This window comes from Geotrypetes seraphini, chromosome 9, assembly GCF_902459505.1.
Source record: "Geotrypetes seraphini chromosome 9, aGeoSer1.1, whole genome shotgun sequence".
Taxonomy (NCBI): Eukaryota; Metazoa; Chordata; class Amphibia; order Gymnophiona; family Dermophiidae; genus Geotrypetes; species Geotrypetes seraphini.
Genome location: NC_047092.1, coordinates 160,583,906 through 160,845,231, shown reverse-complemented (window position 1 = coordinate 160,845,231; position 261,326 = coordinate 160,583,906). Strand labels below are relative to the sequence as shown.

The 261,326-nt window shown below is 42.3% G+C and overlaps 3 protein-coding genes across 6 annotated transcripts; all 3 read left to right on the top strand.

Annotated features, from left to right (window-relative positions):
* The first annotated feature begins 23,090 nt into the window (after positions 1–23,090).
* On the top strand, positions 23,091–45,514 carry C9H3orf33 (chromosome 9 C3orf33 homolog). Of its 2 annotated transcripts, XM_033959229.1 has the most exons (6): positions 23,383–23,461; positions 27,483–27,542; positions 27,790–27,919; positions 32,600–32,753; positions 39,372–39,532; positions 43,975–45,514. In XM_033959229.1, the coding sequence occupies exons 3-6, from the start codon at positions 27,827–27,829 to the stop codon at positions 44,245–44,247; spliced, it is 681 nt and encodes a 226-aa protein (XP_033815120.1). In that variant the 5' UTR covers positions 23,383–23,461; positions 27,483–27,542; positions 27,790–27,826; the 3' UTR covers positions 44,248–45,514. The 2 variants fall into 2 exon arrangements, with proteins under 2 accessions (XP_033815118.1, XP_033815120.1); XM_033959227.1 differs by lacking the exon at positions 27,790–27,919 and having other exon boundaries at positions 23,091–23,461.
* A 10,321-nt stretch (positions 45,515–55,835) lies between these two features.
* On the top strand, positions 55,836–197,771 carry PLCH1 (phospholipase C eta 1). Of its 3 annotated transcripts, none has more exons than XM_033957584.1 (24): positions 55,836–56,039; positions 72,822–72,934; positions 115,564–115,710; positions 117,080–117,323; positions 119,841–119,970; positions 130,411–130,581; positions 140,930–141,020; positions 142,506–142,709; positions 145,799–145,919; positions 146,781–146,952; positions 148,628–148,735; positions 149,239–149,400; positions 152,077–152,148; positions 155,617–155,711; positions 169,245–169,342; positions 173,688–173,867; positions 176,977–177,084; positions 183,000–183,124; positions 184,428–184,491; positions 190,752–190,898; positions 191,060–191,139; positions 192,051–192,110; positions 192,671–193,031; positions 195,069–197,771. In XM_033957584.1, the coding sequence occupies exons 2-24, from the start codon at positions 72,835–72,837 to the stop codon at positions 197,027–197,029; spliced, it is 5,001 nt and encodes a 1,666-aa protein (XP_033813475.1). In that variant the 5' UTR covers positions 55,836–56,039; positions 72,822–72,834; the 3' UTR covers positions 197,030–197,771. The 3 variants fall into 3 exon arrangements, with proteins under 3 accessions (XP_033813475.1, XP_033813473.1, XP_033813476.1); XM_033957582.1 differs by having other exon boundaries at positions 184,407–184,491; XM_033957585.1 differs by lacking the exon at positions 192,051–192,110 and having other exon boundaries at positions 184,407–184,491.
* A 10,937-nt stretch (positions 197,772–208,708) lies between these two features.
* On the top strand, positions 208,709–239,582 carry LOC117366443 (extracellular calcium-sensing receptor-like). Its single transcript, XM_033957780.1, has 7 exons — positions 208,709–208,752; positions 214,281–214,436; positions 219,115–219,400; positions 224,674–225,492; positions 229,940–230,164; positions 232,867–232,990; positions 238,654–239,582. Exons 1-7 carry the CDS (start codon positions 208,709–208,711, stop codon positions 239,580–239,582), a joined length of 2,583 nt encoding a protein of 860 aa, XP_033813671.1.
* Positions 239,583–261,326: the final 21,744 nt, after the last annotated feature.

Here is a 261,326-nt window from a genome sequence, read left to right as displayed (position 1 = left end):
TTGTGATTACCCTCTCATTTGTGTGATATAGACATCGACCATCGAGACTCTTGGCAAAGGCATATGTGCCAAAACACTGTTAGGGTCGATTCTTCCCTGTGCTACCTTCAATAAAGAGGAATTCCGTCAAGTCCATGGCTGAATTATTGACATCTCTTCCATTATGTTGTATTGTCTCCGTCATTGAGGCCCCTTTAGACTTTTTCCTACAATTATCTGCAGCCAGGGACATGTCCTGCATTTCACAGCAAAGGGACTGATTGCTAAGAGCCTTTTTGGTTCTAATGGCCCTATCACTTTAAAAATATATATAATGTAATAATTTAAGCCATATTAATCAGTGTTAGTCTGAAGGTCACATGACATTTTAGATCTACAAGCAGAAAGAATCACATTCCAGTGTGTGACAATATCCAACAGTGCTGACACAGCAATCTCCAAATCCTGGACAAATCTGGATGGTTTTTCTGAGTATGCACAGGACTTCATGCAACTGCTACCTCGTCCTTCATGCTCTTTCCTCCCCCCCCCCCCATTGTCATTTGGATGCAGCTCTGTACTCTCATCATTAATGCATTTTTGCATCTTGAGATATATTCCGTTTTTTGTGGATTTTCTCTTTCTCTCTTAAGTCTCCCTCAATTTTTTCCATTTAAAGAAAAAAAAAGCAAGCTTTATTAGACAGCTCAAATTTTTCTCCATGGCAGGCACCTTTTTACACTGTGCAATGCAAAGATGTCTTGGCAGACATGTATGAGAAGCTAAAGACTCAAGGCATTCTGCCCTTGAGGCATAGAAAGGGATAGACTAAAACTAAGGCATTGGACTGAAGTAGATGTGCCCTATTGAATAAGGTGTGAAGCAGGCTGATCATGGTAGCTCAACTGCCCTGGTGCCATCAAGAAAAGGCATCCAGATAATAGAGTTTGACTTCACAGAGCAACCTATCTTCCAGTGCCAAGATAGGTGAGGGATTGTCCATGCAGGAAATTTCATTATTACTTCCAAGACAGTAGATACAAATTCTATCACTAGAACAGCAGCCATTTAGTTTCATTAAAATGGATTCTTCAGCATCATATGTGCTTTTAGTTCTACAGTTAGTCTTCGCACCAGCAATTCCCTTGATTGCATTCTGTGCTGAGACTTCCTTTTGATATAGAGATTATATGTACCAGAGGCAGACAATTCATCCCTGCGGGTGTATACTAGAACTGGAATCTTGCTTACTACATTCAGAGTGTTAACAGTTAATTTGAGAACTTAGTATCATATTCCACATACCCTGGCTTAAGCGCTAACCCATTTTGAAACATTGCCCCCAGGAGAACATTTTAAAAATGGTTTGAATTCTTCTTCATAAAGAACATCTTCATAGATTATGCCACATAGCCTCCATCAATGATTCCATAAGACTAGTTCAGGATATGTTACAGCACAAATCCCTTTCAAGATTTATGTGGGTAGGGGAAGGGTTCTGCCAGTCAAAGACTATAATCTCTTCTAATAGGTAAGCAGTTTAGTACCTTTACAAGTAACAAACTTCATGTTCTATTCATTACCAGAGGGGTCAAAATGAGAAGAGCACTCTTAAGTCGCTTAGTTGCTCTGTGATTTGCGGGATATCAAAAAATAATAAAAACGTGACAACTTGAACAGTGAGCAGAATCCTTAACTTGCAGCAAGAGCATCTTCCACTTTCCATATCGAAAGAGTAATGAAATTGATTTTTCTTTCTTTGAAAAATATAGCAATTCAACAGTTGTTTTCTCTACCTAGACTTCTTTTATATCAGTTTGTAGAGAATAGTGAGAGATGTCCCATCTGCTCTATAAGAGGAACAGGGACCCAGGCCTGGACATTTGTGGGATATTAGATTCACTGATGCCCTGAAGGAAATCAGTGCAGTTCTGGTACACTGACTGCTATAAGAACTTGAAATTTACAGTAGATGTAGCAGAGTTCTTGCACTTCAGTAGTGAGAAAATGAGACTTTTGAAGTATAATGTGTAACAAAGTCTAAGGTGCAATAAAGGCCAGTTGATAGTTGCTGAGTTTGTATTAAAGAAAGTGAGTGTTATAAAAAGAACACTGAACTCCCCTCCTATCAAAAAAAAAAAAAGGTTTCTTAATCTTGTGAGCAGAAAATTGTTTTCTAAGTTAACCACATTAACGTTGGAGAATTGAATGCCACCAGCTTTACATGACAGTGTGTGTGTATATATGTGTATATTTATTAGTGTTTGATTTACCGTTCTCAATAAACATGTCAGAATGGTTTACAATCAATAAATATATATAATATGTGTATATCACAGGGTGGATTTGATTTAAATCAAATCAATTTAAATCACTAGTCAAGAAGACTTGATTTAAACCTTTCCCTTGACATTATGAATGGATTTAATGGAACTCATTTACCAAAAAATGGAAACCATTGCATGAATATGCTATATAATTAAAAACTAATCTTTATTTCTTGATGAATAACTTTTGGACTATAATGTTAATCTTAAATAGAAAACTATAGATTGTTTTTCAAAAGAGCATTTTATTTAAAAAAAAAAATAATCCAATTTAAATCAAAAACATCTTTTTTAAAATCATTGATTTTATCTACATTACATTAGTGATTTTTTATTCCGTCATTACCTTGCGGTTCAAGGCGGATTACAGAACAGGATTTCTGGACATGTCAGAGGTGTTACAGAGTAGATGCAGCAATTCAAACTTAAGCTTAATCCTGATTAAAACGATTAAAGAAATACGATCATGTTACGTTATTTTATTGCGAATTGCATTGGTTGCCTGTGGAAGCTCAGGTATTGTTCAAGTTGGGCTGTTTTTTGTTACAAGGTTTTATATGGTGCTGCCCCTACATATTATCTAGTTAATAGTTTTTCCATAGCTATGCACAAATGCAGTAGAAAAACTCATGCTCTGTTCAATTTCCCTTCTGTAAAAGGTTGTAAAAGCAAGAAATCCCTAAATCACTCTATAGCATTCTCAGGCAGCTTCTCATGAAAAATAATTTTGATTATTGTTGCTCACAGCTGTTTCTTACAGACATTTTAGAAAACAGCTAAAAACTCCAACTACCTGACTAGCTGACTCATTCAAATATACAATTATGTTTAATGTTTATAATCTTTTGTAAACTGCGTAGAACTTTTTGGTAACGCGGTCTATAAGTGTTATGTTATGTTAGTAGAGCGGGTTGCTTCAGAGGATTTTTAGTGTTTCATACGGTGTTAGTTAGTCTTCATGGATTTTTGAATGGCAGGGTTTCAAAAGAGGCTTTCAACTCCAAATCCCGACAGAAAAGACTTTCTGTTTCGCCTGGAAAGGGCTACTTCAGGGGATATATGCCATCTTCAAATGTCTCCTTGCTTCTTACAATCCAATGGTAGTGAAGCCAGCTCCTCAAAAATGAGAGGAGCCGGCTTTACTACCATTGGATTGTAAGAAGCAAGGAGACATTTGAAGATGGCATATATCCCCTGAAGTAGCCCTTTCCAGGCGAAACAGAAAGTCTTTTCTGTCGGGATTTGGAGTTGAAAGCCTCTTTTGAAATTTCACACCTTCAGATGAGTGTATTTTTTCCTTGATTGTGATTTTGTGCTCCATGCCTCCAAAACGACTTACATAAGTGAAACTGAGCTGTAGCCCTCGCTATTAATTTAGTTAAGTTGGGGATTCTGGTCACCAGTTTTTGACACAAATAACATATGGAATTTTGTGCTCATAGCTGTCATTATAAAAAAAGCTTTTGAAAAAAATGTGATTCTGTATGAATGGAAATGAGTGATTTTTCTACTTATTTATATGTATGCGGAGTTTTTTATAAACCCGTGATGATGTGCTGAGGGTTGGGTACTTGTGTAGTCCCAGCCTCCCACAATTGAGGTTTATTTTTCTCCGTTATATTATGATTTTTCATACAGTTTATGTTATGTCAGCAACTTTTGTATACGTGGCCTGAATGTTTCCCTGCTATTAACTACATTCTACAATACGTACTCAATATACATTTATCGGATCTTGCTCTGAAACATTTCAGTCATCAAGCTTCTAAGCCGCTCTTGTTGGTGTCTGCAGGATAGCATGGTTAAGGGCTTCAATGTTGTATGAGACTGGTGGATATCCTTGTGCAGGAGAAAATCTAAAGTGCAGTCATATGTACGTCCCCTGTCACTGACCAGTTTTTGAGTGAGAGTACAACCAGTCATTTAGCAACCCAACTAGCCTTGCTATAGTGGAGTAAACTTTGATCTTTTAGCAGGTCCTTGACTTGAATAGCAAAAGAAATGGGTAGGAAATGCTGTGAGACAGGATTGTGGGGCTCCTTTTTTAGAATGTCTTCTGAATCATCCCTTGCTAAACCCTATATTGGTGAGAATCCAAAATGACCTACAACAAGAGGAGACAAAGGGCTCCTTTTATCAAGCTTCAGTAGAGCCTTTTACTGTGGGCTGGCAAGGTAAATGCTCCAGTGCTTATTCAATTTCTTTGAGCGTTGGAGCATTTACCTTGCCGGCCTGTGGTAAAAAGCTCTACCGCTGCCTGATAAAAGGAGCCCAAAGTCTCTCTCTTTAGAACATTCAGTGAGGATGAGATCAACAAGGCTTCTACCCCATGTATTTTCTTTATTCTCAAGAAATAAGGAGCTAAGAAGCCAAGCTTGGACTTGAAATCCTGAATTAATTTCTTGCTTGGGAAAACTAGTTTGATTTATTGGGTTTAATATAGCACTATTTCATAAATGCACAGCAAGATGATTTATAAAATTTATATCAATGAAACAAGAACTCCGATTTACCATAAGAAAATATTAAAGACAATAAAACCAACAACAATAAACCTCAGCAGATTGGTTCAACCCACAATCAGACTCCAGACATATTGTACTTCGTGAAGTAGGAAAAGCTAATTTAAATAAATGTCTTAAGAGCCACTTGGGTTTATAAATAGATCAGAACTCAACTCAATATTTGTGTCTGTTATCCCAATTTGCTGGGTCTGCACTAGCAAAAGGTGTTTTCAGTGCTCCTTTTGCTGCGGTGGTTCTGGCATGTTTGAAACTAAGGCCTATGGCAACAGTGGTTTCTCATCTACATTCACTGTCTGGAAGAGATGCATAGAGCTGTGATATGGTCACTTCAAATTACTCTTTAGGACAGTTTGTTTAGAAGAAACAGTGAATTTGGACAGGAATTCAAGAGGGCCTGGGATAGGCACGTGGGATCTCTCAGAGAGGAAGTTCTGCAGTGTCCTTAGTCATCTTCGGTCCTAGATATTCTACTTGTCAGGTTGCCATATATGTCCAAATGACATACAGGGAAGAGTAGAGTATCATTCAGCATGCGATTCCTCACTGTTGGAACTTATTAGTCCTGCTTATTGATCAAGAAAGCATATTAGCTAATATATAACAAGGACTTTCTGTAGATGGCAGATAAGTCCAATATCCATAACCACACACTTCCCCCAAGAAGCTGAGGACTAAGCTCTGTATTAGACTGAGGAGACTCTTGAGAGAGAGTAATTATATTTGTGTGTGTGTGTTGAGTTCTGGCACTATGCACTGTTATAAAGAAATAGGAGATAAAATACAACCAGAAGAGCCTGACACTGGGTGTATTTGTCCACACAAGAGCTGTGCCAGGGGCTCAAAAGTAAAATAAAAACAGTAGTATAAATCATGGAAATAGAAATTGAATCAAACTAACAATTTTAGAACTTAACCTCAGTTTTACATACCACATATACTCTACTATAAGCTGAGACTTTTGGGCCCCCCAAAAAAGCCCCAAATTGGGGTCTCAGCTTATAGTCAGGGCAATACATCATTTCTAGTCTTCATTCTCCCTCCCCTGCACTGACCATTTCTTACCACTCTCCTGGATGCTGCTGTTGCCACCACCACTGTTGATAGAAAGTGAAAGCAAGCTGGATTGGTACAGAGCCTTGATCATCTGTGCTTGCTCAAGGTTTTCCTGCTCCCGCTCTCTCAGATTGAGAGGGCAGGAGCTGGGCAGTCTCTCCATTTCGGTCCAGCATGTGGTAAAAAATGCCAGTCACTGTTGTAGGGGGCAGGAAGAGAGAGAAGTGCTGGTCATGTGGGAAGGGATAGGGGAGGCAGAGAAGTGGTAATCCACTGGTGAATCTAGGGGAGGGCGAGAACAAACTAGTAAATCCAGGATTATTCTTTGACTCTGTACAGCGCTGCGTAGCGCTATAGAAATAATTAATAGTAGTAGTAGAATATAATCCCACCTCCCTCACCAGCTTATACTTGAATTAAGTTTTCCCCTTTTGAGCTTATACTCAGACCTATATTCAAAAATGTACAGTAAGCTTGTATTTTTACAAGTTATAGGATTTCTGTTAGATTTTTTTTTCATTCATTATCTAAACATAACACTTTTATTCCATGTACATATTTTGGTTTATTTATACGTGTATACTGAGCTATTGTTTTCTAATGCAATAGGTGTGTCATTCTCTCCATGCTCATGAGCTGTGCAGAAGGAATCCATTCCAGGTTTTCAACTCCTCCTTCTTTATTAGAGGACTCCGCTGCCCCCTTCATATTTTCCTTCTGCAAGCAAATGAAAGGTGTCTTTCTGATCTGCTCTCTATATATTTTTTTTATTTTCTGTATTTTTGATGTTTTTTGCAGCTGTTGGTGCATAATCCAGAGTTCCCAGGGAAGGGACCACTCTGCCTGCGTGGAGAAGAAGCAGACTTGGGTCTGCAGAAGGCAGATTAATACATTGGGGACCTGTTTATCTAGCCACAGAAACTATTGTGGAGCTCGGGCTCTGTTTCCCTAGTAGCTTAGCTCGCCTACTGAATCACAGGCGCTTGAGCACAGGCTGTTAGACATCTGCAGAGGGCTCTTCAGGGTGACAGCTGTGATTTCACCTCCTCCCTTTCGTGTACTCTGTTCCGCATTGGAGGGGGGTGAGGATCAGTCCAACTGGCAGCTTGAAAATCTCAGCATTTATTTATTTAATTTGTTTTCTAGCCCGTTGTCCTCAAAGGGCTCCGAACAGGTTGGAGGACTGGCTGATTGAGGCATGGATTGTTTTCCCAGCTACTTCTTAGAGCTGAGGCAGGCACCTTTTAATTAAGAAGTTTTGAGCCTTTTTCTTGGCACTAAAACACTGTCATAGCAACCATCTTGGATTTCCTGATTTCTTCCCCCCCCCCCCCAAGTTCTCCAGTTCCTTCAAATCACCTCGTTTTGGCTTGGAACTGGCAAGTATGAAGTTCTCAGGCTCTTCATCCCATAATTCATTCCAGTTTGGTGCTGATGGATGCCAGAAGAGCACCCTTGCGCCACATGCCGTGCAGCCCTTGAAGGGCAAGTGGGAATGTTGGGCTTAGCCTCCGCTTTGATCTCTAAGGCTGAGGTACCTCTGGGGAGCCTGTCTGCTATGAGAAAATCCTTCCCATGGCCTGGAACTAAGTTTAAGAGCATGAAAGCCACGGAGCCCAAGAGGCATAAGGTGGAATTACGTAAAGGGGACGCAGTGATGTCTAGTATGCCTTTTCTCCTAAATTTTCAAAAGAGCCAGCTGATTCTGTCCCAATCCCTGGAATACCAGATCTATCTCCCAGAGGCATGCTGACAGAAGCTCTGCACTCAGGTAACAGACATGATGACCAAGCCAGCTCCATCTGCTTATCTTCAAGTATTAAGCTCCATGGCAGCCACGATAGATGTAGCCCATTAGGTGAAAGCTCGCATGCATCCTCTCCAGAACACATTACTGTCTCTGCTCCCCAGAAAAGGACTCCCTTCAAATGACTCTCCCGTGGACTACGGAATCCCGGCGCAGTATGAGTTGGTGTCTCTTTCCACAGTCATTATTACAGGGCATAACCTTCAGAATAACTTTGTAGGTGATTCTCACAACAGATGCCAGCCTATTAGGCTGGGGAGACCATTCCAACAGATGCCCAGTCAAGGAGCAGTGGTTGGCCCCTCAGCAAAAATTGTCCATTAACAAACTGGAACTTTGGGCTATTTCATTGGTGTTGCAGAAGCTGGAGAAGAGTTTTCTTAGACAATGCTACAGCAATGGCATATATGATTTGCCAAGGAGACACCAGGAGTGCATAGCTGAGCCTGAAGCCCACTTAATGTTCTGGTGGGCAATGCTACACTTCAGGTGATCTCCACGGCGCATGTAGTGGAAGTAGAAAATGTCCAGGCAATTACCTCAGCAGACAGACCTTGGAATGGATGTTATCTACATCAGTGTTCCAATCCATTGTTCCTTGATGGGGTAGGCCAGCTTTCGGTTTGATGTCTATTATGAAGTTGAAGATTTCAGCTGTGGCCGAAGAACGAGCTCTTGTATGCGTTTCCTCTATGGCCCAATGATAGGGCAAATACTTCATAGAATAGCAAGCTACCCAGGTAGAGAGGTTCTTGTAGCACTGGATTGGTCACACAGGCCATGATACATGAACCTAGAACATCTTCAGAGAGACCACGGTCTCAGACTGCAGGTACAACCCAATCTTCTATCTCAGGGCCCAGTGGTCATAGAAGATCTGGATCGCTTTGGTCTTACAGCATAGCTCTTGAGCGTGCAGTGTGAGAGTTCAAAGGATACTCAGATGTAGTCATGGCTACTCTCTTCAGAGCCAAGAAGCCTGCAACGGCTTTTGCTAAGGCATAGGAGATATTTCAACACTGGTGCATGAAAGAGAACATGGAACAGTTTAGTGCTCCAATTGCGGGGGTGCTAGCTTTCCTCCAAGTAGGTCTCAACAAAGGCTTCACAGTGGCCTCAGTCAGGGTCCAAGTGGCAGACCTCTTGTGCTTCAGAGCCCAGGGACGCAAAGCTCTCCTGGCTTCTCAACCAGATATAGTTAGATTCCTAAAGGGGCACTAAGGCTCAGACCTCCAGTAAAACAACTATTTCCGTCAAGGAACCTTAACGTAGTTTTGCATGGTCTCAAGTCATGCTCCGTAAGAGCCTATTCAAGAGGCTTCCTTGTTGGATCTTACCATCGAGACAGTTTTCCTTGTGGCCATTACATCAGCGAGACAAGTCTCAGAGCTGCAGGTGGAAGTTTCCTTGCGCACAGTCCTGTCCTTTTTGCTGAAGGTGGTTTTGACCTTTCATATCAATGAAGAGGTCCCTTTGCCTACACTGAAGAACACTGCCATATACTAAAAGTGTGAGAGAGGTAAGAAATAAAAAGCCCTGAAATTTTTAAATGAGGGAAGTGTATCAAGATTGCCAGTATTCCAGACCACAGGATCAAAGAAGAAGGACAAAATTCTGAAAAAGCTGGATAGGAAGAGAGTCCTTTTACGTTATCTGGGGGTCATCAATGAGTTCCGACTATCAGAAAATCTAATTATGCTTATTAGCCAGACTAGATGTGGCATCTAAGACTACCATCTCAAGATGGATACAGATGGCCATCTTGTAGAAACATAGAACATAGAAAAGTGACAGCAGAAAAGGGCCAAGGCCCATTAAGTCTGCCCATTCTATTGACCCTCCCTCCTAGCTAACCTTTGAGATATCGTGCTCTGATGACCCATCCCCTTAACTCTACCCTCCTAGAGATCCGACCTGGGCATCCCATCTGTTTTTAAAATCTGACATGCTGCTGGCCTCGATCACCTGCATTGGAAGCTCTTTCCAATTGTCAACCACTCTTTCGGTGAAGAAATACTTCCTGGTGTCGCCATGAAACTTCCCGCCCCTGATTTTTAGCGGATGCTCTCTTGTGGTCGAGGGTCCCCTAAGAGAGAACATATCCTCTTCCACCTCGATACGACCTGTAATATACTTAAATGTCTCAATCATGTCTCCCCTCTCCCTACGTTCTTCGAGAGAGTATAGTCGCAATTTGTTCAGCCTTTCTACGTACGGGAGATCCTTGAGCCCGGAGACCATCCTGGTGGCCATTCGCTGAACCGACTCAATTCTCAGTACATCTTTACGGTAATGTGGTCTCCAGAATTGCACACAGTACTCCAGGTGAGGCCTCACCATGGTTCTGTACAATGGCATTAGGACGTCGGGCTTCCGACTTACAAAGCTCCTGCGGATACAACCCAGCATTTGCCTAGCCTTGGATGAAGCCTTCTCCAATTGATTGGCAGTTTTTATGTCTTCACTAATGATCACCCCTAAATTGCGTTCTGCTGCCGTCCTAGCCAGAGTTTCTCCATTTAATGTGTACGTTCTGCATGGATTATTGTTGCCAAGGTGCATGACCTTGCATTTTTTTAGCGTTAAAGCTTAGCTGCCAGATCGAGGACCATTGTTCCAATAAAAGCAGGTCCTGCGTCATACAATCGGACAATTTGCTGTTGCTGTGCTTACAATGTTACAGAGTTTGGCATCATCGGCGAATAACGTTATTTTTCCTTGAAGCCCTTGAGTCAGGTCTCCTATGAATATGTTGAAAAGGCACACCACTAGTCATCTCTGACGTTTTAGAGAGGGTACCATTAACCACTACCCTCTGAAGTCTACCACTCAGCCAATCGCTGACCCATGCTGTTAGTGTTTCACCTAATTCCCAACGATTTCATCTTATTCAATAACCTGCGTGGGGGACACTATCAAAAGCATATATTGCCAGTGACATGCAATCGCTGGTCTCCTGAAAAGAACATTCCACAAGAAGCATGGGCGTCTTCATGAGCAGAAGCTTGGGGTGATTTCACCAGATGAGATTTGTAGAGCAGTGACCTGGTCCACTCTGCATATGTTCCAAGTTTCTACAGAATGGATGTGGCAGCATGGGAGGACACTAGTCTTTGGGTATTCAGTGTTACGAACAGGCACAGGCAGTGCCTGTTCTAGATTTCTTGGACTGATTTTGTCTAGAATGACATACCTATTGTGCTAGAAAAAGAGATTTGCATATAATGGAAGTGACAGGTATGGCAAAATCTCTCAATGCATATTCATTAGGGATATTTTGAAAACCCGACTGACTGGGAGGGTCCCCCAGGACAGGGTTTGAGAACCATTGATCTATTAGAAAAGATATATTAGTGAAAGTCGCTCTCTTTTTTATGATTCACTCTTTTCATAATTTTATACATTTAAAACCAATAGAGGGAAATATTTTTTACACTCAGAAGACTAGGTGAGCTCTGGACTGCGTTGCCAGAGAAGTGGTAAGAACAGATAATGTAACTGGTTTTAAAAAAGGTTAGACAAGTTCCTGGAGGAAAAGTCCATAGTCCTGCTGTTGAGACAGGCATGGGACAGTAGCATGAAATGATGCTACTATTTGGGTTTTTGCCAGGTACTTGTGACTTGGATTGGCCTCTGTGAAGACAGGCTACTGGACTAGATGGACTATTAGGTCTGACCCAGTAAGGCTAATTCTTATGATCTTATGAGTACCTGACACAAGCTGCATTGTCCTATTTTTACGCTGGTTGTGAGCTTCATGCATCTTGCTATAATAACTTACCCCTCCCCCTTTTTACATACCCACACTGGCAGCTGCTAGTGTGGTAACTGCCCTGAAGCCCATAGAGATTTAAAAGGCTTCGGGGCTTGTGCCGTGGCAGCAGCAACTAGACACAGCTTTGTGTAAAAAAAAAAAAAGGGGGGGTGATGTTATTTTGACATAGCAGTAATTGGAAATTAATTTTAGCTGTTATTTTGTTGTGAGATATCAACTCCTGGAGTGCCTTGGGATACCCTGCATGTATCTATTATAGGGTCATTTCTGTGCTCTATTCTACCATACCATCAAACTATAATAAAACCCTTAGCGCATATGCGCACTTAAATCTCCATGCTTTGTGATCTGTGCTTCCGTTCACGCAAGCGCAGTGCCTGCCTCAGCTGATTTCCTGCCCCAATCTCCGACGCCGGCTGACTTTCTGCCTTTCTGACTACGCTGCCAGGATGCCGCCTCTTCTCATCCGAGACCAGCATCGGGAAGCAGCCACGGTTTCATCAAGCAGCTGTGGGGCATTTGCTAGGCCGGCCCACTTCGATAATGGGAGGCGGGCTGGCCTAGCAAAAGCCCTGAGGCTGCCCGGCCTAGTGGATGCTGGACAGGGAGCAGGGAAGGGATAAGGGGTACCACTGGACAGGGGGGAGGTAAAAGTAAGGGAGAAGGGCTGCTGCTGGACAGGGGGAGCAGGGAAGAGGTGCTGCTGGACAGGGGGGGAGGAGACAGACAGACAGTGGGCAGGGAGAGAGACAGAAAGAAAGATAGACAGAAAAAAAGAAAGAAATGCCTAAGTCTACACATCTATTCTAGCATCCATTAATGTAACAGGCTAAAAAACTAATATCTGTATATAACGCATGTAGTAAGCATGAACTAAGGCATACAACACTGCAGCGGAATTTATTTCTGGTTTATAACTCGTTCAGTAAAGTGCAATAGTGGGAAGCACTTTGCTCATTTCTGTTTTAAATAATTTTGGGGATTTAATTTGTTTCATAAACAATATTTAGATTGAAATAAGTTTGGAATTTTTATTTTTTATTACACGTTTTGTAAGTACCTCTATTTTATGGGTAGTCGTATACTGTACATAGATATTAGGTTATAAATGGTTGTGTTGAGTAAATGGTATAGTGCCCCTGGAAAAGGCTGTCTAAGTCTCTCGTAAGAGATCTTACAGCTGCCTTTTTAGCACAGCCCCTAAGCGTTAATGGCCATCACTACACACACTTGTCATTGAGAAGTTCACTCTCAGATAATTAATCTAAGTTAAGAGAGTTAATGGTTTGAAGGAGCTTTTTATAAATAGTCTTCATACACAGTGACATTAGTACATTTTACTAGCACTTGCACTAGAAATACCACAGCAAAAAAATCTTCAAACCAAAAAACACCTATAGTTTCAAAATGTTGTAAGCCACACCAGTCTTTCTGGAGACAGCAATATGGAGAGGGGAGGGGACTCGTGTGATAAAAAGTTAGGGGAACATTCATGCTGCTTTTCCTAAACTGCGGCAGAGTTTCTTAACACGTGCTGGTGAGGTAAATCCTCTGCCGCTCATAAGAATTGAATGAGCATTGAAGCATTTACCTCACTGGCCCGTGGTAAAAAGTCTAACTCTGTTTAGTAAAAGGAGCCTTAAAAGTCAGGAGTAGAGTTAGTGAGGGACAGAGGAGTCTCAGGTGCTATCTATGCATTGCATGCTACTTAATTATCACGCTGCAGGGTTTAGATAGGCAGGAGGGAGACATGTAACCACAGAAAGAAAGGAGGGCAATTCATGTTAAAGAGCCACTGCTGGTTCATATTGCTGAGAGCAGAACTCATGTGCTGGGCTGTTGCAGAGCTTCAGTCAGGGGTGACTTTTCTGTTGCACACCTGAACAGATCTGAAGGTACATTAGCTGGAACACAGTGTCCTAGAGGAGACATGAAAATGCCTGATACCAGATTCACAGCAAAGTAATGAGAACTTCAGCCCAATCCATTGCGATTTCCATTTCTGTGAGCTGAAGAAAAATCCCCCCCGTTTACTCCTTTTTATTTTTTCCTCAGCTAGTAATAATCAATTGTCAAGATTTTATTTACCACCCCAACTCTTAGCTCTGGACAGTTTACAACAATAGAGTTATTTACCAACTGTACTGTGGCAATCAACAAAAACTTTAAAGAATGGATATACAAATTATTGAAAGTACTTGTTAAATAGCCAAGTTTTTGGTAGTTCTAAAATCATATAAATTAATGTAACAATTCTGATTTTACTCAGTCCTGTATATGTAGTGTGGGGAGGGGAGAGGGAGCGGGGAATGGGACATATACTGCCTTTTTGCGGTTACACATTCATAGCGGTTTATATATTTACAGGTACTTATTTTGTACCTGGGGCAATAGAGGGTTAAGTGACTTGCCCAGGCTCACATGGACCAGTGCTGGGATTCGATCCCACAACCTCAGGATGCTGAGGCAGCAGCTCTACCACTAGCCAACTCCTAAAATCCATAAAGGGAGAAATTTCTGAGAAGCTTGTCTGACTGCATATTCCTCCTAGGAGTTTTTGTATTAGCTCCAAAGCTTAGGAGCAAGGAAAGTCACTGTTGCTGGCTCTTCGGCTCCCTCCTGCACCCAGGGAACAGTAGCCATGTTTTACAAGCTTTAGAAGTCTCACCAAACACCCAAATTAGGAAGCCAAAATGACCAGCAAGAGCTATAAAACTGCCCCCCCCAAAAAAAAAAAAATATATAAATAAAATCAGAGTGTCTGGAACTATTGCAACAAGGCTACAGTAGCTACATATAATGTGATAGTGCTGCATACCAGAGAATGACACAGTGACAAATTCATCACCGTTCCCGCGGATAACCAATCTTCATGTCATTTCTTTAAGGAGAGAGGGAAGAATCAGAGTATGAATGGCCACAACCACTGAACCCGCAAGCTTTGCTTTGAAGAATGCTGGTGTAGAAGGACCGAGGTTGAAATAGACACTAGAAAATGACATGGGATTATTTCCCGCGGTTATCCGCGGGGAACGGGGACGGTGATGAATTTTGTCACCGTGTCATTCTCTACTGCATACGTCTATTAGTGCTAAAGAAAATGATTAGTACAGTAGTTGTACTACATCTCGGATGCAGGTGAGAAGTGAAAATCCCAATTTTGCAGTTTTCATTTCACATTAAAGTAGAAACACTAGCAAAAAAAATAAGTTAATGCAGTTGTATTTTTTTTTTTTCCATTTATACAATTTCTCAGTGAGATATTACTATGCTTTTCAAAGATCTTCCTGCTTCACTTTTCACACTTATGGATCTAATACCTTGAACTGAATCGTATTGGAACCGATGCATGTGAACTGGGAATGTAACAATGAACAGCTGGCCATAACAAAACATTTAAGCAGGAGTAAAATGTAGTCCAAGAACATACTCCCAAATTAGGGTTTAATGGGTATAACTAGTGGGCAGACTGGATGGACCGTTCAGGTCTTATCTGCCGTCATTTACTATGTTCCTTTTTAATCTCAGTGGTCGAAACTCACTGCCATCCATTTAATCCCAGTCAGAACCCTTATGTTCATGAGGTTGCTGGGTAGGAAGGATAAATTAGGCACTGGATATCAGAAAAGGATGAAGGAGGAAATAGGAATGGTCATTGGGCATGCAAAGATACAAAGGAAGTGGGGAGGAGAGAGAAAAGATAAAACACAAGAATACCACAGCATTTGAGGTGAGGACACGAGTCACAAGAGATGGTTAGCAGCAGAGATGTAAAAGATATGGGAGCGGAAAGGAACCAGAAAGGCCAAAGAGGTAAAGGGCTGGGATTGATGGAATGAAATGTTAAGGCATCAAGCAAAAGAAGTGTGAAGAGAACGGTGCTTAGAGAAAGTGCAAAGAACAAAACAAAACAGTGGAAGCTTCTAAGACAATGCAGGTTGAAATAATATGCCAGGTATGTAATCTGCAATATCTCTGTTGGTCTGAAGCCTTCATGGCCGGAACATGAACTAGTATATAACTTTCAGCCACACCATAGTTTGTTATTGTACTTAGACCATAATTATCTCTGTTTATCCTAAAACAATGCAATTCATCTGTTAAATAAATCAACTCCCTGATACAAGTGATGATATCAGAGAGAAAAAGGAACAAAAGAAGGTCATTCTGAGCAGAAGCGAAGCAGAAGTCTGAAGGTGTCCAAAGGGCACAATGACCAAATGAAGACAAGACAGTTAATCATCACCCCCTCCCCAGGCATAAAACTGAGAGTCTGTAGAAGCTATTCAAATTATGGAAAACGAAAGTGTGATACCTTGCCTGTTCTCAACCAACTGCATTAACCATTCCATTTAAGCTACTCCTGCAAAGACCAGTGGTGGAAGGGTAGATAACATATTGAAAGAATGAAGAACATGGTGTCAAAATTACAACCCCTTATTCAAGTTTGACATCCAAAAAGAACAAAAGGAAATTGCCCTCTCCCTTTCCATCCATGTATAGCATTTTTCTTTCCCTTTTCTTCCATCCACATACATTTCACCTGCCCCTCCCCTTCCATACATGTGCTGCATTTTCCTCTCCCCTCCCATCTACCATATTTCCCCAAAAATAAGACCTAGCGTGATTATCGGAGTAGGTCTTAATATAAGCCCTACCCCCAAAATAAGCCCTGGTCCCTGGATTCGCTGGCAGCAGCGCTTCCCCCTGCCCCCTCCCTCCGCCATGCAGCTGAACCCCCTGCTGACTTCCATCTCTTTCTCCCGTCAGCCATGAGACCTACTAGCTCCCTTCACAGAGCAGCGTCAGCAGCACTCTAAACAGGCTGCTTCACGGCCTTCTGACCAGGCATTCCCTCTGCCGCATCACTGATGATGTTATCAACAACGCGGGTCATGGAAATCCCCGGTGGGAGAAGACCGCGAAGCAGCCTGTTTAGAATGCTGCCGACACTGCTCTGTGGAGGGAGGTATGTAGGTCTTGCGGTCGGTGGGGTTTGGATGGGAGAGATGGAAGGATAGGATTGTCAGCGGGGGTTCGGCTGCACAGCGGGGGGGGGGGGGGGGGGGGGGGGGAGGCTGCTCAAGGGTTCTGCTGCAGCTGCACGGAAAGATAGAAGCAGGGCAAGGGTTCTGCTACACAAGGGATGGGAGGGAGGGATAGAAAGATGCTGTGCACAGTGCAAGGGTTCTACTGCACAGGGAGATGGGAGGGAGGGAAAGAAAGATGATGCAGAGGGAAGGCACAAAGGGATGGGTGAGAGGGGAGGAAAGATGCTGCACATCTGTGGGAAAGAGGAAGAATTGGGATGGAAGAGAGGAAAAAAACTAAGACCTACCCCGATAAAAAGACAGTGTCATTAATTTTGGGCCCTAAAAACACACTAGGTCTTATTTTTGGGGAAACTGTATGTATAGCATTTCCCTTCCCTTCCATTCATATACAGCTTTTTCCCTTACACTGTACCTTCCTACCTCCCTCTGTCCCCTTCCGCATGCCTTACAAACCTGTGGTGTTCACTGGCACTGCAGACAGCAATTACAACAGGCTCTCTTCAGTCACCCCAAGGCTTTTTACTGCTAGGTTCTACCCACGCAGCTTCAGGAAGTTGTGACAGTGAAGAACTCTGGGGCTGACCAGAGAGAGCCTGTACATATTAGTATCTTATTAGTTGCTTATCTTGTTTAACTTATAAACAACTTGCCTCGAGTTTAGCCAACCATACTTTTGATCCTTCAACATCCTTCTTCAAACATATCTTAACACTGTTTATCCCAAAGGACTCTGTACCACCCATTTTGACCCCATTTAATATCTGCGCTTAGCCCCTCTGCTGTACATTATTGTAGAAAAGCATTAGCGCTGTATCTATGTTATTTAAATGTTCTAATTTGTGCTTATTAAGTATGCTGATGCATTATATCTCTGCCATTTGAATTGCAGAGCTGTAAATAAATATATTTTTTAAACTGTTTCATGGTAGTCCTATTATTTTTAATTTGCTGATTTTGAGTTTATCTCATTCAGTTGTATTTATGTTTATATTTGGGGGAGTTTACTACTACGCTGTTAACAAAATTGTAAGTTTATGTTGAATTGTACTTGCTGTAAACCACCTTGGCTGAATCTCTTCATAAAAGTGGTTAATAAATGCCAGTAAATAATTGCTGCCTGCAGTACTGGTGAGCATCATGGATTTGTAGGGCTCATGTGGGAGGGGGAAGTTGAAGTTAAGAATGACAGCAACGCTGGTCCTGTGGGAGGAGGAAAGGGTAATAGAGTTATTGGGCAATGCTGGTTGATAAAGTGTGCAGTGCATGGAGCTAGATTGCTGGGGTGCAGGAAAGGTTGGGCTCCTTAAGCATGTGAGCTGTCATTCCCTCTATAGTTCCCTACCCTATCCGCCTCATCATTCCCTGTACCTGAGCAGCATGTATAAATTCACTCTTTTTGTCCTTTCCGTCATAATTAAATTGTAAGCTCCTTCCAGCAGGAACTATTTCTTGTGTGTTTAATGTACAGCAGGGGTGTCAAAGTCCCTCTTCGAGGGCTGCAATCCAGTTGAATTTTCAGGATTTCCCCAATGAATATGCATGAGATCTATTTGCATGCACTGCTTTCATTGTATGCTAATAGATCGCATGCATATTCATTGGGGAAATCCTGAAAACCCGACTGGATTGCGGCCCTCGAGGAGGGACTTTGACACCCCTGATGTACAGCGCTCGTGCATCTGGTAGCACTATATAAATAATAAATAGTAATAGAAGTGGCCCGAATGCATGTGACTTGATGTCTGTGGATGTGCTAGAACAGGCCTGCACAACTTCGGCCCTCACCAGGCCAGGTTTTCAGGATTTCCCCAATGAATATGCATGAGATCTATTTGCATGCACTGCTTTCAATAAATATTCATTGGGGTAATCCTGAAAGCCCGACTGGATTTGGCCCTCAAGGACCGAAGTGTGTGCAGGCCTGTGCTAGACTGTCAAATAGGACAGCAGAGGACTTGCAAGTGAAAAGCCACTTTAAGCCAAATTGCTGAACTGACTCAAGTTTTAGGCCTGGAGACCCTGCAACAAGTCACATTTTCAGGATTTCCATGTTATATGAACATTTCATGCCTATTTACTTTGAAGAATCTGACTATCTGGCTACAGGGTGCTGAGGTCAGGTTTGACAACTACTACAATAGAGCCATAGTTGTGACTTTGAGCTGAAGGACGAGCAAGTCCTGCTTCTGGAGAAGCAAGCCCTCTGTGAAATATATGTGTGTCTTAAAACATGGCAGCATGGCTCATTGGTTCATTCTACTTATGTTGCTATACACTGCCTTACAAAAGCCTGCCACCCGTGTGCATTTTTCATATTCTGCTAAAAATTACAGTTCAAAATGCATTAAAGCAGGAGTTTGTTTCACTTGATCAACACAGCACACTCTGTGAACGAACAATTATAGAAATATTCAAAATGTAAGTAAGACTAAGAAACCAAAAACACTCGATTGCACAAGTCTTTTGCACCCTTTGCCACTGGAAATACAAATGAGCTCTATTTCCAAAGACTGAACAAGGTAATTTTTTGGAAAGTTGCAATAGGTGTTGCTTTTAAGTGATGGCAATAACGTCTCCTTCACCTCACCTTGGGATTATAAATACAGCCTTTGCAGTATCCCCAAATAACACGAAGAACATAAGACCTGAGTTAGAGATCGAGCCTGTTCTATGGTAGTCCCACTTGAAATATCAAGGTGGACAAGGGATTTTCTATTAGATGTGGTGGGAGTGTATAGAAATTAGGACTTATTGAAAGCAAGTGTTGGAGATATTAAGCAATATTACAGAATATGGGTTGAACCTGGAACCTGAAATGATTATTGGTGAACGATGTTAAGGAGGAATGGGTGGGGGAAACCAAGCACATATTTTGCAATAATGGTCTAGTGCAGTGGTTCCCAACCCTGTCCTGGAGGACCACCAGGCCAATCAGGTTTTCAGGAAAGCCCTAATGAATATGCATGGAGCAGATTTGCATGCCTCTCACTTCCATTATATGCAAATCTCTCTCATGCATATTCATTAGGGCTAGCCTGAAAATACGATTGGCCTGGTGGTCCTCCAGGACAAGGTTGGGAACCAGTGGTCTAGTGTTCATGCCATGGACTGGCTTCAGTAAATGCGCCGAAACTTATACTTAAAAAAAATTCAGTGTCAAGCACAATTTTTTAAAGGGTGCATGCCTTATACAGAATAGTGTTAAGTGTGAATCTGCACCTACTACTACTACTAATTTCTATCGCACTACTGTGATGTAAACATTATATGCAGGTGCATGTCCCTAGTGGGCTCACAATCAGGGTAGTTTTTTTTTGTACCTGGGCCAATGGAGGATTAAATGACTTGCCCAAAGTCACAAGGAGCTGCAGTGGGAATTGAACCCAGATTCTAAAACAGCTATTGATGCACTAAAAATTTTGCATGCAAATGATTTGCGTGGAGGTTCATCATAATCCCCATCTACCCCATCTGATTGATCGCTGTGAGAGTGACTCTCACACATGCGTAGAGCCAGCAGGGGAAGCCCTAGTATTCTCTATTTCTTATGCCTATTTAAAACTGCTGCAGTGTACTAAGTCTAGAAAAGCTACCATCACTACAATCCTGCAATTTGGAAACAGAACAATTACCTCAATTGTTATAAATCACTGTTTCTTTTTGCTGTAGAAGTTTATTGGGATTACATTTTAAGCTTTGTGTACAATTCTTATTTTTTTTAATGAAAGAAAGTAGAAATACAAGACTTAATTTGTAATGGAATAACACACAATTCTTACTCCTGGCGCAATTCTGCGCACAATATTTCAAAATTCTGCAAAGTTTATTTATAGTGTTTGGCATAGAATTCTCTATCCTGAGGCCTGAAATTCCTTCCTGCCTTTTCCTCTCTGTTTCCAGCTTCCAGAGTTTCCCTTCCCCCATGTGGGGATGGCCTCTCTCCAACCGACCTATCCCCCCCACTCAGTGAGATCTGACATACCTGCAGGCCTCCCAGAGCAGCAGTGGTAGAGGCAGCACTGTGAACCGGCAGCTTGTGGCTGGCCCTGCCAGGGCCTTCCCTCTGCTGCATCATCCCATCTACAGGAAGTGATGTGGCAGATGGAAGGCCCTGGTGGGGCCAGCCACAAGCTGCCTGTTCACAGTACTGCCTCTGCCAACAGGTTGCCACCACTGCTGCTTCTTTGGGAGGCTGTAGATATGTTGGATCTCATTTGGGGGGGGGGGGGGTGTCAGTCAGAGGGAGAGAGGCCAGACCCGCATGGGGGAGGAGGAAGGGACAGGGACAGAACAGGCTTGTGCACTATTCTGTGCAATTCTGCACTATGCAATTACACAGTATTCCACCAGAAGTAAACTTTTACCATATAGCCATTTTATATGTAGCGATGCCCCTAAGGTCTTGGCATTGTTGCATTTCCGTATAAGTCCATTGAAATGGAAGATGTATCACATACTGTATGTGCATCAGACATGTACAAGAGCTACTATCTCAGCTATTCATAATGTCTCTCTTCATGTTAGCTGGGCTTCGGATATTACCAGCGAAATCTTGAGAGTAGAGAACATTTGTGTGTAATTGTAGGGTGGGGTTGCCATTTAGCTGTAGCTGCTTGATTACAAGTTTAGAGGGTAACAGGCGTGTAAGAATTCATTTCAAATAAAGGAAAATTAGATTGTTACTTTGTGGCTTCTGTTTTAGGTGTTTATTTTCCATCTAATTTGGGGAGAGGACAAAAATCGGTGTTATGGGTATTTTCACAGTGCAAACTTGCTTCAGATTGCCTGACAAGTTCAGCAAGTTCTGAGTTTATCCCGCTGGGGCTGCCTTGTTTTCCCTAAGGAAATCAGAACAAGTTCCTGCATGTACTGTAGTAAATCCAGCATTGGATCAATATGTCCTGAAAATATAGTGGAGATCAACTGCTTTTACACCTAAGCAGCAACGAGACCAGCCACAACCACAGAGAGCACACAGACCCGATCCTACCAAGAGTGTGAACTCTTCCCCCCATGCAATCCGCTAAGAAGATCGACTGTCGGCTCCGGGCGGCTTTCCCGCAGAGGAGAGAATCCTGCATTCACCGTGGGCCTCATCTGGGGCAGCCTCCTTGGAGCGGCTGGGGCACGGGCAGTGTGTCTGGGAGGGAATGCATGGATGGGAGAACATCGCAGGGGAGGAGACATAGGCATCCTGGGACTGTCTGCCAAGTCTCTTCCCTGAAGAAGCCCTTTCTGGAAACGTCAATCGCTCCTCCTAAACTTACTTGCTCCACTTCATCACTGACGCTGAAACCGTGGATTGAAGACAAAATTTTATTTTATTTTTCTTTCCAGCTTATGATTTATCTTTAATCTTATCTATTGTTTTGCCTTTTGTCTTTGTTTTGTTCTATTTCTATCATTTAAATTTCTCCAGAATTCTACTGTTCAACGACTCCCCCTTCTGCTTCTATTCCTTTCTCTCCTCTCTTCTACCTTCCAAAGCATTTAGATCAATGCTGTCTTGTTAAAATGTTTATTTTATTTTTATTTTTCCTCTAACTCTACTTTTCACTTCTCTATTACCCTCCAGGTACTTTAGTTAGATTGTGAGCCTTCGGGACAGTAAGGGAATTTTTCAAGTACCTTTCTTATTTCTAATCTTAATGTATATTTTCTGTAAACCGCTTAGAACCTAACGGATGTAGCGGTATATAATAAATAAATTACATTACATTACATTACATAGAAACCAGCTGACAAGCTTTTATTTCCGGTTAATTTAAATGGTTGGCTTCTATGTTGCTCAAAGCTAAGTGATGTAACTGAGGAAGAGCTTCTGGATGCCTGGCACTGTTCGCGCAAAAGGTAATGGCCGGATTCGCGAGATCCTCTATACTGGGCCCTGACTGGGATCCACTCCTTACAGTTTGTATCCTGGGTGAAAAGGTGTGGTGGCCATGTTAGTCCACTTTCCAAGGTAGTATAAAGAAATAAAAAAAACAAAGGAAATAAGGCGATACCTTTTTTTACTGGACTAACTCAATGCATTTTATGATGAGCTTTCAAAGGTAACCCTTCTTCAGATTAGAAATAAGCAAATGTTGACAAATATCAGTATATATAAGGAAAACATGAAAGCATTTCAGAGTTAGGAAGAGGGAGGGGTGGGTGGGCAAGAGACAGAAAGGTGGCAGAGTAGTTTTAAATGTCTTTATAGTGGAAAGAAAGCTCAGATCTCGGTTACCGTATATACTTGAATATAAACTGAGATTTTTGGGCCAATAAACTGGCCCCAAAATGGAGGGTCTTTTACTGAACCAATTATTTTATGGTAAGAATGCTAAAAGGGAACTTTTAAGACAATCCAAGAACATAAAACCTTTGAAAGCTCATCATAAAATGCATTAAGTTAGCCAGCGAGTCAAACACGATTCTTACTTTGGAAGAAATATAAAACCAAGTGGGGGGAAAAAAAAATCCCTAGGATGACTGTGAAAGAAAAGTCCAAGGCAGATAATCCCAGTCCCTGTTCTGGTTAATAAAGATGATAGAAACTGCCCGGAATCACAACCAGCTCCACAGCGCTAAGCACAGGATCACCACTCGTCTGTAGAAAACATCGACGCCTTTTTTTTCCAAGATTAAATCTTTTTGCTGTTCGACGTAATGTCTTTCTGTAAAAATGATTTCTATTATTTTTTTGTTGTTGTTGTTCCTGTTTCTTTAAATCAATCGAAAGGAAACGCTCCGCGCCTGGCGTGAAAGCTACACGCTCTCTTCCTCCCGGACCCACGCTGTTGCCTTGGTAACTTTCCCAAACTCCCGCCTCTTCGAACGGGGTGACGTGGCGAGTTCGGAAACGAGCGACTGAAGCTATGGCGCAGCGGTCCAGCGGTTCTGAGAATCTAACTGCTGCGGTATCCGATTTTATAGACAACCACTTACAGTTATTAAGGGTAATGGTCGTCGCTCTGAATCTTCTTTCTCTTTCTGATTGGGGGTGATTTGCTTTATGGCAGTAGGGGTAGGGAGTGGGCGTCCTGGATTGGGTGGGAGGAAGTTAGCTTTACGGCAGCGGCAGGAGGAAATGGGCATTCCTCCTGCTGCGGGGGGTGGGGGGGGGTTGCTTGATGACAGCAGCAGGAGGGAATGTACATCCCTCTCACTGCCAGAGAGAGTGGGGGTTGCTTGTCGGAGGGAGGGAGGGAGGGAGGGACTGTGCAGCCCTCCTGCCTGGAGGGGGCAGGGTGCAAAATTTTCTGGCAGGTCTGAGCTGTCAAACCTTATTTTCCTATCAATGTTTGAGCCAATCAGCGCTCAGGCACTGACCAGAAAGTAAGGCTACAGCAGCTTAGACCTGCCAGAAAATTTTGCCCGCAAATGTAGGTTAGGGAATTATGGAGAATCGCCCGGAGTGCTCGTTTAAATATTAATGACCTCATTGTAATACATTTGCATGGCAGAGTCGGAGTCTGCCAGGAAGCTCGGAAAAGACACGGTAAGCCCTTTTGAGAACTGGCCGGTAGAATACTTCCATGCTAAACCAGCTGGAACTTGTTTAGCGATCTTCGTTAAAGGCACAGTGGGTTTTGAGAATCTTTCCCAGAGTTTTTATGCAATTCATTGAGGATGGTGTGCGGCGTGCAGCACCTCGTTTGTGTCTTTTTCCAGCAGTTGACTACTGTTAGTCGTTCGTCAGCTTTTAATGTAGGCACAGAACCCCATCACTGGTCACTTCACTAGGGTGCATACTAGCCACGATACTTGCAGCAGAATACATCCACTTTAAATATTTTTCATGCACCACTTCTCGGTGATGGGATAATCACATGCTGACAATTCAGCATAAGACAGAAGCGCGCCGCCGAAAGCTGCCAAAAATCTTATTTTTTAAGAGCTCCGACAGGGGGTGTGGGGTGGAACCCCCCCCCCACTTTAATGCATAGTATTCGTGCTGCCGTTGGGAGGGGGTGCAACCCCCCCATTATAGACAAAATGGAACTTTTCCTGAAAAAAAATCAGAAACTGTTCCGTTTTCTCTATAATGTGGGGGGTTGCACCCCCCATACCCTCCAATGGCAGCGCGAACACTATGCATTAAAGTGGGGGGGTTCCCCCTCCACACCCCCGTCGGAGCTCTTAAAAAATTAATTTTTCAGCGGCTTTTGGCAGCGCGCTTCTGTCTTGCGCTGAATTGTCAGTGCTGGATTGTCGGCGAGCTGGTGTCTTGCGCGCCACTGACTATGAACCCCACTTCTCATTCTCATATCTTTGGATATGCCTCCATATGAATGTATGCTGATAATATACAAATTCTATGATCCACATAAAATAAGCTCTCTTAATTTGAAGTTAAAATATTATTGCTGAATGGTTCTTATCTCATCAGATGATTCCAAAAGCAATCAAATCTAATAAAGCACTTATTATCACAGAAGATTGCCCAAGAAAACCTATTATTCCACTCAAATGCACTAACACACTAACTGCATCAATATTAAAAATATCTTTGGTAGTGTAATGTTGTTTTCTACAAACTAAACCCCTCTTCTACGAAACCGTGCTAACATTTTTTAGCGCAGAGAGCCGCGCTGAGTGGCCTGCGCAGCTCCCGATGCTCATTGAGTTCCTATGAGCGTCGGGAGCAGCGCAGGCCATTCAGCATGGCTCTCTGTGCTAAAAAACGCTAGCGCGGTTTTGTAAATGAGGGGATAAAATTATTTGCTCTAGTCACACATTCCTTTATCCAAATGCTCTTTGAATTTTAGTGCATGCTTTAGTTATCAACGCCATGGATTACTCTATTCCCTTATACTAAGGACACTCGGATACTTTTTCAGAATATTCAGAATACTGCAATCAAGTTTATCTGTGGGGCTAGAAAATACATCGAACAACTCCTTATCCCTCTCTTCTAACCTTCCCTCCTTTTATTCTCCCTCTCCCTCCCACCCATCCCCATTAGAGACTTTAAAATGTAGGGAACCATTGATCGAGGTCGAGTCTAAGGACTCTTTTTACAAAGGTGCGCTAGCGTTTTTAGCACACGCACAAGAATAGCGTACGCTAACCGAAAAATTACTGCCTGCTTAAAAGGAGGCGGTAGCGGCTTGAACACCTTTGTAAAAGGAGCCCTAAAACTTGTTCAATATTTGGGTTCTTGCCCTAGGAGACAAGCTATTCAGGTAAGGTATCTATATCTTTAAAAAGTCTTTTCATTTCTTGACTCCCAACACCATTTCTTGACTCCCAACACCCAGTCCATGAAGCTTATTCCTCCAATGCCAGTAATAATAATAATAATAACAGCTTATATACCGCAATACCGTGAAGTTCTATGCGATTTACAGAAGATTAAGCAAAGGTAACAAATTGAATTGACTTTAAGAGGGGAGGAAGAAAGAGAATTAATAGGACAGGAAATTCATTGTTGAGGAGAGAGAGATCAAAAGGACAAGTTAATCGCTATAGAGGGGAGAGAGAAGAGAGGATCAGTTGTCTAGATGCTTTAGGAACAAGTGTGTTTTTAGACGTTTCCTAAATACCCCAGAAGTAGTGGGCGAAAGCAATTGTTCTAAGTCTTTACCCCATGATGCTGTTGGTGTGAGAGAAGGTGTTCATGGTGTTTTTTCAGTTTACAACCTCGAACTGGGGGGGGGGGAACAAAATTGGAATGTGAGCTTCTCTTGGCTGAGAAGAAGAAAAGGTCAGTTATGTATTTAGGGGCAAGTCCGTGTAGTGCTTTAAAGCAGAAGCAGGCAAATGTAAACTTTACGCGCGCCGCCATTGGCAGCCAATGCAGCTGCCGGTAGTAGGGTGTCACGTGGTCAAACTTCCTCAGCCCAAAGAACAGTCTGACTGCTGCATTTTGCATCAATTGTAAACGTTGCGTATTCTTTTGGGAAATTGCTAAATAAGCGATGTTACAGTAGTCAAGTAGACTTAGTACGAGGGATTGGACTAGGGTTCTGAATGCCGATGTATCGAAGTAAGCTTTAATGGATTTGAGTTTCCAGAGAGTAAAGAATCCCTTTCTGATTAAGGAGTCTACCTGGTCTTTCATGGTTAGGCATTGATCCAAAGTTACACCTAGAATCTTAATGGTGGGCTGGATAGGGTAACTAAGTTTATTGATACATAGTGGTGATTTGGTGTCAAGCGGATGTGGCGAAGCAACGAAGGAAGTTGTTTTTTCTGAATTAAGTTTGAGCCTAAAGTTTGTCATCCAGTGCTCCATCATGTTTATGGCTTCTGACGCTTTGGGAATAGTTTCAGAGACAGAATTGGATGATAATGGGATGATAATCGTAAAGTCATCTGCATAACTAAATAGTTTTATTCCCAGCTGGGTTAGCTGCATGCCCAGTGAGGACATATAGACGTAGGATGGAGGGATCAAACTTGACCAATGATTAAGAATACATTTTTCCCCATGATGTAACATTTACTTACCAACTGTTTCTCTGATGAGCTTCATGCTTCTAAGAAAGAAAAATTGCAGAGCATCATATTTACCTCAGACAAGGGAATGGAGTAGCCAAGTATATCCTGCAGAAAGGATGCCACTTTTTGCCAAAAATACCGAATTTTTCTCACATGCCCATAGCCCATGCATAAGAGTTCCCAAAAGCTGTACACTTCATACTTAGCTGTGTATCTATACAACCTGCATAATATTACTATTTTTATGAAAAGTATGCCTGAAGTACTGTTCTATAATTACATTCTTGTAGCTCAGCACTGGAAACAACTTTGGTTATCTGAGCTGTAGTACGAGTATGCTGTAAAGTTTCCAGTTGTAGTGATGTACCCGTATCTCTCTCCCAAGAATCCAATACTCTCTGATAGACCACCTTTTATGGCAGCTTAGTTAAAAGACCCCCTTAGTTTCCAGCTATCTTAGAGTGAAATAGATTGACTAAATACGTTTCTAGCACTGCATGACCATGTTGAAAATTTTTTTTTTTTTTTCTGTAGAATGTCAGCACTGGACTAATAGTGGCTGGAGTCATTCTGTTTGCCAAAAGTATTAAAATGGTAAGTTTACAAAATGATCATGAGAAATTGAACTAATTTCTATATTTGCATAAGATGTTGCATGATTTGGCCAGTCATAGAACACAAGAAAAGCCAAACTAAGTCAATTCACAAGTACCTGGCAGGATCCCAAAGAGTGCATCTGTTCTCTTTGGACAGTATGGATATTTGTGCCTCACAAGTGATTAACTTTTGTAATCTCTCTTCTAACCCAGCTATATTAACTCTTTTTGTCCACATCTTCCAGAAACAAATTCCACAGCTTAATTGTTCATTGAGTGAAAATGCATCATCCAGATGTATGTGCACCTGAAGGAACAACAGTGGAAGTGTTAGCTATTGGCCTTGTGGAGTGTCCCCTAGCGCTGTTTGAAAGGGTAAATAACCAACGCATTGTGTCCCAAGGTTGATTTTATAGATTTGAAAAGATTACCTTCTCAAGCCTGTCTCCATAAGGGAGCTGTTCTATCCCCTTTATCACAGAACTGCTGTTACCCATTTTGGTCAGGCCTGGTTTTAAACTGACATCCTATTGCAGTGTGTTAGTTGTAGTCCCCATTTCTGTGCAATGAAATCAGTGCTGCAAGTCCAATTAGTATCAGAATGAGATAGATGAACACACATTTTTTTAAAATGAAAATTTGCTATCTATACTGTATATCGAGGCTGTGGAGTCTGTACATAAAACCTTCCGACTGCTTTATTTTTGGTATCTCCATTTCGACTCCAAATCCTTTATATATCTATATAGGAGTTTTCAGGGACAGGGGCAGAGCTCACGGGGATAGGAACAAAATTTGACCTTGTGTCATTCTTTAGGTGCCACTTTCACTAATATAAATATCATAAAATATATTACATTTTGTAATCATAAAAGAACTTTATACCAAAACATATCCTGAAACAAATGGGTTAATCAAATTATTATCTGTGAAATAAGAAATTTTAAGCATGATAATATTTGCATGTCATAGAGTTTAACTCTATTAGGAGAAGGAGTTGGCACATTTTCACTGACTCTGACTCCATGGCCCAAAAATTGCTTCCAACTCCGACTCCACTGCTCTTGCTATATATATCTATATAACATCACTGTTTTGATTTACTGGCTTCCTATTCAGTTCAGTTTATTTATTTAGAATAATCTTAATGAATATGTGTGAGATGCCTGTATATGCAAATGATATGCTAATGTGCCACACCCCCACCCTTAACCCCCAAATGAAACAGTCAAATTATACCCATACCTCCAAAATAGCAGAAGTGGCAGCAAAACAAGTTAAAGATATTACTATTGCACGGGGTCTGCCTACCTTCATCCCACAGCTGCCAATCCTGCCCCTTTTGATGTTATTTCCAGTTCCGGAACAGAGCCAGCAGCTGCAGGTAAGTAGAATGCAGGCCCCACAATTAATATTATGTTGAACTTGTTTTGCTGCTGCTCCTCTTTCTGAGTGGGGTGGTGGAGACTAGAGGTACCCGATTTCTGATTCGAATCGATTCACTGTTCAAATTGGAGTTCTTTTCTCTTTCTATATTTTGTAAACCACTTTCATGTTTAAGTGAAGGGCGGTATATAAGTCTTTAATAAACATATGGAAGGGAGGAGAAGGCAGACACTGGATTGAAAGATGCAAAAGGACAGACAGTGAATGGAAGGGAAGGGCAGAAGCTTTATAGAAATGAGAGAGAGGACAGACAGCAGATGGAAGGGGCAGAGAAATATGGATAGGAGGGGGTGGGGGGGCTGATGCTGGATGGAAGGGAGAGAGTGTAGACAGTGGATGGGAAGGGGGAGGTAAAAACTGGATGGAAGGGACAGAGAGGGCAGTTGCTGGATGGAAGGGAGAGAAAGAGTAGACGATGAAAGGAAGAGAGTGAAGAGAAGATCTGGAAAGCAGAAACAAGAGATGACCAAGATTTAAAAAATAAGAGTCTTCCTCTCTCTCTTTTTTTAGGGTAAAGTAGTATTGTAGCTGTGTTCATAAATGTTTATAAATAGAAAATGAAAATAAAGTGATCATTTTATTGGACTAATTTTAATACATTTTTGACTAATTTTCAGAGACCAAACCCCCCTTCCTCAAGTCAGAACAGGATACCATAATGACAATATACTGTACTGACCTGAGAAAGGAGGTTTTGGCCTCTGAAAGCTAATGGAGGACCCCTTTTACATAACCACAATAGCATGTTGCCACAGTCAATGTGCCAAAGTCCATATGAATTGAATGGGCTTTGGTGCATTTACTGAGATAGCATCGCTACCATGGTATCTTATTTTCCATTTTTTGTTTTATCTCTGTTTATTAATTTGTAAAGTGGTGATTGGGTATTTGAGTTTTTTCAAATTTGCATCTGCTATCTATGGCCCCGTTTTACAAAGCTGTGTAGCTGAATGCCCATTCAATTCCTATGAGTGTTGGAGCATTTACCGCACAAGTCTGTGCTGCTGGCTTTAGTAGAATAGGGGGTTAATTTATATTTTGCCCAGTATTAGGGGACATGCTTCACTGTTTTTATGGTGTTGCATTGTATGCAGAGTCTGGCTTCTTGGCGGTTCAGTTTCTTTTGTCATATATTTTTATTTTTAGTTTGTGATTACTTATTCCATACTAGGTGAGGGTGTTTTTGTGTTCTATGTGTATGATAATGACATGGTTTTTTGTTAGCATTGGTTGTTCAGGATTGATCTGTTCTAATTTGGCTTGTATAGTTTTACAATGGGGTATTGATGCTCTAATGCAGTGTTTTTCAACCGCTGTTCCGCGGCACATTAGTGTGCCGCGAGATGTTGCCTGGTGTGCCGTACGGTCAGGGCTGCCATCAGGGCAGTACCACCAGTCTAGGGAGAGGGGCGGTCCGCCCCACGTGGACAGGAGAGAGCTGGACGGGGGACCCGCGGAGTTCAATACATCTCGAGCCGCGAGGCTCGTCTTCTGTTCCTGCCTGCCCTGCAGCTAACATATAGCCGATCGCAAGCGTTCCCCGATGTCAGCGCTGACGTCGGAGGGAGGGCTTAAGCAAAGCCTGCCCTCCGACGTCAGCGCTGACGTCAGAGAATACTTCCGTTCGGCTATTTGTGCACGGCAGGGCAGGCAGGAAGCAGAAGACAAGCCTCGCGGCTTGAGCTTCGTTTTGCTGAGAAAGTTGCAAAGATGGGCTGGGAGGCAAACACGGAACACAAAAGGGGGGAGGGAGTGCGTTTTGGACACAAGGCATGAACTTGGGAGAGAGGAAAGGAGGGAAAGAGATGCTGAGGTGGGGGAGGGAATGGGTTTTTGGACACAGAAGGCATGGACTTGGGAGAGAGGAAGGGAGGGAAAGAGATGCTGAGGTGGGGGAGGGAATGCGTTTTTGGACACAGAAGAAATGGACTTGGGAGAGAGGAAGGGAGGGAAAGAGATGCTGAGGTGGGGGAGGGAATGCGTTTTTGGACACAGAAGAAATGGACTTGGGAGAGAGGAAGGGAGGGAAAGAGATGCTGAGGTGGGGGAGGGAATGCGTTTTTGGACACAGAAGAAATGGACTTGGGAGAGAGGAAGGGAGGGAAAGAGATGCTGAGGTGAGGGAGGGAATGCGTTTTTGGACACAGAAGAAATGGACTTGGGAGAGAGGAAGGGAGGGAAAGAGATGCTGAGGTGGGGGAGGGAATGCGTTTTTGGACACAGAAGAAATGGACTTGGGAGAGAAGAAGGGAGGGAAAGAGATGCTGAGGTGGGGGAGGGAATGAGTGTTTGGACACAGAAGGCATGGACTTTGGAGAGAGGAAGGGAGGGAAAGAGATGGTTGTGTACACGGGGAATAGAAGAAAAGAGAATTTTTGGTCATAGGGAGGGAGTGAGGTACAGATAGTGGCATACCAGGGTGGGGGGGGGGGGCGGTCTGCCCCACCCCGGGTTTACGTCCCAAGGGGGTGCACAGCTGGCCACCCTCCAGTGTTGTCCCTAGGCCGGCAAACTGCGGCTCTTTAGCCACTTGAGTGCCACCGCCGCCAACGGTGTTGTTGGCGGTGGCAGCATTATAAAATACTTTCTTTGTGTTTATTTGATTCCTATTCAAGAGAATTACTTTATATATAGTCAATATAGGCACAGAGTTAAATTTTTTAACATTTTCTAATGGTGGTGTGCCTCGTGATTTTTTTCATGAAACAAGTGTGCCTTTGCCCAAAAAAGGTTGAAAAACACTGCTCTAATGCTCACTCCAATGTTTAAGATGCTGCCTTTTCTAGATACACACTTGTGGATTAAAACTAAAAAATCATTTTTTCATATAGAGGAGGAGGGGAGTTAAAAATGGTTGGCCCTCGGTATCAAATACACTAGGTACGCCACTGGTAATTATCAATAATTGTTTTAAAAGAGAAAAAATTGGTCATCATCTTATTCCCTCAAATGCACCCCCCTTTTTACAAAACCATAGCCCGTTTTTTAGTATCGGCCGCAGTGGAAACAGCTTTGACGCTCATAGGCTGATACTCCTGCGGCTGGGGCTAAAAACCGTGATATGGTTTTGTAAAAGGGGTGAGGCTTAATTCTTTGGTTTATTTCAAATGTGAGTGCAATTCCAAATTATTCAATATCAATTTACAGCTAAAACCATACAATCCAGTTAGACACTGTAGGAGTGCATATGATTGCAGCGTGCTATTTCTGTGCGATTTTAGCTATACATTGATATTGACCAACTGTTAATATATAGATATATGACATCAAATTTACAGACCTCTGATAACAGACAACAGTTGCTGAATCACAGACATGTCAGGGCCCGTTATTACTAAAAATCATATTTTAAAGTTTCTTTTGACCGTTTGCCTTTTCAAATGAGTTCAAATGACCAGAAAACACATGACTGTGGTTTAAAAGCTTCTGTAAACATCTTAGAAAAACTTTCCCAAGAAATGTACAATATGTAAATAAACCTCTGCAATTGTTCAGTATTTTTTTTCCAGAACAACAAACTTTTGAATTGCTTGTGTTTGAGTTCCTTAAATAATCTTCACTTAATTTTTTTTCTCTCTTTTCTTTCTGTATTTTCTTTTTAATCGACAGACAACTAAGTTTAAAAAAGCTATTGATATTCCAGAGGAATTTATATTAAAAAATGTTAAACTTAGAGGGAAATTACTTCGTGTAACCGAGGACAGACTAGAAATGGAACATATACCTATTAGTCTTCCTTTTATATCGTCATGGCAAGAAAGAAGTAAGTAAAAATGAAAGTAAATATTACTGATTTATGTAGTGCTCCAAGGTATACACTATATTGTATTTATCTGTGCTACAGATACATGTAAAAGATAGTAAACTCCATACCTATATCTAACCAAGATAGACCAGCATGCACACATACACACACAGAAGGTTCTGCAGGCCTTTGTTGCGTGAAAATGGTTAAAGGAAAACCATATCTGGGAAGAATGCTACATCATTTTTGCTAATGTTTTTCTGTATATAAATTGAATCATTCTAACTGGCAAAAATAGTACCTAGATTCTTAAATATACTGTGTATGCAATAAAGCTGCATATAGAATTATTTTGTTTGGGCTGCCTGCTGTCATCAAAGAAAAAGTTGGTCGGTAAACAATATACAGTGGTATCTTGGATTACGAGCATAATCCGTTCCAGGAGCATGCTCGTAATCCAAAATGCTCGTTTATCAAAGCGAGTTTCCTCATAGGAAATAATGGAAACTCGCTTTGATAGGTTCCCACCCTCCACCCCCCCCCCCCCCCGAGGCCAGCAGCGCTGCTCCCCCCCCCACGAGAATCGGCAATGCTCCCCCTGAAGGCCCCCCCCGCGATCTGGCACCCCCCGCCGCCATTGGGCACCCCCCGCCACCATCGGGCACTCCCCCGCTGCGACCTGAGGTCCCCCCAACCCACCCGAACCCTCTTCTTACTTTGATGTAGCCTCCGCACCTGCACCAGCATGTCCTGTGCTGTGCTGTGCCAGTGCCCGAAAATTTGCCTCCGGTGCTGGTCCTTGAGCATGTGCGCATGCTCAAGGCCTGAGAGTTCACGTTGGACGTGAGAGTTCACGTTGGACGTTGCCGGATTGCGGGGGGGAGGGTGCCAGTTCGCAGGGGGGGCGCTCGCAAATCGAGGCGCGCTCGGTTTACGAGGCACCAAGTTTGCAAATGTTTTGCTTGTCTTGCAAAACACTCGCAAACCGGTGCACTCGTAAACCGAGGTACCACTGTAATTACTTTTCTTCACTTTTCCATCTCTCTTAAATCCCCCATTGCAGACCTCAAGCCAGAGCAACATGTGTTTGTGTCTTTGCTGGCTGGGTGGGTTAGACGTAAATTTTCTAAAGCACTGCTCCCTTGGTTTGAATGAGTTAAGGCAGCTGTACTTCAAAGGATTCAGCACAATGCCCTTGTATCACACCTGAGCCCTGTTGGCCACATAGGAAGTGATAACTAATATAGGTTTCTTGCACCATAGCTCTTTCAAACAATGGTTACCTTGCTATTTTCTACCATACGATGTTTGAGAATGTGGTGCAGGGGTTCTAACTAAAGCATCGACACCCTGATGTTGTGGGTTCAAGCCTACATTATCCCCTGTGACCTTGAGCGAGCCACCTGGTCTCCCATTGCCTCAGGTACATTAGATAGATTGTGAGCCTACTGGGACACAGGGAAAAATGCTTGACGAAATACATGTAAATCATTTTGAACTTCCCTGGGAGAATGGTATAGAAAATTGAATAAAAAAATGAAATCATCGCATTCTAACTGATTAGCGTGGAATTATCACATGATTCCTTACCACTTTCAAAATAGGTGGCGGTAAGGGCTTACATGCTAGTTTTGATAATGGCCACATGCTAATGGAAACATTAGCATATGACCATTAATTCGGAAAATGGAAACTTGGCCTTAGTGTATGTGAAAAATCCATGTAATGGCGTAGTAAGGCCATTTTTTATTGCAGCTTTGTAAAAGGACCTCCTAATTTCTACTAATACTTCAACATCAAATGTAAGAAGTCTTCGTATTCTGTGATATCCTTTTCTTTATCTACCACTAATCCAGTTATTCAGAGGTATTCCCTATTTTTCACACCACATCTTGTTGCTTTTGTGCACGCTTTTCATCTGAAAAGTGTTTTTGATCTGCTTATTGAGAGATTGGAAACATTGGTTAAAAGAAAACCAAGAAGATTAATTGATGCTTAAAGATTCAGGCCTTTAGAGTATTCTTCATCATCTGTTTTTGCAAAATCAGGAAGATAGAGACTGTTTTTAGATGTACAACTTAATTATATACCAAGCTTAATAAGATCAAATGATTACATTTGTGGATTTTAAAAATTACCGTCTTCCTCTCTAAATTGCTGGTGTTAGTAATGATATTTTTCAAATATACTAGTATGTTTAACCAAAATTAACTTGAAAGTAATTGTTTAGGACTTGATAGTAATAATAATAATAATTAATTTTTTTGTACACTGCTATACCAAAAGTTCAAAGCGGTTAACAACAGAAAAGATACATACAGTCAAAGTATATAAAATATATAATAACACAGTCAATAAAAAAGAATACATCAATTAAAAAGCAAGAAGAAGTTAACAGTATCACAACTAAAATGTAAACATGTCAAAAGTAGGCATAGTATCTCCAGTTACCAAACCAGTAAAACAGTTCAAGCCCTCCTGCTTCTAATTAGAGCAAGCTTCTCTCATCACAGTCACATTTCTAAGGAAGTTCAAAACTTAAAGACTCTTGAGATTCACTGAGCCTTATTCAGTAGATATCAGAAACTACAATCTATTTGCATAGCCAAGCATTACCGACTGTAAATACAAAACCTTTCTGGTTAGAAATTTTATGTACCAAGCAAACAAACAACAACACTGGATAGACAACTACATTAATGGAGCTAGACTGACCTATGTCGCTTTTAGAAAAGTCATAAAAACTGCCTTATTCGACAGATTTATCACCTAAAAATTAACTACTCCAAACACTAATTCCAATTCTTTTCTTCCTAATATGTCCCCTCTGAAAATTCTTAACCAATTGTATTCTGTAATTCGCTACCTTTTTTTTTTTTCTAAAAGAGCCCCTCTGAAATTCTAAACAAACTATATATTGTAATTCACTGCATTTTTAAGATTCTGCATACTGTAATTTCACTGACTATCTGCATATTGTAACTTCGCTGATTGTCCAGCTCTCTTCGATGTGAACCGCCTAGAAGTCGCACGATTGTGGTGGTATAAAAGAATAAAGTTATTATTATTATTATTATTCTCTATAGGCACAGAATGGGAAGGTTCTTTTGAATAAGACCATTGTTTCTTCAGTATATCTGCTCCCTCCCAGTGTATTTTATCCCTTTTTTTCTGAGACATTTTATTAATCCTAATTGGCAAGTATTGCTTCAGTCCAAGGTGGTAATGGGGTTGGAATTGCTGTAATTGTAGGAAGAAGAGACGTTCATATTATCCATTAGTGCCATATTTGCCTAGGTTCTGTTTCAGTGCGTGATCATAGCAAAAGCTTGTGGTTTGGGGATAAATTCCTTTTTAAGGGATTTAGAAATTCTGTAGCAGATTTTTTTTTTAAGTGTACATTTATATAAATTATTCAAAGTTTTGTTTAATCAGTATGCACCTAAAGGGCTATTTATACAACAGTTTTCTCATTTCGTACATACAGTGGTACCTTGGATTACGAGCATAATCCGTTCCAGGAGCATGCTCGTAATCCAAATGCTCGTTTATCAAAGCGAGTTTCCCCATAGGAAATAATAGAAACTCGCTTTGCTAGGTTCCCCCCCCCCGAGGCCAGCAACGCTGCTCCCCCCACACGAGAACCGGCATTGCTCCCCCCGAAGGCACCCCCCGCGAACCGGCACCCTCCCCCGTCCGCGATCCGGCATCCCCCCGCCGCCATTGGCAACCCCCCCGCCGCCATAGGGCACTCCCCCACGGAACTCTCAGGCCTTGAGCAAAAAACTTGCAAACCGGTGCACTCGTAAACCGAGGTACCACTGTATTTTCATGTATTAAATATCTTATAGACTGATGCAGTTCAGAGGACCTGGATTCAATTTCTGGGTTAGGTTTTCTACCAGGGTTAACTGCAGAGGCGATATTCACATTACATTGAAGAAAAACACTGGTTCTACTTTTGGCAACATATTTATCAAGATCTTTCTTTTTTTTTTTTTTTTTTTTAAAATTAACGCATCGTGCATTGTGGACTCCTTTTAAAACTTATTGGATTAAATCAGCATGTCTTCATTCAGTGTTTCTAGAACATGCAAGGGTGATATTGGCACATCATATTATATTATCTATTACCATGGTAACGTAAGCCACTTTTGGGGGAGTCCACCATCCAGTTTTTTCACATTCATAAAGCCATAATAAATTTAACGTATAAATATATGGCAGCCATAGCTGAGAAAAGCAAACATATAGAAAAATTCATACAGTGATGAGTCTTGATAAAAAGATATGTGAAGCTTAGTAAATTTGTAAGGGTCTGAGAAACTGTATGGGATAATGAAAGATGAGTATTTTATGAATATCTATTGTAATATTGCTTGTAGGTGATGCAGCACTGCATGTTTTGTTCTATTGTATGTTTTTATTTCCCTTACAAACTGTATTTTACAGCATAATAAACACATGAAAGCTAAAAGAAAAACCCAAGGTGTTTTGAGGGAAAAATGCTTGAGTACCTGAATAAATTAATGTAAACCGTTCTGAGCTCCCTTGGGAGAATGGTATATAAAATTAAATAAATAAAGGGGTGAGGCCAGGCGAGGAATTAGCATATATTTGTATTCTTAAATCTGTAATTGGTCCCTGATTGGTTGCCTGTACAACTACAGTAGAAGGTGTTAACTCTGTGCACCATTTACATGCATATACTTTTTAAAAAAAATTTATATTTTATTAAATTTCAAAATTATGTTCCAAGTTTAACATCTTGTACAGAAAGAATAATCTAAGACATAACAATTAAAAAAAAAAATCATCAAATACATTCCTTAATTACACTCAAGCCCTCATAAGTGATCCAAGAAGTAGAAAAAAGAGAAATTACTAAAGTATAATATTTATAATAAAGATATGTATATCTGCTACTGAAACAAAGGACTTAAACAGTAGCTGTTGCTGTTACACCATTCTTTTCCAAGCGTCTTAGGGAGAGAAAACTAACTAAGTGAGAAGGATCTACAAACACATATTTAAAAGAACGGTACCGTAAAAAGAAGATACCCCCTAGTTGGGTTACCCCTGGTTTCAACATTCAACGTCTCCTCTTCTGCGTTTCTCTCGAAATGTCGGGGAAAATCTGTATTTTAAACCCCAGAAAGTCCTTAATTCTATTTTTATTATTATTATTATTATTTTAAAGAACAATTTAAAAATCCAATCTTTATCTGGCTATAACGCTACAGTCAACAATAAAGTAGCTGGAGAAGCTACTTCTGTATCGGATTTCTCCAAAAGTGCAGAAGCATCCAAAGGACCTTCTTGATGGTCATGATCCTGAATTTCTTGAGAGTTCATAGGTAGAAAATAAACCCTTGTAAACATGCATATACTTTAAAGAGGCTAGTTTTCAATGGGAAACTACCTAAGTAATTTTTCCATTGAAAATTAGCTGCCATGTCCACGCATAAACACCGCCTGGGTGGACTGCTCAAATATACCTCTTAAACATATATGTCAGTATAGTACAGCTAAAAACTACAACTGAACACAAAAGTGAAATATGAGGGAAGTAGTGGCATAGCCAGACAGCCAATTTTGGGTGGGCCTGAGCATCTTTCTTTCTTTTCCTCCCTTCCCACCCACTCCCTTCCTAAGAGATAGCCACTCTTTTTTCCCACAATTCCCCACCCCACCCCCAGCCCATGTAGCATTTCTCTTCTTCAGGCCACCAGCAGAAATTCATATATGCTGCCAGCGGCTGATCTGGAAGCCTACACTCTGACGCAAAACTCAAACATGTCAGAGGGAAGGCTTCAAGATCAGCTGCCAGCAGTAGGTTGGAGCCACTGCTGGTCTGTGTCTTCTGGGTGGGTGGGCAAGAGCCCAAACTGAGTGGGTCAGGCCCACCCCATGGCTATGCCCCTGGAGGGAAATTTGATAGAGAAATTTGATTAGCTAAGAAGATCTCACAAAATCCTGTAGTGGAGTATTTATATGGAATTATGAACATAAGAATTGCCGCTGCTGGGTCAGACCAATGGTCCATCCTGCCCAGCAGTCTACTCACGCGGCGGTCCCAAGGTCAAGACCGGTGCTCCAAATGAGTCCAGTCTCACCAGTTTAGCATGAACTTGTCCAACTTTCTCATGAAACCCTATAACAGACTTGTTTATACAGTATAAGATTTCATTTTTGTGATATGGCCTTTAAAATGTTATTTTTAAAAATAAATGTTTCAATATAATGTGCTGAGAGGTCTTGTGCAGTTAGTAGGTCGCATGCCTACTGCACCTACATCCTGATTTCAAATTCTGCACTGGGATTTCTGACAAGTAGCCGGCCTCTGGCAATTCAGCTATCCATCCACTTTCAGTCTGGGTTGAAGAGATAAAGGTGATTGGTAAATACAATGGCAAACCGTCCTCCACTAATAGTCTTCCAAGAAACCATTGGGCAATAGTAGCCTCCATAAGTTATTCATAGCTTGGTACTTGCATACAAGGAATTACCTTTACCTCAATGATGTGTTTAAATCACAGTTTTGTGAGCAGTGTCATTCCCTTTAAAGATGTTGTCACCTGGTTATTGTTTTGGTGGCAAGTTTTGAAATAAAGGAAAATCCCTCTTTTTATTTAGTGCAATCTAATGGCAGTTTGCTGGTTAGACTAGCTGGAGTGGAACTGACAGAGAATGGCAAGCTCTGGTTACGTGAATGGCTAAAACCCTCAGAAATGCTGTGGTTTCAGCTTCTTAGAAGAGATGATTCATTGCTTGACTGCTTTATTTTAGTGAACCGGGTAAGTGTGCTAAAGGCTTCTTTATTCTTGTATTTGTGTGTGTTGAGTTTGTCAGAGTTGCCACCATAATTGATTATTCAACATTTGGAACGGTTGGGCTTATACTTGTTGTAGTTACATTGTTCTGTACTTTATTGCATATTTTATCCACCAGAAAAATACTTTCTTCATGGGCAAGAAGGATAAATTAGCCACACACATGGGTTTCATCATCCTAATGGCAGAGAAGTGGAGAGGGAAATGTACACTTCAACCTGAGATTGAAAAAACATTGTCCCTATTTCATTTGCTTACCAAAGCAGGAATGGATCTGTTTCTCTCTTTGTCTCATATCACCACCTTGGCCATAGCTTCTACTGGTGACCACTACAATTCTGCTCAAAGGGATGGGGGGAATGATGTTGGATCACACCAAGGATAGGTTGGGCATGGAAGAGAGCAGAAGAGATGTTGGGAGGAGACAGGAAATGCTGTAACAAGATTAATTTTCTGAATCAATATAGCAACCTGTTTCTGGGTTCTGGAAGAGTCCAGCCAATGTGGTGCCATTAGGGTGAAGTCACCCATGTGTGTGGCTGATTTGCTTGGATCCAACACGGTTTTGGAGCTTTGGAAAAAGTTAACATAAGCGTTGCCTAAGTAAGTCATTTCCCTGATGCAGTGGGTGCTACAGTTTTGCCCTGCGAAACAAAGACCTTATTGGATATCGATTACAAGCAACGGAGCTGGTTTGGCATAGGATGTTTCAGCTCAGTACCTTACACAATATATGAAGAATTTTGTGTTTGAATCGTTACAATTTTGAATGAACGTTGTTTTGCTATGAATTGAACAGCAATTTAAAATGAACTGTGGGCTTATTTCAGCCGAAGTAACTTCATTTTGAAATACTTTTTAACATTTCAGCATTTTTTTCTGCCTTTTCTGCACTTTTTCTATGAACTTTTAGCTTTTTTAGTCTTTCAAGCACTATAGCACTTTCAAGTTTGATGAGTTTAAATGAAATGTAGGATTGTTTAGTTTAAAATAAGGAGTTAAGATATACTTGAAACATAATGAAAGAAATTGAAATGTAAGAAGATAATTAAATTGACTCTAATAGAGGTTGATCTTGAGTCTCAAAAAAATGATATGCTGATTCTTTAATTAAATTTTAAATTAAATTAAATTTAAGTAATTTAAAATAGATTATAAGTTATATGTTGATTCTCTACTAAATTAATTAATATTAGATTAAAAGTTATAAGTTATTAAAGTAATAAAATAAATATTTTGGTAGGGAGGTGGAGAATTAGCCTGTGATGTCATAAGGAGGCAAGAGATTAATTAATTCTTCTCTTGAATAGTTCCAGTTGGAAAGATCTACTCCTAAGTCTGAGTCATTTCCCCATAATAATTAATAATTAATTGTAATATTCTAAATAACTAGATTTAAGGTTTACAGTAAATTTTAACAAATTATTTTGGAATCGGTGTCTCTTTTTTGAGTTTTGTGAATGGTTTTTGTTATTTGTTTATTTTATTAATATAGTATCATTTGAATTTTTGTTGTTTTGTTGATTTATCTGTTGACCATGGAGAACCTCCATTACAGAAAGATAACTAACTTAGTGATAATTCAGAATTATTTGTTTTATGTATTGACTTTTGTCTTGTTTTACTTCATAATAAACATATTCCTTAATTAATTAATTATTTATTTATTTCGATTTCTATCCCGTTTTCCCAGAACCTCAGAACGGGTTACAAGTAGACATTCACAATCGTTTGAAAACAGATTAGTCATGACAACAAATAGGTTACAGTAGACAATAACAGAGCTTATTCTAGAGACCAGGCTGGTCATAGCGAAGAGTACTAGGAGAAGTATATTGAGGAGGCAGTTTTTAATGACCCAATTGGCAGAAGAGGAAGGTCTTTACAGCTCTGCGAAAGGGCATTAGTGAGTCTAGCGATCTGATCTGTGTGGGTAGTCGGTTCCATAGCTGAGGTAGGAAATGGCTGTAGGATCTTGTTTCTTATTATTTATTTCCACCACCTGAAGGACAGGTTTTATGTTTGAAATAGTTTAGTTAGGTGTATGTGTAAAAATAAGTCAACAAGCTAAAAAAAAAATTTACAAGATGATACTTTTTATGGAACTAACTTTCAGAAGCTAGCACTCCCTCTCTCAGCTTAAAAGAAAATGAGAAGATCAGGGCAAACAATTACATTGTTTTTGATATACAAGTAGATTGTGGAATACAATATAATGATGATGTGAAGGGGGAACGAGAAGAAGCAGGGGCAAATGTGTTAGAAAGATAAGAAAATGATTGGCAATGAGTTAAAAAACCTACAAGACTATTCAGTCTTTCTATGTTACAGTTGAAGTGCTTGATTATTTTAACTTCAAAGGTCCATGATCCTGGACTGTCATGAATTTAATTTTTAGAGCTCCTTTTACAAAGGTGCGTTAGGGCCTTAACGGGCAGAATAGCGCGTGCTACAATGCCGCATGCGCTAACTGCTATCGCCGCCTCTTGAGCAGGCGGTAGTTTTTTGGGTAGTGCGTGCTATAGCGTGCGCTAAAAACGCTAGCGCACCTTTGTAAAAGGAGCCCTTAGTATCCTGATCATAAAGTCATCAAAGTAGTGGTCTGGTCTGGATAAATATGACTTCATAGAAGAGTTGGCTTGTTTTTTGTTTGTAATTTTTGACTATAAGTTTATTCTGGTCTTAACGTCTTGTCAGTTTTGACAATGTTCCATGCTTTTTCCTATTTTCTGCACTAGTTGCAACCACTGATCCCTCTAAGCTAAGTGGGAGTCCTCCACCTACAGCCCTATCAATGGGAAGTGCTATTTTACTATAATTTTTTTTAAAGTGAGGGACAGGCAAGCTCTGCAGGACTCCAGGAAATCTGCCTGGCTTAGTACTCTCAGCCTTCATCTTAAAGGGATCAACAACCTTGCAAAATAGCTGAACCCCCTCACCTGGAAGTTCTCCCTCTCCCATCACAAACCACCTCTCAAAGTGGCCCTCCCCCTCAGCCTACCTTTGAAATTCTCTGGTACTAGTAGGCTGAGTAGGAGTGATACCCATTTGTCCTTGTCTTTGTTTGTGCTGGCGGACCTTAGGAAATTGGAAGACTGGGCGTCCAAGTGGCAGATGAAATTTAATGAGGACAAATGTAAAGTGATGCACATTGGGAAGAATAATCTGAATCACAGTTACCGGATGCTAGGGTCCACCTTGGGGGTTAGCACCCAAGAAAAGGATCTGGGTATCATTATAGACAATACGATGAAACCTTCTGCCCAATGTGTGATGGCAGCCAAAAAAGCAAACAGGATGATGGGAATTATTAAAAAAGGGATGGTTAACAAGACTAAGAATGTTATAATGCCCCTGTATCGCTCCATGGTGTGACCTCATTTGGAGTATTGCGTTCAGTTCTGGTCTCCTTATCTCAAGAAAGATATAGTGGTGCTAGAAAAGGTTCAAAGAAGAGCGCCCAAGATGGTTAGGACTCTTCAGCTTGGAAAAGAGACAGCTGAGGGGAGATATGATTGAAGTCAACAGAATCCTGAGTGGAGTAGAATTGGGTACAAGTGGATCGATTTTTCACTCCGTCAAAAATTACAAAGACTAGGGGACACTCGAAGAAGTTACAGGGAAATAATTTTAAAACCAATAGGAGGAAATTTTTTTTTCACTCAGAGAATGGTTAAGCTCTGGAATGCATTGCCAGAGGTTGTGGTAAGAGAGGATAGCGTAGCTGGTTTTAAGAAAGGTTTTGACAAGTTCCTGGAGGAAAAGACCATAATCTGTTATTGAGAAAGACATGGGGGAAAGCCACTGCTGTATTTGATAAAAATAGTACTTCCTGCATAATTTTTCAGAGGCACAAAATATAGACCCTTTCATGTTATTAGCTGCTTTAATCTACCACTAGGAGGTAATTGGCCAAAAAAGCACTGTAGTGCTTTCACTCAAAGTTGTCTTTACCTTGTGTTCTGAAAATAAAGGATTGAGATCCGTGTGTCTGTGTTATACCAAATTTTCAGAGTATGTTAGGGGGACATGAGGATTCTGACTGGTGATTTTTAGTTTTTAAGAGCCACAGATATTTATGGTAACTTGAATTTGTGACATAATGACTTAAAAATACCAGCTATAAGAAAAATGGATCTTCTTCTAATTATCATAAGTTTAATGGATGAGAGTTTGAAAATTTAAAATGAGGAATGTTTATTAAATAAAGGTTGCATTAATGGTATTTAAAAAAATCCCTTCAAGGTCAACTCAAATTTTAGTTGCAGTTTATCAGCATAATATTGCTGCATGCATCTAATAGCACCATAGGAGTAGTAGTAACTGTTTTGTTGGAAACATATAATTGTAGTGTCGTGTCAAATTGTAGAATTCATTCACAGCTTCAAAATGTGTTGCTTTTGTAGGGCAGATTTTTCAGCGTGTGCCTGAATGAAGAAGTTTTGAGACAAGGACTCGGCAGAACAATCACTATTGAAGGGCTGCCTCAAGATTCTAAACAATACTGGAAATTCCAGACAAGACTCCTTCAGGCAGAACTGACAGCTCAGAAGAAAGGTAGAGGGTTATGGAAAGAAGCAAGTGTTCTGGAAGAATGGACCAAAATTATAAGCACAAATGCTCCTGTACAACAGCTAAAACGATTTATAAAGTGGATGGCAAATCCTTTTAAGAACTGAAATGCAATACTATCTGCATTTGAGTTGTAAAAAAAAGCATAAAAATAAAGTTTAAAAAAACTGAAGTACATGAGGGACTTCTGAGACAGAAGCTGTCTACTTTTTGTGCACCGATAGGACTGTAGATATCTGCTTTTCAGCATTTATTGTACGCAGATTGCATCGCAGTGTTTGTTTAGATTATGAATTCATGTATATCCTCTCTCTCCTGCCCACCATACCATCATTTTTTAGTTTGAAGACAAAAACTGTGGATGAGCCTCTAGTAAATAGTACTTTGTACTGACAACATGGAATGAAACAAATACTTCAGTCTGAGTCATAGAGCAAGATGGTAGATTTAATACAGATTACTAATGAATTTGCAGTTGTTAAACTATCTCTAGTGTTGATTGATATGATTTTTTAACTACTGGCACAGTATGTTATTAAGGATTCAGATTCAGCTGTGATCTGAAGGGGGGGGGTTTCTTGTTGATATGAGACGTTTACAACCTATTTTGGATTCTGTTTACATATGGTGGTTCAGGCTGCCCAGTGTCCCTATCTTGATTATTGTGTATCTGGGGTTGCTGCAGGCCTCCCTTAGATCCTTGCAACTTCTGCAAAATGCACATAGCAAGAGTTATTGGAGGCCTACATTACTTTGATCATATATTGCCCATGTTGATTTCCTTTTATTGGCTGCCCATTCAATTTTGGATCCAGTTTGAATGTCTGATTTTTAAGATTGTTTTGAGCTTGAGCTATTACCAATGCGATACTTACCTGTACAAAATCTGCAGTCCTTCCAGTGGCATTTTCTTAAAGTACACATTTCTACAACAGAAAGAAGAGACAGGGATTCATACATTTTTTTCTCCATATCACACACACATTCTGCATGTATAATATAATAGAAAAAGTATTAAGAAATGAGCTTTTGTAATCCTAAAAGCCTGTCTCTTTGACTATTTCTAGGTTAATAATGACTTCATTTAGTTGATAAAAATAGTACTTCCTGTATAATTTTTCAGTGGCACAAAATATAGACCTTTACATGTTATTAGCTGCTTTAATCCACCACAAATTGACTCCTTTAGCAAGTAATATTTACTTTGACAAAGTAATTGACCAAAAAAGTAGTACTGTCACTCAAAGTTGTCTACTGTATATTATTCAAAGTAATGAACGGCATTGCCCCCCCTCCTATATAACCGATTGCCTAAACCAAAACAAATCAACCAGACCTAGGAGAACTCAGACCCCATTTATTCACCCCCCCCCCCAATTAAAGGAACACAGTGCAAGAAAATGTACGACAACCTACTAGCAACGCAAGCAGCGAAAATAGACCACTACCTCTCAAACATACTGACAACTACGTCTGATTACAAAATATTCCAAAGGGAAATTCAAACCCTGTTCAGAAAATTTATCAAGAAAAACTAAAACTTCTGATTGGTCGCAATCATTAAATTTTCCAAATAATCTCTCAACCATGTATTGTTCCCAATCCTGTAATTTTCCAAGCAATCTCTCAACCATGTAATTAGCACCATTTCCTATATCCTTCCTGGAAATGTCCAGTTATCTTCTTCTGTAATCTGCCTAGAACTGCAAGGTATAAGCAGAATAGAAGTCACTAATGTTATGTAATGCGTGTATATCAGCGGTCTCAAACACGCGGCCCACGGGCCGCATGTGGCTCTCCAGGTTTTATTTGCGGCTCGCGGTCTGGAGGCCATCATTCTCTTCCTTTTGGAGCAGCAGCCGGCTCGTTTGCTCAAAGCCGCGGGTTGGCAGCTCCTTGTGCTATCCACTCCTCCATCGGAAGCTTCTCTGATGTCACAACATCAAAGAGGCTTCAGACGCAGGTGCGGATCTCGCAAGGAGCCGCCACCCGCGGCTTTGAACGAATGAACCGGCCAGACACGCTGCTGCTCCAGTGGCGTACCAAGGAGGGGGCGGTCTACTGTTCTCTTCCCTGCAGGGCCGACCAACTCTGGTGGCCTGACGTCAATTCTGACGTCGAGAGGACGTTCTGGCTAGCCAATCGCTGCCTGGCTGCCCGGAACGTCCTTTCCGATGTTAGAATTTACATCGGGCAGCGAGAGTTGGTCGGCCCCGTGCAGAAGAGAAGCAGGGAGATGGCCTGTTCCCGATAGCGGCAGCAGCAGCAGTCTATTCCGCGGCGGCGGTGGCATGGGGGAGGGCAGGAAGGAAGGAAGAAAGAAAGAAAGAAGGTGGGGTGGGGACAGGGAGCCAGAAAAAAAAGCAAAAAATGGGGCACGGAGGAAGGAAGCAAGAAGGAGGGGGTACAGGGAACCAGAAACAAAGCAAAAAATGGGTCACGGAATCAGAGAAAGACAGACAGAAAGAAAGAAAAAGTTGGGGGAGGGAATGAGGTCTGGAGGAGGGGAAGCAGTATTGGATGCACAGTCTGAAAGAAAGGAAGAAGTATTGGATGCACAGTCAGAAGAATAAAGTGCAACCAGAGACTGATGAAATTACCAAACAAAGGTAGGAAAATGATTTTATTTTCAATTTAGTGATTGAAATGTGCCAGTTTTGAGAAAGAAAAGATATTGAACTTTAAATGTGAGTGCTGCAGAAAAAAATAGAGTACTTGGAGGGCCGCAGAAAAAATAGTTAATGTCTTATTAAAGAAATGACAATTTTGCATGAGGTAAAACTCTTTATCCCAGGACAAGCAGGCATGATATTCTCACATGTGGGTGACGTCATCTACGGAGCCCCAGCGCGGACAGCTTTTCAAGCAAACTTGCTAGAAGTTTCAAGTTTGCACACTGCACCACGCACGTGCATGCCTTCTCGCCCACTAGAGGGCGCATCCCACCTCGTGGTCCTCAGTTCAATTTTTTCCGCGGAGCCAGAAAGCCCTGTGGATCTGAGCTCCAGTTGTATTGCCTTTCTAGCTGCCGCGTTTCGTTGTTTCTTTTTATTTTTGATCGATTCGCGGTGCTGCTTTCTTTTTCCTTTCGTAAAAAAAAAAAAAATATATTTTATTTTTCGTTAGGCTCCGGGGGCTCCCGGCAGCCGTGGCCGCGGGACGTCGGTCGTTCCCGGCCTTCTTTTTCGTTGATGTCCCGTCCTGTTACGGGATTTAAAAAGTGCAGCCGGTGTGAGAGGTTACCTCATGCAAAATTGTCATTTCTTTAATAAGACATTAACTATTTTTTCTGCGGCCCTCCAAGTACCTATAAATCCAAAATGTGGCCCCGCAAAGGGTTTGAGTTTGAGACCACTGGTGTATATGGTCTTGCAATTTTATAACAATTTCTTTTCCGTGTGCAAAAAGCTTTATAAAATTATGCTTTTAATGTCCCCTTTTCCCTCTGCTATCTCCCAAATTACACGCACAGTTGTTTTCAGGGTATTGTTTTCAGGGTAAAGTTTCTCTGTCCATGTACATCTGTAGTGCTTTGCCAAGAAATTGTATGGCCCTTTATATTGGGATGCCCTTCCCCTTTCTATGTGACAAGAACATGATTATTTGCGTTGTTATAAGTTAGCAAAATCTTATTTACCTTGGCTTATCCCACTGCCATTTTATGTTTTCAATTTTGTTTGATATGTTCGACCAATATTGTGTCTGTTTTTTTTTATAAACTGTTCAGGAGTGTGATGATCAGCTATAAATGCTTTTAAATAAATAATACATCACATTTTAGCAAGAAGATGATGATTTATTTATTCATTTATTTAGCCTGGCCTCCTCAAAGAGCCCAAAACAGGTTACAGGAGTACATACACAGTATAATCAAGACAAATATGGACAAGACGTATTTGGGAGGTAGTGGTACAATGATCAAGTTTGGTAAATAGAGATTATCTGAGATAAACTAGGTAATTATACATGCTATAGTAGATATAAACAACCGAGATAAACTAATCAACTATAGTAGATATAAATATACGAGATACTCTAATTAACTATACATGCTTTGGTGAAGAACTTAGCGCTATGGCCTAGTTGAAGAGTTTATCTGAGATCATTTAGGCTTGGTCTTTTCATGGAGCTGGATTTGTGAAGAGGAAGGTTTTCACGGCCTTCCTGAAGTTCCATAGGTCATCCAACTCTCTGATAGATGGAGGGATGAGATTCCATAGCTTGGGCATGAAGTGCAAGTAGTTGTGCCTGCAGGCTGATTCTGTTCTGAGGGTATGTCTTTTTTTTTTTTGGGGGGGGGGTTAACGGTTAGCTTGGGTTATAGATTGGTAGCTTGGGAATCATATAGCCTGGTACCAATTTCTTGAAGGTTTTGAATGCCTTGCTCCTGCTTCACAACCACTATAGATAGTCATTTAGAGAAAAGATGTAACCTGTCCAGGCTTATAATGAGTATAGTGTTGGAGGTCCAGCTAAGTTGAGTACAAAATCATAGTAGTGGTTATCTTAAGATTTCTGTGATGCCACTGTAGTTCAACTTCCTTCTCCTAGTCACACATTGGCAGAAAAGTCTTAACCCCCCTCCCCTTCTTGGAGCTATGGATGATCACATATAAGCAGTTTAGCTGTATTACATAAATCTACAAAGGGGATGCTGAAAAGTTTTCAGCCCAACCAAGAAGGGAATGACATGGAGTCCGGCACTTGGATACATACGACCTGATGAAAGCCAGTCAACATGGTTTCAGGAAAGGGAAATCACGTTTGACAAATTTACTTCAATTTTTTGAGACCATGAACAAACAAATTGATAGTGGAGAACCAGTGGACATAATATACTTGGACTTCCAGAAAGCATTCGACAAGGTTCCACATGAAAGACTTCTCAGGAAACTACAAAGCCATGGAATAGAGGGGGTTATACAAAGATGGATAGGCAAATGGCTGGAGAACAGAAAGCAGAGAGTGGGCATAAATGGGAATTTCTCAGACTGGGAGAAAGTGACTAGCGGTGTACCCCAGGGCTCAGTACTTGGGCCAATCTTATTTAATATTTTCATCAATGACCTAGAGATAGGAATATCCAGTGAGATCATCAAGTTTGCAGACGACACAAAGCTATGCTGGGCAATCAGATCGCAGAAGGATAGCGAGGAACTCCAGAGCGACTTGTGTCAGAGAAATGGGCGGAGAAATGGCAGATGAAGTTTAATGTGGAAAAGTGCAAAGTAATGCATTTAGGCAGAAAGAACAAGGAACACGAGTATAGAATGTCAGGAGCAACTCTGGGTAAGAGCGAACAAGAAAAGGACCTGGGCGTACTGATAGATAGGACCCTGAAACCATCGGGACAATGCGCGGCAGCAGCAAAGAAAGCAAATAGAATGTTAGGCATGATAAAGAAAGGAATCACGAGTAGATCAGAGGGGGTTATAATGTCGCATTATAGAGCAATGGCCAGACCACACTTGGAATACTGTGCCCAACGTTGGTCTCCCAACCTAAAGAAGGATATAAAACTGCTGGAGAGAGTGCAGAGACGAGCAACGAAGCTAGTAAAAGGTATGGAGAAACTGGAATACGAGGAACGACTTGAGAGACTGGGATTGTTCTCCCTTGAGAAAAGGAGACTGCAGGGGGATATGATCGAGACCTTCAAAATACTGAAAGGAATCGACAAAATAGAGCAAGAAAAAAATTATTTACAATGTCCAATGTGACACGGCCAAGAGGACATGGACTGAAGCTAAGGGGGGGACAAGAGGCATAGAGAGGCATAGAGGGATGTGGGTGACTAAAAATTACGCCAGGTGTACACCTGGCTGGGCCTCCGCGTGTGCGGATCACCGGACTTGATGGCCCAAAGGTCTGATCCAGAGATGGCGCTTCTTATGTTCATGAAACTTACAAGTTATTCCACATATTTATCCCTAAGTTCAACACACTTGGCACATCGTATCTGAAGTTTCTGTAACCCTTCCAAAAATACTCTTGTAACTGAAATATTGCTCCGCTATTGCAGTCACCCCCAAATCACTCAAAAATTGTTGCCGTTTCAAACTCTTTTTAAGGTTTGGAAATAGAAAATAGATGGAGCAAGATCCGGTGAGTAGGGTGGATGGTCTATGCGCTGAAACCCCAAGTGCATCAAAACATCCATTGTTTTGCCAGCCTTGTGAGCAGGTGTATTGTCTTGCAAAAAGAGAACTCCTTTCCTCAGTTTCCCTCTCCTTTTATCTCTCAACACCTCCTTTAATTGGCACAGAGAGTTACAGTAGTATTCTGCATTAATTGTTTGATCCCTTGAAAGATGGTCAGTCATTACAACACCTTCTTGATCCCAAAACACTGTGGCCATGACCATTCCTGCTGACTTTTGGGTCTTGAATTTTCTTGGCCTTGAAGAACCCGAGTGCCACCATTGCATGGACTGTTGTTTTGCCTCAGGATCATAGTGGTGTAACCATGTTTCATCAATAGTATCTAGTTGTTCCAAAAAGCTTGCACCAGCTTGCTGAAACTGCTACAAAATCAACTTGGAAGTGTCCACTCGACATCATTTCTCATCAGCATTCAAACATTTGGATACCCACTTGACTGACAGCTTCTGCATACCCAGCTGCTAATGGATTATACACCCAACATGGTCCCTGGATATGTGACGTGTCTCAGCAATTGTTTTAGCCAATATTCACCGATTTGCCAATAGCGGGTCATGGACAATGTCAACAATTTCAGGAGTTGGCACTGTTTGAGGCCTCCCAGACCTTGCTGACTCTTCGGTCTCGCGATCTCCATGCTGAAAGTTTGCACACTACTTCTTCGCTGTGGAGTATGATGGGCATTTGCCACTCAGTGCATCATACATTCATGGATTTCCTTTGGAGTATTCTTCTGTAGGAATAGGAACTTCATGATGACTTGGAATTCCACACTTGAAAATTCCACACTTTTGGTTGACACAGTTCAATAATGATCTGAAACAATATCAAAACCTAGCATTAAGATTCTGCAAACTGGCACTTTGCAAAATAAAATAATACTTTTCAGCTACAGTGGCAAAATAACGCTCAGAATTTAAGAAGTTGGTTGGGCAGAGAACTTTTCAGTACCCCCTTGTGTGTGACAATGGTACAGGAAGTCTTTCATTATCTTATTTTACTCAACAAGAACTGACTTTACTCCTCAGGAAATACATACCTGGACTTCACCTATAAATACTGATATTGAAGACAGCATAATTAACACATAGGCAGCAATTCAAAAAGATAAATCTATGATTAAATTTTAAAAAACCTGTTAACCAGAGAATCTAGAGCAGCACTAAAAACACCCTTTCTTAATCCCACCATATAGATAAAGCTTATGAAAATAGAGAACAAAAATTTTCAAGATCTCCAGCTAACTTAAAAGTAAGGTGCTTGAACTTGTAAAAACGTAGTAATGTACACCCTCCCTTTGTGATTTATATAAAATATGTAAACAAACATGTCCTACAAAAGCATGTTTTGTAATCCTACTGTTGTTTCCATCACTAACATAATTTAGTACTGCAGTTCAGAAACAAACTTAGCAGGACAACCATATTAGGTAAGAGCTGCTGTCTCAAGCCGGAGAATCTGTTATAGGGAGAGAATTTTCATTTTTATACGGTGCCAGGTGGGTATGGAGCCCACCCCCACCCCTCACATACACTGCTATGCTTACCTTGTTCAGCTGGCCTTGGCACCAGGCCACACTCAAGCAAAACAGCTCTTCTGACAGGAAATTGTGGCAGCACATCCCATCCCCCATTGTGCTAAAACAGGAATCTCAAAATCCCTCCTTGAGGGCCGCAATCCAATCGGGTTTTCAGGATTTCCCCAGTGAATATGCAGTGCATGCACATAGATCTCATGCATATTCATTGGGGAAATCCTGAAAACCCGACTGGATTGCGGCCCTCAAGGAGGGACTTTGAGACCCCTGTGATGGAAGGACTCACACTGCAATGAGTTCCTTCTGGACTGGGCAGAAGTAGAATGGCAGTATACACAAGCTCGGTGGAGTGGACAAGGAAAGATGTAATACAGGACATGGGGAGAAGGAAAGATTTTCAAGTTTAAAATTTATCTGACATGCTGAAAGGTCACTTGGACACACAAAGTCAGAGGCGTGAAGAAAGTACAAGAGGTTTATTACAGCATGCTGGACTCTAGTGCAGTTAACAGCCTGCCTACTAGAGTGTTAGAATCAGGAAATGCATGGACTTTTATGCCCTTTTCACTAAACATATGCAAACTAATATATGCAAAAACTACAATTTTAATTTGTTACTTCTATAACTTTTCTACAATTATTATTGGTCCTAAGCCAGCACTTATGATAGGTTCAGGGCTACAACTTATAGTCCTATAGGAAACTAGCTCACTTCTCTACTTATCTAAATCTTTCAGTTCTAAATGTTACATGTACATAAGGGCAGGGTACATCATAGCTCAAACTCTTATCTATTTAGCTTACAATGTGGTAAAGTAGGGACATACATTTTAGGCAGATGAGGTCAGTAGATTGTACACTGTTTTCAGCTATGTAGGCCAGAGCAATATTTTAAACAACAGTTAACCTTTTCATGATCCTACAATGCCACTAATGAGTCAGATTTATGTAGTACTTAGAAAAAAAAATTATTGCAGAGTGGAGGAGTGGCCTAGCGGTTAGAGTGGCTGCCTCAACACCTTAGATTATGAGTTTAGAGGAAGCAGGTGCTGTGTGCCCTCACCAAGACAGTGCCTGGGGTGGATGGCCCCCCTTGCCCTCCTCTTACTACGCTACTGCTTAAGATCATCACATATTATCACACCCAAGCCCCGCTCCTCTTTTGTGCACAAAAGTTCTTCACCCCCAAACTGTACCCTTCCCTCTGTTTTGGGGTTTGTTTTTTTTGCAGCCCACGTGTATGACATTGCATTTCTTAGCTGCCAAATTCCAGGCCGTGCTTCAAGGTTCGCTAGGTTCTTCCTCTTGTTATCCATACCATCAGGGATGTCTACTGCAGATTTTGATATCATCCGCAAAGAGGCAAATCTTAGCAGACTGTCCTTCAGCAACTGGTATCCCTCAGTGTCGCCTCTCCCCCTTGCAATCTGTGCAAAACTCTGCTGAGCGACTCATCTTCTTCCAACCTCGCTACGCTCATGTCACCCCTCTCCTTAAGTCACTTCATTGGCTCCCTATCTGCCATCGCATACAGTTCAAGATCTTATTGCTGACCTACAAGTGTGTTCATTCTGCTGCCCCTCAATATCTCTCTTCGCTTCTCTCTCCTTATACACCTCCCAGAGAACTCCATTCCTCAGGTACGTCACTCTTAACGTTACCCTTCTCCACTGCCAATTACAGTTTGCTCCTTTCATGTAGCTGCCCCTTATGCCTGGAATAAATTACCCGAGTTTGTCCACCAAGCCCCTCTGTTGTTTAAAAGCAGACTGAAAACCCACCTTTTTGATAAGCCTTCAATCCTTAACCCTACTCCTCTGCCCTCCAACCCAACCCGCTGATTAACCGTTCCCCTTAACTGTATCCATGCCATCCTGTTTCAGTCTTTGGGAAGCTGAGCTGAGATTGTGATGTCACAATGCCTCATTCCACCAATAAGAGCCAACCTCATCAGTGATGTCACAATGGCTTGATTGTCCTGTACTCCCTTCTGCCCTCCAACCAATCCAGCTGATTAACCATTCCCCTTAACTGTATCCATGGCATCTTGTTTGTCTGTCTTGCCTGTTTAGATTGTAAGCTCCTTCGAGCAGGGACTGTTTTCTTACTCTTTGTGACTCTGTACAACGTTGTGTGCGTCTGGAAGCGCTATAGACATAATTAATAGTAGTAGTAGTAGTATTATCACAAAAATGTTAAGAACAGGCTCAAGAAACTGAACCTTGAGGCACACCACTGGTAACATCCCTTTCCTCAGAGCAATCTCCATTGACTAGTACCCTCTTTCACCTTCCACTCAACCAATTCCTATACAGAGGAAGCTCAATTTATTAGATGCCTATATTGAACAGTGCCAAAGGTTTTGCTAAAATCTAAATACGCTTTACCTTGCACTCTTCCTCTATCAAATTCTCTGGTCACCCAAATAAATTGATCAGATTTGTCTGATAAAACCTGCCTTTATTGAATCCATGTTGCCTCGTCCTGTAATCCATTGAATTCCAGAAACTTCATTATTCTCAATTTTAAAAGTGTTTTCATTAACTTACTGGTATATATATTACAGCTCCCCCTCCACTCTGGGAAGCTCTGTGAGCAGACTGTAAGAAAGCCAGCACATGTATAATTTTTGGCCATGTATATGGTCCTGCAATTTTAAAAAAAGAAACTAATTTTTTGTGTATAAAATGTTTTATGAAAAGAAACTTTTCTGTCTATAAAAAGCTTTATAACATTATTATTAACTTCTCCTTTCCCTTTGCTCCCAACTTACACCCTACAAATTGTTTTCAGAGGAAAGTTTCTCTGTCCATGCACATCGATGGTGCCTTGCTGTGAAATTGCACTTGCCTTGCTGAGTTAAATAACAAAAACCAGACTGTTTCTATAGCACCAGCCAATCAGCTAAGTGAAAGAGATCAAAGGTGAAACCTAAGAAGCTGCTTTAAGAGGTCACTCTGGATTGTGTTCAGTCAGAGAGCAGACTTAAGTTTCACAATCGGGAAGGTGGGGGGGGGGGGGGTTTCAATCGTCCTTCATTTGGAAGTACGCCCCTGCCCTGCTAAACTATCCATACACACAAGTATTTATATCCCACTATTTATTTCTTTAAATTGTTAAATCATAATAATGCCATCTTTAGTTTTCAAGCTTCCAAAATTATAAATTTTAATCGAATTTGGAGTGTTGATAAGAATCTTGATATCGGCATAACTCCCCCCCCCCCCAGCTATATTTCTGTTTAGAAACAAGATGTAAATATGAGTGACCAGCTCTCATTCGATTTTTCCTATTAAAGAAAAGTGTCCAATACCTGGTTAATGTGAAATGCAAACTTTGATCTAGCAAACAAGGCATGCTGGTTTAAACGGTCATAAATAAATGAGGAAATACTGAAATAAACCCGAAAATATCTCTTGTTTTGTGCATTTCAATCACAAATGTAGCTTCTTCAATAAAAGAAAGAAAAAAAAAAAAAAAAAGACATGAACAAAAAACAAAACACAAAAACTCGTCAAGGCATATTTTCAGGGCAAAATCAAAAACCCATTCAGATTCTCATGATGGGCTTTTGCAAAAAAAACCTGCTAGTGTAATGCACCGTTTTAGTATAGCAGAACCAGATATTCGATGAGACAATCCCTGCTCCTTGGAGCTCATAATTTAGTCAAGCGAGACAATCAGCCCCCCCCCCCAACACAAAAAAATAATAATAATAATACAGTAATAGGTTTTGAGTTAAAGCAGTGAGGCCATGCCACTATTACAGGCAGGCAAGCACAAAGTGCTAGAAACAAGCAGAAGTTTAATTTTCTGGTGTCTAGCTGTTTTGTACGGCGTTTGAAAGAGGGGGGGGGGGGTAAAGCGAGTAGCATGTGGTGCAAGAGAGCATCGCATCCCCTCGCTCCCCCCACCCGTGAGACTCCTCGAATATACACTGTGTGGACTGGAGGGTTGCCTCATCCTTCCTTCCAGGGTTGGTCCCTGCAGGCCCCGCCCTGGGCTGTAGTCGAGCCGACCTCAGGTTTTTTTGTCCCGGGCTCCTCCCGCGCGTGCGCTCGCTCGCTCCGGCCGCAGCTCGCGCGTTCGAATGAAAGGAGCAGGTTGTGGCGGCAGAAGAGGAGCCGAGATAACAATGAGCCCCACACGTCGGAAAAGCGGCTCCTGAGCCGGCAAAATCCCGTTTTCCTGTACCTCGCAGGTAAACTCTTTCTCGCTTTACTCGAAGTTTTGTTACAGCAGATTTCCCCTTGTCTTCCCCGGCAGCCTGGTTGCATTTGGTTTTAGCCTAGTTGTTTAATCATGTTGTTTGAAGTAATTTCCACACACGAATCCTGTACCTTTGCTTTAAAAAAAAAATTAAAAAAAAAATTTGCAACTCTTAACTGTTCTGCATTGCACCTGACCTATCAAACGCTGGTTATCCTAAATGCTTTGTAGACTTAAATTTTAGTATATTCAGGTTTTATTTTTGTTCTTTTTTTAAATGCATCCGGATCTACAGACGTCTGAATGAATTCTTTGTTAGAAGGTAAAGTGTCACGTGATTCCCTTTTGCTTTACCTTGACTTATTACAATAGGTTCAATCACGATCTTGAGCTGAGCTGACATGTTAAGGGTGACATTCCCCCGACGATTACACTTTAATAAGTGGCTTCGAGTCCTGTAACATGTGCCCTGACCAAAGTAGAAGTATTTTCAAATAATATGGTGTTTCTTTTTACATCTGTAGTGGATTGATCTCCTGTCAAGAAAGATCAGACAACTTTGGTATCAAAACTCTTATATCTGGCATCCCAAGTCCTCTAAATATTCTTCTCACTTTTACCTCTAACCCTTTGTTGTAGTTCCTTCCTATATCATCTACTGTAAACCGCGCCGAGCTCTACGAACGTGGAGATGATGCGGTATACAAACCTAAGGATTAGATTAGATTAGGTGACCAGAGTATTGCAGAATTTAATTTAGAAGCGATCTGAAATTGGTTTACAAATTTTAGGGATACTTTTTTTTTCTTTTCTCTGTATCCCATGTTTTAGCATCCTCCAATAGCACCTGAAGTAGAGCCTTATTGCGCTGTACCATCCTTTATGAGCTTCCGCTTCCCGCGTCGTCTTTTTTTTTGCTATGGTGGAGTTTTGAAAGCGATTGTTTCATTGCTGCTGTTCTTCCTCGCACAGGCTAAGTTTTTGTTTGTGGCTCTATTTGATACCTTATCCACCTGGGACCCCTGAAGAAGGCGTGTTTACCGAAACAAGGACCGCGTCGGGTCCTTTGGTTTTGTTCAAGGTGGTAACATTAACCGCATTCATAAATTCTGCTTCAATAAATGTAGCCTGGGAAGGGGTAAAACACGGACCATACGGACCTTACGGATCTCGCGGATCTAAAACCGCACGTCCTTAAAAATCCGAGGTCCGTGCATTGACAAGTCCAACTTCGCTTTCCCTACAGCTCAGCTCAGATCCCTGGCTTCCTGGCGGACCTCACGGATCTGAACTGCACTTCACATCCTTAAAAATCCGAGGTCCGCGCCACTTTTGAGGTCTGTGCCACTTTTAGTCTCTGGCTCTGACAGAGCTCTATGACAATTTAACTCTGATGGATCCTAGCATAGGCAGGGAAAAGCATTAGGATCTGTCAGAGTTAAATTGTCATAGAGCTCTACCAGAGCCAGAGACTAAAAGTGGCGCGGACCTCGGATTTTTAAGGACGTGCGGTTTTAGATCCGCAAGGTCCATGAGGTCCGCGTTTTACCCCTTCCCATGTAGCCTGCCTCTTTGTACATTTGTCTGCAGTTCTCTGTTTTGGTTTGTGTTAAAATGTTTGCCATCTTTTGCTGTTTGTTTTCAAGGCAAAGTAATTTTTAGAAATTATATGTAGAGCAGCTGCTGACCTTTCTCAGACTTCTATTCAATCACATAAAATATTACTTTATAAGAAAAGGATTCTTAGCAACGAAAGCCATCTGTCTATCATGGACAGACTCTTTGTATTGCAATGTCTAGAAATTATTCTTTGGTAACAAGATTTAACAAAACTAGGTTGGTATGTTCAAAGGTGAATGGTTTTTTTGAAATACCTCAGCCCCACCACTCCACCTCTATGTTTACTTCAAAACAGCGGGAGATTTACGTGGTAACTCATCATAGGTATTGGTTTTCTAAATGCTGTGGCAATTTTACAACAGAAGTTGTACTTGTGAGTCGGATGACAACGGCGGCCTCGGGAGACCCTTGAAACAGCACTGTTTGTGCGAAACATGTCGGGTCAGACTCCCAGGTCCAGCTGTGTGTAAAAGCTAAGTACATATACTATATTACTTTAGTTTACAAAAATGATAATAATATCGTAAAATTGCCACAGCATTTAGAAAACCAATACCTATGATGAGTTACCACGTAAATCTCCCGCTGTTTTGAAGTAAACATAGCGGTGGAGTGGTGGGGCTGAGGTATTTCAAAAAAACCATTCACCTTTGAACATACCAACCTAGTTTTGTTAAATCTTGTTACCATTGAAGAGGGTTGGTGTTAGAATTAATAATTAACACACTGGTATTGGACTAAAGCTAGAAATTATTCTTTGGCACTTAGTGCATTATTCCCCAAATACTGTACATGGCGTCTAAAGTTGTGCGTGTACATCGGTGAGTGCAGCCGACGTATGTGCACGACTTTATTGATTACTAGGCTTAATCGGTGCCAATAATTGGCAATTAACACCTCATAATTGATGCTAATTGGGGGTTAATTGAAAATTATGCGCATAAATTGGTAGCCCCAGAGCTTGCTGTTATGCATCAAGTTCAGTGTGCAATTCTAAAAGGGGGCATGGTTATGCGCCTATGTGGGCATAAGTTAGGCACAGGCATTTAGGTCAGGTTATGATGCATAACTGGCACTTTATGTGATTCTATAAATTGTGCATAACTTGTTTTATAGAATCACCCTAAGGGGATAATTATAAGTATTACTACTATTTATTATTTCTATAGCGCTACCAGATGCATGCAGCTCGAAAGAGCTGACAATCCAATTATGTTCCAAGTTTCAAGTTTCTTTATTTTTGACATACCGTCTATCAAAATACATGTCTAGACGGTGTACATAATGAAAGACACATTGGACAAAAAATGTTAAATCAATATATGCTGTTCTTCTGGGGAAATGCAAAGGGAAAGGAGGTAGAGAGAGGGTAGGCTACAGAGGGAACGACAGACAAATGTGGTGCTTTACAAATTGATAGGGTTAAGACTTAAACACAGTTTTGACAAAGTGGCCCTTCAGCTTGGACTGGAATACTGCCGGAGGCGGAGCCTGAGTTAGGCAGGTTGTTCCAGGCATACGGTGCAGCAAGGCAGAAGGGACGGAGTCAGGAGTTGACTGTAGAGGAGAAGGGTAACAGACAAGAAAACCTGACGAATGATTGCGGGATGCAAAATGCATTATGAATTACCCCTTCCTGGATATAGGGAAGGACTTTTGCTTCAGTACCCACTGATACCTACAGATCTGATTATGGGGATAATTTTTATAAAGGATCATCCACTGGTAAAAAGACCTTTTATAAAATACCCCTGGGATTATAAATAGTGACAAGAAGGCATATACCTCTAGGGGACCCACGTGTAGGTATGAAATGCAGGCGGAGTTGTGATCTTTAATATTTATGAAATACAGCAAACATTTATGCCTGCCGTGTTGGGTCCTCTTTAGATATATGTGGATTAAGTTTCTACTGCTTTTATTGCTTTCATCAAGAAAATTTTGAATAAACTACAACCAAGGTCCGAGAACATTGTGTTTCCACAGTCTCGTTTCTTTGGAGCTTTCTTCTTTCTCTGTGGAAACTTGGGTCGTCTTGTCTTTGCTGCCACCCTGGGTGTAAAGCAGTAAAACAGTGCACGGAGCAGCCACGGGGCCACATGTGTGTGGCTGTCAACTCTGCTGGCCCCCCCCCCCCACCCCCTCTGACATCATCTTCCTGTTCTGGAGCAGGGGACTAGCAAATCCAACAGCTATGTGCATGCAGACTGCAGTCCTTCAACTGCTTCACACACACCCTCACTGCCTGGAGGAGAGTATGCTCCACCTTGGTGGCAACCAAGCAAGGTATGCCACTGGATGCATATATATATATACCTATTGCACTTGTATTCTATAATACAATGCAATACAGTTTTTATTTATATATCGCCAGTGCCTCATTTGAAGTTCACAGCGGTTCACAAACAATGAAATATCTAATATTAGGTGCTTGAAAACATCCCTAACTGTCCAATAGGCTCACAATCTAACTAAAGCCCTTGTATAAACAATTGCTTACATACTAAGGGACTAAAAAGGAGAAAGAGTCCAATAAAATCATAATCAAAACCCCTTAAGGGTTAAAAAAAGAAAAACAAAATAACAAAATTAAAATAAAACAAAAGCGTAATTAAAGTTAAATAAAATAAAAATAAGACCCTGTCAGAGCAAACTACCCGCATTTCAAATAGATCAGTACTATATCTTTAAACAAGCCGAGATTGAACCTTTCAAATGGCTGGGAATTGGATGACAACCGAGGATAAACTGAGATTTTCCATGCCAGCTTCAGACAGCACAGCCAGAGCAGCCATATCCTCCTCCTCTATGATCTGTCTCATATAACTCATTACCAGAGCAAACAGCCACATAAGTATCGCAGGATGAAAGGAGCAACAGCAGCACATCAACAGACCTGGGCCCAATCGCCGCCAGAGCCACATAAATCCTCAGCCAGAACACGGAAATGACACCAGTGCACCTCCTTTAGCCCTCAAAACCAGCATCGTAAACAAGGTAAAAGGGAGCCAAAGTGTCTTGAATTAAGGTCCGGCATGGGTCTTTGAAGTTAGCAGTCTTCGTGGTGGGGCCTACTTTGATTGACGTTTTCATAAAGTAGCTATCTGGGAGCCAAAAGTTGAAACCAACATGGAGCAGAAGTGGCACGATTAACCGTCCCAATGTCAGTCCTTCATTGGAAAGAGGGGAAAATCATCCTCGGTCTTCTCATATCTCATTATCACAGGTAGTAGGGTCTCAGCTGAATAAACGTTAACGGTCTCTATCAGTAAAGATTCGAATGGTCAAAAAATTAATAATTATGTCTAACCTTTTAGAGAAGTTAAAAATTATATCAGCAGAGCAAAAAAAGATTTAAAAATAAAGTAAATGAGAAAAAAACTTAAACAAAAATCATAACAAAACTAAAAAACAGATAAACAAATAAACAAAGAATAGAAGAAATGTAGATGACATCCTAATTGGACACAATTAATAGAATCATCCCCATATGCATGAAAGTGAATCAGGTTAATTGTAATTTCATTTCCAGCTGCATACTGAAACATAGAAACAAATGGCCCATCTGCAGCATCCAATATCTCCTCTTCTCCCTAAGAGATCCCACATGCCTGTTCCACGCTTTCTTGAATTGCCTTTTCTTTCACCTCCCAGTGTCTGCAGATGTATTTACCCTATTCAGGAGAGCCATAAGTTAGACAGTAATCCAACATGATGCTTTCTTTCATGCTGACTCTGGGTTTCAAGAAAGGACTGTTAGCTTTCAAAAGGTTAGTCAGATTAAAAAGTCTCACCTTATATTTTTTGTTTGTGGATCCTTATGTCTGGACTTTGTATACCAAAAGCTAACTCTGAGTTTTCATCATATTAATTAATCAATTTCCTTCAGTTGTCCTCCCATAAACAAATGTTTGCTAACCTTCTTAGGCTGGCTTTGGGTAAACATGCCTTGGTTTACTTTTGAATAGTCTTAAATTTCAAGCCCCATCTTACCTCTTTATTTTTCCTCCTTTTTAATAACTAGTTTTGTTACTGACTACATAAAATCCTTTATATTTTTTTTTCTTGTAAGTGGTGGGTATTTTGAGAGCTCTTTCACTTATCAAAACATATTTGCTAATTGCAATGTATCGTGTTTTGCAAATCTGATGCACCTCTTCTCAGGGAAAGGAATTCAGTTACCCGAGACTTACTGTTTATTGTGTAAGTGAACGGTATTTTGTATTTCCAAATTATTAATTGTTAAAGTACCCGGTATATCTTTAAAAGAGAAGATAAATCAAGGCCCTGTTCATGCTATAACCAGTATGAGTGATGCAATATAAGGAATGATATTGGTCACACTTCATTATTTTGCACATTATTTTCCAAGCGCAAGTAAGCTGTGCAGTTTGGGACACTTTATAGCCACATTAAGGATTTGATGTCTTGCAAAAATTCTTTCATTCCCAACAACGTTTGTTCCTACTGGATACTGCAGGCAAACATGGATGGTTGGATAATTAGGAAGGAGAAGTTGGGGGAGGGGAGGAAACAAAAGCAAAAGGTTTGATGCAGTCTAGGTTTACAACACAGCTGATTTGGTGGATGGAACAATTAGAAATGTTTTTGATTCATGTAAGGGTTTAATTATTACATTTTTTGGTGTCAGGTCAAAAGCGCGCCGGGACAAAGGCGCGCGCAGACAATTGAGCGCGCCGCAGAAAATTACTGTTTTTAGGGCTCCGACGGGGGGGGGGCAACCCCCCCACTTTACTTAATAGAGATCGCGCCGCATTGTGGGGGCGTTGTGGGGGTTTGGGGGGTTGTAACCCCCCACATTTTACTGAAAACTTCACTTTTTCCCTGTTTTTAGGGAAAAAGTTGTTTACAGTAAAATGTGGAGGGTTACAACCCCTCAAACCCCCCACAACGCTGGCGCGATCTCTATTCACTAAACTGGGGGGGCTCCCCAACAAAACCCCCCTGTCGGAGCCCCTAAAAACTGTAATTTTCTTCGGCGAGCGCCTCCGTCTTGCGCTCAGTTGTCGGCACGCGCCTTTGTCTTTCGTGGGGTTGTCTATGAACCCATTTTTTCATTTAGTTTACTTGGGCTATGGTAAGTTTAATCAAAGTAAACTGTTTAATATTTATTTACACATGCTTGATTTGACACTGAACGTAAGAGTAGCTGTACTGGTCAGAGTGATGGTCCATCTAGCCCCAGTATCCTGCTTCCAACATTGGCCAATCCAGGTCACAAGCACTCGGCAGAAGCCCAAAGAGTAGCAACATTCATTCCATGCTACTGATCCCATGGCAAACTGACTTCTCCATGTCTGTTTCAATAATATACTATGGATTTTTCCCCCAAGAACTTGTCCAAACCTTTCTTAAATCCAGATACACTTAAGACTGTTACCACATCCTCTAGCAATGAGTTCCAAAGCTCGGCTATTCATTGTGAAAAAATATTTCCTCCTATTTGTTTTAAAAGTGTGTCCATGTAATTTCGCTGAGTGTTCCCTATTCTTTCTAGTTTTTGAAAGAGTACTTGTGTGCTCTGTCTCCACCCAGGTGCATGTTTGCTGACAAAGTATGTTCCATTATGTCATGGCTTGCACTTTTATACTGGTTGATATTAGATCATATATGTGCAAAAAATTGTTTAAAATTACTCTCTACATGTCCTGAACTAGCTGAATGGGGATGGTTTTGCCTTGCTGTAGGTTAGACCAGTGGTTCCCAACCCTGTCCTGGAGGAACACCAGGCCAATTGGGTTTTCAGGCTAGCCCTAATGAATATGCATGAAGCAAATTTGCATGCCTATCACTTCCATCATATGCAAATCTCTCTCATGCATATTCATTAGGGCTAGCCTGAAAACCCAATTGGCCTGGTGTTCCTCCAGGACAGGGTTGGGAATCACTGGGTTAGACGGTTCATACACAAAACCGCCGAAGACAAAGGCGTGCGCCGACAACTGAGCGCAAGATGGAAGCGCGCGCCGAAGAAAAAGAGTGTTTTTAGGGGCTCCGACGGGGGGTTTTGTTGGGGAACCCCCCCACTTTACTTAATACAGATCGCGGCGGCGTTGTGGGGGGTTTGGGGGGTTGTAACCGCCCTCATTATACTGTAAACTTAACTGTTTCCCTGTTTTTTAGGGGAAAAGTGAAGTTTTCAGTAAAATGTGGGGGTTACAACCCCCCAAACCCTCCACAACGCCCCCACAATGCGGCGCGATCTGTATAAAGTAAAGTGGGGGTTCCCCCTGCACACACCCCGTTAGAGCCCTTTAAAACAGTCATTTTCTTCAGCGCGCGCCTCCGCGTTGCGCTCAGTTGTCTGCGCGCGCCTTTATCCCGGCGCGCTTTTGACCTGACACCAGTTAGACTTGAGGCACCTCTTTCTGCATGATTTGAACTTATATAAAATTGGCTACTTATACAACTTATGTTATATTTACTATATAAGATCACAGATTAATAAAAAACACATGAATCATCATTTCTGGAAAAATATGTAAACTATGGAGATGAGAAAAGTCTTCATACGTATTTCATGAGCTGCTGAAATATCTCCTAATGTTGTGTGTGTACATCGTTGTGTGTAGCTAATGCACATGTGCAACTTAATTGAATAGGCCTAATTGGTGCTGATAATTGGCAATCAACACCTCATATTTGACATTAATTGAAATTAATTGGAACTTAAGCATGTAACTTGGTAGGCACGATTCTGTAGTGCGCATATCTGAAAAGGGGGTCTGGTTAGGGATGGGATCATGGGCATGGTTTAATTTATGAACAAGTTTATAGAATATGCGCTGATGTTTGCACAACTGGTTTTAACTGGCCTAAATGGTTGTGCCTAAGTTATGTGTCGCACAGCGGCACTTAGTGTGATTCTACAAGGTAGGCATACTTTTTATAGAATCATGCTAAGCATTGTTCTAGTCCAGGGGTCTCAAAGTCCCTCCTTGAGGGCCGCAATCCAGTCGGGTTTTCAGGATTTCCCCAATGAATATGCATGAGATCATGCATGAGATCCTGAAAACCCGACTGGATTGCGGCCCTCAAGGAGGGACTTTGAGATCCCTGTATCTAGTCTGTGCTGATTTTTTTTTTTTAGGCGACATATATAGAATCAGGCCATCAGTGTACTGTTCTTTGTTCTGGATATTCATACAATAAAGGCCAGCTTTAGTCTCCTTTCTCTGTACCCCACTTCCCATCAATTCCCATTGAGTCCCGCGAGAACTGGTGGTGGCAGCCATTCAGCGAGCGGCTCAGCTCCAGGCAGGAGCGCAAAAAGTTCACTCCTGCCCAGTACACCGCTGGACCACAAGAACTCACAGCCATTCAGAGGGGCTCAGCGTGGGGATGGACCATCAGGGATTCAAAAAGGTACGCAGGGGGAGGCGGGTAAAAAAAAAATTGTCAGAGTTGGCCGAGACAGGAGATGGGAGGGGTCCCTCTTGTTCCGGCCCACCAGGTCATACGGCAGGCCGGCAGAGGCCTGCAACAAGTCCGGGAGGGGGGCGCTGGCCCAAATATAAGACAAGACCTCTGTTTTGGGGCCATTTTTTCACCCAAAAATCTCATCTTATATTTGAGTATATAGAGTTCCTATCCTGACCTGAAGAAGGATGCTTTTAAAAGCTAGATAGAAACTCTTGTATTCTATATATGATACTTAGAATTGCCTAATTTGTACGCGTGTCCACGATGTGTGCACTAATTAATTAACAAGCCAAGTAACATCATTAATTGGGTGCTGACAATCAATTATTGATGTTAATTGGCACTCATTAAAATCTGCATGTACATCTGGTTACACGCTATTCTGTAATACATGGCATCTAACTCTACTGGTACGTAACTCAAAAGGGGGCATGTCAAGAGTGTTCGAAAAGTAGGATGCAAAATTACAGAATACGATCTCGGTCCACATAACTTGAGTACCAGCAGCTGCACTAGGTTTCAGCAGGCGCAAGTCTGGCATCTAAAGTTACGATGTGGGAATTGGCCCCCAAATACAGTTCTATAAAGGGAGTTTGCCTTTTATAGAATCATACTTAGTGGTGATTTTTTTTCCAGCACTGAATTTTGTGCATCATTTTACTGAATCCAGCCCAAAATGTATAGTTGGCCTTATGTTCTTTTTGTTTGGCTAAGTCTCCAAAGGTTAAGAACTATACACTAAAAAGATTCTGTGTTTCATATTCCTGCATGATACAGTTTTAATAATAAGGTTTCCTGTGAAGACTTTAATTCTCTAATGGGGAAAAATAGCATGAGAGCCAGTCCCAAAGGTAGATGGTTCCAGCACCTTATGTAACTTTGAAAGTTAAACACAGGATCCTAAATTGGATCCTGTAGATATGTGACTGGCAGCCAATGTAGCCTAGAAAAACTGGAGGCCATCCACACACAGCTTCCATGAGTAAAGGAATTGTCTAAAATTAACTGAGTATTAACATAAAATTTGTCCATATGCTGTGAGAGCTCCTATCTATATAGTTGGCAGGGTAGCAGCTGAAAAATACCTCACTGCCAAAAGTTGTCATTACACTATACTGATATGCTAAACAAAATTCAGTTGTTTGGATTTACTGATGCAGAACTCATTGCAAGGATAACAGGCTTGGCTCTTGTGTTGAGGACACAGCTGCTAGTGTTACCCTTTTGCAATGGTAGATTCCACCTTCTGCAGCCAGGGCTTCAATATAATAGAGACTTAGCTATTTGAGAACCGTCTGGTCTCACGGCTAATCAAGGGGGAACATTTGCTCACATAACAGGCAAGTCCCCGGGTTAAGAACGAGTTATGTTTTTAAAGCTGTTCTTAAATCGGATTTGTATGTAACTCGGAACTTGTAGATTTTAAGATTCTTGCTGCTTACCTCTGCTCCCAGTTGACAAAAGGGCCAACTGCCCCCAGTGTTCCCTCTAAGATACAGCATGTACAATCACACACTGTTCTTAATGCGGCCATGCATCATTCCTGAATCTGCTACAGGAAAAGTGTAGGAGTCTATGCCACTGGAAATACTGCTCAGTGAAATCAAATGAAGTCGCAAGTTCTTTCTTAAGTATGAGTTGTACTTAAGTTGGGTGTCTGTAACTTGTGGATTGCCTGTACTTTAAAAGGTGACTTCGTATTGTTTCAGGCAGGCTAGACCAGGGGTAGGCAATTCCGGTCCTCGAGAGCCAGAGCCAGGTCAGGTTTTCAGGATATCCACAATAAATATGCATGAGATAGGTTTGCATCTCAAGGAGGCAGTGCATGCAAATCCATCTCATACATATTCATGGCACTCAAAATTTGCGCATCTGGATGTACACTGTTTTTTATAAGGTATGGCACCTAATTCACATGGCGCTTATCTCAATAGGGAACAGGGCCAAAAAGTTGCGTGCATAATCATCCAGTATTGCTTAACTGCACCGAACTTGGGTCCTTATGTGGTCGCCTTGTGGAGACTTTGTCCTCCCTCTGGTCAATCCATCACTTCAATTCACTTCTTTTTTTACTGTGTTTCTCTTCATAAACAAGCAAATAGAACTTGGTGGCATCAGATTGATTTGGCTATGAGTGGGGGACTCTCTAGTTCTTCTTCTTGACAGAGGAGTTCTTTCTCTAGGGTGTCTTCAGTGATGGATGTAGCTTGATTATCTCTTATAGCTTGGCTCAAGAGGGTGTGCTTACGAAGAGAGGTTATTCATTTCAGATTATAGGTACTCTCTCTTGAGGTAAAGGAAGTTTTCTATGTCTTTGTCTTACATCAGGATTTGGAGAGTGTTTCAGAGTTAGTGTTCGAGACAGGAATTTGATGCCTTTGAGAGCTACAATTGTGGATATTGTGGAATTCCTTGAAAGTTCAAATTGCGATTATTTCTTGTTTTAGAGATCTACTCTTTTTGGAAAATCTCTTGCATCGCAGTCAAATTCTTAACAAGCTTGAAGCTCTTATTTACTTCCTCATAGATATCCAGTAGTTACATCTTGGGACCTCAATATTGTTCTGGCTGTTTTCATGGAAGCTCTCTTTGAGCCACTTGGAGATGCTTCTTCCAAAAATCATACCTTTAAAAATTGTTTTTTGGTACCTGTTCAGTAAGATAAATCTCAGAGATGCATACCTTATTCTGCGTTGAACACTTTTTACTCTTCTCCTGCCAGAAGATTGTTCTTCATCTGGTGCCCTCATTTCTTCTGAAGATAACACAGGCAAAAAAAAAAAAAATTCTTGGTGCCTTTGGTTTTTTGGCCTGTTCCTGGAGTTATTTGGGGTGCTGATTCAGAAAATTGTATTGGATAGACTGCATCAGCTCTAGTTTTTAAGGTATGGTTCTATTCCAATCGGTCACTCCACCAGGATGAAAGAAGAGTACAAGGCCATCTCTTTAGTCTTGGACAAGATAAATGACCAAGAACATCAATGGGTGATTTGAATAGACTTGATTAATTTTCATCTTGTCCAACAAAGTGGCTATACAAAGTATCCTTGGGTTTTTTTTATGTGCCTTTGGGATAGTAGAGCCAAAAATGAACATTGGGCAAAAAAAAGATTGGCCTCTGAGAGAATATATGGTGGTTGGAGGATAAAATGTAATCAATGAACCTTTGGTAGCATGAGATAGAATCATACTGTCACCACTACACATAAAGCTAGGCCTGATGAAACAATATGTAAAGGCTTTGAATAAAGATGGTTCGTGCATTGAGTACATAGTGCATATGTTACCTGGACTTACTAAGGAAAAACTGAAGGCTGGCTCTGTCATCTAGACATAGGGATACTGATCATCTGTTGTTCTATTGTCCTTTGATACTCAGCTTTTGGAAATTAATATGGGGACATATTAATTTGATTTTGGAGACTGCGGCTCCGCTGTTGTATGAAGCGGTAATCTGTGGGACATTGTTATCTCCTACATCTCCACTAGATAGACATAAAAGCAGATTACTTGGTATAATGACTGGGGTAGCTATGAAAATGGTTACTAAAAATTGGAAGAATTTTGACAAATTAAATTTCACTTTTTGGTGGAATTCATTATGTTTCTGTTATAAATATGAGACAATGAATTCTGAACTAATGGGTAATATTAAGTTGTTTAAACTGACGTGGGGTCCATTGACCAATTTTATCAATCTTATTTAAATAGTTTATTCCCTTATTTCCGGTTTGATTTGTACATCCAGGGAAGGGGGTGGGTGGGAGGGAGAGGGATGTTATATTTGGATTTGTTTATTAATTACATATATGTCTTGAAAAAAGGCTATTCAGGTAGGGTTCCCTGAATAGAAAAATCTGAATAATCAATATAGTTTGGAGTTCCTTTGTTTTCAAGTGGATTTCCTGGGACATCAAGCCGCTTTGTGGTATAAAAAAACAAAAAATGGTCTTAGAGACATTTGGAGTATTGAGATAAGGCAGCAAATTTCTGCATCTCAATGGCCACGAATTTGTTCTTGGAGAATGAGATGTACAATGTCAGCATCTATGAGGCAAACTTGGTTCTTTTTGTTGCATAGAGCTTTTTGGACCCCAGTTCGTTTGCAAAAGTTAAATAGATCTAAGTCTAATAAATGCTGGCATTGTACTCTGGAAGTAGGGACATTGGATCATTTACGTTTTTACTGTCCCTGTATTAAATTATTTTGGAATTCAATTTGGATGCAGGTTAACCGTTTACTTGAAAATCATGTTGCTTTGTCTTATGATACTATTCTGTTTGGCTATGAAGAAAAAAAGTCAAATTTCATCTTATTATAACAAACTTCTATTAATAATGACAGGGGTGGCAATTCAGCACATTACGGCTAATTGGAAAAATTATACAAATCTTAATTATTCTTTTTGGTGGAATTCACTTTGTCACATTTTTAAAATGGAAAGAGCAATTGCTGTACAGAAAGGTAATTATAACAACTTTATAAAGATCTGGGGGCCATTAGAGAATTATTGTAATGAATAAACATCGTTTTCCTTTCTGATGGTTACATGTATTTTGTTGGGGGGAGGGGGAACTGGATGATTAATATTTTTATTTAATGATTGGATTTCTGTTGAAGAATTGTTGGGTGGGGGAAAGGGTTATAATTTCTACTTTAATGGATTATATGTATAAGAATGTCAAGTGCTGTATATTTTATTAGTAATGTAATATTTTAATATTAATCACTTGTTTGTCAGTTTTAAAATGAATAAAGAATAAAAAAAAAATTACATATATGTACTGTTTGTATGATTTATTGAATATATTGGAATTAGGGAGGGTGGGTGGGAAGGAGGTGAAAATGGTTTCTCATATATTTATTGATTGATGTAAGTGCTGTTTTTCAAATTACTGGTATGTATTCCTTTATGCACTGTTTTTAGATTGAAAAATTAATAAAGATATTAAAAAAAAAAGAATAAAGACGGTTCGTGCATTGAGTACATAGTGCATATGTTACCTGGACTTACTATGGAAAAACTGAAGGCAGGAATATTCGATGGTCCATAGATTAGACAACTTATAAATGACCCGCATTTCATAGCATCAATGAATGAAATCGAATCATGTGCCTGGTCTTCATTTATTCTTGTTGTGAAACACTTTCTTGGCAGCAAGGTAGACTACTACAAACAATTAGTAGAGGATATGCTCTTTCATTTCAACAGGCTTGGCTAGGAAATTCTTTTTCATTCAGAGGGTGGTGGACACCTGGAACGCGCTGCCGGAGGTTGTGATAGGACAGAGTACATTACGGGGTTTTAAAGAAAGTTTGGATAAATTCCTGAAAGATAGGGGGATTGAGGGATACAGATAGAGGTAGAGATGGGATATAGAGAGAGTATAGATAGAGACCAAGGGGGATTTAAGGGTTCAGACAAAGATCACCGTACAGGTCATGGGCCTGATGGGCCGCCACGGGTGCGGGCTGCTGGGCGCGATGGACCTCTGGTCTGACCCAGCAGAGGCAACTTCTTATGTTCTTATGTTCTTATTACCTCCATAGTCACTTAGATTGCTTTCCAGAGAACTTTGGTGACTCTTAAGTCAATATTAGACCTATTTCTGGGTATATTTGACCTGTTGATTCTAAAAATGACACCAGTTTTCTTGCGAAGAGCAAGATGAACGATTTCACCAAGACATAAAAACAATGGAAGACAGATACCAATGAAGATGGAAGGCACACATGATGGCAAACTATTGTTGGAATTTTATGCGGGATTGTCCTGGCTAATCCCACTCTTGGAAGTCTTACAAAAGGAGCTTCTTGTGTGTCAAATGACTGAAAAGTTTGTATCATAAACTTGTGCTTTTGGTATGAAATAAGTAGATTTTCATGTTGCACACTTTTCTTTTAATTTTTAATATGTTTCCTTCATTCTTAAAAGATATTAATTTAAACACTACATTAAAATATCCAGATTTTTTTTTTAATGGGCGAGCAGAGTGAAGAGTGGCATATGGCACATGTTCTATATTTCAAACACTAGAGCTGATAGGAGAAAACTGGTGCCATTTTTGGAATCAACAGGTCAAATATACCCAGAAACAGGTCTAACATTTGAGGCACCAAAATGAGTGTTGGACAGTGTAATATCTTCATTTTCATCTCTGTCTGTTGAGCTTGAATGTCTTCATTGTCTAGAGAAGTGTTTTTCAACCTTTTTACACCTATGGACCGGCAGAAATAAAAGAATTATTCTGTGGACCGGCATCGGTCCATGGACCGGCGGTTGAAGAACACTGGGCTAAGTTGTGGGCCAGACTCCGCCCATCTCTACCCAATCTCCACCCCAGACTCCGCCCCCATAATAGTACTAATTGCACCTTGCGCGTCCCATGCCTCATCTGGAAGCCTTCCCTCTGACGTTGCAACGTCAGAGAGAAGGCTTCCGGTTCAGGTGCAGGATGCCCATAGGAGCCACTGCCCGTGGCTTTGTGCACTGAATCAGTTAGGAAGAGGGAGCTGGCTCGAACATAACGCTGCATCGATCGCATCGTGGACCGGCGGTTGAAGAACACTGTTTTGGGCCTGTTGCACGTGCTGGCCCTGTGGACCGGCAGGAAATTTCTGTGGACCGGCACTGGTCCATGGACCGGTGGTTGAAGAACACTGGTCTAGAGATCTTAGAAGTGCATTGCTATTTGTAAGGACAGCACATTTCTGCTTTTTCCTTTTCACAGGCGTCACTATGGGGGACATGAGGGACAAATGTCCTCCAAAAATATTGCTTGCCTCCCTGTTGCCACTCTAAACTTGGGTCTCTTTTTAGTTTTTTTTGCCAGTTTCTGTCCCAAAAGGTTTTTCTGCAGTTTGCTTCTTCCTGCCCATGGATAGCCTGATCTACCAGCAATTGCACAGAACATTAGAAGCAGCATGCTCTGCTGTGTCTCTCTTCACAGGCCCAGCTTCTTTCACTTCATTTCCTGTTCAACAAAGTCGGGTCTGTGAAGAGAGATGCCGCAGAGCACACTGCTTCCACTGTTCTGTCCGAGAGCTGGCAGGTTAGGCGGTCCACAGGCAGGTAGGAGAAAATAGAAGAAAAGCCTCAAAAAGCGCCCAGAGATTAAGTGGCAGTGCTACACCTCAGATTCCATGACTGGCACTATTCGGGTTTGGAAGGGTACGTTGCTGGCTTGACAGAGTAAGGGATAAGGAAAGGATAGATGGAGGACAAAAAGAACGAAGGTGAAAGAAAGTGATCATGGGGAAGGAAGAGGAGGGCTGTGATGTACAAAAATGTCACTTTGGCTTGCCTCCCCCTGAAACCTGGGTTGCCTCCCCCCCCAAATACCTTTGTCTTATTTTTAAATATAAAAATAAGAAATATATATAAAACATTGAGACCGATGAAGACTTTAGTGCAAACTACTCTGTGAATGAACCTTTCTCACAGCTTACACCGCTGAGGTCCTAGACGGGATAAATAATATTTCCACCTAAGGTTGTATGTGATTGATATTTGAGTTTAACCTTGGAAAAGCAATCTTCTATTGCCTTATATATTTGTATATCTGATTTAAATCCCAAACAGCTGGTTCGTTATTGGTGCAGCCATTGGACCAATAATTACTAACCGCTTGAACAAACATTTTCCAAATCTTAAAGCTGACGGACTTGTATCTCATACTATTTTCACTTGTAATTTTGCTTACCTCATAGGTGTTTCATCTTGATGGTGAACAATCTTTTTGCAATGAGTTACTGGAGTTTGGATAAGAGATGCTATCTACAGTATTGCAGGCACTTTTTAGCAGACAACAGTGCATTTCACGGTAAGATACACATATCTATGCTTGTATGAGTGTATATATAATATGTAGCTGACAACCACTGGTGTGTATTTAAACTGCATTTTACCATCTGTGGAATTATGACTGAACGCCTCTAAGTCAGAATCCCCCCCCCTAAACGGAACGATAGGTTAGTTTTACCCTACTGATGATGCGTTGTTGCAATAGTAATCCTGCTCAGTATGAGAGGAACCGCAGGTGTGCTAGCATTTTTAGCGCACGCAGGAAATTACCGCGTGCTATGCTTCTAGAACTGACGCCAGCTCAATGCTGGCGTTACGGTCTAGCGCGCGGGGCAGTGTAGCGCGAGCTATTCTGCGCGTTAAGCCCTAGCGCACCTTAGTAAAAGGAGCCCTTGGTGTGTGTGCTTGGCTGAGGAGCCATGGGGCGAAGCTACCATCTGTGGGATTATGACTTAACGCCTCTTAATCCCCCCTAAACGGAATGATAGGTTAGTTTTACCTTACTGATGATGCATCGTTGTGATAAATAAAGTTAAAACACCTTCAAATCTGTGGAGCATATAAAACACATGGATGCATTTTGCTTATTTAAATATAAAATGGATTTAGGATGTGTGGGAGCCATTTACAAAGTATTGTACCGATTAGATGACATTTTATTTTATTTTTTTTCCCTTAAATTTACAAGTTTGATTGTGAGGGGGGGAGGGGAGGGTAAATTTATTGTTACATATTGTATAAGGTATTGATTATATGATAAGAAAGAGTGGGAAGGGTGGGAGATAAGAGCATATTATTTGTACCATTGATGATTATTAAGTGTTATGTTTAAATATATTTATTGAGCTTATCAAGAAAATTAAATAAACAAAGAAAATTACAAACAAGCTCAAATTTTTGTACAATATACCAGTCAATATCCGCTTTATTCCTTCACATCCTACTCCCCCCCCCACCCCCGGGTCCTCCTCCCAAGTATAATTCCAACACATTCAATGAATTAATACAAATAATACAGACATACCAATGTTAACATAATGATTCAAAGAAACATAAAATCAACAGTTAAGTACCGTATTTTCGCGGATATAACGCGCGCGTTATACGCGTTTTTACCTACCGCGCATACCCCTCGCGCGTTATATGCCTGAGCGCGGTATACAAAAGTTCCCACCCCGCCCGACGCCCGATTCACCCCCCCAGCAGGACCGCCCGCACCCCCACCCCGAACGACCGCTCGCACGCGCTCCCACCCGCACCCGCATCCACGATCGGAGCAAGAGGGAGCCCAAGCCCTCTTGCCCGGCCGACTCCCCGACGTCCGATACATCTCCCCCCGGCATGACCACCTCGCACCCCCACCCCGAAGGACCGCCGACTTCCCGACAATATCGGGCCAGAAGGGAGCCCAAACCCTCCTGGCCACGGCGACCCCCTAACCCCACCCCGCACTACATTACGGGCAGGAGGGATCCCAGGCCCTCCTGCCCTCGACGCAAACCCCCCTCCCTCCCCAACGACCGCCCCCCCCAAGAACCTCCGACCGCCCCCCCAGCCGACCCGCGACCCCCCTGGCCAACCCCCACGACCCCCCCACCCCCCTTCCCCGTACCTTTGGTAGTTGGCCGGACAGACGGGAGCCAAACCCGCCTGTCCGGCAGGCAGCCAACGAAGGAATGAGGCCGGATTGGCCCATCCGTCCTAAAGCTCCGCCTACTGGTGGGGCCTAAGGCGCGTGGGCCAATCAGAATAGGCCCTGGAGCCTTAGGTCCCACCTGGGGGCGCGGCCTGAGGCACATGGGCCCAACCCGACCATGTGCCTCAGGCCGCGCCCCCAGGTGGGACCTAAGGCTCCAGGGCCTATTCTGATTGGCCCACGCGCCTTAGGCCCCACCAGTAGGCGGAGCTTTAGGACGGATGGGCCAATCCGGCCTCATTCCTTCGTTGGCTGCCTGCCGGACAGGCGGGTTTGGCTCCCGTCTGTCCGGCCAACTACCAAAGGTACGGGGAAGGGGGGTGGGGGGGTCGTGGGGGTCGGCCAGGGGGGTCGCGGGTCGGCTGGGGGGGCGGTCGTTGGGGGGGAGGGGGTTTGCGTCGAGGGCAGGAGGGCCTGGGATCCCTCCTGCCCGTAATGTAGTGTGGGGTGGGGTTAGGGGGTCGCCGTGGCCAGGAGGGTTTGGGCTCCCTTCTGGCCCAACTACACAAAGGTACGGGGAAGGCGGGTGGGGGTGTCGTGGGGGTCGGCCAGGGGGGTCGCGGGTCGGCTGGGGGATGGGCGGAGGTTCTTGGGGGGGGGGGCGGTCGTTGGGGGGGGGGGGTTTGCGTCGAGGGCAGGAGGGCCTGGGATCCCTCCTGCCCGTAATGTAGTGCGGGGTGGGGTTAGGGGGTCGCCGTGGCCAGGAGGGTTTGGGCTCCCTCCTGGCCCGATATTGTTGGGGAGTCGGCGGTCCTTCGGGGTGGGGGTGCGAGTGGTCCTGCCGGGGGGGGGATGTATCGGACGTCGGGGGGGGCATCAGGCTTTCAGGATGGGGACAGACCTTCAAGGGGGGACAGGACTTCAAGGGGGGACAGTGCACGGAAAGTCAGGGGGGGTGAACGGAGAGTCGGGACAGCGCACGGAAAGTCAGGGCAGTGCACGGAAGTCAGGGGGGGTGAACGGAGAGTCGGGACAGCGCTCGGAAAGTCAGGGCGGGCGAAAGGAGCGTCGGGCATCATGCGTGGTATACCCGTGAGCGCGGTATACAAAAGTTTTTGTACATATCATCGTGATTTCTGCGCGCTATACCCGTGTGCGCGTTTTACACGGGTGCGCGTTATATCCGTGAAAATACGGTAATCGGCTGCGAGCCAAGGAAGTCATGGTAGTCCAAAATGGTTCCCAAGTGCGTTGAAAAATGTGGCCTGGTAGAGAGGAAAAATGTCAGGCCTCTGAAGCGAGCTTGGGTCATATGTTTTGGATTTGCCCCAATATTTGCACCTTTTGGAATGCTATTTTTCTTTTTGTAGAGCGTATTTGGTCCATAACTATTCAGAGCTCTCCTTTGATGATTAAGTGTTATATTTATTGTTAATTTGTTTGGATATATTGTTACATTTATTGTAAATTTGAAAATGAATAAAGAATTAAAAAAAAAATATATAAAATGGATTAAATTTTTTTGCTACCAAAATCATTTAGGGGTCCTTTTACTAAGCTGCGGTAAAAAGTAGCTTTATTGTGCCCTTCCTACATGCTAAAGTCCTTTTTATTGCAGACATCAAATGACCTGTTCCTATTTTTTGTGTTAATGGCCATGTGCTAATGTCATTAGTGCACAGGCATAAAAAAAATTAGCATATGTGTACTTAACTGCCATCCATTTAGTTGGTGGTAAGGATTCACATGCTATTCCTGTGCTAATCAGGATTCGTGCAGGTACTCCTATTCCCCTTCCCCCAGAGAAGCCCCTCAATTAAAAAAAAACAAAACAAAACAATGAAAAATGAAAATATTTTTTAGTGCACAGTTTGCATACACACATTTGGCACTTGAGCATGAATCATGATACTCCATGTTAAGCTTTATTAGGCGAATGTTAGCACCTAAAACAACTTAGTAGAAAGGCCCCTTGGCTGCTTGTTAACTCTGTTTCTATAGTCTCTAAACACAGTATATTGGGCAAATACTTTGGAAGTGACTGACTGCTTGATTGGAGCTACAAAGTGTCTGCTGGCTAAATCAGCATACGTGTTGAGTAAATCACAGGTATGCGCAAAGGTGATTTCAGCGAGTGAACACAGATGGCTAAAATCAACAAAAGAAGCAGGATTTAGTAACAGTAAAGGCTCTCTCATATTTATATGTATTACATACATTTGGCCACCAAAATATGAGAGAATGAACGCAGAATGTTTGGGGTTTAGTGTTTTATTTAACAAAATATGGAGTCCATTGGCTTTATTTGCTGTTTCACATTAAAAGATAATATGTTCCCTTCTGAGTTTTTTCATTACACATCTGGGATGGGATGGGGGAGGGGGGAGGGTAGGGAAAGGTAATGAAAATATAGATATTAATTCTTCATATTAAAGATGTTTAATATTGTCAATATTAATAATTGATGGAAAGGGGTTGGGTATAGCTATAATTCTATAATATTATTGTTTGAGATAATATATTCTTTGTTATGTTTTGTTATTTTCAATCTAAATGTATTACACTGTTGTAACTAAATAAAATAATAAAAATGTTTAAAAAAACCCCAAAAAACCCCCCAGTAAAGGCTCTGTTTTTCTAAGTGGTCATAGATATATAGGTGCACTTAATTCAGTTCCTCCTTCTCCCCAAGTTAGAAAGTAAGGGGCAAATTCTAGAAATGGCGCTCCGATTTTAGGCGGTCTATCAACCAGTTGGGACGCACGTTTTAAAAAAAAAACCATCCTGAGGAAGGCCGCCTAAAATGTGGGTGCCTCCGCGAGCCTAAGGAGGCGCGTAGGATCGCCTAAGCTTGCCAAAAGGTTAGGCGTGTTTTCACCCGGAAATGATTTTAGGCAAGCTTAGGTGCCCCTAGGTGCCTCCCTAGGCCCACGGTAGCTGCCTGAAATGAAATCTTCCTGCCGCAATCAGTTTAGCAGCTGCAGCAGGGAACCCATACTCCCTGCGAAGACAGCGAGCAGGAGGGATGCCTAGTCCTTCCTGCCAGGACCCCCAAAAACATCCCCCTCCACCAGCGAATGTTGATGGCAGGAGGAGTGCTCAGTTCCTCCTGCCGCCTCCCCCTAAAGACATCCCTCGGCAGGAGGGATGCCCAGTCCTTCCTACCGGAATCCCCCCCATAAAGATCATCGGCAGGAGGGATGCCCAGTCCTTCCTGCTGGAATTCCCCATCCCCCAGAAAGATCATTTGCAAGAGGGATGCTCATTCCCTCCTGCTGGAACCCTACAAAGAGCATACCTCCGACTCCCCCCACACCCACTGAAGGGCAGACCCCCCGACCACCTCCACCCACCCAAAGGGCAGACCCCCCCAACCCTCACACCCGGTCCCGGACCCCAAAATACCTGATATTAAGTTGGCCGGCCGGCTGGATGCTTCCTCCAGCTGGCAGGCCCACCTTCACTGAATGGCAGCCTTCCCCTTCCCGGTGCATCATGGGATGCACCAGGGAAGGGCCTAAGGTCCTGATTGGCCCAGGTGCTTAAGGACCCTCCCGATAGGAGGGGCCTTAGGCACCTGCGCCAACCGGAATCTTATGTTTCTCTCCCAGTGCATTCTGGGATGCGCTGGGAGTGGCTAAAATTCCGATTGGTCAGATCCCTTAGATACACCCCAGGGGGTGGCATTTGCTGAATTGGGAATCGCTTTGTAAAAGGGGCCCTTAAGGCATTAGAAATATAGGGCCTATTTTAAATAGCTGTGGTAGCAATTCCACATGGCAAATGCAATGCAGCCTATTCAGTTTCTATGGGCTGTATCACATTTACTGCACTAGGACTTGCTATCACAGCTTTGTAAAAGGGGTCTTTTTACTAAGCTGCATTAGTAAATAGGCTTAGCATGCCCATGCTCTGGTGTGTCCTGCGTTAGGCCATTTTTACTGGATAATTTTATAATTGTAGTTTTTACAGCAAGGATCCAGCACTTAATTCGAACTAGTGGCTGAAAAGATTGGGTTGTTGACCATAGGTTAAGTTTGTGGTCAGAGAATAGTTAAGCTCTGGAACACATTGACAGATGTTGTGGTAAGAGCGGATAGCGTAGCTGGTTTTAAGAAAGGTTTGAACAATTTCCTGGAGGAAAAGTCCATAGTCCGTTATTGAGAAAGACATGTGGTAAGCCACTGCTTGCCCTGGATCGGTAGCATGGAATGTTGCTACTCCTTGGGTTTTATCCAGTTACTAGGGACCTGGATTGACCACTGTGAGAACGGGCTATTGGGCTTGATGGACTATTGGTCTGACCCAGTAAGGTTATTCTTATGTTAACTTTGAGAGGACATCTGTAGGCACACAGATGAAAATGTGAACAGCTCCAAAAGGTAGTCAGAGCATCTCTCTCAATTAGAGTATACTGCTGGCTCAGATGATGAAAGAACTTTGCTGGCATAGTCAATGGTATAAATGTGGATAACATGAGAAAGGACTTGGTGAAGCTTGAGGAATGGTCTGAAATTTGGCAGCTAAGATTTAATGCTAAAAAAGCAAGGTAATGCATTTAGGCTGCAAAAATCCAAGGGAATGATACAGTTTAGGGGTGAAAGAGAAGCAGGACCTGGGTGTGATAGTATGAGATGATCTTAAAGTAGCCAAACAGGTAGAAAAGGCAACAGCAAAAGCTAGAAGGATGCTTGGATGCCTAGGGAGAAGAATGGCCAGTAGGAAAAAGGAGGTATTGATGCCCCTGTATAAGACTCTGGTGAAACCTCATTTAGAATATAGTGTACAATTCTGGAGGTAAAAACAAAAGACTGTGTATATAGATGTTATATAGTACATATGCCTACAGCTGCCTACAATCGGAACACACTTTGCAGAATCTGGGCCAAAGAGTATATCTGAATGTACTTGGAACAAGGACGTTGGATCTCTAAGGGAGAGGAGGGGATAGTAGATGGCATGGCTATGTAGGCCATATTGTCTTCATCCACTTTCATTTTTCTATGTTACTATGTTGCTCATTTTGTCAATAACTGAGTAGAGCTACTAGGCCAACTGGGCCAGCATCTACAAAAGATCTGTATTTTTCTTGATATCAAAATAAACTATTAGCCTAGGCTGTAGTTTAGTGTTGTAATATCATTTGGATGTCTCTCTGATCATTATCTGTATAAAAATGTGAAAAAGTTACTGATTTGTTGCAATATTTTGGTCCATAAGATGATACATGCAACTTTCCTTAATGACCACTAGGTGGTGCCAAGTTATTTCTTTTGTCAGCATTTAAAGAATAACCTAGTTTTATTTACAGATTATTAGGTGTTGCACACATACCTGGTTCCTCTTTGGCAATTAATCTTTTTTTTTTCTCCAAATGTTCATAATTCCATACCCACTCCTTTTTTATAGCTTATATGGAAACCCAGAAAAATGAAGGCAAAATGAGACCATATGGCCTGTCCAGTTTGTCCATCTATGCATCGATTATCCCTTCCTTTCCCTTAGAGATCCTATGTACTTGTCCTAAGCTTTCTTGATTCAGATGCATTGATTATTTTACATCTGTGCTGTTTTAATTGATTGCCTCACTCTGTTGAACAATGAATTTCCTTTAAGATACAGGTAATGCAGTTACACAGATAGAGGTTTTATATAATACTGTTGCTTGTGTTTACATTACATTACATTACATTAGGGATTTCTATTCCGCCATTACCTTGCAGTTCAAGGCGGATTACAAAAGAATTATCCAAGATGTATTACAACAAGAGCTTATAAAAAAAAATTGGTCATTTTCTGAGTGAAAGGTTTAATCAAACTGATAGTGCTCTTCAAGTGTGTTTCTTGAAGTAATATATTTCTTATAGCATTTATTCTAGCGTCAGTAAATACTTGAGGCTGCTAAGCAGCATTTTCTTCTTTTAAGTATTTTAAACATGCCTGCATACAAAAAAAAAATTAGAAATAACATAGCCAATAAATAAAACATGACAGTCCAAATCAAGTCAAAATAGCTGTAGAGGAATGACATGTGCAACAGAGCAGCAAGAGTTCTGAGTGAAAGGTTTAATCAAACTGATAGTGCTCTTCAAGTGTGTTTGAGCAATATTGGAGTGAAGGGATGATGCTGGAGGACCTCGTCAGACTTGCACTTGACCGACTTCATTTTGGATCTTTAACTCACTAAGAACTCGATTCTATGGCACCTAACTCACACACATAAGTAGGATGATGATGGCATAGTCTTGCCAAAATTAATAACTCTGGGCCGATCCGGGCAGGTCCGACGAATTCACCAAACTGCAACATGCAGATGGGGGGCGATCGGAGGAACACCCCCATATACCAGCACGGATCACTCTATCGCGATTCCTGTGCATCGCATGCGCTGGACCTCTGGCCTGGCACTTTTTTTTTCCTTTGTTTAAACTTTTTTTTACAGCCCATGATTTTAACCCGCTTTAAAGCCTGCGGGTTAAAACCATGGGCTTACACTGCGGGGAAGGGTGGGAGAGTCGGGGCAGGCAGGCGATCAGGGCAGCATCGGGGCAGGCAGGCAGCTCGGGGAAGCAGGAGATTGGGGCTGACAGGGCTGAGAGCAGGGCGGCAGAAGGCAGTCGGAAAGGGCTTCAGCGACTGGTCCTCAGCAGTCGCTTTTTGGGTTGATCGGCCAGCACAGTCGAATCGGCAAATTTGTTTAGTGAATCACGTCCCTGACTACTTTGCATACAGTTACCCTCATTTGCATGCACGGATTGGAATCAGATCGCTAAACAGGTTAGTGAATACTGCAGGGGGGAAATCAGATTGCAAAGGGCTTGCAAACCGATCGGTACACGATCGGTTTGCTTAGTGAATCTAACCCTCTATATTTAACACCACCACAGAGCTCCATGTATTGTAACACCTCACAGAAGCTCTTTGTAACTCTGTATGGTAACATCTCTGTAGAAGCTCATGTAGCGTAACACCTTTGCAGAAGCCCAAGTACACTGCTCTGAATTGACTCCCAGTCATTAGTAGGGGTATAGAAACTCTCAATAAATATACACACACCGATTATTAGGCATTAATCACCAATTATTAGTGCTGTTTGGCTTGTTAATTAAGTTGCGCTTGCAAATCAGCTATGCGTGCAACTTAGGATGCCATTTATAGAATTCTAAAATATTCATTCATGGTTGACCTATTTTGTGCCCTTTACTCAAGAAGTATTGTATAGGTTTAAATAGCTCCTTAATTTGTGCTAGCTACTTCCTGAAAAACTAGGTTGATCTAGAAACAGGTCAGTTAAAGAAACCTTTCACCTAACAGATAATCAGTTTGTAACATCCGCAGCATGGGAAAGGACGGTGGCATGTCAAAAGCATGCAGGACATTGGAGCGCCAACAATCACGCGCTGACACCTGCGTGCAGGATGAATGTGTACCGCCGTTTCTGCCACTTTTACGCCTTACCGTTACTGTCCTGAAGGTGTGGGGGGGGGGGGGACCCCCCTACACTTATAACTGCTTGCGCTGGAGGGGGTATGTGGGGAGGAAACATCCCCCCCACTACACTGAAAACTCCCGAACAGCGAGAGAACGGAAGTTTTCAGTGTACTTGGGAGGGGGGATTCCCCCCAACCCCCCCATGGGAGCGCGACCAGTTATAAATGTACTTGGGGGGGTTCCACCCCCCACCCCCGTCAGAACGCTAACAGTAAGGTGTAAAAGCAGTGGAACCAGCGGCTCGCATTCGTCCTGCGCGCAGGTGTCAGCACGCGATTGTCAGTGCGGCAATGTCCTGTGCACTATCGTCAGTGTGTCGGAAAGGACAACCACTAAATGTCAACCCTTATTTCGTCTGTCCAGGATAAAACACCTGAGGATTCCAGCGGAGACTCTTGTCCCGTCTCTTTCTCATTTGAGAGACCATTCTGGAGTGTGCCAACTTTTTCAAATGAAAAATTATACCCATATTAATCCATGGCACACAAAGTGGAAAGCCCTTGTTTATAGTTTTTAGTCCAACCTTGTTATCAACTCCATTTACTTTTAAAGCTTTAGAAAACAAAATGTTAAACATGCATTGGGCACTTTTAACAGGTTTTGAATATTATCTACTGCAGCTGAGAATGCTAGTGTAAAATTCGGATCTCTCCTAAATACTGGAGAAGATGACATCATATTCCTTATAGTACAATGCAGTCTGACCCAGTGCGGCAATGGGCATATGAATTCCTGTTTCTCTGTTTTGTCAAAATGGGCTCTTTTTTTTTTTTTTTTTAATCTTTATTGATTTTTCAAAACTTAGACAATGCAATACAATTATCTGAACATAAATATTTCATAAAACACATTATTAAACATACAATTTATACTTATAACAATTATTTTCTCCCCCCTCTTCCCAGATTTAATACAAGAAGTCAAATTATGTAATTATAATATTATAATCAAGTAATTTTAATAATCAAAATACATTTCCCACCCTCCCCTGGATGTGTAAGGAAGTTCACCACAAAAAAAATAAATAGATAAATACATTACAATTATTATGATGTTACAAATATAGTTAATGGGCTCCACACTTTATTAAATGTACTGCTAAACCCCAAACACTCTGCATTCATTTTCTCATATTTATACGTGATACAAACGTTTGTCCACCAAAACGTATAATTTAGTCTGTCATACCTTTTCCAATTGTGTGTAATCAATTGGATAGCTATTCCCGTCATTATCATAAAAAGATGACATTTATATTTATCCAAAGAAGGCTTGACATGTAAAAGCGTACCACAAATTATGGGCTCTTTATGTGCATGAGTGACCTATATAGGAATGAAGAACTGAAGGAAGAAATTACAGCAGCTGTGAACAGCATTGGTGAAGAAACTGTCTGCACTTGCTCAAAACTTTTAATTGATCCTTGTCAATGATTTTCAAGGCAGAGTCAAAACACAATGACAGTATTTATACAAATTACGAAAGGAATGGGGTTTTTAATTTGTAACAGCAGAAGCAGTGCTCTGAGTAATGCACTTCAACAAATATGGATCATTAAAACTAAAGGATCATTTTGTAAAACTATTTGATTACTTTCTCTTTCAAAAAAACATCATCACAAGGCAAGCATGTTCTAAAGTGCCCCACAATATTGAAAACACTATCATAGTTCCATTTCAAGTAAGATGTTTATTGTTTCATGGACCATGAAGGAATATTATATGTTTTACCTGTACTCTCCTTAAGTAGTTGAACTTCTAAATATATTTTCCACCTGAAATGCGTTTGCCAAATGCTGTGGAAAAATTTGGGGGTACAATAGACAGGTTACCCAATTTTTGTTTAGTGTAACTGCTAAATTTATTTTTGCTTTATGACAAAGTTTCATAAAATATGGAACTACTTCTAGACCTGGAAATCTCAATCCCAGTCTTCAGTACACACATTGCCACTCAGGTTTTCTGGATACTCACAATAATATATATGAGATATATTTGCACGCGAATGGAAATAGTGCATTGAAATTTATCTCATGCATATTCATTGTGGACATCTTGAAAATTTGATTGGCTGGGTGTGTCCAGAGGACTGGATTTAGAACCCCTGTTCTAGACAACAGAAGGTTTACTGTTTGCTTGTCACTATTGTTTTCCTAATCTGGTAATTTTGGTGCTTTGCCCAGTTTGTAATATTTCCACTAGAGGGCAGCATTTGATTAGATTTAGGAAACTAATCTCTTGCTTTCAAAATAGATTTAAAACCAGTTAATCCATACAAAAAAAATATTTTGAAGCGTAAGAGTGTTGCATTCTAAGTATGAAAAATACATATTGTGGTCTAGGTTGTGCTGTGCTATTTTAGAATTCAGAATCTGTTTGTTGGAAATCAGTCCTGTATCTTGCATACATACCACATCTTTGTAATCTCAGGAAAAAATTCTGAAAGCTCAGGCTAGCATAGCTGCTTAGGAAACATACTTGGTCTAGTCATCAACTCTAGCGCATACTAATACATGCTGATTATGTGATTAAATGATGCAAAAAATATTTTAAAATGTCCTTATTTGTCCTTTGAAAAAAATGCATGAATAATTACAACAAAGCTATAAAATTTATTTGTATTTTTGAAATGAAGGGGTTCTGAACTATTCCACAGTCTGTTAAGGCAGTGCATGCAAATCTTTCTCATGTATATTCATGTGGAGATTCTGAAAACCCAATGGGACTAGGGATGCCCCAAGGACTGAGTTGGGAATGGGTAGGCCTTAGATGAGAGAGCAAACGGCTCTTCTGTTTTTGGGTCTGGATTAGAGAATTGCACAGGAGCGGGGATGACAGGAATCCTGGGACCCTTGGGTTCCCGCTCAGGTCACGGGGATCCTGTGGGGACCCCCCCCTCATGATCTTGGGGATCTGACAGGTTTGGAGGCAGCTCGAGCCAAGTGGCTCATTTCTTTCCCTGCCCTCCTGCAGTTTTTGCAGTGCCCCCAGCTCGCCACATGTAGCTGACCCAGAAGTCTTCCCCTGAAGTGAGAGCTGACGTCGGAGGGAAGGCTTCGTGTCAGCCATGTGCAGGGCCCACTGCTCTGCGAAGAAGTGCAGCTCTGATGTCGGGAGAAATACAGTCTTGCGAGAGGGGGGCAGAAAAGGAGGGAGGGAGCAGGCACGCACGCGTTGTAACTAGGAGGAAGCGCGTTGGGACATGGGAGGGGCCCAAACGCAGGGCACAGAAGGGAGGGGGGATATTTACAGTTTTCTTTACAGAACCCTTTAGTGTTGGTTTGGGGTTGGTTTTTTTTGTGTTTTTCTTCCTAATTTAGTTTTTTCCCCCCCATACTGAATCCTTGTCTCTGTCCACTTTCTACCTGATATAGAGTGCCTGTTAATTCATGTGCAGAAGATTTTTCTTCATCCCTCCAGGGTCATGATTGAAATTCATGGCCTGACTAGTAATATGGTGACACTGTTCTGCTTGGCTTCCTATTTTTGCTTTAGCAGTCTTAACATCCCCTTTCCGTTCAGCTTATTATGCTGCCAGATTTCATTAATTTTTTTGTCAGCGTTACATGTGTAAAACATCAGATTTGGTCACCATTTTTCAATTCGTAAACGTAGTCCTTAACAAGGGTTAAAATACATAGCAAAATCATAATGCAATCATTGGGGCTTTTTTTTTTTTTCTTTTCAAGATGTACTTTTAGGCACCTTTGCTATCATTGCTAAAATTTGACTCATAGTCCCCCCTGTATTAAAGAGAGCTGAGACTCTGCACATCACAGATGCATACAAAGTGCTCTGTGTGAGAGAAGCAATGTCTCAGCCAGCCCCCAGACTCCCATGGAAGAATGGATGCATATACTGCAGTTAGTAGATAACCCCTGGAATTATGTGGGAAACTTGGGCTGCAGAGGCTGAGCTGTCTGTATTGTTTTGTGATTGGACTTTGCCAGCTATGGGAATCTAAATGTGCAGCGTATCTGTTGCGTTTTGCACAGTACACAAGGGAATACTGTACATTTGTTTCTTTTTCTCTGGGATTCTTCTACAGGCAGAATCCAGGTTTCTTAAGGTTTCTGGCTCCAGTGTGGCACAGTGGTTAAAGCTACAGCCTCAGCACCCTGAGGTTGTGGATTCAAACCCATTCTGTTCCTTGTGACCCTGGGCAAGTCACTTAATCCCTCCATTGCTCCTGGTACTTTAGATAAATTGTGAGTCCAGCAGGACAGACAGGGGAAAATGCTTTGAGTACCTGAATGAACTGTTCTGAGTTCCCCTGGGAGAACAGTATAGAAAATTTAATACTGTATTTTTCGCTCCATAAGACACACTTTTTCCCCCCAAAAAAAGTGGGCGGAAATAAGGGTGCATGTTATGAAGCAAATATACCACTTCTGAATAGCTGAATGAAAGTTCTACTGAGGCAGTCATGCAGAAGTGGCGCCCGCCCACTCAGTAGCGCGCTGGTGTGCCGCTGGCCCCTGCGAAGCACCAGCGACCGGCCCAATTAGGGAAGTGTCTGAGCCCAGGCATTAGCGCGCTTGTGCGCTGCGGGCCCCGACAAGCAGCAGGCAGCCATCCACCAACCTCCAACATTTAAAGATACCGCCGGGGGGGGGGAGGGGGGGTTGGGATGGAATTTAACGGTGCAGGGAGGTATGTAAAAATGATGATTGATTGGGGGGTGCTGGGTCAGAATTTAAAGGTGCTGGGGGGGCTGGGATTGAATTTAAATGTGCTGGGGAGGTATATAAAAGTGATGATTGATTGGGGGGCTGGGATGGAATTTAAAGGTACTGGGGAGTACTTGGGGGATGATTTATGGTACTGGGGGGCATGTGGTATGGGGGATTATTTAAGGTACTGGGGCACCTGGGATATGGGGATGATTTAAGGTACTGGGGGGGGCATGTGGTTGTATGGGGATGATTTAAGGTACTGGGGGCACATGGGGGTTTGGGGGATGATTTAAGGTACATGGGGATTACTTAAGGTACTGGGGGCACATGGGGTATGGGGGATGATTTAAGGTATATGGGGGATGATTTAAGGTACTGGGGGCATGTGGGGGTATGGAGATGATTTAAGATACATGGGGGTATGGGGATGATTTAAGGTACTGGGGGGTGTGGGGCCTGCCTGCCACTAGGCCTGCCTGCCTGTCACTAGACCACCAGAGGGGAGGGGCAGGGTACAGAGCCTGGCAGGGAGAATTTAGTTCAGAATTTTTTTTTTCTTGTTTTCTTCCTCTAAATCTAGGGTGCGTCTTATGGTCAGGTGTGACTTATGAAGCGAAAAATACGGTAATTAAATAGTGTGAAAAGCTTCAGCCTCTGATAACCAGAGCTGGTATTGTGACATCATAATGCCTCATTCCTCCAATGCCTAACAGCCAACCTCATCAGTGATGTCACAGTGGCTTGATTTTACTATATATGGCTCACCTTTGCTACATTTTGATTTCTAGAGTGGCACAGTGGTTAAAGCTAAGGCCTCAGCACCCTGAGGTTGTGGGTTTAAACCAGCACTGCTCCTTGTGACCCTGGGCAAGTCACTTAATCCTCCCATTGTTCCTGTTACTTTAGATAGATTGAGTACCTTAACAAATTCATGTAAACTGTTCTGAACTCCCTTGGGAAATTGGTATAGAAAATTGAATAAATAAATAATAGTTATGATTTAGGCCTTGATTCTATATATAATATCTAAAAAATTGGCACACATAACAGCACTTAATGCAATTCTATAAAACGCATGCATCCATATAGAATCTTGCTTAGTGGCTGTACATGTTACGAATGTAACCCTTCTGAAAAATGCCTTTGCTATACTGGATTTTTCAGGAGGTCATTGAGAGGTGTGAGTGTGAATAGACAAGAATAGTGAGAGGGAGTAGGAGGCCCCTTTACCTGAGGGGAGGAGGGCAGTATAAAAAGAGTTGAGAGAATTCAAGGTTTTGGTTATCCTAATTCTCCTGCCAGAGCTCTTATAAATTAGTAATATAGTTTAATTTTCATTATTCGAATAGTTTAGAATAAGTAACCTAGCTTTTCAGGATTTCAGCAAGATTCTCCCCTTTACCAACGCATTTCGCTTTATCTTTATCATTCTTTGAATGCCGGCGGCAAGTAAATGAGACAAAGTTGTACGTAGTTTCCACGACCTTGATAAAGATAAAGCGAAATCCAGTTGGGTTTTCATGATTTCACCCAATGAATATGCATGAGATCTATTTGCATGCACTGCTTTCAATGCATATTATTTGGGGAAATCCTGAAAACCCAATTGGATTCTGGCCCTTGAGGACCAGAATTGTCCATATCTGGCCAAGTCCTTAATTCCCTGATGGGCCAATTGGCAGCTCTCTCTTTGTTTTGAGAGGTAGGATTGACAGATTATTTCTCTCTCTCTCTCTGTACAGATTGAGGTGTGTCATTTTTTACAAGTGGTCAAGCAAATGTAGCACCCATTGCAAAAAGTCATGCCCTATCGGGATCTCAGTTTAGTCCTACACTCACTTTCTAATCCACCCTTTCTGCCTTTGAAGCATACAGTAGGGTATCCGAATTACAAGCCTTTCCTGCATGGATCCCTTTCTTTCTTTTTCAGTCGCCACTATTTCTATTATTATGTTGCCTTCTTTTCTTCCGAAGGTAGTGTTCCCCATTCATCTGTCAGATGGTCTCTTTTCCAGCATTCTCAGAGAGAGAGAGACAAATAGGGTTCCAGCCGAACCCTTCATAAGGTGAATGTTCACATATCCATTTTGTGGTTCTTGGCATTCCTAAATTTCTTTTCTAAGTCAGATAGATATTTTTGTATTTTATTGTGGACCATTCAAAGGGGAAGCAGCCTCAAATTCTTTTAATTGCCTGCTGGATCAAGAAGATGATGGGAGCAGCTTACTCCTGAATTGAAAGGAGGTCCCGGCAGGCTTGAGAGCTCACTCAGCTAGAGCTGAAAAGACTTTCTTGGTGGAAGCTTGGTTGGTCAGCCCTGAGGATATTTGCAGAATGGCAGCTTGGTCTTCACAAAGCAAAAAAGAAAGTAGGTTAACTGAAGCAAGGTTAAAAAGCAATTTTATTAAGAGGAAGCTTTTTTTTTTTCTTCTTCTTAGTGTGGTCCTCATTGTATTTCTTTCTCAAACATTACAAGATTGATGACCAGGCCAGAGGAGATGCTGCCTTTGGCAGAGTTGTGTTTCAGGGAGCCTTGTTTTCTTTCTGCCTGATGGGATAAAGCTTTGATGGTACATCCTGGCAGTCTGAACTGGTCTAACAGAAAGATAAGGAAGGTGAAATTTTACCCTTACCTGATAAGTTTCCTTAGGAGATGCTAAACACGTTCAGGACACACCAAGAAGACAGCAGAATCTTGGTAGCACTTAGCTTTGAGTCACTCTTTCCTGATCATGTTATATAGTTTTCTTTAATGTTCTGGGGTCTGTAGAGATTTTGCTGATAATGAGTTTCACCTGTATATATGTTCCTTTTTTTTATTCTTACCTTTTATCAGTAGCTTACTAGAACTGCCCGTTATACTGGTTAATATCCAGAATCTTCAAGTCTCTGCCTCCATCTACTGGGGAGGAGGGGTGGTGCAGAATGAGATAATTCATCAGTCTGGACTGGGCTCACAGAACTCAAAGAAATGAAATGATCAAGTAAGGGTAAATTTCACCTTCTCAGTCATGCCTAAATAAGAATAGCATGAAAAATTGCTATATTACTACATACTTTTAAATTGTATCTACTACATTCTCCATATTTTTTTATACATGCTTAGATTCATAATTCATTCCTGAGCCAGAAAGACATTGAAATGAAAAATCAGATTCTAATCTGAATTGATTAATTTTGATCACATTGACACTCGGTGGGCTCTGGCATGACTTTTGCATCTGGGATACAGTGAAATATAATGATTAGTAGGAAGTTTGGAAATGATGGTGATAGCTACAGAAAATATGAAATTATTGACGTAGTCAAAGATTTTTGTTGCTCAGACTTGCATAGAAATGTGATTATATGGGAATATATGAAAAATATAAATAACATCTGGATCAGTTCATGAATGTCTAGGCTTGCAATAATAAATCAAATAAACTGGTGGGATAAATTTGACTTGTCTTATCCAATAATAGCCTTAACGGTCAGACCACGAAGACAGTCAGGATAGTTTTCAAGAATTATTATGAAGACAATTGACTTCTTAAAATATCATACTTAACAAAGTACAAACTTGTCTCACTAAGGGTTTCTTCCATCAAACTGCGCTGGCGTGGTGTGCCACGCTGAATAGCCCGTGCTGCTCCCGAAGCTCTCTGTGCTAAAAACTGCTAGCGCAGTTTGGTAGAAGAGGCCCTAAGTTTGTAGAAGTTTGTACTTTGTTAAGTATGATATTTTAATGTCAGTTGTCTTCATAATAATTCTTGAAAACTATCCAGACGGTCTTTGTGGTCTGACCATTAAGGCTAGGCTTGCAATAAGGCAGGACCATTATTTGCAGTGCATAGGGAATGCTAGTAGTGAGTATCTGATAAATCATTCACCATAAATCCAGGTACTTTGAAGAAGAGCAAGACTCAGAACTGACAGATCATCCATGCTGCTAGAGAGATTTTTTTTTTAATGGATTGTTTTAGCCTCCCAGTATGGGTTAGAGAAGCCAATGGCTCCAGCTCCATAGAAAATATTGCACCAATGTTTTCAAAGTTTCACAGGAATAAATTCCCATGTTGCTTTTTCATGAAGAGATTCACCCAAAGCGGTTTACAATGAATAGTAATCAGGTACTTTTTTTTTTTAAATAAATCTTTTTTATTGAATTTATCAATAAACCATACAAACAGAAGAAAAAAATAACATGTACATATGTGATTATAAGTGATAGTTATGACCAAAGAGGACCTGACATGTAGAGGCTTGAGTCGAGACAAAATTCATGCCTTCTAACACGTGCAGAAAAACAGGGAACAGAACACTAAGGAAGGTAAAGTCTTGTAGCTATAGAGCATATTTCTGCAGCAAAGAAAAGTTACAATTATGTATGAACAATGTATATTTAGCAAAGATACAGCATCAATAGCACCCAATGATAAAGCTAATAAATTGGCTATAGGATATATATTAATACAAACAAGTAAGTAATCAATCAAAGCCTTCTGCTAGGCGTAGCCAAATCTTTGCAATTTTAGATTTGATAAGCGAGTTAGAGGAGGCCAGAATCTCATATTTATGGGTTATCAATACATTGGCACACTAGAAAATTGTATTGAGTAAATTAATTCCCTATCTGTCCCTGCAGGCTCACAATCTAACTGTGCTACCGGTAGGATTAAGGTCCATATTCTCTAAATGGTGCCCTACTGGCACCTAAGTTAAGTCCAAAATACTGTTTAAAATTGTAGTTAAAGAAACTTCAAGGTGCCTAAAAAAAATGGCATTGGAATGGCACCTCTAGAGGCGCCTCCCAGCTCCTAACGCCACTGCAGCTGTGATTAATGCCGAAAGTAACATAGAAACATAGAAAGATGACGGCAGAAAAGGGCTATAGCCCATCAAGTCTGCCTACTCTACTGACCCACCCCGATAAGTCTAGATGCTAGTGATTCGTCCTACGTAGGGATCCCACGTACATGTCCCATTTACTTTTAAAGTCAAGCACGCTGGTGGCCTCGACCACCTGCACCGGAAGCTTATTCCAGTGATCTACCACCCTTTCCGTGAAAAAATACTTCCTGGTGTCACTACTAAATTTCCCTCCTCTGAGCTTAAGCGGATGCCCTCTTGTGGCCGAGGGTCCTTTGGGGAAGAGGATGTCATCTTCCACCTCGACACGTCCTGTGATGTATTTAAATGTCTCAATCGACAGATCTAGTAGTGCTAGATCACGTCAAAAGTAGGTGCCAGAAATGTAGGCCTTGGAAACCCCAGTCTTTGACGGAGGCATAATTCTCTAAATGTGATTGACACAAGATCATTGGCCGCTTTTGAGGCGTCCGCCAATAACGGCGCTGTCCGTTCTATTTTCCAAGTATTTGTAGATTTTAATAAAGTTCTCCTTCTTGTTGAGAAGGTTTTTAAATTGTTTCTCTCTGGAAATTTCAGTTTTCAGAAAGCTTTGGTTTTTCCTGGTTATATGATGATCCCTTTGACTATTCTGATGATTCAGTATTATTATGTATATTACATAGAAACATAGAAACATAGAAGAAACATAGAAACATATAGAAACATAGAAGATGACGGCAGAAAAGGGCTACAGCCCATCAAGTCTGCCCACTCTGCTTACCCACCCCCTGTCTATGCCCTAATGACCCAATTTCCTTATCTTGACCCTCATAGGGATCCCACATGGGTATCCCATTTATTCTTAAAGTCTGGCACGCTGTCTGCCTCGATCACCTGCACTGGAAGCTTGTTCCAATGATCAGCCACTCTCTCTGTGAAGAAATACTTTCTGGTGTCGCCATGAAATTTTCCGCCCCTGAGTTTGAGCGGCTGCCCTCTTGTGGCCGAGGGTCCCTTGAGAAAGAAAATATCATCTTCCACTTCGACACGTCCCGTGAGGTACTTAAATGTTTTGATCATGTCTCCCCTCTCCCTACGTTCCTCGAGAGTGTAGAGCTTTGTATACTCTTAGACAGCCGTTTTTTGTTTTTTTTTGCAGTTGATTTTCATATGCTGTACTGTTTCACAGTTTCTAAAATGCAATAAAATTATTTGGAAAAAAAAAAGTGTTAGTATTCTGTAACCTATGTAAACTTTTGGCATCTCAATGTGGATGCCAGCTTATTGATATGCTTTTTATAACATGATGTACTAAACTGGACATTGCTGCTGGTTTGTCTCTTGTGAAAGGGTATTCATGATAGAAGTTCTTCTGCAATCACAGGTCAATCACAGGTCATACTTAGGCTGAGGTAAAGCCTAACACTGGCTATTACAAAGCCACGGTTGAGGTTTCTATTGCAGGCTGGCGAAGTAAATGCTCTGACGCTCACAGAATTCCTATGAGCGTCGGAGTATTTACCTCACCTGTACCGCGGCTTTGTGAAAGAAGTCCTAAGATAGGGAAGGATCTTCCATATGGTAGATACGGTTCATAGACAACGGCGCGAAAGACAAAAGCGCGTGCTGACAATTGAGCGCAGCGAGCACCGCCGTGCCGCTCTAAATTACAGTTTTTAGGGGCTCCGACGGGGGTTTTTGTTGGGGAACCCCCCCCAGTTTACTTAATAGACATCGCGCTGGCGTTATGGGGGGCTTGGGGGGTTGTAACCCTCCATATTTTACTGTAAACTGAACTTTTTCCCTAAAAACAACCCCCCACACCCCCACAACGCCCCCACAACGCGGTGCGATGTCTATTAAGTAAAGTGGGGGGGGTTCCCCCCCACGCCCCCCCGTCGGAGTGCTAAAAACAGTAATTTAGAGTGGTGCGGCGGTGCGCGCTGCGCTCAATTTTCTGGGCGCGCCTTTGTCCCGGCGCGCTTTTGACCTGACACCAGTAGATACAGAGCCAAACTGCAGGTGAGGATTGGTTCCCTATGTAGGTAACTTCAGGTCATTAATATTTTAATCTGTGGTCAGAGGAAAAGGGATTTCCTGCCCAGTGGCACTTGGCGATTAAAAAATAATTCATAGGAATGAGCATGAGAGACTCTCACATGTGAATGGCCCTTGGGCACTAATTAATAAACCAAGGGTTTTTTTCTGTGGAGAACAATTATGTTTCAGTTTCTACGGGCCAAGGAGCAAAAACCTATTTCACAGACATTGTCATCTCACTGCCTAGCTGAACAAATAAAGAAAAATACCTCCAGCCAAAAGTCTCAGTCTATAATGGTTATCATTACTCAGTTGCAAATTCCACTTTTTGTTGTTGCCTCTTGGCTTTGATATTGACACTTCACTGAGTATGTGTAGAGAATCTTGATGTTCATTTTCTAGGGTCACAGTGATATCAAAGGAAGATCAGTGTGATAGTTAGACAAACTGTGTAAAACATTCAGCCCTTATGTTATTACTGTATATACTCGAATATAAGCTGACTTGAATATAAACCTAGGTAACCTTTTTCTCCCTAAAAAGGAGGAAAAAAAGGTTGACTTGAATATAAACCAGGGGGTTAATATTCAAGTGTCCTGTCCTGCCCTGCCAGGCTCTACACCCTGCCCTGCTAGACTTTGCACCCTGTCCCCCCCCCCTCCCTTCCTGCCCTGCCAGACTCTGCACCCTGTCCTGTACCCTATCCCTCCTTCCCTTATAATGTCTTGTACCGGGCCTGCCGTTCGATCTGGTGGTCCAGTAGTGGGCTGGGACAAGAGGGATCCCTCCCACCTCCTTTTTTTGGCCCAACAATCTCGGCTTATATTTGACTATATACAGTAACTAATATGAAAAGGAAGAGACAATTGAGGTTTGCAAGCACTAGATTTCATGGAGAGGACTGCTTCTTTGCCCATAAGAGATGCAGTGAATTTAACACCAGCTGGGGACAAAGGGAATGGAAGCAGAAAGCAAGACACTATTTTGATTCCCAGTAAGAGAGGGGAGGAAAACACACACTAAGGCCCTCTTTCTTTCTCAATTATTGTGAGATACTTGTTCTTCAACTTAACTTGAAAAGTGCATGCTTCACAGTTATTTTTATGTTTACAGTAACTCCCTAGAGTTGTTTTTTATTTTTTTTTTTGGGGGGGAGGGGGGGGTTTGCTGTTTTCTCAGCAGCTGCTTATAATTTCATTCATTCAGTTTTCTATACCATTCTCCCAGGGGAACTCAGAATGGTTTACTTGAATTTTATTCAGTTACTCAAGCATTTTGCCCTGTCTGTCCTGGCGGGATCATAATCTATCTAATGTACCTGGGTCAATGGGGGGATTAAGTGACTTGCCCAGGGTCATAAGGAGCAGCTCGGATTTGAACCCATAACCTCAGAGTGCTGAGGCTGTAACTTTAACCATTGTGCCACACTCTCCCCCATCTCAATGCGGTTTATAGTTTATTGTTTCTTGATATGCCGCGTTATCCAGCACATGGGTCAATGCGGTATACAAATGCTAAAGAAAACCCCCTATTTTTTTTATTTTTAGGAAAGAACTCCATGTAGTGATAGGAAAGTGAGCATATTCACACATACAAAGAAGATTAAAATAAAATTTTAAAAATAACCCTCCCTTTTACAAAACTGAAAGCGGTTTTTGCGTAGGACGGTGCACTGATTGCTCTGTGCTGCTCCTGACACCCATAAGAGTTCCCTTGAGCGTCGGGAGCAGCACAGAGCATTTTGTAAATAAAAGGTGTGTGTGTATGTGTGGGGGTGGGGGGGGTGGGTGGGGTGGGGGGGGGGTTAATATCCTGGTCTGCCCAGGCAGCAAACCTAAGATAAATAAGGGAAAAAGAAGAAGTATATTAGGAGGGTCTGAGACTGAAGGCCTTTTCGAACAGGAGCGTATTCAACATAACCTTAAATTTTAAAAATCAGTCTCCAAACGAATATATGGGGAAAGATCATTATCATCCACGGAGCCCGGATGCGCAAGCAGACTTGCTTGTGGAACTTTTAGAAAGTTCGCGACTGCCGCACCGCGCATGCGCGAGGGCCTTCCCGCCCAGTGCAGGGAGCGCGTCTCCTCAGTTCTCAGTTTTCCGCGGAGCCGAGAAGTCTTGTTTTCGACGCTCTGCGCTAGACTCAGTTCTAAACTTTGCGCCTTCTCTCACCGCGGCTCGTGTTTTGTTATTTTTCAGGGTCGCTGTGTTTTTTTGTGCGTTTTCATTTCTTAAAAAAAAAAAAGACTTTAATTTTATTTCTTTTGTCATGGCGGGGCCTGCTTTGCGGCCTCCGCCAGCGGGTTTTGATTTTGCTGAGGTCATCTTTCCGTCTATGTCCAGGCTTCAAGAAGTGTAGCCGTTGCCAGCACGCGGTGGTGTATTCAGTGTTTGGGACCTGACCATCGTCCAGAATCGTGTACTCGCTGTGCTACCCTTCAACCTCGACCCTCGACATTCTGTTTTGGACGTACTACTGGTGACAACAAAAAGTGAAATTGCTGGGCCTGGTTGATAATCCCAAGTAACATAGTAACGGTGTACATGACGGCAGATAAGGACCCGAATGGTCCATCTAGTCTGCCCAATCTGATTCAATCTAAAAATTTGTTGTTGTTTTTTTTTTCTTCTTCTTCTTAGCTATTTCTGGGCAAGAATCCAAAGCTCTGCCCGGTGATGTTCTTAGGTTCCAACTGATGAAGTTTCCGTCAAAGTTCACTCCAGTCCATCTACACCAGGGGTCTCAAAGTCCCTCCTTGAGGGCCTCATTCCAGTCGGGTTTTAAGGATTTCCGCAATGAATATGCATGAGATCTATGTGCATGCACTGCTTTCAATACATATTCATTGGGGAAATCCTGAAAACATGACTGGATTGTGGCCCTCAAGGAGGGACTTTGAGATCCCTGATCTACACCCTCCCAGCCATTGAAGCCCTCCCCAGCCCATCCTCCACCAATTGGTCATATACAGACGCAGACCGTGCAAGTCTGCCCAGTACTGGCCTTAGTTCTTCAATATTTACTCTTATTTTCTGATTCTAGATCCTCTGTGTTCATCCCACGCTTTTTTGAACTCCGTCACCGTTTTCCTCTCCACCACCTCTCTTGGGAGCGCTTTCCAGGAATCCACCACCCTCTCCGTAAACAAGAATTTCCTTGCATTGCTCTTGAGTCTCCCACCCCTCAACTTCAAATTGTATCCTCTGGTTTTACCATTTTCCTTTCTCTGGAAAATATTATGCCCTACATTAATACCTTTCAAGAGAATACTCCTGGAGGAGGAAACCACGGGCTGGGAGTGTGTATGCCAGGGGTCTCAAAGTCCCTCCTCGAGGGCCGCAATCCAGTCTGGTTTTCAGGATTTCCCCAGTGAATATGCATGAGATCTATGTGCATGCACTGCTTTCAATGCATAGTCATTGGGGAAATCCTAAAAAACCCGACTGGATTGCGGCCTTCAAGGAGGGACTTTGAGATCCCTGGTGTATGCAGTGGAACCCATGGTTTCCTCCTCCGGGAGCATTCTCTCCTCCTGATGAAGCAACGCGTGCGAAACGTGCAGCGTGTAGACTGTAGAGGATGAGGAATTATTTTGCACTTTGGACTCAGTCACTGACTGTTTGTTTTGCATGTGGATTATCAACTAGGCCCAGCAGTGTCGCTTTTTGTTGTCACCAGTAGTATTTCCTAAACAGAATGTGAAGTTACCATCTACCAGCTATCTACAACAAGATAAGTTTTCCTTTATTGTTTTACCTTCATCTGGCTTTTTGTCATATACATGAACTGTGGTAGGTAGGAAGAGCTGGTGCCATGATGGTTTATCTATACTGCTGTTGCCTGAGCACTATTATTTAAGATTTTAATTTAATTTATTTTGTGCGAGATTTTTCTCTGTTTTGTTACAAGTTTATATACTGGAAAATCTAAAATTGGAGTAAGAAAATATTTTTTTCTCCTGCTCATGTATTTTTTTTAGTATTTTATAATGACACATACTGTGAATGCCTATATATATTTTTATAAAATAGAGCCTAAGTAGGTGTCTACTTGCTTGCCCTCTAAACCAGGTGTCTTGTTGTAAAATTACCCTCATAGTGTGACACAACAGAGCACTTCCTGTTCTTCTCTTAGCAAATTCAAGCATGTCTGGGTTGAGGAATCAGTGAAAAAAACAACAACACTAAGAAGTGGTGATGACAAGGTGCTTCCACTTGGGATATAAAAGGTTTCAGAATTTGTCAAGCTCAACCAGTTTCATACGTATCCTGTAAATCCACTTGATACTGCTTCATATAGGTTCACATGAATCTACATGGCCAGTTTTTCAACACCATGAAAGTGTCTTCATTAGGATTCACATTTGGATATTCTAAATGCAAAAGTGGATATGAACTCCAAGTTTCAATGCAAATAATTTCCTACTTCATAGCGTCCAAGATTGTGCGGTAAAGAGCCGCAGCATTCTTGGCGCAGGCTTTCCTGCTCAAACTTTGATTTTGAGCCAGTTAGGGCCTGAAACCCCTCCCACTGCATCCTAAAATGTATTGGGAGGGGGAAAGCCCATCATTTTGAGCAGACGGCCCTATAGGCAGGAAGGAGTGGGCTTCCCTCCTACCGATTTATCATCTGACGGTATGGGGGTGTCGGCGGGGAGTTCCAGGGATTTTGGGGAGATGGGGGGGATGTTGGGGGCTCCAGGCATGTTGGGGAGATATTTTTTTTTGGGGGGTCCAAACATGTTGGAGAGATGTCGAAGGGGGGAGGGGAGGGGTGTAGAGGATGGATGGTTAGAAGGGAGGGAAAAATTTTTTTTTCTGGGGAATCCACCATCAGTTGAGCTGGCAGGACTGCACCGAAACTGACTCAGCTGATGGGGAATTCTCCTGCTGCGATCAGACAAGGTAGTTGGGTATGTCTGCTAAACTTGCTTTTGTGCATTTTTATGTGGACGTTTTCATTTTTGAAAATGGCCAAAAAAGTTAGACGTACTAAGGGTCAAAACACAGGTCATTTTCAAAAATAAAAGATAGACATTTGGCTGTTTTAAAAATGGACATTTTCTCTACTGGATTTTTTCCAAAACATCCAAATTAAACTTAGACATCCTATGGAAAATGCCCTTTATGTGTGCAGTGGCATAGCAAGGGAAGTTTGCGCCTAGGGCAATGGTTCCTGGCATTGCAGTGCCATGTGCCCCCCCCCCCACTTCTGTTGTTTTCTTCCCCGCTGCATCATGCACTCCACTTCACCTCACCTCATCAGTACAAATCTTTACAGGCTACGAGCAGCATCTGCTATCCACAGCTTGTGTCAGCTGAGCCTTCCCTATGATGTCACTTTCTAGTTCCATGAACAGGAAATGATGTCAGAGGAAGGGCATGAGGTTGACGTGGGCAGCGGGTAGCAGATGCTGCTTACTGCCAACATAGATGTGAAGAGGGGTGTGTGTGAGTGTATTTATGAGACCCCCTCATATTGTGTGGAGGGGGGAAAGGAGAGGTGCTGGCGCCTCTGCCAAGACAACATCAGAGGCGCTCTGACTCTCCTTTACCACGCCATTGTATGTGCATGTGCATGCATGGATCCACCCTCCTCAGTAGGCATGACTGCTATAGCAAAACTCACTAAAAATGGAAATTTTTCTTCAAATTCACCATCATATACCTATCCTGCATTACTCCTTACACTCCATCTCGTAACTTGCATTTTGCTTTTTCCATTACCATCTCAAGCAAGGCTTGTGTCTACATGTTTTTCTGTTTTATAGCACCTTTTTTTATAGAACTTTCTCACTCTAAATCAGGGGTGGGCAACTCCGATCCTCGAGGGCCGGAATCCAGTCAGGTTTTCAAGATTTCCCCAATGAATTTGCATGGAAAGCAGTGCATGCAAATAGATCTCATGCATATTTATTGGGGAAACCCGACTGGATTCCGGCCCTCAAGGACTGGAGTTGCCCACCCCTGCTCTAAATTCAAAACTGGACTAAAGACTCGATTTATTTGCTGCTGCTTTTAATGGTTGATACTAATTACTAGCTTATGTATAGAGTCAGTGCATAGGTTTCCATTATGATCATTTATTTAATTTTAGAATAAAGGAAAATTGATAATGGAATTTTTAAACCTTTGTCTATAGCTATTGCTTCCCTATTCATAATTTGTAGTTCTTTTCCTTTTCTTTAATTTTATTGTTTGTAAACTGTTTTGCTACTTTTCGTTAAAGGTGGTATATTAAAACTAATGAACAATAAACCATAAATTATTTTTCCCTTATTATTTCCTGAATTTCATGTTTATCATTGGACTCCCCATCCTGGAGCTTATTCATTGAGGCTTCCAAGGTAAATGGGAAACTAAATGAACCTTTACAAATTATGATTGAAAAGTGCTTTGCAATAAAGTATCTCTTAAAAGGAAAAAATGTTAAGAATCACCGTTAATGAGACTTACCCCCTCTTCTATTAAACTGCGCTAGCAGTTTTTAGAGTGGGGAGTCGCGCTGAACGGCCCGCGCTGCTCTCGACGCTCATAGGAACTCTATAAGCATCGGGAGCAGCACGGGGCCATTCAGCGCGGCTCCCCACTCTAAAAACTGCTATTGTAGTTTCATAAAAGATGGGGTTAAGCTGACTTTCACGTTATTAATATGCATCTGTGTGTTTTAACCTATAATTAAGAATATACTTTATGCATTGCAGGTCTACTGAATTCAACCTCTAACTAAGCTTTGTTAAGCAGCTGACACAAATTTTACCATTTAGAAGAGGCCAAGTCAATGTCTCCTGGCTAAAATGGCAGCCTTCACAGTAAAAGTCCTGGGTTTAATATTGAACTGTGGGGAGTGTGTGGCACAGTGGTTAGAACTACAGTCTCAGCACCCCGAGGTTGTGGGTTCAAATCCTGGTTGCTCCTTGTGACCCTGGGCAAGTCACTTAGTTCTCCATTGCTCCAGGTACATTAGCTGGAGTGTGAGCCCACCAGGACAGACAGTACCTGAATGTAAAACTACTTAGACTATAAGTGGTATATAAATGCTTAAAATAAATAGCTGCCTCCTCTCGGATATTCAGTGTCTGGGTCACTGGCACTGGATATCCGGGGCAAAGATCAGCAGCTTGCCTTGGCTGGCCAAGACTATTTTCATTGTCTGGTTGGCTAAAGCTAATGGCCACCTTTTGGGCGGGTCTATCTGGCCACATGACTTAGCTGGCCAGCTGATGAAAATAGGATGCTACTTACTTGGTCACCAGCTGGCGAGGCAAACCTTGCTGAATGTTGGTGGATAGCCAGTCGGATTCTCAAAACTCGACAGTAAAATCCGGCGAGTCGATGTGGCCATAGTGGGAGCAATTTGACTTTTACGGGCAATTCTCAGCATAATAGCATGCAAATTAAATGCACGCTCTTTGTGCGGAGAATCGCCAGTAAAGCGAGGGAGGAACTATGCCTGGCACTTGCTCAGAAGAGCAATCGCTAAGCACAGCTCCTCCCGTCGGTCAAAGCTGCTCTCCCTGCCCCGATCAACTGAGCCGTAGGTTTCCCCGAGATCTGCCGGCTCAGCTGATTGGCCAACAGGGAGAGCAGCGGAAAGAAAAGTCCCCCTTCCTGCCGACATCTCTCCCCGCGCCCGCCGCTTCCCGGACCTCCGCAACGCTCCGGTTTAGCGAGCATCGTTAAAGGCACGGTAAGTTTTGAGAATCCTGCCCTTAGTCTGCCGGAAGACGTTCACGGTCGGCTAAATCCCAATGAATTTTTTTTAATTTTTTTTTTGAGGGGGGGGGGCCTGTGTTAGCTGCCTAATGCAGAAGTGGGCAGGAGATGGGCGTGGCTAGCTGACGGCTAGTGCACAGTTATTAGTGTGTGCAAGCTGTCGTTATTGCCAATAGCACAGAAGCACATTCCACCTCAAGAAGAGTTGATTAAGTGCAGCTGTGCTCTCAGCAGTCCATTAGTACAGCTGCTGAAAGGTGACGTGCCATGGTAGTATAGCTCCCTGGCACATCTGATCCCCTCCCTTACATCAAAGCCCCCTCCTGATTGGCTCCCTAGCATCATAACACCCCATGAACCCCTAATATGAAAGGATGTTTCCTATCTGTAGTACTGTAAGACTACATCTAGGGGGTCTTAGGAAGCTACCACCTGGGACCCCCTAAACTACTGATGAAGCCTCCAGGTATGTTCTGGGGATGGGTTGGGCCAAAGGTACGTCTCTAGAGGGGTGGGGCTCGATGTCAGGCAGGAGACTGGGTGTGCAGAATTTTGTGTGCCCTGAGGGGGGTGAGGAATTCTGCACGCACAGAATTCTGCCAGGAGTAAATGCGACATGGCGCCTTTTTCTGCATTAACTGACTGCTCTGTGCAGTGTATGTAGGTCAGATACTGTGTGCACCACCCTACGTTGACCGCAAAGCTTTTGTATTAATTTGTGTAGGAAACCTGCAATAAGTGTAAAATGTACCACAGTTTAGTAAAAGGGCCTCTTGGCATGGCAATGGTGCATTTTTGCAGCATATACATTTAAAAGTGTAGGGTTTTTAAAAAAAATTTCAGAGTTTGGTACTAACTCCCTTCTTTACAAAGCCGCGCTAGCGTTTTTGGCGCCGGCCGCCTCGCTAACAGCTCCGACACTCATAGAATTCCTCTGAGCTGTTACCGCTTCGGCCGGTGCTAAAAACACAAGCGCGGCTTTGTAACATTTAGATGGATTTTTGTGATTCTAGTATTTATAAATATGGGCAAGTCTAGGAGAAATTCTTTGTTTTTTGCAAATTTTTTTTTAAAAAAGTGAAACAAAAGCCTTCATATCTAATTTTTAATAGGCAGCTACGACCTCTACCCCTAATCATTTCCATAGCAATACTAGACGTGCGCAGCACTGTTCACATTCTATGCAGGTACTTTATCTGCCCCTAGCAGGCTCACAATTTCTTTTTTTTGTATCTGGGGGGAATGGAGGGTTAAGTGACTTGCCCAAAGTCACAAGGGGAATTGAACCCGGTTTGCCAAGATGAAAGCCTGCTGCATCTAGGTTTTCAGATTATCATGACTAAAGCCTTCACGGGCATATTTAGAGTGGGAAAACCCTTATCTTGGTTTTGCGCTCTGAATTTGCTGTGCATGGAATGTGCAAATTATATATATATATAAAAAAGATCTTATTGAAAATATCACTGGAGGATTTTTCAGTTGTAAATTCTCTTCATAGGTCATATTTCATCAGGTGCAGAAAGTCTCCTTCCACTTAAATTTATTTTCAGTATTTTGCCCCTTTTTCAGTCATTTTCACACAAAACTGTGAAAATCAGTTTCTGACCGGCCTCCTTAGGTGAGAGGGGCTTTCCTTGACATTTTCAAATCTGTTCTTCTACAGGCTTTCTGCACATTTGATGCTTCCAGGGTCTTAATCGTCACACTAAGCATGCATGTCTCATACCAAAAGTAGTACGAGCCACTGCATTCCCTCAGTAGCAAAGAGCAAAGCAGCAGATGCCTCCAGGATTATCGGGCTGAGCTCCCCACTTTTGATTAAAAAAAAAAAAAAAAAAAGTTAAGGGATACAAGGGCTCGTGGATTCAGGTTTTCAGAACTGCACACCATGGATGTTCAGACCTCATCTTTTTTTTTTTTTTTTTTCAGATTGCAGGGTAGTTTTATTTCAGTGTTCTGCATTTTGATGGGCAAGAAGTTGATGTTCTTGGAGTAATTTTTTTTTTTTTTTTTCTGAATCACATTTTCCAATAATGTAGTGCGATAGCAAATTAGATGGCAGAGCTTGAAGTATACAAAAATTTAAGTCCAGAAAAAGGTAAGGAATGTTTTTGGAAGCATATGCTGATTTTTTGGAGAAACATACCTATCATTGAAGAACTGGTTTTAGTCTCATCCGCACGGTTAATATTACTTTTAATGCACTGAAGATATTTCGTGCAGTTTAAACTTATGCACAGCAAGGTTGAAATTTCTTGCAGTTTTCTATAATTTGCAATGAAGTATTCTTGATTGATAGAGTTGGTATTCTTTTAATGCAACATCTTTGCCGATAGATTAATTGCCAGTTATTAGTATTTCAGATCTTCCCCATGTCATTTTGTTTATATATTTCCTTCCGAAAATACAGTATATATACGTGACAAAATGCAAACATTAGAGCTGTTTGAAGCAAAGAAAAATCTAGTAAACCTTTTAAATTATATCCAAAATAGATCGTGCTTCATTTTGCATAGTGAGTGTAAATGGCAGATAAAATACTCATTTAGGACCAGAAGTGTTTCATTATGATCCAACGTAATTAGTTTACCATGATGAACAACGTAATTAATATGTTTGACTACAAGAGGAATACAATGTTTGTGTACAGCAGAAGTAATGTCTGAGTTAACAATGTACTAATGAAGTGTTAGCCTTATGAGATGACAAATGCATGTGAAAAGAGATTTTAGCTTCAGCTCATGCACTTTGGCATTGGGTAGATGTCTGAAGAAGACGAGTAACGCTGATGAGAAACATTGTGACAACGAGCTGTCATTTGTGCTAAGATTGTTCCTTGAACAGTAGTATTGCATGACTCCTTTATTCTGGTTCACATTGCTTTGTGGAAACGTGCTATTTTTTTCCCAGTTGAAACACAGTGTTCTAAGATCTCCACAGCTGAAATAAAATGCACTGGGTTTTTTAGTCTGCATTCAGATATACTTCCCCTCATAGTATTCTTTGCAGCATGACAAAAACCTTGGGGTTATTTTTCTTTGCCTTCCCCGCTGGTCTTCTCTTATCTGTGTGTGAGGTGCATATAAAACTGCCAGTGTATTTGTGTGTGTGTGTGTGTGTATCTTATAGGATGCTTTTGGATATTATTTCAGTTTCTTTTTCAATCATTTTCTTGTATTTTAAGGAATTGCCAAACAATTTGTGATCAAGTATGCATGTTTTGGTGGTATTACATATTAAGAGATGGAGAAGGTAAAGGACACATTTAGTATTTTTTAAAAATGATATTCAGTCTTACATAATTGGGGAGAATGAGTAGATTTGTGAAATCACTAGACATTTGAAAAAGTTGGTGTGAGTGTTTATTGTCCAAACTGATTTACAGACTCAGTTCTAATTATACAAAATTATTACAATTTTTTGTGAGCAATAAGAACATAACATAAGAACATAAGAATTGCCGCTGCTGGGTCCGGCGGCCTCTGGATCAAAAGCCAGTGCCCTGAGACCAGCCCTATCTGCGTACATTCCGGTTCAGCAGGAACTTGTCTAACTTTGTTGAGCGTTCCAGTTTTCCACATTCACCACCTTCCAGTCTTCTGGAATCCTTCCTGATTTGATCGACATTATGGCTATTAGTTGAAGCAGTTCAGCTATAGCCCCTTTCAGTTCCTTGATTATCCTCGGATGGATGCCATTCGTTCCCGGGGATTTATCATTTTTAAGCCTATCAATCTGCCTGCATACCTCTTCTAGACTGACTGTCAACCCTGCCAGTTTCCCGTCTTCGTTTCCTGCATAGAGCCTGTCAGCTTCTGGTATGTTGTGTATATCCTCTTCGGTAAATACAGACGCAAAAAATGTGTTTGGTTTGTCGGCGATGGCTTTGTCCTCCTTTAGCACTCCCTTTATTCAATGGTCATCCAACGGCCCCACCGCTTCCTTTGCAGATTGTTTCCCCTTAATATATCAAAAGAACGGCTTGAAGTTTTTGGCCTCCTTGGCTATTTTTTCCTCATAGTCTCTTTTGGCCCCTCTTACCGCCTTATGGCACCTGCTTTGATGCTGTTTGTGCTTTTTCCAGTTTTCGTCCATTTTCGACCTTTCCCATTTCTTAAACGAAGTCTTCTTGTCTCTGATCGTTTCCTTGTCATCATCAGCAGATGAATCCAGAGATGAGTGGGCTATGACCATCCAAAAGCAGGCAGCGATAGAGAACAAGAAGTTGAGCTTGGTCATATATAAGATGGTAGGCTCATTGGTAATCCAGTATTTTTCTCCCGCAGGCAGATGGATGGCAAGAGATTGGTGGTCTGCCCGCTCTATAATAGTGTTGACTTAATATATACTGTGAGAACTTAAGGGTAACCATCCTGGGTCAGCCCAGTGATCTATCTAGCTTGTATCCTGTTCTCACAGTGGCCTCTTGGTCATGCCCTTAGCAATAATAGCAACCTTCCATGTTTTCTTTCTCACAAGTCATGCCATGTCTCTTTCAATACCACCCAATAGGGCTTTTTTCAGTTTAGACGACTCCTATTTTGATGGTTAGCTCCTTCCTGTTCTGGAAAGCTGTGGGTGCATAGTATGGTGTGGCAATTGTCTTGACCTACGTACCTTGTCACAGAAGTCGGCTCCAATCTTCCTTTTGCCTCTGGGGATAACAACCATGTTTTAGCCCCTTAATATGGGACAGTTTTTGCTCCCCTTGCTGTCCCCTCCTTTATAGGCCGGCACAAGGTGACACAATAGCATTTTAGGCACGGGCATTATTTCTCTTTGCACCCACAGATGCAGAGCCTATCTTTTATATATATAATAATTTATATTCTGTGTGGATTACAAATTATTCAGGTACTCAAGCATTATTTCCTAACTGTCTCAGCTGCTTCCCACTCTAATTACCTGGGGCAGTGGGGATTAAGTGACTTGCCCAGGGGTCACCAGGAGCCATGCGGGATTCAAACCCACAACCTCAGGGTGCCAAGGCTGTAGCTCTAACCACTGCATCGCACACTCCCACTAATTAAAAAAAAAAAAATCGGAGAGGGCAGCTTCAGATATCCCAACAGAATGTTGAGATGTAGAGCGCTGTTGCATATATGTCATCTGACTGTGGAATGGGCCCCAGCTTTAAAGGTGGAGCGTAGTTGCAGATACTCATGTACCATCTGTAGTTTGAATTAGAGAATGACACGGTGACAAAATTCATCACCGTCCCCGTCCCCGCGGATAACCGCGGGAAATAATCCCATGTCATTTTCTAGTGTCTATTTCAACCTCGGTCCTTCTACACCAGCATTCTTCAAAGCAAAGCTTGAGGGTCAGTGGTTGTGGCCATTCATACTCTGATTCTTATGTGAGCCAAGGATAATGAAGCCATTGTGACATCACTGATGTGATTGGCTCTTAGGCACTGGTGGAATGAGGCATTATGACATCACAATATCTGCTCTGGATACCAGAGACTGTCATTCTGTAGTGTCTGTTTCAACCTCAGTCCTTCTACACCAGCATTCTTCAAAGCAAAGCTTGCGGGTCAGTGGTTGTGGCCATTCATACTCTGATTCTTCTCTCTCTCCTTAAAGAATGACATGAAAATGGTTTCCCGCGGTTATCCGCGGTGACGGGAACGGTGATGAATTTTGTCACCGTGTCATTCTCTAGTTTGAATGTGTCTCCATTTTGGAGGCTGGGGACAATTCCAGATTGACCCTTTGAAAGTTAAATGCAGCTCCATCTTTGGATTGGGAGAGTCGTGGCATATCTGCAGTGTGAATGTGGAGTACAGCTCCTCCTTTGCATATAGACCGCAGTTCAGTGGACCGACAGACCGAAGTCGATCAAGCCCAGTATTCTGTTTCCACCAGTGACCAACCCAGGTCCCAAGTACCTAGCTAGATCCCAAGTACTAAAACAGATTTTATGCTGCTTATTTTAGGAATAAGTAGTAGATTTCCCATCTCAATAACGGCGTATGGACTTCTCTTAGAAAATTATTCAAACCTTTTTTAAACCCTGCTAAGCTAACTGATTTCACCACATTCACCAGCAATGAGTTCCAGAGTTTAATTACCATATTTCCCTATGTATAGGCCACCCCATGTATAGGCCGCAGGAAATGCAGATTTAGCTTTTAAAACTCTTAGATAAGCCGCCCCATATTACAAGCCGTGACTTATCTATGAGTTTAAAAACTACATGGGGGGTGGCCTAAACATCACTGCCCCTCGCATACAGCCCTCCCCCCAGTAAATACCGTATCTTTGCCGGTTGCCTCATACAATGCCGCGGTGCAAGGCAGGAGCAATCTTTTTAACGTCCAGCTACCATGCGCTGCTTCCTCAATGCACTCCTTTGGTATCTGGGCCAATCGGAGTCTTAGGTCACTCTCAGAGTATCCCGGGAAGCACCTGGAAGGAGGCCCAAGGCCCCCCACCCCCGTTGCATTCCAGAATGCACCGTGAAGGGGAAGGTCCGTCATTTTGAAGAGGCTGGTCTGCCGGCCAGAGGGAGTAGGCATCCCTCTGACTGGCCTTGCTTCTAACGGTATGGGGGGGTAGGTGTTGTGGGTGTCAGGGTGGGCTGTTAGGGATGCTTGGGTGAGGTGTTTGTGGGGTTCAGGTGGTGTTGGGGTTCAGGGGCCGGTAGCAGGAGGGAGTGGGCATCCCTCCTGCTGATTTGGGGGGAGGGGGTGTTGATTAAAATGGCCTTAGTGCACAGGAATGAATCATGTAATGACATGCTAAACCCATTTTCTACCACAGCTTGGTGAAAGGGTCCCTAAGAAAGCTGATGCTTCTGGGGGTAAATACGCCTTTCAACGCTTTAGAGATGATAAATAGTAGTAGTAATACCCTGTTTCCCTAAAAATACGACCTATCCTGAAAATAAGCCCTACTATGATTTTTAAGGATGTTCCTAATATAAGCCCTACCCCCAAAATAAGCTCTAATTAAGATCGACCCCCAAAGCCACCCCCCTGAATGTCCCCGACATTCCCCGACTCCATCCCTGACACTAGTGTTGCCTGATTCACCGAAAAAAAATGGACTCGTCAATTCAGTGACCCCCCCACCCAGTGAGACCTGACATACCTCCGCTCTGAGGCTTCCTAAAGCAGCGGCGGCAGCAGCGCTCTAAATGGGCTGCTTCACGGCCTTCCCCTCTGGGGCCTTCCCTCTGCCGCATCATTGATAACATCATTAGTGATGCGGCAGAGGGAAGGCCCCGGCGGGGAAGGCCTCGAAACAGCCCATTCAGAGCGCTGCAACTGCTGCAGTTTTATGAGGCCTCAGAGCGGAGGTATGTCAATCTCACGGTAGGAGGGTGGGTGAGGTTTTGCTGCATAGGGGGATGGGAGGGAGGGATAGAATGATGCTACACATGGTGGGGAGGGGGTAGAAAGGAAAGAGGAAGAATTAGGGTGGAGGAGAAGAAGGGAAAGATGATTGTTGTACATGAAAAAAATAAGACATCCCCCAAAATAAGCTCTATTTGTCATGTGAAACCCCCAGAATAAGGGCATTTAAATATTTTTTTAAAGAATACTTCTTCACTCTGGGTTGCCATTGAAGATCTAAGGAATACAAATTGCTTTGCCGATGTGCAGAGAGCTTTTAGATGAAAAGGCCCAATGCACATACAAACCTGGTAGGAATTACAACAGGCTCAGTTTTCCTTTTGTAAATTGTTATCTTTTACATAGAACAGTTTGATGGGCTAATGCCTTTTCAAGTCAACGACTTCAACATTTTTTCAGCAGGTAAACTCTCGTACAAGATTACACTGAGAACACTATTTGCTATCAGTCAACTAGTGAAATGAAGCACAGGCCAGTTTCAGGTTATTTCCATTTTCTTAAAGGATAGATTCACCAAGTGAAGGGGATAATAAAACAAAAAAAGTCTAAGTCCCTTTTTGGCCTAAGGCACTAGGCACCCAAAGTTGGTCAAGAAAAAACATCCAAAATGTGTATTTTTTTTTTCTTTTTTCCGACAATGGCCTACCTGTACGTTCAGACCACCACTATGTCTATCTTTAAAACATATTCCTGACCAAAAATTCGCCCAAGTCCCAAACCAAGACCTTTTAGGCGTAGGAGGGGCCACTCCTTCGCCTAATAGCACAATTCTCTAACCGGTGTCTGTCATAAGCACCGGTTATAGAATCAGGGAACTCACCTCCCCCCCCCCCCACAAAGACTACAGCAGGAGGGATGCCCAATCTCTCCTGGCAGACATCCCCAAAGCCGCCCGTAAAGATTGCAGCAGGAGGGATGCCCAGTTTCTCCTGCCGGACAGCCTCTAAGCTGGCCAATCTCTTCTGATGGACAGCCCTCCACCCCCTGCAATGATTGCTGGCAGGAGAGATGCCCAATCTCTCCTGATGGACAACCCCTGAACGATTGCTGGCAAGAGAGATGCCCAGTCCCTCCTGCCGGACACCCCCCCCTAAGGTAGCCCACCCGGAGAAAGAAGAGAGGAGAGAGATATTGAGGGGCAGCAGAATGAACACACTTGTAGGTCAGCAATAGGAGCTTGAACTGTATGCGATTGCAGATAGGGAGCCAGTGAAGTGATTTAAGGAGAGGGGTGACATGAGTGTATCGAGGTTGGAAGAAGATGAGTCATACAGCAGAGTTTTGCACAGATTGCAAGGGGGAGAGGTGACACGGCGGGAGACCAGTTCGAAGTAGATTGTAGTAATCTAAGTGTGAGGTTACGAGAATGTGTACAAGGGTCTGGGTAGTGTGCCTAGAGAGAAAGGGGTGAATTTTGGTGATATTGAAGAGATAGAAGCAATAGGTTTTAGCAACTTGTTGGATGTGCATAGAAAATGAGAGGTTGGAATTGAAGATGACTCCAAAGTTGCAAACAGAGGAGATTGGAACAATGACTATTATTTACTGAGATGGAGAAAAGAGGAGGAGGAGCAGAGGGTTTAGGAGGAAAGAGGAGCAGCTCAGTCTTGGACATATTTAGTTTCAGATGACGGCAGGACATCCAGGCAGCAATAACAGCCAAACAGGCAGAGACTTTTTCTTGGACTTTAAATGGAATTTTGTGTGTAGAGAGGTAGATCTGGGAGTCATCAGCATATAGATGATACTGGAAGCACCAAGGAAAGGTGTAGAGAGGTCCTAAGACATAACCCTGGGTATGCCAACTGCTAGCGGGGTATCAGCAGAAAAGGACCCACCAACACGTACACTAAAGGTGGTTTGGGAGAGGTAGGAGGCAAACCAGGAGAGGAAAGATTCACGGAATCCAAACGAGGACAGTGTATCAAGGAGTAATCTGCGATTAACAGTATCAAAGGAAGCAGACAGGTCAAGAAAGATGAGGATCGAGTAAAGGCCCTTAGATCTGGCCATGAACAAGTCCCTGTAGACTTTAGTGAGGGCAGTCTTTGTGGAGTGTTGGGGGCGAAACGCAGATTGTAGAGGATCTAGAATCTGTCGAGTTGAAAAGAAGACCAAGCAGCAATGGAGAACTGCTTGCTGGAATCCCTGGTGGTCCAGAGGTGTAGCGAGCAGAAGCGAGCTTTCCGCGCTCCTGCCCCGCTGCTAACCCCATGGGATCTATCTCCATCCCCTAACTGTCCTCACGGGTTCTGTCCCTGTCTCTGTCTCTGCCCAGGCCCTTCCAGCTCTGTCCTCATCTGCACAAGCCTCAAACACTTATGATTTTAAAGTGTTTGAGACTTTTGCAGTTGAGGACAGAGCTTGCAGGGATGAAACGGAGACATATCCTGTGGGGACAGGGACAAATTTGTCCTCGTGTCATTCTCTACATAGCTATTAAAGTATGCAACTGCATCTTAGTAAATAGACCCTAACAGAAGAAACATTTATATTTATTTGTGATGCTGCAGAAGCAGCATTGGATCTCCAATCTTCCAAATTATTTAGATCAATGCTGTCTTGTTAAAATGTTTATTTTATTTTTATTTTTCCTCTAACTCTACTTTTCACTTCTCTATTACCCTCCAGGTACTTTAGTTAGATTGTGAGCCTTCGGGACAGTAAGGGAATTTTTCAAGTACCTTTCTTATTTCTAATCTTAATATTTTCTGTAAACCGCTTAGAACCTAACGGATGTAGCGGTATATAAGAAATAAATTACATTACATTACATGGACCATTTGGCCTTCATCTGCCATCATGTTTCTAGGTTTCTATAACCATAAAGCTCTATGACATCACAATGCAGGCAAAGAGCCTTAGCCAATGGGAAGAAGATATGCAAATGTTAAGAGCCTTAGCCAATAGGGAGAGGAGGAGATAGTGGATGCTGCAGAATTCTACTGTTCAACGGCTCCCCCTTCTGCTTCTATTCCTTTCTCTCCTCTCTTCTACCTTCCAAAGTATTTAGATCAATGCTGTCTTATTAAAATGTTTATTTTATTTTTATTTTTCCTCTAACTCTACTTTTCACTTCTCTATTACCCTCCAGGTACTTTAGTTAGATTGTGAGCCTTCGGGACAGTAAGGGAATTTTTCAAGTACCTTTCTTATTTCTAATCTTAATATTTTCTGTAAACCGCTTAGAACCTAACGGATGTAGCGGTATATAAGAAATAAATTACATTACATTACATTACAATGAAAGGAAGTCAACTTTCATCACAACAGCAGAACCTACTTGGTGGTTCGGTTGGAAGAGTTGTGTTGAGATGTGTAAAGAATCACAATTCATGCATCTGAAGTAGAGAACTATTGCAGAGATAGTTGGGTTAGGTCTTAGAGGGGAAGGAACTACAGTTTGGAAGAAATATTCTGGCTAGCTGTGAATGGCATTCCCATTGGAATAGTTTCCATTTGAGCTACATGCCCAAAGATTAGGAAGAGTCTGCCGTATGCAAAGTTATTTTGCAACTATGCCAAGATTTAAAAAGAAAAATCAGGTTCTAAAAGAGAAAGCCATTTATATTCTACTTTTTCTGCTATGTTTCATGCAGTTAATAAAGCATAGTTAATGAAAAAATATATTTTTTCAAAGGATATTAAAGATCTTATTTGATAACACATTTCCTTTGGGTACCATATCAGACTCACTCAATTTATAACCCAGTGGAACACTATTAAAATCTTTGCAACATTCTCTAATTTAGAGACCACAAAGGGTTTGTATATTCCCATACAGTTGTTTTATTTGTTCAGTTTTCGGCCATTCAGGAATTACCACTCCATAGAGGCTTTAATTTCAGTGAACAGATTATAGTTTCAAAGCACTGAACTAGCTGATGTGATGTAAATGAAGATGGCCTTGATTTAATAGAGTATTAATTTGTTTCTGGGAACAAGGACTTATGCAATATATTGGGGGCTTGCTTATATCTGTACGTGGCAGGCAAATAAAACATTTTAGAACAGGAGGCAGATTAGAAATAATGGTAGATAGTGGTATAAATACCATATATACTCGAATATAAACTGACCCAAATATAAACCAAGGTAACTTTTTTCCCCCCAAAAAGGAGGAAAAAAGATTGACTGTAATATAAACCAGGGTGTGTGTGTGTGTTAATATTCAAGTGCCTTGCCTTGCCCTGCCAGGCTCTGTACCTGCCAGCCCCCCTCCCTCCCTGCCCAGTTCTGTACAATGTCCCTCCTTCCTCCCAATGCCTTGCAGGCCTTCATTGGGCCTGCTGTAAATCTTGGTGGTCTAGCGGTGGGCTGGGACAGTAGGAATCCCTCCCACCTTTGTCTCAGTTCTCGCGGTAGCCAATCAGCTAGTGATTCTGCATGGCCAGGAGCGAAGGAAGGTCACTTCTGCCACGGTCACCGCAGGACCACCAGCAATTCTAAAGGTAAGCGGGGGAGGCAAGAGGGAGGTAAAAATTCTTAAAATTGGCTGGAACAGGAAACGGGATGGAATTCCTGCTGTCCTGGCCCACCGCTGGCCCACCAGGTCTCACGGCAGGCCCGGCAGAAGCCTTCAACAGGTTCGGGAGGGGGGTGGGTCAGTACTGACCCAAATATAAATCGAGACCCCCATTTTTATGGCCCAAAAATCTCAGTGTATATTCGAGTATATACGGTAAGCAGTTTTAGGTGATAGTGGTTCCCCAAAATCTTCTTAAAGCATCCAGAAATAGCCTGAGAGCTTCTTAATTATAGCAATGGGACTGGAACTGAGTGGGTGTTACTTGAAGCTCCGTAGGTTAAAATATGATTTTAAAAACATGCATTTGTATTTTCAATCAACAGGGTATACAAAGTGGATTACAAATGTAAAAAGGTTCAGAGGACAGGCTTGGAGGTGAAGCATTAATGGTGGTAGCATCATCTTCATCAGTAGTTATTGGCATTTCTACTTGTGGTAGCCATTTCCAAGACTTTATTATAGGAGAGGTGAACCATACATGAAATATGGGTGTGCATGGCGGACATTTTCATATTTTGCTTCATTTTGTATTATACTTGTGTGGTTTTTATTGCATTGTCTTTTTGCATGAATTAAATGCTTTTAAGATATATGATAAAATGGAAAGGAAATTAAAATTTTCTTCGTTTGTGTCATTTTTGGATTGGAGAAAAAAAAAATTGTTGAACAGGAGCCCATCTTGCAAACTTTGCAAGATTGCAAGGCCCCTCTTCGTTAGTTCTTCCTACTTAGACAAAGTTAGACTTGGATTCATCATGCATGCCATCACTTGCTGAGCAGGCTGTAGCGTCCAATTCTGCCATTGTCTCTTGGTACCCAGTCTGGCCAATTGTGGTGTATTCAGTCATGAGGCTACATCTCCATTGGCTGCAAATGACCTTGAGCTCTTTAGTGTAGTTTAATTTCAAAATAGAAATCACAGTGGTTCACACACACAAAAATAAATAACAGCAATATCAAAGCACAAAGAAAAAGGAATTACAACCAATTTAAAAAAAAAAAAAAAAATCAGCATAAAAAGGGAGAAAAAAAATGAAGGGGCAGCAGATGGATTGCTGCTCATAGGATTATGAGGAAACCCAGAAGTGGCTTTGCATGCATTGTTACCATCACCACCAGCAGCAGTAGTTCACCTATCATCCAATGAAGGCCAATCAATGTCAATTATGAGGTGCTAATTGCCAATTATTAGCGCTAATTAAACCTATTGATTAATTCATGAGGATAAGATGTCAAGTAATCAGCCATGTGTATACTGTTCTAGAGTCACTTTATTGATAAAAAAGCTCAAAGACTCGACACTAGCAGTGTTTCGGCATCTGTGCCTTTATCAAGAGTCTTGAAGAGTTGACACAGTACACACAGAGACTATGGATAAAACGCTGGTGAAAAGTCTGAAGGAACAGCAACTGAATAAGTGTCCAAAGCGAAGCTGAGGCTTACTCGTGACCCTTAGCTTCGCTTGCTTTGAACACTTGTTCAGTTGCTGTTCCTTCAAACTTTTCACCAGCGTTTTATCCATAGTGATTATTTGGCATCTTTATCCTCACGACTCCATTGCTTCACTCGTCGTTGAGGCCTTTTTTTGGCTTCCTCTTCAATAAATTACAATATAAAATATATCAAAATGAAAACAAGAAATTTAAACATAAAACAATCACAAAAGAATGTGCAGGCAAATATATTTCATTTTGCTTAGTTCCCTGTAAGGCTTTTTCATTTTGTTTTGTTTCTTATTTTACAAATTTTCATTAGGTTTTATATAATTTTTTTTAGGGTACAAATGGACAAAAACAACACTGAAGCAACAGAAGCAGGCCTAGAGGTAGAGCAGAAATGTTCAAGCCTATGCTGAGTTGGTTTACCAGAAATAAGACATAGATACATAGGAATGGATTCACGGTAGCATGTTCTTAGGATGCAGAATTGTTCTTCCTAGAAGATGATTGCCTTCTAGTTTGAAGGTTACAGGTTCAGTGCTGGCTTATGCATGATAGCTATTAATACTGGAGGAAAATGGTGGGATTAACCCATGCAATCATTTTGAGAGGTTTTCCTGTCCTTTTTGGTTAGATTCATATTTAACTAAGTTCTTCAGTCAGCTTTTTTATTGAGATGGCTGAGACAATCTTTCAGTGCCTTTACTTTGATTGATTTATTTTAAGGCAGTCATGTTTCATGTTTATTAAAATTTGATGCAAATGCTTATAACATAGTTTCAAAGCGAATTACAAATATAAAAAAAGGGGTAATAAGAACATTTCACACACGTTAACAAAAAATTAGTAAAAGGAGCCCTAAGTCTTTTATGTATATTTGATACAGGCTCATTTAATTAAATTTTGCTCTAATTTTCTTTGCAGTTGAAAGATGCATGAGTGTAATGCAGTCTGGGACTCAGATGATCAAACTGAAGAGTGGAACAAAAGGGCTAGTGCGTCTGTTTTACCTGGATGAGCATCGAACCTGCATCAGATGGCGCCCATCCAGAAAAAGCGAGAAGGCTAAAAGTAACTCTTGCTTTGTTTTAATTCATATTTTAAGGTTATGATATGTAGATGAGGCTGTTCCATTCCTCACTTTTCTTCTTTCCACTCAGTTTCAAGAACCAGTCAGCTTGAGCTTGATTTTCAATAAGATTTCACTTATTGAATACCCGCAGAGAGATTTGTAATGCTGAACTTGGTTAAAGACAGGGACAGAGAGGGGGAGATTCTGAACACGGGGAAAGATAGGTACACAAAAAAGGGAGATGGATGATGGACATATAAAGAGAGAAAAAAAAAAATCAAATGGACAGGAGACCCTGGCAAAAGAGTGAAGAAGACAGAGGGGCAGCAGCAGTGGTTTAGCATGGTCAATGGAGCTGCACTTTCTTTTCACTCTCCTCTATTAGGTGACTATCTCCTTATATTGTTATCTTCTTACTCTCTTCCTATTTTGTCCTATCATTATGACTGATGTTCTTTTCCTTTTCCATATTAATTTGTGTTTTTGTAAACCTCTTTGATTGCTATGTTCTGAAAGGCAGTATGCAATGTACCAATAAACATTGGCTTAATATATTGAACTATCTGAGCTTATGTCCGTCTTATTTCTCTTCTGCCTCCCTTTGTTTCTTCTGATAGTTTTGCTTATCCATCTCCTATGTGTGGTTGCATATCTTGAATGCTACTTCTTTTGCTCTTTCTCTTACTTCCTTACTGAAGCTTAATGATCTCTTCCTTCATTCTTGCCAACAATCCTGACATATTCTTGCTTCTTTTATTGCTATATATATTTCCTCTTTGTCTTTTGAAATCCCTTTAAATTAATGAGGCTTCATCTAGTGTGAGATGAACACAGAGGATTTCTAATCAGAAAATAATGAGTATACATTGAAGGAACTAAGGCCAGTACTGGGCAGGCTTGCACGGCCTGTGTCCCGTTTATGGACTATTAGTTGAGGACGGGCTGGGGAGAGTTTTGATGGCTGGGATGGTTAAGATGGGCTGGAGTGAGCTTTGATGGAGACTCTAGTAGATGGAACCTAAGCACACAACTGGGCAGTGCTCTGGGTTCTGGCCCAGGAATATCTAAGAAAAAGGACCATTTAAACTAAATTAATTTATGGAATATGTATGGTTGGGCAGACTGGATGGACCACTCGGGTTTTTATCTGCTGTCATTTACTATGTTACTATATTGATACACTTCCTGGCGTCAGCCCTCCCTTATTTTAGTATGGCTTGGTTCTATTTGTGTTTATTGAACTACATTGTATGAGAATCATTTAAAATTAGATTATCTTCTGTTTTAACTCCAGTAATTCTGTCACCATTTGTCAGTACCAGGTATAGAGTTGCCTGGTACTTACAACTCTATTTTTTTTTCTTCTAGTTATCATCGATTCAATTTACAAAGTTACTGAAGGCCGACAATCAGAAATATTCTATCGCCATGCTGAAGGGAACTTTGACCCTAGTTGCTGCTTCACTATATACCATGGGAAGCATATGGAGTCTCTTGATGTGATTACTTCTAATCCAGAAGAAGCTCGAACTTGGATTACAGGGCTAAAATATTTGATGGCTGGAATTAGTGATGAAGATTCACTTGCTAAAAGACAAAGAACTCATGATCAATATCCTTTTCAGAATATTATATTTTCTTTCTAGATCTAATTGGTCTTTTCCTTAGGATCAAGGATATAAAATTATCTTTGGAATTTTCAATCTTAAAGTCCAAGATTTATAAAAAGAAAAGTCTTGTTAATCTTAACATTTATGCTTTGTAAAATTGTAAATTTTGGCAGGGCTTTTTCAGGCAGTAAATGCTGATATGCTATATACCAGCACCTTTTTGCTGCTTGGCAAAAATGCCTTGGCCTGTGTAATAGATGAATATGATGTCCTCCTCCCCTACACAGCCAGCACCCTCCATGGAGTGTCCATTTCATGAACCATGTGGATTCCTGTAGATCTCATACCATAAGAGTTGTCCCAGGAAGTTAAGGTTGTGTGAGGCATGCTTCTCCTGCTGGTCAGCTCTGCTAGAGAAGGCAGGGGGTAAACCTGGGGTATGAAAACTGTCCCAGTTCTGCGAGATCAGGGGCAGGGTGAACATTTAGAGCAGTGTATTGCAAACTGTGTGCCGTGGTGAGATTCCGGGTGTGCTGCAAGACGCCACGGAGGAGAGGCACTTTCAACGGCTGACTTCCTACAGGACATGCCTCTCATGGCAAGAGGCACATCCTGTGGGCAGTCAGACAGTACCAGTGTCTCTCCTCTCTTCTCTTCCAGCACTCCCCCCCTACACTGGTGGCTCAGGGCCCCGTCTGGAGAGCCTTTGTGCATGTGCGGATGTCTACGTGATGACTTCACGTGATGCATTGCGGCAATGTCTGCAAATTTCCAGATGCCCTCAAGCCGTGGCTTTGAAAAGTTTGCAAGACAGTGACTTAGAGCATACAGGTCAATTCATAATAGAAGAGCAGGAGCTGTGGCTAAAAGACTGGAGTGACAGCAGGGAATAACAGCACACTTGATGCATTTGAAGGGGGCAGCATGGGGACTAGGTGGTTAGACTTGGAATGGATAAAGAACGCAACAACTGAAGACTGGGGGCTGGATGAGAAAGAATGGTGGAGATAGGAATGGAGAAAGTGAGAACTTGGCATATATGACTGGGGTGAGTAGACTTAGCAGAGCCATTTCAAAGCTGGCCAGATTATTTTTTATTCTGACAAAAATAGTGTGGCTGTTGTCTAGACCAGTGGTTCCCAACCCTGTTCTGGAGGACCACCAGGCCAATCGGGTTTTCAGGCTAGCCCTAGTGAATATGCATGGAGCAGATTTGCATGCCTGTCACTTCCATTATATGCAAATCTCTCTCATGCATATTCATTAGGGCTAGCCTGAAAACCCAATTGGCCTGGTGGTCCTCCACGACAGGGTTGGGAACGTCTAGTCTAGACCAGACTTGTCCAACCTATGGCCCGTGGGCCAGAACCCGGCATGCCAAGTGTTTTAAACATGAACCATGCAGTGCCAGAAATTCAGGTTGATCTCATGAGAATTGAAACCACGAGAGCAATCTGAACATCTTGTGTTTCATGGCTCAAGCTTGCATAAAACCAAGTTGTGGTGGGGAAGCAAGAATCCTAAGGTTTCTTCTGCAGCTGAAACCAGGTTAGTGAAAGGAAACTGGATGAAGGATGGGGATGATACATGAGTGAGACAAACTGGGTGAAAACTGGGAAGGGGATGATTCACTGTTGTATTGGCACTATTTGACAAAATATTAAAACATATAAGGTGTGAGCCCCTGATAGAAAAAGGTTAGACATGCCTGGCCTGGACAGTCAGCTTTTTAGGTCTCCTTGTCCAGCCTATATTGAACAAAAAATTGCATGAAATTTGTCCATAAAAGAACGAAAGCTGAGCAACCAGAAAAGCAGTGGTAATGAAAAATAACTAGGAAAATGGGATGAAACAACCAGATAAGGTAAGATCATATTTCAACCGGGAGAAGATCAGAATGATAATGAGATACAAGATTCATTTAATCAAGAGCTTTTTAATTCCAGTTCCTTAATGCAATGATAAATCCGGTGCATAATTAATATAACTCACCAGTAGTGGTTTTGCAGATGAAATACCCTGAGGTGCTAGCTATAGCCATATAATTGTATAAAAATGCAAGGTAATATATAGAAATAAAAGAAAAACATGAGGGGAAAAAAAGAATATCTTTTTTATTGGACTAACTTACCCCGCCCCCCCTCCTTTTACAAAGCTGTGGTAGCGGCTGGTGTGTAGCAATTCATCCACACCCATTAAATCTCTGTGGACTTCGGAGCGATTATCGCAGCAACAGACGTTACCATAAAAGAAGCCTTTCATGTAGTTTATGATTAGCTATCGAAGGTACACCCTTCTTCTTCAGATCAGAAATGCAAAAAAAAAAAAAAAAAAGCAAATGGGTCTAAACCCCCCCCACAGAAACAAACAGCAACAATAACCCCCCCTCCAAAATATTCCCAGATACTTCTCTATTGATTTAACAAGAAATTTAAGAAAAGAAGCAAAGACGCGGAAGGCGGAGTCTAAATAGAATTGACACCGTTGAGTGGTGCAACGTCTCCTTAACATATCTGCACATGGGTGAAGCAGACCTTTGAGGAAGCTGACAAGAACAGAGATGGCTTGTTGAATATTGAAGAAATCTACCAGTTGATGCATAAACTGAACGTGAATCTGCCACGAAGAAAAGTCAGGCAAATGTTTCAGGTCGGTGTCTTCTGCATTTCCCTTTTTTTTTTTTTTTTTTTTAAATTCTTTATTGATTTTCAAATTTTGGCAGTGCAATACAAATATATTAAATATACATAACACACTTAAAATACACAAAATTAATACATTACCAATCCTTTTCTCCCTCCTTTCCTCACATAACTATTACACTGCATATGCATATATTATTGCAATATTATAGATATTGCAATAATACATTCCCCTCCCCCCACCCCACCCCCCCTGGATGTGTACGGAATCTGTAAAAAGGGAAATGCCTGGCATTCATTGCAATTCAATGCATTCAATGGGCTCCACACCTTATTGAATATCATACTAGACCCCAAACACTCCGCATTCATTCTCTCATATTTATACGTGGAACAAATATTTGCCCACCAAATATTTGTTTTGTCACTAGGTGTTACCAAATCAGATGCCAAGTACAGTGGTGCCTCACACAACGAACTTAATTCGTTCCAGGAGCAAGTTTGTTATGCGAAAAGTTCGTTATGTGAAACGCGTTAAGCGCAGTGACTAATGACTGCCTGCAGTGCCTGCGCGGAAGGATTCAATACATCGGCAGCGATCGTGGAAGCTCGGGCGACTTCGTTGTGTGAAACGAAGTTCGTTGTATGAATCATGACATGAAGTTCGTTGTGTGCAGCGTTCGCTGTGCGAGGCGTTCGTTATGCGAGGCACCACTGTATATAATCATTCAGTTTTGGATAGCTAAGAGTACAGTTCATTATAGCGAGCCTCTAAAGTTAATTCATTATGATTAGTCTGACATTTACATATAAAATTAGAAAACTTAGTAAGAAAGGTAAAGCAATACATGGGCGTCAGAACGAGGGAGGCCACAGGAGCCAAGGCCTCCCCAAAGATTGGTGGTCGCTGGTCAATTCACGCCCACCCATCTCGCCCCCCCCCCGCGCTGTAGTTTTAAATCTTTGGGCAGCTGCCCCACAGTGTCAATGAGCAGACTTGCCCCGGAATCCTTCATTCTACTTCCGGGGGCAGGCCTGCTTGTTGACGGTGATGGACTAAATCGCGTGAGACAACGGCGCGCTGACAACTGAGCACAGACAACTGAGCGCAAGGTTGACGGCGCGCCGAAGAAAAGCACTATTTTAAAGGGCTCCGACGGGGGGTGTGGGGGGAACCCCCCCACTTTACTTAACAGACATTGCGCTGGCGTTGTGGGGGGGTTTGGGGGGTTGTAACCCCCCTCATTATACTTAAAACTGAACTTTTTCCCTAAAAAACAGGCAAAAAGTTCGGTTTCAAGTATAATGAGGGGGGTTACAACCCCCCAAACTCTTCACAATGCCAGCACGATATCTGTTAAGTAAAATAGGGGGGTTCCCCACCAACACCCCCTGTCGGAACCTTTTAAAATAGTGCTTTTCTTCGGCGCGCCATCAACCTTGCGCTCAGTTGTCTGCGCTCAGTTGTCGGCGCACCGTTGTCTCGCGCGATTTTGTCTATGAACCCTTGTTGACACTGTGCGGCGGCTGCCCTAAGGTTTACAAGTACAGCGCCGGGAGGAGAGGGAAATCGGGAGCTGGTGACAGGCTGTGCTGCAGGATTCTGCTGAGCGGAGCCCTTGGGCTCCCCCCCCCCCAAACAAAATAGCATTCTGCTGCCTATGAAGCAATATTTGTTGCATAACAGAAGATCAGCTTTTCATTTTGGTTAGACTACCACAAATTCTCTGTCAGCAAGCGGGAAGATCAGCCAACCAAATAGGTCCAGATTCAGCAAATGAGGCCTAAAGTTAGCACCATTAAGAAAAGGCCACGTAACGCTAATATAAAATAGTGCTTAGTTTGGATTCCCACGCTCAACTTTGGGCGTGAGGACATACACCTACTAAAACTTGGTATTAATACTTGTGCCTAACTGATAGCAGTTGGACATACAAATGTAAGTATTCTATAATATCATGGCCACTATTCCCTTTCAGCTGAGCGGGTGTCCTCCAATTGCTTTGCTACCAATAGGGGGTGATGCTTCAATATTGTGTTTTCAATCACTAGGGACAGGCAGGTTCCCTGGTGTCTGACAGAGCTTGCCTTGTCCCTCACTATTAAAAATGTGATAATGAAACTGAACCAGCACCCCCCACTGGCAGGACTGAAGGTAGAGGACTTCCACTCAGTTTAGAGGGAACATTGATGATGGCTAATTTCTGGGATGCCACTGACCTGCCATTGCACTTTCCTTGGCCTTGCGGTGAAGTGGCCATAGTATGCCTTTATGTGGGTCTTTCCCATACACTAAGGTCATTTTTACTGTTGGAGTGAAATAACCGAATTTTCTTTTTTTTTTTTTTTCATTAATGGCAATGTCCTAATTTTGCCATGAGCCCCTACAGCTACCCATTATGTAGGCAGTAAGGGCCAAATTCTATAAACAGCGCCTAATTGTAGGTGATGGAAAGCATCCTACCACTGTCTAATCAGCCAATCAGGATGCGTGTTTTTTTAAAAAAACACCCGAGGCAGGCCACCTACACTGTAGGTATCTGTTGCGGTTGAGGGAGACACATAGAGACCCTTAAGCTCGCCTAAGGCTGGGCTTGGGCATGGTTTCGTCCAGAAGTGGCCTTGGGTGAACTTAAGCTTCTTACCTATAGGGGGTTCAGTAGTAGCAAAAATAGTGCTGTATAATAAGTTAAATTCTTTCTTTAAGATGATTTTTATCCATTACACAATGGAGAGCCGGGACACTGGAGAGACATATTTGCAAGCTGCCAATATTTGGGAATTATAAATAAGCCAATTTTAAAAAGTTTTTAAAGAAGCAATCATAAGTGATTATACTTTGTTATATTTAGAACATGTAGTTGTTGCTTATGCCATAGGCACAGTGAACCAACTTGAAATCTTAGACCACAGTACCAAACAGTCTCATACAATTTATGGGGTCCTTTTATCAAGCTGCAGTAGGGGATTAACACGCGGAATACCGCGCGTTAAACCGCCCGCCGTGCTACTTGCTAACGCCTCCATTGACGAGGCTTTAGTTTTATGGCTTGCCGCGGGAGTTAGCGCGTGATGAAATGTCCGACGTGCTAACCCCGCTAGCGCACCATGATAAAAGGAGCCCTATATCTTCTTGCGAGATCCTCAGAAGTGCTTCCCATGGGCTTTCAATTATGCTCCACGAGATGTAATATACTCAGGGGTCCTTTTACTAAGGTGTGCTAGCTGTTTTAGTGCACACTAAATATTAGTGCGTGCTAAACGCTAATGCATCCATTATAGTCTATGGACGCATTAACGTTTAGCAAGCGCTAAAACTGCTAGCGTGCCTTAGTAAAAGGACACCTCAATTCGTCATTTGATCGAGCAAATTTTTTAAAATAAATATTTCCATTCTCAACTAATGAATATTTTAAAGTGAAGTGAATATCGTTTGTATAACTTGTTATACAAGTGATATTCGCTTCACTTAAAAAAAATTCATTAGTTGAGAATGGAAATATTTATTTTAAAAAATTTGCTCGATCAAATGACAAATTGAGTGCATTACATCTCGTGGAGCATAATTAAGAGCTCGTGGTAAGCATTTCTGAAGATCTTGCAAGAAGTTATAAAGAGTGTTTGGTACGGTTCATAGACAACCCCGCGAAAGACAAAGGCGCATGCCGACAACTGAGTGCAAGACGGAGGCGCGCGCCGAAGAAAATTACAGTTTTTAGGGGCTCCGACGGGGGTTTTTGTTGGGAAGCCCCCCCCCGGTTTACTTATTAGAGATCGCGCCGGCGTTGTGGGGGGTTTGGGGGGTTGTAACCCTCCATATTTTACTGTAAACTTAACTTTTTCTCTAAAAACAGGGAAAAAATGAAGTTTTCAGTAAAATGTGGGGGTTACAGCCCCCCAAACCCCCCACAACGCCCCCACAACGCGGCGCAATCTCTATTAAGTAAAGTGGGGGGATTCCCCCCACGACCCCCCGGTCGGAGCCCTAAAAACAGTAATTTTCTGCGGTGCGCCTCCGCGCTGCGCTCAATTGTCTGCGCACGCCTTTGCCCCGGCGCGCTTTTGACCTGACACCATTTGGTACTGTGGTTTAAGATTTAAAGTTGGTTTCTCATTACAACGAAACCGTTTTGAAAATGAACTCTATTCTTGTTACTTAACAGTGATAGGCACAGCAAAGGCATTTGGGGAAATTTATCTTGAGATGGTTAATGCGACTCCACAATATTTTGTAAAGTGTGCTCAAATAAGTCTGGAGAAAAACATTTTACCACTGACACATAAGATACTTAAACAAGCCCAATGTTGCGTCTGTCTCCTTCCACTGAGCTGCTTATAGTCTGAAGGGCTGTCTAGGGTTATCATGAAGACCCACAGAAGAATGTACTTTACAAAACCTCTTGTCAAATATCTTCTAAATCCTAAACAAATCCTCTTAGGCAGCTGCTTAAAGCTGAGGCAATGATAACTGAGAACCTTGGTTGTCTCAGACATAGAAATAACACAGCTATTTAAATGGTCATTAATGAAAATTATTATTGTGGATGTGATCTTTCTGTGAACTCAGATTAATCCTGTTCATGGACACTGATCATTAAATAAGAGAGGCAACTTTTCCCTAGCGAAATATTTCGTTCTGCATATTATGGCAATAATTACAAATTTAACCAAATCTGCTGCCTGTCGTGTACAAATGCACTTTGTTTTCTTTATTTTATGACCTCTCTTGTGAAACAGTGGACCTTTGTGTTTGAGAATTAGCTGTTTTTTTCTTTTAATTAAAGATTTTCATTTGTTAGTTATTTCTTGTCCATGATAACTTATATATACATTTCCTTTGAAACTACTATTAAAATGTATTTAAACAAATATTGAGTGCTTTGGCGATGTTTTATATATTCTTGAAAAAAAATTCAGAAATGTATTATGACATGAATGAAGCATTATAACTCACGCACAAAGAAAATGGGCATGTTTTTGTGAGAATTGTTTCTTTTATATCTTTTTATATATCCCTTTATCCCTCTTTCTTGGAATTCCTCAAACCCTAATACCACCAGATCCTCCCACAAATTAAAACTATCCTTCCCCTCGCTAAAAGGCATTTCCCACACAGGAAAGCTAGGGACCTCCCTCCACTTCAAAATAACTGAGCTCTGGAACAACTTTACCTCCCCTCTTCGGAACTTGAGCTCTCTCCAAGTTTTCCGCAAACATCTGAAAACCTGGCTTTTCTCAAAAAATGTAAGTCTCCCTCCAACTTAGGAATCAAGGAAACTCTTATATGTTGGCATCCCAAGTCCTCTAAATTTTCTTCACACTTCTACCTCTAACCCTCTGTTGTAGTTCCTTCCTATTTCTCCTACTGTAAACCGCGTCGAGCTCTACGAACGTGGAGATGATGCGGTATACAAACCTAAGGATTAGATCAGATTAGATTATATGCTTTATTGTTGACGTCTAAAGCAAAACAGGGTGGAGAATAGGTAAAGAATGAGCAGGGACTGGACTTTGCCATATGTTAGTACAGCAAGATAATTCAGTACTATTTGCATCACTTAAATATGGGGAGCTACAAGCAGTGCTTTTTATCTACAATGTATTTAACACACATGTTGGCTTTTACAAAGCTGTGGTAGAGGTTTCTACCATGGTTCGGAAAGGTAAATGCACCAACACTCATGGAATTCCTGTGAGCTTTGAAACATTTACCTCACCGACACTGTCATAGTAAGGGGGGCCCCGTTGGGGATATTCTTATTTCTTCAATCATCGCCTTCATAAACGGGGCGGCGGTCTAGCAGTTATTTTCCGAACATCTTTATTAAAAGAAATGGATCATTCTCCCATTAATTCTCCTATTGAATTTCTTCAATTCTCTTTCCAAACTAAACCTAAACTTGACGCTTTACTTCTTTATTTGCCTCCTCCAATAAATAGCACAAATCTATCTGAATTACAATCTCTCCTATTTGATTTTGGTTCCTCTACTATAAACCCTCTAATACTCGGTGATTTTAATATTCATTTTGATGATATTACTGATCATCAAACTAAAACTATTCTTTCTTACATTAATCATCTCGACCTACATCCTTTAATAACTGAGCCTACACACAATCTTGGACACACAATTGACATGGTCATCATTCCCTCTACAGCAATAGAGAATTGCTCTTTAAAGTTCTGTTACCCAGTTCCCTGGTCTGATCACTATCTATTATCAATTTTGTATAAATTAAACAATCCAAATTCCCAATTACCTACAAAAAAAGTTATCAAATTTAGAGATTTTCACAACCTTTCATCAGACATAATTTCGGATGCTCTTCCATTAGACTTTTTTGATTTAGGATCCTTATCTCTTGAAAATTCAATACAATTGTGGACCAAAAACACATTACATTTACTAGACAAAGTAGCGCCACAACAGACAAAAATTATTTCAGCAAAAAAAAGTTTTAACCCTTGGTACACAGCAGAACTTAAACTTATCAAGCGACAATTAAGATCTCACGAACGTAAATGGAGGAAAGTTAAATCAACACCGAATTATGAATCATTCAAAACTCATTCCAATTTTTACAGAACAAAGATAAATCAAGCAAAAACTAAATATTTTTCAGGTTTAATTCAAAAAGCTACAAATTCCTCTTCTTTATACCAAATAATTAAAACAATTCTTCATTCTAATAAGCAACAAAACCTAAACACTGAGATTAATCTCACAGCCAATGATCTTGCGCTATATTTCATTAAAAAGATAGATGACATTAGATCAGCCTTCATAACTAATTTAACCTCCAATTCAAGCTTAACAACTACCGAGGATATTTCATTCTCTTCAAGATGCTCCTCCTTCAACATTCCCAGTCTAACAGAATTAAAATCTATCATAAATTCCATTAATATAAAAGGTTCTAAGACCGAATCTATACCTCCTTTTCTACTTAAACGCTTCTTTCATATTTTCGGTCCACCAATACTTACTCTAGTCAGCAAAAGCTTAACACAAGGCATCGTGCCAAGTGACTGGAAACATTCAATTATTCACCCCATCTTAAAAAATCAAAAAAACAGTGCTGGAGATTGTACAAACTATCGACCCATAGCTAATATTCCATTTTTAGCTAAAATGACTGAAAAGGTTGTATTCAATCAGATATCCGACTTTATCGAAAAAACTAACATCCTTCATCCAAATCAGACAGGCTTTAGACAATTTCATTCCACAGAGCACTCTTTAATCGGTATGACAACTTCAATTCACTACTATCTGGACCATCATCAGTCAGTTCTTTTAGTTTCCTTAGACCTCTCGGCAGCCTTTGATACAATTGACCACGAATTATTAATAAACAGACTTCAATCAATAGGTATTTCAGATCAAGTATTAGCCTGGTTCCAATCTTATTTCACAAATCGAACTTCTGTAGTCTCCTTTAATAACATGACATCCGACGTTTTCTCCTCTCAGCATGGTATCCCTCAAGGTTCCATACTATCCCCTCTTTTATTTAATATATTTCTGGCACCCTTGTTAACTTTATGTCAATCCATCGGCTTTACTACATTCGCCTACGCCGATGACATACAACTCTTACATCCTATTGACCCTACTAATTTTTCCGACATAACTCAGATCAATAAAAAACTTGAAAAGGTACATCAATGGCTAAACACGAATCGTTTAGCACTAAACATAACTAAATCAAATATACTACTCTTTCCTTGGAAAGACAATCCAACCTTTATATCCCCAATTTCCATTCTTGGATCTCCGTTACAAGTGGTACCAAAAACAAAAATTCTCGGAGTTATTCTCGACAATAAACTTTCCTTTCATGACCACATCAATTGCGTTATTAAATCATCATTTTTCAGACTCAGACAAATACGATCAATCTCTAAATTATTCGATACTACTTCTTTAAAGATTCTTATTCATTCCTTCATTATATCCAAATTAGATTATTGCAATGCGCTGTTTCAAGGTATTGCTCAAAAAGAGATCAAGCGTTTGCAGATTATACAAAATACTGCTATCAGACTTATTACTAATGCAAAAAAATTTGATCATATCACTCCTCTCCTCAAGGAGGCCCATTGGCTCCCTGTTGCCCACAGAATAATTTATAAGCTCTGCCTACTTACATTTAAATCTCTTCAATCAAAATTTCCTGCATTCCTTTATAAATTACTAATTCCTTATTCTTCCAACAGAACTTTAAGATCAGATAAACAGCGATTATTAACAATTCCTTCATTAAAAATAATCAATACACGTCGACAATACATTTTTTCAGTTACAGCTCCCCATACTTGGAATTCTCTCCCTATCTATCTACGTGAAGAATCTAATTTGGACAAATTTAAAAGTAATCTTAAAACTTTTTTATTTAATGACGCCTTTATTACTTAAATTTTATTCGGTTTTTTCTTTTATTTTATAATAAATTTTTTTTTTTTTTTCTCTTTATCCCACCAACATGTGTTTTTCCCTTACTTGTTCTCTACTCTACTCAAATATATTGTAACTTCTCCCCTTCCTTACCCTATTGTTTCCAATTCGTCCTGTAATGAATTTGTCTTGTCTTGTTTGTTTGTTTTTCTGTAAATTTTACATATTGTAATTTTAAACTTTTGTTAATCGCTTTGAAATTGATAAAGCGATCAATCAAATATTTATTAAACTTGGAAACTTGGAAACTTGGAAACTTGGGAGGTGCGGTCCCTGTAAAGGGTGCATGCACCCGTCCTCTTTTCCGCCCCCCCCCTCCTTCCCGACGCCGCCTGTCGGGTATGTGTGCCCCCTTCTCTTGTACCTCTTTCATTTTTCCTATGTGAGCAACATTAGGAACTTGCTGCCTGCCTCTGTATCGCCTCTCTCTGACGTCACTTCTGAGCCCCGCGATGCGGGCAGCGAGTTCATACTGTTGCTCTCGCCTGGAAAATTAAAAGGTACGAGGGACAGGGGGGGGGGGGGAGGCAAAGAAGAGGGCTGAGGAGATTCAGAATCTCGGAGAGAGCGAGACCAGAAGGCCTTGAGCATGCGCAAATGCTCAAGGCCCAGTCCAGCCCAGCACAAGCAAGAGGAAGGATCGCCGATGCACCGCCCAGCACAGAAGAGGGAGGATCTTCGGGCACCGGCACCGGCATGTCCTGTGCGTTGGTGCTGGTGCCGGAGCCCAATCGGGATAAGGGATATTGTTTTGGTGCTCGGGGGACGACTCGAGCGGGGGGGGGGGGGAGGGGGGATGCCGGATCGCAGGGGGGGGTGGATGCCGGATTGTGGGAGGTAGCACTCATAAATCGAGTCAAATTTTTTTTCCGAGGCACTGATTTTACGAATGTTTTGCTCGTCTTGCAAAACACTCGCAAACCGGTGCACTCGTAAACTGAGGTTTGACTGTATTTACTACTATTAATCACTTATATAGCGCTGAAAGGCATACGCAGTGCTGTACATTTTGACATTTATAGGCGGTCCCTGCTCGGAAGACCTTACAGTCTAACTTGGACAGACAGACATGACATATAGGGTTGGGGATGCAGAACCCAAGGTGAGAGGAGTTAGGAGTCAAAAGCCCTCTCGAAGAGGTGGGCTTTATAACTGGGCCTTGTACACTGCCAGAGACTGAGCCCGCTGTAAGGATTTGGGCAGCTTGTTCCAAGCATACAGCGCAGCAAGGTAGAAGTGACGGAGTCTGGAGTTGGCAGTTTAAGAGAAGGGACAAATAAGAGGGACTTACCAGCTGAGTGGAGTTCACGGAGGTGGGGTGGGGTGGGGGGGAACACAGGGAGAGATTTATCCCATTATCCCAGTTATTAAAATTTTTGAAGTTTATTTAGATCAAAACCTTTCATTTGATGCTCACATTAATGTCTTAGTAAAAAAAAAAAAGTTACTTTATGTTGTGGAAACTCTGGACTATCAGATCTTAAATTGAATTTTCGGCCTTCAGACTTTTTGTACAGTCTTTGATTCTAAGCCTTTTAGATTATTGCCCCTAACCCCCGTGAATACGGAGGGGAAAGTGTACACGGTTACATCGAGATAAAATTTAAAAAATGAGAAGGGAGGGAAAACACAATTGGAAGAAGAAGAAAAAACCCAACGAATATTTAGATTGAATCAGGTTGGGCAGATTGGATGGACCATTTGGATCTTTAGCTGCCGTCATCTACTATGTTACTATGTATGATTGATTATATTAGTTTATCATCCTTGGTTGAAATGTTCAATGCCCTGTTAAAAAAGCATCTTTAAGAATGTTTTACGTTTAGATTTGAATTTTATCATGGCAGATTCCAGCCTGAGGTCTAGGGGCGGAGCGTTCCAAAGCGATGGAGCCATAACTGAAAAGAAAGCGATGGAGCCATGACTGAAATGATATACAAAAGAGTAGTATCAATTGTAAACAATTTCGTGTATCCTTGTTCCTAGGAGGCAGACACTGATGAGAACCAGGGAACGCTCACATTTGAAGAGTTTTCTGTATTTTACAAAATGATGTCATTACGGCGGGATCTGTACTTGCTGCTTTTGAGCTACAGTGACAAGAAAGATCATTTGACTGTAGAAGAACTGTCTCAGTTTCTTAAGGTGGAGCAGAAGGTAAGAAAAAAAAATTACTATCTTGGGATGCAAAAACAATGAAGAAAAATAGGGTGAAATGTGAGTTGGACATAGATTTTAGATTGCAGAAAGAATTATCTTTGCATTGTTATCCTCATCTTTCTTTTTGCAGCTGGTTATATTCAATGCATTATACTTTAGGCCTGTTTTACGAAGCCGCGTTAGCGGCTGCACTGCGGTAACGGCCCTGAAGCCCATAGAGATTTAAAGGGCTTCGGAGCCATTACCGCGCGGCAGCCGTTAGTGCGGCTTTGTAAAATAGGGGGGTTTGATTATCTTATAGGGCTCCTTTTACTAAGCTGCTTTAGGCCTTTAACGCGCGGAATATTGCGCACTAAATTGCCACGCACGCTAGACCTTAACGCCAGCATTGAGCTGGCGTTAGTTCTAGCCACGTAGCGCGCGCTAAAATGCTGCGTGCGTTAAAAACGCTAACGCAGCTTAGTAAAAGGAGCCCATAGTCAGGTCTTCAGGTTTTAGGGCTTGACCAATAAACACTGAAAAAACGCACTGAAAAAAATAAGAAAATAAAAAAATGTATTTTTTGTAAAAACATTGTCACTGTCATACTTCACTGTCATATTTTAGATTAGTGGTTCCCAACCCTGTCCTTGAGGACCACCAGGCCAGTCGGGTTTTTGGGATAGTCCTAATGAATATGCATGGAGCAGATTTGCATGCCTGTTACCTCAATTATATGCAAATCTCTCTCATGCATATTCATTAGGGCTATCACAAAAAAAACCCGACTGGCCTGGTGGTCCTCCAGGACAGGGTTGGGAACCACTGCTTTAGATCAATGGTCTCAAACTTAAACCCTTTGCAGGGCCACATTTTGGATTTGTAGGTACTTGGAGGGCCTCAGAAAAAAATAATTAATGTCTTATTTAAAAAATGACAATTTTGCATGAGGTAAATTTATAGTTTATAAATCTTTCCTTTAAGCTAAGTCTTAATAATAATATTGTAATTTATAGCTAAAGAGACATTTGATCAAGAAACTGTTTTATATTATTTTTGTGATTATGATAAACATGCCGAGGGCCTCAAAATAGTGCCTGGCGGGCCAAATTTGGCGCCCGGGCCACGGGTTTGAGAACACGGCTTTAGATGCTTCACTCTGTGCATTTACACCTGATAACTCATCAACTGCACAAATGTATCTGTTTGATTCCCTCGAAACAGGTATCAGAAATTTATTTATTTATTTAATTCATTAGAATGATAGGGCATAAGGATGGAGTTAAGAGGTTATTGGCTCAGGAGTAATTTAGGGAAATGCTTTTTTACAGAAAGGGTATTAGTGGATTAGTCTCCTGGTAGAGGTTGCGGAGACAAAAGACTATGGGCTCCTTTTACAAAGGCGCACTAGCGGTTTTAGCGCGCGCTAGCCGCTACTGCCTCATCTTGAGCAGGCGGTAGTTTTTCAGGTAGCACGCGCTAATCCGGTGCGTGCGCTAAAACGCTTAGCGCACCTTCGTAAAAGGAGCCCAATGTCTGAATTCAAGAAAGCATGGGATAGAGACATAGGATCTCTTAGGGAGAGGAGAAGATGGTGGATGCTGTTGATGCTGCCCATCCACATTCAGTAGTGAACAGATATTGTCCACTACTGAATGTGGATGGGCAGACTGGATGGGCCATTTGGCCTTATCTGCCATCATGTTTCTACATACTTGAATATTCAATGCTGGTGCCTGGACATGGCCTAGCATTGAATAGCTGGGACCGAAGGAGCTGGTAGGTAAAAAAATGACAGCATGCTGCCTGCTGAATATTTAACACTTAAATTTACAAATTATGAACACTAATTGCCTGATATTCAGCGCTATTTAACTGGCCAGATATGGCACTGACTAGTTAAATCTATAGCGCTTAACTGGGTAAATGCAAAATATTCAGTGCGAGGTAACAGGTTATCTCTATTGTATATTTGTTGTTAGCAGCAAAATGTTAACTGGCTATATTGCGTGATAACTGGCAATTTTCATTGCTCATTGGCCAAATTTATTGGCCAAATTAGGCTGTGCAAATAGTAGTCCTATCTTTGGCCGCTGTAAACTTAACTGGCCAGTGCTGAATATTGACTTAAGTTTATACCGGCCAAAAATAAACCGGATATTCAGTGTCAGTCATTGGAAACAGCCTGCCATTGAATATCCATGGTCAGGGCCAACTGCGGGAGTTAAGGCGGCCTGCCTCCTGCAGTCTGAATATCGCCCATTAAGAATACCAGCCCTATCTACATTATGATCATGCAAATTATAATATTCTGTTTTGTTCAGCGACAGCAGATCCTCTCTTTCTAAGCTGGAAACAGTACAGGTACTTTTATCCACCCTAAAGGGTAAGGGGAGAACGTCCGTTAATAGGTTTTTCCACTAACTGTTAACCTGCAGGAAAGGCTTTGATAATTGTCTTCCCTGTCTCTTTCAGTAAGTGGTAGCTATACTGCAAGGCTGTTAAAATGATTCATGAAGAACCATGAGAACTTCCTTTATGGAGATCCAGTTTAAGAACCAGTTTGGTGGCCTCGTGAACTGGATCTGGGATTTGGTTCCTGCATGTTGTACCGATGGCACCCAGTATAGCAGGAGCAAATAATTTTAATGAGCAAAAGGAACAAAGTGAGAAAGAAGATGGAAAGGAGAATAGATGTCTCTGATATGGTGTAATCACATTTTAAAGGGGGGATCTACTGAATTAATTTAGTTTAAGGATTCTTCATTGTTTCCGCCGTGTGAACAGGGCACACTAGAGCAGTTAATGAAAGCATGACAGAGAAATAATACTTGGCATTTTAAAATCAACATATTAATACATTTTTAAATATAAATGCATAGTGAAATGGCTTCACAGTTGACTTCTTTAAGTCTTTGGTTTCACAGATCTCTGGAGGTGTTATTTGGGAAAAAAAACCCAAAACCTCATTCTGGTTGATCTGAAGACTTTTACTATTCTCGCATCATTATATTAACCTTAAGGAAAAATAAACATGCTGGTTAAACTCAGAGCTTCCCAATATAAAGCAGTGATGCTCCTCTGTAACAGATGTTTTCCGTAGCAGGATTTCTTAGTAACATAAATGGGTGACATCTTCCAGTGGTGTAGGGATAGAACTGTTCTACCACAGCTCAAAACTTCAGAATCGTGAGCGTGCATGACCCTTCCATGTGCAGCAAATTCCTCTGCTTTTCAGTTAGTTCCAAAGCTTTAGGAATTAGGAAGTTCTCAGGGAGATGGAAGGGACTGTATGCTTGATCAATCTTGCTGTCTAGGGGAAATATCTGTTACAGGTGAGTAGCATTACTTTTCTGCCTATGTGCTGGATTGAGTCAGGTGCACATGTAGGTAGCTTTTAAGCTTTACAAACTCTTTGTAAGTATTGAATTATAAGAAAAGCCTACATTGACAGAAAATAAAAGTTGCAACTCATAGGGATAGATTGTCCAGAACAACTTGACAGATGATATTGTCCACTGCTGAAGCCTGATCCAAACTATAAAAGGATGGGTTCATAGAACAATCTTGTGATGATGAAACTGGTATAGGGTTCTTAGGTTACTGGTGCTTGAAGCTCACCCTTTTAGCTGAGGTTACTACAAAAGAGAAAGACCATCTTCCATGTGAAGAACTTCAAAGAAGAGGACTCCAGTGGCTCAAAAGGTTGCTACATTGAAAAAGCTAGGTCTAGGTTAAGATCCCCAAAAACAGGGGTTTCTACATTGGATTCTTGAGATGGAGAAGCCCTTGTGAAACTGGAAGTTATCTACTGGGGCACGCTAGGCCAAAGAGAGGGCTAACGTGTACTCTTGAAGAGGATGTTTGGAGACCTTGTCAATACAGATAATGCAAATATTGCACAAAAGTAGCAGATAGACACCAAGTAGTAAATCACTTCCACTTGAAAGAAGTACGTATGTCTAGTAGGAAATCTCCTGGCAGCTGTAACAATGTCATGAATAGGCTGTGGTGACCTAAGGAACAGACTAGCAACTGCTCAATTTCTAGGCCATGAGGACTAGAGTCTTCAAGTCTGGATGACCTCCTTGCTGAGTTATCAAAATTGAAAACTGATGAAGCCTTCATGGAGGTAGAATAGCTAACTGCTTCAGAAGTAAAAACCAGTTCTGTTGAAGGATGTAATATGCTTGAATTTGAATGCGATTGGCTCTGACAGGGTTCCAAATTCTTGCCGCCTCTCAACATGGACAGAGAGCTTGGCCCTCCCTGCTTGTTGATATAAAACAATGCTACTTGTTTATCTGTGTGTTTTAAACATTGACAAACCATGAAAAATGTGAAAGAATACCCTGAGGGCATATTAGATAGTCCAGAGCTCCAAGTGTTTGATATGGAGTGACTTGTCAGAATTTGACCAATTTTTCTGGAGGTAATGTATGTTGCTGTGAGCTCTCTAGCCCAGGATTGATATACAGTGGTACCTTGGAATCTGAACTTAATCCGTTCCAGAACCCCGTTCGAGTTCCAAAATGTTCAAGTTCCAAGACAATTTTTCCCATTGAAAAGAATAGAAACTGTATTAATCCATTCCTTGGTCCACAAACTCTGCAAGATCGGGCCTACCTGGCAGAAACAGCAAGATCGGGACCCCCAGCAGCAGAGGCAGCAAGATTGGGATCCCCAGCAGCAGAGGCAGCAAGATCGGGACCCCCAGCAGCAGAGGCAGCAAGATCGGGATCCCCAGCGGCAAGACAGCAAGATTGGCAAATGCAGCTGCAAGTGGTGTTCAGCCCAAAGCTTTCCTGCCAGGCGGAAACAGGAAGCTGCGTCAGAGGGGAAGCTTTGGGCTGAGCACTGTTTGCAGTTCGTATTCCAAAGCAGCGTTCGGATTCCGGGGCAAAAATGAAGAAAAAAAGTTGGGATTCCAAATCATTCGAGTTCTGGGGCATTCGGATTCTGAGGTACCACTGTATATGTAGCAGAATAGAATGTGCAAAACTCTGGCAGAGAATGCAGCATTAGGTGGAGTTGAAGTGGTGGAAAAAGAACTGATGAGGCAAATGGAGATCATTGATTCCACTGGAATTTTAAGTCCCACTGAGGATTCCTCATCTTTAGGTGGGTTAAAGCCAGAACACAAATAACTGAAGATAAGCTCTGGCTATAACTCTTGATGGTGTTTGCACAGCATGGACCTGAGAAGTCTAGCTGTAGTATGAAGACCTTTGCTGAAAATTGATCAGAAACCTCAGCAACTGAAAATGTCGTACAGTCCTGCTTGCTAGTTATGTCCCCTGCTTCTGAAGAGGTCATTGGGATGTACGTGTAGGAAATATCTACTGAAAAAAGTGTGAGACAAAAATAATTAATTCTAGCATGTAGAGCCAATCCCCCTTTTTCAGATACGGTAGCATGGAAGAAACAGTGTTCAATTTGAATCTCTCATTGTGCAAGAAAAGATTAAGATATCTGAGGTTGAGATCCCTTGACATTTTTGGACTCAGAGTATCTGGAATAGAAACCCTGATTTGTCTCCTGTGGAGGGACAGTTTCTATGTCTTTGACTGGAACAAGAGAGAAACTTCCTCTTGAGGAGGCTGATATGAGAGTTGGGGAGGTGGTTGCAGTGCAAAGGCTGATCTGAAGGTTGTCTTGAGGTAGCATCCCTTTTGGATTATACTCAGAATTCGGACTCAGTATTGGTGATCTGCCAAGCCTGAAAGAAAGAATGAACCTCTCCCCCTACAGGAGCATATTTTGGAGGGGTTATGGCTATTGAGACAGAGTGTAGTGAAATGAATGGCTGCTAGTGGAGTAGTGGAGCATTGATTGTATGACTGTTGTTTTTGATAGCTGAAATTCTTGTTCTGGTACAACATTTTGTGTTGCTGCTTGGTGATCCTGAAGAGGAGAATGGAGGAGCTGAGAGATGCTGCAGAGTAGAACAGCAGTCCTTTATAGTCTCCTGTACAAAGTATAACTACTAACTTAGAATGAATACCCTAATGCAATACAGAAGCATACAGTCATGCAAAGCATCTGGTTGCAATTGCAGAAGCGGAAATCCTAGATGAGATCTCAGAAATATCGCAGGCCATATGTATGAAGTGTGCACCACACTCATCCTCCTTTGTTAGTATGACACTTAACTGTATTTGAGACTGCAAAGACATAAGACATAAGTACAGCCATAATGGGTCAGACTCATGGTCCATCTAGCCCTGTTTCCAACAGTGGTCAATCCAAGTCATAGTACCTGGCAGAAACCCAAATAGTAGCAACAAAGACAGGCTGGGTGAGAAACTTGGACTCTCTGAAAGAGAGTGTGTATGCATTGGACCATACAGAGCTGATGAGCTGCCTATGCAGACTGATAATATTGCCCGTGAAACCTTTTCTGTTGAAGTGATCTAGTATTTGTGGATCTCTTCTAAGTGGAATGTTGGAGAAATCCTCACATTTCTTGGCTTTTCCTCATTGCTGTATCAACTACAACAAAGGCATGGGAAGTTGGACCTTGTTGAGTCCTGGAGCTGGTTGAACCTTAACCGCAACATTTTAGAGACTGACTGGACAGTAAGTAGATTATCTGTGGTGCCTCAATGTATTTAAAGAGGTTGGAAACATCTGACCTTGTTTAACATCCGGTTGCAGGGAAAAGACACCTCTTTAGCCATCTGAATAATTTGCATATAAGAAATATCTTGATATGGGAGGAGACAAGTCAGACCGAATTTACATAGAATACTTTTCAGTGTCATCAAATATGAGAAGGTATCAAAGACAGTCCCTCTCTTTGATAAGCAATGGAGCTGGAGAAGAGGGTGGTAATAAATATGCTGGCTCCTGCACCTGCTCAAAATCAGATGTAGATAGTAATAATGCCAGAGTCTTATACATCACTCCATGCCCTTCAGGGCTGCCAATAATTCAGGTTTTCAGGCTATCCCTAATAAATAAGTATGGAAGAGAGTTGCAAGCCTACTACTTCCATTGTATGCTAATCCCTCTCATGTATATTTATTAAGAATCACGGGAAATAGGACCTATTGGTAGCTCTCAAAGATTGGCGACCAATGGTCTAGGACTTTGAGAAGACTTATTCTCTTTCTGCACAGGGTAAGACCTGCCAAATGAGAAGAAGGTACCTCTGAAGGCTACTGGTAACTGTTTAGGCAAATCCTTACAGTATCCATCGACAAGCATATTGAACATTTTTTACAAGGAACAAATGGCTGTATTTTGAAAGAGGCATTGAGACAGATGACAAGGATTCATCGGTAGAGTAGAAGGAATCTGTTGTGCAGAGGCCTGAGCAGACATAATGGAAATATTACGGTCTTGTGAATTACGCTGAAGATACTTTGAAAAGGAATCCAAACACTGCTTCTTGGCTGGAGGCAAGACTGTGCTGATACCCTAATGCTCTTCTAAGCTCTTTGAATGGACAGAAGCAGCCAACTTCACTCCTGGTTTTGGCAGACACTCTGATGGTAGATGTACAGGTAGTTGCAATTCTTTTGGGCTGCAGAAGTATGGAGATCACCACACCAAGATGTTGAAGGTTGCTCTGTGGAAGATTCTTGACTCATATCCACAGGAGTTACAAAATACTGCACAGAGCAAACTGTTTTAATTTTTCTCTTGTAGGAGACATGTTTCTGTTCCCAAATGGTCATGGAGTCTCTTCACTACATGCAGTCTCTTCGCTACAAGAGATTTGCAGGATCTGAACCTAGAAAAATAATACACTTAGAAAGAGTGTTGAAGTTCTGGATTTTTCTACTGCATGTCTGGCAAGGCTGAAATCCCAACTTTGGCAACATTGTTGTTTTTTTTTGTTTGTTTATTTCAAGAAATAAAAATGAAAGAAATAAAATAATATAAAACAATAACTATGTCATCTTGAGAAGGAAAAAGTCAAAACTGAATGTCATAATACAGCAAAAGAGCGTGAGCTGTGTGTGGCTAGAGCCTTTAGGGGATTTGCCCCACCCTCTAAAGGCTCTGAGGGCATTTCTCTGAATTTTATTGGTTAAGCAGGCAACAGGCAGATGCTGCTCAGCCAATCAAATTCAGATCAGTACCGTCAGGGCCTTCAGGAAGTTCATTGAATCCCCAGCCCAAAAATCCTGGTTTTTTTTTAAATTTACTTTTTGTTTGAAGCAGTTTGACCAGTTGAGTAGACTGCCTATTCAAACCAAACTGCATCAAGTAAAAAGTAAACAAACCAACAAACAAAAAAGCAGGGCTATAGAGCTGAGGATACACTGAATCCCCTGAAAGCCCTCACCACATGCCACTGTTTGGAACAAAACTTTGGAGCTGAGGAGACTGTTTCAAGTGGGAAGGGCCACAGATGCTTAGAACTCCGAAGTGAAGTTCTGAGTTATGGGAGAATAGTTCTGTCCTGCACCACTAGATTAAGTTGCCCACTTGTGTGCCTGACTCAGTCCTACTTGTCAATGAAAACCAGTGATTCCTTTCCCTAGGAAATAACCTCTCCAAACAGAAACAGTTTTCCTGTCATGCTGCATCTTTTTAATGAGCTGTTTCTTTTTGTCTAACAAGCACTGCTTTACCCTTTCATATTTTCTCACAATCTGACTTGAAGGGCATACACATGTGAGAATACCATCTGTTCATCATTTATCATTCAAAGAATTATACTGAACAAAAGCCAGGAAATATGAGTCAGCTGTGGCTAAAATGTAATCACAAACCCAGAGGTGTGTTGTCTATAGGATTATATTTATTGTATAGGCCCATAGGGCCAAAACAAAAATATTAAATGAGGTCAGTTTTAGTGGTTCTAGTAAAATAAGGCTAACAATTTATATTTGATCAAATTTCTATAGTATAGGATAAGGGAACTGATGGGTCAATATTCAACCCAGGGCAGACAGCATTGACCACCACAGGCAGAATTAGTCTCAGATATTCAATGCTGGGCTTGTCCAAACACCAACATTGAATATCTGGTTTAATTCCTCAGATGCTAGCTGCCGGAGCTTATACCAGAGCTTATAATACAAGCAGTTGTGTGTGGTCAGGGCCTTCAGGGGATTCGCCCCACCTCCTAAAGGACCTGAGGGCAATACTTTGAATTTGATTGGTCGAGCAGGCAACAGGCAGATGCTGCTCAGCCACTCAAATTCAGATGAGTACTGTCTGGGCCTTCAGGAAGTTCATTGAATCCCCAGCCCAAGAGTCCTGCTTTTTTTTTTTTTTGGGGGGGGATTACTTTTTGTTTGATGCAGTCTGACGTTAACAAACAAAAATAAAAACCCAGCTAATCCACAGCAATATGGTGCAACCAAAAACAAAAGGAAGAAAACTGCGGAGCTGATGTTCGCGATGCCAAAATTTAATGGGTTGATATATAAATATAAAAATCCAAAATCCACATAGGCTTGAGAAGTATGGATCCAACATGGGCCTTGTAACTATGTTCCTCAGGGGTCCTAAGGTATGAGGTTAAAATGAGCAAATATGGATGGAAATAAAATACACCGGGAGGACATTTTTGAAAAAACTAGGCACCGGATTGAAATAAATCCTAGCAGATGCAATCTTAATGTAAAACACTTAAAACAGATCAACAATACAAAAAAATAAAAGGAACACAGGGGGAGAACTTTTCTGCTATGTTATATTTGACTAAAAATTTCAATAAAAATATTTGAAATCGAAAAGTAGGGGGGATAATAGAATAGGGAAATGCTACTTGTGTTAGACAAAGCTGTGTCCATCTTAATAATGTAATCCACAAATCAAATAATTTTAAGAATATGCATCACAAAAAAGAAAAGCTTTTAAATCGGTCTTTAAATGAAAATAGTTGGAGACCACTGGCATAGAGTAACATACTTTTAAAGTTGTCTATGTAAACTATAATTGAACACAGTACAGTTTTGCTTGTCTTGCAAATTTAGGATATGTAGTTAACTCCTCCCCTCAAAAAACCTAAAGAAATCCCCAAACTTAGGGCGATTGCGTTTTTAGCGCACGCAGCATTTTAGCGCACGCTAAACCCGCGCTACACGGCTAGAACTAACGCCAGCTCAATGTTGGCGTTAGCGTCTAGCACGAATGGCAATTCAGCACGTGCTAAAACTGCTATCGCAGCTTTGTAAAAGGAGCCCTTAAAGAATGCCATAAGTCTTGAGCAGTATAAAAAGCCAAGTCTTTGACAGAGCTATTGCGAAATCTTGTTTAAAATAGTTTTGCTGACAGTTTTATTCATGGTCTGCTGGATTCACTGTTTTATCACAGGAATTTCAATCAGAGACTTTTACTTGAAGTGTATTTTAAAATCATTGGACGAGATGAATTTATACCACTACTGTCATTGTGTTTGTAGATGAATGTGACAACAGACTATTGCCTTGACATCATAAGAAAGTTTGAAGTTTCAGAAGAAAACAAGGAGCAAAATATTCTTGGGATAGAAGGTAACATATATTAGATTTGTCGTTAATTTCATAGTTTAATAAGCTGCTTTAGGTTCTGATAATGGATTTAAAGGAGTCTTGAATACCTATGTTGAAGTGCAAATCAAAATAACAGGACTTATCCCTCAGCATGTACAATCCAGTATAGTCCTGTACTTCTGGAGTTTACATGGAAGACACCCTAAGAGGAAAGGAATAAGATTGATAGAACAGTGGACATGCATGTGAATTTATAAGAGGCTGAAGAATGATGGTGTCTATCTTGAGCTATATTCTTCTATTTTCATATTATTCTATGTCATTCATTTTAGCAACAATTATCCCATTCCAAAAGAATATCCTCTTTCTGGAGGTACATATTGTCCAAGGAAGGCTCCTGATAAGAAGTCGGTAAGCCTTGCCAAGGAAGAAAAATCTCAATTGTAAGGAATGTAGGGCTTTGGCACATTATCACCTTAAGGCTATTTTTTGTCCCAATTTCTTTTTCCTATCTCAATAATGGCCTATGGACTTCTCTTTTAGGAAATTATGCCAGCCTTTTTTAAACCCCGCTAAGCTAACTGATTTCACCACATTCTCTGGCAATTAATGCCAGAGTTTAATTGAACATTGTGTGAAGAAATGCTTTCTCTGGTTTGTTTTAAATCTACTTACTTAATAGCTTTATCACATGCCCCCTAATCCTAGTATTTTTGGAAAGAGTGAACAAGCAATTCACATCTACCCTTTCCACTCCACTCAGTATTTTACAGACCTCTATTATATCACCCATGCTGACTGGTGGTTATAAATTTATTTGTTTTCTTGTTGGCAGGTCTCAGTAATTTGTTATCAATGTGAAGGTGAAGATAAATAAGAATTTAAAAACAGAATCATTATATACTTCCACAAGTACTAGATTCAGCTTTATGATTTTCAATTCAAATAAGTGTGGCTTTGGGGGGTCTTGTGTTTTTTGGGTCTGAGGCAATCTAAAATCAGGTCTGCTTTAAGGGATTACAGATCAGTACACTCAGATTCTTGCTTTCTTATTCTGTGTTATTTAAGCTTGTTTTTTCCATTACTTTTTCACATAGAATTTCTTTTAATTTTCAATTCAGTATGATTCAGTATTGCTATAGGCAATGTTTTCCAATATAATTTTTGAATATGCATTCCCTACTTTTAATTAACATCCACAAATCATATTTACACTATTTCTTCATATATACAGTATGTGGGTTAAAGAATAATTGTAAAACCTTTTATAATCCCGTGAGATAGATTTTTTTTTTTTGCTTCTTGAATTATTGTTTTTAACATTAAACTTTAGGCATTTTCTAAGGAGGAACCTTTTCTCATAATACTGGTGGGGATTTGGAAATGTTTTCTTTAAAGGCTTGAAAGCATCTCTTGTTGATTCTGTATGGAGTTATAAAATTGGGAGTACTTTGATTATATTTTTTAATTCTTTCTGTAAAGTACCTTCTTTATTGTCTCTTTAAGGTTTTACCAGTTTTATGCGGAGCCCTGCTGGTGACATATTTAACCCTTTGCACTGTGAAGTTTATCAAGACATGGATCAACCTCTTTGTAATTACTATATCGCCTCATCTCACAACACATACCTGACTGGGGACCAATTACTTTCTCAGTCCAAAGTGGACATGTATGCTTGGGTTTTGCAGGATGGTTGTCGCTGTATAGAAGGTATCCATTTTTTTCAAGATGTACTTTGATGGTAATGTAGCAATATATTTTTTTGAGACAAGGTTATGGCATCTAGTTTTCTTGAATATCCTTGCAGTTTACTCCTTGTCAGTCCTTTGCTCCTGAAGTTGTGAAACAGAGTAAGCCTTTTAAAGTAATATGTATTAAAAAAAAAAAAAATCTAAATCAAAGCATTATCTAATAGTTACGGAGTATGCAATTATAAGAATCCACAAAAGAAATTCGGTTCATAGACAACGGCGCGAAAGACAAAAGTGCGTGCCGACAATTGAGCGCAGCGCGCGCTGCCGCGCCGCTCTAAATTACAGTTTTTAGGGGCTCCGATGGGGGGTTTTGTTGGGGAACCCCCCCAGTTTACTTAATAAACATCGCGCTGGCGTTATGGGGGGTTTGGGGGGTTGTAACCCTCCACATTTTACTGTAAACTGAACTTTTTCCCTAAAAACAGGGAAAAAGTTAAGTTTTCAGTAAAATGTGGGGGGTTACAACCCCCCACACCCCCCACAACGCCCCCACAATGCGTCACAATTTCTATTAAGTAAAGTGGGGGGGTTCCCCCCCACACCCCCCCTGTTGGAGCACTAAAAACAGTAATTTAGAACAGTGCAGCGGTGTGCGCTGTGCTCAATTGTCTGGGCACGCCTTTGTCCCGGCGCGCTTTTGACCTGACACCAAGAAATTCTGGCTAATGGCTGACATATTTTATCATGTAAGAGAAAGATGGCAAGACACAATAATAATAATAATAACTTTATTTTTTCTATACCGCCACAATCTTACAACTTCTAGGCGGTTTACAGTGAAGAGAGCTGGACAGTCAGCGAATTACAGAATACAATGGGCTAGATTCACTTAAGATACCGACTTGATCACTGTTGGCCGATTCTCTGGCCAATTCTCCAGCAGTGATTGATGCGCTATCAAGTTTTCATGCAAATGATTTGCACAGAGGTGCAAATCATTTGCCTACAAATGCAAGCCAACATTCGCAGAGCCCTAACAGCAGTGACAGGGAAAGCAGCCTGTTGTTACTGCTGTTGAGGGCTTCTTCTTTTTTTTTTTTTTAATGGCACTGAAGTTGTGTATATGTAACACACGCACAATCTGTCCCATTAAAAAAAAGTGCTCCCCCCAAAACAGGCACTCCCTCAGCCACCGCCCCGCTCCCCCGAACCCCTCAAAAATGGCAGAAGGAATGCCCAATCCCTCCTGCCACACAGAACACCCCTATGCCATGCCCCCCCATTTGCCAGGCAATCCTGAGCTATTGCCCTCCCCAAATCCCCCTCAAAATGGCACGAGGGCTCCCCACATTATACTGAAAACTTCACTTTTCCCTAAAAAACAGGGAAAAAGTTAAGCTTCCTGTATAATGAGGGGGTTACAACCCCCCAAGCCCCCCACAACGCCGGCGCGAACTGTATTCAGTAAAGTGGGGGGGGGGTTCCCACCAACACCCCCCATCGGAGCCCCTTAAAACACTGTTTTTCTTTGGCGCGGGCATCCGCCTTGCGCTCAGTTGTCTCGGCGTGCCTTTGTTGCCGCGCGCTTTTGACTATGAACCGTGCGCTATAGCATGCGTTAAATTTGTGCGTGCGCTAAAACCCTTGCGCACCTTTGTAAAAAGAGCCCTCTGTCGCTTTTAAGCTTTAATGGAATAAATGTCTTCTAGAAAGAATAAAAGAAAAATACTGTTCCTTATTCAATTGATTAGTGTTAAATTCATCTTTTAAAAAAAAAAATTAAACAAAGCTTTACTGTTATTTCAATACTAATATATGCATAGTACTAGTAGAGTTGTCATACGCACAAGTCAAGGCAGGCAAACCGATTTCCCAGCCAATCATCAATTAAATTGCTATGCTTGTTCATTCATATGTGTAGGGGTAGCTAATGTGCATTAGGTCAATCCAAAATTCAAGTTAAATGTAAGGATTTTTTTAAAGCTCATTTCCATACTAATTTCTTAGGGTACGGTTTATTAAATTGTAGTAGGTATTTGTACTTAGGGCCTGATTCTATATATGTTGCCTAAACAATCAGCGCCGACTAGTATGGCACTAAGCATGATTCTATAAAAGATAAGTGCTCATTTAGAATAACGTTTAGAACCGTCTAATCGTGTTTAGGCAGTGCTAAGCGTCCTAACATTTAGGTGTACCCTATTTACGCCAGGGTTTTCTTGGCCTAAATGCCTTCACCTAAATTAGACACCCAACTCAAAACTCAAAAACAGGCGCCTAACTTGAAAACACGCCCACAATCTCCCCCAATAACCATGCCTACTTTTAACTATGTGCTTTGCATGAGGCGCCTAACTTTCAATTAGACGCATGTAGTGCTAATTAAGAGGTGTTGAGTGCCAATTTAGCCTATTAATCAATTTGGGCGCACTACGTCGGATAGCTGCGCTGATGCAGGCGCCTAATTTTAAGCATACTTTATAGAATTTGGGGATTACCGCAGAATCACCTAACACCACCTCTTGAGGCAGCGAAAGGTGCATTCAAACTAACTGTAGACTTGACAGCATGTGCTACATACAATGCGTAATGTCCACTCAATCTCTGCTCCATCCCGCACTAGGCAGTTAGAATGGGATTTTTTGCCTTATTGGATGTTTTAGGGCTCCTTTTATCAAGGTGCGGTTAACGCGCGAAATACAGCGCGTTCAACCGCATGCCGCGCTAGTTGCTAACGCCTCCATTGACGAGGTGTTAGCTTTTAGGCTTGCTGCGGGGGTTAGCGCGTGATGAAATGACCGACGCACTAACCCCCGTAGCGCGTCTTGATGAAAGGAGCCCTTAGTGTGCAACAGTAGCCAGCATGGTCCAGCGCTTATAGTTTGCATATGCTAAAATCTGTGCTAACTGCTTAGCACACTTTTGTAAACATGCCCCATAACGTGCTACAGTTTCTCGGCCGGTGTAGTTAATCCGTTGATTTCAGTGGTGTTATAAAAATACTTTCATTTTCAGGGTCTAGCTTTTCCACAGTGTTCTCGAGTCCTGACTTCACTTGCCCAAGTGTTGGTTGTCTTGTCATTTCCAGTTTTCTTGTTTTAACAGTTGACTGTTGGGATGGTCCAGATGGCGAGCCAGTGGTACATCATGGTTATACACTTACTTCGAAAATACTCTTCAGAGAAGTTGTAGACGCTATCAATAGATATGCCTTTGTCAGAAATGAGTAAGTCTAAAGAAAATTTGAGAATAAACCGGAAGAATTTGTGCAGGATGTATATTATTCTACTCATTTTACTTTTTATAATATTTATGTTCATTTTTATGGAAATGCTACAAAAATAAATAGCCATGTTACATGTGTATCTTCATTGCGCAGACAGTTAGAAAGAGCATTGCCTTAAAGGAAATGCCTGAGATATTGTAAAAGTAATTTTTTGGATTTTTTTTTTTGTTCACATTGCTTTCTGGGAACCTGAGTTATAGAATTACCATCTTCTTTACAAGCTCTAGTGGACTGACCCCCCCCTATACTTTTTTTAGAAGACCAACAGGAGGGATGCTCACTCCCTCTCACCTCTTCAAAATGGCAGGCCTTCCCAATCCCGCATCAGGGATGGGCCTAAATGTGCATGCATTACCTCCATTCTATGCAAATCTATATTCTGCGTATTCATTGTGGATATCCTGAGAACTTGACTAACTAAATGATCAATAAACACTGTATCAATAATTAATGAATAAACAAATTAATAAAACTATTTTCTCTTTTAACTTTATTTAATATGTAAGTTACATAGCAAACAGGACAATGTGAAATACAAATAGTTGCAAGAAAAGATGAACGTGTAATTCAAATAAATTATCTTCGTAGAGATACCCAGAAATTAGAATGAGAGAACACAATGTAATTAGAGAAAACAAAAAAGCAACAAACCATAAAATTCCAAATATAGCAGACAAAATCCGGTCTTTATGTGCTGTTACCAAAGAAATGTGTGCATATTTAAAATGTTGAGAATAAAATAAAGCTTTTTACAGTCCTGGTTGGAGTATTCATCCTCAACACTGACATTTTTCTTTCTAGGTTCCCTGTAGTTTTGTCTATTGAGAATCACTGCAGTATACAACAACAACAGAAGATTGCTCAGTACATGAAAGAAATATTTGGGGATAAGCTTGATCTGTCATCTGTTCAGATTGGAGAATCCAAGCTGCTTCCTAGTCCACAGAGTTTGAAAGGAAAAATCTTGGTGAAGGTAATTTTCTGCCAGCGTTGGACATAATTTAAAGTGATAGATGGTCTTTGGCAAGCATGCTAGCTAAGCACACAAAACTACACATCCCATACATCAGTAATATGGTAAAAAAAACAGTTGAAATTGAGCCCCATTTATTATTTAATTTTTTATCCCACTTATCAACTGAGCAGTCGCTACATATACAAAAGTAACAAATATTACATGTCCATTAATACATTATCATAGAAAACATTTATTAAAACCACCATCTTATCTTCAAATCACATAGGAGCGCTTTGTTATAATAAAGGGATCTATTCTCCAAGGGGCTGATTCTGTAAGCAGTTCCTGTCGTGGCATGCATCTAGAAAACAGGCACCTGATGCGTGTCAATCATGGATAGGCACCTTACAGAATCGTGGCTAGCAAGGACCCTAAGCACCAGAAATGTAGGCCAGGTTTTTACATTTCCAGCACCTAGTGCCCTTGCAGAATCACGTCCAGTGATGCCTAGTGACGACAAAGTCTAGCACCACCTCTAAACACGCCTATTTCTGGTCTTTGGTCCTGGAAGCCACCTAGCAGTGCCTCATTTTTTCTTAAACAAGTTTTTAATTGGTTTTTAAATGGCGCAACCAATTATCGTGCCACTTAAAACCAAGGTGCCGGTAGGCATGATCTAAGCGCCTACCAGTGCGTGACTTTTTCCAAAATCCAGCCCTATGATTGTTTATTGCAGGAAAACCAGCACAGGCCTATGCTAACAAGGGTTAAACATTCATTTGAAATGAATGCCATTTACCTTCATGCAATCAGGTCTAGCTCTATGACTGGAATGCCCTGAACCAATTTTTGCACAAGCAGCACTTCACATCCCCCCCCCCCAATTCTAATTTGTTTTTCTCTCTTCACTGTCTCCTACTCCCCCAATCTTGATCTGGTATTCCCCTCTTGTATCCATGCCGTTCCTACCTAGTTTATCTTTACGCTGCTAGAGATTGCCAGGAATGTTAAGGTGCTCTGTGGGAGGAAGGTCTTTGAAAGTTAGCAAAAAACGTAGTCTTGGCAGTCATTTTGAAAATCTTTTGGAACAGCTGTGGCAGCTAAACAGCAGCAGGCAGGAAAGAGTTGGGTTCTTTCCTGCCCCTGAAGAGGCCACTAGACCAGGTCTAAAGGTAGAGTACGGGAAGGGTGGGCTAGTGTCGCTATTACTGTGGCAGCAGTTTTCGTTTGTGTGGCACTACTGTGGAATGGTCTACAACTACCGCAGTAATACCAGGTAAATGCCTACAGACCTTTCAGTTACTGCAGTAATTCCCGTGGTAACTGCAGAATTACCATGGTAACGATTACCATGTCACTGCCTATCTCTAGTGATTGAAAACACAATATTGAAACCAGCACCCACTGGCAGCAATGCAGTTAGAGGAATCCGACTCAACTTAAAGAGAACAGTGGTTCTGTTGTAAGCTGCTTAAGGATTTTGTAGTAACCATGGGCAGGGCATCAATTGTACATGTGTGTGTCAGTGGCATAGCCATGGGCGCCCTTTGGGGCCTGGACCCCCCTATTTTGGGCTTAGGCCTTCTCCAAATCTATGGCACCCATTGAACGTCTAGCGTGTGCATATGTGTGTGTGTGTATATAAATAAAACAAACTTATCCAAATTTTTTTCCCACATTTTGTTTATAGGGCAAGAAATTGCCATTTCATCTTGCAGAAGATGTTGAAGAAGGGGAAGTTTCAGATGAAGATAGTGCTGATGAAATTGAAGATGAGTGCAAATTAACTTATTGTTTTGTAAGTCTGTAACTGTTTTCCATTTATTTTTAAGGGGTCTACAATTTTCAAAAATTTACAATCGTTATAAAAAAAAGCTTTGTGCTATATTTAGAATCTACTACAATGAATGCTGTGAATTAAGATATCCAGCATCTGGTTGGGTTCTAAAGGTAGGCCATGACCGAGAAGAAATTTTGTGCAGTTGTTCTAGAAATAAAGCATGGACAAGGCAATCTTTATAGATATTTCCTCCCTTTCTCTCTTTTATCATGTTTTAATTACTAAAACTTTCCAAATATAAGGATCAGCAGATAACCAGTGTTTGGCATGTTGTGACCTGGATGTCTCCAATTCCGATTTGTACGTTCTTTCTAAAATCTGCCTGATCACATGCATAATTTAGTCCAGTTTATTGATTAAAATATAAATTTTCTATCACTTCTGGTATTCTAAGATACAATTATCAACTTTGAATACACAATGGTTTTTAATGGGTCTAATTTAATCTTTTTTTTTTTCAGAGTAATGGGACAACAGAGCACCAAGTAGAATCTTTCATAAGGAAAAAGCTGGAATCACTTCTAAGAGAATCACAGATCAGGGACAAAGAAGACCCTGATAGCTTCACTGTGAGAGCATTATTAAAAGCCACACATGAGGGCCTCAATGTAAATCTCAAAGAGGTAGGAAAAGATTTATTAGTGACAGATGCCAGTAATAAAGAAAATTGCATGGGCTTTTCAAAGAGCATTCAGTGCCTGCTTTCCTTTTTGCTATAAGTGCTTGCAGTTTAAGAAAATGGCTAATCGTGGACCATCCTTCCATAAAGGTAAGCATGGCGTAAATCATTCATAGTCCAAGCAGAAGCCCCTTGGATCTTGTCTCCTAGGAAGTTCATCATCTTTTTCTTTGACTGTTTGGAAATGAGTGCTTTAGCCTTAGACATGGAAGATGAATTCTATATATGGTACTATCACCAAAATAATCAATTTAATCAAAATAATCAAAATAAGAACATAAAAATTGCCATACTGGGACAGACCAAAGGTCCATCAGTATCCTGTTTCCTACAGTGGGCAACCCAGGTCCCAAGTACCTGGCAGAAACCCAAACAGCAGCAACATTCCAGAGCTCAGACTGTGATGTCATAATGCCTCATTCCACCATTGCCTAATAGCCAGCCATCAGTGATGTCACAATGGCTTGATTGTACTGTACTTGGCTCACATGAGGACATAAGAGCTGCCATAGTGGGACAGACCGAAGGGCCATCAAGACCAGTATCCTGTTTCCAACAGTGGCCAACCCAGATCCCAAGTGCCTAGCTAGATCCCAAGTAATAAAACAGATTTTATGCTGCTTATCCTGGAAATAAGCAGTGGATTTCCCCAAGCCATCTCAATAATGGTCTATGGTCTTCTCTTTTAGGAAATTATTCAAATCTTTTTTTAAGCCTTGCTAAGCAAACTAATTTCACCACATTCTCCGGCAATGAATTCCAGCGTTTAATTACACTATGGGCTCCTTTTATTAAGCCACGCTAGCGGGGTTAACGCGCGTGACTTTTCATCAAGCGCTAACCCCCGCGCTGGCCAAAAACTACCGCCTGCTCAAGAGGAGGCGGTAAGCGGCTAGCGCGTCCGGCAGTTTAGTGCATGCTATTATGCCCATTAAACCGCTAGCGCGCCTTTGTAAAAGGAGCCCTATGTGTGAAGAAATATTTTCTCCGGTTGGTTTTAAATCTACTACTCAGGAAGAGCAAAAAATGTACTGTACCCAAGTGTACCCCAATATGTCACAATAGCCCTTATGCCCTCAGGTGTCACCTATATGTGGGTTCAATAGGTATTTTGTGTTTTTTGGGATGCTCACATTTTTCACCACAAGTATACCAATTAGAGTGGGATATGGGCCTGGGTCCCCTTCTTTACAGTCTACTGCATATACCACTAGGCTACTCCAGAGGCCAGCTTGCCGCAGTAAGAGAAATAGCCATCTTATCTGCAGCTGTCATAGATCCTGGTATGTACTGTCACTTTCACCTCTTAGGAGGGCGGGAGGGTGTCAGTGACTATTGGGGATGACTTTCAAAAATAGCGATTTGGATAGACATCTATCTACTGCTTTGTGCTGGGTTATTGCGTGTGTTTTTTATTTTGGGACTAGGAATCATTAGAGCAAAAAGTATCATAGTTTTCAATTTTGCTTATCAAAAAGACCATTCTGAAATAACTGGGAAAAGAAGAGGACCCATCTATCCAAGCTTGGGAGCAAAAGAATGCATGAGTTGGCAAAATGTGAAATTAATGCTTATCAAGGTTCACATAAGCCAATGTGGCTACATTATAAACAAATATGGCGGAAGTTTCTGGGTGAGTAATCAATTCATAATGAAGAAGTGCCAATGAAGGACTGAGTAGCAGGGAAAGAAACCTTGGAGTTATTTTGGGAATAAATGGGAGGATGGATGAGTACAGTATGTCTTTGTTATGAATGGTTGTTGTATGGGATGGGGTGGGTGGGATGATGATCAACTAAAAAAGCATGCGGTTAGAACGCAAATTGCCACATGCAAATTGTCATGCCAACATGGTAGCTGTTACCACGCCTGTGTGCTAACAGCTCTATGCTCCTTCGCTTCCAAATTTCCTGCAGTTCTATTACTGTCATAAGCCAAGAAAACACTGACAGATGCAGTTATTGTTAGCCCTTCTGATTTTAATTCTTGTTATACTATGCCTGGGCATGAAAGTCTGTATTCAAATGATGGAAACATATTTATTTTTGTTGCAAGAAAAGTGCTACACTTGACTTATTTGACCATTAATTTCAGTGAAGACTGCAAACTGTCCAAAATATTTGTGCAGTTCATCAGTGGGGTATCACTGATGATATTTGATTGGTAAATGTGCAGTTATATTTCATTCTCAAGGTTCTTTTCATTGTATCATGACACGTAGAAGTACTTGAGACCATCAGCTTTTATCAAGAACCCAGAGGAATGCTTCACTTTCTTATGATACATGTACCCCCTTTTACGAGAACTGCGCTAGCAGTTTTTAACGCAGGGAGCCGCGTTGAATGACCCGCGCTGCTCCTGACACTCATAGGAACTCAGTAAGCGTCGGGAGCAGTGCGGGCCATTCAGTGCGGCTCCCCATGCTAGAAACTGCTATTGCAGTTTTGTAAAAGGAGGCCATAGTTAGACCAAGGGCCCTAACCATGATGCAGTAAAATTTTAGTCTTTTTCTGAAATCTGGATGCCATGTAAACCCTACTTGAAAATCTCTGTCAAGATATTACTTATCCTAATGATGCATTATATGAAGCTAAGTTGCATTCTTTCCCGTAAATTGTAGAATTCAGCTGTGAAAGAAAAAGAAAAGAAATCCTACTGTCGGTCATTAATGAGCAACATGGCTAAACATAAGGTGGGTGGAGCAATCAGCAAGTGTTCATGGACAGTTAACCTGCCTTAAGTCTGAAGGTTTCTAATTGTGGTTTTTAAAGATAAGATTCCTGAATACTCCTGCCTTCTTGTCACAAAATGTCACTGGCTTTTACAAAGCCGTGGTAGAGGTTTTCACCGTAGGCTGGCAAGGTAAATGCTGCGATGGTCATAGCATTCCTATGAGCATTGGAGCATGTAACTCGCCGGCCTGCGTTAAAAACCTCTACCATGGCTTTGTCAAAGGAGCCCTGTGTTTGGCATGAACAGAAGATACTGTGATTATTTCACCTTCATCTGTTAATAGGCTGTCATTTCAGATTGTTTCTTTTTTAATTGATGGCATGAAATTAAATGCACCTGAAAACATTCTGGGAGGAGAGAAGTATGGAAGCTTGGTTATATTTAATATAGAGAGACAGAATATTTTGTAGGGTAACGGGTCACAAGCAAGCCAGGCATTTTACAGTATGCTGTAGTGAAAGATGGCACCAGTTGCATTTCTCTGTAAAATATTCTTTCTTTGGTTAACTCTAATTTTAAAAACCAAGGGTAATTGTTATTAGTACTCAGATCACTTGGGGGTTGTTGCATAAAGGCATTTTCATATGTATGTGACAGTATTCACAAGCAAAATGGCACTTTTGGGAGAGATACCTGGTTTGAGGTGCAACGTGTGGGGAGCTGTTGCTGTGCCTGGATAGCAGTGCTGTTTAACAACTTGAGCTGGAGATATCGGGTGCTGAATCTCATGGCAGGGAACCCCCAAACTCCACCACAAGTCGGCCGTCAGGAGGGATGCCCACTCCCTCCTGCCGGCAGCCCCAAACAATCCCTGGCAGGAGGGCTCCCCAATCCTTTCTGCTGGAACCCCCAGCAACATCCCCAGCAGGTGGGATGCCCACTCCCTCATGCTGGCAACTCCCCTAACATCCCCGGCAGGAAAGATGGCTACTCCCTCATTCCGGGACACCCCCCCCCCCCCGTACCTTTATCTGCAATGCCTACTCCTTGAGGCCGGCAGGCCCTCCTCTTCAGAATGGAGGGCCTTCCCTTTCACGGTGCACCCTTTCCCGGCCTATTTATTGAGAATGCATGCCACATATGTGTATTTATGGAGGAAAAGGACCTCAGAAATCCAAACCATAGAGTACATTGATTTTCTTTCATTGATACAGAAAAACCTCCAAAAAATAATTTAAGAATACGTGCAATATATACCAATAGACAGCAATGTTCCTGGCCGGCTAAAGAGAGCTGATTATCGAGTGGTAAATGCCTGCCTTTTTCTTTCTTAATGGGAAAGATCACATACACCTGTTGCTTTCAACCAGATACAAAGTTTGTAGAAATAAAGCTGATTCTCAATAGATGTAAATTCTTTCATCTTCCTATTTGTAATACGCTGGAAGCTAGCCCAAGCATAACCACAATTAATGTTGATTCTAGAATGGAAAAAATAGTGAGTCTCGCAATGCATTTTAATCTTAGCATCTGGCACATCAGTTGCAATGTTAGTAACATGCAGGCTGCTTAATTTTTGGCTTAGAATAAATGTCATATGCACTTTCTTTTAGCCTCTTCCCAGTACAGTCTGAGACCCCTCTGATGTTGCTGTCCAAGGGATAGTGTAGAATGAAAAAAACCCTGTAATCCAGATAATTTTGGTTGGGAGGTTGTAATGTTGAAACAAACCACTGTTTAATCCTCAAAAACAGGGGTAAATGGAGAAGCAATGAGAACAATAGATAGATAAAACTAATTTGATTATGTTAATTCAAATTTAATATACCACCTTTCTTGCAAAGATAAAACAAGACAGTTTACCATATATACTCAAATATAAGCCGAGATGTTTGGGCCAAAAATGGCCCCAATATGGAGATCTTGGTTTATATTTGAGTCAGCGCCAACCTGTCTCCCTCCCAGACCTATTGCAAATCTCCACCAGGCCTTCTATAAGACCTGGTGGTCCTGTAGTGGGCTGGGACAGGAGGGATCTCTTCAGCCTCCTGTCCCGGCCGACTCTAACAACTCTCACCTCCCTCCTGCCTCCCTGCGGTTTCATGAGGTTGCCATGAGAACTCATGGCAGCCATTCAGGTAGTGGCCCTACATGGGGCAGGAGCATAGGAAGATTGCTCCTGCCCTGGTTCACCGCTGGAGCACTAGAAATTTTAAAGGTATGCATTTTATTAATTGGAGAGGTGGGAGGGAGGTGAGAGTCAGCCGGGACTGGAGGTGGGAGGGATTAGCCAGCTCACGTTCAACGTGAACTCTCAGGCCTTGAGCATGCGCACATGCTCAAGGCCCAGCACAGGAGGCAGATCTTCAGGCACCTGCACCAACGCACAGGACATGCTGGTGCTGGTGCCGCTGCGGAGGCTACAGCAAAGTAAGAAGAGGGTTCGGGTGGGTTGGGGGACCTCAGGTTGCGGCGGGGTGGGTGCCTGATGGCGGCGGGGGGGGGGTGTGCCGGATCGCGGGGGGGGAGGGTGCCGGTTTGCTGGGGGGCCTTCAGGGGGAGCAATGGGGGTTCTCATGGAGGGGGGAGCAGTGCTGCTGGCCTCGGGGGGGGAGGGGGGGTGGGAACCTATCAAAGCGAGTTTCCATTATTTCCTATGGGGAAACTTGCTTTGATAAACGAGCATTTTGGATTACGAGCATGCTCCTGGAACGGATTATGCTCGTAATCCAAGGTACCACTGTATATCAACTGCTGATAGAACTCATGTTCAGAGACATGAAGGCAGTAACAGGGGAAGAACCCCAACACTACCGCCTCACCACCCAATCATCGCATTGTTCAGAACAGTCTTAAGTTGATTATCAAGGTAGTCGAATATTTAATTTAGTAATGCCACACAGGCTATCTGACCTCTGTATTGCACTAATATATTGAAGATGCATTGAAAATTGCAAACTTAGCTTACAGCTCGCTGGTTCCAACGTGATATGTTTCAGTACTGCTTCAGGGAACCGACAATACATTTCAACAGTGTTTCTGAATATGGGCAATGCAGTCTCAAAGGGTTGTCAGAATTTGACCATTCTCGACAGTGACTTAGCTTCCTCCTTTTTTTAAAGTGAACTTGCAATTCTGGATTTTTCTGTTTTTGAATCACATTTTTGTAAACATTCCATATTATTAGGTTCATACGCATGGTTTGGAACAATATATTGTACGTTGATGTCATCTTATTAGATTTTACATTAATAGAACTTTTCTCTGTGGTTCTGTATAATTTCATTTGAAGAACGATTATCTTATTGCTGGATTTCATTATCTCGTTTTAACTCCTTAGCATTGGTTGTTCCTTGGCACTGTGCATGAGGCAGGACATTCTGAACCCCAGCATCGAGTGGTCAGCATTCTCTAACCAAGATAGTAAGCCCACTGTCATGTGAGATAAATAATAATCTGTATCTTCTCTCATCTCCTTTCTCCTTAGAAAACTACCAAATCAAAGTCCAGATATAATAGCATAGATGATGATGAAGAAGACCAACAAGATTGTCCTGGAAAAGAAACAGGACAACTGTACAGGTCAGAACTCGGTGAAGTTTGCTGTCTTCTGTGAATGTGGTTTATTCTGTTTTCAAAGGCATCTCTCTGACCAGACAGATTATAGTATTCCAGCTGAAATTAAGCAAGACAGACTGCTGCGTATAGTTAATTCTGTTGCTCTGTTTATGGAAATTGTAGTTCTCATCAGGAAATAGAATTTTATATATAGTTGTTTTCATGGTGAATAATCTAATATAATAAAATGATAGGCCGCGCATGCGCACTAAAAAAAAGTGTTCCCTGATCTGTCGCGAAAATACGAGTGCGCATGCGCGGGTTTTACGTCACCACCTACTAGCTTTGTACTCGGCTGTGGCGGCGGCGGCTTTCAAATAAAAAAAAAAAATTACACATCTGCGCCGGCCTTCCTCACCCCCGCCTCTCACTCTGCATGCTACCGGCTCCTCTCCCGAACTGCACAAAACTTTGCTGTTCTTCGTTCTGCCCTGCTCCTTGCCTTACTATATTTTTAAGTTGAAAGACGAGGCAGCGGCTCCTCTCAGGATCCCCACCTGCGTCGGAAGTCCAATGCAGTCGGGGATCTTGAGAGGAGCCGCCACCACCGTGTCTTTCAAATTAAAAATATACTAAGGCAAGGAGCAGGGTAGAACGATCTTCAAAATGGCGGCAACTCGATTTCGAAAGCGTGCATCCCGGCCCCGCGCCTGCCTACCCCCCCAACACAGCGCTTGAGGCGGTCCCCGGCTCTCGCAAACTCACGATTTCCTGCAACACGGAACGGAGGCTGCCGGGAGGAGGGCTTTGAGGCAAGCCGCTGTCGGCTGAGGGCAGACGCAGGGCCAGGAGCGGCTTACAGGAAGAGTCAGTTTCGGCCGCGAGCAGCGGCTGCCAGGAGGAGGCCTTCACAGAGCGGCGCTGGCGGCCCTCCTTCAAGGCAGTACAGCTAAAGCACTCAGGTAGGAAGGGAGGCCTACTACTGGACAGGGGGAGCAGGAAGAGGTGCTGATGGACAGTGGGGGGGCAGAAAAATGAAGGGAGGCCTACTGCTGGACAGGGGGAGTAGGAAGAGGTGCTGATGGACAGGGGGGGGGCAGAAAAATGAAGGGAGGCCTACTGCTGGACAGGGGGAGCAGGAAGAGGTGCTGATGGACATGGGGGGCCGAAAAATGAAGGGAGGCCTACTGCTGGACAGGGGGAGCACGAAGAGGTGCTGATGGACAAGGGAGGCCAGAAAAATGAAGGGAGGCCTACTGCTAGACAGGGGGAGCAGGAAGAGGTGCTGATGGACAGGGGGGGCAGAAAAATGAAGGGAGGCCTACTGCTGGACAGGGGGAGCAGGCAGAGGTGCTGATGGACAGGGGGGGCAGAAAAATGAAGGGAGGCCTACTGCTGAACAGGGGGAGCAGGAAGAGGTGCTGATGGACTGGGGGGCAGAAAAATGAAGGGAGGCCTACTGCTGGACAGGGGGAGCAGGAAGAGGTGCTGATGGACAGGGGGGAGGTAAAACAAAGGGAGAAGGGCTGCTGCTGGATAAGGGGAGCAGTGAAGGGATGGTGGTGGACACAGGGGATGTAAAAATAAGGGAGAATTGACAGGGGGAGCACGCAAGGGGTGGTGGTGGACAGCCAAAAGAAAGACAGAAAGAAAAAAAAAGACAGAATTACAAAAAGTGGCTAAGGAGACAGAGAGAGAAAGAAATAAAGACACACACACACATATATATTCTAGCACCCGTTAATGTAACGGGCTTAAAGACTAGTATTTGTATAATCTGCTTGAGATGTGCTGCCCACTGAGAAAATAAATGTAAATTTCAACGTAGCATACATTGGCATTACATAATTTTTTGTTCCATATTTCTCTCTTCCCAACTGCCTTTTAAAAGGTATATGTAGATAACCATGCTTTTAATATACATTTAATAAGGATCAATCATGGTATATTGTGGCTTGTTTCCCTTCTTCATTTTTCACATTGCACTGAAAAATAGCTTTGAAGAAAAGAAATTTCTACATGAGTACCGTATTTTCTCGCATATAACGCGCGCGTTATACGTGGTTTTTACGTACCGCGCATACCCTTGCACGTTATACGCGTGAGCGCGTTGTATAAAATTTTTTTTTACATAGTTCCCCCCCCTCCGACGTCCGATTCACCCCCCCCCGCAGGACCGCTCGCACCCCCACCCCGAAGGACCGCTCGCACGCACCCGCACCTGCACCCTCACCCCGAAGGACCGCTCGCATGCACTCCCACTGGCACCCCCACCCTGAAGGACCGCTCGCACCCCCACAGCCTCCCGACCCCCCATTGTCCTGCTGCTTCCCCTTGGCGGTCCCGACACCCAACACGATTGGGGCAAGAGGGAGCTCAAGCCCTCTTGCCCTCCTGACTCCCCGACACGATCGGGGCAAAAGGGAGCCCAAGCCCTCTTGCCCCGCCGACTCCCCAACTCCCCAACAATATCGGGCCAGGAGGGAGCCCAAGTTCTCCTGGCCCTGGCGACCCCCCCCCCCCACTAGTTGTTCGGGCCAGGAGGGAGCCCAAACCCTCCTGGCCACGGCGACCCCCTACCCCCACCCTGCACTACATTACGGGCAGAAGGGATCCCAGGCCCTCCTGCCCTCGTCGCAAACCCCCCTCCCCCAACGACCGCCCCCCCCAAGAACCTCCGACCGCCCCCCCAGCCGACCCGCGACCCCCCTGGCCGACCCCCACGACACCCCCACCCCCCCTCCCCATACCTTTGTGTAGTTGGCCGGACAGACAGGAGTCAAACTCGCCTGTCCGGCAGGCAGCCAACGACGGAATGAGGCCGGATTGGCCCATCCGTCCCAAAGCTCCGCCTACTGGTGGGGCCTACGGCGCCTGGACCAATCAGAATAGGCCCGGGAGCCTTAGGTCCCACCTGGGGGCGGGGCCTGAGGCACATGGGCCCAACCCGACCATGTGCCCAAGGCCCCGCCCCCAGGAGGGACCTAAGGCTCCCGGGCCTATTCTGATTGGCCCAGGTGCCTTAGGCCCCACCAGTAGGCGGAGCTTTGGGACGGCTGGGCCAATCCGGCCTCATTCCGTCGTTGGCTGCCTGCCGGACAGGCGGGTTTGGCTCCCGTCTGTCCGGCCAACTACACAAAGGTACGGGGAAGGAGGGTGGGGGGGTCGTGGGGGCCGGCCAGGGGGGTCGCGGGTCGGCTGGGGGGGCGGTCGGAGGTTCTTGGGGCGGTCGTTGGGGGGAGGGGGGTTTGCGTCGAGGGCAGGAGGGCCTGGGATCCCTCCTGCCCGTAATGTAGTGTGGGGTGGGGGTAGGGGGTCGCCGTGGCCAGGAGGGTTTGGGCTCCCTCCTGGCCCGAACAACTAGCGGGGGGGGGGGTCGCCAGGGCCAGGAGGACTTGGGCTCCATCCTGGCCCGTTATTGTCGGGGAGTTGGGGAGTCGGCGGGGCAAGAGGGCTTGGGCTCCCTTTTGCCCTGATCGTGTCGGGGGGGGGGGGCAAGAGGGCTTGAGCTCCCTCTTGCCCCGATCGTGTCGTGGGTGCAGCGGTTGGCTGGGGCAAGAAGGCTTGAGCTCCCTCTTGCCCCGATTGTGTCGGGGAGTCGGGACCGCCAAGAGGAAGCAGCAGGACACTGGTAGGAGCTTCTACATGATGGGGGGGTCGGGAGGCTGTGGGGGTGCGAGCGGTCCTTCAGGGTGGGGGTGCGGATGGGAGTGCGTGCGAGCGGTCCTTCTGGGTGGGGGTGCGGGTGTGTGCGAGCTGTCCTTCAGGGTGGGGGTGCGAGCGGTCCTGCGAGGGGGGGGGTGAATCGGATGTCGGGGGGGGCATCAGGCTTTCAGGGTGGGGACAGGACTTCAAGGGGGAGAGGAGAGTGGGGGCGGGCGAATGGAGAGTCGGGGTGGCCAGAGGAGAGTCGGGGCGGGCGAAAGGAGAGTCGGGCAGCATGCGCGGTATACGGGTGTGCGCAGTATATAAAAATTTCTGTACATACATTTGTGTTTTTCGCGCGCTATACCCGTGTGCGCGTTTTACACGGGTGCACGTTATCTACGTGAAAATACGGTAAATGTTTAGAACAGTGTTTCCCAAGCCGGTCCTGGAGTACCCCTGTGCCAATCAGTTTTTTTTTAGTATAAACAAAATGAATATGCATGAAATTGATATGCATACACTACCTCCATTGCATGCAAATCTCTTTCATGCATATTCATTGTGGATATCCTGAAAACCTTACTGGCAACGGGGGGTTTCCAAGACCGACTTGAGAAATACTGGTTTAGAATAATTATCTTGCATAGAAAATACACTTGTGTGGGAGAACATAAGAATTGCTGCTGCTGGGTCAGGCCAGTGGTCCATCCTGCCCAGCAGTCCGCTCACGCGGCAGCCCCAAGGTCAAGACCAGTGCTCCAAATGAGTCCAGTCTCACCAGTTTAGCATGAACTTGTCCAACTTTGTCTTGAAACCCTGGAGGGTGTTTTCCCCTATAACAGCCTCCGGAAGAGCGTTCCAGTTTTCTACCACTCTCTGGGTGAAGAAGAATTTCCTTACGTTTGTACGGAATCTATCCCCTTTTAACTTAAGAGAGTGTCCTCTCATTCTCCCTACCTTGGAGAGGGTGAACAGTCTGTCTTTATCTACTAAGTCTATTCCCTTCAGTATTTTGAATGTTTCGTTCATGTCCCCTTGCAGTCTCCTCTTTTCAAGGGAGAAGAGACCCAGCTTCTCCAATCTCTCGCTGTACGGCAACTCCTCCAGCCCCTTAACCATTTTAGTTGCTCTTCTCTGGACCCTTTCGAGTAGTACCATGTCCTTCTTCATGTACTGGACGCAGTACTCCAGGTGAGAGCACACCATGGCCCGGTATAGCGGCACGATAACCTTCTCTGATCTGTTCGTGATCCCCTTCTTGATTATTCCTAGCAATCTGTTTGCCTTTTCACCACCGAAACTTACTGAATACTGAAAGTTAGATGTGTCCTGCCAATTTTAGGTGCTCACACTTACATCGTCTCTATGTGCTAGACATACTGATTAGAGAATGACACGGGGAAAAAATTTGTCCCCGTCACCGCCCCGTCCCCGGCCCACCATCCTCTGCACCGCCCCGTCACCGCCATTCCCTTCACCGCCCCGTCACCGCCACTGCCATCCCTTTCACCGCTCCGTCACCGCCACTGCTACCCCATTCACCGCCCCGTCACCGTCACCGCAGCATACATAAAAGCCTCAAACGGGTATGAATTTATATACTTATCTTTATTAACGTATAAAGGAAACATTCTTTACAACTTTACAACTTAGTTAACTATTAGTTAATAACTATACAAAAACACAACAAAACACAACCTGTACTTTTAATTGTCGTTATTTTTTAACCCGTGGATGAACAACAAATCATCCACAATCTCTGGATTCAGTTTCAAACTTCAACTGAGACTCGGTTTCCTTGCCCTGAAAATCTTCCATCCCTAGTTCTACCATTCCTCTCAAGGGGTCTTAATACACCCTTCTCCTTCAGGTGTACCCCTCTAGTGACTGTCCCACAAGAACAAAACATTGGATACATTTACATATGATAATTTCATCAGATTTAATATATTTTACCTTTGTTATTGCTAAGATGACTGCTTGTTTGCATTAAGACTAATGTTTGTAGAGACTACGGGCCACTATGAGTGTTTGAGAACTGCTTAAGACGGTTCATTCAATTAGCTGATTAACATAGACACTGGAAAATGTAATTACCCAGGTCGATGGTGGCAGGTTGGAAGCAACTAAGCAGCATTGGGGACACAGGCAGTTAAGATGTTAGGACAGTTCTGGAAGCTGCTTAGATTAACCCTATCCTTAAAGAATGACATGGGGATGGTTTCCTGTGGTTACCTGCAAGGGACAGTGGCGTCCCCGAGTCATTTTGTAGGCTCAGTGATAGATTTTGTAGTTTAGCGGAAGCATCTCCTCTGTAGTATAGTATTATGGTGAGTGTAGTTGCTTTTAGGTGTATTTTTCTCTGTGGAGCACTTGGGCTGCTCAGCGGTCTTGCTTGATTTTATTCACCCAAACAGTCCTTTCCTTAACTCTACTTGTAACTGACGAAGTTTTCAGGTTTTCAGCTCCTCCAAGAATGCAGTGAAATCCAATCGAGGCAGCGACTCAAAATTCAAATCCTGGGCTCGGCTCCGAAATCCCATTCCCAATCGCTACTGCTGCACTACAACCCATTAAATATCATGTGCGGCAGTAGCGATTGGTCCCCTACTTTGAGCAAACAGATCTGACAAATGAGGAGCCAGTATATTGGGGGGCGGAGTCAATGCGGCAACGTGCAAGTCGGGTAGAGAGTTGGAGGAGACAGACCACATGGCGGAGACAAACATGGCCGCCGGAAAAAAAATCAAACACCTGGTCCCGAACCAAAGACACACGGTGAAGACAAGGTAAATAGCGGTACTTAGAAGGGGCTACATTGGCCTGCGGGGACAAATCTTTTCACCGTTTTTGCGGGCGGTGAAAACTTTTGTCCCCGTGTCTGCGGCGATTTGGCTATGGAGTCTCCATAACCCGCAGCCAAACCGCCGCCACGCCGCGGCTGCCTGCGGGGATCGCTCCCCGTGTCATTCTCTAATACTGATACCAGGTTATTCTACTATTCTGTAATGCAGGCTTGTTCATCCAGTGATTCAAGGGCTAAAACCCAGCCTTCCAAGTGCTTTTTTCTGGCTCTCGGAAGCTTGGCAAATTCTTGGCACTTTCAGCAAGATTCCTGCTTCCCTGCTGCAACTTGGCTCTCTACAAGCTTGAGCCATGAGATTCCAGAAGTTCAGGTTAGTCTTGCAGTTTCAAGTTTCACGAGACTTGAAACTACCACACCGACCCGAACTTGCAGCAATACGCAGCTCAAGCTTTGCAGAGAGCTGAGTCTAAGTGGGGAAGTAAGGATCTCACTGCTTCTTCTGCAGCTCAAGCCAGTTGAGGGGAAAGAGATTGGGTGAAGGCTATGAGTAGATGAGAGAGAGAGAGAAAGAGTGATGGGACCACTGCTGTTCAATATATTCATAAATGACCTGGAAATAGGAAAAAGTGTGAAGTTATAAAATTCACGGACAACACAAAACTCTGCAGTAGAGTCAGAACTGTTGAGGAATGCAAAGAATTACAAGGAGACCTGAACAAACTGAGTGAGTGGGCAAAAAGATGGCAGATGAGTTTTAATGTAGAGAAATGTAAAGTCTTGCATGTGGGGAAGGGGAACCCAATGTACAACTATACGATGGGAGGGAAGGTACTGGGGGAAGGCTGCCTAGAAAAAGACCTGGGAGTTTTGGTGGACAAAACAATGAAGCCGGCGGCGCAATGTGCAGCGGCCTCAAAGAAAGCAAACAGAATGTTGGGCATAGTCAAAAAGGGTATCACTACCAGAACGAAGGAGGTTATTCTACCTCTGTATCGAGCGATGGTGCACCCACATCTGGAGTACTGCATCCAATACTGGTCGCCCTACCTTAAGAAGGATATGGCGATACTCGAGAGGGTCCAGAGAAGGGCGACAAGGATGATTAAGGGCATGGAAAACTTTCATATGCTGAAAGGTTGGAGAAGCTGGGGCTCTTTACCCTAGAGAAGCGGAGACTTAGAGGGGACATGATAGAGACTTATAAAATCATGAAAGGCAAAGAGAAGGTGGAGAAGGACAGATTCTTCAGACTAACAGGGCCAAAAAAAATCAAGAGGGCATTCAGAAAAATTGAAGGGAGACAGATTCAAAACGAATGCTAGGAAGTTCTTCTTCACTCAGAGGGTGGTGGACACATGGAATGCGCTCCCAGTGGAGGTGATAGGGCAGAGTACAATATTGGGCTTCAAAAAAGGATTAGATGTCTTTCTGAAGGAGAAGGGGATTGAAGGGTACAGATAGAGGGTAACTGTACGGGTACTAATGAATAGGGAATAAAGAATTTAGGTAAGGACTTACAGGTCACGAACCTGGGGGCCGCCGCGGGAGCGGACTGCTGGGCACGATGGACCCCTGGTCTGACTCGGCAGAGGCAATGCTTATGTTCTTATGATGACGGAGGGGGAAATGACACAGTGTTGTATTTGCCACTATTTGACAATAGTGGCAAATACAATTGGGAAATACGACGGTGAGTGTTTTGGCCCTCCAAAATATTACAAACTATTAACCCCCCTCTTTTAGTGCACGCTAAACGCTAATACGTCCATAGACTAACATGCACGCGTTAGCATTTAGCATGCGCTAAATCGATGTGCCTTAGGAAAAGAGGCCTAAATGTGAGCCTAAAGGTTAGACAAGCATGCTATAATGGAACCTAGGTTATAGAATAGGCTCTTAGCATATGCCCAAATGTAGAATTTTCCCCATAATGTAAAATAATTTGAGGATAACACCATGCAAGTGCAGCATAGTTACATTCCTGTCTAGATTGAAAGAATACCAATTCTATTAGCAAACTGTCCTATCATTTTACCATTCTTCAAATAAGCAATTCTTTTTTGAGGAAGTGAAATCAAATTACACTTACCGTATTTGCCGGCGTATAAGACGACTTTTCAGTACCTTAAAATCCTCCCCAAAGTCGGGGGTCGTCTTATAAGCCGGGTACTGTTTACATGCCCTTACTTTACATGCCCTAACATCTCCTTCCTTACCTCCTTACGGTGCTTACGGTACTAGTAAACCTGCCGGGACATCAGCGGGGCCATGGCGGGACATCAGTGTGACAAGGGTGCCAGCTCCTTCATCCTGCGCAGCGGGAAGCAGCGGCGCTCTGGCCCCACCCCTTTTCTCTTTACTACGTCTCTCGCACATGCGGCCGTGTGTGGAGTCTAGCCCTTAAGGAAGTTGCGGGGGCGAACAGGAGGCTTTTGAAGGCTTTTAAAGGGAAACTGTCATGCCAGCAAACTTGCTAGGGACTTGCCCGGCACTTGCTCTCTCCCTCTATGTGTTATCTTCCTTCTATCATTGATAGTTTCAGTTTGGTTAACAGTTTAGAAAACAAATAGCATGGCAGCTCCCATGGGTTTATTGTTCTATTCAGCTTTAGTGAATTAATTAAAATTGTTGAAATAAATTCTGATGTTCTTTTAAGTTTTATTTGTTGTGCAGAAGGTGTGCGGAAGAAGGGGTAGTCTTATATGGCGAGTATATAACAAACTCTATATTTTAACTGTAAAAGTTGGGGGGTCGTCTTATACGCCCAGTCGTCTTATACGCCGGCAAATACGGTAATTTTTTTATTTGTAGACTTGGTAAAAAAAAACTAAAAGGTCACTGCTAAGATCCCGATAAGGGCTTTGCTTTCATGTTTTTTCATATTTTCATGTAGTACTTTTTAGCCTGTTTTCTAAAGGGCAAGAAGTCTTGATGAGTTTGCTTTGTTTGTTTATCCATGTGTCTTTCCTATTAATAATAAAATCTGAGGATACATCATTGGATATGTGAGGATTTTGACTAGACTCTTCCAGATCCTCACATTTCTATAGACTCTAGACCAGGGGTGTCCAACTTTTTGGCTTCTCTGGGCTACATTGGCCCAAAAAAATGTTTCTGGGGCCGCGCAAATGCTGCAGCAAAATAGAGGAGGGAGCTGGCAAGATGGTAAACACCCAGGGGCAGCAGAGGAAAACACTGCATCGCCCTCGACCGGGGCCACACAAAATATTTCATGGGGCCGCAGGTTGGACACCCCTGCTCTAGACCAAGGGTGGGCAACTCCGGTTCTTGAGGGCCGGAATCCATCGGGTTTTCAGGATTTCCCCAATGAATATGAATTGAAAGCAGTGCATGCAAATAGATCTCATTCATATTCATTGGGGAAATCCTGAAAACCTGACTGGATTTCGGCCCTCGAGGACCAGAGTTGCCCACCCCTGCTCTAGACTTACATGTGTATCCCAAAAATTTGATTGAATTAGATCTAGTTTCTAATGTAAATTCCATTGACAGGAGTACTTTATTTTTAACCCAAATAAGTGTATGCACTGGAAATCATTCCAGTTTATGTTGGAAAATGGCTTTGAAAATTTGCTCCCAGAATAAGAATAGTTTTTTGATGTAGGAGTCAATCATGACCAGCATCTTTGTAGCAGGAATTGTCATTTTAAATTATGCTGGAAAGTAGAGAAGAATGCAGATTAATGGGAACAGATAGAATGGAAAAGAAAGATGTAGTGTTGGGGGGGAGGGGGGGGAATACAGAATTAAATAAAAATCCTTCTTCACTCCCCCCCAGCCAACCCACCTTTCTTCCCCACTAAAATACCTTCTAGTGTTTGGCCAATTATTTAAGATAGGGATATGGGGTTTTTAAAACTTTGCATGATTGCCTCTATGATTATGAAAAAGCGTTGTTGATAAATCTCTTCATTTTACTTTTTAATCCCCTCACAATCTTATGGTTTCTTTTTTACAGTTAAATACATATCATTTTACCATGTTTAGAAAAAGAATTATGGATATTTTACCATACTCTATGTGCTGAGATTTAGCAGAATGAAGAGAATATTTATCTTATCTTTCAAGGTTATTTGTAGGTTTTAAATGTCTTATCTCACAAGTATAAAACACTATTCTTTACATTTATAGTTGTACCACGAGTCCAGATAAATAGAAAAGATCAACTAGCACAAATATTTTTAATATTTTAGGTGATTTACTTCTCATGTTCAAATCTTTTTTTTTATTGAGAATGCGAAGCAATAGACAGCAAATAGCAGAACAAAATCAAAAGAACAGCATCCAGCAATACAACAGATTGAAATAGACAATATACCGAAGCAACCATCCCCACCCTCCCCTCAGCTCCCCAACTCCACCCATCCAGCAACAAAAAACAAAACAAAAAAACAAACCCAAACCCCACCCCCGATAAACACACAAAAAGGGACCAAGAGGTCACTAAGATCCCAAAGGCCCGTACTCTTGTGGTCCATGGAACTACTAGAAGGGGGGAAAGGGAAGCCTGCAGCGATAGATCCCGGTAGCTAGCATGGTGCATAGCAGCAAAGCTAAGCGAGACGGTTCAATATGAGACTACGCCGATTTACTTCTCATTAATGTAAATGATTTTATTCATGCCACTACAGCTTATGTTGTACTGCAATTTAATATAATATATTCAAAATACACATCCAACAATCCACCCAGCATCAATACCATCGAGCCCCAATCAAACTCAAAATTGGGGAAAAGGGGGGTCACGTGATGGCCGGCACCTGATCGGACGCCTGATCGCGGAGCTCCGTCCTCCCTGCACCATTCGGCTCCCCTAACGCCTGCCGCCGCCGATAAATTTTTGAACATTTCGGCTCCCGCACTTCCGGGTTCGCTCCCGCTGGGCTGGGGAGTGTCTGGTGCGTGAATCACGGTGGCGGCGCGGGGGATGCCGACTCGAGCCCCGAAGGCCCCAAGAAACAGCGTGGCACCGGCTCTCAAAATGGCCTCAGTCCGGACGTCTGGGTGCCGCTTTGTGGGGCAGGTTGTTGAGGTGGGGTCGGGATCGGTCCCCTCTTTTCTGGCATGTCGGGACCGCTGGGGTTGGACCGCAGGGTCTATGTTGGCTTACCTGCAGATTCGTAGCTATTGTTTGGCGCTCCGTTCGTCGGAGGGCAGCTTGCCCACTTTCACTTCCTTGGATCAACAGTTTTTGTCCGCCCCATCGGAATTTAACACGCTCTCGGAGTGGTATAAAGTGGGGAGGGAAAGACGATCTGACAGGTTTCTTGATGCTATGGCATCGGATTGGACTTCGGCTTTGGGAGAGCAGGTCACTGCTGATGAATTAGTTTTGTGTTTTCAGGAATGCGCCTCAGCCTCACCTAATGTGAGTTTGCGGGAAGTGCACCTGCAGATTCTGCACCAATTTTATTTAACGAGAAGTAAGGGACGAAAGATGGGGTTATGGCCTGATGACTGCTGCCCCCGTTGTCCGGCTCGTCGGGACACCTTGGTACATCACTTTTTGGAGTGTTCACATGTAGGGCCCCTGTGGATTTTTGTGCTTCGGGAGCTGGAGAACGTTATAGGATTATCTATAGACTGGTCTTATAAGACGTTGCTGTTGGGTGTCACAGGTCCCCTGGTGGAAGCGGGTGTTAGCGATCCTGGACGGCGCTTTCTTTTAGTGGCCTTAGGAATCACTAAGAAGCTAATTCTTCGCCACTGGATTGGTACCACGCGGCCAACAGTGCAACAGTGGCGGGCTAATATGTCTCTGATGGCTGGGTAAGAGCGGCAGCACCGCCGGGGGGCTGCGAGCTGGAAATCTAGGACCTATCTGGATTATTGGAGTTCCTTTTAGGGCTGGTTAGAGATCATGGGTGCATAGGGTGGAGGGGAGGGTTTCATTCAAAATTTGGATCTGCATGGGGGATGATATGCTGTGGATTTATCTATGTTGGTTTACTATTTGTTTACTCTTTACCTGTAACCTTGATTATGTACATGATGTTCTTCTTGTATGGTCATAATTTGTATTATCTCGTATGCATTGATCCTTTAATAAACATATTTTCAAAAAAAAAAAAATTGGGGAAAAGACCTCAGTGTCTAATAGGGGTATCTTCAAAACTCAACTCCCACATAGACAAACCTACCTCAATATACAATCAGGAAGATACATCCTCGATCTAAAAAACTCCATAGATAAGTGGAAAAAATTTTTCTTCTTAATTAAATAATAGTTGCATAAATATAAATATCAAAACTTTGTCACACCTATCTGAAAAGGTAATCTTCGTAGCGCTGGGCTGTAGAAGCAGAAAAACACGCAAAGTGGAGCATGAGCTAAGTGCAAAGCATCCACTCTGCCTCCACTGCTTGCACCCTGTTCACCACGACTTAGACGTTTATGCAAGATAGACATTTAGGACTCCTTTAATCAAGGCGCAGTACGGGGGTTAGCGCGTCGGACATTTCATCATGCGCTAACCCCCGCGGCAGCCTAAAATCCTAACGCCTCGTCAATGGAGGCATTAGGTACTAGTGCGGCAGGCCGTTTAGCGCGCGGTATTCCATGCGTTAAACCCCTACCAAGCCTTTGTAAAAGGACCCCTTAATGGCTGGTTTTATTCACACATCGATGTGAACAGAGTTTGTAAAACGAAGGCCAAAAGGTTTTCTTACAAAATTTGGTGTAAATCAATTGAAGCAGAGAGGCACAAACATGACTGCAGAGAGAAATTGCCAAAACCTTTAGGCTCCCTTTCATACATTTATGAAGCATACTGACCCTGCGCGTTAGCCCAGAAGGAGAATGTCTTGCCTCCGATTCACAAATTTTGAATATGTTATATTACAACATTGTTCTCTGCATGACTCTCTATATGTGATACACTTGATACTCTGGACCCCTGAGGAAGGAGTGTTTCTCCGAAACATGGACCATGTTGGGTCCGTACTCCATGTATACGAGAGCCATTTTTATGGATTAAAAATTTTGTATAGACTTTTAATAAAGATTCCTGCACCTTGTACATTCCACTCTGCAGTCTTTTTGTTGTTTTTGAATATTATATTAATGACATACGTTTTTACAGGCTGGGGCGCCGAAGGAAAACTATGAAGCTATGCCGCGCACTGTCTGATTTGGTGGTGTACACAAATTCTGTGGCAGCTCAGGACATAGTTGATGATGGTGAGTTTCTTGAGGCAGCTATTTCTTCTTATAAAGTTATACATTGACTGCCCGATATTCAGAGCTATTTAGACTGCCAGGAATGGATTCTGTCTGGCTAAATAGCAGCCGCCTAAGCGAGATGGCCGCTGAATATTAGTGGTTAGCGGCTAATGGATAGCAGCTATGTCTCATGACTTAGCCAGTTATCTGTGAAAGTCAGACTGTTGGCTGACTAAGTCAAGTGGCCAAATTGGGCCTAGAGGTGCCAAAATTGTGCTGTGTCAATTGGCTTCCCATGCTGGTATGATGCAAGTGGACAGGGTGAGCACCCTAGGCGTGTTTGAATGCATGCTTTATAGGTCGCATTTCCAGCTTGCATCGCTTCTGAGTATATGTTATGCATGGCATGATACCCAGTATATGCCCTTCAGGTGCAATTGTGTCTCTCCTTCTTAATGTAAATTATTTCCACAAGTTTTTGAGAAACTGAGTAAAGAATCTGAAAAATAATCATTTTACATTACATGTTTAATCAGTAATGCATTATTTAGCTGAAATGTTGGATTCTGTCATGCAAAAGGCTTTAGCTTATTTTTTTTAGAACAGGCATCTTCCTGGGTTGCTCAGGACCCTAGGGACACTATGAATACAATGTTGACAACCTCTCATGGAGAAGGACTCCCTGTTATTGCACAATAGTGACACCTAGTGACTTTACTCAGTACTGACACTGGTCCTTGACATTCAGCTGAGAGCTTGCTGCCTCTGTAACTATATAAGGGGGAGAACTAGTAGTTGTTGAAGATTTGTAGCACTTTAGCATTCTGAATTTCTCAAGAATGAGTGGTACTACTTATTTCAAAAACCAGAGTCAGCAGCTAGTATTATTCAAGGCAAAACAATAGAATAATGTATGTAAATGGCAGTATTGAAAAAGAAGAGATTATGGTGCTAGGGAGACATTTAAGATAGCCTTGCTTGGGTTGTAGCTGCTGAAACAGTTATGAGCTGACCTGAAGTAATTCCTGTGGGACTAATAAATTAGAAAAGCTTTATTGCTATTCAGTGAACATAGAAGCAAAAGCATTGTTAGATAACCCATTAAATTGCATCAGATCATCTTTCAAACTTGACTATGTACAGATAGAATCATTAGTATATGGGAATTTTGGAAAAAAAAAAAAAAAAAGCTTCCATAAATGACCAGAAATATTACAGAGCTACCTCAATGGTACAAACTTTTCATCTGGAAAACACGGCCCTCTAATTTCATGCTATAACCAACAGATCTTCACCCCCCCCCCCCCCCCCGTAGTTCTTTATTACAGACACGCCGCAAACAATGGCATTAATATTTAATTCTTAATCTGTATTTGAAATTGAATGCAGATACATATATTTTCTCCTTGAATGCTATTTGCAATGAAAGCTGATTAGCAGTATTACAAATTATGATTCCACTTAGCATTTACCAGGTTTTAAACAAGATTTTATTAATCTAGCATCTTCAGTGCAAGGACCTTTCGGGGTGATGTTAAAACAAAAAGGTTCAGAGGCACTTATCAGGATGAAAATATAATAGAACCACTCACATCAGTCCTGTAAGTAAGCACTATTCTATAACATTTTAGGGCAGAAAGGAGAGGTCATCATGAATAATACCCAGGGCATATGTAGAGCCACAGATGCGGTTGTTAATAAAGGCTGAATTATAAAACATAGGTACTCTCCGTAGCCAATTCAAGGTCATGTATCTGCTGTACGATAAATTATTTCCATGTCTCAAAAATGTTTATTAGCAATATGAACATAGAGAAGTCAATTTTATAAACGGCGCTAAAAAAAAATTAGCACCGAGGGCCAGATTCTGTAAATGGTGCCTAAATCAGCTGACGTTTAGAAAAATAGTGCTATCCGCATGTCAATGACGCTTAGGCACCATATACAGAATAGCACCTAATGGCGCCTAACCAAAACATAGGCGCTGGTAATTGTCACCAACCAACCCCCAAACAGGGTTGTCTGGGAGCTGGCCAGTGGCCATATAAGTAAGCTCTTCCTAACGGAAGAAGCTGCTGGTGGTTGTCGAGAACAAAGAAACTCAGTTTAAAGGAAAAACTTGCTGACCCCTTAAGTCCTTGGTGAGGGGAGACATGATCGAGACGTTCAAGTATTTCACGGGCCGCATCGAAGTAGAAGAAGATATCTTCCTTCTCAAGGGTCCCAAGGCAACCAGGGGGCACCCGTGGAAAATCAGGGGAGGGAAACTGCACAGTGACACCAGGAAATTCTTTTTCACTGAAAGAGTGGTTGACCGCTGGAATAGTCTTCCACTTCAGGTCACTGAGGCCAGCAGCGTGCCTGATTTTAAGGCCAAATGGGATAGACATGTGGGATCTATTCACTGAGTTAGGTGGGGGAGGGTCATTGCGGTGGGCAGACTAGATGGGCCGTGGCCCTTATCTGCCGTCTATTTCTATGTTTTTATGTTTCAGATGCACTGATTTTTATTTTCAGCCTTTTCCAAAATAATGTCAGAATGCTCTGAATTTCCTCAATCTTTGTTATGATTCAAAAGACTCACTTCAGTCCTTTCTTAGTCCCACAGCAAAGCAACTTGAAAGGCTGCACACGCCACCTCCAGACAATGTCCTTGAGCACCAGGCTCCCCAAGAGAACACAAATCTTCAAATAAAAAATAGTTCAAATTTCAATATTTCAGTCCAGGAGAGTCCTATTGCTACCCCCCCCCAGCGCTAGTTCCTAATATTCTTATTATCATTACTCTTGCACATTGTGTGGAATCTTCACCCAGCAGTAATTGATAGCCTTTAGCTTACTGGGCTATCACCCTGTGCTCAAGGCACGAGGGAAGAGTTGTCAAGTCTGCTAGAAAATGTTTGAATACAAATCCTCAGAACCACCCAAATACACAGACCCTCCCACAACTCTTATACTGTGGCCTGCGGCTCACAATGTAAACATACATAATAAAAAATACATAAAATGCATGTAAAAACACAAGCAAAATAATAATAATTAATTTATGTGCCGCCATACCAAGGAAGTTCTAAGCGGCTCATAGCATGAAAAAACAATACATACATTTCAATAAAATCTAATAAAATACAGCAGAAAAGGCAATACATACATTGCAATAAAAATGATCAGAATAGAAGTACGAACATTTCAGTAAAATTGATCAAAATGGAAGTGCAGACCATGCAGGTAAGAAACGTAGAAATAAAATGCATCATGGTTAAAATGAAAAGAAAAAGACAAAAACTTTACGATATCAGCTGATTAAATAATTGAGTCTTTAGTAATTTCCTAAAATCTAAGTAAGAAGAAGCTTCTAACATCATTTTTCCAAGCCATATATTCATTTTAGCGGCCTGAAAAGAAAAAGTTTTCTTGAGGAACCTCTTATAACGGCAAGATTTTATGGAAGGATAAGTAAATAACTGCGATCTCCGTGTATTTTTATTAGAATGACTCCAAGAAAAATAAGAAAACCTAAGTAGTTTACATTCAAGTTCTCAAGTGACAAGCGCAAGTGCAAATGCCTTAATGCCCTTATTACAAAATAAATGTATCTTCAATAACTTCTTAAAAGCATCAAGATTACATTGCTTTCTGATGTACAAAGGTAGCTGATTCCATGGCCCTTATAGGAAAACATAGGGCTCCTTTTACTAAGCTGAGCTAGCGGTTTTAGTGTGCGCTGCATTGCCACGCACGCTAGACGCTAACGCCAGTATTGAACTGGCATTAGTTCTTGGCGCGTAGCGCTGGGTTAGTGTGCGCGATAATGCAGGGTGCACTAAAAACGCTAGCTAAAAGGAGCCCATACACGTGAGGTATTCCGTCTCAATTCCCTTAAAGATTCTGGCATCTGTATTGATGCCCTGCTTTGTGACATATAGTAGTCCTTTTACTAAGGTGCGGTATCCGATTTAGCGCGTGTTAAATGCTAACGCACGCTAGCGCGTTCATAGGATATAATGGACGAGTTAGAGTTTAGGACCCCCATAGACTCCCACTTTTTTCTTCTTTCTACAGATATATAACTGGTCTTCTCTTTTTCTTCTCTATTTAAAAATATTGTTATTTGTAATTGTAAACCGCTTAGACATATTTATGATAGATGGTATATCAAGAATAATCCATGCATACGCACACCAAATTATCAGGTGTCAGGTTCGGTACTTGATAATTTGGTGTGTGTACTCATACACTTGGATGAATATCATACTGCAAAATCTAATGCATTTTTTCTCATTGGGATTCTATATTTGTTTACTGTGGAAATTGATTTTTTTAAAGTCTTACAGACTATGGTTTTCTCGTAATGATCATGCAGGGACCATGGGGAATGTTTTATCCTTCAGCGAGATAAGAGCCCACCAGGTGGTTCAGCAGAAATCTGAACCCGTTATGCTCTACAACCAGAAGCAGCTTACAAGAATCTATCCATCTGCATATAGGATAGACTCCAGCAACTTTAACCCTTTCCCCTACTGGAATGCTGGCATCCAATTAGGTAGGTAGCACTATGAGAAAATGATGTTACTGAACAAGAAGGCTGTATTTACTCTCTAAACAAAAATATACAGAAACCTTCCACAAAACATGTATAGAGGAGCACTTTTGATATGACGTCTTAAGTCTGAGTTTGGATGTTTTGGGATGTGCGTCCAAAAACTGGATAGAGAAAATGACCATTTTCAAAACCACAAAACGTCTTATCTTGTTGTTGTTTTTTTTTTGAAAATGACCATTTCTAGATGTGTGCATCCTTAGTGCATCTTATTTTTTTTTTTGAGCATTTAAAAAAAACCCAAAAACGTCCAAATGAAAAACACATGAAACAAGCCATTTTGACATGGGGGGGTGGCTAGCATTTTTAGTAGGCTGGCCACACAGACACGCCAGCAGAGCAGTGGGGCACTCTAGGGGGCATTGCAGTAAATTTCAAATAAGGGGTCCCAGGTATACTTCTCACTATAACCTCCTTACATTGTTTAGGGAGACCTCCAAAACTCCCCCAAAACCTACTGTACCCACCTCTACCACTCCAATAGCCCTTATGGCTGTAGGTGTTATCTATATGTTAGTATGGTTTTAGATGGCCTCACACTTTCCATCACAACTGTACTAGTTAGAGTGGGAAATGGTCCTGACCTAATGGGCTGCTCTAGGCACCTGCTTGCTGCTCTAATAGGACTGGCTATAACATCTGCAATTATCATACAGGCTGGTATGTACTGTTTCCTTTATATCTTTGGGGATGGGAGTAGGAGGGTGGTCAGTGACCACTGGAGGGGTGTGCGTGGGGAGTGATGCTTACAATCCCCCTTAGTGGTCATCTGATCAGCTTAGACACTTTTTGGCACTTTTTCATTTTCAAAGCAGGTCCAGCCCCAAACGTCCAGATTGTGCGCTGAACTTTTGTAAAATGTTTGATTATTGGTGCCTTAGTTCCACCCAAACCACACTTCTAACATGCCCCCTTGGAACAAAAGATGAACAGCATAGAAAACCATCTATAAATAGGTTTTGAAAATGTCAATTTGGACGTTTTGGTGGTTTAAGCATCCAAGAACTACCGTATTTTCACCCATATACCGCGCACCCGTGTAAAACGTGCACACGGGTTTAGCGCACAGAGAACAGAAATTTATGTAAAAATAATTTTACTATAGCGCGCACACGTGTATTACCGCGCATGCCGCCCCGACTCTCCGTTCGCCGCCCCGACTCTCCTCTCGCTGCCCCGACTCTCCGTTCGCCACCCCAACTCTCCATTCGCCGCCCCGACTCTCCGTTCGCCGCCCTGACTCTCCGTTCGCCGCCCCGACTCTCCTCTCGCCGCCCCGACTCTCCTTTCACCCGCCCCGACTCTCCTTTCTGAAGGACCGCTCACACCCCCACAGCCTCCCCCCCTCCCGCATGGAGAAGCTGCCTACCATTGTTTCCGGATGCCAGTGAGCCCAGCTACTTCCTCTTCCGGCGGTCCTGCCCTTTCTCTGACATCAGAGAAAGGGCGGGACCGCTGGAAGAGGAAGCAGCGCACGCAGGGCTCAGAGAAAGGGCAGGATCGCCTGCAGAGGAAGCAGCTGGGCTCACTGGCATCCGGAAATAACGGTAGGCAGTTCTCCATGCGGGAGGGGGAGGGGGGAGACTGTGGGGGTGCGAGCGGTCCTTCGGGGTGATGAATCGGACGTCGGGGTGGGGAAACTATGTAAAAAAAAATGTGTACAACGTGCTCACGCGTATAACGTGCATGGTTATGCACGGTTTGTAAAATCGTGTATAACGCGCGCGTTATATGCGTGAAAATACGGTACTTTATGCCATTTTTTTGGACGTTTATCTGTTTTGAAAATGAGCCCCATAATATGTCAACACCAACCAACATAGTGGGAAGAACCAATTACGTTTCATATTGTTTTCTTATGTGCATGTAAAACCAGTGGTTGAAAAACCACAGACACCAGAGCAGGAAATTTGCAAAATTGCTTATCTTCGGGTTGTGAGGTAAAAAAAAACAACCATCATTCAGTATAATGCACGCAGGCACTCAACAAACATAATATGAGAGGTGAAACACTTATATGAATGAAATCCCAACAGGTACCTGTTTCACCTTCGGCTTCTTTAGGGGATTACAAAGACAAATGTGTCAAAATGCATCAGCGTCCGCATACAGCTCAAGCTTCTGCTCAAAAAGAAAGACGTTAAGTAGTTTTGCAAATTTCCTGCTTGTGTATCTGATGTTTTTCCACTCCTGGTTTTATATACATATAAGATATTTTCAATGCGTTGTTGAATGCAATATGAAATGGAACTGATTTTTCCACTATTTTGGTTTGTATTATTCTGACAATTTCTTTTTCTTAGAGAACAATTTCATTTCCTCTTTTTGTTTTAAATCTTTATTGATTTTCAATCAAAAACAATGCAATAAAATACACAAATACAAATAATTAACTGCAAAATTGCATTCTCATCAAAATACATTTTTTTCAAAAACATTTCCCCCCCCTCACCATTCAATATCAAGCACGATACATTACATACATCAAATAATTTATATGTAACTTATTGATTAATGATGATCTCAAAATATAATGCCCCTCTACCCACCCTCCCTGGATGTGTAATTCAAATGAGAAATCAGGAGAATAAGCCAACTAATCAACTTTAATAAAATGTACCAGTGGACTCCAAGTTCATTTGAAAGACTTATTATTTCCCATAATTTCTGAGATCATTCTCTCATATGCATATGCATACAGACTCCCTCCAAAAAGGAAAATTAAGGCGATCCCAATTTTTCCAATTTTTGGTTACCATCTGTATGGCTATCCCAGTCATGATACCAAATAATCTATTTTTATATTTGTCTAAAGGAGGTTTATATAACAACAAAGTGCCACAAATAACCACTTCATATGACAGCAGAATACAAGATTCCAAGATCAAGTTGATTTGTCCCCATATTGATCTCCAAAAATTGAGTATCAAAGGACAATAGAACAACAAATGATCCAGTGTCCCTGCTTCAAGATGACATTTCCCTTTTTCATTGAAAATAAATGGTAATAACATCCCTATGTATATGTGTATTTAATTATTTTATTTTGCAGTGGCATTAAACTACCAGACCGAGGGGCGGATGATGCAGTTAAATCGAGCAAAATTTAAAGTGAATGGGAACTGTGGGTATGTCCTCAAACCACAACAGATGTGCAAAGGTATTACATGATGTTAACTATTACCTTGTCAGTGCCGAAGAAGGATCCAGGTACAAAGATTGATTTTCCCTACCTGCAATGTTAAAGGAGTTATACTATACTAGTCTTTAAGCCCGTTACATTAACGGGTGCTAGAATATATGTCTGTCTGTCTTTCTTTCTTTCTGTGTCTCACCCTGGCCCTGTCTTTCTTTCTGTCTCTTTCTCCCTCCCACTGTCTGTCTTTCTGTCTGTCTCTCTCCCTGGCCCCCTTTGTCTGTCTTTCTTTCTGTCTCTCTCCCTGCGCCTGTGTCTTTCTTTCTGTCTCCCTTCTGCTGTATTTCTTTCTTTCTTTCTCCCTCCCTCTGTCTGTCTTTCTTTCTATCTGTCTGTCTCCCTGCCCCCTATGTTGCAGCAGCATTTCCCTCCCCCCCACTTCCCTGTACAGCAGCCGCAGCAGCATTCCCTCCCCCCTCCATTTCCCTGTGCAACAGCATTTCCCTCCCCCCACCACACATCCCTGTGCAGAAGCAGTATTTCCCTCCCCCTCCACTTCTCTGTGCAGCAGCAGTGATATTTCCCTCCCCCTCTATGTCCCTGTGCAGCAGCAGCAGCATTCCCCCCGACCCTTCCCTTCCCAGCAGCTGGTTGTTTATGGCCGGCTCCTTTAGTCCCTTGCCGGAGTTATTTTTAAGTTTAAAGCTGCTGCGGCGGCTCCACTCACGATCTCCGCCTGCATCAGAAGCCTTCTCCGACGCAGGTGCGGCTCGTGTGAGGAGCTGCTGCCACGGCTTTGAACTTAAAAATAACTTCGGTCAGGGAGTTTAAGGGAGCCGGCCAGACCGCGGGCTGCAGAACATTATCTGGGGGCCGCGAGTGTGGGGCCGTTGTCTAGTTAGACGGAGTGAGGTTGGGAGGGAGGATGCGCATCCATGCATCCCTGCTTAAAGTGCCTCACATGCGCAAAAGAAACCACCACTGAGTCCTTCTACTGCGCATACGGGGCCACGGACCTATGGATCACGGAACACGCAGGTAGGAGTGCGCATGCGCACTTAGAGTATTATTATTAGTGATGATTGCAATATTAATTGAGCTTTTCCTGAAGTGCTCCAGCATCCCTCAAGAACCATAAAGTCCCCTTGCTTTAATTCAAGCGTTATAACTTTATTCTCTTTACAGAGGCATGGTTATGCTCTAATTATAGACTTCATGATAGGAACCTACCACTTTGTGGTTGAGTGATTCTTGAATTTCTGTTCATTTCAGTGGTCCATTATGGCTCATCCAGTCTGCCCATTTAAGATGTTTGAAGTTGTAACTGGTGCTCTGTATAGGTTACCACCCCATCCCCTTTCTTTCCTGAAAGGCCATTAATAGCATTCCACTACTGTTTTGGGTGGAATTACTTTTCCATAGAGATTACCCCTGTTCTTCATTACCATCCTCTTGCCTTTACAGTAGCAAAGGTCTCAGAAGTAAGCACAATATTCAGCAAGATGTCTCAAAAGTCATTATTAGAATTAAGATGTTTAAAATTTTTACCCCTTTCCTTTGTTACCTAATTATTAATGACCTTGAATTCCCAAGGCACCAATGCAGCAAATGAGATTAATTTATTTATTTTATTTAAAAATGTATAGCGTGCATAACTAACAATTCTATGTGGATAACATCAAAACACACATAAAGTTGTGACAAAAATATACACATACAATTCAAACAAGTAAATATAACATAACAACAAACATTAAAACCTGATAATCATAGCAAACTGGATGACCAGAAACAGATCAAAATTATTATACTTTTTTTAAACAAAGGCAGGTTTCAAGATATAGAGGGCACTGGTTCCCTCTAAGCTGAATGGGAGTCCTTCAGCTGCATTGGTGACAGAGTGGGGCGGGGCTTCAATGCTGTATTTTCAATTGTTAGGAACAGGCAAGGTTGCCTGGGGTCTTGCAGCGCTTGCCTGTCCCTCATCATTGAAAAGTGATAGTGAAACAGCAGAGGATAGTGCAGGCAGAGGACTCCCACTCGGAGGGAACAGGGATAGAGGGGTGTTTTTGAAATGATGTCTCAGTCAGACATTCCCAAGTGGACGTCCATTTCGCATGCATTTTCGAACAGGATACTGGCGCAGCAATAAAGCTTTGACGTGAAATTGTGAAAAAAAAAAAAACCTGCATGTGATAGAAGAAAACTAAGGACAGTTCTGGAATTGGCATAAAAAAGTGAGGTAATATCACATATTAGTTTTCAGTCATCCTAAATCATGCAGACTAGTGAGTCAGTCAATGGTGATAATTGGCATTAATTACAATTTGCATGATTCATCTATGATTTTTATTTATTTAGATTTATTTATTTAGATTTTTATCCCGTCCTCCCAGTAGCTCAGAACGGAATACAAGTGAACATACACAATGGAGAGTAATTAGACATATAAGAAGTACAATAGGTTTAAATGTTTGGGTATATAAGAAGTACAATAGGTTTAAATGTTTGGACATACAAGACAGTATAGTAGTTTAAATACAGGGAGTATACAGCAAATTAAGAGTAAAGTTTAAGTATAAGTAGTTTAGTTTAAGTACAAGTTATTTGAGTTTAAATACAATTTGTCAGAGTACAGACTAGGAGAGGACTTTACTGAATTTTAGGGAGAAGATAGACAGGGGAGAGAAGAGAGAGGTGGGGCTTAAGGGGGGGAGAAGGCTGAGGGTGACCTTTAGTTGAAGAGGAGGGTCTTTACCATTTTACGGAATGTCAATAATGAGTTCTGTTGTCTAAGTTGAGGGGGGAGTTGGTTCCAGAGATGTGGAATGAAGTGGCTGTAGGATCGTTTGCGGGCAGTTTCTGAGAGGAGGGACCTTCCGGGGGGAATGCATAGGCGTATCTCCGATTTTGAGCGGAGGGTGCGAGTGGGGGTGTAGATGGGAAGCTTGATTATCTCCTTCGTACTGCTGGAGTAGCACTACTTTGTATCACTTCACACTGACCCATATGTGAACTTGAGCATAGGTTGAGGCCCATTTCCAGCACCAAAGATGAATGGGAAGGCAGTAAGAGACTCTTGTGTGGATCAGTGAGACTGTGATTGAGGATGGATTAGAGCTGCAGTGGAATGGGGACGTACATTTGTTTGAAATGACCTGGGACACGTCAGCATCTAGTCCCATTTTCTTTCATGTTGTAAAATGACAGGGATCCCTCCCCAACTTTTTTTTCTTTTCCTGTGTCAGAAACTGTGCATTCTCTTCATAAAGAGTGTGCATTTTATTTTTTTTCTGACATTGGCCTGAAAAGCAAAACCAAACAAAATTAAAACGGAAATTCCTGTGACATGGGAAACGAAGCAAAGCAAGCAATTTTGAGCAGTACTCCCATAGATGGCTGACCCAAAGTCACATGTTGGCCAGCAAAAATGTTCAGCTCTCTCAGCTTGTAGTTATTTGCACTGTATTGTATTTGATACACTGCTTGTACTTGAGTATTATGCAGTTTAGAAAACTAAATACCTTAGGCACTTTGGACTTCACTCTCTGTCCCAAACGGCCGCACAATCTAAACTAAAGCGCCTAAGAGAAAAAGAACGTCATTCATATATTCAAAGATAAAAATATAAAGAAGATGAGAAGCAAGAAGGAGCCCCAGAGAGATGTAGAGAACCAAGGAAAGTGAAGCAGAGTGGTTATATTGCAGAGAAAAAGATAGAATAGTAAATATAACAAGACTAGTGTGTAAGCCCGTTACATTATCGGGTGCTAGAGTAGATGTCTGTCTGTCTAGTTTTTTTTCTTTGTCTCTTTCTCTCTCCTTGGACACTGCCTATCTGTCTGTCATTTTTTCTGTCTGTGTCTCTCCCTATGTCCTTAGTGCCCTCAGTCCCCCTTTCTATGTCCTTAATGCCCCTAGTGCCTCCTTCCCATGTCCTTAGTACCCCTTCCTACGTCCTTAGAGCCCCCAGTGCCTCCTTCCCGTGTCCTTAGTGCACCCAATGCCTCCTTCCTGTGTCCTTAGTGCCTCCAGTGTCTCCTTCCCGTGTCCTTAGTGCCCCCAGTGCCTCTGTCCTGCTTAGTGCCTCCTTCCTATGTCCCCATCACTATCTTCCAGACTTTGTCCCACCCCTACCCTCTGATGCCAGCCTGCCTGCCTCCATCACATCCCCCTGAGCAGCATGTTTCCATTTAACCCCCCCCCCCGCGCCGACCCTACCCGGCACACTCAAAACCCCCTTTGATCCTCCCAGCCGACCCTCCCACCGCTAGACGGCCGACAAACTTCCCGGCTCCAGCAGCGTCTGAGGCACTGAAAATCACGCTGCTTCGCGTCCTTCTACTGCCCTAATTTCCTCTGCCGCGTCCCTGATGATGTCATCAGAGATGCGGCAGAGGAAATCAGGCCAGTAGAAGGATGCGAAGCAGCGTGTTTACTGTGCCTCAGACGCTGCTGGAGCCGGGAGGTTTGTGTTTGTCTCGTGGTGGGAGATTCGGCTGGGAGGGTCAACGGGGGTTTCGGGTGTGCTGGGTAGGGTCGGCGCCGGGAGGGTGGGGAGTCGCGGCGTGTTACCTGCCGCCGGTCGTTAGAATAGAACCCTAAGCGCGCATGCATACTCTTACCTGCCATGGACATACAGATCAGGGATCAGGGAGCACACAGGTTAAGAGTGTGCATGTGCGCTTAGCGTTTTATTATAGTAGATAAATATAAATTACAGTATAATCTCGTTATAACGGACTTCAAGGGACCTGGAAAAATGGTCCATTATATCCAGAGTTTGTTATATCCAGAGTTGCATTTTTTTAAAATTTTATTTAGGTCAACTTGAAACAATGTTCAATCAATGAACAATATTCACTGCACAACCATATCACCAACATCAAGAACAAAACTGAGCCAAACATTGGTACGGCACGAAACGATTGCAAAACCAGAACCCTAAAAGATGTTCTAGAGCATTATGTCGTACCGTACTGGAAAGAAAAATACTCTGTCATTTCCTTCTGGGCTGCATTTTGATACTATATCACCGGCACGCCACACACCTTGTAGGCGGAGCCTGCATGTCCGTTATAGCCGAAGAAAACTACAGCTAAAAGCGGCTCTGGGGACCAAATTGGTTGTCTGTTATATCCAAAAGTCCGTTATATGCGAGTCCGCTATATGCGATGATTTTCTGTATGTTTATAATGGCGCACGGCTGGGACCAGCGGACCTCGCCTGCTATAGGCAAGGTTCCATTATAAACGAGTCTGTTATAACGAGATTATACTGTACTATGTTAGGAGAAAAGAAATAGAAAAAAATAAAATAAGACAAACCCAGCAAAATAAAAACGAAATAAGGTATGAATAGTCGGAAGGAGAAATTGTATTGCATAAGTAATTTACCCCCCCCACGATAGCAGTTATTAGTGCAGGGAGCCGTGCAGGATGCTCTGCGCTGCTCCCGACGCTCATAGGAACTCTGAGAGTCGGGAGCAGCGCGGAGCTTTCAGCGCGGCTCCCTGCATTAATAACCGCTATCAATGTTTCGTAAAAGGGGGATTTAAATACTAATCTCATATTATTTTAAGTTTGATCTTAAACTGTAAATAGTAAGGAAACTCAGATGGGTTTGTATGATTTCATATGAACTGTGAAGATACCATTCAGGAATGGCATAAATGAAATGTCCTTTGATACTGTTCTTGTGTAAATTTAGTGCATTGAGTAAAATCCAAGATGACTGAGCCAAATTCATATGTATGTGCTCAAAATAAGAAGAGAGCACTGGTCCAAGCAATTTCCTCAAATTTAATAAACCTTTTCTAGAATTAATTTGTTTGCTTTGTGCTTTGTTTTTACTGTTCTGTTGGCACCAGAGTTTGACCACCAGTTTAAATATGTTTCTTGCATATTACATTTTTTTTTTAAAACCTTCTGTGTTGATAGGTGTGTTGAATCCGATTTCTAATGATCCACTCCCTGCCAGTCCGAAAAAACAGTTAATTCTGAAAGTGATTAGTGGACAGCAACTGCCTAAACCTCCGGATTCAATGCTCGGAGATCGAGGAGAGGTAAGGCATCTTCTAATACAGTGTTCCCCCGGTCGTTCGCGGTTGGCGGTCCCGGTCATTCGCGGTATTTTCCAACCGCGAACCCCCGACAAGGAGAGGACAGCTGGAGAGGCAGGAGAGAGCAGCCGGAGCGCCGGCGAGTGCAGGAAATCACTCGCTGTATGCTCCGACCGCCTCTTCCTGCACTGTCGGGCCTTACCAATCAGGAGCTGCTTTGACATCTCGCCTGCCTGCCGGCCGCAATGAGCTCAGCGGCCCCGGCCACCTGCCCACCCTCCACCGCAACCATCGCGGCAGGAGAGATGGCTCATCTCTCCTGCCGCGTTAGCGATCCCAAGTGCCGCGGTTGGCGGCACTTCGGGATCGTTATCGCGGCAGAGGAGATGAGCCATCTCTCCTGCCGCGATGGTTGCGGTGGAGGGTGGGCAGGTGGCCGGGGCCGCTGAGCTGATCGCGGCAGCTTTTTCGGCACTTATACCTGTTTTGACTTGGTCTAAGTCAAAACATATAAATGCCGACTAGGCAACCTGTCAAATGTTTTGGTTATACCTGCTGTAGGCCTATGTCCAGGTCGTCCCACCTCCCGCCCTTTCCTCTCCTCTAAAAACGCCTCTTTTTGCTCTATGCGTGTAGAGGCAGGGGAAAGGCCTAAGCTGGTTTTAGATACGCCTAAAACCAGCTTTGGCTATGGGTACTTGGACAATCAGGCTTTTTGATCGTCCAAGTACCCATTTAGGCCACTTTGTAGATGTTTTTATTTTTTTATTATTATGAGCCCCTTAGGTTATAAGTGGTATATAAATACTAAAAATAAAATAAAAATATCAGTTAACACAACTTAGGAAAAGAACCCCTATGTGCTAATGTTGCCATTAGAGTGCAGCCATTTTTTTTAAAATTACCACATGAGCACTTACTGCCACCCATTTTGTAGGTGGTAAGATTCAAGTTTAAGGTTAAATGAGGCTTGATATACTACCTAACAAGGAGCCTTTATAGGGGGGTTTGCATAATGTACTTTTGAAGTCAGAAAGAAATACATCTGGGGCTAGGGAAGAGAAGATAACGATAACAATCACTAATCAATTCATGTGATATCTGTGCCCTAACGAGTTAGTGTATGTGAATGTAAATCTTTTGTAGTCTCATTAGTAATGGTGAAGATTATTGACATATTGATCCTGAAGGTAGTAAGATTATAAACACCACTGTATTTTGCAATTTAAATGCTGTATGGTTTTATAATATCTTTTCACTGGAATTTTTTTAAAATCTGAAACAGATAATTGATCCTTTTGTTGAGGTGGAAATTATTGGACTGCCTGTAGATTGTTGTAAAGCACAGACAAGGGTTGTTGATGATAATGGTAAGTTATTTTTATCTTTACATTTATTTGTAAAAAGAAAGTTATAAAAACTCAAAGTATGGTCATGGTAGGTATTTGGAGGACTGTTTCCAGTAGGATCTAGCCCATTCCTGGGAACACACCAATCACTTGGGTTTTGCTTATAATGGAGACAGTCCATTCAGATCTCTTATGTATAAAACTTATCCGATAGGGTGTGTCTAAAATTGGTTTCAAAGTTTTATTCAAGTAATATACCCACTCATCAATGTGTTGATCTGGGTGATTTAAATTCCAAATACAGTGGTACCTTGGATTACGAGCATAATCCGTTCCAGGAGCATGCTCGTAATCCAAAATGCTCGTTTATCAAAGCAAAGTTCCCCATAGAAAATAATGGCAACAGCAACAATTCATTCCAGAACCCGGGATCTGTACCTGTCGGGTGCCGGGTGCTGCAGCAATGTCTCCTCCGTCTGCCTCCTCCATCCGTCATCTGAAGAAGAACCCCGAAGTGCCGCTTCAGAGGGATGCCTCCTCCATCCGCCGGCCAGCCCTCCACGTTGGATGCCCCTCACATGCTGGAGAGCCCCCACCCGAGCCCATGCAGCCGATCGCCGCGCATGACACGCACAACGCCGATGATTGACGCTGTGCGCGTCACACGCAACGCGCAGGCGGGACAGCACCCGGCCGCGCAGGCCCAGACAGAGGTCCTCCAACCTGCAGAAGGCACCCGACGTGGAAGGCTGGCCGGAAGACGGAAGAGGAATCCCCCGAAGCGGCGCTTCCTGGTCTGTAAGTGCTCTTTTATCAGGGCAGTGCTCGGTTTGCGAGTCAAAAGCTTGCTGAGTGTTTTGCTCGTCTTGCAAAACACTCGCAAACCGGGTTACTCGCAAACCGAGGTTCCACTGTATAATGAAAAGAAACAGAACGTAAACAAGCATCATTATAAGGGAGGGGAAGAGAGATGGACAATTTAACAGGAAACAGAAAGAAAAGAAAGAGCAACAAGAAACTAAGGTAAGAATCGGCAGACTAGGGGGTCTCTAAAACGGCAGTAATTTGACTGAAGGCAAAACCAAAAGTCCGTTTGTGATCAAAATGCTGATATAGATTGATACCTTTGCAATTTCTGCATTATACGAACAAAAGCCATGTGAACTAAACCTATAACACCAACACTAGTAAGTTTTCTGTTTTAGGAATGCCATTTCTGTTTCGAGGATTAGTTTCGAATATCTGTGTATGCATCTCGAGCTCCACATCATATACTGCTCCCTGTTGGAAGAATCATGATCTATGACTGCTTCTAGTTTTATCTACTTTACTCCACTTAGCTCAAGTAGTCTGTCTTGGGAAAGGAGGCTTTTGGAATTTATTAGCTGCCTTTCTAAAGAGATTCACCCAAGGCAGTGTGTAGATAAACAGTTTCACATAACATTTACAGGTTTGTTAACAGCGCAATAAGAGTAAAATGACCAAATATGAACAGAAATACAATCAATGAGGTAAACTTAAAAATGGCAATTTGAAACCTAGTAATAGGATTAACATGATAGAAAGGGGCATTTTCGATATGACGTCTAAGTCAAAGTTTGGATGTTTTGGAATGTGCGTCCAAAAATTGGATAGAGAAAACAACCATTTTTGAAAGTGCAAAATCTTGTTTTTTTCAAAAATTACCATTTCTAGACGTGTGCGCCCTTAGGGGGAAATTCTGTAAATGCATCTAAAAAGATAGATGCCTATTAGAGAATGACACGAGGACAAATTTTTCCCCATCCATTTTCCTGTCCTGGCAAGTTCTTTTCCTGTCCCTGCCCCATTCCTGCAAGCTCCATCCTCATCTGCACAAGCCTCAAACGCTTTAAAATCATAAGTAGCAACATTCTAGAGCTCAGACTGTGATGTCATAATGCCTCATTCCACCAATGCCTAAGCTCCGTCCTCATCTGCACAAGCCTCAAACTCTTTAAAATCATAAATGTTTGAGACTTGTGTGGTTAAGGCAGAGTTTATAGGAATGGGACAGTGACAGTGCCTATCTCTTGTCAATCATACTTAGGCGTGATTCTGTAATAGGTGCCAAACTTAAAACTTAGGCGCCTGTAATGTAGGCCAGGGTTTTAAAGGCCTACATTATAGGTGCCTAAGTCCTAAAAAAGAATTGCACCTAGTGGTGCCTAAATTCTTATCTGCCCCTAAATACACCTACATTAGATTAGGCACCATTCAATAGGTGCCTATTTTATGTAGAATCATGCCTAAGAAGATAGGCATGATTGGGCTATCACCCAATTTTTTTAAAAACTCATAATTGAAGCAAATTTACTATTTAAGTTAGGCACCTATTTTGGGGGCATATATCTTTAGGTGCCTCTTATACAATTTCCCGTCCAAATGAAAAACGTACAAAACACGCCATTTGGATGTAGGAGGGGCCAGCCTGTTCACCATACGCATGCCAGCAGTGCAGTGAGGCACCGCAGTGAATTTTACATAAGGGGTCCCAGATATGTATTTCACCATAACCCCCTTACAGTGTATGGTAAACCCTTCAAAATTCCCCCCAACCTACTGGACCCACCTGTCTTCCACTCCTGTAGCCCTTATGACTGCAGGTATCACCTATATGTCAGTATGGACTTGGTGGGTTTTGTTGGGCTCACACTTTCCACCACCAGTGTTCTATAGTTGGTGGGAAAGGGGCCTGGGTCCCCTTCTCTGGAGTCCACTGCACTGACCTACCAGGCTACTTCAGACACTTGCTTGCTGCTCTAATAGAACTGGCTATAACATCTGCAGCTGTCATGCAGGCAGGTATATGGTGTTTCATTCACATCTTTGAGGGTAGGAGGCGGGTCAGTGACCATTGGGGGAGTGTGTGTGTGTATGTGTGTGTGTGGGGGGGGGAATCATGCTTACATCCTTCATGTGGTCATCTGGTCTATTTGGGCACCTTTGTGGCACTTATTCATTTTCAAAACAGGTCTAGCCCCAAAAGTCCAAAATGTGCCCGGGACGTTTTGTAAAATGTTTGATTTTCACTGCAAAATGTTCAGATCCTAAGCCTGCCCTAGTCCAGCCCAAACCACGCCTCTAACATGCCCCCTTGGAATTTAGGTGAACAATAGAGGACCAGCATAGAAAACCGTCTAGAACAGGGGTGTCCAACCTGCGGACCGAGGGCCGCATGCGGCCCAGTGAAGTATTTTGTGTGGCCCCAGTCGAGGGCGATGCAGTGTTTTCCTCTGCTGCCCCCTGGTGTTTACCGTCTTGCCGGCTCCCTCCTTTGTCTTACTGCAGCGTTTGCATGTTTGTGCGGCCCCAGAAACATTTTTTTCGGCCAATGCCTAAAGTTTGGACACCCCTGATCTAGAAAATAGGTTTCAGAAGTGGCCATTTGGACATTTTGTCGATAGTGCCACTTTATGCCGTTTCTTAGGTGTTTATTTCTTTTGAAAATAAGCACTGTAGCAGTCATATAACTGAAGTATTCTCAATATATAGTGAAGCAGCATAATCATATTTGTGTTGTTATGAACATGCTTTTCTCAATGTTAGGGGAGCATAACATTTTTTTAAAAAATAATTTTCAAATAATTACATACAAAATTGTACAAGAAATACTGAATACATCTTTTTCAATTCATCATTAAACAAATGAATATGCAACAAAAAAGGAAGAAAATCTCTTAAATATAGTCCACCTGTTGAGGGGAGAAAAAGCTTTAAGAAACCTCCTTGTGGGAATCAAGGATTTAAACCAAATATATAATAAAAGGAAAAATAAGCTCGAACATACATCATTCCTAACATTTTATGACCACATTATACGGTTTCAATCTGGGCCACAGTAGAAAGCCCTTTACCTTCCAAAAAGAAACCCAATCGGGGCGGTTAAAAAAATATATACTTATTCCCTTGATAGGAAATAAAACACTTACAAGGAAACCTTAATTGAAAACTTGCCCCTAAAGAAATCACTCTTGTACGGTATGTACCAGAGGTCCATCGTGCCCAGCAGTCCGCACACGCGGTGGCCCAACAGGTCCAGAACCTGTGCAGTAATCCTCTATCTATATCCCTCTATCCCCTTTTCCAGCAGGAAATTGTCCATCCTTTCTTGAACTCCAGTACTGTACTCTGCCCTATTACGTCCTCTGGAAGCGCATTCCAGGTGTCCACCACACGTTAGGTAAAGAAGAACTTCCTAGCATTCGTTTTGAATCTGTCCCCTTTCAACTTTTCCGAGTACCCTCTTGTTCTTTTATTATTCGAAAGTTTGAAGAATCTGTCCCTCTCTACGCCTTTCATGATCTTGTAAGTCTCTATCATATCCCCTCTAAGTCTCCTCTTCTCCAGGGAAAAGAGTCCCAGTTTTTCTAATCTCTCAGCGTATGAAAGGTTTTCTATCCCTTTTATCAGACGTGTCGCTCTTCTCTGAACCTTCTCGAGTAAAGCCATATCTTTCTTAAGGTACGGCGACCAATATTGGACGCAGTACTCCAGATGCGGACACACCATCGCCCGATACAACGGCAAGATTGAGTCCATTTAGATACATCTGGAAATATATTCACCTTTTCACCTAAATAGGAGACCTGTTTCATTTTAAAGTATAATTTCAGTAACATTTCTTTATCTTGTAGAAACACAAGCGTAACTACCAATGTAGCACGGCCTTGCACCTCTATCACAGATGATTCCAATAATGCAGAGACATCTAACTCAGTCTTTTCCCCTTGAGTATCCTCTGTAATCTTTTTTAAATAGTAAATTTTTTGTACAGGGGGTAAGTTAGAGTCTGGAACTTTCAGCGCCGTTACTAAAAATTTTTTAAACAGTTCTAGAGGAGAAAGATATTTAGCAATAGGAAAATTTAAAAGTCTCAAGTTTAAATTCCTTTGTTGATTTTCCAAATTTTCAATTTTCCTCATTAATAACATTTTGTCAGATGTTTGTTTAACAAGCATAGTCTTCGTCTCTTTTGTTGTTTTCTCCAATTTAGATATCTCTTCCTTCTGAAGTTGAGCAGAAGTCTCCAAATGGGTTATCTTAGCAGATAAGTTTAAGGTGTTTATAACAAAGTTAGTACATACCGCATGTAGATTTTCTATCGCGGTCCAAATCGAATCCAAAGTCACTGCTGACGGCTTCACGAGTGGCTTGAAGGGGGAAAGATCAGCCTGTTGGAATGTGGCTCCTTCCACGCGGGTCAACCCGCGAGTTCCCTCACCGCCACTCGTTCCCAGCGGGGAAAAACTCCCATCCTGCATCGGCTCCAAAATCTGAGTCGATAGCAGGGTGTTAACATCCGGGTTAGCTGGATGTTCTAAACGCTCCTCACCAGTCTGTGAGTCCTCCAGACTCGTTTGTCCCGCTCCAGTATCTCTGGGCATGGGAGGAGTATATAGCCCATGCGGGCTCAGCGACAAATCACTGCCTAAGCTGTGCACTTCCCCTGGCACAGCAACAGGAACACCCGCAGAAGTTTGATGAACTGCGAACGCTGTAATCGCAGTCTGCCGCGGCGTTGAGGTTTCCGGAGCCACTGGAGGATTGCCCCTCGGCCTTCCCCGTCTTTTGGGCATATTGCAGGTAATTAACAATTATAAGGCAAACGGAATAGTCCGTTAGAAGAAAAAAACTTCCAAAACAACGGGAGCTCCCTCAACTCGCGACCTGCTCGAGCGCCATCTTGCTTTTTCTCAACATTTTTAATATTTAATTGAACCAATAAAATGATAAATTAGTCAATTTTTGTGCATTAGCATATATAGCAGCATTAATGGTATAGTTAAGCATTTGCTTTTAAATCTCATATTAATGGTGTGTTAATTAACTGTTCACTATGGGTTGTACACCCTTCAGTGATTCATGCATTAGCTGTGCTAATGTGCATGTCAAAATCAAACATTAATATGCAGGTTTAATGTACTTCAATAATTAGGCCCCAGACCAGGAAATTCACTGGAACAAATTTGTACTGTTGGTATTTGATATTCTATCCTGACTTAGCATAACAAAACAAATGGTACATGTGGGGTGAAGGGAAAGGAACGAAAAGTAAATATTCAGATTATAGTTTAAAATTTAACTAGTGCTTCCAAGTTGCAAGTAGGACATCTGTAAAATTGTCTTTGGAGAAGTACATTTTAAAAGTCAAATGTTAAATAAATGTTTCCTTTCTCATAGATACTGAAGTGTGCTGTTTAATATTCAGCTGTTCTCTGATCTCTTGTGTATTTTTCTTGACTGCTGTGTGTATTTTTCAGGATTTAACCCGGTTTGGGAGGAGACCCTCACCTTTACCATACACATGCCTGAAATAGCTCTGGTTCGATTCCTGGTTTGGGATCATGACCCCATTGGTCGAGACTTTGTTGGACAAAGGACGGTGGCTTTTGGAAGCCTTATGCCTGGTTAGTGCAACTTTATAGACTTGGCATTGGCGGTAGATTGAAGAACTGGGGGTATGCTGACTTTCCTATGACTGTAGTTGATGATGAAAAAGTCTTTGAACAGTTAGCAAAAAAAAATGATTTGCTTCATTTTAGATGATCATTATTTTTAATTTCATTAGGTTATCGCCATGTGTATTTGGAAGGACTGACGGAGGCATCTATATTTGTTCATATAACAATTAATGAAATCTATGGGAAAGTAAGTAGCGCTATTAAAAAAAAAAAGGTAGTAGACTTCTAAGCCTCCCATTTCACACTGCTTAAACCTTAATGGAGTGAGACATTAAGAAGACTTTTATTACCTTAGGGGAAAATTCTATATTCTGTTCATCAACATTCTGTGTCCTTCTGCTGTTTGCTTTTTAATTATAGTTACTTGTTAACAAATGCAATACGACTTCATTTGTAATCTCCAGATATGTTTGCAGCATGTGTGATAATAGAATTATTGCTAAATTTGGTAAGCTGTGCATTTTAAAAATGAAAGCTTTATGTTTACATTTGCCTTGTTTAACATTGCCATGCGATTGCTCTAGCCACAGATCTGGCTATTTTGTTCTGAAACTGAGCGATCCAGCTTTTCAGAACAGGATAGGTGTGTTTATACATGTTTAGTGACCTATGCACGTTTAAGTTGAACAGGTAAATTTCACTGTTTATTCTTGTACCAGATATGAGTTGTGTGCACATTTATCTGAGATGATACCTGAAGAATTTGTACATAGAGAGGACAATTTAAAAAGTAATTTCTTTATGTAAAGTAGTAGTTTATGCATGGAAGAAGGCAATTATAATTGCACCTCTGATACAGGCATAAAGTTGCACATACAGTATAAAACCTGTGCATTGGTAAATTTTCCTAAGATCAAGTTTCAAGTTTATTAAAATTTTGATATAAACGCAATATCAAATATTTTCAATGCATTTTATGATAGAACAATTGTGATATCGTAATTTAAAACTGACAGAATGGTCAGGATAACTGGGAAATGAGTGATATCAAATTAGCATGATGGAGATTCATTTATATTGGTTCTTTAACCATTGGCTGTAGCAGAGATATGAATACTTAAGCTAAAAGTGACTTTTTTTTTTTTTTTTCCATTTCAGTGGAGTCCTTTAATCCTCAATCCCAGTTATACTATATTGCACTTCCTAGGAGCTACAAAGGTAGTTTTCATTAGCATTCACTTGCTGGGCACAGATTTACAGTGCTGGGAGCAATAAGACTTCCATCGATATATGGAACCCTGTAGAAAACTGTAGATGCGAACCGTGATTAGTTTCATGAAGTCCCTGGGATTGCAGTGTATTGAGCTGCAGCTGACTAACAGGGATTTTAAGCTGCCGGCACTGTGATGAGTGGTTCCTGATCACATGACTTCCATCCACCCTATTGCTCACTACGTGATTATTAGACATTGTTTAGTAGTTGAACCATCTCATCAGCTCCATGTTAATGGGCATGCTGTCATTGTGGAAATACATCATAAAGCTTTGTTTCAGAAGCTGCAATAAGGTCTGCTGCTTTACTAACATGGAGAAAGCTGTGCATGCATGAACTTGTGAAAGATCACGGAGCGGTACTGGTATGACCTTCGGTGTTTGCTGTGGTTTATTTTCATCTGTTGTTCAATTTGTCTAGCAAGTTTTTTTTTTCAGAAGAATCTACTTACTATTACACCTTTCTTACAATTCTAACACCTTTTTAAAAAAAACTTTATTTGCAGAATAGGCAGTTCATGGGTCTGAAAGGACTGTTCAATAAAAATCCCAAGCACAGTTCTCAAGATAGTAATAACCACTGTGTACAGAAACGATCAATTGGAGATCGACTCTTACGGCGCTCAGCCAGTGCCCCAGCAAAGGACAGAAAAAAGACCAAACTGGGGTTTCAGGAAACCACAGACAACAAAGACACTGCCTCTGAAACATCTGCTACAAAAGATAAGGAAGTCGTTGTAAGGCGAACGGCAAGGAGTCTGCAGGCACGTTCAGTTTCGATGCCAGTCAACAGATTTCTTCTTGGAGGTTTGCCACCACCTATGACTGAAACTATTAAACAACCTGAAAGAAGAGAGAACACTTCAGGTAGATCCATTTCAAAAGGTTTGGTATGGTTCACAAAAATAACATATGCTAGCATGTAATTTGGCCTACTATGGGTTTTAGCTGTGCATATATCTTAATCTATGATCAGAAAAAAAATGTGCAGTGACATTTAGTCCAACATCTTTGGGCAGAGTTTATGATCCAAAATATACTTAGCGATGAAAGCAAAAGATTACAAAGTATGTTAGAGATGCAATCGGGTTATCAGATTATTAAATGCAGGGTAGAGAATGACACGGTGACAAAATTCATCACCGTTCCCGTCCCCGCGGATAACCACGGGAAATAATCCCATGTCATTTTCTAGTGTCTATTTCTACCTCTGTCCTTCTACACCAGCATTCTTCAAAGCAAAGCTTGTGGGTCAGTGGTTGTGGCCATTCATACTCTGATTCTTATGTGAGCCAAGGATAATGAAGCCATTGTGATATCACTGATGTGATTGGTTCTTAGGCACTGGTGGAATGAGGCATTATGACATCACAATATCTGCTCTGGATACCAGAGACTGTCATTCTCAACCTCAGTCCTTCTACACCAGCATTCTTCAAAGCAAAGCTTGCGGGTCAGTGGTTGTGGCCATTCATACTCTGATTCTTCCCTCTCTCCTTAAAGAATGACATGAAGATTGTTTACCACGGTTATCTGCGGGGACGGGAACGGTGATGAATTTTGTCACCGTGTCATTCTCTAATGCAGGGCTATTGAGAAGGTAGGGGGTGCAACCAGGATAATAATTGTAGATCCCTATGCCACACAAAGCCCCCAAGTCTGCTGGTAGGCTTGTGGCCTTTCTAAAATCTCCATGGAGGGACAAATTTTTCCACGTCCCCGCAGGAACTCAATTTCCCCATTCCGTCCCCGTGAGTTTTGTCGCTATCCCTGTCCCTGCCCCATTCCTGTAAGCTCTGCCTTAACCACACAAGCCTCGAACACTTATGATTTTAAAGTGCTTGAGGCTTGTGCAGATGAGGACGGAGCTTGCAGGAATGGGGCAGAAACAGGAAAAGAACTCGCCGGTACGGGATGGGGAAACTGAGTTCCTGCGGAGAAAGGGAAAAATTTGTCCCCCATGTCATTCTCTAATTTAGACAAATTGCTGAGAATGTGGTCTCAAATCTGAGTTTTGGAAATCGCAACTTCGACATGAAAAATGTCCATCTGAGGCTTTGTGCTGCTTTTGAGACGTTTTTCTCTTTTGAGAAAATGAGTGCCATGTTGTCTGACACTCTCCAAGGGGCTGATTCTATAAAGGGTGCCTAAAGTTAGCTGAATAAAATTAACAAAATACCCTTAGTAGGCTCGATAATTACTAAAAAAAAAATTAATTGGATGAGAGTCGCCTATCGCATGGCGCTTAGCTATGCCTTACGCCTAAGCGGGCATTTCTATTGTCGGAACGTGACTTAGGCACCGCTAATTATGATTCTACATAGACTTGGGTGCATGAAATCTAGGCCTTTAAAACCCTGGTCTACATTTCAGGCACCTAAGTTTTTACATAGGTGCCCGCTAGCCTCAATTCTGTAAACAGCGCCTAAGTGTGATTGACATGCAGCCATTGCCTTTTTTTTTAGGCACCAGATGATTTAATCACCGTTTATAGAATCAGCCCCTAAATGTATAAGTTAGCTAATGAATGTGCTTTTTTTTTTGTCTGGTAACATTATAACAGAGCTGTGTTCTTTTTTTTATTACCATGCTTCTTTATAGTACAAATCTGACTACGATACTACAGAAGGTAATCAATCGTATATGTACTGAATATGATACCTTATTGACATTATATTACAACTGGTATTACAGACATAACATGAAAGCTTCAGTGAAGTGCCTAGGTATATACGTTGCCATCTATTCATATCACTGTTAATTTTTACAACCTCATAGTTATATCCTACCAGTTTTGGTTACGTTCTCCATTTGTCTGTCTAATGGCCTGTAGTTATTTACAGGTGTTTAATAAAGCAGTGCAAATGTAACTTAACATATTCTGTGTTGTATTTGATTTGGCAGAGAGTAATGAATGCACAAGCAAGAACACGATCTTTACAGAGCCAGTTTTGACAGAGCCTGAGGAAAATGGATCTATTTTTCACCCTTCACATCTGCCCAGTACAAGTATTTATCAGAGTGGCTTTCCTGCTGTGTCTAACAAGGAAATAATTGCACAAGAACTGCGAACTTTAAACTTGGCAAATGGAAGACGTGAAGCAGATCCAGTCGTAGAACGTTCTGAAGCTCATCCTTCCAGGCAACTCACAGAGATGGATCAAATGGGAAATTTGGAAACTGAAAGGTCCAAAGATCTTGAAAAATTCCTTCATCAAAAAGCATTAGAGACTGAAAATGGCCCGTGTCATGTTAATGAAGATTCCGTAAGTGCTACATTTTCTGCCTGTACTGACACCCATGATTTACATTTATCCACAGCTGTACAAGAAAGTGAAATTTCTTGCCTTATAGGGAACCTCTCCTCCATAACTGGAAGTGAGTTAGGTAGTTCTGTCTCTGCATTGATCAGTGAGTACAGTATATTGGAAGACAAAACAAATTTGACCTGTGTTTCAAGCCTTCAAAGCACTAACAACCAGACAGTGATATCGGAATATCCACACGTGCCAGTGCTTGCTCTTAACACACCCCAGAAACATATGTATGGGGTAAACCCTGTAAAATTGTCCACAGTTGACACTCCTGCATTTTCTTGCCCTGAGTCTTCAGAGTGTTTTGGATATGCAATTGTTCACGAAGAAGTTCCTTCTCCAGCTTCTGAATACAAATCACTGGAAGGAATTGATAACCACAGACTATACTACAGAGAGGAAAACCTGCCAGTTTCATCTTCAGTATCTCCACGTCATTTATTAAATACACGGCCCATGAAAAGCTGGATAACAAGTTGGGATGTTCTAGAAAACTGTAGAGATTCACATACTTCCAATAGCTTGGCTTCTGAACATTTTCCTCTGAACCCTCCTGTGGATTCTGGTGATAGAAGCCTAATGGAAACTGGAGAATCCCAAGATCTATTGCTAACATATGAATGTGAGGCTGAGGATGTGAACCGGCTTGGTTCTCCGTTGAAACTGAATTGTAGTCAAAATCTGGCCTATACTAGTATGACAGACTATGGAAACAATTTACTGAAAGATCATCCAAATTGTGAAATTAATAGGATAGAGAATTACAAAAACACAGTAAAGCATCAAAGTTCTTACCCAGTTTATCAAAGCCTGGATGATCATCTGCAAACTTCAGACATGCCAAATGATTTCTTGTTGATATCCCAAAGAGACAGGCTATGTAATAAGTCCAATAAACAATCGCCTTTCCATTTAGTTACAAATATTAAGCATCCTAGTCCTTGTAAATCGAAGAGCCTTGGGGATTTGACATCTGAGGACATCTCTTGTAACTTTGAGAGCAAGTACAAATGTATAAGTAGAAGTTTCACTGCAACTGGCATTGAAGATGATCTAAAGGCTTCTTGGAATAACAGACCACAGTCCACAGATACTCTAACAGATCAGTTACGAAAACTTGTGTCATTCGATCAGGAAGACAGCAGTGAATCTTTGCACTGTATACAAAATGACACTGATTTTCCCAAACCATTAGTCAGAAAGCTTTCTTCCAGAAGCCAAAGTAGAGTGCGTCATATAGCAAGCCGTGCCAAAGAAAGGCAAGAAGCAAATAAGCAGAAACTTGCAAATTCTAACATAACTGGAGTTGTTTTTCGAAACAAACCATCACCTTCTTCAAATACTTTTAATAGACACTCCACTGGCTCTTACATAGCTGGATATCTCAGCAACTTTAATGGAGATACTCTGGAACATTCTGGGGTACCAGAGAGTTCCTGTACTCCATTCAACTTTACACATAATGATCCATTTTGTACAGATGGCTCAGTTTTACAAACTGAGACTAGCACTACTGATGAACCAGAGATTTATTTCCTATTGAGATTGTAAATTATATAAAAGTTATTTTTAAATGTTGTGTATGTAGCAAGGACTTCAGTGAACATCCTTTTAGTAACTGATTCTTAGAGCTGCAAAACAATTCATTTGGTTTGGGTCCTGAGAGGCAGTCTCCAAGGCCTTTGTTTGGAGAAAGATACCTAATCCTCATACTCTTTTCCACTCTGTACCTCTTCCTTGCTTTTTATGCACAGTAACAGGTGGACAGGGCACTCAGCTTTCTCATTGTAAAACTCCACGAAAGCCACTGTATGTCATTTTGGTCCCTATGGGGCATTTTTTTTCCTGTAGTGAGAAACCAAGTACAGAGTCTACTTTAAGGTACTTCTCTCTGCTGTATCCCTATTTACATAATCAAACCCACAGCTTACAGTTTTGTGGATTAAAAATTATAATTTACTGAGTGAGATTTCTTAAACAGAATTCATGTGTTGATTTTACATTTATTGTTAATTCAAAGCTACTAAAGATCTTTAGGTTTCTTGTTACCATAAAAACCTATGGTACTTGTGTGTCTAAATGCTTTGAAAATGAGCCCCTATATCACTTCTGGGACTTATCAGTTTTATTAGGTTTCTCCATTGGCGCTCTTCTCTTGTATTGTAACTCCCATGCCCTCCAGAATTGTACACAGTATTCTAAATGAGGTCTCACTAAAGTCTTATACAGAGGCATCAATACCTCCTTTTTCCTACTGGCCAAACCTCTCCCTATGCAAGCTAGCATCCTTCTAGCTTACACCGTCACCTTTTCAACCTGTTTGGCCACCTTAAGATCATCATATCCAATCACACCCAAGTCCTGCTCTTCAATCGTGCACATAAGTTCTTCATCCCCTAAACTGTACTGTTCCCTCTGGTTTTTGCAACCCAAATGCATGACCTTGCATTTCTTAGCATTAAATTTTAGCTGCCATATGTCAGACCATTCTTCAAGCTTCGCCAGGTCTTTCTTCATGTTATTCACATGTGCTAATGTGGAAGGGATTAGGAAGTGCACTTTGCAGTTTACACAAAGGACATTGCTGCCACTGTTCTCTCTCTAAGCTGAACAGGAGTCCTTCAACTACATCGTGGACAATATGGAGTGGTGCTTAAATATTGTGTTTTTGATAATTAGAGACAGATAGGTTCTCTGGAGTCCTGCAGGGCTTGCCTGTCCCTCTCTATTGAAAATGTGATAATGAATCAGCATCACCCACTGGCAGGACTTTAGGTGAATAATAATAATAATAATAATAACTTTATTTTTCTATACCGCCATAGTCAGTCGACTTCTAGGCGGTTCACATCAAGAGAAGGCTGGACATTCAGCGAATTACAAATGCATGAGGGAAATGTTACAAAAGGACACCTGCTTAGCTTAGAGCAGGGGTGTCAAAGTTCCTCCTTGAGGGCCACAATCCAGTCGGGTTTTCAGGATTTCCCCAATGAATATGCATGAGATGTATTTGCATGCATTGCTTTCATTGTATGCTAATGGATCTCATGCATATTCATTGGGGAAATCCTCTAGGAGGGACTTTGACACCCCTGGCTTAGAGGGAACTGAACATAAGAATAGCCTTACTGGGTCAGACAATGGTCCATGAAGCCCAGTAACCCACTCTCACGATGGCCAATCCAGGTCACTAGTACCTGGCTAAAACCCAAGGAATAGCAATATTCCATGCTACTGATCCAGGGCAAGCAGTGGCTTCCCTCATGTCTTTCTCAATAACAAGACTATGGACTTTTCCTCCAGGAAATTGTCTGTTAGCACAGATCAATTAATACCATGAACAACTGTAGCTATCTGCATCATGCCTTTTCTTCCTTGCTGTTCACATGTAGTAGTGATTTTTTTCTCTATTAACTACACGGCTTCCTTCCCCACTCATATTCCGCAAGAGCCGCCACACTCACATTACCCCTCTCCTCAAGTCAATTTACTGACTCCCCATCGATTTCCAAATACAGTTCAAACGCCTCTACTGACTTACAAGTGCATTCGGTCTGTAGCCCCTCAATATCTCTTATCACTTGTCTCCCCCTATGCTCCCCCATGAACTCCATTCATTGGGCAAGCCCCTCTTATCTGTACCCTTCTCCTCTACTGTCGCCAACTTCAGACCCCGTCCCTTCTTTCTTGCCATGCCGCCTGAGACATGCTTCCAGAGTCAATACGTCATGCTCCATCTCTAGCAGTATTCAGATCCAAACTAAAAGCCCATATTTTGAAGCCACTTTCAACTCTTAACTCCCACTCACCATTAGTTACCGTTTATCCATCGTAGCATTCTTTCTGCTAGAAACTCCCCAACCCTGAGATGTCCTGTGTCTGTACAAATTAGGTTGTAAGCTCTTCTGAGAAGGTACCATCTATTGAATGTTATATGTACAGCGCTGCATATGCCTTTCAGTGCTATAGAAATGATAAATGGTAGTAGTAGTAATTACTACTGAAAAAATACCTCCTCCAAAACATTAACATTTCAGTAATTTGCATGTTCAATGACATGGGACATTGTTTTTAGGCTGTTTACTCCTAGTAAATAGGAACTTGTGTTAAAGCATTAATGTACATTAGTAAATCTATCTCTCAGTCCTTAAATTATTCAGAGTGTTTATCTTCCTTTGATTATATGTGTTTTTCCTGTTAAAAACAATGTGTATAGATCTGTATTTTTTATGTATAACTTTTATTGAGAAGTTCTGAATGTTAAGTTTGGCATGCATTTGTTTTGGAGACTGATGGAGCCCTGTATTTGTAATGCAAGTCAATTGTAACTTACAAGTTTTGTACATTTGCATGCGTCAGCAAAGTACTTTATTGTAATAAATAATAATTTCTGTTTTCTTTTCATTTGAAAGAAAATTACTACTCTGCATGTAGTTTTCAGAGATGTTTTCTTTCACAGCCAGAAATACTTTAGTTCTTTCATAGGTCTAGCTCCAGTGCACAAACACAAAATCAAACTTTCTTACATTGGTTTTAACTAAACCGCGGAAGAGCTTCTTACCGCAGGCCGATGAGGTAAATGCTCCGACGCTCATAGGAACTGAATGAGCGTTGGAGCATTCACCTCGCTGGCCTGTGGTAGGAAGCTCTTCCATGGTTTAATAAAAGGAGCCTTTTGTGTTCAAATGTACTTCTGCTGATATTATCAAAATATTGCTCACAAAATAGAGCCCTGTATATGTGTATGTGTGAGTGTGCATATATATATATAATGTAGATTTAGATTTGTGTAGGATTATTTTTTAATTTTGCTTTTGTACCAGCATATTTAAGGAAGTTTTGTATTCATTTTGGTCATGCATTAATTTTGCAGTTAGCATTTGACCATTAAAAAATCAAGGATCCATTTACTAAAATGTGCTAACCAAATTTAAAGCACGCTAACAATTAAACACGTATTAAATGCTAAGGCACCCATTATTTTTCTATGGATGTTTTGGCTTTTAGTGTGCACTGCTAGTGTGACTAAAATAATTCTTGTACAATCCCGCTTTATTCCGGAACCAGTGGGTTATTTCCCCCACCCACCAGGACTTTGTAGGACGCCTCAAATTTTCAGAGGCTTAAACCCCTCCCCCTCTTACCTCATCACTGTCCCTGTGAACATCAATCTTTCTTCTACAAGCCAGGCTGTAGGAGGTTGTCTTTTCTGCTCGTATTTTGGGAAATGTCTGCTTCTGGAGGGTTCTCTGCTTATCAGTAAACCCTCTGGACAGCCTGCATGTCAGATCAGGGATCAGGGACCATTCCTTTGGGAGCTAGCTCACCCCAGGTTCATCCACTAGTGGGTCAAGCATGCAGTTTCTTTTTTTTTTTTTTCTCCGATAAATTTTTTTATTGAGTATTTTGAAAAATACAGAGAGCAATTCAAATACATAACAAATAATATAACATTTTATATATATAGTATATATTGTATGGTGTTCCAAATTTGGGTCCAAAAAGAGCGGACCAAAGTACAATGAAAAAACATGTGATCAAGAGTGATCAAGCATGCAGTTTCATAGGCCCAAGTTGCTGCCCATAAATAGATCCTGTCCTTCCAGAGGTTTGGGGTATCCTAACTTTCGTCCCTTCAGGCGCTCTTGTCCATACTCGGGCCCTTCAATGAACAAGAGGTCTACTTTGTCCACCAGACAATGCTTCAGTGGTTCTTAACGTCAGCTGTCCATGGGGAGTATGGGGGCTCTTGCCAAGAAGCAGTTCTGACACCAGGCCAGTGTCCCATCCCCCCCCCCCACGCTCCATACATAGGGGGCGGTTGTCGGCTTTTCTGGCAGAATGGCAAGCCATTACCTCTGATCGCTGGGTCGTGGAAGTTCTCAGGGATGGCTATAAACTGGAATTTCTCTTTCTTCTGACCGAGTATTTTCTGGATTCCCCAGTGGGCCACTCCGAGAAGGCGGTTTGAGTGCAGGCCACAGATTACTCGATATTACAGCCTTAGAACCTGCTCCAGAGCAAGACTCAGGCTCTGGGAGATATGTGATATACTTCATTGTTCCAAAGAAATGCTCCGTCGATTGGAGACTGATTCTGGACCTCAAGGCGGTCGATGCGGTGCTGAAAGTTTCTCATTTCCGCATGGAGACAGTGCGCTCAGTTATAGCATCTTTGGCGCTGGGGGAGTTTCTACTTTCCTGGATCTGACGGAGGTGTACTTCCATATTCACATTTTTCCAGACCACCAGAAGTTTCTGAGGTTCCACGTCTTGGGGCAACATTTCTAGTTTGCAGTGATGCCCTTTGGGTTGGCAACAGCACCCAGAACCTTCACCAAAGTGATGGTGGTGGCGGCTAATCTTTGCACCCTGAGTGTCCTGGTTCACCCATATCTGGACGACTGGTTGATCAGAGCTCCCTCACAATCTAAGGGGCATTTGGTTGTTCATCAGGTGGTACAGTTGCTGCAGCACCTGGACTGGGTGATCAATTTCAGAAAGAGTCACTTCGAGTCAATGCAGGATCTGGAATACCTGGGAGTTCGATTTCACACAGGACAGAACAAAGTGTTCCTTCCTGTCTCCCGTCAGGAAAAGCTTTGACAGGTTATCAGGGACCTTCTGACCACTGTGGACCCAATGGCATGACAGTACCTCCGGGTCCTGGGGACCATGGTGGCAACAGTTGATGTGATTCCTTGGACTTGAGCCCATCTGCATCCACTGCAGGATGCTATGCTTTTACGCTGGAATCACCAGTTGCACCTGTTGCATGAATCCCTGCTCTGGATGACTGGTATAAAAGAGTAGCATGACTTTTCAAACTATCAAAAAACAACCGCTGGCTTTTACAAAGCTGCGATTTCTACCACAGGCCGATGAGATAAATGCTTCGACGCTCATATTCCTACGTATGTAAAAGGGGGCCATAATTTTGGGGGGATCCAAAGGAAAAAAGGAATTTGTTAGTAGGTTTTCACATATCAGGTAAAATTCTTACAGTAGCCCCTACTTTAGCATTAAAAGAAACACATACTTCCTACGGTGTTCAATATTTCAGAAATAGATGGCAATAAATAGAAATTTCTTTTATCACTTAAAAATATTTCTTCTACATTTATTGATTTTTAAATATTTTTAATCTGTGTCCTTGCAATTCCCTGGCACTTGCTCAGAAGTGCAATCAATAGCACAGCTACTCCCTCCCCCCACAAATCCCTCCCCCCACAAATCCCTCCTGACATTTTTTCATCTGCTCTGATGTCTCCAAGGCTGAGCTGATCACAGCAGGGGAATGCCCAATCAGCTGATTCAGCAGGACTTTTGGGCCCGAGGCTTCCCTGTCAGCTGTTTGGGGCCTCACCTGCTAACTCAGCTGATCAGGCATGCTCCTGCCACGATCAGATGAACTGAGCCAGCAGGGAGTAACCCTCCCAAGCCCCCACCAAACAAAAATTGCTAAGCCTTCAATAGAATGGCAGGAGGAATGCCCACTTCCTCCTACCACAGAGCCCCCCCCTGATGCTGGAACCACCACATACACACCAGCACCCCCATACCTTGAATAGAAGAATGACAGAAGGGATGCTCACTCCCTACTGCCTCTGGGCCCAACTCTTTCAAATGGCAACTCAGCCCCTGGGGCAGGGGCTGGATCACCATTTTGAAGAGACAGGAATGAGTGGGCCTCCCTCCTGCTGATTTGCAAGAGAAGATATGGAGTTTGGGGGGTTCCAAGCATCATGGGGGGGGTCCCAGTTCAGCCCACTAGACTACCAGGTTAACGATATTTTGGGTTCAGTAGAAGGGGGGAGTGGCAGGGTTCTCGGAAGGAGGGGGGACCAGCTCGGGGGACTCAGTGGGAGGGGGAATTGGGGACATTTTTTTTATGTCATGGATCTGAGCTCTTGCCTTATTTTCCTGTCAGTGCTTGAGCCAACCAGTGCTTAGGCACTGACAGGAAAGTAAGATTATGACAGCTCAGACTGTCGTAACAATTTGCACAGTTAAATTTTGTGTTCATTGCTGTGCATTACATGGAGTGTGTTCATAGTGTTTATAGAATAGGGTTTAGCACCAGGAACCGCTCTTAACTTTAGGCATGGCCATTTACACAAATGGAAATGTGGTATAAATTTTGTGTTCTACTTTTGGAAAATCAATAAATATATGAAAAAAAAAAAAAAATTATCATGCCTAAATTAAGCACGGATCCTCCCTTTTTCTAAAACTATATGCGTAACTTGGAGAAATGCCCCCAATCTGCCAAGGACCCTCCCATTTCTGTGGCCCCTTTTTAGATTCACATGTAAAATGTAGGCGAGGATCCCATGCCTAAATTTACATGTGTACATATTAATTAAAACCAGTTAGTAGCAGTAATTGCTTGGTAAGATCCCAATTATTGGTGCTAATTGGCTCAATCAAATTACATGTACAAATTGGCCACATGCCCAAATTTTCATGTAAAGATTTTAGCACTTTTTATAGAATTTGTTGGTTAGTGTGGATGAGCAGACTTGTTGGCAGTATACTTTATTTCTGCTGTCATTTCCTCTGTTTCTATAAAATTGATTTGTCACTTTGAGACATTCAAAATCTTATAACCAATTTGTCCATAAATGATTTCAGTAAGGCCTTTTCCTGGCTCAGATTATCTTCACATGCCAATAGAAGGCTTTCGCTTAACTGTTTTCTTTTGTAATATTCTTTGACAGTGGTTGGATGTACACAAGGCTTCATTCCAATTACAACACAGAATATTGGCATCAGTCCAAACCTTAAGTGTACAGAAAACGCTCAGTAGTTAACAAGCCAACAGTTTTAACCAAGCCTAGTCAGATTCAACACTATTGGGAAACTGTAAGGAAACAAGTATGAGGGAGCTTGGGAGAGAGGGGAACTGGATAGTCTATTCTCTGGGACACCGGCTTCACTAAACAAGTTGTCACACCGGCATAGAATATTGCAGCTCTCGAATACCCAACCTGGGATTAAGAAATTGTGGGTGGTGTGCCAGAGAGATCTTGGGCAGAGTATCTCAGAGAAACACTTTCTGGAGCTTTTTTGCATTCTCTATGACTTTTTTTTTTTTTTAAATCAGCTGACCTACAAGACCCTGCTTTTAAATCCCCCCCAAAACACAGACGGGCAAGTGGTTCGCTAATCCCAGTAGAATGGATGATGAAGAAGCAGACACAATGGAGATCAATTCAACTGGGATAGAAAACGAAATAAATAAAATAACCAGTTCCACACACCAACCTACCTGCTAAGTGCCAATATCTGTCTTATTACTCCCTCTGTAATTCCCCCACCTTTGAGCACTGTGTATAGATGCACCTTCTTGTCTAGTCTCTCTGTCTTGACTAGATTGTAAGCTCTTTTAAGCAGAGGTTGTCTCTTCTATATTTTGATGTACAGCACTGCGTATTTCCAGTAGCGCTAAAGAAATGATACGTCGATACGTCAGTACGTCGTCGTAGTACTATTCTATTAAATGCCACTGAATATCCTCTCCTGAGTCGCCTATCATGATTTAACCATTGCTCCACCTTGAGGTCACAGCTCTCCTCCTGCCAACCAGTGCCTTCCTAAGCCTACTTTGCAGAAGCAATCCCTAGACAACCTCCTAAGGAGCAGCTGATGTTACTATGAGAAATGGTACTGCTGGGGCAGGACTAACTGGGAAGTACTCCTGCCCTCCACTGGAACCCAAAGGCTTTAAGGTAGGCCTGAGAGATAGGGATAGCAGGCCTCCAGTTTGTGAGAAGAAGACGGGGCTTCAAGAAATTAAAATTTTACCACCAAAGAACAAAGTGGAGCTTGTGGGGGGAATCAGGATTCAAAATCAATGTTAATGCACTGTAAATAACAGCAAAGTTCAGTACAATTCTCTCTTATATCGATGAAGAGTCTGCTTCACATCTCTCCTAGGTGTGTTGGCACTCCTACACCTTAGGTTGTTGCCTTGAGGAATGTGACAGGATTACTCCTTGAGGTATTGATTTTTTTTTTCTTCCCTGAAACAGCCCTGTGGGGTGAAACATGGCTGTGTTGGATGCCTTTCTACAATGAAGGTTTTTAACTGATCTCCATCATATCTGCGTCTTCGTCATCCATTCTGCTTTTAAGGCCCCTACTGACATACTGACCCTGCAATAAGCCTCTTGACATGGCCCTGTATCACCTGCAGAGCACCCCTAACTACCGTGTTTCCTAAAAATAAGACTGTGTCATATTAATTTTGGATTAAAAAAAAAATGCACTAGGGTTTACTTTCAGGGATGTCTTATTTTTTTCATGTACACAATCATCTTTCCCTTCCTTTCCTCCACCCCAATTCTTCCTTTTTCCTTTCTCCCCCCCCCCCGCCCCATGTGCAGCATCTTTCCTCCCATGTAACCCATCCCTTTGTGCAGCATCTTTCTATCCCTCTGTGCAGCAGAACTCCACTGACCCTCCCACCGTGGCACTGACATACCTCCTCTCCGAGGTCTCCTAAAGTGGCAGGTGTTGGAGTTGCTGAATCAATGAGTCTGATTTTCTTCAGCAAATCAGGCAGCACAAGTGTCAAGGATGGAGTCAGGGAATGTCGGGAACGTTCGGGGGGTCGATCTTAACTAGGGCTTATTTTGGGGGTACGGCTTATATTGATAGCATATTTAAAAATTATGCTAGGGTTTATTTTCGGGATAGATCTTATTTCTGGGGAAACAGGGTAGGCCCTGACAGTTTTTTCTCTAATCTAGAGGCATCTGTGAAGAAAGACTTCTGACTGATGCTGGCTTTTTAAGCCCTTTACTTTTGTACCTTGATTGGCAGTGGAAGGTCAACCCTTCCCCCCCATCATGTCATAGTAGATTAGGGATTAATCTATGAAGAGGGACTCCAGAATGGTCCTTTTTAGTAGAGGCCACATTGCCGAGGCTTTTAATACATCCCTACAGTAGTATTTAAATGGTTCTAAATCCATATGTTTTTCTTGCGCTATTACCATTGTCGTTCTCCCCACCCTTCCCATCTTGTATCAGTCCAGTATTGTACGTCTGTTCGAACTTGTTCATGTATGTTACTGTCCCATTTTAGAATTGTAATTCGCTTAGAAATGTTTGATAAGCGTGCGTATCAAATTTTAAATAAAACTTGAAACTGGATTGCGCCAGCTCAATATCAATGCATTATAATGATAAAAGGAGTCTGAAGGATTTTGTTCTACACATCTCCCTTGTTATTCACGGGGGATAGGGAAAGAACCGGACCGCAAATAAGGAAATATCGCGAATATCTGGCTCTGACCCACCCTCGCCTTCCTCCCGTCTTCTCTTGAGACTACGACGGGAACTCCCCATAGCCATTTCCTATTTGCGATCTACACGGGGCAGGAGCATAGGAAGATCGCTCCTGCCCTGAAAGCCCGCTAGACTACCAGGTAAGGCCAGGATGCCAGGGAGAAGGCAAAAATATGCCCCCTTCCCCCAAAAAAATCACGATTATGTGAAATCGCGAGTGCGGAAACCGCGAATGGGGAGGGGGAAGTGTACCAATTGAATTCATTTTTGCTAATGCTGTTATTTTATTAGGTTGTTTATGTTTTTTTAAATATCAATAGTGAAAAAATAAAATAAATAAATATTAAAATATATGCACAATAGTAGAAGTAGGGTAGATAACTTTTTATTGCAGAGGGGACATGTTAGACACATCCCCAATTTCCACTCCCTTTGCAATTAGAATGCATTAATTTGCAGCTAAAGGGATAAAAGTTGCCTATAAATTGAGCACCTAGTACAAATTCTATAAAGTACCTCCAGAGTTACGTGTGGCTTATAGAATCACACTACTAACATTTAGGCGCAGGCATTTACGCCAATAAAAACTAGGTCTCAATGCCTTTGCCTAAGTTGTGTGAGAAACAGGCATATTCTATAACAGGGTGCTTAACCTTTAGAAATGCCCACAACCTGCCCATACGCCTCTCCCTTGGCCACGCCCCCTTTTTGAGATCCACACATTAGAATCTGTGCACACCACTTTATAGAATATGTTTAGAAAGTTGTGAGTAAATTCTAATTAGTGTCAATAATTGCTTGTTAATTGGCAATTATCAGTGCTAATTGCCTAGTTAAACAAGTTATATGAGCAAATTGGCAATGCACAAAGATTTGCATGCGCAACTTTGGCCACAGAATACAGAATCAGGCCCAAAGTGCAAAAATATGCCACACTAGAACAAGACCATCTTAGGCTCTTATGAATGGGAGGGAGAAGAGTAGGAGTGGCCGAATGTTGGCGGGGTAGCCTATAGGCACTAGGGATCAGCAACCAACAAATCTTCATGACTTTGTTTTCATTCAAAATGAATATAATTAACTAGTCTTTAAGCTCATTACATTAACGGGTGCTAGAATACATGTGTCTGTCTGTCTTTCTGTCTCTCTGTCTCCTTAGCCGCTGTCTGTCTGTCTTTCTTTCTTTCTGTCTTTCTCTCTTCTTGGCCGCTGGCTGTATGTCTGTCTTTTTTTCTTTGTCTCTCTCTCTTTGGCCGCTGTCTGTCTTTCTGTCTGTCTCTCTGGCCCCCTGTCTGTAATTCTTTCTGTCTGTGTCTCTCCCTGACCCCCTGTCTGTCTTTCTTTCTTTCTCGCTCCTTGGCCACTGTCTGTCTCTCTGGCCCCCCTGTCTGTTTGTCATTCTTTCTGTCTGTGTCTCTCCCTGGCCCCCTGTCTGTCTTTCTTTCTCGCTCCTTGGACACTGGCAGTCTGTCTCTTTGGCCTCCTGTCTGTTTGTCATTCTTTCTGTCTGTATCTCTCCCTGGCTCCTTGTCTGTCTGTCTTTATTTCTCTCTGTCTCTCTCCCTGGCCCCCTGCCTACCTCTCTCTGGCCCCCCGAGCAAACCAAGATTGCTGTCTGCCCCCCAGCACACCCCTCCCCCCAAAACAACCCCTTTTCCCTCTCCCCCTCCACTTCTTTCTGTCTGTCTCTCTGTCTCTCTCCCTGGCCCCCTGCCTATCTCTCTCTGGCCCCCCCCCCGAGCAAACTAAGATTGCTGACTGCCCCCCAGAACACCCCTCCCCCCTAAAGCAGTCCCTTTTCCTTCTCCCCCTCCACTTCCCTGTGCAGCAGTAGCAGCTGGACGCCTCACACCACCTCGAAGGACACCCTCCTTCCATTGATCTTACCGCTGCACGTGCTGCAAGATGCCGCACGTGCCACAAGATGCAAATCGAACATGGCCACAGAGTCACAAATCATGCTGTCAGGGATCATGGCGTTGTAAGTGCGCATGCACGCTTAGGGTTTTATTATAGAGGATAGTGTGCACTGTTAATCACCAAAATAATGCACACTAACCCCCCAGATTCTAGTACCCAGATTTGGGATCCCAGATTTGGGCAAGCTTCCAAGATGCATGCACAACGCAATTGGCCAACGAGCTATTAACCACCAATTGGATGTGGATGACCAATTGTGGATGTTGATTGGCATCAATTAGTATTTGCACATATATGTAGTGCATGCTATACTATAATGCTGGGTGACTCTGGGGCTCATTTTCAAATGAGGAAAACATCCCAAAAATGGCATAAATTGGCATTTGAACATTTTTCTTGCTAAAACGTCCAAATCACTATTTAAAAAAAAAAATATTTTAGACATTTTTCTGTGCAGTTCATCTGCAGTGCATCTAAATCTCAAGGGAGCGTGTTGGGGGTGTGGTTTGTGCAGGATTGGCCGAACTTATAATTTGGACATTTTTCTTAAATAATTGAACATTGTAGAAAGCATACAGGGAGAACACTGGACGTTTTAGGCTAGACCTGTTTTAATAATGAATAAGTGCCAAAAAGGTGCCCAAAATGACCAGATGACCACTGGAGGGAGAAAAATATGCCCCCCCCCCCCATATACACACATTCTCTCAGTGGTCTCTGACCACCTCTCACCACACAAAGATGTGAACGAAACAGTACATACCAGCCTGTGTGACAGCTTCAGATGTTATGGTCAATGTTATTAGAGCAGCAAGTAGGTCGGGGATTCGAAGGGTAGCCACAAAGAAAATCACCAGAAGACTAAAACTGATTCAAAACACAGCTGTCCGCCTCATTTTCGGCCTGAACAAATGGGAACACATCACCCCCTTCTACCACCAACTGCACTGGCTACCCTTCGAATCCCGAGTCCTCTTCAAGTTCGCCTGCATCTGTTACAAGACAGTATTTGGTCTCTCACCAAAATACCTCTCCCCTACATTTCAATATGTATTGCACCAACAAGAAATCCCGCAGAATCCAGTTGTTTACCTTCCCCTCCATAAAATCATGCCAGCTCAAAAGATTCATCGACAAAACCTTCGCCTTCCAGGCGGCCAAGCTGAACCCTTGGCTAGCCCAAATGATGCTAGAGGCCCCGACCTACCTAGACTTCAGAAAACTTCTCAAAACACACCTCTTCCGCGAACAAGACCCTTAGTCCTTACTCCCCGCATACACTCCACCCCCCCCCCACCTCCCTCTCCCCCCCCTCTTCTGGTTTCCCACTCCCTCCATTTTATCTTCTAACCCAACTATGATAAACCTGTGCCTCCTTCCGCGCTACCTGCAATTCCGATAAAATTTTTGTAAATCCGGGTTCAGACCGGATCCTAATGTAACGAATGTAAACCGCCTAGAACTCTTTGGGTATGGCGGGATATAAGAACCTAATAATAATAATAATAATAGACTCCTGGAGTAGCCTAATGGTTGGCACAGTGGCCTATAGAGATGGAGACCCAGGTCCATATCCCAGTGTACTTAGTACACTTCTGGTGAAATGCAAGAGCCTTCCAAAACCTACTGTACCTACATAAAAATGACAACTGCAGGCATAAGAGCTATTGTTGTGTACAGGTGCATTTTGAAGGGCTATAGTGGCATGTGTACCTGAGACCTATCGTGAAGTTCACTGCAGTGCCCCTTAGGTAGGGTTACCAGATGTCCAGGAAAACCTGGACATGTCCTCTTTTGGCTTTTCAAAACCCGGTATTTGGGTTTTGGAAATCCCCGACGAACTCCCGCCACATATGGAAGGTCACTGAGCATGCGCAGATGACATCACACACATCCGCTATGCTCCAGCCCTCCAGATGCGACCGGAACTGAACTCTTGACAAAAATCTAATTCTCAATCGACGTCCAAGTCATTAGTGGCCTAACAGAACATCCCCTTCCAAAGGCAGTCAGACTTTAGCAATAAGCGCAGTTTTTTTCTCTAGACAGCGAATTTCTTAAATTCTATCTTTCCACGTTTTTGCCTATTGTGTTTAGAGATTTACTACAAGAGAATTTCTTCTGAATCATGGCATTTAGACATATCAGATTAGGAAACTGACACACCAGCATCCAATTTTTCTGCAGTCCACTGGATTCCATTCTTGCTAAAGGTCAGGCATCCATTTATCTGCATCAGTAGCATCTATCGATACTTTCAAAAAGCATAACACTTTAAAAGAGCAGTGTGGGGTTCTTTCAGTAGGATTTCTGTTAATAGAAACACGCTTCCACTCAATATGCTTGCAGTCTAAAAATAAATAATCAATGCTGTATATGCGTCTGTGCATTAAAAGATCTCAGCAAGTCCTGGGTGGGCACTAGAGAATGACACGGTGACAAAATTCATCACCGTTCCCATCCCCGTGGATAACCACGAGAAATCATCTTCATGTCATTCTTTAAAGATAGAGGGAAGAATCAGAGTATGAATGGCCACAACCACTGACCCGCAAGCTTTGCTTTGAAGAATGCTGGTGTAGAAGGACCGAGGTTGAAACAGACACTACAGAATGACAGTCTCTGGTATCCAGAGCAGATATTGTGATGTCATAATGCCTCATTCCACCAGTGCCTAAGAACCAATCACATCAGTGATATCACAATGGCTTCATTATCCTTGGCTCACATAAGCACAGCCACTGACCCGCCAGCTTTACTTTGAAGAATGCTGGTGTAGAAGGACAGAGGTTGAAATAGACACTAAAAAATGACATGGGATTATTTCCCGCGGTTATCCGCGGGGACGGGAACGGTGATGAATTTTGTCACCGTGTCATTCTTTAGTGGGCACCAAGACTTAATATAAGCAGACAAGCACTGTGCCACGGAGACCACCATCGAACTTATTAGAATGGCAAAAACTAGGAAATAAAATGTACTTCAAGATGAAACAAAATAAATGCTTGCATCCTATTTGGGCCCCACTCATTCAAATAGTTTGCTCTATAACACAGATGTGTTGTGATGCCATCAAGTGCTGTTATTGTCATGCTTCCAACAGAAGATAAATGAACGCCGAGGCACACTGCACTGCCGGTGGACAAGTCCCGCCATTCTCCAATTTACACCTGCCTAATCATACATAAACACGCTCTACCTTTAACTACCATACATCACTTATCCCTTACCTGTGCATGCTCTCTCTCACTTGCACCCACATTCACACCAACACTCCTCTCCCTCCCCCTCTCTCCTCCCCTACATCCCAAGGTATCTAAGCTAAAGGGGGTCTAGCTGATTAAGATGTATGTGGTTCCAATAAGGTTTCCCCACAATGCTACATAATATTTCTTATCAGGGAGTGCAGAACTGCGTTATGGCTGGGTTTCAAACTTAGCTCTCTCAGTCGCAGCAAAACGTTTAATCAGGGGCATTCAAGAAACAAGTGTATATAAATGCCCGGCAAGTACTTGCATTTATGACAGAGGTCGTTATCTCATAAGCCCATTTTAACCCCCTCTCCCCCACACACACACCTCAGTCTAGTAATATGGTATATGTGCAAATTCTATAAGCGGCATCCCAATTATAGGCAGCGGTAGGCATCCTACCGCTGTCTAACCAGCCAATCGGGATGCACATTTTCTAAAAAAAAAAAAAATCCTGATGCAAGCCGTGGGGTTAGGGAGGTGCCTAGGGATGCTTAAGCTTGCCCAAGGCTGGATGTGGGCATGGTTTTACCCGGAAGTGACTTTGGGTGAGCTTAAGTGGCCCTAGGCATCTCCCTAGGGATGCAATAGATGCCTAAAATGTAGGCCATTAACATGCCCAATCCCTCCTGCTGCCACCCCCAAACTCCCCTCAAAGTCCTCCGGCAGGAGGGATGCCCACTCCCTCCTGCTGGAACCCCCAAAAACAACACCCCCCAACCATGATAGGTAGGAGGGATGCCCATTTCCTCCTGCTAGCAGGCCCTCCCGGTCTCATGACACTACACCCCCAGACCTGAACCCCCCATCCCAGCACCCCTCTAGACTTGACCCCCCTGTACCTTCTGTAGTTCAGTTGGCTGGAGGGATGCCTACTCCCTTGGTCCGGCGTTTTTCTGCCAAGCCAACTGTGTAACATCTGTTAGAACGCTTGTCAATAGCCAAACATTTTTGTGATGCGATTAGGCAGCAGCTCTACTACTAGGCCACTCCTCACACTGCACACTGTAGGTACTTTATTGAAGCGGTAGTAAAGTCTGGATTCTGTTAACGATGCCTAAATTGGTCAGCGCCTACAAAAAATAGCGCCAGCTGCATGTCAATCATACTTTGGCGCTGTTACCAGAATCACGGTTAACTGGCGCCTAAAAAAAACAAAACTTAGGCACTGGTAATGTAGGCTAGGGTTTTAAAGGCCTATATTATCAGTGCCTAAGGTCATCTCCACCCCTAACCACGCCTACTCTGACACTGGGCGCCACCATGCTGTGGGTGTGATTCACACACCTACCCAAGGAGGCACCTAGCGGTGCCTATTTTTTTAAATGGATTTTTAATCAATTTTAAACAACGCAGTCAGTTACCACACCAATTAAAGCAATTAGGCGCTGGTAGGCACGATCAAGGCACCTACCAGCACCTAATTTACAGCACCGTTTATAGAATATGGCCCTAAGTGTTCAAATGGAGTTCTGCTGTCTATCTGAGGAGGGCGTCAGAGATATAAGAGGAGGAGGTCCAGCTGGAACCAAGAGGAGGGAAAAGGAAAGCTGAGTTCAAGCACTTTGAACATCTTATGCTTTTCTGTGATCTAGTCATTTGCCTCCATCATCTACAAGCACAGTCTTCATGTGCTGGCCTTTGGAGCGGACTTGGCACAGTAGAGATATGATGATAACGAGACAGGTTTCCATAATCACCATGTCTCCACTTCCTTTGCTCCAGACCCATATAAGTTGATGGTTCTACCATTGCTGCACCCCTCTGGTCTGGCAGTACAGTGGCAGCTAGTGTGAAATGGAGCCTTTCTGATAATGGTGATAAGAGTATGGCAATGCTCAATGCCTTCTCAAGCTTTATTTTCCAATGTGAGTCTACATTCCAGTGATTTAACTGAAGGAAATTCAGAGGCAAGCCTGGAGCATAACTCTGTTAAAAACAAATCTTTAAAAATATGCCTCAGGCTTCATGGAACTTGATTTCTGAGCCATAAACATGATAAGTGGTTTTCTGTACAACATTTTTGAACAGCAACTGGAAAATAGCTAATTCCTCAGGGTAATCAATCATATTGTCTACTTCAGTGAACGTGCACCATACACTGAAATGCCCTAAATATTATTTGCTGGATTTCTCTTGAGATGCTGGTGCCAGATATGGGATTTAATGAATATGATAACTCTATATAATGCACAGACGTTCCTTGCTCTAGCAAATTCTCAGCCAAGCTATCCCGGTGTGCTTGCAGTATACGCATTAAGATGTTCTTTTTATATAGCATGGTCGATTTCCATTTCTCTTTCATATGTTACTTGTCTTTATTTATCCCGCGCTTTAGAGCAAATCATGTGTGTAGGATAGAGGACAAGTTCCAAATACCAATGCTGGTCAAGGATGGTGACATCATCATAGTTGGATTATTTCCTGTTCACTTTAGGGTACTGGCTCAAAATCTGTCTTACCATCAGAAGCCAAAATCCTTGCAGTGTGATGGGTAAGTGAAAGGTCCAATACTCTTGCGTACTTATCCTGTGTTTGCTTCATGACAGAAAACTGTAGGTCTTCAGTTAACCAAAAATCAACAAAGCATGAGGAAGATTGGAAATGGCTGCTTCAAAATCTGTTCTGATTGGTATTGTAGGCCAGAAATTAAATAGGTAACTGTTCTTTGTGTAACACTAGGTGATCAGGGATGGCTGGCTGGATGTTTATATATGAGCCCTTCAGATATACAGCAGTTTATTTTCACATTTTGCATTATTTCAGCAACGCATTGATTCATAGCATCTGTAGCCTAAAGGCTTAGGAGAAGAATTAGGTCATGTCTATACAGATTACTACTGATTCAGGCACTGCTTGTTTTTTTACTTAAATGTATACTTCACACTAGAGAATGACGCGGTGACAAAATTCATCACCGTTCCTGTCCCCGCAGATAACCGCGGGAAACCATCTTCATGTCATTCTTTAAGGAGAGAGGGTAGAATCATAGTATAATTGGGCACAACCACTGACCCGCAAGCTTTGCTTTGAAGAATGCTGGTGTAGAAGGACTGAGGTTGAAACAGACATTAGAAAATGACATGGGATTATTTCCCGCGGTTATTCACGGGGACGGGAACGGTGATGAATTTTGTCACTGTGTCATTCTCTACTTCACACCTTAGATAGGCAATATCTCCCACAGTAACAAAGGATTTGGCCTGCTTTTGATCTCAGGGGCTCATTAGTTAACAAAGTCTGAACTAAAGTACAGTAGATTAGAGAATGGCACGGGGACAAATTTACCCCCATCCCCACGGAAACTCATTTTCCCGTCCCCGCGAGTTCTTTTCCTGTCCCTGACCCATTCCCGCAAGCTCCGTCCTAATCTGCACAAGCCTCAAAACACTTTAAAACCATAAGTGTTTGAGGCTTGTGCAGTTAAGGCAGAGCTAGCAGGAATGGGGTGGGGACAGCGAAAGCAAGAAAACTCATGGGGACGGGACAGGGAAATTGAGTTCCTGCAAATTTGTCCCCGTGTCATTCTCTATAGTAGATTTCCTATAAGAAACTGACCTGTAAGATATGAATATGAACTATTATCATTATTATTATTATTACTACTATTATTTCCCTTTGTTTCATGAATGAACATCATACATATCCAGGTGGGAGGGGGTGTGTGGTGGGTTAGGGTGGGAAGGAGGGATAAAACAGTTTTATATTTTATTGTTGAAATAGAGTGCAATATGGTACGTAACTTGAATGTTCATATGTTTGCACTTTGTATTTGATATCAAAAATGAACTAAAAAAAAAAAGAAACTGACCTGTTTCAGGAATCACCTAAGCAGCCAAATTTGCCAGTTGAATTAAATTAGAAGTATTTAGTATCTATGTAAATTAGAAATGTTTATTGTCCATAAAGAATATAATTCAATATTTTATGGAGCTGCAGTAGTCTTACTTCAAGATTTATTTCTTTATTTAAATTTCGCATGCACTGTAGCCATATGGAACAGAAGATCCAGTGATTGGAAGATACGGATTGCTACCAAATTTAACTAGTCATACTGTTTATGCTTGTTTGCATGTCTTGGTGCAAAAATATATCAGATTAGAGTACAAGTTCATTTTTTTTTTTTTTATAAATCTTTATTAATTTTCAAGTAGTAACAGTGTAATACATATGAATCTGAACATATTACAAATCAAGAAAAGCACTTTGAACTTACAAATATTTGAAAATAATATTTTCCCCTCACCCCTTTACTTAATCAATAATATAAATGCAATTATTCTTCCAATAACCCATTCTTATTTAAAATAATAACACATTCTCACCCTGGATGTGTAAGGAAATCAGATAAAAATTAAAGAGAAATGACAACTATATAGAAGCAATAAAAGATGCCAATGGGCCCCACACCAAGTTAAATACGTTACTATGCCCCAAAATTTCAGCAAGTTCTTTATTTATTCTCCTAGTATGATAGATTTAAGTTCAAACAATTTTTATTGATGCAAACAACAACAAATACAACATTAAAACTTGTATAACAATGATGATGATGCATTAAATATAATAATATGATGAACATATTGATGTGGTCAATATTACATACAACACCAAGGTGCTTAGTATAATAATGAATCCATTACCATCTCAATGTCCTTGATGTTCCTTTAATTTTCTTTTAAACTTTTTTTTACTTTTTTTAGGCCTCAGACTAGCCATTAGGTGCCATGCATTTCTATGGTCACCAAACAAACTTATGGCAATGGCATCCTCATTAGCCCATTATATATTTTTTTCACATTTTTCTTATTTAAAGTGCTCAATGCTATTGTTCTTTAGTGTCTCATATAACTTAATTCTTAAAATTATTATAACTTAATTGACTTATCTTAAGTCAGTCTTGTCTCGTACTATCATCGGGAAGGGACCTGTCATTCCGACATGTTTCATCTTCTGGCTGTTTCAAGAAAAGTCCCCCCTTTTCAAACTTGTTCGCACCATCCCAATCTGTATAATGCTTATTGAGATAAGGTCTGTATAATGTATAAGATCTGTATAATGCTTATCTCAATAAGCATTATACAGATCGGGATGGTGCGAACAAGTTTGAAAAGGGGGACTTTTCTTGAAACAGCCAGAAGGCGAAACATGTCGGAATGACAAGTCCCTTCCTGATGATAGTACGAAACAAGACTGATTTAAGATAAGTCAATTAAGTTATAATAATTTTAAGAATTAAGTTATATGAGACACTAAAGAAAAATAGCACTGAGCACTTTAAATAAGAAAAATGTGAAAAAAATATATAATGGGGCTAATGAGGATGCCATTGCCATAAGTTTGTTTGGTGACCATAGAAATGCAAGGCACCTAATGGCTAGTCTGAGGCCTAAAAAAAGTTTAAAAGAAAATTAAAGGAACATCAAGGACATTGAGATGGTTTTGGATTAGTTATGTTTTCAATGTCTTACATTTGACTGCAGGAAATACTGTTGTAGTATAATAATGAGGCATCGAGTAAAATACATCCCATATAAACCTAGAAAATATCTTCATCCTCCATCAAACCCCACTCAATCTATGTATGACTACATGTTTTAAATCATTTAATACCCTCTACCTTCCCTCCCCAAACCCTCCCTTTCCTTCCCCATTCAAAGGTACTCTCCTTTATCCCCCATCAAACCTCAATAGGACTACATGTTTGAATCTATTTAATACCCTCTACCTTCCCTCCCCAAACCTTCCCTTCCCTTCCCCTTCCAATGGTACTCTCTACCCCTCCTCAATCTCAGTTAGGACACCCATCTTAAAACCGCACTATGACCTTTAGGAAATAAGGCTTGCAAATATGGATCCCATATTTGCATAAACAACATCTTTTGCTTCCTCATCCTTCCAGCATCTCTAGCTTCCCAGATGACCAACTGATGCAACTGGTTTCGCCAATGCCAAAACTTTGGAGGGTCAGGGATCGTCCAATATTGAAGAATACATTTTTTGGCCAGTAGACTCATTTTCCTACACAGCGCCCTATGCCCCTTAGGCAAATGACGAAAAGCTTCGGAAAAACAGACTCACAGGCTGTGGATCTTCCAATTATAACTAACACAGAATAGGACCAGAGACAGGACAGTGTGAAGTAGACTAGCTGAGAGTTAAATTTATACTATTTAATTTTTGCAGAAAAACTAAAATAAAACTGATTTTTAAATTTATTTTTACTGGAATTTTACCAGTGAAACAAAATGCAGTTGAAACCAATAGTTTTCATATCACAAGAGTATATTTCCGGAAAACAAACTCTGTACTGGGTTTGTCCAGTGAGAAGGTATCAGCCTAATATTTTTGATCTATTGCCCCAGGTACTTTAGATAGATTGTGAGCCCCCCGGGACAAACAGGGAAAAATGCTTGAGTACCTGAATAAATTCATGTAAAACCGTTCTGAGCTTCCCTGGGAGAACGGTATAGAAAATTGAATAAATAAATAAATACATTTTCTGTGTCTCCAGTTGGTAACCACATTACGAAGGGGTGCTGAAGTTCTCAGCCCAACCAACCAACTTCCTAAATTCTGAGCGTTATTTTGCCACAGTAGCTGAAAAGAGTGTTATCTCATTTCGTTAAGTGCCAGTTTGCAGAAACATAATTCTCTGTTTTGACATAGTTTCAGATCACTGATTGAACCATATTCACGTCATTCTCTTCTTGGTTGGGTTGAGAACTTTTCAGCACCCCCTCACAGTGTGAAGAGTTTCAGTGTCTGGTACCCAGAGCTCAGATTGTGATGTCATAATGCTTCATTCTACCAATAAGAGCCAACCTCATCAGTGATGTCACAATGGCTTGATTGTCCTATACTTGGCTCATTTTTATTACTTATGAGAGGGTTCTGAGAAGTTCTAAGCCCAACCAACCAACTTCCTAAATTCTGAGCGTAATTTTGCCACTGTAGCTGAAAAGAGTGTTATCTTATTTAATTAAGTGCCAATTTGCAGAAACAAAATTCTATGTCTTGACATTGTTTCAGAACATTCTCTTCTGGGCTGGGCTGAGAACTTTTCAGCACCCCTTCGAATGTCAACTAATAATTCAAAAATCGAAAGCCAGTGTTTCTCAATCTGTACTTTTTTTCAGTTTTTCCAAACTAATTGTTATGTTTTTGTCCAGTTTTGATTTCAGAGCATTTCGCTGGTTACAGACAATGATCTTTTCCTTGGAGGAAATCAACAAGAATACTACTCTTTTGCCAAATACCACCTTAGGCTACCGAATCTTTGATACATGTGATAATAGCTACCTTGCTTTAAAAGGCATGGTTCATTTCATTGGTATAAAAGAGGAGTTGGACTACCCTGGAAAATGCAAGCATCTCATTTCTGCAGCTATTGGAGAGGCTGGTTCCACCCAGTCCGTCACAATATCCAGAATCATGACACCTTTCCGGCTTCCCCTGGTATAGTCCTGTGAAATTAATTTTACCCTTCTCCCATCCACAAGTATTTACATCCACTTTCTCTCAAACTTAAGGGGTCCGTTCTATAACCTGGCGCTGTTTTAGGTGCCACAAAGGACCGTGCTTAGTACCAATTCTGAAGTGAGTTAAAGGCATGTCTAAGCTGCTATTAAATACTAACACAAATCCCCTCTTCTACGAAACTACGCTAGCGGTTTCTAGTGCGGGGAGCTGTGCTGAATGGTCCGCGCTGTTCCAGATGATCATAGAGTTCCTATGAACGTCGGGAGCAGCACGGATCATTCAGCGCGGCTCTCTGCGCTAGAAACAGCGCAGTTTCATAGAAGAGGGGGAAAGTCACTTTAGTATGTCAAAACTTGGGCATTGCCACCGAAATGCTCATGCTCCACCCAGGTTAACGCCCTTTTGCAGTTACCTGTGATGTGATTTGCTGCACTGTTGAGAGAATAGCACCTGGCACTTACGTGCACAACTGATAAATATTGGAACCACATGCACGAATGCTAGTGTTCTACAACCCCCCCTTTTTTTTACAAAACCGTAGCATGGTTTTTTGTGTTGGCTGTGGTGGTAACAGTCCTGACGCACATAGGAATTCTATGAGCGTCGGAATTGTTACTGCTGCGGGGGCGCTCAATCGGCATTATGTTTTTTTAAAAGAGGGGGAGGGGTTAAATTTGCATGCGCTATTAGTGTCTAAATGTAGGCGCATTTAACAAAATTGCCTTATAGCCGTAGGATAAGTGATCTAGTATAGCTGAAATTGCTCCCCTGGCACATATTCTGTTGTACTGAAGTGCTTAGTTTAATACTTGTGAGAAATGTTCTAATATAAACCATCCATGGGGATATAATAAAATTATTTTGGGGTCGATATTCCTCCATTGACAATCGGCATTTTGCTGACTGCTGCTGGTGCTGGGCACCGACGCTGAATTTTCAGGTTGGCAGAGCTGGCTAACACAGAATTTATTTATTCAATTTTCTATACTGTTCTCCCAGGGGAACTCAGAAGGGTTTACATGCATTTATTCAGGTACTTGAGCATTTATCCCTATCTGTCCCAGTGGGCTCACAAGCTATCTCATGTACCTTAGACCAGTGGTTCTCAACCATGTCCTAGGGGACACCCCAGCCAGTCGGGTTTTCAAGATATCCCTAATGAATATGCATGAGAGAGATTTGCATATAATGGAAGTGACGGGTATGCAAATCTCTCTCATGCATATTCATTAGGGATATCTTGAAAACCTGACTGGCTGGGGGGGGGGGGTCCCCTAGGACAGGGTTGAGAACCACTGCCTTAGACAATGGGGGACTAGGTGGCCCGCTCAGGGGACAATGTGGGCTTGAAGCCACTACCACAGGGTGCCGACGCTGTAGTTATAACCCCTGCATCACACTCTCAAGACAATGTATGGTAGAAAATAGCAAGGCAGCCATTATCTGACAGAGATGGCAAACAAAATGAACAAAGCATGGTAAAAACATCAAATGACAAAACGTGGTATGGTGAGTGTAGAATGGCAGAGCAAAGCATATAACTGGTTAAGTATGATGACAAGCTATGGATCACCCTATAAAGATAAGACTGACTTTTAAATGGTCCTCTAAGTACAGTTAACCTGTTTGTTCTGAATATCAGCACTTAACTGGCCAAGTGCTGACTCTGTACCTGGAATGCCTCCCCTCCCCCCCCCCCCAAATAGACGGTTTTGTGGTCCAAACAGGTGATTTAACCAGCCAGGAGTTGTTTCTGGTGGTTAAACTTTATTGAATATCGACCCATTATTTTCCCTTTTTATGTGTATGTGAAAAATATCCTAGGTACAGACTGTGTCCTCTGCTTACTTGTAAGTTTATCCTTCACTGCTTTCCGGTCTACGTTCAGAAGCTTATACAGTTCCATAAAAAAATGCCCTTGAGGATAATTTTTGTAAAACCTTTAATATTTAAAACACATGGTCAGTATACCAAAGGCTACATTGGTTACTAGTTGGGGCCAGAGTCAGATTTAAGTTTGGTTGTATATGCTATAAAGTCTTACATGGTTTAGCACCTGATTATCTTGTGGATCATTTTTTATTCATTCATTCACAATGCCCAAGACATAATTGTAATTTGTTTGCTTTTCCATCGGTTAAGGGTCGTTTATACAAGAGCTATTTTTAACGGCGCCTATCTTTTCAGGCAGATTCTTGTGCTAAAGAGTTTGTAAATCTGTTAGCTAGCTCTGTCTCGTACCAGCAGTTCAGGAGATTATTGAAAACCTATTTATTTAAGAAATTTTTGTAATTTCTAGGTCATGTGTTTATTTTTTTAAATTTTTATTCATTTTTAAAACTTTCAATAAGTGCAACATAAGATACAATCACTTTACACTTTAACATCACTTAATATTCCATCAAAATCTAATTCACATCAAATATCCCTCCCTGATATCGTCAAATTGATTTAGAAAAGTTATAAAATCGAGAATGTGCTCTAAACGTGTACCTGTGTATTTTATAGAATATGTGTGTACATCACAAGTGTATGTACAGATTGCCTATAAGCCAGAACACAGTTTCCATGTACCTAGTGTTTACATGCACACGGGGTTGTGAAATTTTATACATGTAAAACGTGCTTTACAAGTTCATTAAGCTTTATGAAAACATCTCTTCCCCCCCCCCCACACCCACTATATAGGTCGCCCAACGTTGGGAGCTCAAATATAGACATGGATCCCAGACATACATGTAAGCTAATTAGCCAATTATATGATAACAATCAATTGTTGGAGTTAATTGGAGTACATTGGCACTTAATTGGCAGTAACTTGGAGCTACAATTGCAGCTGTGCTTCACCCTATTCTGTAACACGCATACCTAAACCTTATAGCATGCGACTCAAAAGGGGCATGGCCATGGGAAGGGCATGGATGTGTTGGGGGTCAGTCACAGAAATTAGGGGCCATGTTATAGAATACTTGGATTTACGTGCCCAACTAATAGTTTCAGCAGGAGTAAGTCCCTAAAGTTGGGCACAGGAATCTGTGTTAAGTGCTATTCTATAAAGGTTACTTAGCGCTAAAAGACCTTTAAAAAACTGGCATTTAGCATGGATCATAATGGCGCTTAACTTTGGGTGCCATTTACTGTTTCTGACCTTAAGTGTGTAGATACCTGGTTAGGCAAGTAGTCGATACAAGAATGTAAGGGCCTGATTCTGTAAGTGGTGCCTGACGCAGTGAACGCCTAGAAAACTGGTGCCTACCTCGTCTCAGTCACGGACAGGCGCTACTTACAGAATCACGGCTACTGGGGCCTATAAAGGGTCCTTGTAGAATCAGGGCCAGCGGCACCTAGTGATGCTAATGCCCAGTGGTGCCCCTATATATGCTCACTTCTGGGCTTTATCCACTTCTATAGGGTACTAGCTCGTCAATACGTAAATGCTAGACAATGTTTCTAGCTGTTCATGAATATCAGGAGAGGTGGCAAGCTGAAGATGTAATGCACACACAAAAAGGCCGCACAAGATAAGTTTTATAAAATATTTTGCACTAAAAAATGAAAATATATGCACAAAAGACAAAAAAAAAATGACTAATAGCACATCAATAATTGGATCGATGGAGACTTAAGCAGTTGGGAACACTTTATCCCCGACAGCGTTCTGGAGATCCATTAAAAAAAATAAAATTATTAATTCATATGTGATGTCAAGAAGTTTAGAAACTTCTGTATAAATATATTCATGAACAGCTAGAAACATTGTCTAGTATTTAAGTATTGCTGAGCTAGTACCCTATAGAAGTGGATTTAGATGATTGCATACTCATGGCTCTTGGGATTCACAGTGCTTCTGGGCTATGGCATCACTAGGCACTGCGAGGTGTCATGGACCCGGGTGCCGCTCCTAGAAGGTGCCAGATTGATTTTTGATGTTTTAAATTGGTTTTTAATGGCAGAACCAATTATTGTGCCACTTAAAACCAATTAAAACACTTAAGTTAGGCACAATCTAGGCACCTAACTTTCGGCAGCCCTTACAGAATCTGGGTCTAAGTACCTATATTCCCTTATAGAATATGTTCCTAACAGGTGCCTTCTGAGGCCCTGGATCATAGTGTGACCAAAGTTGTGAATGCAAATCTGTGTGCAATGCCAATTTATACACATAACTTGTTTAACAGGCTAATCTGCACCGATAATTGACAATTATCAAGTGATAATTTGAGCTAATTAGAATTTATGTGCACAGTTTTCTAAGCATATTCTTCAAAGTGGTGCACCGATCTCAAAAGGGGGTGTAGCCAGGGGAGGAACATGGAATTAAACTAATAATCCCTCATAAACATGTAGAATTTTCACCGTGCTTTGAAAAAGTAATATGCTCAGTATAATGTACTTTTACATATGCTCAGATAATCTCCATTGAAGAATTTACCACTTACTGCATAGGAAAGTGATTAAATTTTCTTGTAAGCTCAATCTTATTGAAAACCAGAAAATCAAAAAATAAATAAACACTTATGTTGAGGACATTCAAAGGGTCCGGACGCGGACCATGTTTCGCTGTCTTCCTCAGGGAACCCAATAAAGGCCTAATGTGCTTATTACTCTCTATAGATAAATAAAGTTCAAAGCTCTGTAGATAAATGTTGATCTATATTTTCTTCTAAGTCCTGCTGTAATTCACAACTCATCTGTGTGTTATTGCAGTTCCTGGTATCCAGTCTCTGTGAATAATTATTCCTTGACATACAGCTTTTAGAGGGGAAGAACATGGGCAGGCCATGGTCTTTCCTAAAATTTGAAGCATTGTTAGAGAATAAGCCTGATCCGCGCACAACTTAGGTGAAGGTATTTAGGCCTGACTTTTATTGGCATAAATGTTAGTCATGCTTAAGGGCACTAAGGGGTCCTTTTACTAAGGCGTGCTAACTGATTTAGCTTGCGCTAATCGATTTAACATGTGCTAATTGATTTAGTGCATGCTAGATGCTAAGGCGCCCTAGCATTTAATGCGTGATAATCTTTAGCACACGCTAAATCGATTAGTGCGCGCTAAATCAGTTAGTGCGCCTTAGTAAAAGGACCCCTAAGTGTGATTTTATAAACTGCATATACGCCCTGTTATAGAATTGCTCCGTAGCCAACATATAAAAAACACACTGACTGCGGGGTTTAAATATTGACTCAATAGTCTTTTCATGGTCCTTCAATACTGATGTATTCATTGTTGCTTATGTTTTATAAATCAGGTCAGTTATTTTGCTTCCTGTGACTGCCTGAGCAATAAACTGGAATACCCATCCTTTTTCCGAACTGTACCAAGCGACACGCATCAAGTCATGGCTTTGGTCCAGTTGCTGCTCCACCACGAGTGGAACTGGATTGGCATCGTTGCAAGTGACGATGTCTATGGCCAGAACGGACTGAGCATGCTCACTGAGCAGTTAAAGAGCACCGGCGTCTGTATTGCCTTCTCTTTTACCATTCCACAAGTGTATTCGAAAGAAAAAATCACCTCCTTAGTAAAAGAGATCCAGAAATCAACAGCCAAAGTTCTCATTGCCTTTACCACTGAAGGGGAGCTCCCTCAATTTCTCAAAGAGATTGTGAGACAGAACGTGACCAATAAACAGTGGATTGCAAGTGACACATGGGTTACAGCAACTTTCTTTTCCAAAGAAGAGTTCCTTCCGGCCTTGTTTGGAACTACTGGATTTGCCTTCCGCAGATCACACATACCTGGCCTTAAAGAGTTTCTTCTTGGCTTACGTCCTTCCAAGGGAGCACTCTTTGCTAATATGCTTTGGGAAGAACTTTTTAAGTGTAGACTGAATTTTTCGGACAATCCTATTGTTGGAACCACAGCATTAACCTCCCCTGTCTGTAATGGATCTGAACATTTGCAAGCAAAGAATAGCATATATGCCGACACAACCCAACTCAGAGCCTCCTACAATGTGTACAAGGCAGTATATGCAGTCGCTCATGCAATCCACAACTTGTTGTGTCCTGAAAAGAACCAATTAATTACCACATGTAAACAAGGTTTACATTTTGAACCATGGCAGGTGAAAAGTATAGAAATGAATCTGTTATTCTTTCTGACATTTTGTTTTGGGGTTTGTTTGTTTTTTTTAATTAGCTGCAAACTCAATTCAATTTTTATTCAGTTTAACTAATGCTCATAAACATGCCAAATAATGAACTTTTATGTGGTGTGTATGCATTACATTCATGGCAATCAAAGTGTGTGTTAACCTGTTGCAAAATTGGAAATGAGTAGTGAAGAAAATCAAGAGAGATTATTTTAATAAAATTAAGCAAATGGTCAATGGCGTAGTAAGGGTGAGCGGTACCCCTCACCCGCCCTCTTCCCCACCCCCCTGCCACACACACGCTCACCTTCCCCTTTTAACTTCTCTGGCATGAGCAGCATGCCCATGTCAGCTCACCCCTTGACGTCACTTCCTAGGTGTGGGTCCCAGAAGTGACATCAGAGAGAGTGCCGATGCCGACACAGGAAGCAATCTCACGTCAGGGATGTAAAAAAGGTATGGGGAAGGCAAGGGGTGCGTGACAAGGCAAGGAATGGGGAGCATAGAGGAGGAGGGTGCCATGCCCTTAGGAAGACCATGCTCGGCGTGGACCATATCCCCCTTACTACGCCACTGTAAATGGTATAATATAGGCCCTCTTTTACTAAGGTGCGCAAACCAATTAGTATGCGCTAATCGGTTAGCGCACCTTAGTAAAAGAGGGGGAAAAGTCATTTCATTATAAGAGCAAACTATCAATATGGGCTACCATTAAAATGGGTTATTATACTTCATGTTGTACTATATTAGTACAGGGTCTTATTTTATCTGATGAAACCCTTTACTAAAATAACACGACCTGTGATAAAATAGCTCATCTTAACGGTGACTCAATTTGATAGCTCCCCTTCTAAGTTTCTTCCTTATAAATAGTATTTCAGAATGTTAAATGTTTTATTGTATATTTCTAGATGGATTAATAAGGTAAGTAGAATTATCTACTATGCTATATATTGCATAATTTAAGATATCCTTTTTTGGCCACCTCTTCCATCAGAATTTTTTTTTTTTTTAACAAAAAGCAGAAGGGAATATCTCTGTAAACAACTAGCTGGAGGGAGTCCAGGTGGAGTACGTTGAATCTGAATATGTTTTTTTTTTTACCCTTTTCTTTAATTATTTCATTTGGGGGAATAAGATATGAAAATTGTCATCATGATAGAAGAACACTTTCCCCTTCCAAAAGAAAACAAAGACACGATCTGCTAGATTCTATATAGGAAGCCCATAGTTCGACATGCAGATTTGGGTGTAGATCCCAGATCCTTGTGTAAACTGATGAGATATTAACAATCAATAATTAGTGTTAATTGGTAGACATTAGGATTTATGAGCAGATCTGCCTTATTCTATAACATGAACGTCAAACTTTTGTAGCGTGCAACTCAAATGGGTGTGGCTATGGGAGGGGCTTAGGCGGGTCAGAGGCATTGCTAGGATTTAGAAGTGATGATATGGAAAATTATTAGGCCCAGATTATATAAATGGCACCTGAAGTTAGGTGCCTCGTAACTCAATTTTGGTTAGCTTAATTAGCGCCATTAATGAGCAATAACAAGCTCATAATTGACAAATTAAAATTAATTGGTAGGTAACTCAGTAGGCGCCTAGCCCAAGGTGCCTACCAGAAAGTAGGCGTGTTAAGGGCAGATCCTGGGTGGCTCTTGGGAGTGTTTTGCATCTAGGTGCCTAAATTGGACTTAGGCGCCGGTACTTAGTCCACGAAAGTTCAAGTTCAAGTTTATTAATATATGGTGAATCGGTTTGCTAAGCGATGTACCTAATTATAAAAAGAGTAGAAGTACAAAACTAACGAACAAATAACAATTATTTGACAACAAGACATACTTGAATTGGGAGGAAAAGGGGAAAAAGTTACAATTTTTCGTTGTGAAGAGAAAACAAAAAAAGGAGAAAAACAAAAGGAGGGGGGAGGGTTAAAAATTTAAATTTAAATGTTAAAAGCATCTTTAAAAAGATGAGTTTTTAGTGATTTTTTAAAATACTGTGGTAATGAGTTCCACCATTGGGGGCCCATTACCGAGAACATGTCTAATCTTCTTGTGCCTATTATTTTTAAAGAGGGAATGGTTAAAAGATTCTGAGAGGATGATCTGAGTGGTCTCAGCCGGTGGGGATGCTTTTAGCAGGCCGGACAGCTTCAGGAGCAGTCTGCCATGCTGGATTATTAAACCCTGACATAAATAGGGGGCACCTAAGATTTTGACTCCTACCGGTGCGTAAGTCCAATATAGGTACCGTTAGGCGTTGTTCCATAAAAGGCACCTAACTGAAGATTGACAAGCTCTATGTGCCTTATTCCTTGGTCCCTATGTTTTAGGTGCTATTTATAGTATTGGAGGTTTAATGCACACTGCTGCCATTAATTGGGTGCCAGTTTTTACACCAGGTTTTAGCAAGCATAAGTTCCACGCCAAAGTTTGAATTCTTTTGAAAACGTATCTCTTCGAATGTGCTTTCTGTTAACTCTGTAACTAGTAGAGAACACATCTTTGCAGTGATAGACCATGCATGGTTTTATGTTTTCTGTATGAAAGTAGGGTACTCTCCTGTTTTAATGGCGTTCCTTTTTTGATTTTATTTGATATATTTTATTGTAAACTGCCTTGAATTGTGCTGCAACTAACGCGGTATATCAAGTTCAACAAATGATAAATGAACGATAAGCAATAAAAGTCATACACTCTTTGCAGAATACTAGTTATGCGCAGATCTCCCTGGCGCCTAACTTTTGGGGTGTCCTACATGATGAATCATAGGCAGTGGAACATTTTTTTGTTTGGGGAGGCCCAAAAAACTCCACCCTAGACCGCACCCAAGCTTCACCCAGACCTGCCTCAGACCCTCCCCCTCCTAATAATGGTATTAATTGGAATCCAATATACAGTTGGCTAAGACACTTAATTGTAATGCCATTTCTTCCATTCATTCTTCATATACACGCAATATACATCTTATCAACAATACGCAACAGTAACACATAATTAAACTACACAAAGCATAAAAACATAAGAACAAAAGAATTGCCGCTGCTGGGTCAGACCAGTGGTCCATCGTGCCCAGCAGTCCACTCATGCGGCGGCCCTCTGGTCAAAGACCAGCACCCTAACTGAGAGTAGCCCTACCTGCGTACATTCCAGTTCAGCAGGAACTTGTCTAACTTTGTCTTGAATCCCTGGAGGGTGTTTTCCCCTATGACAGACTCCGGAAGAGCGTTCCAGTTTTCTACCACTCTCTGGGTGAAGAAGAACTTCCTTATGTTCGTACGGAATCTATCCCCTTTCAATTTTAGAGAGTATCCTCTCGTTCTCCCTACCTTGGAGAGGGTGAACAAACCTGTCCTTATCTACTAAGTCTATACCCTTCAGTACCTTGAATGTTTCGATCATGTTCCCTCTCAATCTCCTCTGTTCGAGGGAGAAGAGGCCCAGTTTCTCTAATCTTTTGCTGCACGGCAACTCCTCCAGCCCCTTAACCATCTTAGTCGCACTTCTCTGGACCCTTTCGAGTAGTACCGTGTCCTTCTTCATGTACGGCCATAGGAACTCTATGAGTGTCAGGAGCAGCACGGGTCATTCAGCGCAGCTCTCTGCACTAAAAACTGCTAGCGCGGTTTTGTAGAAGAAGGGGTAAATCTGTTTCCTCAGACCCCCCCCTGATGCTCTTCTCTACAGCCCCCAATAATCTCTAGGCCCCCTCCCTGCTAAGCTCCCCCCCCGTGATTAACAGGCCCCCTCCCCAATGCTTTTCTCTATAGCCCCTTTTCCCAATGCTGCAGGCCCCATCCCTGATGCTCTTCTCTGTACAGTCCCCCATGATTTCCAGGCCCCACTCCCTGTTGCTCATATCTATGGCCCCGTATTCTTCAGCTCCCAATGCTTTCCAGCTCTTCCCCCCTTCTTCCCCTTGATGCTCTCCAGGTCAGGGCCCAGCTCAACTAGCCATAATCGGGCTGGAGCTGAACAGAGATCCCGGTCCCACATTAGTGGTAGCAGCAGCTGCGGTACAGCAGTGGCAGCCCTGGGACAGCAGAGTCCCACGGCAGGCAGCAGTAAGCACGGCAGTGCTGAGGAGGATCTTGGACCTGGGGGCAGTCTGGCTGTGGCAGCAGTGAGGTACATAAACGAGATGAGCAGACACTGCACAGAAGGTGGTAGGAAGTTGGGCATCATATAACTTCCTTCTGCCAATTTTTGGGAGGTTCATGGCCCCCTTCCCCCCTCAGTTCTAATGCCTATGTGGTGAATATGGCTTAGAAATAAGAGCTAATTGTGTTGCTTTAAAAATTTAGCATAATCAGATATGTCAATGCAATTTTGTCTTACCCCCCCCCCAAAAAAAAAAAAAGACTTACACACCTCATAAACCATAACACTGGTATTATATTTCCACATATAAGCTGCTGCACCAGCTGAAGACTGTGACATTCAGGAACCAGTTTGGAGAGGAAGTACATTTTGATGAAAATGGCAATTCGGCTCCGATTTATGATATAATGAATTGGCGGAAAGATAACACGGGGGCCATTGAATTTGTGCAAGTTGGTTCTTTCAGTGCATCTGCTCCTTTGGGTAAACAGCTCATCATTAATAGAAACATTATGTGGACGGGAGGTGACATTCAGGTAATGAGATAATAATAAGAAAGCCATAAGATAAAGCAAAATATTTGGAGCCATTTCTTTTGCAAACTCTTATTGTACAGAGCACATCCTGGTTTTTCTTCTGTGTTCAGGCTGCCTTAGGAAAAGCTACAGAATTACCCTCAGCATGATGGTCAGAATCAGAGGAAGGCTGCTTTTATATATAACACTCCTGAGTTCTTAGAATTTACAGAAGAAAGTTATATAGGGTGAGGCAAAAAAAAAAAAAATGTAACTCCCTACAGTATTTTTGCACTTTTCTGAGCAGCAGCTTTGAATTTCAATGAGAAATTTTATGGACTTGCTTACTAGTAATATCCAATCATAACCCATACAAATGTTTTGTTTTCAAATTATTGTTTATAAAAGTCTACATCACTGTGATGTCATTAACAGTAAGCCGGTACCTTGTTGGTTTTATTTTGTCATCAAATAATGATAGTTTTACAGCGCAAACTTTTTTAAATGATGTAAATTACTAAAAAGTCTGTAACTTTGCCATGTTTAAAGATAATCTCATTTCACTTGGCACAGAAATATTCGGAGTAACAACAAATAAAGCTATAATATTGTTAAAATTCCAAGTAGTTGCTGAAAACAACAGCTCTAGGGGGTTACTTTTTTTTGCCTCACCCTTTTTATATATATATATATACATACATACATACAGTGGTACCTCAGAATCTGAACTTAATCCATTCCAGAACTCTGTTCAAGTTCCAAAACGTTTGAGTTCCAAGACAATTTTTCCCATTGAAAATAATAGAAACTGGATTAATCCGTTCCTTGGTCCCACAAACTCAGATTTTCAAATGAATTTAACAGTAAACACACTGGTTCGGGCACCCCATCCGGCATAGACAGCAAGATCGGCAGCGGCAACTGCAAGCGGTGTTCAGCCCAAAGCTTCCCTCTGTTGCGAACCGCCCAGGCGGAAACAGGAAGTTGCGTCAGAGGGGAAGCTTTGGGCTGAGCAACGCTCGCAGTTCCCATACGTTCGGATTCCAAAGCAGCGTTCGGATTCCGGGGCAAAATTTAATTTTAAAAATAGTTCAGATTCCAAGTTGTTCGAGTTCTGGGGTGTTCGGATTCCGAGATACCACTGTATTTATTTATTAAAAAATTTATATACCGCATATAACTATGCAGTTTACATATCACATACATAATATATATATATATTTATTTATAGATGTTTAAATTTTTTTTTTACCTGATAGGGAGTGTGTGGCTACAGCCTAAGCACCCTGAGGTTGTGGGTTCAAACCCATGCTGCTCCTTGTGACCCTGGGCAAGTCAACTTAATCCCCCCATTGCCCCAGGTACATTAGATAGATTGTGAGCCCACCAGGACTGACAGGAGAAAATGCTTCAGTACCTGAATAAATTCATGTAAACCGTTCTGAGCTTCCCTGGGAGAACAGTATAGAAAATTAAATAAATAAAATACTTTCTTTGTTAATGGCAAGTAACTATCTGGCAAATTCTATATATTCTGCCTAATGTTATGCACCTACATATATTTATTTATTCCATTTTCCCCAAAGAGCTCAGAACGGGTTACAGGTCTAACATCCTACGTATAAATACCCTTAGCGCGTATGCGTACTTCAATCTTCGTGGCTCCGTGTGTCCGTAGCTCCGTGGCCGGCAGAGAAATGTGTGGCCGGCAGAGAAATGTGCGGCACATGCACACGGGAGCTACGTTGAGATCCCGCTCTGGGAGATCTTTCTACTGCCTGGACTCAGGGCAGCTTTGCCTAGCCTCATGTTTCCCAAAGGTCTGAAAGAATGACACGGTGACAAAATTCAACACCGTTCCCGTCCCGGCGGATAACCGCGGGAAATAATCCCATGTCATTTTTTAGTGTCTATTTCAACCTCTGTCCTTCTACACCAGCATTCTGCAAAGCAAAGCTTGTGGGTCAGTGGTTGTGGCGATTCATACTCTGATTCTTATGTGAGCCAAAGATAATGAAGCCATTGTGACATCACTGATGTGATTGGCTCTTAGGCACTGGTGGAATGAGGCATTATGACATCACAATATCTGCTCTGGATACCAGAGACTGTCATTCTGTAGTGTCTGTTTCAACTTCAATCCTTCTACACCAGCATTCTTCAAAGCAAAGCTTGAGGGTCAGTGGTTGTGGCCATTCATACTCTGATTCTTTCCTCTCTCCTTAAAGAATGACATGAAGATGGTTTCCCGCGGTTATCCACGGGGACGGGAACGGTGATGAATTTTGTCACCGTGTCATTCTGTAATCACTATCTCCCACCTAGCACTACAATCTCCTATGGGGCTGGTGAGATCGGGGCCAGGGCCTGCATGGATGTGACTTTGATGACATTGCGCACATGTGCGCATGTGTAGATGCACTCCAGCCCCGGCCCAAAGAGACGAGGTTTGTGTGAGGCTGGGTTTGAGGGGTGGAACGGGCTGGAATGGGACAGACCCAGTGGGCGGACCCGGTTGCGGAACGAGGCGGTCCCAGGGTGGAACATGATGGGGTCATGCATCCTCTTTTACCAGATAGAAAATCTGGTAGCCCTACCTAAACTGAGATGCCAATTTATAGAATTGTCCCAATGATGCTTATAAAATACAGCATACAAGAATGACTCTTTCCTCATGAAACTGAATTAATCCCATAAAAGCAAAGTCTCTTTATTTTTTGCAGGTGCCACGGTCAGTGTGTAGTGAACGCTGCCAACCTGGAACCAGAAAAGTTGTGCAAGAAAGGGATCCAGTTTGCTGTTTTGACTGCCTTCCATGTGCCGATGGGGAGTTTAGTAATGAAACTGGTAAACTGGATCCTACGTAATTATTACACTACTAGTCTTATAGCCCGTTACATTAACGGGTGCTAGAATATATGTCTGTCTTTCTTTCTTTCTGTCTCTCTCTCTCTCTCTCTCTCCCACTGTCTGTCTTTCTTTCTGTCTCTCTTCCTGTCTCTCTCTTTCCTCGGCTGTCCACTACCACTCCTTGCTTGCTCCCCCTGTCCAGCAGCAGCCCTTCTCCCTTTGTTTTACCTCTCCCTTGTCCAGCAGCACCTCTTCCCTGCTCCCCCTGTCCAGCATCCGACTTCGCCACAGTTCAACTGCCTGCACGCGCCAACTGCCGCCTCAAGACGCTGCGGCCTGCACGTGCCAACAGCCGCCGCGCGCGCCTCAATCTGACAGCCACCTCAAGTCGCCCTGGTACTGGCCTGATCCCAGCATCGCTGCCACCGCCGCCATCCATGCTGGGCAGGAAGGTGGGCTCCATGAGAGGCCCACGGGGCCAAAGTCGGTCAGTGTGGCTTGTGCTTGGGAGGAGGAGTCCTGGTGTCTTCTAGCGCACATGCGCACTCTTGCCGGCCACGGACCTACAGACTGTATCATCACTTAAGTTAATTCATGTGATAGATTATCGGGCTAACTTTTTGACTATCTTGTTGAATTTGGTTGTTTGAAAATACCTGGTTGAAGTTAATTGGGTAACTTTATCCAATGAGCTTTAGGACAAGTGTTTTTTTTTTTTTTTAAACAGACTTAGGGACATAATTATTCACATGGGCTTCATTTAAAGATGTGTTACACTTCTCCCTCCGTATTCGCTGTGATAGGGGATTAACAGACCCGCGAATACAGAAAAACCCAAATAACTTTTCCATATGTCAGTCGCTGTTTTCTATTAAAAACCATCGTGAATTTGGTGAAACCGCGAATGACATGGTGGGAGACCTGGCCTGTTCCTGAAGAAGAGGCAAAACATGGTGAAGAAACTGCCGGGAATCGGCGATTTTCTCTGTAAATGCTTGGAATCGGCAATTTCTCTATGCAAGCTGAGGTAATTGGGGGGGGGGGGGGAGCCAGCAAGCAAGCTAAAAACCGCGAATAATTGAAACCGTGCATATGGAGGGAGAAGTGTATTTTACCACTAACTTGCGCTATTTTAGCACAGCTCTAATTGTCCTTGCTACTTACATACCGCCTATCAATGGAGACACTCTAAGTGATTTTTACATTCAGGCACTCAAGCACTTTTCCCAATCTGTCCGTGGACTCATAATTAGAGAATGACACAGGGAAAAATTCTGTCCCCGTCACTGCCCTGTCCCCGGTCCACCATCCTCTTCACTACCCTGTCCCCGCCGTCCCCTTCACCGCCCCATCCCCGTCTCTGCCGTCCCCTTCACCGCTCCGTCACCATCCCCGCTCTCCCTTTCACCGCCCCGTCCCCGTCTTCAGCGTCTTCTCCTCTCCATCCCCCCACCCCCAGCACCCTCCACGCGGTCCAGCAGCTCCCTCCCACCGGCCAGCCATGCATTTCTCTCCTTCCCTCCCTCTTACCTTCTCTTGTGGCGAAACTGGCAATTTGTATAAGGCTATGTGCTGTATTACAGCCGAAGCCTTGAAGTCGCGTTGGGTTGGTTGCTAGAAAAGTTTCCTCCGATGCAACCGGAAACAGGAAGTTGCGTCAGAGGAGATTTTTCCAGCAGGCAACGCGACGCAACTTCAAGGCTCCGGCTGTAATACAGCTCATAGCCTTATAGAAATCGTCAGTTTCAACAAGAAAAGGTAAGGGAAAAGGAGGGAGGGAAGGAGATGCATGGCCAGCGAGAGAGAGGAAGCTGTCGGATCGAACGCTCGTTCACCGCACATGCTAACCATTCACCTCTCCACGGGGCGGTGAATGGCCTTGTCCCCGATCTCGCGGTGACGTTTTTTTTTGGTCACCGTTTTGGCGAGGTACCCGTGGCTAGCCACGGGTAACAACCGCCGTGTCATTCTCTACTCATAATCTACTTAATGTACCTGGGGCCATGGAGGGTTGAGTGACTTGAACCTGCAACGTGAGGGTGCTGAAGCTGCAGCTCTAACCACTAGGCCACTCCTCCCGTTTTATGCAGTGAGGTCTAGTTACTAATAATAGACTAAAAGTGCATTAACACATCTTAATAGTAGCACATGATGATCCCCCCCCTCCCCATTGGATAACGCCATTTTCCCTCTCTATGCCCCTTAACTTTCCTTTAGGGTCTGTTTACTAAGATCTGCTAATCAATTAGAGCTGGAACAATACACATTAACAACACGGCGGATTGAAAGCACGGGCCACTTCACCAATTAATTAATTAAATTTGTTTTCTATTCTGTTGTCCCCAAAGAGCTCAGAATGGTTACAGGCTAAACATATATAATATACAGTTAACAGGTTACCATTTGCACCTGATTTGCCATAATTTCAGTACAAGTTTACCATACATACTAGGGGGGGGGGTCTAATACATAATATACAGTTTACAGGTCACGGTGGGGGCACCGGCACCTGCCCTCCTCTTCGCCCCCTGCTCCTTCCTGCCCCTCCCTGCCGCAGGCAAGCGCCCCTTCCCATCCCTCGTACCTCTGTGATTTTCCCGGCACGAGCAGTATCGCAAACTTGCTGCCCGCACCAGTGTCGGATCTCTCTGACATCACTTACGGGTCCTGCGCCTAAGAATTGACATCGGAGGGAGAGTTGACACGACAAGGGCAGCAAGTTCGTGGTGCTGCTCGTGCTGGGACAATTAAAGAGGTACGGGGAAGGGAAAAAAAAGGGGGGGGTCAGGAAGGAGCAGGGGGTGGAAAAGAAGGTGGTGGAGGGGCACTACCACCCTGGATGCCAGTCACCCTCGCTACACCAACCCCCCCCCTGTTTTACTAAGGTGTGCCAAGCATTTTAGCACATGTTTAGCATTGCTAAATCTACACGCGCGCTAGCCACTAACGCATCCATAGACTAACATGCATGCATTACCGTTTAGCACGTGGTTAGCGCGCGCTAAAAAGCATAGCACACCTTAGTAAAAGGAGCCCTAGGTGTCTCCCAAGGACTGGGTTGAGAATTCTATCAACAATAACGGTTCTAATTTTTATTTGGTTATTCAAAGTCTGATTTATTTTCCACATTTTGACTATTGTAATTCCTTGCTAGTGGGTGTTCCTAAGAAATTTTTCACTTCTCTCTAAATCACTAACTATTCTCTGTACTCTTTTTAAATCTCTAATATTGTAAAGCTATATGGTGCCTGCTAATATATTGCGGGTTTGGAAAATCCTTTGCAGCTGAGAACAATGCTTGAATGCTTCTGCCTTCAGCCCTGAAGCAGTGGACTAAAATGCTATATCCACGAAACGTTGGCAGGCAGTGGCAGTAATTTGACAGCATGACAGCACATAAAACTAACGCTGAGATAAGTGCTTAGTTGATAGCTTTTTCAGACTAAGGAAGTGTCGCATCCATAAAACTATTTAAACTATTAAAACTATTTAAAAGTATGTACAGATATTTATTATAAAAATTATCTGAATTATTTATTATAAAAATCTCGGGGTTTTTTAACCTATGATTGGAACCACGGAGCAAAAAAAACCACGCTGAAAGTCAAGTCTGTAATAGGACTGAGCGTGGGCTCCTATTCTGAGGCTTTTTCCTGAGTGAATTAGTATAATTCTTGTGAAAAAATTAAAAAAAGTTCTATAAAAAAAGCTTGAAAAATAAGTTCTGGTGGTTGCAGCTTCTTTATAAGTGGTGTTTCCTCATATTTTTGGTAGAATATTTTTCAGAGCCACTTTGGGTGAAAATTTTTGAGTTAGATATATTTCGGCCCCATATACACTGTAAAGAGATTATTGGTCTAGTACTAACATATACTTCTTAATATATGTATATATATATATTAATTCTTTATTTTTTCATTTGTATGGACCTTCGAATATCAATTGGACCATGAATAATGCCCAGCAATCTCTTGTCTTCACCAGTCCACTTTATTGCTTATTTACTCAAAACTCTAAAATTCATTTAGTTTCATACTTATTCTTAATTTCATAATTCCATAATTATTTCTTCATTGTATTTCATTTTAGTTTCCTTCATTTCCTTACTTAATGTCTTTTTCTTCTAATTTAATCTTATTACTTAGCTTCGAAGTTAGCTCTCAAATGTTCATCAATACCACCTCTCCCGACATGCATGTTTCAAACAACGTTTTTCTTCAGGGTCGAGGCGAACTGCAAAACATACAAAACTTTTAAAATCCAACTCTCTTCTCAGTTTTTGCTTTTTTAAAAATTCCTTCAAACCTTGCAAGCACTGGTAACCTCTCAAATGTAAACACATTATACTCTGCTTAACATCTTGCAAGCACTTTATCTAAAAGTTGCTACTTAGGGGGTTTGTTTTAACACACCTAATTCAAGCCCAACCTTTTCAGATATAGTTTAGTTCAGATATAAGCTTATTCAAATGAAAATTAGCTAAGATATAGAGTTATCTCTTACCAATCGAGTGTATGCAGTCTGTCTTCAAACATGGCCACCCTAAGAAATTTTTGACATCTTTGCAGGTTGCTCAAATCGCTGTGGTAAGGTTAATTACTGGACCTTCTAGATTCGAACACATCACTCCTGTTCTTAAAGAGCTGCACTGGTTGCCGATTGAGTATCACATTCGTTATAAATTGTTGCTACTTGTTTTAAAAACATTAATTGGCAGTAAATCTCCAGTTTTGGTAAACTCCCTTTGTATTTATCAACCAACATGGGACGTACATTCCTTGAACAGTACACTTCTCCCTCATCATTCGCGGGGGATACGGGCAGAGCTGGACCGCAAATGCCGAAAAATCATAATTATCCGGCTCTGCCCCACCCCACCTCCCTGCCGCCTTCCCGGCCATACCTGGTGGTCTAGAGGGTTTTCGGGGCAGGAGCGATCTTCCTACGCTCCTGCCCCGTGCAGATTGCCATCAGGAAGTGGCTGTAGGGAGTTCCTGACGTAGTCTCGAGAGACTACGGGAACTCCCAGCAGCCATTTCCTCATGGCGATCTGCACGGGGCAGGAGCGTAGGAAGATCGCTCCTGCCCTGAAAACACTCTAGACCACCAGGTAAGGCCGGGAAGGTGGCAGGGAGGAAAACATAATGGATTTTTATTTCTCATTTAAACTTTTTTAAATTTTCCCCCTCCCCAGAAAAAAAAATCACGATTATATGAAACCGCGAGTGCAGAAACCGCGAATGGGGAGGGGGAAGTGTAATGCTCTGCTGGTCCCATCTGTTTGTGAAATTCACCATGAGGCATATAGGAAAATCCATATTCTACATGCGTGGACCACAGTTATGGAACCAATTACCTGAGCAACTGCGAGGGCTTGGTGGTGATAACTGTTTCAAGATTTTGTTGAAAATATTTTTGTTTAGAGAGGTATATCAATGCTGATTTCCTATATATATATATTTTCATTGTTTTGAAGCTCATTAAGTAATTTGTTATAAATTATGCATGTTTGTTGGAATTCGCCTAGAAATGTTGATAGAGCAGAATATACATTTTTAAAATAAATAACAGACGTCAGGGACTTTATTAGGGATCACTCTTTCGACTTGTTGAAATATTATTCTTGACAGCTTATGTGCATATGGTGATTTATTTTATAGGGTCATCTGTCTGCAACAAATGTCCATCAGATCACTGGTCTGGCCATGGATTCACCAAGTGCATCCCACGACAACTTGAATACTTTTCTCTGGAAGACAGCATGGGAATTGTCTTAACTGTGATTGCCTTGATTGGAGTTGTTTGTACCACAGCTGTGCTGGTGATCTTCTTTCACTGGAAACACACACCTGTGGTGAAGGGGAACAATGCAGAACTCAGCTTCCTCTTACTCGGGTCATTAGCGTTGTGCTTTCTCTGTTCTCTCACATTTATAGGCCAGCCATCAGCGTGGTCCTGCATGGTTCGATCTACCGCATTTGCCATTAGTTTTGTTCTTTGCATCTCTTGCATTCTTGCAAAAACTACAGTCGTGGTGGCGGCTTTCAAAGTCACCACACCCGGCTCTGATGTCATGAAATGGTTTGGCCCTCTGCAGCAAAAGGCACTTGTATTTCTTTGCACGTTCACTCAAGTTGTTATCTGTGTGACTTGGCTTATAATCTCACCTCCCTTTCCTTCTCAGGACACATCTTACCATAACACCAAGATCCTCTCCCATTGCAATGTCGGGTCTGCACTGGCATTCTACCTCACGTTAGGCTACATTGGTTTTCTTTGTGGGGTTTGTTTTCTGTTGGCATTCTTGGCCAGGAGACTGCCAGACGCATACAACGAAGCCAAGTATATTACATTTGGAATGATTATATTTTTTGCTGTCTGGATGGCGTTTATACCCACTTATTTAAGCTCGCCTGAAAAATATACAGTGGCTGTGGAGATATTTGCCATTCAGTTCTCAAGTTTTGGATTGCTGATTTGCATATTTACATACAAATGTTACGTGCTTCTCCTCAGACCAGAAAGCAAACATACCAAATACTACAAAGAACAGAAAGTTTTACAGAAAACAAATACTCTTTATGGTTAACTAAAGGCTGTTTAATAGGCACCAAAGTTAACATTTTCCAAATTTTCTTGTTCTTACTATGTACAACTTTATGTAAATATTCCCTAAACAATGTATGCAAGTTGGTGCAGCTTGTGTATTAATGTAAAAGAAATCCTGCTTTGTGAACAGTTGATGCCATTTCTGTAGTATGCTGCCATAACAATAATAATTGCTTTATTTATATCCCGTCAGACCTTTCAGTTTTCATTTAAAGTTTTTATGTCACTTCATATCATTGAAACGAAAAGTGTCAAGAAAATGTGGAATCACATGTAAGTTTCATGACTCCACAGCGTTCTTTTTTTTTTTTTTTTTAATCTTTATTGATTTTCATATATCAACAGTGCAATACAGAAGTACATGTGCTCCTTGTTATTCATCTTGTATTGGCTGCTTTATCAATAAAACTTATTTTTTAAAAAAGGAAGTATATAAACATATAATAAATCAAGAAAAGCACATTCATCTTACAGACATACATGAGCATTTAAATCCACCCACCCATCCATCCAATAACTAGTCAACAAAAACATAAATACATAGATTATTTCAATAACCTTTCCCATTTAAAGTAGTAACGTAATCCCACTCTCCTCCCACCCACCTGGATGTATGTATTCAAAGGGCTAAAATTAAAAGTATCCCTCCACCACCCTCCCTGGATGTGTATGGAAATAAACAAAAATTAAAGACAAAAGACAACTACAATGAACAAATAAAAGATGTCAATGGTCCTTAAACCAATTTAAATAAATTGATATGCCCCAACATGTCAGCATTCATTTTCTCATATCTATAGCTTGAACATAAATTCGCCCACCAAAAAGGAAAATTGAGGCGATCATAATTTTTCCAATTACGAGTTACCATCTGCATGGCTATCCCGGTCCCCATCATCATTCTTTTCTTGGCTGGGCTGAGAACTTTTCAGCAGTCCTTCGTATTGTGATGTCATAATGCCTCATTCCACCAATGCCTAAGAGTCAACCCCATCGTTGATGTCACAATGGCTTGGTTTCCCTCTACTTGACGCATTTACTTGACGCATTTACTAGACGCATTTGCCTCATTGAAATGAAAAGTGTCAAGAAAGTGTGGAATAACTGGTCAGTTTCATGGCTCCTCATCATTCTCTTCTTGGTTGGGCTGAATACTTTTCAGCTGCCCCTCATAAATAGAAGTCTACTTGGAAGTACTGTGTACTACAGAAGAAGGACAATATTTGAAATCTGTGACAAATGTTTACTTCATGGGAATATGTGTAAAATTCCTTTGCGAATGGTGCATTCATTTTTTAAATATTATTGGGAATTTAAACTGTCAAGGCTGATATACTCACAGTCTGAAAACCTCTTCCAAATGTGATAGTCTAATTGGCTTTACTTTTTTGAAGAACAGAGGCTATCTTGTTCCAAGAAACCAATACAGTTTTTCTCATGAACATTATTGAACTTTATTAGTAATACCAGAAAGTGACATACTTTCCAGGTTAGAAATGTTTTTGCTGACAAACTAGTCAAAGATTTCTAAAACAAGTTTAAATTGTAGGCCACACGGGTCAATATTAATCTCCCTATTTCATTCATTCATATTTATTTATCAGATTTTCCATTACTGATCCATATAAAATTACAAATATAATAAACCCCTCATAAATCATCATATTCCAATCTTACAGAAGTGGTTATTTTTGTACCTGAGGCAACGGAGGATGGATATAACTTTCTCAAGGGCAGATGGAGGATCAGTGGAAAAGAAAGCTTTGAACGCAGGCTTCCCTGGCTCTCAGCCTGCTACTTTCCCACTAGGCTACTCCTCCATGTTATACCAGTTAGGAGGTATACCACTGGGCTATTTAGAAGCTGGCAAAGGATGTAAACAATTTTCCTTTGCTGGAGTACAATATTATTCTTTTGTGTTTCCTATTTTTTGTTGTATTACCAGTAAACCACAATGCTTTGGCCAGAGGAACGATCGACTCATTTCCCACCTCTTTTGCTCTAAGTTGCTCTGTCTTTGGTGAAATGGTTGATATTTTCACTTCATTTGAAGCAGTGTAAATGCCCATTGCCATTAGGAGAAGCCAAACATAGAAACATAATGGCAGATAAAGGCCAAATGGCCCTTCTAGTCTGCCCATCCACAGTAACCATTATCTCTTTCTCTCTCCGAGAGATCCCATGTGCCTATCCCAGTCTTTGTCTCCACCACCTCTTCTGGGAGACTGTTCCACGCATCTACCACCCTTTCTGTAAAAAAGTATTTTCTTAGATTACTCCGGAGCCTATCACCTCTTAACTTCATCCTGTGCACTCTCATTGCAGAGTTTCCTTTCAAATTAAAAAGACTTGACTCATGCGCATTTATATTACGTAGGTATTTAAATGTCTCTATCAAATCTCCCCTCTCCCGCCTTTCCTCCAAAGTATACAGATTAAGATCTTTAAGTCTGTCACCATATGCCTTATGATGAAGACCACATACCATTTTAGTAAACTTCCTCTGGCCTGACTCCATCCTTTTTTTAATCTTATTGAAGATGTGGCCTCCAGAATTGTACACAATATACTAAATGGGGTCTCACCAAAGCCTTACACAGGGGCATCAATAAGACATGAATTAGTCAGCCTGTTGCCTTGCAAATCCAGCATTTATGCTGCACAATTTGGATTCTTCTTAGGCCAGAGGATAGATGTTTCATGATGTTGCATGTGAGAAATATGCATTGGGTCACTATCAAAATGACAAATTCTCATTGACATCATGGGCCAGATTCTGTAAACAGCACCTTAATTGGCCGATGCCTAGAAAAATGGCACTGGCCGTGTGTCAATCACGCTTAGGCCTACATTACTGGCACCTAAGTTCTTTTCTGAATCACGCTTAGAAGCACCTAAGTCCCACTCCATCCTTAAGCACGCCCACTTAGGCATTAGGCGCTGCTAAGCAGCAAGTAATAGGCACCTATCTTTTTTTGAACTGGGTATCGACCAATTATTATTTTTTTTCAATTACAGGCTTGTTAAAGCTTATAATTGAAGCTATTGAGGGCATTATGGCAATTAAGTTAGGTACTTAAATCGGTGATTTAGGCACCTAGCTTTAAGTGCTTTTATAGAATCGGGCCCAATTTTCTAGGTTTATCTCTGTGAGATACAGTAGTATCCCTTTCAATGCCTTTACAGGTTGGAATGTTTCTGGTGTTTGCACGGTAGTACAGCTAAGCAAGTCAACTATACTAAGTAGATATACCAAAGTCAAATCATACGTTACAGAAAGTCTGCATCATCATGGAGTTGCCTTAAGGGGATTACATTGAAGTTTGATTTTGGGTTCCAAAAATATTAATTTATTTATTTAAAAATTTCTATCCCACTTATATCCTAAGCTGGTAACAAATGGAACATACATAAAAGATCACAAACTCTTCAAACTCATCAAAATACTGTATTATCATCTGATCTTCAATTCCACATCGGAAACTCTGTCATCTACTTATTTAAAACAATCAGATAATGAACGCTCTCACCAATAGGCAAGTTTTAAACAATTTTTTAAAGGATTTAAAGTCTGCATATAATCTTAATGCACCTTTCATTGAGTTCCAAAGTCTTGGGTCCGCTACAGATACAGCAGCCTCATAGTCAATTATGATCACAAATTTTGATTTGAATGTTAATAAAATCCAATTACCTTCACAAATGTTTATAATTCCTACTAGTTTTCCTTGTGCAGAGTTATGGAAGCCTGTATCTCTACAAGGGTGGGCATGCTCAGAAACCTTTGATTGCCATCTGATATCCCCAGATCCCCCCCCCACCCCGCTCCCCAGGAGCTAAAAGCTGGGAAGATGATCTTATATGACACATCCAAAGCGGATGTGTACTAGCTGTAATGTGATTGAGAGGGATATAATAACCCATGACAAGGAGGGGTTAATGTCTCCTTTTCATTTTCTACTCTACTGTTTGATTTTTAGTCGTTTTGACACTGTCCTTTCTTGCTTTTCTCTTTGCCCCTTTAAGCTCCTCAGTGAATCATCATGGCAATCTTTATTTGCAAAACAAAGCATCCTTACCAATTTTATCAAATTATTTACATGTCCTAGAGCAGTGGTTCCCAACCCTGTCCTGGAGGACCACCAGGCCAATCGGGTTTTCAGGATAGCCCTAATGAATATGCATGGAGCAGATTTGCATGCCTGTCACTTCCACTATATGCAAATTTATCTCATGCATATTCATTAGGGCTAGCCTGAAAACCTGATTGGCCTGTGGTCCTATAGGACAGGGTTGGGAACCATTGTCTTAGAGAATATGTAAATAATTTAATAGAATTGGTAAGGATGCTTTGTTTTGCAAAGTGTTTAGGCAAGACCACCTACATCAACCATAGAGCTGGTGTATCTGCAGTGTCTAACTGGGGAAGATAGACTACTACTGCTACTTATCACACCCATAGCATTGTACACCAATGGTGTAGCCAGATTCAGTTAAATTGGATGGGCCCTTCCACATCCCTCACCTCCCCGCGTTATTTTAAAAATACATTTTTTAATACCCATCCATCATCTCTCTACTTTCTCCTCCATCCTCAACCCCGTCCTTCCCCCGTGTACCTTACATGCATCGCGGTGCCTGTAGTGATTCATTTCTTCTCAAAGCACCAGCCTGAAGGCTTCCCTCTGTCACATCCTGCACTTGCTGACATCACTTCCTATTTCCTGCCTGGCAAGACATGGCAGAGGGAAGCTAATAGGGCTGGCACTGGCATGTATCTTTAGCTGTCAATTAATCTGATAGCTATACTTTTAATCCATTACATTCCTTGTTATGGAAGAAGACTTGTAAGTTAAGTGACATGGCTTGTGTAGTAGATATTTTATCATTGTTAATAATATTTAAGTGCATGAATTTGTCATTTTCTTTCTAAATATCTATTCATTTTGGCTTTGGCAGAGGATTATAAAACAGAAATCAGTCCCTGAGATTGGAGTTCAGCTGTTGTGTGGGTTTGTCTCAGTCTGTCTCCCTAAGAGATTCAACAGGCTTTTTCTCATGCATGTCTTTTGTTGCAGTGGGCTTGACAATATTTGCTGTGTGTGACAGTGCAGATTGCCTCTGTATGCTCCATCAAGCAGAAGACAGCATGTAATAAAAGGGAAGATTAGGTTCTTACCTCAATAATCTTTCTAGCAGAAAGGCATATGAGTCTTGAACCAGTAGGTTACTCACTTATAATTGCAAGTTGTGCAGAAGGTGTCATCTACCTTTTTCAGCACTGTTTCCTCTATCCCTGTTCTGTGTTCTGTACTCCTCAGTTTGTAGCAAAGTAGTTGATAACCACTATGAAAGAAGAAAGAAAGAGGAGGGGCATGGTGAACTCCCCAATCAAGTCAAGTCTGCTGTCATTAAACAAAAATACAATTAAAGCAGTGCCAAGAGGAACATTAAAACATGGCGGAACAACAAGCCACCAACCTGAGTACAACTGACACAAACACTTAAGTAGTTCCTGCAGTTTCCCATTTGAAAAAAAAAAAAAAATTATATACACACTAGAGAGTTATCTACAAATATCTTCCTATGTTCCTGCCCCATGCAGAGCTGCGATCAAAAATGGCTGCCACAAGTTTCCGCGGCAAGACCGCTCCTGCCGTGCTTCACCACTGAGCTTTAAAGGTAAGGTGTAGAGGTGTCTGGGAGTTGGGATGTTCAGAGTCAGTCGGGACAGGATGCGGGATGGATTGCTTCTGTCCCGGCTCACCGTTGGACCACCAAGGTTAAGGCAGACCTGTGGGAGGCCTGCAGTGGGCATCAGGGGATGGTTGCAGAGCTGGGCAGGAAGGATAGGAGAGCCAAGGGCTTGAATATAAACTGAGACACCCATTTTTGGGTCCAAAAATCTATGTTTATATTTGAGTACAAGAATATATGGTAATCTACCCGTGAAATTAGCAACTGGGCTTAGGTGTCCTCCTCTGCTTTCGGACCCTAATGCAGGATAACAGGCATGTGTGACAAAGAAAACTGCTGCTGCTGCTGCCTTCAGCACCAGAGTTAAGGTCCTAAATAGTCTTTTTAGGACCAAATTCACCATCTGATCTTACACATCCTTTAAAACTTCTCCATCACTAGGCAGAGAAGTTCATATGGTAACCTGCTCTACCAGTGAATCCACTTTAGGTGGACCATCCAACTGCTGAAAATATGAAGCTAGCAGATACAACCTACAAGGGACCCTCCAGAGTCTCCCACTGCTCTGTTAACAAAGGAAAAAAAGGTGGTCTGGGGCTTAAAACTGCTCATAACAGAATGCTGAGCAGAGGAAGTTTGCAGGGGTTTCAGCTTCAGGACCCGTAAGAATTCTGGAATGCTCCCCAAGAAAATCACTGGCTTAAAAAGACATCACATTGCCTGGTCCTCCCCCTGGTCCAGGGCAATCACAAACTCCTGACCAGTGGCCCCTGTATGAGATCCCAAATCTTCCAAAATTGAAGATCTGTCCTGAAGGAATATAGACATTGATTCTGACCCCCAGTCCTTTTCTGACTGGCCCTCCAGTTCCTGAAGAAGAATTTTCAGGAAGGATTCCACGTGCTGTGACCCATGTGCAACAGCAGGTGCGACCCCAGAAGGCACAAATCTGCCCCAATCGTCCATATTGTCAACAAATATAAGTCTCACAAAATCAGGGATAAAACCCTGAACAGGATGCCCTGGGAACACCTGCAAGGACTCCCCTTGTCTCCTCAGGGACCCAAAGGTGCCTGCCGAAGACACTGAATTGCTGACCGAGGGATCTGGGGGAGATTTTTCATAAAATATGAGCCACCTGCAACTCCATTGCTCTAGAAGAACCAGAGAGGACTAAGCTCAAGGCTCCTGCCTCCACCTCACGCGCTCCATGGCACTTGGAATAAGGATGTGCCTTAGCCAGTTACCCTGCACCAATCTGGCATGAATCTGAGGTACAACAGCCTGAGGAGTCCATATCTATCAATTTTAATGAAAACTGAACTGTTTTGAGGCAAATGGAGGCTTTTAAAAATGGATCTAAAAATCCAAGATGGCTGCTGCGGCAGCATTTTGGTGCCAGAAAAACAGCCCAGGGGAGCTAAACAAAAGAACCAAAATATGGGAAAGGGTTTTTTTTATTTATGAAACATGAATGCAAGCACCAAACCCCCCCCCCAAAAAAAAAAGCAATTTGCCCCATAGACAATAATGGTCAGTACTCACTGTACTGCTGATGCTGTGCCTGCTTCAACTCACAGAAAGGCTGAAAAGTAGTGGAGATTTACTGCCTCAGACAAGCGTACAAAATTTCTCCTGATGCTTGTTTCTTTGGGCTGCAAGTCATTCTGTGTTAGAGCCTGAAGAAGCAGGCCCCATCAGCTCCTCGCGGGTCTTCAGGAGGAGAGAAGGAATCCCAGCTTGCAAACGATAAAAGTCCCAGTGACCAACACGGATGCTAAACAGCTTGCGCTCAACTCCGGCAATGACCAGGAGTGAGCTTTGCTACAAAGGGAATGGTCCCTGAGCCACAAAAGAGTTAGTGCCCTGAACCAGGATTGCCCTCCCAGCTGCAGATCTCTTACAGGGAGGGAAAGTGTCTCCACTCAGACAGAGCTGGGGACCTCTGTAGCACCAAAAAGCCTGAAAATAATAATGTAGGTCACCATACCCATCGTATTAATTGAATTGATAGTTCTTGGTTTTATTCAAAATTCAGCTATTAGACCATATCACATGATAGCATTTACCAGGGTTACCAGATTTTCGGGAACGAAAAACTGGACACATGGTCCTGCCCCCAGGACCGCCGTTCTGCCCGAGTCACGCCCCGTTCCGCCACCAGCCCTGCTCCCTCAACCTGTTTGCATCTGAGCATGCGCTGGTGCGACATGATAATATCACGTCTGTGCACTTGATGTTACCACGTTGCATCCGTGCATGCGCAGATGACGTCCCACCACCACTCATTGCTAGGAGCTTTTCAAAACCCGGACAGAGTGCTGGGTTTTGACGAGCCGTCTGGACGTGCAGACGTGTCCTCGAAAGGGAGGACATCTCTGGGGAAATGTGGACCTCTGGTAACCCTAGCATTTATAAAACTACAGTACTTTGTGTCTGTCTGTTGCATCTGAAGATGCACAGTTTGGATGGGTTTGTTACCAGACTACAATGTTCTTCGCCGCAGAGAACAATGTCTGCTGATAATGTCTCTTTGGATGGCTGCTATGCTTCCCATTAAACTGCTTCCCATTAAACCGCATCTTCACCTGCTGTTTGCACCCCCTGTTTTTTTACCTACTTGCCCACTTCCACTGTACCCCTTTGTTATTCCTTCATTCTTGGATTGATCCTTTCCGCAGATTGTCTTGATCTTCTTCAATGTACCATTTTGCCCTGATTGTACCTATTTTCTCTGTTTGTACCATTTTTTCACAGACACCTATTTTCTCTGATTGTACCATTGTACCATTTTCGCTGATTGTCCCGCCCTTCTTCGTTGTAAACCGCCTCGAACTACTATGGCTTTGGCGGTATATAAGAAATAAAATTATTATTATTATTTGGCCGAAGATCCATAAAATATAGCAACTAATAAAAGTCAACTTAAAATACTGTAGGTTAAAAGAATTAAAGTCAAAACTAATAGTAAAGCCATGGTTATATGTCTCTCCAGATTCTGTGCAATTAAGCAAAAGAATTTCAGCTTCCACAAACCTCAGAAATAGTCAAAACCAGTTTCCAAAAGTCATAACCTGGTATAAGTTTATTTGTAATCCTCTTAGCTACAGCAATAGCAATGAGGATATTAGCCATGGTAATATTATACAAATGTTTAAAAAGCAGTTCTGCAAGCAAAGAAACCTCCGACAGAGATAGGGACACAGCATAATGACTTGAAAAGTGGAATGTTACCTCTATAGTTAAAAAGCAAGGTCAACATGAAGCTCTTCCACCGCAGAGAGGATTTTTCTTTTCGTTGCCTCAAATTAAATTACATTATATACTCTTGGGGAGGGAGGCTCTTTGTATCAAAGTATGTTAAGCCTTAAGCATGTCAATTAGCACACGCTGTTAGTGCAAAGCCACAGTAACAGCTAATGAGGTAGCTTGACAAGTACAGCCAGATTCTGCATAGGTCACCCAAAATTGGGTGTGGATCATAGAGCAGCAGATCAACTAATTAGGCACTAACAATTAATAGTTTGTGTTAACAAGCACTTAATTGGCAGTAATTCCGAGCAGGGACAGTCTATAAATATCAAAATGTACGCCTTTCAGTGCTATATAACTCATAAGTAGTAGTAGTCTTGCACAGATCTGTCCTATACCCTACATGCATGCTTATATTTCATAGCATGCAACCCCAAAGGGGGAGTGGCCAAGGGAAGGGCATGAGGGTCAGGGGAGTTCCCAGAATTTAAGCACAGGAGCCCTATGACAACCTATGTAAAACAAACCCCCCCCCCACAAAAAAAACCCAGCAGAATTCTGCATAGGGAAAGTACTGTAACAGAACTAGAGAGGATTATAGCAGTAAATCAAGCCTATATGGAGAATGATCTCTCATGGGCCCAGCGACGCTGCACGTTCTACAATCCCCAAAGAGGGTAAGTTTGATCCTCCAGCAGTGCATACACCACTGAAAATTGATGTATAGCACTCTAAAAGTGTGGATACATTCTTAGCCCTGGAATGCTCAGAAATATGTCTGCTTCCACCTCAGTAACATCAACTCTCTTCCACCATGCAAAGGTTTTCTTTCTTCCAGTGCATCCTGGACATCCAAGCTTTCAGCTTCTTTATTTGCGTGCCTGATTTTAAGGTCAAATGGGATCGACACGTGGGATCTATTCACAAGGTAAAGGTAGGGGAGGGTCATTAAGGTGGGCAGACTGGATGGGACGTGGCCCTTATCTGCCGTCTATTTCTATGTTTCTATGTTTCTAACGTTATAGAATGCCTGCATTTGTGCAGGCGTAAATGCTCACATCCACGGCTAGGCGGGAAAGGCGCACTAAGCTAGTATTCTGTAAAGGCCATTCCACGCAGAACACCTTTTGCAGAATACAAGCTTAGCACCGATCATCTTTGGGCACTATATACGGAATTCTCCCTGTACTGTATATTGGTTAGTGGCTTTGTCATAAAGCATATGGGGGACAGACTTATAGACCTCAATCAGTGCTCCCTCTAAGCGGGCGGGTGTTGTGGGCAATTTTTTTTTTCGCTGTGCGCTACAAATATCAGGCGCCAGTGCCAACTCGCCCGATTCTCCAGTCTCGCCGCCCTGCCATCTCCGTACGCCGTGCGCTGTGACGTAAACTTGTGCGCTGCGATGCAATATTTTGTGCGCCAGCGCACGCCAGCGCAGCTTAGAGGGAACACTGAGTCCTCAATATATATTCTCTGGAAGAAAGGTGGTACAGAGGGAATGTGATAGAGCTGTTGAAATATCTGGGTATCATTGTAGACAATACGATAAAACCTTCCGCCCAATGTGCGGCGGTGGCCAATAAAGCAAACAGGATGCTGGGAATTATTAAAAAAGGGATGGTTAACAAAACTAAGAATGTCATAATGCCCCTGTATCGCTCCATGGTGCGACCTCATCTGGAGTATTGCATTCAATTCTGGTCTCCTTATCTCAAGTGGCGCTAGAAAAGGTTCAAAGAAGAGCGACCAAGATGGTAAAGGGGATGGAACGCCTCTCGTATGAGGAAAGACTAAAACGGTTAGGGCTCTTCAGCTTGGAAAAGAGATGGTTGAGGGGAGATATGATGGAAGTCTACAAAATCCTGAGTGGAGTAGAACAGTTATAAGTGGATCGATTTTTCACTCCGTCAAAAAATTACAAAGACTAGGGGACACTCGATGAAGTTACAGGGAAATACTTTTAAAACCAATAGGAGAAAATTTTTTTTCACTCAGAAAATAGTTAAGCTCTGGAACGCGTTGCCAGAGGTTGTGGTAAGAGCGGATAGCGTAGCTGATTTTAAGAAAGGTTTGTACAAGTTCCTGGAGGAAAAGTCCATAGTCTGTTATTGAGAAAGACATGGGGGAAGCCACTGTTTGTCCTGTATTGGTAGCATGGAATGTTGCTACTCTTTGGGGTTCTAGAATCTTGCTACTCTTTGGGGATTCTGCATGGAATGTTGCTACTGCTTGGTTTTTGGCCAGGTACTAGTGACCTGGATTGGCCACCGTGAGAACGGGCTACTGGGCTTGATAGGCCTTTTGTCTTATCTCTGTGGCATTCTTGTACAAGAAGTGAGCCTTTTTCAAATTAAGGAAAACTCTGGAATGAGAGGGCATAGGTTGAAGTTATGAGGTGATAGGCTCAAAAGCAGTAGCATAGTAAGAGGTAGGGGGGTGAGGGGGAGGTTCTCCCTGAGTGCCGTCTTGGTGAAGGCGCAGGCACCCATCCTCCTTTCAGCTCCCTCCCTGCCATGTGTGCACGCTGCTTCCCTTCCCCCCCATACCTCTATAACATTCCCGGCACGAGTGGCAACCCCCAAGCTGCTGTTGCGATTGCGTCGGCGATTCCTCTGATGTCACTTCTTGGACCTGCACCTAAGAAGTGACATCAGAAGAAGAGCTGACACTGGTGCGACAGCGGCTTGGGGGTTGCCACTCGTGCCGGGAACCTTACAGAGGTATGGTGGAAGGGAAGAAGCATGCGAGCAGCAGGAGGAGGCGGGGAAAGAATTGGGAATGGAGAAGAAGGTGAGGGAGGGGCACCACCGCCCCAGGCATCTCTCACACTCGCTACGCCACTGCTCTGGAGTCATCTAAGGAAATTTTTTTTTTTTTACAGAAAGGGTGGTAGATGTGTGGAATAGTCTCCTGGTAGAGGTGGTGGAGACAAAAACTTTAAATTCAAGAAAGCGTGGGATAGGCACGTGGAATCTCTTAGAGAGAGGAAGAGAGAATGGTTCCTGTGGATGGGCAGACTGGATGGGTCATTTATCTATCATCATGTTACAATCCTATATAATAAAAGGTTAGCGGCGCATGTGCTTTTAAAAAAGCGTGATTACTGCCGCCGTGGTCTGTGATCCGTGGCTGTGTTCCATTTTAGAACCCGGCCAATGATCACTCTGGCCACTCCCCTCCTCTCGCCCTCACTCACCCTGGAAACCAGGCAAGCTCTCTTCCTGCCCGCATCCTTGGCAGGGAACACACCTCGGCCCTCATTCGCTGCCGCCGCCGCTGCTGCTTATCCTCCTGTAAAGAGCAGCCTGCGATGGTGGCCGGCTTTAGCGAACCTCGCAGGCCGCTCTCCAACTCGGTAGCACGTTCCCTCTGACGCGATCCCGTGCGTCAGAGGGAACGTGCTACCGAGGCTGGAGAGCGGCCTGCGAGGTTCGCTAAAGCCAGCCACCATCGCAGGCTGCTCTTCAGGAGGATCAGCAGCGTAAGAGGAGCCTCTACCGGCACTTTTAAAACTAACCTTCGGCCGCAGCAGGCCAGCCTGTGGGAAGGGAAGGGGGAGGGGCCGAACGGAGCAGGCCAAATCGCATTAAGAGAAGGGAGGGGCCGAACAGAGCAGGACGGCTCACGTAAGAGAAGGGAATTGCTTCACAGGGACCTGGAGGGGAAGGGAAATACGCTGCTACTTCTGCAAAGGAAAGGGGGGGGAGAAATGCTGCTACTACTTCACAGGGACCTGGAGGAGAACGGAAATACCGCTGCTGCTTCTGCAAAGGAAAGTGGGGGGGGGGAGGGGGGAGGAGAGACAGAAAGAAATACAGACAGACAGAAATAAAGACAGAAAGACAGACAGACAGACAAAGGGTGCCAGGGAGAGAGAGAGAAAAATAGCAGGAGGGAGAGAGACAGAAAGGAAGGAAGAAAGAGCAGGAACAGGGAGAGAGACATAAATAAAGACAGACAGACAGGCATATATTCTAGCACCCGTTAATGTAATTGACTTAAACACTAGTGTTTCTATAACCATAAAGGTCTATGACATCACAATGCAGGTGTAAAGAGCCGTAGCCAATAGGGAGAGGAGGAAATAGTGGATGCTGCGGGTGGGGAGACTGGATGGGCCATTTGGTCTTTATCTGCCATAATGTTTCTATGTTTCTAATCCACATATTAAGTACATAGTATGGAAAAGGGTAGGGAATTCTGGAGGACTATACCTTGCAATTAATACACAGTGTGAAGGGGCAATGTCTTGAATAAATTTGATAAAAATAGCTGCCGTGACTTCCATAGCCTCGCAAAACTGCCCCCAGAAGCCTTGGCAGCTATTTTCATCGCTGACAGAACATGGGCTGGAGCTAGACCACCAGGGAAATAAGATAGGTCTTTCCTGTGAGTCCAGGAGGGGGTTGGTGGTGCCTTTTCAGGAGGGTGAGAGAATGCTGCCTTTTCTTGTTGGGGGGGGGGGGCAGGGCTGGTGTGCTGAAGTTATTTTTTTTTTTTTTAACTAAAGAATAGTACTTTGGAATAGTACTTCGGGATGGGGGGGGGGGACTCAAATATAAACTGAGACCCCCCCTAAAAGCAATCCGGATAATTGGACATCCAAATAATTGGAGTTCAGATAATTGGCGTTCCACTGTATTTGCTTTTCAAAGCCATTAACAGAAAGCAAAAGCTGATCTGCCTCTTTAATGCCAGAATAGAATAGAGTTAGGGACTGTGATCTGTGTTTATGTAATGATTGATTTGGTAATGGAGAATTTTTAGCTGTATGTATAAGTCATGGTTCATTGAGATTTGAGTGTTTATTGTTTTGTCATTAGAATGGTTTTTATTGAGATGTAGTTTGTTATAATATTTATGAAGAAAAATTTTTTTTAAAAAACTTTTGTTCTTAATCTTTCCTTTTTTATTTTTAAATGGAGTTCTTTTCTTGATGAATGTGATGAATGTAAACCGCTTGGATCCTTTTAGGCCGTTATGCTGTATATAAAGTTTTGAATAAGCATAAACTTCATGAACTGACCCTGACTTGTAGCGTGGTATAAACCTTAACGGAACATCGCTTGTGAAGAGAAGGTGATGGAAAATGTGATGAACAATAAAACTTTCACTTGGGATGGAAAGGTGAATTAGGATCAAGATTTTATTTTTATGAAAAAGTGTTAGTCGAAATGTTCTATGCATATTGTCAATAATAGAGGATTTAAATTCAAAATTCTCTCATTTATATGATTGCTCTGCATAGGAGCAGAAATCTGTTACCATATGAGTGTAACTCACACATTTTCAGGGCTTAATAATTAAGGGCTCCTTTTACAAAGATGTGGTAATCGCTTCGACGCCCACAGGGATTGACTGGGCACTGGAGTGTTTGCTACACAGCAGCCACTACAGCGGCTTTGTAAAAAGAGGTGGGGGGGAGGGGTAAGTCTTTCACTGAATATAAACCAAGAGCGTGAGTTCCCAGTGGTCCTGGAAAGCTTAAGTATTAAACGTGCTGAAAAAGCAAGCAGGAACTATCATAAATTTTTCAAAAATATTACCCCCCTTTTATGAAGCCATGTGAGTTTTTTTTTTTATCATAAGCTATCATTGAATTCCTATGAGCATCAGAGCTTTTACCTCCGCAGCCTGCAATAAAAAAAAAAAAACAACCTAATGTGGCTTCATAAAAATAACATAACAAATGAATATGAACTGCAAATTATTTCAACCAGCATAATTATAAGTGCTTCCTACCTAAAAATGAATTTCCATTTATTTAGGCCCCCTTTTGGCAAACCGTGGTAGAGCTTTTTACCATGGGCCGGTGAGGTAAATGCTCCGATGCTCATAAGAATTGAACGAGCATCGGAGCATTTACCTGGCTGGCCCAAAAAAGCTCTACCTCGGTTTGATAAAAGGGGCTCTTAGTTATTTAGAACAAAAATGCTCTTGTGGCTCACATATCTGGTCTTTTCCTTGAAAACCATCAAAGTTGGAAGAAAAGAACAGCTGCACAGTGAAAAATCCATTTACTATAATTGATGTGGAGGGTAGCTGTGTTTTCTCACATGATTAGGATGAATGGTTATTGAAGCTTTGTATACTGCAGAGAGGAAGTCAGCAACCACAAAAGCAGATATGATCTTCGGTTTAAAGGTCACGCTGGTTCTATTGTGATCCAACAACAAACAAACAGATTGGGACCTTATTCAGGTCACTAGAATTGTATAAATCTAAATCTAATTATGTTATTCATAACTCAGAAGTCATTACATAAAATCTTGCTTGGTTGCTGATGGAGTAATTCTGTTGTGTGAACTCTATTTGATGTCATTAGATCAGTAGTTCTGAAATCAGTCCTTGGGGCACATCCAACCAGTTGGGTTTTTGGGATAGCCACATAAACGTGCAAGGGATAGATTTGCTAATCTGTCTTATGCATATTCATGGCTATCTTGAAAACCAAACTGACTTGGTTTGACAATCCCTGCACGATAGTGATGGCACTTAGAAGAGATCACAGAATCAGTAATGGTACATTAACATTTATATATCTGAAAGGCTCCCTGACAAATGCGCCCCAACAATTGCACGCATGGACAGGTGCATGCACGACAATTGCACTCCGTGAAATGCGCACACCAATCAGAATCTGCCATAAGTGGATATGTGGAAGGCCCTGATTTGCTCAGATTCCTCAGGTCCCGTCCCTTCATCTCTCTTTAGAAATTGAATTTTCTTTGATATGGAATATAATTTAGAATGTAAGCCGTTTAGGTATATATTTAATGTAACTTGGAATGTAAACCGCTGAGATTTGTAATATGGTGTATGCGGTATAACAAATGATAATAAACATAACATAACATATATATTTCTATAGGGGATTTAGGATCAGATTTAGGGATTTTCATTTTTTTAAAACTGGGAACAAATATAAAAATCCTGCTCATCAGTTTGCCTGCACAGTTTTGAAATAACTCCTCATCTTCTGCTCCTTGATGGAATTTTTTGCATCTTCTGGAAGGATACATTTTTTTCCCCAAAGTTGCAGAAAGTGCAATCAAAAGATATACACTTCTCCCTCCATGTTCGCGGTTTCAGTATTCACGGTTTCAATTATTCACGGTTTTTAGCTTGCTGGCTCCTCCCCCCAAAAATTACATCAGCTTGCATAGAGAAATCGCCGATTCCAAGCATTTACAGAGAAAATTGCCGATTCCCAGCACTTTCTTATTGTGTTTTGCCTCTCCTTGAGGAACAGACCAGGTCTCCCACCATGTTATTCATGGTTTCACCATATTCATGATGGTTTTTAATAGAAAACAGCAAATAACATATAAAAAAATTTATTTGCGGTTTTTCAGTATTTGCGGTTCTGTTAATCCCCTATCACAGTGAATACGGAGGAAGAAGTGTACTGTTTCAGAATTGCGAAGATAAATCAAATTGAAAGCGTTTTGCAATTTAGACTCAGTTCCATAAAAGATGCCTAAAGTTAGGTACCTAGATCGGTGCACCTCCAGTAGCTGATCAAGGCATCTAACCTCATCCCTCCTTTTACTAAGCTGTGGTAGATGTTTCTACTGTGACCCGGAGAACTAAATGCTCCAATGCTGCTCCAATGCTCATAGGAAATCTATGAACGTTGGAGCAGCGTCAGAGCATTGTTGTCTAGATCAGTGATTCCCAACCCTGTCCTGGAGGAACACCAGGCCAATCGGGTTTTCAGGCTAGCCCTAATGAATATGCATGAGAGAGATTTGCATATGATGGAAGTGATAGGCATGCAAATTTGCTTCATGCATATTCATTAGGGCTAGCCTGAAAACCCAATTGGCCTGGTGTTCCTCCAGGACAGGGTTGGGAACCACTGGTCTAGATCAGTGTTACTCAACTCAGTCCTGGAGTACTCCCTTGCCAGTCAGGATTTCAGGATAACCATAATGAATATGTATTAAATAAATTTGCATATAATGGAAGCAGCGTATGCAAATCAAGTTTATGCATAGACACTGTGGATTTCCTGAAAACCTGACTGGCAAGGTAGTACTCCACGACTGAGTTGAGAAACACTGGTCTAGATCAGAGGCAGACAATTCCGGTCCTCGAGAGCCGGAGCCAGGTCAGGTTTTCAGGATATCCACAATGAATATGTATGAGATGGATTTGCATGCACTGCCTCCTTGAGATGCAAATCTATCTCATGCATATTTATTGTGGATATCCTGAAAACCTGACCTGGCTCTGGCTCTCGAGGACTGGAACTGCCTACCACTGGTCTAGATACACAGGAGCGATGTTCTATAATTCTGGTATAAAGAGTTCTGATGGTTTTGTCCACATATAACAGATTACACTCACATTTCAATACATACCTCTCCCCCCCCCCCCCCACACACTGCTGTTTTACAAGTTGTGACATGCTTTAACGGCAGGGGTGCACAACTCTAGCCATTGAGGGCCAAATCCAGTGGGGTTTTCAGGATTTCCCCAGTGAATTTGCATGAGATCTATTTGCCTGCACTGCATATTGGTCTCATGCATATTCATTTGGGAAATCCTGAAAATCTGGCCTGGCAAAGGCCAAAGTTGTGCACCCCTGCAAAGTTTAATGCATAATTTCCCCCATCAGCTGGATTAATGAAAGCAGTGGCGTTGTAAGGGTGAGCAGCGCCCAGGGCAGTGGCACCCTACCATGCACATGCCCCCTTTGGAGCTCGTAGTGCGGGGGAAGGGCAGGAGAGTTGGGGCGAGAGCAGGGTGGCGATTCGGGGCAGGCAGGAGATCGGGGCTGAGAGCACAGAAGCAGGGCAGAGAGCTGGACGGCAGAAGGCAGGGCAGTCGGACAGGACCTCAGCAGTTGCTTATTTTGGGATCGTCCAGCCCAGTCGGTGTTGCTTTTTTATTTTAGTGAATCGCTTCCTGCCTGCATTTGAATGTTGTTCCCCCTCATTTGCATGCACGGATCGGAGGACGATGGGGACAGAGGTTAGTGAATTGAGTTGGAGGGAAATCGGGTCATAAGTAGTCGGAAGTTGATCAGTGGGCTTAGTGAATCTTGCCCTAAGTTAAGGCGCCATTTATAGAACCAAAATACAATGTGCCCTTTACAGAATAGTAGCTTAGCACAGATCATTCTGGTGTTTAACTTTGGGCACCATTTATTGAAACTAGTCTTAAATTTTTAATTTTATTTTTCACTAGTTTTTAAGCCCGTTACATTAACGGGTGCTAGAATAGATGTCTGTCTGTCAGTGTTTCTTTATCTCTCTCTCCTTGGCAGCTGTCTGTATCCTTTTGTCTCCCCCTCCCCCCCGAGCAAAGCTGTCTGCCCCCAGCACCCACCTCCCCCACAAATGTCTCTCCATGGCCCTCTTCTGTCTTCCCACCCCAGAGCAAAGCTGTCTGTCCCCAGCACACCTCCCCCCAAAGCAGCCCCCTTTCCCTATCTCTCCATGGCCCCTTCTGTCTCCCCCGAGCACACCCCTCCCCCCAAAGCAGCCCCCTTTCCCTCTCCCTGTCTCTCCATGGCCCCTTCTGTCTTCTCCCCAGAGCAAAGCTGTTTGCCCCAATCACACCCCTCCCCCTAAAGCAGCCCCCTTTCCCTCTCCCGCTGACTCTCTCTCTGGCCCCCTTTCTCTGTCTGTCTTTCTGTTCTTCTCCCTGCCCCTGTGTCTTTCTTTCTTTCTGTCTCCCTCCCTCCCGCTGTCTGTCTGTCATTTTTCCCCATTTTCCTGTGCAGCAGCATTTCCATCCCACTTTCCTATGCAGCAGCAACAGCATTTCCCTCCTATCTCCACCTTTCCTGTGCAGAAGCAGTAGCAGCATTTCCCCCCACCCCCCTTTCCCTTCTCTTCCTGCTCTGTTCAGCCCCTCCCCCTTCTTTTACTGCCCAATCTGGCCTGCTCCTGACTCTCCCACCGCCGACAAACCTCCGGGCTCCAGCTGCGTAGGCAGCACTTTAAACACGCTGCTTCGCGGCCTTCTACTGCCGATTTCCTCTGCTGCGTCTGTCTCCGATGATGTCATCAGAGACGTGGCAGAGGAAATCGGCAGTAGAAGGGCGCGAAGCAGCGTGTTTATAGTGCTGCCTACGCCGCTGGAGCCGGGAGGTTTGTGGAGGTCAACGGCCGGAGCGGGGCTGCTGTCCACCACTCGGTTGCTGCCACTGGTGCTGCCTACGCCACTGGAGCCGGGAGGTTAGGAGAGAGAGAGAGAGAGCACAGTCACGCGCCTTCAGCCCCCGCATGCGCCGTGAGGTTAGAATGTTGCCACAGAAGCACACCTCACGGCGCCACACTGCACGAATTTTCGAGAGCGCATGCGCTCTCTAGCATTTTATTATATATGATGATGATGATTAAGTAACACTGGATTTTTTTTTTTTTTTTTTTTTTAGCAGACAGTCAGAATGAGGAATTCCCATACCAGCATTCTCATGTCCCTTGGAATCAAAGTGATTCTTTAGAATAATGGCCATCAGTAGCAAGACATTACCATGCTGAATATTCACTAATTTCAAGTCATTCCATATTTTCCTTCTGATTAACTAAGTATGTATTTGACAGTCTTTTTGAGACATTTGACAGTTTACAGATGTAGCTTTTTAATTCTGATTCATTTAAGATGCACTAATACCGCAGCAACAAAAGGGAAAAATTCACTGATATGAATGTGCTGAAGAAGATCCAAATGAAACCAGTAAATATTTATTTTTTGTGCACTTTTGATTTTAAAACTAACTCCCCCGTTATCAAGCCGCACTACAGGTTTTTAGCGTAGGACAACGAGGTAAGTGTTCCGCCGCTCATAGGAATTCTATGAGCATCGGAGCATTTACCGCACCGTCTCGCACAGCTTGATAAAAGGGGCCCTTAATAAGGAGGAGAAAAAGACCTCGGCGGGTCTGTTGCACTGTATCCCCTCCTCTATTAAGCCGTGCTAGCGTTTTTAGTGTCGGCCGCCGCAGTAACAACTCCGACGCTCATAGAATTCCTATGAGCGTCCGAGCTCTTATCGTGGCGGCCGGCACTAAAAACCCTAGCAAGGCTTTTTAAAGGTAACTGTTTTAAAATAGGTGCTGTGGACTCATTCATCCAAAATTATTTCGGAATGAGGAATTTTTATGCAGTTTGAAGTTCAGTATTGCATGAAGAATTTTGAATTGTGAACGTTACTCCTGGTCACTGAAACAAACTGTAAATATACAACATGAGTGCAGATTTTTTGGATGTTTTTGACCCATGATTATAATGGGGTCTCGGAGTTAGCACTGTAAGTGTGTTAACTAATATATAGTACAACTAGTCTTTAAGCCCGTTACATTAATGGGTGCTAGAATAGATGTGTCTGTCTGACTGTGTTTCTTTATCTCTCTCTCCTTGGCCGCTGTCTGTATCCTTCTGTCTCCCCTTCCCCCCCGAGCAAAGCTGTCTGCCCCCAGCACCCACCTCCCCCCCAAATGTCTCTCGATGGCCCTCTTCTGTCTTCCCCCAGAGCAAAGCTGTCTGTCCCCTTTCCCTATCTCTCCATGGCCCCTTCTGTCTCCTCCCAGCACACCCCTCCCCCCAAAGCAGCCCCCTATCCCTCTCCCTATCTCTCCATGGCCCCTTCTGTCTTCCCCCCCAGAGCAAAGCTGTTTGCCCCCTCCCCCCCAAGCAGCCCCCTTTCCCTCTCCCGCTGACTCTCTCTCTGGCCCCCTTTCTCTGTCTGTCTTTCTGTCCCTCTCCCTGCCCCTGTGTCTTTCTTTCTTTCTGTCTCCCTCCCTCCCGCTGTCTGTCTGTCATTTTTCCCCATTTCCCTTTGCTGCAGCATTTCCATCCCACTTCCCTATGCAGCAGCAACAGCATTTCCCTCCTATCCCCCCCCCTTTCCTGTGTAGAAGCAGTAGCAGCATTTTCCCCCAGTCCCCCTTTCCCTTCTCTTACCTTCTCTTCCCTGTTCCGTTCGGCCCCTCCCCCTTCTTTTACTGCCGTTGTCGATCCGGCCTGCTCCTGACCCTCCCACCGCCGACAAACCTCGGGACTCCAGCCGCGTAGGCATCACTTTAAACACGCTGCTTCGCAGCCTTCTACTGGCGATTTCCTCTGCCGCGTCTGTCTCCGATGATGTCATCAGAGACGCGGCAGAGGAAATAGGCAGAGAAGGGCGCAAAGCAGCGTGTTTAATAGTGCTGCCTACACCGCTGGAGCCGGGAGGCGACGGAGAGGGTAGGGGGTGCTAGCGGCCGGCAGCCGCCGCTCCGCAGGTGGAGAGCAGGGAAGGGTGCGCATGCCACATGTCTTGCCTCGCGTGAGGCCAGACCGTAAGCCGCGCATGCGCACTTCCTATGGGTGCTACAGCTCACGGAAAACAGACGCGCGCATAGGAAGTGCGCATGCGCGGCTTACCGTTTTATTATATTAGATAGACACTACCCCCGACTTCTTTTTCCCCCTTATTAAAACTGAATCTGTTTTTTAAATAATTTTAAAATAGAAATGACACAAAAAAATAAACATTTATTGATCTCAGCTGGATCCACTTTTGTACATTATAATTTTAATTCATGCCAGACAAATGGCAAGAAGCCTGTTCAGATGACATACACTTCTCCCTCCTTATTCGCGGTTTCAGCAATCGCGGTGTCAATTATTCACGGTTTTTAACTTGCTGGCTCCCCCCCCCCAAATGACGTCAGCTTACATAGAGAAATCGTTGATTCCAAGCATTTACAGAGAAAATCGCCGATCACCGTCACTTTCTTCACTGGGTTTTGCCTCTCCTTGAGGAACAGGCCAAG

Bases quoted from the DNA above. Each gene is read 5' to 3' on its own strand.
- C9H3orf33 (XM_033959227.1), top strand. From the start codon at position 23,381: ATGGCGCAGCGGTCCAGCGGTTCTGAGAATCTAACTGCTGCGGTATCC. The intron at 32,754-39,371 runs GTAAGTAAAAAT...CTTTTTATTTAG, and splicing joins ATCGTCATGGCAAGAAAGAA to TGCAATCTAATGGCAGTTTG. The intron at 39,533-43,974 runs GTAAGTGTGCTA...TTGCTTTTGTAG, and splicing joins GCTTTATTTTAGTGAACCGG to GGCAGATTTTTCAGCGTGTG.
- PLCH1 (XM_033957582.1), top strand. From the start codon at position 72,835: ATGGTGAACAATCTTTTTGCAATGAGTTACTGGAGTTTGGATAAGAGA. The intron at 115,711-117,079 runs GTAACTCTTGCT...TTTTTCTTCTAG, and splicing joins AAAAAGCGAGAAGGCTAAAA to TTATCATCGATTCAATTTAC. The intron at 190,899-191,059 runs GTTAGTGCAACT...TAATTTCATTAG, and splicing joins TTTTGGAAGCCTTATGCCTG to GTTATCGCCATGTGTATTTG.
- LOC117366443 (XM_033957780.1), top strand. From the start codon at position 208,709: ATGGCCACAGAGTCACAAATCATGCTGTCAGGGATCATGGCGTT. The intron at 219,401-224,673 runs GTATAGTCCTGT...TTTATAAATCAG, and splicing joins CACCTTTCCGGCTTCCCCTG to GTCAGTTATTTTGCTTCCTG. The intron at 230,165-232,866 runs GTAATGAGATAA...TATTTTTTGCAG, and splicing joins GGACGGGAGGTGACATTCAG to GTGCCACGGTCAGTGTGTAG.